The sequence below is a fragment of the Papio anubis genome, chromosome 1, assembly GCF_008728515.1.
Source record: "Papio anubis isolate 15944 chromosome 1, Panubis1.0, whole genome shotgun sequence".
In the NCBI taxonomy this organism is placed as follows: domain Eukaryota; kingdom Metazoa; phylum Chordata; class Mammalia; order Primates; family Cercopithecidae; genus Papio; species Papio anubis.
Genome location: NC_044976.1, coordinates 8,475,030 through 8,758,523, shown reverse-complemented (window position 1 = coordinate 8,758,523; position 283,494 = coordinate 8,475,030). Strand labels below are relative to the sequence as shown.

The window sequence follows — 283,494 nt, the reverse complement described above, 5'->3', positions numbered from 1 at the left end:
AGGCGTGAGCCACCGCGCCAGGCCAATTTTCGTATTATTTTTGTTTGAGACAGAGTCTTGCTCTGTCACCCAGGCTGGAGTGCAGTGGCACGATCTCAGCTTACTGCAACCTCGGCCTCCTGGGTTCCAGTGATTCTTCTGCCTCAGCCCCCTGAGTAGCTGGGACTACAGGAACGTGCCACCATGCCTGGCTAATTTTTGTATTTTTAGTAGAAACGAGGTTTTACCATTTTGACCAGGCTGGTCTCGAACTCCTGACCTTGTGATCCGCCCGCCTCGGTCTCCCAAAGTGCTGGGATTAAAGGCGTGAGCCGCCGTACCCGGCCAATTTTTGTATTTTTTAGTAGAGACTGGGTTTCACCATGTTAGTCAGGCTGGTCTTGAACTCCTGACCTTGGGATCTGCCTGCCTCTGCCTCCCAAAGTCCTGGGATTACAGGCGTGAGCCACTGTGGCCGGCCAAATTTTTATATTTTTAGTAGAGATGGGGTTTCACCATGTTGGCCAGGCTGCTCTCGAACTCCTGACCTCAGGTGATCTACCCACCTTGGCATCTCAAAGTGCTGGGATTGCAGGCATGAGCCACTGCACCCGGCTGACTTCTAGGTTTCATTTCATATTTTCTTCTCCCACTGTTTTCTTTGCCTGTGTTTTCCTCTAATACATTCACTCCATGTTTTATACATTTAAAACTTTGATCCAAATCCAAGGTATCAAAACCAGCATCACCAGAATTGGCGCAAACTGGCATTATGCACTTCTAATGGAACACTGATACATCAGCTACATAATTTCTTGTGAAAGTGTTTAAGGAACAATTGGCCAAATCCAGATTGTGGAACATCCTAAAGACAAGGGTCCTGGACTCTAAAAAATGTTAATACCCTGATAGAAAAGCTGCTAAACCATTCTAGATTAAGTAGGTTGAAGAGCATGGGAACCAAATGCAACTGAGATCCTTGATCCAGTCCTGGATTAAACACAAGTAAAGGCCAAATTGATGGGGAGGGGGAATTGGGGAAATTTGGATATGGGGTGAATATCAAAGATACTACTAGGTCAATATTAAATTCCTTGGGAAGGCTGGGCGTGGTGGCTCACACCTGTAATCCCAGCACTTTTGGAGGCAGAGGCAGGAGGATTGCTTGAGGCCAGGAGTTCAAGACCAGCCTGGGCAATGTAGCAAGACCCATCTCTTAAAAAAGAAAACAAGGCCAGGTATAGTGGCTCACGCTTGTAATCCCAGCACTTTGGGAGGCCAGGGAGGGCGGATCACGAGGTCAGGAGTTCGAGACTAGCCTGGCCAACATGGTGAAATCCTGTCTCTACTAAAAATACAAAAAATTAGCTGGGCATGCTGGCACACACCTGTAGTCCCAGCTACTCGAGAGACTGAGGCAGTGGAATTGCTTGAACCCGGGAGGTGGAGGTTGCAGTGAGCCGAGACCATGCCACTGCACTCTAGCCTGGCGACAGAGTGAGACTCCATCTCAAAAAAGAAAAAGAAAACAGAACAAAACTAGGCTGGGTGTCTCAAAAAAAAAAAAAAAAAAAAGAAAACAAAACAAAACTAGGCGGGGCGTGGTGGCTCACACCTGTAATCCCAGCACTTTAGGAGACTGAGGCAGGCACATCACCTGAGGTCAGGAGTTCAAAACCAGCCTGCCCAACATGGCAAAACCCCATCTCTACTGAAATACAAAAGTTAGCTGGGCATGGTGGTGGGTGCCTGTAATCCCATCTACTTGGGAGGCTGAGGCGGGAGAATTGCTGGAACCCAGTAGGCGGAGGTTGCAGTGAGCTGCAATTTTGCCACTACACTCCAGCCTGGGTGACAGAGGAAGACTCTGTTTCAAAAACAAAACAGACCCTGCGCTGTGGTTCATGCCTGTAATCCCAGCACTTTTGGAGGCCAAGGCGGGCGTATCACAAGGTCAGGAGATCGAGACCATCCTGGCTAACCCGATGAAACCCCGTCTCTACTGAAAATACAAAAAATTAGCCAGGCATGGTGGCGGGCGCCTATAGTCCCAGCTACTCTGGATGCTGAGGCAGGAGAATAGCATGAACCTTGGAGGCGGAGCTTGCAGTGAGCCGAGGTTGCACCACTGCACTCCAGCCTGGGGGACAGAGCGAGACTCTGTCTCAAAAAAATAAAATAAAATAGCCGGGCATGGTGGTGCACACCTATGATCCTAGCTAGTCAGGAGGCTGAGGCAGGAAAATCTCTTGAACCTGGGAGGGAGAGATTGCAGTGAGCTGAGATTGGGCCGCTGCACTCCAGCTTGGGTGACAGAGTGAGACTCTGTTTCAAACAAACAGAAAACAAAACTAGCCTGGGCAACATGGTGAAACCCCATTTCTACAAAAAGTATAAAAATTAGCTGGGCATGGTAGTGCACGCCTGTAGGCCTAGCTACTTGGGAGGCTGAGGTGGGAGGATCACTTAAGCCTGAGAGATGGAGGTTGCAGTGAGCTGAGATTGTGCCACTACACTCCAGCCTGGATGACAGGGTGAGACCCTGTCTCAAAAGAAAAGAAAAAAGAAATAGCCAGGTGTGGTTGTGTACACCTGTAATCCCAGCTACTCAGGAGGCTGAGAGGGGAGGATCACTTGAGCCCTGGATGTTGAGGCTGCAGTGAGCTGCGATCGTGCCACTGCACTCCACCCTGTGTGACAGAGCGAGACACTGTTTCAAAAAACAAAACCAAACAAACAAAAATTCCTTGGGGTGATAATGGTATTGTGGTTATGTGGGAGAATAGCCTCAGGAGATCTGTGCTGAGGCATTAGCCAGGTACCATGATCTCTGCAGTTGACTTTGAGATGGTTCAGGAAAAGCAGCAGTGTTTGTACGTTGACACATACCCACAGCACAGAGGCATAAGACATATATAGCAAAATGTGAACAGTGGGACTCCCGGGGCAAGGTACGTGGATGTTCTTGTACTATTCTTTTAGCTCTTCTGTGGCTTTGGAATTTTTCAAAAGAAAAAGGTGAGGAGGGGAAAAAAAAAAAAAAACCAACTTTGTTCCATCTGGAATTGATTTTGATTGCAGGTCCTTTGGTTGCCCTGGCCCTCCTGGGTTATTGTCCTGGATTTCTGGTTTCTTTGTCCTTTTACAGCATGTACAATAGTCAGTTTCCCTCTCTCTTAGGAAGTTTTTTTTTGGGTGAGTTATTCTTTTTTTGGATTTTGAAGTTTTTGTGATTAGTATCTTTCTGGCAGACTTCAATGACTTTTCTAGAAGCAGGTAAGACCTAGCATGCTTTGTCCTGTGCGTTGATGCCTTTTTTGGTTTTGTTTTTGTTTTTTAACATTGCATTATGTGCTTTAAGGAAATCGGCAAGGAAGTTTTGTTCTCTGGGACTTAAACAATGGCTTAATCCTCAGAAATCATCTTAATCATCAAGCTAATGTGTCATGTAATTAACCCTCTTCCAGTGACCCTTGAGATAAGCTTTTTCCTCTCAACGGAGAGTTTTTGCTGGAAGGCAGGTCCTGCTTACATTCTTTGGATATGGGCTTGTGAAGACTGCTGGGTTTCATTTTGTAAAATGTGACAGTCTTGGGTGAGTCGTTGGCCTGGAAAAACTGGAGTCTTTTTGCCAGGGGAGCTCTTAACAGACCAGTTTTGCCAGAAGCTTCTGCTTCCTTTCTGTGGTTTGGTGACTAACAGTTTCGCGGCTTTGGGAAAGGGGATGTCATTCATTACAAATGGGTGATGGTGGTTCATCTCCTGAGCTAGTTTGCCAGGGTGTGCCCAGATCTGGGTGTTCATGCCTGCACCCATTGTGACTGGGGACAGTTTCTTGGAGACTTTACACTGGCTGTCCCTATGGCCACTCTCCTGAGCTTGTCTGTGGTGGCTTTAACCTTGAACGAAACCCTCCAGGGTTTGTGGGTGGATTCCTATTGTATCAGGTGCTGTATTTTCCCCTCTCCTGGGGCAAGTGCTCTTTTCTGATCTTCCTTCCCTTCAGCTCCAGCTGCCACTGTCCTTGCCTTCAGACTGGACAAGGCCTTGTGACCCATCGGGAGTTTTTGTCCTGACACCATTTCCCCCAGTAAGTTAATGGGATAAGCACACGGGAGATTCTGAAGGGGTCTTTGTTTAAAGCATTGTTGATTTTGATTATTAGCTTGTTAAACATTTGGAGAGGAAGGAAACTGAGTCCTCAACAGCCTCTTAGGGGGAGGTTTCCTCCTTCCTTGGACTATGTTTTGTTCCGAGGTAGCTGGAGGGGGAAGGATCGGGAAGGTCACCTCCTGCTTAGTAGAGCAGAAGCAATCACCCAAACAAGCAGGCAGTGTGGCTCATGTGATGCGTGGAGCCAGGAACCATGGCCTCTGTAGCACAGATGGGTGTATTTGCGAAGTAAAGAGATACACCTATATCTTTATGCAAATTAACACATACCTTTATGCTGACAGCCTGTTGGAAAGAGGCAGTGGCCTTAAAACTTCTTTTCTTTTTTTTTTTCTTTTTGGAGACAGGGTCTTGTTCTGTTGCCAGGCGGGGGTGCAGTGGTGTGATCGTAGCTCACTGTAACCTCAGACTCCTGGGCTCATGGGATTCTCCCACCTCAGCCTCCCAGGTAACTGGGCCTACAGGTGCACACCACTGCACCCAGCTAATCTTTTTTTTTTTTGAGACGGAGTCTCACTCTGTCCCTCAGGCTGGAGTGCAGTGGCGCAATCTCAGCTCACTGCAAGCTCCGCCTCCCGGGTTCACACCATTCTCCTGCCTCAGCCTCCCAAGTGTCTGGGACCACAGGCGCCCACCACCATGCCTGGCTAATTTTTTGTATTTTTTGGTAGAGATGGTTTCACTGTGTTAGCCAGGATGGTCTGGATCTCCTGACCTCATGATCTGCCCGCCTCAGCCTCCCAAAGTGCTGGGATTACAGGTGTGAGCCACCACGCCTGGCCTGCACCCAGCTAATCTTTTAAATATTTTTTGTAGAGGACAGGCACGGTGGCTCACGTCTACAATCCCAGCACTTTAGGAGGCTGAGGCGGGCAGATCGCATGAGGTCAGCAGTTTGAGATCAGCCTGGCCAACATGGCAAAACCCTGTCTCTACTAAAAATACAAAATAAAATTAGCTGGGCATGGTGGCATGCGCCTGTAGTCCCAACTACTCGGGAGGCTGAGGCAGAAGAATCGCTTGAGCCTGGAAGGCAAAAGTTGCAGTGAGCCGAGATTGTGCCACTGCACTCCAGCCTGGGTGACAGAGGGAAAGAGCGAGACCCCATCTCCCAAAAAAAAAAAAAAAATTAAAGAGATGGGGTCTTGCTATATTGCCCAGGCTGGTTTTGAAGTCCAGGACTCAAGCAATTCTCCTACCTCAGTCTCCCAAAGTGCCGGGGTTACAGGCGTTTGCCACTGTGCCCAGCAAAACTTACTTTCCTAAGAGTTTGATTGGGAGGAGTTTCCCCCAGGAGGCTGCACCTGGGGTCTCTCAGCCAGGTCCCGAGGATGGCCATCCCCAGAGCCGGGTGATGAGGAGGGGGCTGCTTCTAGGGGCACAGTCCTACAAGCCACCCGATTGATTTAATGACCTAATCCTCACCACAGGAAGCTGGAGGGTTTCCCAGCCCTGGGATTCTGAGGGGATGCAGTGAACTCAGTTCAGGAAGCTTACTTATTTGAACCAATTATAGAGGCTTTAATGAGGGAAAGCTATGGAGGGAATGGGGTAAGGGAAGAAGAGCTGGAGAGAGAGGTGACTGTTGAGAAGGTCTGGGTGACCCTCGGGCACTGGGAGGGCCGGGCCATGCCCAGACCTGTCTCTGAGGATGAGGCTTGTCCTTGTGGGAATGGGGTGGCGTGAACATGTCAGTGTGGTTCAGAGTGAAGGGACCTTATGTACCTTGTGGTGAAAAGTGAGTGCCTGCCCCCTGCCAAAAATAGCACCGTGTCAAATGTCCCAATGTAATTAAAATTTTAAGCTGTGACCATGCAAAGAGCTGGCATAGCTTTTGCTTTTTTTTTTTTTTTTTTAGATGGAGTCTCGCTCTGTTGCCCAGGCTGGAGTGCAGTGGCACAATCTTGGCTCACTGCAAGCTCTGCCTCCTGGGTTCACGCCATTCTCCTGCCTCCGCCTCCCGAGTAGCTGGGACTACAGGCGCCTGCCAGTACACCCAGCTAATTTTTTTTTTGTATTTTTAGTAGAGACGGAGTTTCACCGTGTTAGCCAGGATGGTCTCAATCTCCTGACCTTGTGATCCGCCCGCCTTGGCCTCCCAGAGTGTTGGGATTACAGATGTGAGCCGCCGCGCCCGGCTGAGCTGGCGTAGCTTTTGACGGTGGGGTTGAGGGAGCTTCCATAGGTCGAAATTTCCAATCTGATTGTGCTCTCTGGAGGTGACCCACGCTCTCCAGAACCTCTGGGCCAGGCTCCATCCCTGGAATGACAAGGTCTGGAAGTGGTCCCTTTCCCTCTCCTCTAAGTCTCTAAGAAGACTGACAGAAATGCAAATTAATTTGCCCTTTAGGGACTTCGTCAGCTTGCTGGGGACCTCTCTGGTGTCCCAGGAGAGAAAAAGAGTTCCTCTACCTCCAGTTTACACAGAGGATCTTTTGATGCCTTTGCTCAGGAAGCTTCCTGCCGGGTGCACAGCCCTTGGGGAAGGTCAGTCAGGCCTGGGAGACCTCATACCCAGGAGTGAGGGGGCGCTTGTACCCACTCAAGAGCTAGGATTCTAGCCCTTCCATCGGCTTATAAATAGACAAAGGCTCTGGATTCTGCATTAGTAACCCCTCTGGAACCTGCCAGAGGCTGAAGGTCATGAGTCAGACTGAATTAAAGGAAGATCCGTGGCTGGATTTTGTAGGCGTGCTGGTTCCTGACTTCAGGTCTCAGGCTCTGACTTGGCCAGGTTCCAGGGCTCCAGCTGTTCTCTGGGAAGAAAAAAAGAATCTCTTTTAAAATTAAGCTGAAAGATGCCTTTCTTTCCTTCTGTCCTTGTTGCCCCACTGTGCAGAGAGAAAACCTCCACCAGCATGTCACCTTGGTTAGAACTGTAGAGCCTGAGGACATAGCCCAGGATCCTGAGTGTTCTGGGGCAGCCAAGAAAACTTCCTCAGGCTCCACTTGCCTTCCTGTTTGCATTGTTTTCAGCTGAATTACAAGAGGCTGTCAGAGCGAGCCTGCCAGGTACTCTTGCCTCTCTGTAAAAAGGTGGGTTTCACTCAGTTCAGGACTAGAGAGACAGCGAGATCTGGGCCAGAATCACAAGGATAAATGTTTTAAACCAGAAGATGTAAACAGATGCCTTATGCCAATCCAGTTATAGGAACATGCAGGTTCCTCCAACTCCTTGATGTGTTAGGATTATCTGAAGTGAGGACATTCAAAGGCTGGGGGCACTTCCTTCATGGTTCCCATTCACTTCAGCACTTGAAGAGCCCCAGTTGTGGCTAGCAGTGGTGTCTCACCTGTCCAGATTCTTCAGCACAGAGCCTTACAAGTTTTTCCAGGGTCCACAAAATATTGGCGATGTGGGAAAAAAATATATCACTCCCTCTACTCTTGTGAGTTATGTGAGGATTACATTTAATAAGAGATGTGGGTTAGTTTTAGTATTTTTCTGAGAATAAGGTTCCCTGGGGCTTATAAAGGCCTTAAAACCACCGCGGTCTTCCTCAGAGAGCTTCCAGTCTGGTGGTGAAAATGTCTCAGATATCCAGGTGCAGCGTTGGGGCGGTGATGCGGGAGGAGGAAATGCAGGTGGGTGTGCAGACACAGGCCTCGAGGCAGAGCACAGTCCGTGAGGCTTGGTCTCAGCAATCAGGGAGGGAAGGAATTCTGAGTGGAAAGCATAGCAGATGGAGAGGCCCAGAGATGTGGAGGGAACCTGGTGCAATCGGCAGCTCCGAGACGGCCGCCTAGCAGGGCTTCTTACCCTCAGCTCTCCGGACGTGGGACTGGATAATTATTGGTGGTGGGAACTGATCCTGGCCTCTACCCAGCAGGATCCTACTAGTCGTGACAATCAAAACTGTCTCCAGATATTGCCACATTTCTGCGGTGGGGCAGAATCGCCCCCATTGAGAGTCATGGCTGTAGAGGGAATATGAGGGTAAGCTTGGATCTGACCGCCTGCCTCTGTGCGTGGGAGGGACAGAAGGAGCCCTTTCTTTTTGCTTCCTGTCCAGCGTGCAGGTCCTGGGGAAGCCGTCTCCAGGCAGGTCTGTGCCTGTGCTGGAGCACTTTGGTGTGTGTGGCATGCCTGCTGGTGGTCTGCAGAGCTTACTCTGAACAGGAGCCCCTTCACAGAAAGGAGGATGCCCCAGTGCTTCCAGGTGCCTCCCTCCCAGCCTGGTTGCCGTGTCAGTACCTTTCCTGTGGTAGGTAGGAGGCTTAGCTGGATGCAGCATTGCATTCTGACCATTGCAAGGCTGTATTGTATCAGGTCAGGTGGATTTGATTTAAATGCTCCCAGAACCTTCCCAAAGGGCCTTCGTCAGAGGGCTCTGGATCTGGAACAGCATGCGTGGCACTGTGTGAAGGGGACAGTTGGGCTACTCTGAGCTTGGAGTGTGCAGAGGGGAAACTGTTGAGAATTCCAGAATCACTTCCACGGCAGCAGACCTGTAGCCAGAGAGGAAAGGGCCCTCCTGCATTTGGGCTTCATGGCTGCCCCCACTGGAGGAGGGCTGGCTGTGGCTAACATGGGGAGGTCTGGGATGTGATGCAGACGCAGGGCCTGTCCCCCTTGCCTTACATTACCATTTCTTTCTTATTTATTTATTTATTTTTTTGAGACGGAGTCTTGTTCTATCACCCAGGCTGGAGTGCAGTGGTGTGATTTTGGCTCACTGCAATCTCTGCCTCCTGGGCTCAAGTGATTCTCCTGCCTCAGCCTCACACCCAGCTAATTTTTATTTTTTTTTTAGTAGAGCCTCCCACCCAGCTAATTTTTTTGTGCTTCTAGGCTGCTGCCCTCGCCTCCCAAAGTGCTGGGATTACAGGTGTGTCACTGTGCCTGGGCTCCACTTTTTTTTTTTTTTTAATGAGATGGAGTTTCTTGTTTTGTTACCCAGGCTGAGGCAATAGGGGCTGCATCTCGGCTCACCCTAATCCTCGCCGGCCTCCAGGTTCGCTATTCTCCTGCCTCAGCCTCCCGAGTAGCTGGGATCACGCTGTGCCACCCTTCACGCCTGGCTAATTTTGTGTTTTAGGTAGAGACGGGTGTTTCCTACCCCATGTTTTGTGCCAGGGGCTGGTCTCGGAACTCCTGACCTCTAGGTGGATCTTGCCCGGCCTTTGGCCTCCCTGGGTGCTGGGATTATGGCGCGGAGCCACCGCGTCTCGGCCAGTTTTTATTTTTAAGAGACAGGGTCTGCTTACCTTTTCATTCAGGTTGGAGTACAGTGGTGATCTTGGCTCACTGCAGCCTCAACCTCCTGGGCTCAAGCACTCCCAGTAGCTGGGACTACAGACTCATCACCATGCACAACTGTTTTTGTTTTTGTTTTTAATTTTTTATAGAGATGATGTTTTACCATGCTGCCCAGGCTGGTCTGAAATCCTTCCTGCCTGTTACTTCCTACCTCAGCCCAGTTGATTACAGGCATGAGCCACTGCGCCCAGGCCATATTTCTTTCTTTTTTTTTTTTGAGATGGAGTCTTGTTAGTCGCTTCAGGCTGGAGTAAGCGTGGCCCGATCTCAGCTCACTGCAAGTTCGGCCCTGGGTTCTCGCTTATTCTCCCGCCTCTCAGCCTCCCAAGTAGCTGGGACTACAGGCTCACCACCATGCCCGCCAGCTTTTTGTATTTTAGTAGAGACGGGTTTCACCAGCATGGTGATGGTCTCGACCTCCTGACCTCGGGAGATTCACTGCCTCGCCTCCCAGTGTTGGGATTGTTAGCTGAGCCACCGCTACCGCCATATTTCTTTTAAAAATTAAGGCCGGGCTGGGTGGGTTCAAGCCTGTAATCCCAGCACTTTGGGAGGCCGGGAGGGGCGGGCGGATCACGAGGTCAGGAGATCGACCATCGCGGGCTGGCCATGGTGAAACCCCGCCTCTGCTAAAAATAAAAACTAGCCGGGCGTGGTGGCGGCCTGTAGTCTCAGCTACTTGGGAGGCTGGCATGGAGAACATGCAACCCGAGGTGAGCTTGCAGTGAGTCGAGATCACGCCACTGCACTCCAGCCTGGGAGATACAGCGCAGACCCGCCTCAAAAAAAAAAAAAAAAAAAAAAAAAAAATTAATTAGCCGGGCTGGTGGCTCACTGTAATCCCAGCACTTTGGGAGGCCGAGGCAGGTGGATCACTTGAGGTCAGGATTTCAAGACCAGCCTAGCCAACATGATGAAACCCTGTCTTTACTAAGAATATAAAAATTAGCTGGGTATGGTGGCAGGTGCCTGTAATCCCAGCTATTGGGAGGCTGAGGCAGGATAATCACTTGAACCTGGGAGTCGGAGGTTACAGTGAGCCGAGATTGCATCACTGCACTCCAACCTGGGTGACAATGTGAGACTCCGTCTCAAAAAAAATTAATTAATTAATATGTATTGGTATATAATCATTGTAAGCTTTATCTTATTTTCTAATTGATCTCTGATTGGCAGTGGGTTGGACTCTAGCTGTTTTTCTTTTTCCTGTAAGGTGGATTTTTCTTTTTCTTTTTCTTTTTTTTTTTTTTCTTGAGACAGAGTCGTGCTCTATCGCCTGGTTGGAGTGCAGTGGCGAGATCTCAGCTCACTGCAGCCTCCGCCTCCTGGGTTCAAGCAATTCTCCCGCCCAGCCTCTCGAGTAGCTGGGACTACAGGCATGCACCACCATGCCCAGATAATTTTTGTAATTTTAGTAGAGACAGGGTTTTACTGTGTTGGCGATCTCTTGACCTCCTGATATGCCCGCCTCCGCCTCCCAAAGTGCTGGGATTACAGGCGTGAGCCACCGGGCCCGGCTCGGATTTTTCTTTTAATTTCAGTTAAAATGGATAATGCGTCTGTCAACTCCTGAGCCAGAAGGGGCAGTTAGGAGAGAGGGAAAGCACGGCTTTGGATCCAGGCTTACCACTTATTACTCCATGGCCTCAGGCAGGATACTTCTCTGAGCCTCAGCTGTGTCATCCATAAAATGGGAATAATTCCTTCCTTGCAGGCTTGTGAGGGCTGACTGACTCTGCCACTCTGTGCCTGGGCTTAGAAAATGCTGTGGTGACAACAGTAATTATTGTTCTTCCGTGGTATCACCTGGCTTCAGGAAGCAGGAAGGAGCTTTGCATCAGGTTTGAATTGGGGTTGGTGACCTCAAGACACATTCCCCACCCCAGGCTTATCCCCTAAGAATGGGGCTGTGGTCTGCAAATGCCATGCCTCACTAGGAGGCCTGTTTTGCCCTAGCTTTGCTGGTGGAGTGCAGTTCGGGAATACTGAGCGTGGCTCTGGATGGAGGAGGCTGCGACGTGGAATTTATTAATTAAGGCGGTTGCTCCTGAGGCCTGAGAGTCTGGGAGGTTGTTGCAGTTTAATTACTGAGAGTGGAGCATGTGGAAATTCCCTCTGGCACTTCCTTTTTTGATGTCGCTAGAGGACCTGAGGTGCTACCGTGTGTGGGACTCTAGCAGGAGCTTCGTGGCAGATCCCTGCCTCCTGTCCCCCTCGCTGGCTCAGTGTGACTTTTTACCCATGTACTTGTATACTGGAGAGCAACAGGGCAGAGTGGTTGAGGCCTTGGACAGTCTGGGTTCCATCCTGATCCGATACGGACTAGCTGGGCGATGACAGGTGAGTGATGTCACCCCTGTGCACCGTGGCATGCTCATGTGTAAAGCCCTGTAGGGACATGTGTGGCGAAGACTGAATGAAGACAAATGAAGACAAATGGTGCAAGGCACAGAGTAAGCCAGAGTACGTGTCAGCTACTTCTTTTTTTTTTTTTTTTTTTTTTATTTTGAGACGGAGTCTCGCTCTGTCGCCCAGGCTGGAGTGCAGTGGCCGGATCTCAGCTCACTGCAAGCTCCGCCTCCCGGGTTCACGCCATTCTCCTGCCTCAGCCTCCCGAGTAGCTGGGACTACAGGCGCCCGCCACCTCGCCCGGCTAGTTTTTTGTATTTTTTAGTAGAGATGGGGTTTCACGGTGTTCGCCAGGATGGTCTCGATCTCCTGACCTCGTGATCCGCCCATCTCGGCCTCCCAAAGTGCTGGGATTACAGGCTTGAGCCACCGCGCCCGGCCAGCTACTTCTTTAAAGTAGTGCTCTCAACCTGGCGATTTTGTCCCCCATGGGACACGGCAATGTCAGAAGATATATTTGATTGTCATAACTGGAGGGGGCTGCTACTGGCATCTAGTGGGTGGAGGCCAGGAATGCCTCTCAGCTTCTACAATGTGCAGACAGCCCTCTAGCAAAAATGCACCCAGTCTGAAATGTCAGCGGCACCCTGCTGAGAAGTGTCCCCAGTGATTCGGGGCAGCCCTCGGACTGTGGAAGTAAGGTCCCCTCCTGGCTCTCCATCCCTTATCATTCCTCGGAGCCAGCTGGGGACTGACGGGCAGCTGGGAGAGAAGAGACAAGAAGCTGAGGGTATTAAAAGCCTTTGTGGCCCGGCGCGGTGACTCACGCCTGTAATCCCAGCACTTTGGGAGGTCGAGGTGGGCAGATCACGAGGTCAGGAGATGGAGACCATCCTGACTAACACTGTGAAACCCTGTCTCTACTAAAAAATACAAAAAATTAGCTGGGCGTGGTTGTGGGCACCTGTAGTCCCAGCTACTCGGGAGGCTGAGGCAGGAGAATGGCGTGAACCCGGGAGGCGGAGCTTGCAGTGAGCCGAGATTGTGCCACTGTACTCCAGCCTGGGCAACAGAGCGAGGCCGGGCGCGGTGGCTCAAGCCTGTAATCCAGCACTTTGGGGAGGCCGACGGGCGGACCACAGGTCAGAGATCGGCCCCGACCTGGCGTAACACGTGAAACCCGCCTCTACTAAAAAAAAAAAAATACAAAAACTAGCCGGGCGAGAAGGCGGGCGCCTGTAGTCCCAGCTACCGGGAGGCTGAGGCAGGAGAAGCAGGAACCCGGGAGGCGCAGTGAGCTGAGATCTGGCCACTGCACTCCAGCCCGGGTGATAGAGCCAGACCTGGCCTCAAAAAAAAAAAAAAAACCTAGGTGACAGGTTGATAGGTACCCAATTCAACCGGCCATGGCACATGTATACAATTAGGTGAACAAACCTGCACATTCTGCACAGGTATCCTGGAACTTAAAGTAAAAAATAAATAAATAAATAAATAAATATTTTAAAATGGCAAGTATGCTGCTGTTTGGTTAGCAAAAAATAAAATAAAAAATTGAATGACAAATAGAACAGCTGTCCATGAATCCTTGGACAGTCCCTGTCCTTTGACCCCTTCCCTTGAAGTCAGGAATACAACGTTCCCCTCTGCTTCTTGGAAGGGTCTGAGCCCTGTAGATAGGAGTGATAATTGGCTGTTGTGGTAGTAGAAGAAATTAAAGCCCTTCAGAAGTAGGGGAAGATTCTCTTTTCATCTCTTTTTGAAAGAATGTGGGGACTTGGGTGGAAAGTTCCCCAGGGTTCCTTGATATTTTGGTGCTTTGATATCTAGAGGAATAAAAGAGCAATTAATTGCTATAAATGGCCTGTTCCTGTAGGGTTAGTCTGATGGTGGAGGGGGTGGCAGTGGTGGGTGACAGCTCTTCTATCCCAGGGCCATTGCTGGTTAAAGGGACACAGAGAACAGAGAGTCAGAGGTTTAGAGCGATGTCTGACTTTAGGGGAGGCTTTTGAAATCCCGCTTTCTATGGAAACCACATCTTCCTTAGGTCATCGAGCAACTTTCTTTTCAGCATTCATTGAAGACAGTGGTTTCCAAGCTGTCATTGGCCCCGCACCTCTCTCAGAACCAGTTTCTCGACGTGTTCTCTGGCAACCTTTCCCCCACTACAAGGCTGACAGCTGAGAGCCCTGTGGTTGTAGAAGAGTGGTTAGTAAAAGTGGGTGTAAAAGCACCCACTTTTTAATTTTTTTGAGATGGAGTCTCACACTGTTGCCCAGGCTGGAGTGCAGTGGTGTGATGTCAGCTCACTGCAACCTCTGCCTCCCGGGTTCAACCGATTGTCCTGCCTCAGCCTCCTGAGTAGCTGGGATTACAGGCGCCCGCCACCACACCCGGCTAATTTTTTGTATTTTTAGTAGATACAGGGTTTCACTATGTTGGCCAGGCTGGTCTCGAACGCCTGACCTTGTGATCCACCTGTCTCGGCCTCCCAAAGTGCTGGGATTACAGGCGTGAGCCACCACGCCCGGCAAAAGTACCCATTTTTTACAGAACATGTGGTTGTCTACCACATTAATATATAACCACAGACCTGTGCCCTCACCATTCATTGGGATGATTGATATGTGCCTCGGAGGTGCAAGGCACTGGGTCGTGCACCCCAGCAGAGCAGGTGGCACAGCTGGAGCGGGTGGGTAAGGCTCCCATTGCCCCTCGCAGCCTCCTGCTTCTCCTGTGTCTCCGCCCCCTCAGCAGTCCATGCTCCTGCTCCATTAACCTGTGCAGGTGACCTGAACGATGAGCTCGTGTGTGGGAGGCAGAAGAAAAGAAGGCAGTGTTCTCAGATTCCTGCCAGAGGTGTACTGGGGGCATGTAGACATGCGGCTAGGCTGTAGGTCTGCAAACAAGCTGCAACTGTGCTTTTCATGTGTTTTTAGCATGTGTTTGTGTTAGTTGATGTTTATGTACACAACTGTAGGTGTTCACCAAGCACACAGACACATATATATGCACTGAGCACAGAGGCTGCGGGGTGCTGAGCTACCTGTGCCTTGCTTGTCATGTTAGATTTGGTAGGTGGGGCATTCTCTCGTGCAGGTGCGGGACTTGGGCATCAGCTGTCCTGGAGTGATGCATTCTGGTCCACAGTGTCTCTGAACACAGCGTCTCAATCAGACTTGGTGACTAAGCCAAGGGGAGCAGGGTGTGTGGTGTTGAGCGGACTGACCTGCTTCGGCCGGAAATGCCAGGCCAGCCGAGCTGCCGTCAGCACCTTATTTATCCCAGAGGCGTGGGTACGGGTTTCCTGGGCTTGCCAGACACACAGGTATTTCGGGACTGCGGCAGAGCCCGACTCCACGAGCTTCCCGCCAGCAGTTGTGCATCCTCAGCGTGGGGCGTGTGCTCCAGACCAAGCCCTGGCAGCTGCCTGGGCCCTCCTGACTCCTCCCATGACCCACGTTCTGTGTTTCCGCAGGGCGGCACCTTCCTACTTCTGCCCGGCCACAGCCCTCCCCTCACAGTTGAACACCTGTTTGCCTGAAGTCAATTTCCAGAAGCAGGTAAGGCCCCCAGGGGAAGGACTCTGTAATGTGGCCATATGGTAGTGTGGGGTGGGGGGTGAGGAGTTGTCTTGGACGCCAGGCTCCAGGGCTGATCATGAAGTTAGCTCATCTGTTACCTTTCACCATGAGCCCTAATGGTGCTCCTTTCTCCAGATGTGTTGGTTCTTCTGGAGAATGTTAGGGTGCTGCTGATTTCTTTTAGGCTAAGACATGTGCAGATTCTGGATAATATTTCATATAAGCTCTAGGAACCACCAATTCTGTGGCGTTGTGTTTTTTGCAATGTAAACATCATGAAAATGTAAATTGTATGTTTTTAAATGTATTAGACTCTATCGCAGTGTGTTTTAAAATGGACAAAACAAAAGATGAGTGCAGGGGCTGGAGGCAGCTCGTGTGTCTGAGGGAGCAGCTTTGCTGCCTGGCCTCGCCTGAGCTGACTTGACATCTTCCTAGCAGGTGCAAGACCACCCTGGGTATAAGTGGATATTCTAACATAGATAAATGTGGATGTTCAACAGCATTAGCTTCCAGTTTAAAAATAAAAAGGAGTGCAGGTGGCTGTGTTTGTATTCAGGGCCACTCGTGCCTGTCAAAGTGAGGCCAGGTTTCAAAGCTCTTTATTAGAATGAGCTGCATTTCCCAGACAGAGACCCATACAGGGAGCCACAGCCGTCCAGCCTCCAACTGCCACATGTGACTTTCAGCAGTCTTGTTCTCCAGGTTCCTCTTGTACTACGTCCTAATTCTTCTAAAGTGAGATCAACTGCTTAAAAGCTGGAGATTACATGGTGGTCGAGATTAGGTCCCTGCAAAGGCTGGGAAGGAGTGTGGTATCTGAGCGTGCCTCTTACAGATGCCCTTGGGTGTCTCCCTGAGAATGTGGTGTGGCCTGTGAAGCCAAGGCCAGTTCTCCTGTTGTGTGTACCTTTCACAGTGGTCGGGAGCCACTTCCTCACCATCCTTTCCTGACCAGCCAAGCTTCCTTCGACAGAGAGGCAGCTCCAAACCGTGTGTGTGTGTGTGTGTGTGTGTGTAGCAGGAGTGTGTCTCTATCTAAATTGAAGATATGTACCTTAATGTCTCTTCATTGTGTTTGCCCCAATCAGATGTCATTTTCTGGGATGGCACCCACTTTTTGCAGAATGTGTGGTTGTCTACTACATAATATAACCACAGACCTGTCCCCTCACCATTAATTTGGATAGTTAATACTTGCCTGTTGTTTCTTTTCTGTTTTATTGTTTTTGTTTTTGTTTTTTGAGACGGAGTCTCACTATGTTGCTCAGGCTGGAGTGCAATGGCGTGATCTTGGCTCCAGGCAACTTCCGCCTCCCAGGTTCAAGCGATTCTCCTGCCTCAGCCTCCGAGTAGCTGGGATTACAGGCGCCTGCCACCATGCCCAGCTAATTTTTTGTAGAGACTGGATTTCACCATGTTGGCCAGGCTAGTCTCAAACTCTTAACCTCAGGTGATCTGCCCGCCTCGGCCTCCCAAAGTGCTAGGATTATAGGCGTGAGCCACTGTGCCTGGCCTGTTTCTTTTCATTTTCCTTTTTTTGGCTCACCTCTGACTTGGGCAGCTAACAGAAATTTTCTTAGGATTTGGAGTGGAAGCTGCCCCATTTTAGACGCTGGAATGTTTATGGGAATAGCCAAGAAACCATAATTGAGAACCATCATTACTTTGGTTCTCACGTTCAAGGACTGGATGAATAATTAGTGTGTCTAATTTAGTTGCAGTTTTAGTTTATGTAATTTAAACATAGTCTAATGGAGACCAGTTTTTGATCCCTGCAGGGGAAAATAAGATTTCTCAAGTGAAATGAACCTGATGCTTGTCAGAATTGTGATAAAAATTTAATAGCACGTTTGCTTGTATAGGTGACAGAGACATACTTTAATATACTCATAGCATACCATGACTGAAATGTCTATATTGTTTGGGTTGATTATGATTTATTCTCTCCAATTACGAGTTTGCTCCACACTGACACCCTTACTGCAGATGAGGAGAGAATTATGTAAGCCAGTCACGGTGTTTCTGTTTGGGTTGGAATGGGAAGGTTGGGAACATGTGCTCCTGGCTGCGTTTCTGCTTCAGATCCAGCCCTGAGTGTGCCCTCTTGTTAGGCAGCAGGGCGGAATCAGCTCAAACTAGAGCTGGAAGAATTCTCCATGACCACACTTTTTAGAAAAGACAAGTCAAGGGTCTTCTCTGAAGCAAGAAGAACTGTCTCTTCCAGGGAAGTGAATTGAAGCAGGAGTAACCTGGCTCCAAAATGCAGGCACCAGTGACACCACAGGCCCATAGCTGGGCACCCCAAGCCCTAGGAATCCCAGCGTGAGGCACTGCACCAGCCGGGAAGACGGGGCGGCACCTATCAGTGCGAGCTGTTCATAGATAGCTTGTTGGAGAGGGCAACATTCTGTAAAGCTGGCCCCATGGAGGTGGTCTGTGATGGAAGCAGTCTGATACGGAACTGACGCTCCTCTGGGAAGCACCTACTGTGTACCCGGACCACTGGCTCCTGTGTGGATGCGGCAGCAAAAACCAGACACCAATCCTTACCTGGGCAGGGCTGGATCTCTGAATGAACAAATAGCTCTCTGGGACCCGGGGCTGGAGTGTGGTTTGTGATAGTAGGATTGGAATAGGGAGAGCCAGAGCAGGAGTGATCTGCTTCCCACATTGGCTAAAGACTGGTGGGCTTAAACCGCGTGGTCTGGAGCTCTGGGAGAACCTGCTGGGAGTGGGGAGGAAGCAATGCTGGTGCTTTTGTGTGTGGCGACACCTAGTGGCCAGCTCCTTGTATTTCACCCTGTCTCTCACCAGGAGAGAGCAAATGAAAACTAGCCCTTAGGCACAGGACAGAATTGGAAGGTTTTACTCCTGGAAGTCCTAACTCCCAGCTCAAAGGCTTTCTGGAGCATTTCAGATGTTCTTTGGAGAACACCATAGCCCAAGGCACTCTACTTTGGAAGTGTGAGTCCTTTGTAAAAGCTAAATTTGGTTATGGGAGACTGGGTTAGGTACTTTGGTCTGTTAACACAATGACATTTGGGCCTAGATGGGTGTGGATATTGCAGAGTGGGAGAAGCTCAGACACCACAGGCTCTCTCACTATATTCCATTTAGCTAAGCGGACAGTATTTATTAAGTGCCTGCCAAGTGCTAGGCTCCCAGAAGACCGGAGTGAGCACAGCAGAGGGGGCCCTGGCCTTGCAGTAGGCAGGGGAGAGAGACAATAAGCAAGTTCTCCAACAGGGCACTTTCAGAAAATCAGGACAGGTGGGCATGGTGGCTCATGCCTGTTAATTCCAATGTTTTCGGAGGCCGAGGCAGGAGGATTGCTTGAGGCCGGGAGTTTGAGACCAACCTGGCTGGGCAACATAGCAAGACCTCTACAAAAAAATTTAAAAGTGGCAGGGTGTTGTGGCGTGCTCCTGTGATCCCAGCTACTTAGGAGACTGAGGCAGGAGGATCACTTGAGCCTAGGAGTTCAGGGCTGCAGTGAGTTCTGATCGTACCACTGTACTCCTGGGCACCAGAGCAACTGTCAGGGAAGCTTCCCTAGGAAGGTGCCTTTACACCAAGACACAGGATGGAAAGAAACCAGTTCCTGGCTAAGGGGACACCCAGTACAAAGGCTGCCAGAGGGAAGGAGCTTCTCAGCATGTTCTAGAATGGCCGAGCGCCAGGAAGGCAGAGCAAGGGGAAGAGGAAGAAGAGGCAGGCTGGGGAGGGAGGCAGGGCTGACAGCGGAGCCCTCGCAGGGTCCTGGCAAGGACTGTGAAATGCATTCTAAGGTAGGTTTAAGTAGGAAGTGATGTCATCTGTTTTGGGGAGGATGAGGTGGGAGGATCACTTGAGCCCAGGAGTTTGAGACCAGCCTGGGCAACATAGCAAGACTTTTTCTACAGAAAAAAATTTAAAAAATGAGCCAAGCGTGGTGATGTGCACCTGTGATCCTAGCTACTCAGGAGGCTGAGTTGGGAGGATTGCTAAAGCCCAGCAGGTCGATGCTGCAGTGAGCTATGATCACGCCACTGCACTCCAGTCTGGGCGACAGAGGGAGACCCTGTGTCAAAAAAAAAAAAAAAAATCATAAGATCATTCTGGCTGTTGTGTAGAGAAAAGGACAAGAAATGAAGTGGAGGGATCATGAGGAGGTCACATAGTAACCCAGATCCACACCCAGGTTCGGGGTACAAGGTTCACCCCATGAGGCTGTGTAGAGCCCAGCTCCAGACCCGCAGTGCTCCACATCTAGTGAAGTGAAAGGAAGTGAGAATGGGTCAGTGTGAGGAGTGATGCCCCAGAACAGAGCTTCCCTGCTCAGCTGCACAGGAAGTTACGGCCTTCCCCACGCTGGGGTGCACCCTGGCCCTGGGGAGTGGCTGGGGGTCCCTCTCATCAGAGACCACTCCTGGGGCAGTTTACTCCTCTTTCCTAGCTCCCAGTTATCACGTAGGCTGTTTTCTGAGCCCAGGAGGAGGTGGAAGAGGAGCAAACATCAGAGTAAGAGAGTCTGTGCTATAGGGATTTAGCAGAAGTTGCTGGAAAGAGACCTGTGCCACATCAAGCATGCAGCTGCTATTAGCTTATTGTGTGCACTTTTAGGGCGAGGGCCCCATTAGCTTATGGGGAATGAGCAGTTGACAAGTACCTACAGGGAGGCTGCTGCCCAGGCTCTGGCACATTGCTGAGGCTGCCCTCTGCACAGAGAGCCACCCTGCCTGGGAAAGCCCGTTGGTCCAGGGCTTGCTGGTCCTGGAGGGACGGATGGTGCGAGGAGTGTTCTTGGCCCTCCAGCTTGGTTCTGTGGTTCCCCGAGCGCAGTTCCTTGGCACCAGGGCTGATAAGGCTCCACCCCAGCAGCTGCTGTGTTATTTCTGACTCATCCAGGAGTTACCAGTGTGTAACCCAAGCCCCTCCATACCCAGCTTCCTCTCCTCCAGCTCCTCCTGGAGGGAGGGGGCTCTGGACATCTCTCCTGGGGCTTTCTACAGGTTAGGTCCCTGCTGCACGTGGACACGCTGCTGGCCTTCCCAGCTGCCTGCAGGAGCTACCCTCTGACAGGTGGGGTGGGTTTGTGAGGGCTGAGGTAGCAAGCCCTACAGCCCTGGGCCACTGTCTTTCCATCGAGGGACCTCTTGGAGTCCAGCCCAGGAGCCACAACCCTGGCCTCTTAAACTTGTCAGGGGCTTTTGCCGAGGGAGCCGTCTCAGTGTTTGGGGGCTGGGCAATGATCGCACGGTTTCTTGAGCCAAAGACCCTAACCAGCTGCCTCTGATCCCATCACTTTTTTGCCCCTTGTGGAAGTTGCTTCTTCTGAAAACCTGGAACATTTGGGGCTTCATGCACCACGTGTCTTAGGGCTTATAGCAGGAGCTTTGCTCTGGGGTGACTGGCAGGCAGAAATAACCAGCAGTTCAGTCATCTCAGTTTCCCTGGACCCAGCAGCTCCATGCACAGAGGAAGCAGGCAGGCCAGCCCCTGCAGCGCGTGCTGGAGAACAGAGCTGCTCAGTCCAGCTGGCTGGGATCAGCGTGGGTGAGGGAGGAACCCTGTACCTCGCCACCTGCCCCATGCTCCCAGAAGGGAGACTGTGGGTGGAAAGGGGCTCCTGGGAGGAGTGAGGATCACTAGCAGGTGTCAGTGTCCCAGTATGTCACATCCTGATCTCTTCCCTTTTGATGCTGTTGCTTGCTCTGCAGGAGTCCCCAGAGCCGGGCAGGGGGATGAACCGCGAGGGAGCTCCCGGGAAGAGTCCGGAGGAGATGTACATTCAGCAGAAGGTCCGAGTGCTGCTCATGCTGCGGAAGATGGGATCAAACGTGAGTGCCTGCGGGATGTCAGGCAGTGGGCCCCCAGGGAGGGGCTCCCAGGGAGGGGCCCTGCTGGGCTGTTGGGGGGCGGAGCCACTGCAGCTGCCTCCTGCGGAGCCACGGGCTGAGGAGGGGCCGCTGGGCCTATGGCTTGGCTCTAGGGCTGCTTCCGGCCCCCCAGGCACAGAGCCTAGCGCTTCGAGTTCTAGGGGCACTGCTGGGCAGTCTGCCCACCCCCATGCCGGGTTGGGGCCAGACGGGTGAAAGCCTCAAGGCCCTGACCTTCTTTTTCTCCCCCTCGCAACCCCGAAAGTCTTCTCTCCCAGGGGGCAGCTCAGGGACAACTTGGCAGGACAGGAGCTGAGACGGCAGCAGGCATGCGGGTACAGGGGTATTTCTCAAAAAGAGCGGAGGGACATGAAATCGCCCCTCAGCCTTCTGGGCAGGACCTATGTCTTCCACTGACCTGTACTAGACCATACCCTAATCTCAGATTCAGTCTGAGTGGCAAGGCCTTTGGACCCCTGGACCAAGTTTAAGCAGGGTGGGAGCGGGGTGTGCTGGCCCTGAAAGCAAAGGGGTCAAATCTCAGGAATAGAGGCCCGAGAAGCAAAGGAGGACGCACCATCCAGGAACCAAGCAGGCCTGGGCGGTGCCTCTAGGGGTGCAGGTGCCTTTCAGGGAACAGGTGCATGCTGCCCCTCACCACAGCTCTCTCCTGCAGCTGACAGCCAGCGAGGAGGAGTTCCTGCGCACCTATGCAGGGGTGGTCAACAGCCAGCTCAGCCAGCTGCCTCCGCACTCCATTGACCAGGGTGAGTCGGCGGCAGAGGGGCTGGGGCAGTGGCTTCCCTTAGAAAGTGTAGCTCCAGCCCTCTTTGATAGGTGATCCATGAGACCCAGGACTGCCTAGGAGGGGCTACAGCTCCCTCCACCTACAGAGCTGAGCCAGGGAGCCTCCGGAGCCTCCCACCTGATCCCATCTCCTTCCTCAGGTGGGAGACAAAGACTCTACCAGACAAATGGCAGGAAGAGGCAGGAAATGGAGATGTCTGGGTGCCCTCATAACTGCAGAGACTGCTTATTGCATTTCCTTAACCTTTGGCCTGACCCCTACCCAGCCAGCACCCTGTCCAGGAGAGAGAAACTGCCCTTGTGTGCTAGGACAATGCTGTCACTGTTACTGTTGTCCTGAGCACATCGTAGGTGGTGTGGTGCTGGCTGTGGCCAGGAGGAATGCGCCAAAGGCCTGACGTCTCTGTGCACCCGAGGGAGTTCTATCTTTTTTGGGTGACCTCAACCAATCAGCATGGTAGCAGGCAGGGTGTGAGTTGTGTAGCAAGCACCATCGCTTCATTCTATTGTGGGTAGCTACAATTTGTATTATTAATGCTTCCACTTAACAGGCAAGGAAACTGGGATTTGGGAGCAGTAAGTCACTTGGCCATGCAGCTAGCTGGTTACTGGGAGTCCCAGGATGTGCACCTGTGCCTGAGGAGCGCTTCGCTGTCTGCCATCTTGCCCATGACCCACATGGCTACTGGACAGCTCCATGTCCCTTGGCTGCTTAGCAAGGTTCTTCTTCTCTAAAAGGCTTATCATGACATGGAGGCCCAGTATTCTGACCAGCATCTCCATAGAGTCCTTTCCTTTTATTCTCTTTATGCTTTGTTGGAATGACTGGCCATGAAATATTGCAACCTGTGGCATGTCCAGACACGAGCGGGCGCCCAGAAGCAGCGTGCTGACGGCTGCGTTTGCTGTGCTATGAAGCTGGCATGCGGGGCCTGACCTAGATCACCAGCCAACCCTTGTTCTCCTGGATATCTTAGGGCTCTGCCCTGGCACACGGGCCTGTTCCCAAGCGCCAATGCTGGGTGTGACCTGGCTTGTGCACCCAACTCAGCAGAAACTCAGCAGAAGCTCAGGGAGCTCCCTGGGACAGCAGCTCACCACGCACAGCCTGCCTGGGTGTGTCTGCCCAGGTGTGCCTCCTGGATCATGCAGCAGCCTGTTCTGTGTGGCGCTGGCTCCCACCCCATCCTGGGATCTCTTGGGTGAGGTCTCTTCTCTTCCAGGGCTAATCTGGGTTTCTAGCATGGCACCCTCTACCCTGGCTTCTGACTCATGTCAACCTGAAACCTTCAGGCTTCTGAGTCCCTGGGGACTCACCTTCCTTCCCACCTGGTCTTGGTCACTGAGTTAACCTGAATTTGAGCTGGGATGGTAAGAAAGCCTCCAGTTGAATACTCTTGGGAAAAAATCAAAATAAGAGACATCAAAATGTAGGATCATATGTCAGTATAAAAAGCAGCAATAGGCCGGGTGCCGTGGCTCATGCCTGTAATCCCAGCACTTTGGGAGGCCAAGGTGGGTGGATCATCTGAGGTCAGGAGTTCGAGACCAGCCTGGCCAGCATGGTGAAACCCCATCTATACTAAAAATACAAAATTTAGCTGGGCATAGTAGCATGCACCTGTAATTCCAGCTACTTGGGAGGCTAAGGCAGGAGAATCACTTTAACCTGGGAGGCAGGGGCTGCAGTGCGCCGAGATCTCACTACTGCATGTCCAGCCTGGGCAACAGAGCAAGACTCCATCTCAAAAAAAAAAAAAAAAAAAAGCCAGGCGTCGTGGCAGGTGCCTGTGGTCCCAGCTGCTCAGGAGGCTGAGGCAGGAGGATGGCCATGAACCCAGGAGACGGAGCTTGCAGTGAGCTGAGATCATGCCACTGCACTCCAGCCTGGACGACAGAGCAAGACTCTGTCTCAAACAACAATAAAAAATTGTTAGGGGGATAGGACTATATAAGAAACTTTAACTTTCTGAGTCACACATTTTTGTAAAACAGATATTTTAACATTGTACATTTGTTTCTTTGTCATAAGGGAAAGTTAAAATATTTTAGGAGAACTCTTTATCTTGCCTACCTGAACCAACAGTTGAGAATAAAAATGAACTCTGCCAAATTGTTGAGGAAAGTCAGTGACCCCACTTAGTTGTTGACCTTGCCCTGAAACTGCTGAGCAGTCGGAGCAAGCCGGCAGCTGTGACCAACTGTGTGGGCTGTGGAGTCTGGGCCCTTCGGGGTGGTTGGTGTCCACAGCTACTTCTTTCTCTAGAGAGAGGGCTCCTGGAGCTGAAGCTGGAGCCAGGGAGGACCCCAGGGAATTGTTGGGGAATAGGTGGTGGGAGTCATTCCCTGCTGCTGGGGCGCCCCTACCTCTGACCTGGCTGCCGGGGCCTGAGCCACACAGGAGACCTGAGTTGCAGGAGGCTCTGAGAATTCTGTGGACTGGGAGTGGAGAGGGGAGGGGTCAGCTATGCCTGGAAGCGTTTCACAAGCATAGTATTTTCTTTGCGAGCCTAACGACACCACAAACACACACAACAATAACAACAGAACTGCAGTCAACCCATTCCCATAATGAACTTACCATGTGAGGGCAGGACCCTGCATCTCTGCCTGCGCCATGTGGCCAAATGAATCTCTGTTAAAATCTCACCTGCCAACCTTCTCCATCGCAGAGCCAATCTCAGCTGATGCTGCAGGGTCCTGCTGTCAGAGGCGGAGACACTGCTTAGGTGGCAGAAGCCCTGGATTGTTGTCTCCAGGGATTGGGGCAGGATGCAGGGGCCAGAGCAGGGTGCAGGGACTGCCATGATGGACTCCAAAGGCCTGGAGCCTGCAGATAATGGCCTGCTGCGCACCTCCTGCCCACTAGGTGGCGGTGTCTCTCAGCAAATGCTCCAGGCTGCTCTAAGTGTTCCCTGAGCCAGAGGAGACTCCATGTCCCCGGGGACTCCCCTAGCAGGGGGTCTGAGGCAGACCCTCCAACAGACAGCACCCGATATTGGTCCTGAGGGTCTGGCCGCCACCTTTAGCCCTGCACATGCTTCCCCTCCAGGGCTGGAGGGGTCTGGTACTTAGGGCACTGCTCTTTTCCTTCAGGCCCAGGGAGGGGGCCATAGGCACCCCTTTACCCCCCACTCTTCGATTCTTTCCTCAGTCACATTTGTTGAGTATCTGTGGGGAGCCAGGCAGGTGCTGGAGACCCTGGGGGTGGGGGCCTACCCTTAAGGCCTCACCAGTGGTTCCAGCAGAGGCCCCAGTGGCCCGCCAGTTCCCACCCTGCCTGGCCTCTGCTGGGCTGAGACCACCAATGACAGCCTCCTTTCCCTCCCTTGTCCTTCACGTCACCCCCACCAGCTGTTTTCCACTCCCTTCCCTCAGTCACACTGGCATCCTCCAGGGTTGCCTCTTCTCTTCTCCGTGTCCCACACACACTCCTGTGACCTCAACCGACAGCATGGTCAGCTAACTGTTGGCCAGCATCACCACAACCACCCATGCCCAGCCAACATGGATTTTCCACCTGTGCTCTGCCCTGACCAATGCCCAGCAAGTATGCAGCACCTGAGGACTCAGCCTGGACTCCTCTCTTCCCCAGGAACCTGATTGATTACTGAGGTCCATCATAAGGCTCCTTGGACCTGCTTCATTCTCTCCCTCTCCTTTCGAGCCCCCTCTTGGACTGAGCCCATATTCACTCTTGTCTCACTGCTTCAGATCACTCCTATCTGGCATCTCGACTTGTCATCTTGCCCCCTCAGGTCTACCCTCTACCCCCAGACAGCTGGAGAGACTTTTGGAGGCTTAGAGTGACATTAGTGGGTCTCTACTCAACTTTTTTTTTTTTTTTTTTTTGAGAAGGCGTTTTGCTCTGTCGCCCAGGCTGGAGTGCAGTGTCGGAATCTCAGCTCACTGCACCCCCCACCTTCCCAGTTCAAGTGTTTCTCCTGCCTCAGCCTCTCGAGTAGCTGGGGTTACAGGCGCCCACCACCATACTCAGTGAATTAGAGATGGAGTTTCACCATGTTGCCCGGGCTGGTCTCAAACTCCTGACCCCCGATGATCCACACACCTTGGCCTCCCAAAGTGCTGGGATTATAGGCAGGAGCCACCATGCCTGGCCTCCACCCGATTTAAAATCATTCGGTGGCTCCCCACTGCCTTGAAGATAAAATCCAGCCCCTTTAGCTTGGCGAGCAAGACCTGACCTCACACTGTAAAGGGCCGTAGTGAATGGCCGTGTTCATGCCTTTCTGCCACTGCATTTGCCTCTTGGCCATCAGGAACCAGCCTACATCCCCACCTTGCTCCCCTGCCCCCTGTAGCCTGGGCCAGGCCCTCCTGTCACATGTGCATGCACCTCAGCTGTGCTGCACCCACACTGTCTCCTAATCCATCTATTGACCAGACTCTGAGCTCCTTGAGCTTGAAACTATGGCTTCTGTCTTATTATTTGTGGGGGTGGGACCACTAAGCCCCTAGTCAGGCTTGGACAAATAAATGAACTAGGTTCTAGTCCCCCAGGGTGTCTAAGCAGACCTGGCAACCAGGGGAACTCGGCTTTGAACCAGAAGAAGTCAGTACTTCTCAGGAAGGTTGCCCGGCTGGGAAGGGGCAGCTGCAGGAATGGGGAGGGCCAGAGCTTCCTGAAGCAGGCCCTGTGGAGTGCTGAGTCCAGGCCTCTCTCATGGCCAGTGTGGCTCCCTCTAACGGCTAATGATTCTTTTTTCCCAGTTATAGAATTGTGCATAGTCATTGTAAAAAACTGGGGAATGAGAGAAAGAGCCGAAAAGTTGGAAACATTGAATCCTACTACATAGCCATAATCTCTCTTACCCTTTGTTAAGCTTCCTGTCATCCTTTCACAAACATGCATACATCGGTAGCACAAGGCCAGGACCATAAACATTTTAATACCCTAATACCCCCCCCCTTTTTTTTTTTTTTTGAGATAGAATCTTGCTCTGTCGCCCAGGCTGGAGTGCAGTGGCGCAATCTTGGCTCACTGCAAACTCCACCTCCCGAGTTCACACCATTCTCCTGCCTCAGCCTCCCGAGTAGCTGGGACTACAGGTGCCCGCCATCATGCCTGGCTAATTTTTGGTTTTTTTTTTAGTAGAGACGGGGTTTCACCTTGTTAACCAGGATGGTCTCGATCTCCTGACCTCATGATCCACCCACCTCGACCTCCCAAAGTGCTGGGATTATAGGCGTGAGCCACTGCACCTAGCTTTAATACCCATTTTTAACATGCATTTTTTACTATATTTTGCTGTGCTCTTAAATAATTTCCAAGAAAACTTTTTTTTTTTTTTTTGAGACGGAGTCTTACTCTGTCAGCCAGGCTGGAGTGCAGTGTTGCTGTCTTGGCTCACTGCAACCTCAGCCTCACAGGTTCAAGCAATTATCTTGCCTCAGCCTCCCAAGTAACTGGGATTACAGGCGCATGCCACCATGCCCAGCTAATTTTTGTATATTTAGTAGGGATGGGGTTTCACCATGTTGGCCAGGCTGGTTTCAAACTCCTGACCTCACGTGATCTGCCCGCCTTGGCCTCCCAAGGTGCTGGGATTATAGGCATGAGATACTGCACCCAGCCCGGTCACATGCTTTTTTAAGCAGGACGGTGTTTACTTGAGGAACAGGTATGATTTGGGCGGTTAGGTATTTCAGAAAGGGGCAGAACAAACAGGGAACACCTTCTGCTGCATTTTTACCCTGGGCCCTCCACCTATGGGTGCCTTCCGATATGCTGGTTCCCTGAAAGCTCTGGGTCTGTTCTTGCCTCAGTGCTGCACTGGGGTGGTGCCCAGCAAGTACAGTTCCAGGCCTCTGATGGCTCTTTGAAAAGGCCACCCATGGCCAGTCACCTGTAGAACTGTCATCCTCCTACAGTGCCTCAGAATAGGCCCTTGTCCAGCCAGGTACGGTGGCTCATGCCTGTAATCTCAGCACTTTGGGAGGCCGAGGCGGGCAGATCACAAGGTCAGGAGATTGAGACCATCCTGGCTAACATGGCTAACATGGTGAAACTCCGTCTCTACTAAAAATACAAAAAATTAGCTGGGCGAGGTGGTGGGCGCCTGTAGTCCCAGCTACTCAGGAGACTGAGGCAGGAGAATGGTGTGAACCTGGGAGGCGGGGGATTGCAGTGAGCCAAGATTGCGCCATTGCACTCCAGCCTGGGTGACAGAGCGAGACTCCGTCTCGAAAAAAAAAAAAAAAGAATAGGCCCTGGTTGAGGTGTTGCTGAGAGGGACACTGCCTAGACTTGGCTCATTTTGTCAAGGAAGCTCCTTGTTGTTTCTCTGCCTGGGGACCTCTTGGGGCCATGCCCTGGTCTGCTGCTGCCCTTGTTGTCTCTGGGAGCTGTGTGCTGGCACGGGGGCTCCCAGGCTTGTTCTGCCTCCACCTGATCACGCTCTTTCTCCAAGAGACTTTCCAGGGAAGGTTCCCCCAGCTGCAGCCAGCCAGGCTTTCACCTTTGGAAGCTGAGGCTGCTGGTTCAGGGTCTGCTGCCAGAGAGCCTAAACTAGGTCAGTTGGCTTGAGGGTTACACTGGGAACCTTGTTAAAATATCTGTGGTCACGGGTAGATCAGCAGAAACCAGGCTGTGAGCAAACAGCTTCTCCTTTCATAGAATGGCATGAGGGAGGCAGCTCTCTGCTCCCTTGACCCCCTCAGCGGCCCTGCCCTGTTTTAGGGGTGATGGCCTGATCTCCATGTTACAGCTCAGTGTGGAAAGTTCTTCCTGGAATCCCCCTCAACAGCCTTCTAGCCTCTGTTCTTTCACTTCCTTCTAGAAGCCCTCTCTGACCCCTTCCAAGTCAGTATGTGTCCTGGAGCTCCATGCCAGTCTTACTTACGTCGGGAGCCCCTTGGGGCCAGGGTCTGGGCCGTGTTCACCATCACACACGAGTCCCCCGTCCCGCCTCTGGTGCAGTGTAGGTGTCTGCTGGATGGATGCCTGGACTGCGCCTTCCAGGGCCAGGCTGCTCGAGCAGCTCCTCCCTGGGGGCAGCCGGCTGGGCCCCTCCTTTGCACCAGCCCGGTGCTGTGCGGGTGATCTGCTGGGCTTTCTGGGTCCCCTGTCTCCCCGAGTGTGGCTTGGAGGCTTCTCCCAGGGGCTCCAGGCGGTAACAGATGCTGCACCGAAATTACAGTCAGGCCCAGGGAGAATTCTAGTCTATGGGATGGGAAGCTAATCTTTTTTAACTTTAATCAACACTTACATGAGAATTACCTGTAACCTAATAACAGAATTGAACCCAAAATCACCTATATATTGAATTGAACAGAAATCAGCCAGGAGGATTTGGTGTATAAGTTGTGTCACTGAAAAAGGGGGAAAAAGAATCCCGAGAAAAGCGAGGAATGTGCTGAAGTGCAGGGCCAGCCGCTTACTCAGCACCTGGCTGCGGCTCCAGGGAGGGTCGCTTTGACCCCATCACCCAGCGTCATGGGTTCTGTTGTTTAGAACTGAAAACAGACGCCCGAATGGCCTCAGAGAAGTCCTTGTGTGACTCTACACTTCCCCCATCGAGCCTCAGTAAGAGGCGGGCCCTGTCAGAGAGGGGCATTGAGGGCTGCTCCATCCAACGGCTGGACAGTTCCGCTCACATCAGGCCACAGTTGCTGTGTGCTAGGCACGGTGCCACCCCACAGCACTCTCTGTGACCTCCTGGACCAGCAGAGCAGATGGGCGTGTGAACTGATGCATAAAGGGCTTTGGGCTGAGGGAGGGGAGACCACCTAGGAAGCCATAGAGAAGAGGTGCTGTTTGTATGGGGCCTTGGAGAATGCATGCGGACGTGCATGTAGAGACACTGGTGGGAAGGATGCTACAGGATTCTCCTCTAGAATGCTGGGCAAGAAGGCATGACAGCTTGGGGTTGGGCGGAGGTCAGGGGACAGTCTGTAGCACTGAGTTCTCAGAGCATGGTCTACACATTTGCACACCTCAATCACTGAGGGTGCTTGTTAAAATGCAGACTCCTGGGCCCTGCCATAGCCCCAGAATGCCTGCCAGATGAGCCTGGGAATCTGCATTTTATGCAAACTCCCAAGGTGATTCAATTCTGATGCCCACTAAAATTTGAGAATATGCAAGGATGGGGCAGGCACGGTGGCACATGCCTGTAATCCCAACACTTTGGGAGGCTGAGGTAGGAGATCACTTGAGTCCAGGAGTTTGAGACCAGCCTGGGCAACATAGTGAGACCCTGTCTGTATTGAAGGTGTATATATAAAAGAAAAAGAAAAAAAGAGAGAGAGGATATGTCAGGGTTTTAGGTGAAGAACTGGTCATCTCTGTCCCTTCTTGGCAATCAAAGCTTCCTGGTCTATGAGAGCTTATATTTTGGGGAACCAAGGAATTCGAATAAAGGGAATGACCACCTTACCTGGGAAGACGTATCACAAAGGTCATGTGTGTGTCAGGCTCAGCAGGGATGGGAGGGTGGGAACACAGTGAGATGGATTTTGGGGAGCACGTCTGGGATTGGAACAGAGCAGGGATAGAGCCCCAAGAGCAACCCTGCGGGATGTCGTTTATGATGCTTTATGCTGTGGATGTTATCCTGTGGCTAGCTGGATTGCGGATAGATTGATCACGTTTTGCAGATGAGTAAACTGAGGCTAGATGTGCAGGGACTTCCCCCTGGGATACACAGTTAGTCAGAGTCAGACCCAGGCTGGGTATCAGCTCCAGGGTCTTGGTACTGGGGTACCACAAGGGATCCAAGCCTGGGAGGGCCTTTAGCTGCCTCCTGAGCTCTTGTTGGCTGTTCCACGAGGCCTGGTGTCTCTGCTGGGAGCTGGCTCAGCAGCTCAGCGACTCAGTGCACATCCACACAGCACTGGCTGCTGCAGTGCCACCGCCCAGCAGCCTCCTGTGCCCGTGATGGTTGTCAGCCTGGAGCCCAGGAGGCCCCCCTGAGCCTGGTGCTGCTTTGGCTGCTAAGGCCCTGGTGGATCAGTGACCACCGTCCCCATAGCAACCCGAGTGTTAAGCTGTCTCTGGGTAAAAGTCATCCCCTGGGGACTTGGGGGCATCAGAGCTGAGATGTATAGAACACCCAGCTCATAGCCCCAAGCTGCTGAAAACAGCACATGGCACCAGCAGGTCTTGGTTTGTCTGGGAGGAGGCCCAGTCCAGGTTGGTACCTAAGTTGTGTCCCCTTCAGAAATGCTTCCCTTTGGAGGAGCGTCTGGGTCCTGTTTTTCCAGGTAGCTTTTCCCTAGAGCTGGTGGTTTAGCCACTGCTGTTTTGGAAAGCCAGGTAGCAGATGCTAGTTGGTATTAATAGCAAGATTAATGAGCTCATGGGAGGAGGAAAAGGTACCACAACCAAAAACCATATGGTCAGAGAAGGGGATGAGACACAGAGTGGGCGTTGTCCTGGACACTTGGGAGCATGTGGTCGCATTCCCTCTCAGCCTGGTCTGCCATGTGTGTCAAGGATGGGCCCTGGGCTTGCCAGGTGGCATTCCCTGGACAGTTGTGAAGCACTTAGCCAAAGTTAGCTCCCTCTGCTGATGGTGACTCACAAAGGGAGCTCCCCGTATCAGCCCTGAGAATTTGCAGACCCTGAAGATTTCAGGTTACATTTCTGAGTTTTCACAGCCCACATTTTTACCCTCTTTAGGAAGGAGTAAGGCTCCTGAGGAGTTCAGGAGGCCTCCAAATACCTGACCCCAGAATGTCTGACACTGTCCGGGGAAGTTCTGGACAGCAAGGAAGGGGGGTGGTGAGGATTTCAGTAGTGGTCTTGCAGGATGGTGTGGCAGAAGCTCCCTGTCCCCAGGGCACATGGTTGTGGGGAGCTGGGCCTGGGAGAATCCTGATTCTTTTTTTTTTTTTTGAGAGATGAAGTCTTGCTCTGTTGCTCATGCCAGAATGCAGAATGCAGTGGCACGATCTCGGCTCACTGCAACCTCCGCCTCCCAGGTTCAAGTGACTCTCCTGCCTCAGCTTCCCAAGTAGCTGGTACTACAGGCTTATACCACCATGCCCAGCTAACTTTTGTTATTTTTTTAGTGGAGACGGGGTTTCATCATGTTGGCCAGGCTGGTCTTGAACTCCTGACCTCAGGTGATCCACCTGCCTCGGCCTCTTAAAGTGCTGGGATTACAGGCATGAGCCACCACACCCGGCCTAGAATCCTAGTTCTCAGTTGGGTGATGCAGGAATGTCCATCTGTGACTGAAGTCCCCCTTTTTCTCCAGGGACATTGTACAGGGCTGTGCCCTGCCTGATCTGTGGAGCCTGCAGGGCCTGCGGCCTTTGGGAATTTAGCCAGGCTTTTTTGTGCCCTCAATTTTGGAGGAAGGACTTGTGCTCAGGTCTGTTTTCTTTCTCCTTGGCCACCTCTGAGCACCTGTGCTGAGTTGGACTTTGCAGGATCCTGGATCTGGAGAAGTTCTGCAGGGTAGGAGGTCAGCTTGTCCCTCCCACACCTGGATGCTTTGGTGAAATGAAGGCAGGACCGAGCCCTCCTCTTGGCTGTGAAAGCAGACCCCACCATGTTGGATAGTCCAGGGAGGCACAGTGAAGGTGGAAACAGGGTCCACAGATCAGGGTCACAGGCCTTTGTCTACTACATTTCACCCATGTGGCCTGGGAATGGCTTGTTTCCAAATTTGCAAATTAGGAGCTAGTGCAGCACTAGGCTCCGCCAAGATTTCCCCAACCAGGTCTGTGAAATGCCCTTGCTCCGTGGATTGGCCTTGGGGCTTTAGCATCTCCATGTTCCTCTTTTTCATCCACTATTGCTGACCCAGCTATAATCCTGCAGGGCCAATAGGAGCCTGCCCTGGCAGTTCAGGAAATGCATCGAGCTGCCCAGTATATTCAGGAAAGGACCTTTGAAGGACTTCAGCTTAAGAGTCTCAAATAGCAAGAGTGATTCTCAGCAGACTTTGGGAGTTGTCAGAGGCCCCCAGGAGGCTTTCTCCAAAAGCCTGAGTGAGCCAGGCCAGGCCTAGGGTGAGTGTTAGCGGGAGCAGAGCTGGTTCCAGCATGCTGGTGGGAGTTCGTCCTGAGTTTCCATTGTCTCTCTCCCGCCCCCTGGTTAGGGGCCAGCTTCCCTTTTCTAAGCTCCTGCATATTTGTCATTTTTTCTCCCCAGTCAATTGACTGGGCTCCACTAAAGGGGCAAAGCTGGCATTGAGCATGGGATGGGAGGGTCTGCTGGATGCCCTGCCCTGGTTTGGAAAGCTACGCCCTTCCCAGTGTCCTGGCCCTGGTTTCCAGGGCAGGTGAGCCAGGGGACTAGTGAGGTGTCTGGCAGGGCAGTAGGCAGAGATAGGGAGCAGGGCTCCGGGAAGATAGGAAGTGGGGACCAGGTAGGGGCAGGGGGCCAGGGCCAGGGCTCTTCTTAGGTTGACACTCTGGGTTCCATGTTGAATTATCTCCAAGGTGTCCCTGGGCTGCTTTGGTGGTGTTTTTAAGCCCTGGTTCGTAGTTCCATTCTGATGGAACTAAGACGCTAGGAGGCCAGATGAGCCTTAGTGCTCTGGGTAAGTGGAGAGGTCCGTGGTTTCCTTTCTCCTTCTAGGGTGAAGTCATGGGCTTTGGATTCTGGATCTGGGTCTTCTCTCTGCCTCTGATTCACTGAGTTGCTTTGTCTCTCTGAGTTTCAGGTTCCTCATCTATAAAGATTTATCCTGTGTCCCAGGTACTTGCCCAGATACTGTAACTATGTCAGTGAACAAAACCAAGTCCCTGATCACATGAGGTGTACGTGCCAGTGGAGAAAGGAAGGTCAGCTCAATATAGAGCTCTGTGAATAGCACTGAGGGTGCCAAAGACCTCATTCACCTGAGGGATTGAGACACAAGGGTCATTTTAGAAGTTGTGTTCAGGGAGGGCCTCTATGAAGTGCAAGAACCATGAGATAAACTTGGAGAAGAGCATCAAGGCAACGAAGCGGCAGGTGCAAAGGCCCTGGGGTGCAAGGACTTGTGCTTGAAGTACAGCCAGGGGCCCATGTAGCTGGCGCAGCGAGTGGTGAGAGGTGTGTTGTAAAAGGAGGTGAAGTGGCCATCAGAGACCAGTGTGTGTGGGTCCTGCGGGCCACAGTGAGGAGATGGGCATTGGCCTTGAGTATGATGAGCAGTCTTGCAGTAGAAGCTTCTGGAGGGTTTTGAGCAAAGGCATGGTAGGAGCTGACTTAGGTTTCTAACAACTTCTTCCTGGCTGTTATGTGGAGACTGGACCATCAGGGACCAGCGAGAGGAGGTCAAGGCAAGCGGGGATTCAGGAGTCCACCCACCCCGGACCAGGGGGTGGTGGCAGAAGTGATGATGTACTCAGCATCTACCTTGTAAGTAGAGAAGTGGAGTCAATGGGATTTGCTGATGCATTGTGTGTGGAGTGTATGTGACAGAAGAATTGGGAAGACCCCAGGACTTCTGACCTGAGCAACAGGAAGGTGGAGGTGCCGTCAGCTGAGATGGGAGAGACTGTGGAGCAGGCTTGGCAGCTGCACCACCTGACACTCCCACCAGCAATGGATGAGGGTTCCAGTTGCTCCACAACCTGGCCAACACTTGTTCTCAGCTGTCTTTTTGATTCTAGTAGATGTGAAATGGTTTATCATTATGGTTTTGGGTTTTTGTTGTTGTTGTTGTTGTTGTTGTTGTTTTTTTTTTTTTTTTTTTTTTGAGACGGAGTCTTGCTCTGTCGCCCAGGCTGGAGTGCAGTGGCCGGATCTCAGCTCACTGCAAGCTCCGCCTCCCGGGTTCACGCCATTCTCCTGCCTCAGCCTCCCGAGTAGCTGGGACTACAGGCGCTGCCACCTCGCCCGGCTATTTTTTGTATTTCTTAGTAGAGACGGGGTTTCACCGTGTTAGCCAGGATGGTCTCGATCTCCTGACCTCGTGATCCGCCCATCTCGGCCTCCCAAAGTGCTGGGATTACAGGCTTGAGCCACCGCGCCCGGCCTGTTGTTGTTGTTTTTGAGACGGAATCTTGGTCTGTCACCCAGACTAGAGTGCAGTGGCGTGCTCTCAGCTCACTGCGACCTCCACCTCCCGGGTTCAAGAGATTCTCCTGCCTCATCTCCCGAGTAGCAGGGACTACAGGAGCGCACCACCATATCTGGCTAATTTTTGTATTTTTAGTAGAGACGGGGTTTCACCATGTTGGATAGGCTGGTCTCAAACTCCTGACCTCAGGTGATCTACCCGCCCTGGCCTCCCAAAGTGCAGAGATTACAGGCGTGAACCACTGTGCCTGGCTTTGTTTTTTGTTTTTTGTTTTTTGTTTTTTGTTTTTTGTTTTTTGTTTTGAGACAGAGTCTCACTCTGTCACCCAGGCTGGAGTGCAGTGGCGTAATCTTGGCTCACTGCAACCTCCACCTCTTGGGTTCAAGCAATTCTTCTGTCTCTGCCTCTCAAGTAGCTGGAATTACAGCCACATGCCACTACGCCTGGCCAATTTTTGTATTTTCAGTAGAGACGAGGTTTCATGATGTTGGCCAGGCTGGTCTCAAACTCCTGACCTCAGGTGATCCAACCGCCTTGGCCTCCCAAAGTGCTGGGATTACAGGCGTGAGCCACTGTGCCCGGCCTTGTTTTTTGTTTTGAGATGGAGACTCACTCTGTTGCCCAGGTTGGAGTGCAGTGATATAATCTTGGCTCACTGCAACCTTCACCTTCTGGGTTCAAGCAATTCTCCTGCCTCAGCCTCCCGAGTAGCTGGGATTACAGGAGCACTCCACCATGCCTAGCTAATTTTTGTATTTTTGGTAGAGATGGGGTTTCGCCATGTTGGTCAAGCTGGCCTCAAACTCCTGTCCTCAGGTGATCTGCCCATCTCAGCCTCCCAAAGTGCTGGGATTACAGGTGTGGGCCATCATGCCTGGCCTTGTTGTGGTTTTGCTTTGCATTTCCGTAATGACAGATGATGTTGAGCATCTTTTCATGTATTTATTGGCCATTTATATACCTTCTTTGGAGAAATGTCTGTTGAAGTCTTTGCCTTTTTTTTTTTTTTTTTCTTTTTTTTGAGACGGAGTCTCACTCCGTCGCCCAGGCTGGAGTGCAATGGTGCAATCTCGGCTCACTACAAGCTGTACCTCCCAGGTTCACGCCATTCTCCTGCCTCAGCCTCGCGAGTAGCTGGGACTACAGGCACCCACCACCACGCTTGGCTAATTTTTTGTATTTTTAGTAGAGATGGGGTTTCACCGTGTTAGCCAGGATGGTCTCGATATCCTGACCTCATGATCTGCCCATCTCGGGCTGGGATTACGGGCGTGAGCCACCATGCCCGGCCACCCATTTTTTAATATTGGGGTTCTTGAGAGTTTTGTTTGTTTGTTTGTTTGTTTTTTGAGATGGCGTCTCACTCTGTCGCCCAGGATGGAGTGCAGCGGCGTGATCTTGGCTCACCGCAACCTCTGCCTCCCAGGTTCAAGTGATTCTCCTGCCTCAGCCTCCTGAGTAGCTGGCACTACAGGTTTGTGCCACCACACCCTGCTAATTTTTTATTTTTAGTAGAGACAGGGTTTCACTATGTTGGCCAGGCTGGTCTCAAACTCCTGACCTCAGGTGATCCACCCACCTCAGCCTCCCAAAGTGCTGGAATTACAGTCGTGAGCCACCGAACCCGGCCTGTTATTGAGTTTTTAAGAGTTCTTTATGGACTGGGCATGGTGGCTCACGCCTATAATCCCAACACATTGGGAGGCCAAGGTGGGTGGATTGCCTGAGGTCAGGAGTTCGAGACCAGCCTGGCCAACATGGTGAAACCGCATCTCTACTAAAAATAAAAAAATTATCCAGGCATGGTGGTGGGCGCCTGTAATCCCAGGTACTCTGGAGGCTGAGGCAGGAGAATTGCTTAAACACAGGAGGCAGAGGTTGCGGTGAGCTGAGATCGCGCCACTGCCCTCCAGCCTGGGCAACAGAACAAGACTCCCTCTAAAAAAAAAAAAAAAGGCCGGGCGCGGTGGCTCAAGCCTGTAATCCCAGCACTTTGGGAGGCCGAGACGGGCGGATCACGAGGTCAGGAGATCGAGACCATCCTGGCTAACACGGTGAAACCCCGTCTCTACTAAAAATACAAGAAAATTAGCCGGGCGAGGTGGTGGGCGCCTGTAGTCCCAGCTACTTGGGAGGCTGAGGCAGGAGAATGGCGTGAACCCGGGGGGGCGGAGCTTGCAGTGAGCCGAGATCGCGCCACTGCACTCCAGCCTGGGGCACAGAGCAAGACTCCGTCTCAAAAAAAAAAAAAAAAGAGTTTTTTTAATATATTTTGGGTAACAGTCCCTTACCAGATATGTGATTTGTCAATATTTTCTTTCATTCTGTGTGTTGTCTTTTCACTTTCTCAATGATGTCTTTTGAAACAGAAAAGTTTTTAATCTTGATAAAGTTCGATTTATTTTTTTCTTCTGTTGCTTGTGCTTTAGCTATCATATCTAAGAAACCATCTCCTGCCAGGTGTGGAGGCTCATGCTTGTAATCCCAGTACTTTACATGGCAGAGGCAAGAGGATGGCTTGAGCCCGGGAGTTCAAGACCAGCCTGGGCAACACAGGAAGACACCTCATTTGTCAAAACAATTTTTTCTTTTTTCTTTTTTTTTTTTTTGAGACAGAGTCTCACTCTGTCGCCCAGACTAGAATGCAGTGGTGTGATCTCAGCTCACTGCAACCTCCAGCTCCTGGGTTCAAACAATTCTCATGCCTCAGCTTCCCAAGTAGCTGGGACTACAGGCATGCACCACCACGCCCAGCTAATTTTTTTTGTATTTTTAGTAGAGATGGGGTTTCACCATGTTGACCAGGCTGGTCTCAAACTCCTGACCTCAAGTGATCTGCCCACCTCGGCCAAAAAAAATTAATTAGCTGGGTGTAGCAGTGTGCGCTTGTGGTCCCAGCTACTCAGGAGGCTGAGGTGAGAGAATCGATTGGGTCCAGAAGGTCAAGGCTGCACAGTGAGTGCTGATTGTACCACTGCACTCTAGCCTGGGTGACAGACCAAGACCCTGTCCAAAAAAGAAAAGCATTTCCTAACCCAAGGTCGTGAAAATTTGTTTCTATATTTTCTTCCAAGATTTTTCTAACTTTATCTCTTATATATAGGTCATTTATCCATTTCAGGTTAATTTTTGTAGATGCTGCAAGGTAAGGGTCGAGTTTCATCCTGTGCATGTGAATATCCAGTTGTCCCAGCACCCATTAGTTCAGTTCTTCCCCACTGAATTGTCTTGGCACCCTTGTCAAAAATCAACTGGCCATAGTCGGAAGGTTTATTTCTGAACGCTCATTTTTGTTCCACTGATCTATGTCTGTCCTTATGCCAGTACCACCCAGTCTCATTGACGTTGCCTTTGTAGTAAGTTTTGAAATCGGGAAGTGTGAGTCAACTTGTTCTTCTTTTTCAAGGTGGTGTTGGATATTCTGGGTCCCTTGCCTTTCCATATGAATGTTAGGATCAATTTGTCAATTTCTACAAAAAAGGCAGTTTTTAAAAACTCCCCAAGAAAGGGATTTTGATAGGGATCATGTATTGAATTTTATTCAGTAATGTTATGTACTGTTCAAAGCACAAAAATTTGCACTTTGTTAAATTATTATTATTAATGCAATTATAAGTGGAATCATTTTCTTAATTTTACTTTCAGATTGTTCATTGCTAGTGTATAAAAATACAATTGATTTTTGTAGATTGACCTTGTATCCTATACCTTTAACTTGTTTATTAGTTCTAATAGTTTTTTAGTGGGCCAGGTGCAGTGGCTCAAGCCTGTAATCCCAGCACTTTGGGAGGCCAAGGTGGGTGGATCACTTGAGCTCAGGAGCTCGAGACCAACCTGGACAACATGGCAAAACCCCATCTCTACAAAAAATATAAAAATTAGCCAGATGTGGTGGCATGCGCTTATAGTCCCAGCTACTCAGGAGGTTGAAGTGGGAGGATTTCTTGAGCCTGGGAGGCGGAGATTGCAGTGAGCCAAGATTATGCCACTGTACTCTGGCCTGGGTGACAGAGTGAGACCCTGTCTCAAAAAAAATAAAATTTTTTTTAGTGGATTCCTTATGATTTTCTATATATAAGATCATGTCATCTACAAATAGAGATAGTTTTACTTTTTCCTTTCCAATCTGGATGGCTTTTATCTTTTTTTCTTAGCTTTCCTAACCTGGAATGAACCTTCAAGACAATATTGAATAAGAACAGTGAAAGCGGACATCCTTTTCTTGTTCATAATCTTGGTAGGGGAGAGCTTTCACCACAAATATGATAAGAGCTGTGGGATTTTCATAGATGACCTTTATCAGATTGAAGATATTCTCTTCTATTCTAGTTTGTTGAGTGGTTTTTTGTTTTGTTTTGTTTTGTTTTTTCATACAGAGTTTCGCTCTTGTTGCCCAGACTGGAGTACAATGGCGCGATCTCCTCTCACTGCAACCTCCACCTCCCAGGTTCAAGCAATTCTCCTGCCTCAGCCTTCCTGAGTAGCTGGGATTATAGGCATGCGCCACCATGCCTGGCTAATTTTGTATTTTTAGTAGAGATGGGGTTTCACCATGTTGGTCAGGCTGGTCTCAAACTCTTGACCTCAGGTGATCCACCCACCTCTGCCTCCCAAAGTGCTGGGATTACAGGCATGAGCCACCACACCCAGCCTTGAGTGGTTTTATTATGTTGGATTTCATCAGCTGCTTTTCCTGTATGGTTTTTGTCCTTTATTCTATTGATACAGTGTTTTACAGTCATTGATTTTCAGATGTTAAACCAACCTTGCATTCCTGGGATAAATCTCACCTGGTCAGGGTATAGAATCCTTTTTATATGTTGTTGTATTCAGTTTGCTAGCATTTTGTTGGGCATGTTTGCATCTATATTCATGTGAGATACTCATCTGTAGTTCTCTTTTCTTCTGACACTGTCATCGGGTTTTGGCTATCCTTATCTTTTAATGTGTTAGAGTGTGGAACAGGAGAGACAGATCAACCTCTCCCCTCCTACGCTCACCTGCATCTAGTGGGAAGGGACAAATAGAAGTTCTGAGCTCAAGTTCAGACAGTGTCAGCAGAGGTACCAAGAGGGAAGACAGAGCTTCATCTGTAAAACAGGATAGGAAACCCAGCTGGCAGCCTGGAGGTAGTGGGCTGGCCTGCTGCCTTCTTTGCAGTACATCTAGACAGTGAGAATACCTGAGGGAGCTGCCATATGCTGGCCTTCAAAGGAAAGACTGTAGCACTCGACCTCTGAGGTCCCTCCTGGCTCTAAAACTCCAGCTCTGAGGGATGGAGTCATGATCGTAATGTAACAGCTCACCCTCCCTATTCGCTTACTGGCCCAAATTTCATAGAGAAGAGGAAAGGGGGACCAGTGTCCTCAGCTAGAAGCCTGTCAGGTTCATGGCCAGACCTTATTGAATGACAAATACCTGGCCGACCAGTGACAAGGATAGGTCAGAGAATGCTCTGGAAGAACTGAGAGCCTGCCTTCTTTTTGGTCCCAAAGGAAAGCAGATCCTTGTGGTAGAGCCTGGAAAACATCCTTAAGGAACAGAAGAGAGCACAGACAGGCCGCAGCTCTGCAGGCCTTTTCCTCTCTGCAGGGCTCCAGCAGCACAGTGGGAGGCTCTATAAATGCCGCCAGGGAAGAGGGTGGCAGCTGGCAGTGTGGGAAGGGTAGGACTCTTGCAAATCCTTTACTTCAATTGTCTTGTTAAATAGCCATCAGAGTCCCTGTGTGACCTGGAGAAGATTACTTCCTTCGCACCCTCAGAGCACAGGACAGGCACACACACTGGGAAGGCTGTGGAGTCAGGAGTCCTGGTCCCTAGGTCTGGGCTCCTCCGAGGAGCTAATGGCCCATTCCCTCTATAGACGCACCATTCCCTCCTGGGGCATCCCGTGCTACTTTTGCACCTGCAGCTCACTAAGAGGCCCAAGGTCCCTGAGCGAAAGCCCACGAGGCAGGCAGGGAGAGGAGCGAGCGGGCTGCCACCATCACTGCCACTAAGGCATCTTCTGCTGACAACTCCCCTTTCACAGACTTCTGCCAGCCCCCTTCTGATTAGCAAGCTGGGCAAGCAGCACTCAGGAAAAGTCGGCATCTGTTAGGTAACCAACTCAGCTGCCATGCAGGGGATGATGTAATCTTGGATTCTGTGGTTGCTAGGAAAATTCTGCCTGCAGTGATATTGCGTGGTCCTAGGGCTCAGGCGAAAACAGAATGTTCCCGAGAAGACAGGGGAAGGATTCACAGGGCTTCCCAAATGAGGGAGCCCCATCCCAGGAAGCCAGACGACTCGTGCCCTCTTCTAGATGCTGATTTCCCTTCTGAGCAATGGAGGTTGTGCTGGTAAAGCCAGAACCCCATGAAGGCAGGCTGGCGGTGGGAGGTGACAAGGCTTATTCCCTTAGCAGCACCTTGGTGCTCTAGTGCCAGGTAGAAGGTGTGTCTTGTCATTGATCTTTGTATTTGGGCCCTCCGTCTCTGGCCTCCCGATGACTGGGTGCGTCCTCCCTCTCTTGGTAGAGCAGTTGGAAGGAGGTCATCACATGCTGGCTGTGGGGGAGACCTGGCTCACTGAGTGGGGGCCAGCTCACTCTGCCACTCCATTTCACACGCCAGGAGCCTCACTTCACACCCCCCACACTGGCCCACCCTCGGGTGGCCTTTCCTGTCTCTCCTGTTCCGATCCACCCCCTCCCAGCGAGAATGCCTGCAGTAGTACAGACAAGATGTCAGAAAGACAACGGGCAGCCAGACTGGTACTTTTTGGGGCAAAGTGAAGATCTGCCCTTTTACAAAGGGGGCGAGAGTAGCAGGACCAGATCAGGGAGTCAGGGTGGGACCCTGCAGATCACCTTCTGGCCCACAGCCCCTCCCCAGCCATATCAGCCCCTTCCTCCCCAGGCAGTTGTGGGTGTCGGCAGCGGGTCAGCATTTCGAGCTTTGCCCTCCTGCCACTGCCTATTCTGGCCGCTCATCAGAACCTGTCCTCTGGAAAACAAAACAAAAGAAGTGATTTTACAAGTGCCTGGGCCAGAATCTCAAATTCAGGATTAAGAAAAAGAAAGATGGCCGGGCGTGGTGGCTCACGCCTGTAATCCCTGCACTTTGGGAGGCCGAGGTGGGTGGATCATAGGTCAGGAGTTTTGAGAACAGCCTGACCAACATGGTGAAACCCTGTCTCTACTAAAAATACAAAAAAATTAGCCAGGTGTGGTGGCCCGTGCCTGTAATCCCAGCTGCTCAGGAGGCTGAGGCAGGAGAATCGCTTGAACCCGGGAGGCAGAGGTTGCAGTGAGCCGAGATTACGCCACTGTACTCCAGCCTGGGCGACAGAGCGAGACTCCATTTCAAAAAAAAAAAAAAAGAAAAAGAAGGATTGTGGGCATATCTGTCTCAGTCAGAGCCAGGTGGACAGGAGGCTGGACATGGGCCCGACCATGCTCCCTGGAAGAAGTGTTGGGTTTGGGTGAAGGCGAAGCTGCTGCAAAGAGGAATGGCTATTTAAAACTACAGTGAGCCAGACCCTCTGAAGGCATCAAGACGTGAGTCTTGAGAAGAAAGAGGGAGGTTCCCAGGGGCCACCCCGCCTCCAGCTTTGGTAACTCAGGAGCAAGGGCTGTGAGCAGAGCTGAGCCCTGCTCCAGGTCACCTGGGGCCTCATCATGGCTCACCTGTCAGCTGTGTAGCCTTGAGCAAGCCTCTGAGTCTCACCCTGGCAGCCCTGCCTTGTAGCCCTACAGCAGGGTTGCAGGCCTTGTCCCCAGCCAGGCTTCAGGGAAGCCCAGAGGGGAGGAAGACTTCCTCGGACGCACTTTGTCCTCGGAAAGTGCCGCGATCCTGGTGGACGGGAGCTCCAGCTTGGCCACAGCCTCCTTGCTTGTCCTGCTCATAAGCCAATGCTGGAAGCCCCATCAGCGATCCTTGTCCCCTTATCTGCAGGTGCAGAGGACGTGGTGATGGCGTTTTCCAGGTCGGAGACAGAAGACCGAAGGCAGTAGCTGCAAAGCCCTTGGAACACCCTGGATGCTGTTGAGGGCCAAGAGATCTGTGTGGCTCCTGGGCCGGCTGAGTGGCAGCAGACCCCCTTGCCCCACCTCCCACTTCCCCTACCCAACCCTGCCCTGCCCCATCCCACCTCACAGCTACTCAGTGGGGCTGGCATCAAGGGAGACACCAGTGGTGCGTTTATGATTGGCTTAAAGGGATGGACTTGTGATTGGCTGCAGGAAGAAACTTTTTTATTTTTTAAATCTTGACCAACAGAAACCTTTTATTTTTATTTCTGACTCTTATTTTTTAAAAAATTTGCGCCTCGGTATCTGGCTTCCCTGGAAGCTCTCCGAGCTCTGGTGCTTTAGTTAGGTTATTTTTTAGAAATGTGAAGAGGTCTGATTGGCTGCTTAAACTGGAAAGGGACTGTGATTGGCTGGTTAATGGGAAACGGTTTTTTCTTTGATTGGCTGCAGGTGTTCTGCTGATATCAACGGCTTCCCTATTTTGAATGCAGAAAACAGGGTCTGGGACATTAGTCGTTATATTTGACTTGAAAAGAAACCAAGTGCGCTTTGCAATATTTATTACACAAAGAACTTGCTGCTGCCTTCACATTTGGGGTTTGTGTTTGATTGGCTTTCGGTGCGTGTGTTTGGTTTCCCATTGGTTCACCCGTGACTCCTGTTGCCATGGATTCACCCCCCTCTGCTGCCGGCTCTGGGCCTGAGGGTCCACCTGGAGAGTACATTTGCTTTAATGAGTGCACCTGCCTCCACCAGCAAGGTGATCCCAAGGACCCTGAGCAGCTGGAAAGTTGGGCCCCCGAGGAGCTTTGTGTCGTCTTGAACCCAACAGCCCAGAGCCTAGAGGTAACCGTTAGTCGGGGTTTACGTGCATTGCCTGCATGAGCTGGCAACCAGCCAGCGTCCCTTGGTGAGAAAGGGATTGCCGAGCACCGTCCAGGCCCCGCCAGCCGGTCTGGGCCCAGCAGAGGCGCACTACCCAGCTCTGCCCTCTTGGCCATCCCTCTGTGTACCACTTCCTGAGGCCTCATTCTGGGGGTTCTGTTGGAAAGGGGAGGAGCTTCTCCCAGTGTGAGACCCCAAAAGGCTCTGGAGGTCATCTAGCAGAGGTCTCTGCTTGGGAGCCCAGAACCCATGTAAAAGCCCCAGCTTGGCTCACAAGGCCCAGGAGATCTCCAGCTCTAAACACCAACCCCTGACCTACCCCAGCCAGGCTCCCACCTGTCTGCTGCCAGCGCAATACGTCCTGGCCAGCACTGGAGTTCTCTCATTGGAGGCCCGTGCCCTCCACTCCACTGCCTTTGGAAGGGTCTCTCTCCACGTCAGCCTGGAAGGGACAGTGTCATTTGTTTATGAAGTGCCACTGGGACATCTGGCTGGGCCTTCACCAAGCAAGTCCCTTCGACCGACCCTTAAGCCAAACTCAGGCCCAGAATTGGCAAACTCAGTTCAGAATGGCAGTCCTGGAGGTGGGGGGTGAGGGGCAGGTCTAGTGTTCCTGCAGGAACCCTAAGTCCTCCCACCTGCCACCGCCTTCCCTGGGAGGGGGGTGGTCCTCCTAGCTCCCTGGATCACTGGCAGGTGTGGGATCTGGGGAGAGGGGATGGAGAAAGATGCAGTCCTCAGGAAGGGGGCCGCCACCCTCCCCTACGCTGGTAGATGCTGAGGCCCCTAGGTGCCCAGAGCCAGGGGCACCGTCTCAGAACCAAATCTTTCCCCTTTCTTGGGGCTTGGGGCTCGGGCCATAGGGGCTCCTGAGTGTCATGAAGTGCACAGGAACCAAATGACTGAGCCCTGGAGAGCCCCATAGTCAGTGGGTGGTTCACGCTGTGCTCTGGCACCATCAGCCTGTCCCAGATCGAGCTTCAGGCTAAGACCCTGTGTCCTCCACCATGCACTCACCCCTAGCCCTGGCTAGCTGACAGTCAGCTGTGGGGAACACAGCTACAACCCTACCCTGGCAGGGACCTGAGAGCATCTTCTCAGGAGGGGCAGCGCATGTGTGCATGTGCTGTGTGAGTGAGCACACCCGTGTTCTCACTCAGATATACACGTGCACACACACGCACTCTCCCAGCTCAGTGGCCTGGAGGTCTGACTGAGGCCCTGGGGAAAGGTGAGTTCTTTCATCTCCCTCCTCCAGGTCGTCGTGCCTGGAGTCAGGTGTCAAGGCCACACTGCTGGCTGCCCCCTTTTTGTACCTGTAGCTCCTATAAAGGGCCCACACCTGGTGGATACCTGGTTGAGTGTGTGGTCTCTGCCCCAGCCTGTCCTTGTCACGATCACAGGCCTTGCCTTTGTAACAACGACGACCCCGGCCTGTCTCATCTTCTGAAGAGGAAAAGTCAAAGTGTTGCTGTGGCTTCATATTTCAACTAAAAATATATCTGTTGGAGAAAGAAATTAACAATAAAGAATTTTCATAGGTTGGTGTGTGAGCTGAGCTGGTTTCTCCCTCGGAATCAGGCGCTCTGACTGATTTCCCTACATCACGTGGGCTCTGCTGCTGCGGGGCCCCTCCTTCCCAGGGAGGCACAGCCAGGAAGGACAACACCAAGTTTGAGAAGTGTCTGTGACCTGAGTTGAGCTCAGGGTTTGGAAGAATTTCTAGATGTACCCAGCCCAGCTCGAGGGTCCTTAGGAAGGTTGAACCTCCTTTTTGACCTGGAGATTTTAAACATCATTCCAGATTCAACTGAGACCAGTAAACTTCAGAGGCAGCCTCATCCTTCCACACCTGTGAAAAGACACGAAGCACTCCGTCAGGGTGTGGGGATCCCACCATCCTAGGCACCGCAACATCCTGATGTGATGGCACCGGTCTTAGAATGCTTGTTACAGACACCCAGACAGAGTATCTGTCCCTTCCACCGTCCCAGAAGTGGAAGATGTATTGGTTTTCAGCTGGATGTACAAGTTTGGAAGCTGAAATCATTTCTGCTTCAAGAATTTTTGCTTCGGAAGCATTTTCTAGAAATTTTCATTTCCACCCTTCATAAACTCATTTTTGGGTCTTTTTTTTTTTTTTTCCTCTTTACATGGTCTCACTGCTTCTATTTCCTTTTCAAAGAATTTCACTGGGTCCTAGAGGCTATGAAGTTTACAGAATATGAGTACAATGGCACAACCAACATCATTAAATCTTTGTGTTTGGGGAGATATTGGGTCTTTTAGCCGCCCATGCAGTAGCCAGATGCGCAAGCCCCTCTGAAACATTTCCAAAAATACCTTGTCCAGGCTTTGCTTGAATACTGTCTAGAGTTGGGGAGCTCACTACCTCACAAGTTAGTCCAGAGCATAACCTATAAGCATAATCATGTAACCTATGCTTATCCTTATGTTGAGTTGATCTATCTTTTTCTGTAACTTCTTGTCCAGAAAGGAGTTTGTAGTCATTGAGAGAAAGACAAATAAAGATCGCTGTGTTAACCAGAAGTTACGTAGAGACACACATCCAAGGGCTCATGCAGAATCCATCCCCTGCCCAGCACTCCGAGTGGCACCGTCAGCCTTGTAGTTAATCAGCTCTTCTAAGCTGAGCCACTGAGTAGATCAAGGGACTGACCGGCTGGCCGTGGTCCCACCTGCCCAGCCCCCAGCAGAGAGCTTGGAAACCGGAGCCAAGCGGGATCGTCCTCCCGGTGCTGTGTAACCTGTCTAAGCTGCCTAAACTGTCATGGGAAGTAGGCCACATAAATGAGTCAGGGACACTGCAACAGGCAAAGGAAAAACACTGGGGACAGCCTTGGGTCTTTCAGGCTCCCTCAGCCCACAAAGCAGGCAACCTCCTGGGTCACCTTCCCAGGTACAGGATGGGGTAACGACCCCAACAGGCAGTGTTGGGACTGCTGTGGCAAGAGACAGCAGGGGGCCAGGCTGAGCCTGGGGGGAAGGAGGCAGAGCTGCCAGAGACAGCAGAGGGCCAGGCTGAGCCTGGTGTGGGGGAGGCAGAGTGACCAGAGACAGCAGGGGGCCAGGGTGAGCTTGGGGTGGGGGAGGCAGAGTGACCAGAGACAGCAGGGGGCCAGGGTGAGCCTGGGGTGGGGGAGGCAGAGTGGCCAGAGACAGCAGGGGGCCAGGCTGAGCCTGGGGTGGGGAGGCTGAGGACTGTGCCTCTTGGTGTTTCCCAGGCCTAGGGGGCAGGCTGTTGAGAAAGAATGAAGCGCTGCTTCTCTCTGTCCCTGCAGGTGAATACCAGCACTGAGAATCCAGGCTGGCCCCAGCCTTTAAAGAGGGTCTTTTGTAGTAGGGAATTTGATACCCTCCATTGGTGGTAGGGGGAGCTCTGGTCCCAGGGGACCCCGACACCACTCACGTGCTGCTTTTGCTTGGGCAGGGCAGGTTCGTTTCTCTCTCTCCCACCCTCCCTCCCTCTTCTGGGTTGCCCTTGACCACCCAACCCTTTCCATTTCCCAGAGGATAAAATGCACCCAGACTAACCGACTCACCTGAGGCTGTGTTGAGAAAGCGTTCCCCCGCTCTGCAGTGTCCACTGAAAGAACTTGATCTTCTGGGAAATAACTGATGTTTGAGAGATTTGGGGGAACTTGCAGGGCAAGTTAGGGGTGAGTTCTAATTTGAAGAAAGTCCTTTTAAGGGGACAAGGGCAGTGAAATGCCTTTTGAATATCAACTAGTATCTTGCTTTCACTTTTCTCCTTGACATTGGAACTTTCCCCATCACAGATGGTTCCCAGAGGGGCCTTCCAGTCCTGCCAGCATAGAAGTCATGAGCGCTCTTGACACAGGGACGAGCCACGCCCTACCAACCCTGCCCCATCTGCTCCTCTTCTAGAGCCCCTAGGTTAGGCATGTGTGCAACAGGTGGCCGTCCCTGTTTGCACACCTGTGGGAGCCCCACCCCACCCTGCACGACCCCAGAGGAGGTGACTTCAGACCCAGAGCCTCTGAGAGTTTCCACTGCCTGATGCTCGGTCTTGACCATGCCACTTCCGGTGGAAGGAGGTGGATCTTCACAAACATCTTTGTCTTGGTTTTTTTTTTTTTTTTTTTTTTTTTTTGAGACAGAGTCTCACTCTGTCACCCAGGCTGTAGTGTAGTGGCGCGATCTTGGCTCACTGCAGCCTCCGCCTCCTGGGTGCAAGCAGTTCTCCTGCCTCAGCCTCCCGAGTAGCTGGGATTACAGGCACCCACCACCACACCCAGCTAATTTTTGTATTTTTAGTAGAGACGGGATTTCACCATGTTGGCCAGGCATGAGCCACCGGGCCCAGCCATGTGTCCCAGTGTTTTTTTGTTTGTTTGTTTTTTGTTTTTTTGAGATGAGTCTTGCTCTGTCGCCCAGCCTGGAGTGCGGTGGCACAATCTCGGCTCACTGCAAGCTCCACCTCCCAGGTTCAAGCCATTCTCCTGCCTCAGCCTCCTGAGTAGCTGGGACTACAGGCGCCCGCCAACACGCTTTGCTAATTTTTTTGTATTTTTAGTAGAGACGGGGTTTCACCGTGTTAGCCAGGATGGTCTCGATCTCCTGACTTCGTGATCCACCCGCCTTGGCCTCCCAAAGTGGTAGGATTATAGAGGCGTGAGGCACCACGCCCGGCCGTGTCCCAGTCTTCATAACACAGCTAATGTTGACTGGATGGTACCTGTGTGAAGGTGCATGCTCAATCACGTGCGAGTTATGTTCCTAGGCTGTCCCGAAGCTCCCTGGGCCTCTCTGAAGCCTCCCATGCGGACCTAGCACTTCACCTCCAAGCTAAGCTGGTTTTGCCAGAAGTTCCTCTTCCACTTTAAATCTTCGAGGTTTAGACTGTTTGCCCCCACAGCATAAATCTTTATATCCACATAGCTGGGGGCTGGGGAGACATCATGGTTTAGAGTGGGAACTGTGGAGGCCGACTGGAGGCAGGACTCAATCTGTCACTTGGCAACTGTGTGACTTGGCGTGAATGATGAACCTTATTGAAAAAAAATGGAAAACATAAGAGCATCAGGGCCATAGGCTGTTGGTGACAACTAAGGAGATAATGCATATGACACGCTTAGCAAAGTGACCTGCGACCAGTGGGGGGTCAGGACATAGGGTTATTGTTAAGTCACCATAGCGGGTGTCCCTCCACCCCATCCTCTCAACTCAAAAGTCACACAGAGCGAGGACTTGTCTGCAGCCTTTGGCGTGGGGAGGAGCACAGCTCCAGGTCCCTCGGGGCGCTTAGGAAACGCTTCTTTGATGAGAATGAAGGAGCCCAGATGATCCCTTTGTAGAAGCCAAGGCCAGAGCTGCCTCCAGCTCCACAGCCCCTGCCCTGAGCCTCTCCCTCTGCTGAGCTGCTTTGCCTAGGGGCCGGGTGCTCACTGGAGCACAGCCCCTCCGCCTTCCCCAAAACCTGCCAGCTGAGGAGGGTGCCCCCTCAGGGTGGACTCTGTCACGGCTGAACAGGCAGGGAGGGACCTCAGCAGAGCCTGGGGGTTGGGGGGTGGAAGTCTTGTTTTCCAGGGACCCTCCTGCTTGCCTCGTGCTTAAACTCCAAATAGAATCACAGCCAGTCAGGAAAGGGGATAAAATTAAATCCTCGATCATGATCAAGTGGTTAAAAAAAAAACCATCACAGCCAGCGGCTTCTTCTCACTGCAGCCAGCTCTGCCTCAGAGCAAATAGGAGGAGGAGAAGGAAGAGGAGGAGGAAGACAGAGCCATCTTGGGCCCCAGCACCCCTCCCTCCCGGCCAGCCCCTCTTCTTGCCTTCCCAGACCCCCAGGGCCCCGAGACTCTGCACCCCTCACCCCAAAGATGGGGAGGCTGGGAGGGTGGCTGCTGTTGGGGGAGGCCCATATCCTGCCCAAGGAGGCAGGGCCTGGACTCCAGTCTCCGGAACTGCAGACCTGGGATCAAATCCAGACTCTGCCAATTACTGTGTGTCGTGGGCAAGTCACTCGACGTTTCCGAGCCTGTTTCCTAATCTGGAACGTGGGAACAATCATGGCAACTGCCTCATTGGTGGTTGTCTGAATTCAGTGGGTGGGCACCACCAATGGTGTGCCAAGGGTAGAGGGGCACGGACAAAGAAGCAGCCTGCCTGGGGTTCAGGCAATAAGGGGGTGTATTGTCTGGAGAGAATTTCAAAACACTAAAACTGACGGTCTGATCTGCTTGCTTGCTTTTGCCTCCACGCCCAGGGGCACTACTACTCTAGCCCTGGGGCACAGCACGGCCACCCCCAACACTTGACCTTCTCTTTGGGCAAGAGGCCAGGCTGCTGGCTCAGGGCATAGGTCTAGGTGGGCCCGGCTGAGATGCCCCCGTACCAATGGGTGATGCCCCAGTGACTCCTCAGTGCCCCTTCCCAGCCTCAGGCCTCCATCTGCAGAACAGGAAGACGCCGCAGCTCCTTGCCTTGGGCCCTGGCTGCACCCTGGGTCCTGGCCTCCTCTGCGCAGCCCCTGAGGGATGGTAGGGGCCGAGCTGCCAGCACCTGGCAGGGCGGAGCCTGCAGAGCTGGAGATCTGCAGTATGCCCAGAGGGAGGACTGAGGTGTACCTTGGCTGGGGAGTTAGGAAGCTGCCAGAGGAAACAATGAGGCTATAAAAATAGCCCTTTGTTTACTGTAGGTGCACATCCTTGTGTGTCCTTGTGTGAAAGAGGGGCCAGCTTGGTGGAGGGGCTGAGCTTCCAGTGGGGAAGGGACCTGGTAGAGTCAGTGGCAGGGCAGAGTCGGTTGGGGGGAGCTTCAACCCCCCTGCAGTACCAACATAGCCTCCCCAGGTAACATCTGATGGCCTCACTGGCCTGAGGTGGCCCCTCCAGCCAGGCCTATGGTGTGGTTGTACCTATGTTCCCTCAGCAAGGCTCAGCCTCAGCCCCCAGCCCAGAGGCTTGTGGCACTCCTGCCCACCCTCCCAGGCCCAGCTTGGACTGCCTCTGCCAGCTTGTCCCTTGGGAGTGAGTCTAGGGCTGGTCCTGCATCCCAGGGTAGAATCCTGCCACACGGTCTGTAGACTTCTCTGACCGATTCAGCCCTCTACCCCATCAGAAGGGCTGAGACTGTAGAGAGGCCATACCCTGGGAGGCACAGCCCAGACTCTGCCCCTCAGGGTTCTCTCTGGAACCTTCCTTCCTAGCTCTCGCAGCTCCTCCCAGCGCCTCTGGCTGGCTTTGGAGGTGAGCCCTGAGCTGTCTGGCTGCCTCCCAGGACTCTCCCAGGCACTGTGAGAGTTAACTAGCCTAGCCCGAGCCAGCTGGGCCCCTGCGGAGCATTGAGCCCATCCGGAAATGCTGGCTGAGGACCTACTGGGTACTGGGCTGGGAAGTGAGATGCGGGACTGAGGCTACTGGACGGGACTGATGTGCAAATAGGCAGCAACGGGGCAGGGCCCTGCGGGAAGGGAACAGCCATGCCAGGGAGCTGGAGCTGGTGGTCCCAGGCTCACCTGTAGGGGGCTGAGGCGGTTGGGAGGGTCCCTCAGAGCTCCTGCACTGCCCAGGGTGGTGAGGGGCATACTTCTCCTTGGCTTGTGATGTGGCTCATGGGACGGTCAGGGCAGGGTGGCCACAGAGGCCTCTGGGTTTACTGGGGACCATTGGTCCCTGACTCTTCTCTGGCAGCTGGACTCAGAGAGGGCGGAGGCTTGCTCATTTCTGTCTTGGGCTTGCTTGTTTCTGCAGCAGAGCCCGCCTCTCTTGACCACTCAGGTTGTACCGGTGATCTCTGGAGCCTCTGAGGTCACATGGTGCCAGCTCCTGCTGTTCTGTTCCCAGTCTAAGGGTTCCCCAAAAAGGTCGTGTCTGAGAGCCACTTGCTTTTTCTGGCACATTCCCAGGGAGGTCCCCTGGGAAGCAGCTTCAGAAGCAGAACATGTTAGGAGGGCATTTTGTCAGGACAAGCCTGGGAGGTTAGGCTCAAACCTGGCAGCTGCCCAGGCCCTGATGGGGTTCCTGCTTAAGCTGCTGATGCAGCTGCCAGGGCTGGGCGGGGCTTGCTCTTCCCACCCCCTCCCCAGGCTGTGTGGTCTATTCGAGGCCCAGACATTGGTCCTAAGGGAGAAGAAGGGCAAGAAGGGGTGTCCTAGTTCCCTGGGTGGTAACCAGAGATTCACCCCATCCCTCCTCTGAGATGCTGGGAGGATGAGCAGATGCTGGTGCGCAGAAGGGGCCGAGAGGCTTAGGAGATTAAGCTATTAGTGGTCATTAGGCAGTGGAGGAGGCTGGGCAGCGTGGGGAGGGGAGGGTGGCATGGCAGAGAGTGCTTGTCCAGGAGCCCAGGTGGGTCTATAGCCCACTCTGCCACTCACCCTGGGTAACTCCATCCTGTGTGTCTGAGCCTCCAGGGGCTGTGAGAGTCATTAATGTTGTTCCCCAGAAATTCCCAGCTCTCTGCCTTCCAGGCCCTTAATGGGCTTGTATTTCCCCACCCACTTTAGTTTGAGTGTGGCCCTAACTTGTTTGTCCAATGAAATGTGGGCAGAAGTGAGAGTCATTTTGTAATGTTCCAGAAGTGGCTGCCCCATCAGCCTGAGTCCTGGCCACGAGCAAAAGAGGAAGTGTGTTGTTTCATGCCCTGGGCATCTTGGGCTTGCTTGTTTCTGCAGCAGAACCCACCTCTCCTGACCACTCAGGTTGCACCGGTGATCTCTGGAGCCCTTGAGGTCACGTGGTGCCGGCTCTTGCTGTTCTGTTCCCAGTCCAAGGGTTTCCCCAAAAGGTCATGACTGAGAGTCACTTGCTTTTTCTGGCATCTTTGGCATCACAAGTAAGGCTGTCCTGGTCCCCATCCTGGACCCTGCCAGGCAGCCCTGCCTTTTACTCTTAGGACTCAATCTGCCCTTCTCAGCATGCGCAGCCCAAGGCCATGGTGATAGGGCTCCTGTTAATCCAACCTCATCTCCTGTCATCCCCCTGTTCTTCCCACTCCAGCCGCCAGCCTCCTTTTGTTCCTCAGATGCTGAGCGTCTCCCACCTTGGGGCTTTTGTGCCTGCTGTTCCTTTGCCTGGAATGTTCTTCCTCCATGGCTGAATCCTTCTCCATGTTCAGATGTCAGCTCCAATGTCACCCCCTCAGAGTGTCCACACTGACCACCCTATTTTGCTTTCCACTCTTTTTTTTTGTCTGTCATCCAGGCTGGAGTGCAGTGGCACAATCTCGGCTCACTGCAACCCCCACCTTCTGGGTTCAAGTGATTCTCCCGCCTCAGCCTCCCGAGTAACTGAGACTACAGGCATGTGCCACTGTACCCGGCTAATTTTTGTATTTTTAGTAGAGATGGGGTTTCCCCATGTTGGCCAGGCTGGTCTTGAACTCCTGACCTCCAGTGATCCATCTGCCTCGGACTCCTAAAGTGCTGGGATTACAGGCGTGAGCCACCGCGCCCGGCCTTGCTTTCCACTGTGTAACACACTCCTGTTTCCCTGTTTTATTTTTTTATTTGTGAATTTCTTTGTTTACTTGTTTATGTTTCGCTCCTCCCGCCAGAAGCCAAGCTGCATGGTTGGATCTTGTCTGGCTTCTTCACTGCCATGTCCTCGGCACCTGCTATTTAGTGGGCTTTTCACAAGGGCTCGGTAAATGACTGAATAATCATGACCTTTGAGTGACTTCTCTGTTGAACCCTCTGTGGCCCACAGGTAGCCTGATCCTATTTCCGGAACCAAAGTGGTGCTGCCAACAAGGAAATCTGGGATCTGGAGAGGAGCGCATCCTCTTGGCTTCACAAGCTCATGTCCCTTAGGGGATGTTTCAGTGGGGCTGGGCCCTGGCACCGTGTGGCACCCCTGTGAGCCTGTCTTGGCTGATAAATCAATTCTGGGCTGCTGAAGGGGCTTGAGGACTTGTCTGGGCAGACTTTTTGGTTTGACTAGGATTATAGACAACAGAAACCCAACTCCAGCTGGCTCCCATTGCTGGAAGGCTCTCAAGGTAGCTCATAGGATTAAGGCAATTGTGCAGGGACCAGGGCCTCAGGGACTGCTTCCCAAATACCCTTTCCCTTTAGGAGCATTTATTCTGTTTCTGCTTGATTTTGCCTGTTGGCCTCATTATCTCCTATGACAGACTGGCATCTCCTCTATGGGGAGACATGACCCGGCAACTTCAGTAGAAAGGAGGCTGTTCTCCCAGCACACAAAACAATCCCAGGGTGATCTCTGATTGACTCCTGACTGCAGGTGATCCGCCCACCTTGGCCTCCCAAAGTGCTGGGATTACAGGCGTGAGCCACCCCGCCCAGCTGACAGAGTCCTTTTTAAATATTTGGTGGAATGCCTCGTGAGAACTGCTGGTGTGAAGAAAGAAAACCAAATGTAAAATCAGAGGTCCTGGTTCAAGTCCGAGCTCTGCTGCTTATGGGTATGTGACTTCTCTGAGCCTCAGTTTCCTCATCTATAAAATGGGTGTTAATACCAACTTCTGGCCAGGTGCGGTGGCTCGTGCCTGTAATCCCAACACTTTGGGAGGCCGAGGTGGGTGGAGTGCTTGAGCCAAGGAGTTCAAGACCAGCCTGGGCAACAGGGCGAGACCTTGTCTCTACAAAAAAATACACAAATTAGCTGGGCGTGGTAGCACACGCCTGTAGTCCTAGCTACTCTGGAGGCTGAGGTGGGAAGATTGCTTGAGCCCGGAAGTTCAAGGCTGCAGTGAGGCGGCAATCATGCCATAACGCTCCAGCCTAAGTGACAGAGTAAGATCCTGTCTCAAGAAAAGAAAAGTCAACTTCCATAAGTTGTTATAAGTATGGAATGAGAAGAGATCTTTTATTTTTATTAATTAATTTATTTTTTGAGACGGAGTCTCACTCTGTCACCCAGGCTGTAGTACAGTGGTACGATCTCAGCTCACTGCAAGCTCCGCCTTCCAGGTTCACGCCATTCTCCTGCCTCAGCCTCCCGAGTAGCTGGGACTGCAGGCGCCCGCTACCACGTCCAGCTAATTTTTTGTATTTTTAGTAGAGGTGGGGTTTCACCGTGTTAGCCAGGATGGTCTCAATCTCCTGACCTCGTGATCCGCCCACCTTGGCCTCCCAAAGTGCTGGGATTACCCAGCGCCAACCGAGAAGAGATCTTTGATAGGAATGCTATCGGTTGTAAAGCACTGCACAGATACCTATTATAATTAGTTTAACTTGGAAAATAGCATATACTCTGTTTACAGGACAGGTAACCCTCTGCCTTCAGGATTAGGAGACAAAGGGGAAAGGAAGTGATGAATCTGGGATTGGCAGGGCCAGGTGACTACTTAGCGAAGGGTGCAGAGGGGAGAAGGGACTCCAGCAGCCATGCCCTGGAGAAAAAAGACGTAGGGACCAGGAGAACAGAGGTGACATTGATGGGCAAACCCTGGGGAGATGCCAAAGAGCAGTTACTACAGCAGCTGGTCTCTCCTCGCGACTTCTAGACAGACAGCAACTCGGGGCCCCACACCTGCTTCCATGTCCCACCTGGCAGACACTGCCTGGGACAGAGGTGGGTCTACTAGTTGGCCAGGGCTGTTGTAACAAAGTACCACACTGGGTGGCTTACACAACAGAAACTCATCTTCTAACAATTCTAGAGACTGGAGGCCTGAAATTAAAATGTCAGCACGGACCGGGCATGGTGGCTCATACCTGCAGTCCTAACATTTTGGGAGGCCAAGGCGGGTAGATTGCTTGAGCCCAGGAGTGCAAGACCCTATCTCTACAAAACATTAAAAACTTAGCCGGGTATGGTGGTGTGCACCTGTAGTCCCAGCTATTTGGGAGGCTGAGGTACAGTACCCCTGTACTCCAGGGTGACAGAGCGAGACCCTGTCTCAAAACAAAAACGAAAAGAAAAGGTCAACATGGTTTGTTATTTCTTTTTATTTTTTATTATTTATTTATTTATTTATTTTGAGATGGAGTCTCGCTTTGTCGCCCAGGCTGGAGTGCAGTGGCGCCATCTCAGCTCACTGCAATCTCTGCCCCCCGGGTTCACACCATTCTCCTGCCTCAGCCTCCCAAGTAGCTGGGACTACAGGCGCCTACCACCACGCCCGACTAATTTTTTTTGTATTTTTAGTAGAGATAGGGTTTCACCATGTTAGCCAGGATGGTCTCAATCTCCTGACCTTGTGATCTGCCGTTCCTCGGCCTCCCAAAGTGCTGGGATTACAGGCGTGAGCCATCGCGCCCGGCCCGTTCTTTCTTTTTAAAATTTATTTATTTGTTTATTTTTTGGAGACAGGATCTCATTCTGTCACCCATGCTGGAGTGCAGTGGTATGATATCGGCTCACTGCAACCTCCGCCTCCCGGGTTCAAGCAATTCTCCTGCCTCAGCCTCTCGAGTAGCCGGGACTATGGGCGCCCCCGCCACTGTGCCCAGCTCATTTTTGTATTTTTAGTAGAGATGAGGTTTCCTCATCTTGCTCAGGCTGGTCTCAAACTCCTGGGCTCAAACAATCAGCCGGCCTCAGGCTCCCAAAGTGCTGGGATTACAGGCATGAGCCACTGCGCCCAGCCTTAAAATTTTCTTTTCTTTCTTCCTTCCTTCCTTCCTTCCTTCCTTCCCTCCCTCCTTCCCTCCCTCCTTCCTTCCTTCCTTCCTCTCTCTCCCTCTTTTCTTTTCTTCTTTCCTTTCTTTCTCTTTTTTTCTCTTTCTTCTCTCCTTCCTTTCTTTATCTCTCTCTCTCTATTTTTTTTCTCTCTCTTTCTTTCATTCTACATTCAGACGCCCAAGCAGTAATTGGCTCCTTCGGAGGGCTGTGGGGAAGGTGTCCCGGGCCTCTCTCCTTGGCTTGCGTGCAGATGGCCGTCTTCCTCGTATGTCTCTTCATGTCGTCTTCCCTCTGTGAGTGTGTCCTAACCTCCTAACCTCCTCTTTTTTTTTTTTTCCTCCTTCTTTTTTTGAGACGGAGTCTTGCTCTGTCACCCAGGCTGGAGTGCAGCGGTGCAATCTCGGCTCACTGCAAGCTCCGCCTCCGGGTTCACGCCATTCTCCTGCCTCAGCCTCCCGAGTAGCTGGGACTACAGGCGCCCGTCACCATGCCTGGCTAATTTTTTGTATTTTTAGTAGAGATGGGGTTTCACCGTGTTAGCCAGGATGGTCTCAATAACCTGACCTCATGATCCGCCTGCCTTGGCCTCCCAAAGTGCTGGGATTACAGGCATGAGCCACCGCACCCAGCCCTAACCTCCTCTTTTTATAAGGACACCAGTCTTATTAGATTAGGGATCACCCTAATGACTGAATTTTAACTTGATAACCTCTGTAAAGACCCTGTCTCGAAATAAGGTCACATTCTGTGGTAGTGGGGGTTAGGACTTCAACATCTAAATTTTGGGGGGAGGGGACATAATTGAACCCATGTAACAGTGGACATTCTCCCCGGGGGTATCCCCCTCGTCACCGGTTCGAACTCCCTGGCCGAAAGCATGTAGCTTACAACCTGCCGGAAGAGAAAAGGACCCCATAATTGTGTTAATTGCCACAATACCAGATCTGCAATTAATATGCCACAGAACAAAGAAGAAATCCACTAATCGCACAGAATTGGACCTAAACCACACCCCCTGCAGAGCCGGAGCTCCCCTTCATCCTGCTCAGGGCAAATCTCTGGGGGAAGCCCAGAGGTGGGGACGGACAGGACAGTGGGGCACCCTGGTTGGATCCTGTCTGGAGCCAGGCACCAAAACCTGGCCTTTGTGGCTAGAGGTAAGATAAAGGTGTCCAAGGGCCTCTTAGCTTCAGGCTGCAGACTCGACACTGTGGCAGCCTGACTGGGGCCTTAGCAGACACCTTGGCAGACACCTGGCTCAGGGAGGAAGTGACTCAGGTGCTTCGGGGGTTGTTCTCTGCAGCATGGTGTGACTCACATACAGGTGAGGACTATTTGGGGCCCTGGGGCAGGTCTGGGTTGACTTTGGAGACATAACGCTCAGGGCTGCCATTGCTCCTCATCCCTAGAGTGACAGACAGGTCCAGGGGCAGATGTGCGAGTGCTGCAGCACGATGCTCGTGTCCCTTCTTCCTGGTGCCCATCTCAGCAGCAGGCCTGAGTGCTCTGTGTCTCTGTGGCTCCAGAGACAGGCTACTGGAGACTGTCCTGCCCGTGCTTGCCTCCTGCAGCTGGAAGGTGTCCTGCTCAGGCCTGGAAGTTGGCACTAGCTGTGGTCTTAACATGCAGCACCTCCTGCCCAGCGCTGGCGCCAGGCAGAGCCTCCCCCGACCTCCACCATGTGTGGGGGCTCCTTGCCCTCGGCCTACCCATCTGCCTCCTCCTTCAGCTCCCTGGCTTGGCTGCAGCAGACCAGGGACAGAATGAGGCTTCAGCCCGCAGCTCAGGTGGTCTTTCTTCACCCACTCGGCACAGCTCCAAGCTGGGCCTGTGCTGCCAAGGATCGGAGAGGAAGGGGATTCACAGACTCCTCAGCACCACCCCTCTCCGGGCCACTAGGTCATCCCTACTTCCCATGGTCCGGGCAGAGGGCGAGGAGCCCATGTTGCTCCAGCGCACTTGCCGTTTGCCTCCCTGCCTTTCCCAGGCTGCTCTGGGCTGCCTCCCTGGCTCCTGCTAAGCCAGCTGCAGGGAGGCTCATTGAGAATTCTTGGAGCCCCATCCACTGGCTGTCAGGGGAGAAGCCTGTCTTCCTCAGACCAGCGGTCTCATTTGCATCCCCTAAATCAATGCCCTCTGATGATCAAAGTCCCAGCGCCGCAACTTCAATGAGGCCGGCTGAGCGAGAAGGGAGAGGAGGCAGGAATTGCCCTCCCTTCCTGCTGCCTCTTCAAGCCCAAGGAGAACTGGAAAGCAGAGGCCCTGGGGGATCCCTGGCAGCAAGGCGCACACAGGAGTAGAAGCAGAGACGTCCCTCCCCAGGTAAGCATTCCCTTCCCGGCTTTTCCCACAGGCTGGACAGGGAATAGGGCAGTGGCAGGCTCCTGTCCACAAGGCTTGCTGGGACGTTCTGGACCCCCAGATCAGGCATCTGGAGATCCCTGGGGGTGTGGGTCAGCTCCACAGGGAGGGTAGGCTCTGGGAGGAAGGCACCTAGCTGGGTCTCCCTCATCAGAGACCCAGGGACTTAGTCCTCAGCAACTCAAAAAACTAGAAGGATTTGGCCAGGTAGAGGGAGGAGGAGAGGAGGAGGGTCAGCCACGCCTACCCTGTCCATGCCCTGGGGATTGCGGGATGCCCAGTAATGGTCCTAGCTAGAATGAGAGCCACCATTCACTGAGCACTCACAGTGGGCCAGACACCTCAGACACCTGCATTTCATGTGTTATGTTGGTGCTGTTTTTTATACATGTGTGTTTTTTTTTTTTTGAAATGGAGTCTCACTCCATTGTCCAGGTTGGAGTGCAGTGGTACGATCTCAGCTCGCTGCACCTCCACCTGCTGGGGTCAAGCAATTCTCCTGCCTCAGCCTCCCAAGTAGCTGAGATTACAGGTGCACACCACTACACCTGGCCGATTTTTGTATTTTTAGTAGAGACGGGGTTTCACCATGTTAGCCAGGCTCAAACTCCTGACATCAAGCGATCCGCCCACCTCAGCCTCCCAAAGTGCTGGGGTTACAGGCATGAGCCACTGTGCCCAGCCCATGCTTTATCATGTTTAATCTACACAACATCCCTATGAGGCCCGTGTCATTACTGTCCCTGTTTTGTAGATGAGAAAATAGACAGGAGAAGCCACAGAACTAGGAAGTTGCAGAGCCAGGGTTAAATGGTTAAATGAGAGAAGGTTCGAGAAGCGTGTGGACACCTGAAAGGGCTGCTTGCAAGTGAGGAGGCATGTCTGCACGAGTGTGAGTGCGTGCTCTGGCTTGAGATGATCAAGACAGGTTTGTCCTTACATTGAGAGGACTTCCTGGCAGCCTATGGTCCGAGGTCCCCCTCCCGCCACTGCTCCATCCCCGTGTCTTGGCTCAACTCTGACACCCACCATATAATGAGTTCTCAGAGCTGGAGGGGGCTATCAAGCAGGATGGACACCAGCAGCCAAGCAGTTCTTCCACCTTGGTGCCCCTCTGTCTTCTCATGGCCTTGCAGAAACGTTCACCATCAAAGCAGTAATGTGGAGAAGAGCGTCGGCTTTAGGGCTACGGATCTAGGTTTGAATCCTGGCTTTACCACTTTGCTGTGTGATTTTGGGCAAATTGCATAACCTCTCGGAGCCCCAGTGTCCTCTTCTGTAAAATAAGGATACTAATTGTATTCATAAGACCGGGCGCAGTGGCTCACACCTGTAATCCCAGCACTTTGGGAGGCAGAGGCTGGTGGATCACTTGAGGCCAGGAGTTCAAGACCAGCTTGGCCAACATGGTGAAACCCCATCTCTACTAAAAAGACAAAAATTAGCTGAGTGCAGTGGCGGGTGCCTGTAATCCCAGCTACTAGGGAGGCTGAAGCAGGAGAATCACTTGAGCCTGGGAGGCAGAGGTTGCAGTGAGCCAAAATTATGCCACTGCACTCCAGCCTGGATGACAGAGCGAGACTCCATCTCAAAAATAATTAATAATAATAATAATTGTATTGATTGCATGGGATTGCCACCAGCATGAAATCAGAAAATGAATGTAGATTGTTTCCTGGAGGGTTAGCCCACAGAACAATGTGTGGGCTGTATTTGTATTTCTAGATCTCTGGGGGTGGGATGGGTGTTAATCCGTTACCCAGAAGAGGAAGGAGGAAAAAGAGCTGTGTCCGCAAACAACTACATGAGCGGGAGGCTGGAGAGGACTAGATGTCCTGAAGTCTGACTCTGATTTTCACTGAAGTTTTCTGGCCTAGGGAGTTTCAAGGTCAAGGAAAAAGCACCAAAAAGCCAGAAAAGCCTCATCTGAGGCCTGGCTCTGGTACTTCTAAGCTGGAAGGTCTTTTTTCAGACACAGGGTCTTGCTTTGTCACCTAGGCTGGAGTGCAGTGGTGCCATCACAGCTCACTGCAGCCTCGAACTCCTGGGCTCAAGTGATCCTCCTGCCTCAGCCTCCTGAGCAGCTGGGACTCAGGCACCCGCTACCACGCCCAACTAACTTTTTTGTTTGTTTGTTTGTTGGTACAAATGAGGTTTCACTATATTGCCCAGGCTGGTCTCAAACTTCTGGCCTCAAGCTATCCTCCCGTCTCAGCCTCATCAAAGAGTTGAGATTACTGGTATGAGCCACTGTGCCTGGTCAGTTGAATGGTCTTGACAAGCCACTCAACCCCTCTAAACTCCTGCTTCCCACCAGTTAAAGGGGAATGATAAGAACCTCTATCCAGGAGATTCCTATTAGACCCAAATGCATATAGATGCTCTTTGAAAAAGGGAGTATACTTAAAAATGCAAATGCTGACATCCTACATGAAAGTAGTTATGATAGCGTCATCATCTCCTTAGACTTTCCTTCCTTTCCTTTCCTTTCCTTCCTTCCTCCCTCCCTCCCTCTCTCCCTCCCTTCCTTCCTTCCTTTCTTTTGTCTGAGACGGAGTCTCCCACTGTCACCCAGGCTGGAGTGCAGTGGCGTGATCTCAGCTCACTGCAACCTCTGCCTCCCAGGTTCAAGCCATTCTCCTCCTTCAGCCTCCCAAGTAGCTGGGATTACAGGTGCCTGCCACTGCTCCGGCTAATTTTTGTATTTTTAGTAGAGATAGGGTTTCACCATATTGTCCATGGTTCGCCAGGCTGCTCTCAAACTCCTGACCTCAGGTGATCCACCTGCCTCAGCCTCCCAAAGTGCTGGGATTACAGGCGTGGCCACCGTGCCCAGCTCCTCCTTAGACTTCTTTTTTTCCCCCCGGAGATGGAGTCTTGCTCTGTTGCCCAGGCTGGAGTGTAGTGGCGTGATCTTGGCTCACTGCAACCTCCACCTCCCGGATTCAAGCGATTCTCCTGCCTCAGCCTCCCGAGTAGCTGGGATTACAGGCGTGTGTCACCACGCCAAGCTAATTTTTGTATTTTTAGTAGAGGTGGGATTTCTCCATGTTGTTCAGGCTGGTCTCGATCTCCCGACATCAGGTGATCTGTCCACCTTGGCCTCCCAAAGTGCTGGGATTATAGGCGTAAGCCACCGCACCCAGCCTAGACTTTTCTTTCTTTTTTTTTTTTTCTTTCTTTACTTATTTATTTTTTTGAGATGGAGTCTCACTCTGTCACCCAGGCTGGAGTACAGTGGCATGATCTTGGCTCACTGCAACCTCCACCTCCCGGGTTCACGCCATTCTCCTGCCTCAGCCTGAGTAGCTGGGACTACAGGAGCCTGCCACCATGCCTGGCTATTTTTTGTTTGTTTGTTTGTTTTAGTAGAGACGGGGTTTCACTGTGTTAGTCAGGATGGTCTCGATCTCCTGACCTTGTGATCTGCCCGCCTCGGCCTCCCAAAGTGCTAGGATTACAGGTGTGAGCCACTGCACCCGGCCTTTTTTTTTTTTAAACCACCATACCCAACAGCCTCCTCCAGTTCCAACATATATGACAGAGCTATGGATAGAACCCAGGTCTCCTGACTGTAAGCTTGGTGCTGTTTCCTCTGTGCCGTTTCCTCTGCAATGTAGGGGAAGCCATGACCCTTCTGCCCCCGTTTCCCTCCTCTCTTGCTCCTTCCTGCAAACCCAGCCCAGTCCCTTGGCACTGGGGTACTATGTGTGGACAGGCACGTCGTGTTTGGCTTGTGTATTCCCAGAGGGTAGGGATCACGTTTGCCTACATGTTGTGTGTGCTGCATAGTGCGTTGGGGTGTATAATTCGTGCTGCAGAATAAAATAGCCGCCGCCTCCCCACCACCACACACACACACAAGGGACCTCCCCCGGCTGCCCATCCACAGAGGGAAGGGGAACATGCTGTGTGTTGCCTTTGGTTTTGCAGTGGGAGGGAGCATGAGCACAAAACCCCAATCCTCGTCCCACCTTTGGGGGTGCAGACATGAGCTGCCTGGCCTCTGGGGAAGGTGAGGTTTTCTTTCTCTGGAAATTCACCAGCCAGAAATAGCTGATGCTTCATGCTTGGGAATGCTCTTAGTTCTTCCTTTGCAAATGAGGAGCCATAGAGAGCGTTAGAAAGAGTCTGAAATAGGCTTGGTGTGGTGGCTCATACCTGTAATCCCAGAACTCTGGGAGGCCAAGGTGGGCAGATCACCTGAGGTTGGGAGTTCGAGACCAGCATGACCAACATGGAGAAACCCCAACTCTACTAAAAATACAAAAATTAGCTGGGCGTGATGGTGCATGCCTGTAATCCCAGCTACTCGGGAGGCTGAGGCAGGAGAATCACTTGAGCCCAGGAGGTGGAGGTTGCAGTTAGCCAAGATCACACCACTGCACTCCAGCCTGGGCAAAACTCCGTCTTAAAAAAAAAAAAAAAAGTATATCCTGACTTCCCGGAGACCACAGAAGTGCCTCCTCTTCCTCCTCCTCCTCCCCCCTCCTCCTCCTCCTCCTCCTCTTCTTCTTCTTCTTTTGACAGAGTCTTGCTCTGTCACCAGGCTGGAGTGCAGTGGTGCAGTCTTAGCGCACTGCAACCTCCATCTCCCTGGTTCGAGCGATTCTCCTGCCTCAGCCTCCTGAGTAGCTGGGATTACAGGCGTGCGCCACCACGCCCAGCTAATTTTTGTATTTTTAGTAGAGAGACGGGGTTTCACCATGTTGGCCAGGAAGGTCTCGATCTCCTGACCTCATGATCTACCCGCCTTGGCCTCCCAAAGTGCTGGGATTACAGGCATGAGCCACCTCGCCCGGCCTGAAGTGCCCCTTCTTAAGTTAGGGTTGCTGCCACTGCCAGAGTAGCTTAAGGCTCCTAGCCATGAACAATAATGGGTACTGGTAATAGCAGATGGTGGTTAACACCTGCTTCTAGGAATCGGCCCTGTGCTCTGCTTTGTGCACATCACCTCATCTCTTCCTCGCAACCACCCAGTAGGGAGGGCTCATCTCTGTTTTACAGATGGAGATGCTGAGATTGCAGAGGTGAAGGGCCTTGCCCAAGGTCACACAGGCAGAAAGAGGCACAGATGGCAAAAGGTACAAAAAGGCTTCACTGCAGCATTCTGTAAAAACAAAAGATTGGAAACGACCCATCAACAGGGGAAAAATATTCCTCAATAAGGGGGACTGATTAAATAACTGGTAAATCCACGTGGGACAGCACTACGAAGCTAGGAAAACAAATGCTGAGCCGGGTGTGGGGGTTGCACACCTGAAGTCCCAGTGAGTTGGGAGGCTGAGGTAGGAGGATTGCTTGAACCCAGGAGTTCGAGGCTGCAGTGAGCTATGATCAATGATCACCATTGTACTCTAGCCTGGGTGATGGAACAAGGCCCTATTTCTAAAAAAAAAAAAAAAAAAAAAAAAAGGGCTGGGCGCAGTGGCTCAGGCCTGTAATCCCAGCACTTTGGGAGGCCGGGACAGCTGGATCACGAGGTCATGAGGATCGGTGACTACTCCTGGCTAACACGGGTGAAACCGCTCTACTAAAAAATACAAAAAAATTCAGCCAGGCGGGTGGCGGGTGCCTGCAGTCCCAGCTACTCGGGAGGCTGAGGCAGGAGAACATGGAACTCCAGGAGGCGGAGCTTGCAGTGAGCCGAGATTGCTCCACCGCACCCAGAATGGCACAGACGGAGACCCGCCTCAAAAATAACAAATAAATAAAAAGGTTAAAAGCGGGTAGCTCACTTTCGTAATCCAGCACTTTGGGAGGCTGGAGATGGGCAGATCGCGAGGCTGATATTGAGACCATCCTGGCTAACACAGTGAAACCCCATCTCTATCAAAAATACAAAAAAAAAAATTAGCCGGGCGTGGTGGCTGATGCCTATAAACCCCAGCCATTCGAGAGGCTGAGGCAGGATAATGGCACGAACCCAGGAGGCAGAGCTTGCAGTGAGCCGAGATTTCAGCCACTGCACTCCAGCCTGGGTGACAGGTGAGCAAGACTCCATCCCCAAAAAACAAACAAAAAGAAGACTGTATGTACTGGGCGTGATTTAATGGAGCGATTCCAGGGCGCTTTATGAAGCAAAAAAGTAAGATATGAGAAGGGTATGATTTGCTGCCTTGTAGCTAAGAAAAGGGAAAGACATATATACAACTATTTGCTTATTCTAAAGAAAAAAAAAACACAATGGAAAAAGATAAACTAAAAATAGAAGAAATGGTAACCTATAAAAGAAGGAGGAGATAGGGAGGAGGAAACAGGAATAGATCTAGGCTTCTCTGAACACCCTGCTTTCTAGATATGACTTTGGAGCCATGGAAATTTTTTTTTTTTTTTTAGACAGAGTCTCACTCTGTCACCCAGGCTGGAGTGTAGTTGGCTCACTGCAGCCTCTGGGTTCCAGCGATTCTCCTGCCTTAGTCTCCCTAGTAGCTGGGATTACAGGCACCGCCACACTTTTTGACAGAGTCTCGCTGTGTCGCCCAGGATGGAACGCAGTGGTGAGATCTCAGCTCACTGCAACCTCTGCCTCCCAGGGTTCAAGTGATTCTCCTGCCTCAGCATCCCGAGTAGTAGTTGGGACTACAGGTACACGCCACCATGCCCGGCTAATTTTTGTATTTTTAGTAGAGACTAAACTTAGGGTTTTGCCAAGTTGGCTATGCTGGTCTCAAACTCCTGACCTCAAGTGATCTGCCAGCTTCAGCCTTTTTTTTGTTTTTTTTGTATTTTTAGTAGAAACCAGGTTTTGCAATGTTGGCCAGGCTGGTCTCAAACTCCAGACCTCAAATGATCTGCCTGCCTTGGCCCCCCAAAGTGCTGGGATTACAGGTGTGAGCCACAGCGCCCAGCCCAATATTTAATATACTACAAAGCAAAATCACATTGAAATTTTACCAAAAGGAAGGAAGTGGACAGAAATGGGTTTGTACCATTCTGTCCAACCAGAGTCTTTGCTCCTAAGCACAGCATCATTTTCCTTCTCGTTAATTATCCCTTTTAACAGCAACGAAATGACCTGGCCAGGACACGAGAACACAGAGATGGGGCCACACCTTGTACTTTCTGGGGTTCTGGGTGGACCCTGGTGGTGATTCTGGGTGCTGTGATTCTTTCAGTAAAGAACTTTCAGGAGTTGGCCGGGAGCAGTGGCTCACGCCTGTAATCCCAGCACTTCGGGAGGCCGAGGCGGCCGGATCACGGGGTCAGGATATTAAGACCATCCTGGATAACACGGTGAAACCCCGTCTCTAGTAAAAAATACAAAAATTAGCCGGGCGTGGTGGCAGGCGCCTGTAGTCCCAGCTACTCGGGAGGCTGAGGCAGGAGAATGGTGTGAACCCAGGAGGCGGAACTTGCAGTGAGTGGAGATCACGCCACTGCACTCCAGCCTGGGCGACAGAGCAAGACTCCGTCTCAAAAAAAAAAAGAACTTCCAGGAGTTTCTACTCAGTTGCTTTCATCAAGATTCTCATAACCTTCTCCTGCTGCTGCCTTCAGTGGGTTTGTTCCCGAGCACATTATTAGGAAAGCAGCCATAGTAACTGCTTATCTGCCTCCGGCTCCGCTCCACAAACACCCGCCAAGCCCACACTGGGCAAAACAGTAATAACACGCCCGCCTGAGAATGACTCCGCGGCTCCGCATGGCCACATTGCTGGCTACGAGATTTCCCGCATGCGATCTCATTTCATCCTCACTGCAACTCCGGGCCTGGGAACTCATGTCCTCCGTGAGGAACTTCAGGCTTGAGATCGGCCTCAACAGTTGGAGGTGGCAAAGCCAGGGCTTGCTTGAAGCCCCACCTTCTCACTGTTGGGGAGCAGGCTGGCTCCAAGCTGTGGGATCCTGTGCAGGGGTTATTTTGGTATCTGTGGGGGTAATTTCCCACTGAGGCTAAGGCTCCGTTTTGGGTTCAGATGGACATGAAATTGAATCTCGGGGGTCCAACTTTCTAGCAATGTACTCTTGAGCAAATTTGATATTTTCCTCATCTGTAAAATAGGAACAATAAAAGTATCTTTTTTTGTTTTTTGAGTTGGAGTCTTGCTCTGTCACCCAGGCTTCAGTGCAGTGGCACCATCTTGGCTCACTGCAACTTCTGCCTCCCAGGTTCAAGTGATTCTCCTGCCTCAGCCTCCCAAGTAGCTGGGATTACAGGTGCCCGCCACCACGCCTGGCTGATTTTTGTATTTTTAGTAGAGACAGAGTTTTGCCATGTTGTCGAGGCTGGTCCCAAACTCCTGGCCTCAAATGGTCTGCCCACCTCAGCCTCCCAAAGTGCTGGGATTATAGGCATGAGCCACTGTGCCTGGCCAAAAGTACCTCTGTAAAGGATTGCTGGAAGCACAGATGATATGTTATTATCGTGATATGGTATCAGCAACAGTCATCTCAGAAGGTGCAGCATCTTGGAAAATTTTCTTGTGTTCGCTTCATCTACTGTCTCAGATAGATTCACTATCCATTCAAAAGTACAGATCTTCCTCCACCAGCTAACAAAGCCATCTCCTTATCCTCAAGTCTATGTTCCCAGCTCAGGACCGGCCTGGGTGATGCCTCATTCCCCATGGCTCCAGGGACCCTGATGCTGCTGCTTTGTCAGTGGCTGGCTCAGCTCAGGCAAGGCCCCTCTCCCAGCTAACCACAGCATAAGCCTGAATCGATCCCCATCTCAGGGCCATTTGGAGGATTAACTAATCCATCATGGGGGAAACCTTTGAAATGTGCCAATGTGGCTGAGGCTATTGTCAGGCAGAGCAGAAACCGAGTTTACTGGTTCCCCCATTTCCGAGACTTTCAAGCTGAGCCTTGTGGCCGGACTCACTCTCATGTGGGCGAAATCCCAGCAGGTGCAGGTTGCACTGAGCTCACCAAGCCGTCTGTCTGCCCCATCTGACGCTGGATCTTTTTGATCTATCTCTTTGTTTCTTTAAGGGACAGTAACGGTGAGAAGATAAAGGGATCAGGATTCCAGACACTGAAGAGCTTTTGTTTGTGTTTTTAATAGAACTGAACACATTAAATTTCCCCTCTTGGCATCATCAGCCTATGGACTGCAAACATAGTGCTGAGATTAAACCTTTCCAATTTTATGTTTTGCAAATCTCAAAGGTCCCTGGAAATCTACAGGGTACATTTTTTTTTCACCCTCTGAAATGTGATCTCCATAATAATAAAACCTAACTTAGCAATTCATTGAGTTCATCACTATTTATTGAGTACCTACTGTGTTCGCTGGTATACTAGAAGCACAGAAGTCTTCTTCTTGAGGGAAAAAGAAACTCCTATATCTAGAAATACCAGGCTCTATGTGGCACTTTCATTTATTTGCCACATAGAGCCTGGTATTTCTAGATCTATGTGGCATAATTTCATTTAATTCTCACAACTCTAAGAAGTAGAGATTGTTCCATTTCACAGGTGAGGAAAGAGATTCTGAAAGTTCCATAACCTGTCCAAGGTCGTTTGCAGTCGCAGAGGCCAGCACCGAAGTCCAGTCCTGTCTGACTAGACCATCTGGGTCCTTCCCACTAGAATACAGTGGGGAGGAGAAAAGGACACTGATGGATTAGTCAGTCGACAGCACAGGCAGCAGATTATAAAGCTGAACTGTTTGGTTAGAGCAGCTGGGGGCTGGGGAGAGAGGGCTGGCAGGAGGACTTCCTGAAGGAGACAGCCCAGAAGCTCCTTGTAAGGACCTAAGGCTCGGGGTATGGGTGGAGGAGGAAGTGTGATGCTGACCCTGGGAGGGGAGTGAATAAGAGGAGACAGTGGCAGACAGCATGCCCTGAGGTCAGCTGGGTGGAGGATGGGAAGCCCGGCAGAGATGTCTGGACCTGATGAGGTGGCAGCAGGGAGGCACTCACTGAGTTTATAACTCCAGGAGGGGCAGAAGCAATGGCAACATCCGTCACCAGGGGAGAGGATGACTCAAAGCCTTGGCTGGAAGGAGTGGTGGGTGTGGCTTGGAGCCTGCCGGGCCAGGCAGGTGCTTTGGGAAGGGTCCAACCAAGGGGAGTCTGGTCTTCCTCAACCTAGGGGAGGGGGAGCAAGGGAAGGAAGGAGAGACATTAGCAAGATGGAATCTTTAGGCTTTGGTGCAGGACGCTTACAGGGAACAAGGTGCAGGGAGCTGGATTCTAGATTGCTTTTGAAGCCTTCCCCAGGTCACATCACACCGCTGTTCCCAGCCGTTCCAGGTCTTCCTGTTGACTGTAGGATCAAGTCCATTCCCCCAATCTGGCCTCAATCTATGTTTTTGGGCTCTTTGCCCACTACTCTCCTAAATAAGTCCTCTGCGCCCCACAAACCAGTCTCCACCCAACCTCCAGTGCTGCCCAGCCTCCTCCACCCCCACCTGGAGCAATGACATTCATGGATAGCTCTTCTAGCAGTCTCGAAAAATGAACATTTTAGTGTTCAACTTTTTGCTGTTGGTGTCCCTCTAATGCAAACATCCTGTCCTTGAGGGCTGATTCTTTTTACAATAGTTGTCCCAACGGGGGAAGTCATTTCACCTTTCTGACTTAGTTTCCTTATCTGCAAAATGGAGCCAATAGTGTCTCATAGGGTACGGTGCCTGCACACACGCCCATCCACAGCTGTTCCAGGCCTTTCCTCCACTGTGGGGGGTGCCAGGGGTCCAGAGGAGAGGAGGAAGGGGCCGCAGGACGCTGGGAAAATGGGAGGACCCCAAGATCCCTGTAGGGATCCACGGTAGAGGGGGAGGACTCCTCTGTCCTCTCTATCCATTCGGACCTCCGCTTTTCTAAGAACCAGCATCGCACTGTGTCACTGAGAAAGAGCGCGCACACCAGCCGCCTTTAGAAAGTCTCAAATAGATTCCTTCAGTCAATTCAGGACAGACTCCCTGGGGGCAAGTCCCGGGGCGGGAGCCGGTGCGGGTAGTGCTGTGCGGCCCTTGACTGTTTACCAGGCGCGTTTCGCTGACCTAGTCTCCTGGACCCCCTTTCATGACTCCTCTCATCACCTCCACCGGGGAGACGAGGACCCCGAGGTTCTGGGAGGCGACGCGACCTGCCCTAAGTGTCAAGGGTCCTGGGCCGCACTCCCCCGCCGGGGTCTGCGCTCCTCGGCGGAGCGGGTGGGAAGGATGATTCCTCGGGGTGGAGAAGGAGGCGCGGGTCCCCGGGTACCGCTCGCCCGGCCTTAGGAGTCCGGGAGCGCGCGTGGGGACGCGGAGTTGAGGCTCTCCAGCTGCGGCCGCGGAAAGGGGTACAGTCCCCCGGGCCCCTCCCGGCCGCTTGGAACCCACCCCAGGCGCGTCCCCGCGGGCGCGCGCTCCAGGCGGGGCCGACGGGCTCGGAGGCGCGCCCTCTCCCGGGTCCGCCGCGCGCGCTCCCTCACCTCCCCGCCCCTTCCCTCCCGGGCCCGCGCGCTCCCCGGGTCCGCCGCGCGCGCGCCTCGCGTCGCTCCCCATCCCCGCCCCTCCCGCCGCCACCCCGCCCCCGGCCGGGTACCCTCGCCGGACCCGAGAGAGAGCGTCGCCGCCATCTTAGTTGCTGCCGCTGCCTCCAGCAAGGCGCTGCTCCGAGGCGGGGAGGGCGCCGCGTCCCGAGCGCGCGGCCCAGCGTCACGGCGGCGGCGGCGGCGGCTCCTCCTTGGATCCCCGGAGCTCGCCGCGCCGCGGAGCAGCCGGCCCCGGGCCCTAGAGCCCCGAGAGCTCCGAGAGCTCCGCTCGGCGTCCCGCGCGCCTCCCTGCCGCTCCCGCCCCGGGCTGGCGATGCTGCGCTGCCCCGCGCCCGCGCTGGCCCCGGCCGCCCGGCTGTTGCTGGCCGGGCTGCTGTGCGGCGGCGGGGTCTGGGCCGCGCGAGGTAAGCCCCAGGGCCGGGCCGGGCCGCTGGGTTGGTGCGGGATTCGGGTCCCGCTGCGGGGATTAGGGTCCCGGTGCGGGAGTAGGGCCGGATGCCGGGATTCGAGCCGGGATGCGGGGAGTCGGGTCCGAGCGCAGGGAGCCGGGTCGGGGCGTGGGGTTCGGCTTGGGGGTCGGGCTCGCGGAGCCGGGGCCGGGGCGCAGGAGACTGCGGGCGCGCGCTGCGGGCGTCCCGGGGAAGCCAGGCTCGGTCCCGGGCGGGGCACCTGGGCCTGGGCCGCCCCCACTGCAGCCCGGGGTGGTGGCTGCGCTGATTTGGGGGGACGTGCAGACGGGCCGAAGGAAGGGTCAGTCCGCCCTGCTCAGCGGCGCACGCAGGCTGGGACTGCACCCCTGGGTGAGATGCTGTGTGTACGTGTGCTCAGAGGTGCATCAGGCGGGGGGTGCACGCACAGTTTTGGTGTGTGCTTACATAAGAGCCCACTCCTCCGCATCCCGTTTCCAAGATCCCGATTCTCTGTTGCTGCACCGCGGACACCACGACTTCGCCCCTTTCCGCCTCCTCCCAGGGTCCTTCAGACGTTGTCTGTTTCCAGTGGAGCCGAGGCTGAAACTTCGTACTTCCCTCCCACCTTTTCACCCAAAGGTGAAATCGCGATGAGATTTGCGACCGCGGGCTCACCCAGTGTTAGAAATCTCCGTCTCTGCTACCCCTGGTGCCTTGGTGCAGTTTTTCTGACGGTCCTTTAGACCGTGGAGGCTTAGATACCCTCTACAAAAACGAGAAATCCCTCTGATTCTTTAGGATTGTAGGACCGAAATTATTTTATGGCTTGGTGGGAAGTAATATTTCTTGGCTAATTTATTATTAGCTTTTAACCTTCATCCACTTAACCTTTTAAACCTTGCGTGTTCTCTGATATTGACTGGTCTTGCCAACGAAAAGCTTACGCATTGCAGATACAGTATTTGCTTCTGAGTGGATCTTGAAATCGTAAACATTTTCCTTGGCCTTAGAGCAAAGTAATCTAGGTGTAGTCTGTAGAATCTACTGTAGGCTTAAATCTGTTGTTCTAATTTTTTTGTTTTTAATCAAAAGACATTTTGGGGAGGAGGATTGATAGAAATCCAGATGAAATGGTCATATTTGAATTTAGCCAGCTTTAAAAAAATTCTTATTTTCCCTTCCCTGGCGTGACATAAGGAGAGAAGTATGGTGTTCACAAAATTAAAGGGCAGAGGCGGCAAATGCATCTTTTGTTCCATGTTCCTTTCTAAACATCGAGGATGATAAACTTTGAATACTTCTTTTATTTCATTTCTGACATTCTGTTGACTCTGTCAAATTCAGATCTTAGTCACTAAGTATCTCATTGCTGGCCATTTGATTTTTAAAAGTAACATCAAACTAAGTTTGAAATGTTCTTTCCAGATGTAGGTCTGAAACTCTAATATATCCAAGAGAAATGTCAAAGTTTTGCTTCTCTTGGGGAAAACCCACACATTTTAAAAATATGTGCTTGGATTGGGTATTTTGGGAACAGTTTAAGTATATTTAGTTTAGTCAGTGATACCATTTCTTGTTAAAATTGGTGCTTTCTTAAATAGCACCTACATTTGTTAGTCATTATTTAATTGCCTTGGTTACTTAAACAGCATACATTTCAACTTTGAATATCTTCATTACCCGAGACCTACAGAAATGTGGTGTGAAAGATGTGTTGACTAGTTGAGTCATTTGTGATTTGCTTTCTCTAAAGTTTTCTTGGTGCCGTTAGACAGTAGTTCAAGATTCTTAGTCTTCAGAATAAAGACATTTTACACATCAGTTATTTGGTCGCATTGTTTTTTTTTTCAGGTTGCGAGTTAGAAAATGTCTTGGAATTATTACACAAAATGCTAATAACAATTTCATTTTGAAATATTACAAGTGAATTTCATATGTAAATTTACAGTTTGGAGACACTCTGTGGGCTGATTTTAAGAGATCATTTCAACTCCTATGTGAAGTTTTTACTGCCGTAAGGCAGTACGACATGAACTCCTGTTCATGCTGTAGCTACCTTTAGTAATCGTTAATGTTAGATTACGTAGAGACTGCTGGAGAAAATGATAAATTTTCTAATATAAATTGCATCTTGAACTATTAGTTTTGTAGAGACCCTCAAATTTTATTTTAATTATAGCTGTAGTTCTCAAGAAATGTTGAGTAGAGCTGGGCGCAGTGGCTCGCGCCTGTAATCCCAGCACTTTGGGAGGCTGAGGCTGGCAGATCACCTGAGGTCTGGAGTTCGAGACCAGCCTGGTCAACATGGTGACACCCTGTCTCTACTAAAAATATAAAAATTAACTGGGTGTGCTGGTGGGTGCCTGTAATCCCAGCTACTTGGGAGGCTGAGGCAGGAGAATTGCTTGAACCCAGGAGGCGGAGGTTGCAGTGAGCCGAGATTGCGCCACTGCACTCCAGCCTGGGTGACAAAGCAAGACTCCAGTCTTAAAAACAAAGTAAGTAAGCCAAAATATTAGAAGAAATATCTTTGGCGTGCCCTGGACGGTCATGTCCGTCGGCTACCTGCCTTCTTCATGGAGATCAGGAAATAGAACAGTGAAGCAGAGAAAATAGAAAGCTTATATGAATATTTAAAAAACGCAACCGTGTAATGCATTTCGAAGCCACATAATAAATAAAAATCACGGTTATTTTTCCATTTGCACACAGACTTAGTGAGGCCTCTTCTCACCATCCTATTTGAAATCATTTCTCCTCCTGAACCCCTAAATCCTGTTTCCCTGCAATACTTTTTCTTTTTTCCATAGCACTTAGCCCATTCTAACATGCCTTGTTGCTTACTTATTGAGTTGTTTACCGTCTGTTTCCCCTCTGTAGAACATATGCCCCAAGATGGAAGGGTGTCTGCTTTGCATATGTTTCCCGTCACCAGCACACCGGAGGCATGCCAGTATTGTGTGATTGAATGAATGAATGGGTAGATGGATAACAGCATTTCAGTTTAGACAGCGTAGTAGCTTTGCATCCTAATTTCCACTTCACAGATAAATGCTACATAGTGAAAAAAATTACATAGTGTAAAGTAAACTTAAATTCTTTTTTTTTTTTTTTTGAGACAGAGTCTCATTCTGTCACCCAGGCTGGAGTGCAGTGGGGAGATCTTGGCTCACTGCAACCTCTGCCTCCCGGGTTCAAGAGATTCTCCTGCCTCAGCCTCCCCAGGAGCTGGGACTACAGGCATATGCCATCTCACTGGGCTCATTTTTGTATTTTTAGTAGAGACAGGGTTTCACCATGTTGGCCACGCTGGTCTGAACTCCTGACCTGAAGTGAGCCACCTGCCTGTGCCTCCCACAGTGCTGAGATTACAGTTGTGAGCCACTGCACCTGGCCCAAACTTAATTTCTGCAGTGTGGATGTGGGAATTCATTAGTGGGTAAATTTTCAAGGATCATGGCGCCAGCCTCAGTGGCTCATACCTGTAATTCCAGCACTTTGGGAGGACTAGGCAGGCAGATTACTTGAGTGCAGGAGTTTGAGACTAGCCTGGGCAACATGGTGAAACCTTGTCACTACAAAAATACCAAAAAAAAAAAAAAAAGTTCAAGGATCCATTCTGTTGGTTGCAGTATTGGGGATATTAGATCATGACACTCTGTCTTGGCCTTCGAAGGCTGTAGCTCTGTGGCTACACCTGTCAGTCCCTTTAAAAAAATACTGTAATTTTCAGCTTTTTTGGGAAGATGGTTTCTTAATTTGTTACCTCGTTTTTCATAAGTAATGATGTGGAAAAAAGTCATTCGAATATAGACCTCAGTATTACCCATAGTCTAACATTGTTAATACTGAATGAAAGTAAATAACATTTATTTCTCAAAGGAGACCTATAACTGCTGAAGAAATAATAAAATATGAACAATTTTGAATATATTCCAATTTTAGAACATTAACTCGGTTAACTGGAACCTTCAGTTAGCTGGAATTCATCCTTTGGCTGGATATTTCTTTTGGGAGAAAAAGCATAAAACCAAGCAGTTTTATAGGAATTATTTTTCTTTTTCTTTTTTTTTTTTTTTTTGAGACGGAGTCTCGCCTGTCGCCTAGGTTATGTGCAGTGGCTGACCTCGCTCACTGCAAGCTCCACCTCCCTGGTTCACGCCATTCTCCCGCCAGCCTCCAAGTAGCTGGGGACTACAGGCCTCGCCATCACGCCCAAGTTTTTGTATTTTGTGAGACGGGTTTCACCCATGTTAGGCCAGGGGATGGTCTCATCTCCCACCTCTTGATCCACTCCGCCGCCTCCCAAAGTGCTGGGATTACAGGCTTGAGCCACGCTACTCGCCTCTTTTTTTTTTTTTTTTTTTTTGAGAGGGGAGTCTCGCTTCTGTCGCCCCAGGCTGGAGTGCAGGCGCTGATCTCGCCTCACAAAGCCCATCTTCCGGATTCACGCCATTCCTCCTGACTCCAGCCTCCTGAGTAGCTGGGACTACAGGCGCCACCATCAAGGCCTGCTAATTTTTTTTTGTATTTTAGTAGAGACGGGTTTCACTCTGTGCTCCCCGATCTCCTTGACCTTGTGATCTCACTACCGCCTCCCAGAGTGCTGGGATTACATATGGAGCCACCACGCCCGGCCGGAATTATTTTTTTGAGACGGAGTCTTGCTCTGTCACCCAGGCTGGAGTGCAGGTGGCCGATCTCAGCTCACTGGGGTGCTTCCTTTCCTCCTCGGGTTCACGACTCTCTGCCTCAGCCTCCCGAGTAGCTGGGACTACAGGCACCACCACTTCTCGCCTGCTAGTTTTTTTGTATTTTTAGTAGAGACGGGTTTCACCAGATAGCCAGGATGGTCTCATCTCCTGACCTCATGATCTTCACTGGCCTCTCGCCTCCCCAAAGTGCTGGGATTACAGGCTTGAGCCACCGCGCCCGGCCTCGGAATTATTTTTCAAAAGGAAGGTTTAGGAGGTGATACCATACATTATATGTGCCAGTATTTGATATTTAAGCCAAAAACAGCAACTAATATTTCAGTTTTAGTTATGAAGAATATGACCAATAAATGAAATTTTTGTGGGATATAAAATATAATTATTACACTGAAACTAGAAAATGCTATAATTTCATAGAACTAGCTGCAAGACTTAGTGAAGCTTATTAAACCAAGTCTAAGTGTAAAACGAGGAAGCTGAGATACGTTAAAATTTTAGAACAAAGGAAAAAAGTGCTGAGTTATTTTTATTATTGCTTTGAGACAGGAAAATATGTTTTCTAATATTTTTTTGGATAGAGTTTTCATTTATAAGAGTTGAAACAAAATAGAGATCTGATTATCCTAAAAAACCACCTAGAGTCTATTTCTTATGTATTCTGGTTGAGGGCTTAGATCATTAAAACTTGTGTTTTCAGTGGGTCTTAATTTAGTATGAAGAGTTGCTTGAAGGGGCTGGGCGCGGTGGCTCATGCCTGGAATCCCAGCACTTTGGGAGGCCGAGGTGGGTGGATCACGAGGTCAGGAGATGCAGACCATCCTGACTAACACGGTGAAGCCCCATCTCTACTAAAAAAAATACAAGGCCGGGCGCGGTGGCTCAAGCCTGTAATCCCAGCACTTTGGGAGGCCGAGGCGGGTGGATCACGAGGTCAGGAGATCGAGACTATCCTGGCTAACATGGTGAAACCCCGTCTCTACTAAAAATACAAAAAAAAAACTAGCCGGGCGTGGTGGCGGACGCCTGTAGTCTCAGCTACTTGGGAGGCTGAGGCGGGAGAATGGCGTGAACCCGGGAGGCGGAGCTTGCAGTGAGCCGAGATCACGCCACTGCACTCCAGCCTGGGAGACACAGCGAGACTCCGTCTCCAAAAAAAAAAAAAAAAACAAAAGATTAGCCGGGCTTGATGGCGGGGCGGCTACTCCGGAGGCTGAGGCAGGAGAATGGTGTGAACCTGGTAGGCGGAGCTTGCAGTGAGCCTGGGTGACAGAGTGAGACTCTGTAGCAAGAAAAAAAAAAAAGAGTTGCTTGAAGAAATGTGTCTTTGTAAGTGAAATTTACAATGTTGATTTGCAACAAAATACGGATTTTAGTAGTGTTTCAGGACTACAGATTCAAGATTGGTGGAAATGATTTACACAATGTTATGATTTTGCATTAAGAAACAACCAAGGCCTGGCACAGTGGCTCACGCCTGTAATCCCAGCACTTTGGGAGGCCAAGGCGGGTGGATCATGAGGTCAAGAGATGGAGACCATCCTGGCCAACATGATTAAACCCTGTCTCTACTAAAAATACAAAAATTAGCCGGGCGTGGTGGCGTGCACCTGTAGTCCCAGCTACTCGGGAGGCTGAAGCAAGAGAATCGCTTCAACTTGGGAGGCGGAGGTTGCAGAGAGCCGAGATTGCACCACTGCACTCCTGCCTGGTGACAGAGTGAGACTCAGTCTCAAAAAACAAACAAACGGGGGAGGGGGGAGGGATTGCATTGGGAGTTATACCTGATGTAAATGACGAGTTGATGGGTGCTGACGAGTTGATGGGTGCAGGACGCCAACATGGCACAGGTATACATATGTAACAAACCTGTACGTTATCCACATGTACCCTAGAACTTAAAGTATAATAATAATAAAAAAAAGAAAACAAACAAACTAAAAACAACCAACCAAATGGCCAGGCATGGTAGCTCACACCTGTAATCCCAGTGCTTTGGGAGGCCAAGATGGGTGGATTGCTTGAGTCCAGGAGTTCAAGACCAGCCTGTGCAACATGGTGAAACCCCATCTCTACTAAAAATACAAAAAAAATTAGCTGGGCATGGTGGCATATGCCTGTAGTCCCAGCTACTCAGGAGTCTGAGGCTGGAGAACTGATTGAACCTGGCAGGTTGAGGCTGCAGTGAGCCAAGGTCACACCACTTGCATTCCAGCCTGGGCGACAGAGCAAGACTCTGTCTCTAAAAAAAAAAAAAAAAAAAAAAAAAAAGCCAAACTAACAAGCCCTCAAAAGTGATGTTTTGAGGCTATGCAAAGGCCATATATAGGAACCCTCAAATGGTGACAGCCTCCCCACTGTGTCAGCCTGACATACAATACCCATCTTTTCCCTAAGAGCTGCCACCGCCTGGGAACTAGAATGCTGATTGTCTGATTTGATAGGTTCTTTCTCTCCTATGTTTTAGGTGTATTTTTGCTTATTTTTTGATTTAGTTTTAGGATATTATTAGATTAAAAATTTTCACGAGCCGGGCGCGGTGGCTCAAGCCTGTAATCCCAGCACTTTGGGAGGCCGAGGCGGGTGGATCACAAGGTCAGGAGATCGAGACTATCCTGGCTAACATGGTGAAACCCCGTCTCTACTAAAATAGCTGGAATCTGAAGCCGGGCGCTGTAGCGGCGCTTGCAGTCCCAGCTGGGAGCTGAGGCGGAGAATGGCGGAACCCGGGGCGGAGCTTTGCAGTGAGCCCAGATGGCCACCGCACTCCAGCCTGGGAGACACAGCATCTCGGCCTCAAAAAAAAAAAAAAAAAAAAAAAAAAAAAAATTTTTCACTTAGATTTGTTTCACAAAGTTTTTATTTTTAAAGGTTCTGGTCGGGCGCTGTGGCTCAAGCCTGTAATCCCAGCACTTTGGGAGGCCGAAGGGCGGATCACGAGGTCAGGAGATCGAGACCATCCTGGTTAATACGGTGAAACCCCGCCTCTCTACTAAAATACAAAAACTAGCCGGCGCGGGTGGCGGCTACCAGGTCCCAGCCAGCTACTCGGGAGGCTGAGGCAGGAGAATGGCCTGAACCTGGGAGGCGGATTGCAGTGAGCCGAGATCGGCCCACTGCACTCCAGCCTGGGTGACACAGCGAGACCCGCCCCCAAAAAAAAAAAAAAAAAAAGGTTCTTGGCAGAGATTCACGTGATTTCCAAAGTAACAGAGTTTAAAGCAGCTTAAATACCTTTAAAACATCTGAAAGTTGGCTAGGTGCGGTGGCTCACATCTGTAATCCCAGCACTTTGGGAGGCCAAGGCGGGCGGATCACCTTAGGTCGGGAGTTAGGGACCAGCCTGACCAACATGGAGAAACCCCATCTCTACTAAAAAATATAAAATTAGCCAGGTGTGGTGGTGCGTGCCTGTAATCCCAGCTACTCGGGAGGCTAAGGCAGGAGAATCGCTTGAACCCGGGAGGTGGAGGTTGTGGTGAGCCGAGATCACGCCATTGCACTCCAGCCTGGGCAACAAGAGCAAAACTCCATCTCAGAAAAAAAAAAAAAAAAATCTGAAAGTTAACTTCCTTCCCATTCCGGAACCCCAGTAAGAAGTATGTGGTAGCATATCAGAAGAAGAGTCATGTTTTTGCTTTTTTACTTTTTTGGTCAGACATGAATAATCATCTTAAAAAGAATTAATAGAAATGGTGTCTCACTGTGTTGCTCAGGCTGGTCTCGAACTCCTGGGCTCTAACAGTCCTCCCACCTCATCCTCCCAAAGAGCTGAGATTATAGGCGTGAGCTACCGCACCCGGCCGAAGAATCGTCTTTCAGCTGTCTGTTTTCGTTCTGTCTGATTCTCCCCTGACAAGAACTTCTGTTGAGTCTGCCACTTTTCAAGCCTACCTTGATCTGTACTTTCTCCGAGTCATTGTGTAGGACAAAGGAGGACCACCGGCTGGGTGTGGTGGCTCACGCCTGTAATCCCAGCACTTTGGGAAGCTGAGGTGGGCGGATCACCTGAAGTCGGGAGTTCGACACCAGCCTGACTAACATGGAGAAACCGCATCTCTACTAAAAATACACAATTAGCTGGACATGGTGGCACATGCCTGTAATTCCAGCTACTCGGGAGACTGAGGCAGGAGAATTGCTTGAACCCAGGAGGCAGAGGTTGCAGTGAACCGAGATTGCACCATTGCACTCCAGCCTGGGCAACAAGAGCAAAACTCCATCTCAAAATAAAAGGAAGACCACCTTTATGATGCCACTGCACTCTAGCCTGGGTGACAGAGCCAGACTTTGTCTCAAAACAAAACAAAACAAAACAAACAAAACCACCTTTTTCTGCATCCACTCCTTTTTTTTTTTAAAGCAGCTTTATTGAGATATAATTCGCATACCATAAAATTCAACATTTTAAGGCATACAATTCAGTGATTTTAGCATATTCACAAAGTTGTGCAGCCATCACCACTATCTAATTTCAGAACACTTTCATCACCCCCAAAAGAAACCCCATATCTGTTAGCGCTCATTCTCCATATCCCTCCTCCTCCATCCCTTGGCAACCCCGAGTCTACTTTCTGTCTATGGATTTGCTTATTTTGGACATTTCATATCAAGGGAATCATAATATGTGGCCTTTTGTGACTAGCTTCTTTTGCTTAGTATGATGTCTTCAAGGTTCATCCATGTTGTAGCATGTATCAGGACTTCGTTTCTTTTCACAGGTAAATGATATATCCTTGTAGGGATATAACACATTCTGTTTATCCGTTTACTCATTGATGGACATTTGGGTTATTTCCACTTTGTATTTGGAAAATACTACTATGTACATTTTTGTACAGGAATTTGTGTGGACGTATGTTTTCATTTCTCTTGGATATATACCCAAGTGGAATTGTTGGGTCTTAGGGTAAGTCTTAGATTTAACTTTTTAAATTAAAAAAAGTTTTTTTTTTTTGAGATGGAGTCTCATTCTGTTGCCCAGGCTGGAGTGCAGTGATGTGATCTTTGCTCACTGCAGCCTCCGTCTCCCGGGTTCAAGAAATTCTCCTGCCTCAGCCTCCCGAGTAGCTGGGATTACAGGCATGTGCCACCATGTCCGGCTAATTGTGTATTTTTAGTAGAGACGGGGTTTCTCCATGTTGGTCAGGCTGGTCTCCAACTCCTGACCTCAAATGATCCACCTGCCTCGGCCTCCCAAAGTGCTGGGATTACAGGCGTGAGCACTATGCCCGGCCTGTGTTTAACATTTTGAGGAACTACCGGCTGGTTGTACAAAGTGGCTGCACCATCCTGTATCCACTTGACCTCCGTCATCACTCACAGGAGCATTTTCCTAATCAAATACACATTTCACAGTCTTCTAGTTTGTTAGAATTTTAAGTTGAATTTTTTCCTAGTCTAGGTGCAAACTGGCATTTCATCTAACCAATTCCTTCCTTTGCCATTGTCTCTCATATAATTTTTATCCCGGATTTTAGACTTTGAGTTGAAAGGAACTTTGAAAGTTCTTTCCTCTATACTTTAAATAGCCTTCCCTGTAAAACAGACGTTTCCTCATATGTCCCTGTGTGTTGATCATTCAGCCTCTGTTTGAACTCTACTGCTACGGGGCTCTTGCTAGCTCACAGAGCAACCCTTTTCTTAAAAACATTGAGCCTTTGGTTAGGTTTCCTTAGGACTGAATTTTATCACGCCTTCGTATTTTTGCAGGCATCCAGGCCTACAGTTCATTGTTTTTACCACCTCACACATTAAGAGAGGCCAAGAGCATTGAGGCCTGGGCCTTGATTTCTGTGGATTTCTCAGGAATGAGCCTAGCACAGGGCTGCACGTGCAGTGTTTGGGGGACACCCACCCAGTCACACACACAGTCAGTATCCCGCTTCCAGGAGCAGGGCTTCACTTAATGAAAGGGACTGGAAAAAACATGACAATTCTCAAACTGCAGCTACTTTAGAAAGTGACATTTCTTTTCTTTTTCTTTTTCTTTTATTTTATTTTCTTTCCTTTTTTTCTTTTTTCTTTTTTAATTAATTTATTTTTTTTGAGATGGTGTCTCGCTTTGTCACCCAGGCTGGAGTGCTGGCACGATCTCGGCTCACTGCAAGCTCTGCCTCTCGAGTTTACGCCATTCTCCTGCCTCAGCCTCCCCAGTAGCTGGGACCACAGGGTGCACACCACCACACCTGGCTAATTTTAAAATTTTTTAGAGACAGGGTCTTACCATGTTGCCCAGGCTGGTCTCGAACTCTTGGGCTCAAGCAATCTGCCCTATTTGGCCCTTCAAAGTGTTGGGATTACAGGCGTGAGCCCCCATGTCCAGCTGACATTTCATTCATTCATTACATTTTTGTTATGCTAGTTGGCTAAAAATGTGCTTTGTTTAAAAGTAAATTATTTTTTCTAGTCCTTTGATTTTATTTAATTAACTATTCCTCGTTTACCCAATCTTCAAACATAGAAAACACTTAGAAATATGTCTTTATATTCAAAGGGAATTTTAAAACTCAGTAAAAATGGATATCATCTTTGTTTACATACTTGAAGTATAGCAAAGACATTTTTATTCAGGCTGGAGTTCTGTGGCACGATCTCGGCTCACTGCAACCTCCGCCCTCCCAGGTTCAAGCAGTCTTCCCACTTCAGCCCCCTGAGTAGCTGGAACTACAGGCACACTCTACCATGCTTGACTAATTTATTTATTTATTTATTATTATTATTATTATTATTATTTTGTAGAGATGAGGTTTTACCATATTGCCCAGATTGGTCTCAAACTCCTGGACTCAAGCAATCTGCCTGCCTCAGTCTCCCAGAGTGCTAGGATTGTAGGCATGAGCCACCCTGCTCAGCCTAAAATTTTTCTTATATAGTACTTTTGAGGACCACTTCAAAACAGTTGAATGTTATAAATTTAAACTGAAGAAATGTAAAACTTTAGAATGATTTGTATAAGGTTGTCTATTAAGTGGCTTTTAAAGAATATAATTAATTCCATCTGAAATGCAGAATCTAGTCACACTGATTTTTTTTTTGCATATTTCAGATGTAGTTAATGATGAAGATTGATAGAACTAGCTACATAATCCAAGGGGCCAATGCAAAATAAAGTGTGGGGCCCCTTGTTCAAAAATTACTAAAACTTTTTCTTTTTTTTTGAGACAGAGTCTCGCTGTGTTGCCCAGGCTGGAGTGCAGTGGTGCGATCTTAGCTCACTATAACCTCGTCCTCCTGGGTTTAAGCAATTCTGGTGCCTCAGACTCCCGAGTAGCTGAGATTATAGACATGCACCAGCAAGCCGGGCTAATTTTTTGTACTTTTAGTAGAGACAGGGTTTCACCATGTTGCCCAAGACGGTCTCGAACTGTTGAGCTCAGGCACTCCACCTGCCTCAGCTTCCCAAAGTGTTAGGATTACAGGCGTGAGCCACTGCATCTGGCCCAAAAATTATAAAAAATGTCAAGATGGCAACAGGTTTTTCTTTTGTTTTTTTAGACAGAGTCTCACCCTGTCACCCAGGCTGGAGTGCAGTGGTGCATTCTTGGCTTACTGCAACCTCCACCTCCTGGGTTCAAGCAATTCTCATGCCTCAGCCTCCTGAGTAACTGGGATTACTAGGCATCCGCTACCATGCCCGGCTAATTTTTGTATTTTTAGTAGAGAGGGGGTTTCACCATGTTGGCTAGGCTGGTCCTGAACTCCTGACCTCAAGTGATCCTCCCGCCTCAGCCTCCCAGAGTACTGGGATTACAGGCTGAGCTACCTCACCTGGTTGACAATAGATTTTTTTTTTTTTTTTTTTTTTGAGGTGGAGTTTCACTCTTGTTGCCTAGGCTACAATGCAATGGCATGATCTTGGTTCACCGCAACCTCTAGCTCCCAGGTTCAAGTGATTCTCCTGCCTCAGCCTCCCAAGTAGCTGGAATTACAGGCATGCATCACCACTGGTCTGGCTAATTTAGTATTTTTAGTAGAGAGGGAGTTTCTCCATGTTTGTCAGGCTGGTCTTGACTCCCGACCTCAGGTGATCCGCTAGCCTCGGCCTCCTAAAGTGATGGGATTACAGGCATGAGCCCACTGCGCCCGGTTGGCAGTAGGTTTTTAAACCAACCTAGGGGCCCTTCTATGCCTGGCTCCTGGCACATGGAGGGAACTGGTCCTGAGTATTGATAAACTTAGATGACAGAGTATTAATAGTCGAATTGTGGGCCCAGGGCCTGAGATTTTCACCAGAGCTGCTTGTCCTCCATGTCCCTGCTCAGCTGCACCTCTGGTTGATGCTCCTCCCTCCCCTTGGGAGAAGACGCCTGCCTTTCTTTCTCCGTGGCCTCAGGGTGCAGGCTTCCCCGTCATCTTTCCGTCCCCAGCACCCAGCAAAGGACGGGCTCTACTCCTTTCTCAGTAGACAGTGAGAACCAATGGTAGCCAGAGGCTCATGGAAAACTAGGGTCGCTTTTGATTTGTGGGATTAAAGCCCTTGTGTTAAGTAGATTATGTTTACTTTTTTTTTTTTCTTTTTTTTAAGACTGAGTCTCGCTCTGTCGCCCAGCCTGGAGTGCAATGGTGGGATCTCGGCTTACTGCAACCTCCGCCTCCCGGTTCAAGCGATTCACCTGCTTCAGCCTCCCGAGTAGCTGGGATTACATGCACGCACCACCACGCCCAGCTAATTTTTTGTATTTTTAGTAGAGATGGGGTTTAACCATGTTAGCCAGGATGATCTCGATCTCCTGACCTCGTGACCCATCCACCTTGGCCTCCCAAAGTGCTGGGATTACAGGCATGAGCTACCGCTCTGGCTTATGTTTACTTTTATTTTTAATTTATTTGTTTATTTATTTTGAGACAGAGTCTCGCTCTGTCACACAGGCTGTAGTACAGTGGCCGGATCTCAGCTCACTGCAAGCTCCGTCTCCCGGGTTCACACCATTCTCCTGCCTCAGCCTCCTGAGTAGCTGGGACTGCAGGCGCCCACCACCATGCCCGGCTAATTTTTTGTGTTTTTAGTAGAGACGGGGTTTCACCATGTTAGCCAGGATGGTCTCCTGACCTCGTGATCCGCCTGTCTTGGCCTCCCAAAGTGCTGGGATTGCAGGTGTGAGCCACCGCACCTGGCCCTATGTTTACTTTTAAAATGCTTTAACTAACTCATGCTAGTTTCTTATTACCTATAGAATTAGTAACAAGGATAACAAATAATTAAAATTCTTGGATAATCCCTAATCTTTTTTTTTTTTTTTTTCTTGCCATGCATTTCAAGCATTTATCAGACTAGTAAGTAAATAGTAAAATGAACTGACTTGAATTTCATTTTCTCCTTAGGCTCCCTCACTCTGGGCTAAAATTATTAAAGGAACAGTGGGGGTGGGGAGTAACAGGTGGGGTACAGTCGTTTTGAGTTTTCGAGCCCCTCAGTTACTAGTGCCTTGTGACTAGTCGGTAGGGGACCTTGATAATCCTGACTGATTATAAAGCCCTAAGTTGGCAAGGTCAGAGCTTGCTTCTGAGCTGTCTGTAAATATCGATTGATATCAGCTCATGATTCCTGTAGAAAACGTTTTCTTTTTTTTTTTTTTTTGAGACGGAGTCTTGCTCTGTCGCCCAGGCTGGAGTGCAGTGGCCGGATCTCAGCTCACTGCAAGCTCCGCCTCCTGGGTTCACGCCATTCTCCTGCCTCAGCCTCCCGAGTAGCTGGGATTACAGGCGCCCGCCACCTCGCCCGGCTAGTTTTTTGTAGTTTTTAGTAGAGACGGGGTTTCACCGTGTTAGCCAGGATGGTCTCGATCCTGTGACCTCGTGATCCGCCCGTCTCGGCCTCCCAAAGTGCTGGGATTACAGGCTTGAGCCACCGCGCCCGGCAGAAAACGTTTTCATTTGGCAAGGGTTTAAAAAGTCCATGCCCAAGTGTATGAGAGCCGCCTCTTGTTCAGCTAGGAAGCAGCGAATACGTGTCTTCTAAACATTCAGAGCCTTGAATAGAGAATAAATACTGGCTTAAATGCTTTTTTATATGAAATCTGACATGTTAAAGCCTCTTCTAAATTGGAGCACGTACCACTGGGATAGTTTCATAACACAGCCTTTTCCCTCCCTTCTGGTGACTTTAATAACAACTGTGACGTTAATGTCTGTTTGGATGAACTAATGTTTTATTTATTTATTTTTTTTTTAAATTTTTTTTTTTTTTTGAGACGGAGTCTTGCTCTGTCGCCCAGGCTGGAGTGCAGTGGCCGGATCTCAGCTCACTGCAAGCTCTGCCTCCCGGGTTTACGCCATTCTCCTGCCTCAGCCTCCCGAGTAGCTGGGACTACAGGCGCCGCCACCTCGCCCGGCTAGTTTTTTGTATTTTTTAGTAGAGACGGGGTTTCACCGTGTTAGCCAGGATGGTCTCGATCTCCTGACCTCGTGATCCGACCGTCTCGGCCTCCCAAAGTGCTGGGATTACAGGCTTGAGCCACCGCGCCCGGCCATGTTTTAGAGAGGTCATTAATGCCACTGGTTAATACATATTTGCAGATTCAATTGGTAAAGTTTGTTAACCTTGTCTTTTTCTAGACTTTCTCTGAGTGTTCTTAGAAGGTTTGGGCTTTTTACCGCTACTTAAGGCAATGCATATGGCAGTGGCTCTGAGCAGATTGTGTTGACTGAATTTTTCTTGTTGCATGTAAAGTATGTCATACATTGTTGTGAGGGTCCCAAGAGCAAGAGAATTGATCAGAGAACAGAGAGGAAAGAGGATCCAGAGGTATGTGGAATGAGGCATTCTAGATAGATGTGGTCAAAACAATTTAGGTTTTATTTTTATTTATTTATTTATGTTTAATTAAATTAATTAATTAATTAATTTTGAGATGGGGTCTCACTCTGTCGCCCAGGCTGGAGTGCAGTGGCGCAATCTCGGCTCACTGCAATCTCCGCCTCCCAGGTTCAAGAGATTCTCCTGCTTCAGCCTCCTGAGTAGCTGGGATTACAGGCGTACACCGCCACACCTGGCTGATTTTTGTATTTTTAGTAGAGTTGGGGTTTCACCATGTTGCCCAGCCTAGTCTCGAACTCCTGACTTCAGGTGATCTATCTGCCTTGGCCTCCCTAAGTGCTGGGATTATAGGCGTGAGCCACTGTGCCCAGCCTTTACTTATTTACTTATTTATTTTTGAGACAGAGTATCATTCTGTTGCTCAGCCTGGAGTGCAGTGGCGCGATCTTGGCTCACTGCAACTTCCGCCTCCCGAGTTCAAGCAATTCTCCTGCCTCAGCCTCCCGAGTAGCTGGAATTATAGGCATACACTCCCACACCTGACTAATTTTTGTATTTTTAGTAGAGATGGGGTTTCACCATGTTGGCCAGCCTGGTCTCGAACTCCTGACCTTAGATGATCCACCTGCCTCAGCCTCCCAAAGTGCTGGGATTACAGGCATGAGCCACTGTACCCAGCCTGCCCACCTTCCCTCCCTCCCTCCTTCTTTCCTTCCTTCCTTCCTCACTCAGTCTCACTCTGTTGGCCAGGCTGGAATGCAATGGCGTGATCTCGGCTCACTGCAGCCTCTGCCTCCCAGGTTCAAGCTATTCTCCTGCCTCAGCCTCCCGAGTAGCTGGGATCACAGGCACGCACCATCATGCCTGGCTAATTTTTGTATTTTTGTAGTTTTTTTGAGATAGAGTTTTGTTCTTTCTCTCAGGCTGACGTGCAGTGGTGTGATCTCAGTTCACTGCAACCTCCGTCCCCTAGGTTCCAACAGTTCTCCTGTCTCACCCTCCTGAGTAGCTGGGATTATAGGCGCCCGCCACCATGCCCGGCTGATTTTTGTATTTTTAGTAGAGACGGGGTTTTGCCATGTTGGCCAGGTTGGTCTCGAACTCCTGACCTCATAATCCATCTGCCTAGACCTCCGAAAATGCTAGGATTACAAGCGTGAGCCACTGCTTGTATTTTTAGTAGTGATGGGGTTTTACCGTGTTGACCAGGCTAGTCTTAAACTCCTGACCTCAAGTGATCCAGCCTCCTTGACCTCCCAAAGCGCTGGAATTACAGGCATGAGCCACCCTGCCCGACCCAGTTTAGATGTTAGAGAAGTGAATGCAAGCATGAGAACCGAGGAGAGGCAGGTGGGTTGGTGATTAAGAGGCCGTTCATGTTATCTTCAGGAATGCGTGGTGCAGAGTGGTTTGCACAGGAGCCTGACTGCAGAGATCGAAGGACTGAATTATTCAGGGCTGGGTGCTGACCCAGGAAGGGGACAGACCATCAGGCGAGTAAGGAAGATCTGGGTCTGCGTGGGCGCTTCAGAGTGGCTCCTGGAGGCTGGGCGGTGTGTGTCTGATGGGCTGTCACTCACATCCTGTGTCTTCTCAGGGAGGACTCTCTGGGAGGCGTCTGGGGCCAGCGGACAGTGACAGCATAAGGCCGGAGGTCTAAGTCTTGGCAGATAATCAGGGCAGAGCCTGGAGGGCCGTTGTTTCCCCTCAGTTTGGGCTGTGGGTGTTTTCTGGGTGTGAGGTTTTCACTGTGGTGGACAGAGTGAAGCCAGGGGCAAAGGGAGAACAAACATAGGCCCCTCGGCCGGATCTGGTTGTTGCTTAGGCCTGAGGGAGAAGGGAAAAGGGTTTCCTGAAGTTTCTGTTATATCTGGAAACTCAGCCCAGTGGCGCAGGAGACCAGATGAGGATTTGGGACAGCAGCCTTGGCTCAGGGTAGAGCAGTCCTGCCTGTACTGTCTTATCGTTTGGAAACCCAAGTACAGACAGGTAAGCTGGGGCAAGCGGGTGCAGAGAGCAGTGATGGAACCCTGGCATCTGAGCCCCACAGCAGTGGCCAACCAGTGTGAGTCCATGCCTCGTTCTGGTCAGATTGAGGTCTTTTTCCTGAGAGCTCGGCACATGTTACTCCTCCACTCAGTCTATCCCCAGGCCTGGGTAAACTGAACTCGCCCCTTGCTGACATTCCTGACCACCTCCACTCATGGGATCTTTTAGCAATCACTGGCAAACTGCCTCAACCTAGCTTTGTCTTGATACATTGTTTCCTGGTACCTAAGCCTTTTGAAAAGGTAACTCATATTGGTCTGTTTGGAGTTCAAGTTGGAACCCAAATTGTATCTTCCCCATGGAAACTTGTTATAAATAGTGCTTATAAAGCTCCCAAAAGTGACTGTCAGAAACATACTTAACCCATAACAAGTGGAAATTGGGCAAATTGGCAGTAAAAATCCAGCGCATGCATGCACGTGCGTACACGCTCACCCACTGTCACGGTACAGTGCAGCTGAGCTTTGAACCACTGGGCTTTGAACTGCAGGGGTCCACTTGTAAGTGGATTTTTTTTAACCAAACGTGAATGGAAAATACAGTATTTGCGGGCTGTGAAACCTGCATATGGGAAGCGCTGGCTCTTTGAATACTTGGGTTCTGCAGGACCAACAACTTCAGTATATGTGGGTTCGGGTATAGACTGGGGTCCTGGTGGATTCAGGTATAGACTGGGGTCCTGGTGGACTCGGGTATAGACTGGGGTCCTGGTGGATTCGGGTATAGACTCTGGGGTTCTGGTGGGTTCGGGTATAGACTGGGGTCCTGGTGGGTTCGGGTATAGACTCTGGGGTCCTGGTGGGTTCGGGTATAGACTCTGGGGTCCTGGTGGGTTCGGGTATAGACTGGGGTCCTGGTGGATTCAGGTATAGACTCTGGGGTCCTGGTGGATTCGGGTATAGACTCTGGGGTCCTGGTGGATTCGGGTATAGACTGGGGTCCTGGAACCACTACCCTGGCGGGTACAGAGAAGCCACTGTCATTCTGTAAACCAGCAGTGAGGCGCTGGTTCAGATGGAGTGATGGGAGGCACAGGAGTGGCAGCGCCACAGGATTCTGTGGGGGCGGCAGCCACAATCAGTGGCCCCGTGACTCCCACCTTGGATGAAGGGGCTAGGGGACTGAGGTACCAGAGCAGGGTTGTGAAGGAGGCAGAAGCCTTGTTCCTGGAGTCCTAGGTGACTGAGCCAGTGAGAAGAAAAGGAGCGAGAAAGTAGCCTGCCACTGGGATCTGCAGAAGGACGTCAGGAAGCCCAGGGAGGAGGGGCCCCCATGCCCAGGGGGAGGCGCCGCCTCTAAGGGCAGGAAGGTGTTGAGGTGGAGGAGAGGCACGAGAGCTACAAGCGCAAGCGGGGGCAGTGGGCCCTCTGCAAAGCAGCCGCCTCTGCAGGCACTGCCTCCGCACGGTGGCCACGCCTTTCAGGGGATGCTCACTGCTGTACGCTGTGTAGAGGAATGACTTAGGGCCAGACACACTTAGTGTTTTTCTTCAAAGAATTTAACTGAAGTGTTGCTATTTAAAATCGTTACTTGAATTTACCAAGTTCCTAAATATATATGAAGTAAATTTACTCCTTTGTATAGAGACATTTTACTAAAGTCAGTGTAAAAATGTATTTGATATAACTCCCAGATATTCCAGTGGGGTGTATCATGTATCATTTAATATTATCTCTGCCAGAAGTTGTCCTTTGTAAATAATGGTGACATAGTCCACGTAGTGACTTCTAATGTAAGAATGCAGTGATCAATTGCAGGCTTCCCCTTGAAACTCATCTAGGATGAGAGATGGGTCTCCCTAGGTGTGTGACGTGGACAGGTGTGGTTAGGTCAGTGGGGTCTTGGTCATGTAAGCTTGGGAGGCGCTGTTAAACAGGTTTCGTTACTGCAGGGCTTCTCACAGTCTTGAGTGTACTTGGAGGAATTGCTGAGCCGGGGGTAAAACCAACTACTTGATCTGGGACTCTTTCTGTGACACCTGTGGCACCAGTGTCCCGGGGAACACACTTTAGGCAGTGCTGCTCCAGGCCCGCCCCCCGCCCTTACTGTAGAACGAGAAAACACAGTCCAAAACAGAATGAAAGTAAGGTAAAATGACTTAAAATACTGCCTCTCTATCATTAGCATCAACATTTTGTGTCTAATTTAGTATTATGGCGTGAACCCGGGAGACGGAGTCTTGCTCTGTAGCCCAGGCTGGAGTACAGTGGCCAGATCTCAGCTCACTGCAAGCTCCGCCTCCCGGGTTCACGCCATTCTCCTGCCTCAGCCTCCCGAGTAGCTGGGACTACAGGCGCCTACCACCTACGCCCTGCTTAGATTTTGTATTTTACCCAGTAGAGGCAGGGTTTCACCGTGAGTATTGTAGGATAGTCTCGATCTCCTGATGACCTTAGCCGATCCGCCCATCGGCCTCTCCCAAAATTAAACACACAAGGTGGAAGCGGTACGCGCGCCAACCTTAATATCTATTACCTCGTTCACTTTCTTTATAAAATTTATCTACATAAAGAGATTTAAACAAATGCAATCATATTCTAGGAGTACTAGCGTTCTCTTAGATCATTCATTCAGCAGACATTGCACCAGGTATGGTGTGTAGTAGAATTGAACCCAACCTAACCCTTTTTTTTTTTTTTTTTTTGGGGGCCGAGTCTGGCTCATCTTGGGCTGGAGTGCAGTGGCGGGATCTCAGCTCACTGCAAGCTCCGCCTCCCGGGTCTGCCATTCTCCTGCCTCCAGCCTCCCGGTGGCTGGGGCTGCAGGCGCCCGCCACATAAGCCCGGCTAAGTTTTGTATTTTTAGTAGGGCCGGGGTTTCACGTGTGTTAGCCAGGATGGTCTCGATCTCCTGACCCTCGTGATCAAGCGTCTGGGGCCTCCCAAAGTGCTGGGATTACAGGCTTGAGCCACCGCGCCCGGCCCCAACCTAACCCTTTAGGGTTCCCAGATTGTTTGGTCTCAGGACCCCTGGGCTCAGAAATTACCGTGGACTTTGAAGAGCTTGTGTTTTTGTTTGTTTTTTCGAGAGGGAGTTTTGCTCTTATCAGGCTGGAGTGAAGTGGCGTGATCTCGGCTCACTGCAACATGCACTCCCCGCACTGCCTCCCTGCTGGGTTCAAGCAATTCTCCTGCCTCAGCCTCTGGAGTAGCTGGGATTATAGGCACCCGCCTCCATGCCCAGCTAATTTTTGTATTTTTAGTAGAGACAGGATTTCGCCATGTTGGCCAGGCTGGTCTCGAACTCCTGACCTCAGGTGATCCACCTGCCTTGGCCTCCCAAAGTGTTAAGATTACAGGCTTGAGCCACCGCGCCCAGCCATATGTGGGTTTTATCTATGGATGTTTATTAGAAATGAAAAGTGAGAACCTATTAATGTAATTATTAAATTATTTAAAATAGCAATGATAAGCCCATTGCATGGTGACTTAAATAACTTTTTTTTTTTTTTGAGACAGAGTCTTGCTCTGTAACCCAGGCTGGAGTGCAGTGGCACAATCTTGGCTCACTGCAACCTCCGCCTCCTGGATTCAAGCAATTCTCCTGTCTCAGCCTCCTGAGTAGCTGGGACTACAGGCACGCGCCACCACACCTGCTTAATTTTTATGTTTTTAGTAGAGACGGGGTTTCACCGTGTTGGCCAGGCCGATCTTGAACTCCTGACCTCAGGTGATCCACTTGCCTCGGCCTCCCAAAGTGCTGGGATTGCAGGTGTGAGCCATTGTGCCCAACCTAAATAACATATTTTTAGTGAAAATTAACTGTTTTCCAAAAACCAGAAACAACTTAGTAAGAAGACTGGCATTTTAAGTTTTTGCTGATCTCATTAATGTCCTACTTAAGAGAAAACAGCTAGATTCTGCATTGTCTTATCTGTTTGAAGCAGATGAAGAAAACTCGGCTTCACACAGATAATAGTTGGGAAATGGAGAGCTTTGGGGGCCCCCTCTCAGGAGTCCTTAGATCATGCTCTGGTAACTGCTGCTCTAGGGCAGTCGTTGATGTCAAAATACAACGAGGGGACATGTCACCAGTAATTTTGCTTCTAAATAATAGTTGAAGTAACAAAGCAAAGCTTACTAGTGATTTACTTAGAAAGGAAATGAGAGTTAATTCAGCTTTTTCCTAGAATTGTGTCTCTTCATAGTTTACATTGCCCCTTGCTTGCTTGCTTTTCTTTCTTTTCTTTTCTTTTTTTTTTTTTTTTTTGAGATGGAGTCTTACTCTGTCGCCTAGGCTGGAGTACAGTGGCACGGTCTCGGCTCACTGCAACCTCCGCCTCCCGGGTTCAAGTGATTCTCCTGCCTCAGCCTCCCGAGTGGCTGGGATTACAGGTGCGCACTACCATGCCCACCCAGCTAAGTTTTGTAGTTTTAGTAGAGACGGGGTTTCACTATGTTAGCTAGGCTGGTCTGGAACTCCTGACCTCGTGATCCCCTGCCTCGGCCTCCCAAAGTACTGAAATTACAGGCGTGAGCCACTGCACCTGACCTTTCTTTTTTAAAGACAGAGTTTCACTCCATCGCCCAGGCTGTAATGCAGTGGCATAAACTCGACTCACTGCAGCCTTGACTTACCGAAATCAGGTAATCCTTTCACTTCAGCCTCCTGAATAGCTGGGGCTACATGCCTGCCTGATTTTTTTTGTATTTTTTGTAGAGATGGGGTTTCACTATGGTGCCCAGGCTGGTCTCAAAATCCTGGGCTCGAGTGATCCTCCCGCCTTGGCCTCCCAAAGTGCTGGGATTATTGGCGTGAGCCATGGTGCCCGGCCACTCCTTGCTTTCTTGAGTGGAGAAGCTGGGTGGAGTTCTGGCTCCAGGCCTGGAATTGCCCATAACATAGAGCACCTGCTGCTACTCCCAGGGAGGCCCTCACAGGTGGACAGGTGGTGCCCGTTCCCATGTGCAGTCAGGATCTGTGTGCTTGTGGATTATTACCCTCGCCACCTTTTTAATTTTATTATAGGATACAATTTTTTAATAAGGGAAAGGCAAGAATAGGTACAAAAATATAAGTAAACATTAAAATCAGGTTTATTTGGGCTTATTCTTTGGTAATGTATCCTTTCACCATATTAATATTTTCATGAGGTCTACAAAAAGGTCAAGGCTTGAGCAAAAAAGTTCAATAGTTGAAAAAGATTAGAACTTTTGTTTTTTCTCATGAGATGGCCTTTGTAAGATCTTTAAATGGCTGATGTCATTGTAAAACACTTTGTAAAAAAAAATTAATTTTTTTTAAGATGGAGTCTTGCTCTGTCACCCAGGCTGGAGTGCAGTGGCGTGATCTTTCTCACTGCAGCCTCCATCTCCTGGGTTCAAGCAATTCTTGTGCCTCGGCCTCCCGAGTAGCTGGGATTACAGGCACATGCCACCACGCCCAGCTAATTTTTGTATTTTTAGTAGAGACGGGATTTCACCATGTTGGCCAGGCTCGTCTTGAACTCCTGACTTCAAGTGATCCACGCACATTGGCCTCCCAAAGTGCTGGGATTGCAGGCGTGAGCCACCGCGCCCAGCCGTGAAACACTTTTTATAACTACTACGATAGAAGACCTTTGTGTTACTGTTTGCTTTGTTTTTATGAAAAATCTTTTCGGCTTTTCTCAGAATCTGGTTTTACGCATGGAATAGCTGTGCATGGGCCTGTACCCGGGCTGCTGGCCTTGGTGGGAGAGGTTGAGAGCTGCTATTCTGGGCGCTTTGTTGGTTTATTTTGGTGTTGTCCTTGATTACCAATGATTTGGCTTTTGCCTAGACTATATCCCATAAATCCAGTTTCCCCTTGAGAGGTTATCTAATCCCTTCCACCCTTTTATGATAGAATCCTTTGCTTTTAAAATCTGGCAGCGTGCCTTCCCACTTAAATAAGCTCTGTTTGCTCGTATATTATTTTTGCATTAGAATGTTAAGTACTTTTAGCTGGGCGTGGTGGCACATGCCTGTAATCCCAGCACTTTGGGAGGCTGAGGCAGGAGGATCGCTTGAGCTCAGGAGTTTGAGACCAGCCTGGACAACATAGCGAGACCTTGTCTCTACAAAAATTAAAAAATTAGCTAGGCATGGTGGTGGGTGCCTGTGGCCCCAGTTACTTGAGATGCTGAGGTGGGAGGATCATTTGAGCCCTAGAGCTTGAGGCTGCAGTGAGCCCTTATCGTGCCACTGCACTCCAGCCTGGGCGACAAAGTGAGACTCTGTCCAAAAAAAAAAAAAAAAAAATCAACTCCTGAATTATATGACTAGAATTCTAGAAATGGAAGGGGCTTGAGAAATCATTTAGCCCAGTCAGCCCATTTTAGCAAAGAGGAAACAGGTGAAGTTGTTACTGTCGTCAGTGTGGTACTTTGGTAGTTCAGAGTAGGGCAGGGAGGAATGAACAGAGGAATCTGGTCTGGGGTGTCTTTAACCCTGTTTCCCTATAATAGAGAACATTCAGAAGGCATACATTCGGGTGAGTCTGTGCCTCTTTCATGTACAGTTGAGTCAGGAAAGTAGATTATAAAATTGGAGTGGAGTTTAAAAAGTCTGGATGGATAGTGCATCCTATTAACAAAGTCCCATTATTTGAAAATTTGTAGCACTTTTTAATGTGAACATTTCAGAAATTTGCACACTCTGTGGAACTCACAGTTGCAGAGTTGACAAGAGCTTTAGAAATGGTCTGGCTGGGGCAGCTTTTGATGTAGGATCCTCTTCATAACGCAGCCTGACATCAGTTAGCCAGGCCCTGCTGGAATTCTTCTAATCAGAGAACGTCTTTCTATTTTGGAGGGAAGCATTCCTTGTCAGAAAGTCCAGGGTCTCAGTTCTGCCTAAATGTTGGCACTACAAGAGCGTAGTGGACCAGTTATGAGCATGAACTCTGAACCAAACTGTTGAGGTTCAGACCGCAGGTCTGCGGCTCGTTAGCTGTGTGATCTTGGACATCTTGCTTAATCTCTGTGTGCCTCAGTTTCTTCATCTGTAAAATGGGGATGAAAATAATAATACCCCCTCACAGAGTGGGTGGGAGGATTGAACCAACTTTGTAAAGGACTTAGAATACTATAGTAAACGTGTGTTTGCGGTTTTTTTGTTTGCTTTGTTGAGGGTTTTTGCATCTGTGTTTGTGAGAGATACTGGTATGTGGTTTTCTTGTAACATCTTTGTCTGGTTTTGATAGAATAATGGTGGCCGAGGCCGGATGTGGTGTCTCACGCCTGTAATCCCAGCACTGTGGGAGGCCAAGGTGGGCGGATCACCTGAGGTCAGAAGTTCGAGATCAGCCTGACCAACATGGAGAAACCCTGTCTCTAATAAAAGTAGAAAAAATTCGCCAGGTGTGGTGGCACATGCCTATAATCCCAGCTACTTGGGAGGCTAAGGCAGGAGAATCACTTGAACCCGGGAGGCGGAGGTTGCAGTGAGCCGAGATCGTGCCATTGCACTCCAGCCTGGGCGACAAGAGCGAAACTCTGTCTCAAAAACAAAAAAACAAACAAACAAAAAATAATGGTGGCCTCATAGAATGAGTGAGGAAGTATTCCCTTTGCTTCTGTTTTCCGGAAGAGATGTAGAGGATTGGTGGAATTTCTTCCTTAAATGTTTGGTACAGTTCACCAGTGAACCCATCTGGGTCTGGTACTTTTCATTTTGGAAGGTTATTAATTGTTTATTTAGTTTCTCTAAGAGATACAGGTCTATATAGATTGTCTGGTTTTTCTTGGGTGAGTTTTGGCAGATTGTATCTTCCAAGGAATTGATAAATTTCATATAGGTTATCAAATTTTTAGGCATAGAGTTGTTCATAGTATTTCTTATTTATTTATTTATTTATTTATTTATTTTGAGATTATAGTAGAGATGGGGTTTCTCCATGTTGGTCAGGATGGTCTCGAACTCCTGATCTCAGGTGATCCCCCTGCCTCAGCCTCCCAAAGTGCTGGGATTACAAGTGTGAGCCACCACACCCAGCCTCTTATTTATCTATTTTTTTTGAGACTGAGTCTCACTCTGTTGCCCAGGCTGGAGTGCAATGGTGTGATCTTGGCTCACTGCAGCCTCTGCCTCCCAGGTTCTAGCTATTCTCCTGCCTCAGCCTCCTGAATAGCTGCAATTACAGGTGCATGCTACCACACTCCTGGCTAATTTTTTTGTATTTTTTTCTTATTTATTTATTTATTTATTTTATTTTATTTTATTTTTTTCTTGAGATGGAGTCTTGCTCTGTTGCCCAGGCTGGAGTGCAGTGACACGATCACGGCTCACTGCAAGCTCTGCTTCCTGGGTTCACGCCATTGTCCTGCCTCAACCTCCGAAGTAGCTGGGACTACAGGCGCCCGCCACCACGCCCAGCTAATTTTTTTGTTTTTGTTTTTGTTTTTTTTTTTTTTTAGTATAGACGGAGTTTCACCATGTTAGCCAGGATGGTCTCGATCTCCTGACCTCGTGATCCGCCCGTCTCGGCCTCCCAAAGTGCTGGGATTACAGGCTTGAACCACCGCGCCCGGCCCCTTTATTTATCTTTTTAATGTCCGTGGAGTCTATAGTGGTGTTCCCTCTTTCATTTCTGATATTAGGAATTTGTGTCTTCTCTCTTTTTTTCATAGTTAGCCTGGCTAGAGGCTTATCAGTTTTATTGATTTTTTTTTTCAGAAAACCAGCTTTTGGTTTTGTTGCTTTTCTCGATTGAGTTCCTTTTTCAGTTTTATTGATTTTTGTTTCAGTTTTTATTTCATTTTCTTCTGTTCTCTTTGTATTTAATCTGCTGCTCTTTATCTAGTTTCTGAAGGTTGAAGCTTATATAATTGATTTTAGTTCTTCTTTTCGAATATATGTATTAAATGCTTAAATTTTCCACTAAGCACTGTTTTCACTACATCGCACACATTTTGATAAATTATATTTTCTTTTTAATTTAGTTCAAAACATTTTAAAATTTCTCGAGATTTTTTTGATCCATGTGTTATTTATAATTTTTTTTTTTTTTTTTGAGACAGAGTCTTGCTCTGTCACCCAGACTGGAGTGCAGTGGCATGATCTTGGCTCACTGCAACCTCCGCCTCCCAGGTTCAAGTGATTCTTCTGTGTCAGCCTCCCAGGCAGCTGGGACTACAGGCACCTGCCACCACGCCCAGCTAATTTTTGTATTTTTAGTAGAGATGGGGTTTCACCGTGTTGGCTAGGCTGGTCTGGATCTCTTGACCTCATGATCCACCTGCCTCGGCCTCTCAAAATGATGGGATTATAGGCGTGAGTCTCCGGCCTGGCCTTTTTTTTTTTTTTTTTTTTTTTTGAGAGATGGAGTCTTGCTCTGTTGCCCAGGCTGGAGTGCAGTGGTGCAATCTCAGCTCACTGCAACCTCCGCCTCCTGGATTCAAGTGATTCTCCTGCCTCAGCCTCTTGAGTAGCTGGGACTACAGCCGCACGTCACCATGCCCGGCTAATTGTTTGTATTTTAGTAGAGACAGAGTTTCACCGTGTTCCACAGGCTCGTCTCGAACTCCTGAGCTCAGGCAATCTGCCCGCCTGGGTCTCTCAAAGTGCTGGGATTACAGGTGTGACCTACCGTGCCCAACCTACAAATATGTTGTTTAATATCAAAGTATTTTGGGATTTTCCAGCTATCTTTCTGTTGTTGATTTTTAGTTTAATTCCATTGTGGTGTAAGAGCTGCAGACATTGCATAATTTCTATTCTTCTAAATGTTTAAGGTGTTAAGAAGAACAGAAGGCTCTGGCATATTTCCAAATGGTTATTTTTCCCTCCACCCTGCTAGAAGTATGAGATGATTTTCTTTGATATTTATTATGAGAACCTGGTAGAGCTCCTGGAGGTTAAACTCAGAAAAGCACAGGAGGGACAGTGACTGGGTTTCCCTGGAATTTTTTTTTTTTTTTTTTTTGAGATGGAGTCTCGCTCTGTTGCCCAGGCTGGAGTGCAGTGGCAGGATCTCGGCTCACTGCAAACTCCGCCTCCTGGGTTCACGCCATTCTCCTACCTCAGGCTCTCGAGTAGCTGGGACTACAGGCGTGTGCCACCAAGCCCGGCTAATTTTTTGTATTTTTAGTAGAGACAGGGTTTCACTGTGTTAGCCAGGATGGTCTCGATCTCCTGACCTCATGATCCACCCGCCTCGGCCTCCCAAAGTGCTGGGATTACAGGCATGAGCCACCGCGCCCGGCTCCCTGGAATTTTTAACTCTCAGAGTTCTGCACGTTGAGCTCCAGCAGTTTGTCAATTACAGCTTAGGTTTTCCTGCCCTGGCACCGGTTTCCATGGAGGTTTCTGCTCTGTAAATTGTGATTCCTTGTGTATTTGCCTGTGTCTCCAATTTTTAAAATTTATTTATTTTTTTCTTTTTTGAGACAGGGTCTTGCTCTGTCACCCAGGCTGGAGTGCAGTGGCATGATCAAGGCTCACTGGATCCTCAACCTCCTGGGCTCAGATGGTCCTCCCATCTCTGCCTCCTGAGTAGCTGGGACCATGGGTGCGTGCCACTATGCCTGGCTAATTTATTTTGATTTAGTAGAGATGAGGTCTCACTTTGTTGCCAGGCTGGTCTCAAACTCCTGGGCTCAAGCGATCCTCCTGCCCTGCCCTCCCAAAGTATGCTGGGATTACAGGTGCGAGCCACCACACCCAGCCTGTGTCTCCAGTTTTGGGGGCAGCAATTGCTTTGTGATCTCACTTTTCTTAGGGATCTAAGAATAGTTCTTGATTTTTCAGTTTGTTTGGCTTTTTTACTTGTTATTAGGACAGAGTAGCAACTTCTAATCTCGTAACATGCTGGACTGGAAACTGGAAGCCCCAGCATCACATTTATTTATTATTTATTTATTTATTTATTTATTTTTGAGACTGAGTCTGGCTCTGTGGCCCAGGCTGGAGTGCAGTGGCCAGATCTCAGCTCACTGCAAGCTCCGCCTCCCGGGTTTACGCCATTCTCCTGCCTCAGCCTCCGGAGTAGCTGGGACTACAGGCGCCCGCCACCTCGCCCGGCTAGTTTTTTGTATTTTTTAGTAGAGACGGGGTTTCACCGTGTTAGCCAGGATGGTCTCGATCTCCTGACCTTGTGATCTGCCCGTCTCAGCCTCCCAAAGTGCTGGGATTACAGGCTTGAGCCACCGCGCCCGGCTCAGCATCACATTTTAAAATGTACAATCCAGTGGCATTTAGTACATTCAGCATTGTGCAACTACCACCTCTATCTAGTTCCAAAATGTTTTCGTCATCCCAAAAGAAAACCTCATACCCATTAAACAGGCATTCGCTACTCCCTTCTGCCCCCAGCACTTGGCAACCACTAATCGGCTTTCTGTCTCTATGGATTTACTTATTTTGGATATTTCATATAAATGGGGGAATCATATGATACATGACCTTTTATGTCTGGCTTCTTTCACTTAGCTGAATGTTTCTGAGTTTCATCATGTTTTTGAGGCTCACACATTTTGTAGTTTATCAGTACTTCATTCCTTTTATGGTTCCTTGTTTGGATGGACTGCATTTTGTTTGTCCATTCATTTGTTGATGCAGGTTTTAGGATGGTTTTGCCTGTTGGCTGTTGTGAATAGTGCTGCTGTGATGATTCATTCATAAGTATTTGAGTACCTGTTTTCTTCTGGATGTATACCTAGGAGTGGAATATCTGGGTCATACAGTTTTTCTTTTCTTTCTTTTTCCCTCCCCCTCCCCTCCCCCTCCCCTCCCCCTCCCTTCCCCCTCCCTTCCCCCTCCCCTCCCCCCTCCCCCTTCCCCTCCCCCTCCCTTTTCCCTCTCCCTCCCCCTCCCCTCCCTTTCCCCTCTCCCTCCCCCTTCCCTTCCCCTCCCCCTTCCCCTCCCCCGCCACCTTTCCCTTCCCCCGTCTTTCTTTCTTGACGGAGTCTCTCTCTGTTGCCCAAGCTGGAATGCAGTGGCATCATCTCAGCTCACTGCAAACTCCACCTCCTGGGTTCAAGCACTTCTCCTGCCTTAGCCTCCTGAGTAGCTGGGATTATAGGCATGTACCCCCACACCTGGCTAATTTTTGTATTTTTAGTAAAGATGAGGTTTCACCATGTTGGCCAGGCGGGTCTCGAACTCCTGGTCATAAGTGATCTGCCTGCCTCATACAGTATTCTATTTTTAATTGATTAAGGAACGGCCAATCAGTAGCTGAAATATTTTAACATTCCTGCCAGGAAAGGGAATTTACCTTGTCTTCCCCTCTCTCTCTCTATACCAGCTTCTTTCATTTCCTAGCCAAGCCTCCTCTGTTCCTTCAGCTGTTTTTTGTGTCACTTTGTTTCCAAAATCTCCACCAGCCAGCCTTGCCTTGTCTTGCCTTCTCTTCCCTTTCCTTCCCTTCCCTTCCCTTTTTTTGGGGGGACACGGTCTTGCTTTGTCACCCAGGCAGGGGTATAGTAGCATAATCATAGCTCACTGCAACCTCCAGCTCCTGGGCTCACATGATCCTCCTGCCTGAGCCTCCCAAGTAGGTGGGACTACAGACATGCACCACCATGCCAGGCTAATTTAAAAAAATATATATTTTTTAGAGATTGGGGTCTCGTTAATGTTGACCAGGTTGGTCTTGAACTACTGGCTTAAGTGATCATCCCCACCTTGGCCTCTAAAGGGATAGAATTACAGGCATGAGCCACCATGGCCAGCCTGATTGATTTTCTTTCTCTCCTCTCCCTCTCCCTCCCTCCTCTTCCTCTCTCCCCATTTTCTTTCTTTTTGACAGGGTCTCACTATATTGCCCAGTCAGGACTCAGACTCCTGGATGGGTTCAAGGGTCCTCCTGCCTGAGCCTCCTGAGTCCAGCTTGATTTCTTTCTCTTTGGATGCCTTTCAGATGGGGCCAACGTTTTAACAGAATTCCTGACTCAAGGGCAGCCTTGGAGTAGCGTGGGGCTAGTGTTCCCTTGTCTAAGTGTCTCAGCAGCCTTGTCACACGGAATTTTATTTAACTCCAACCCGGAGTCCCCCTACCACGTGCCAGTGTTTAACCGTGCTTCTCATCTTCAAGCTTGATGTTTTGTTCTAGTGAGTCTGCGTTTATCTCTGCCGCATTCCGTCTTGCTGTATTTGACTCTCGACTCTGCTCCGTCAAGCAGTTTTGAATCCTGACTCCACATTCCATCTGTTCATTCTGGCTTCGTGTTATTTTCAAATTCGATGTAATGGTTGAAGAGAGCCAACCAAGTATGACGCCTTTGAAAGGTTACCAGAGGTCGTTGCAGGTTTCCGTGCGTTTCTTATTCAGTGACCTTTTGGGTGGCCATTAAACCTGTTGTAAATTCACCCATCTTTATTTTCATCCAGTTTTCATTTCACCATCTTGTCCTCAGTCACAAGGAAATTAGAAGATGCCTGGTCAAATGCCTTTTTTTTTTTTTTTTTTTTGAGACAGTCTTGCCCTGTCGCCCAGGCCGGAGGGCAGTGGCATGATCTCGACTCGCTGCAACCTCTGCCTCCCAGGTTCAAGCAGTTCTCCTGCTTCAGCCCCACAAGTAGCTGGTATTACAGGCGCCTGCCACCACACCCAGCTAATTTTTGTGTGTTTAGTAGAGACGGGGTTTCACCATGTTGGCCAGGCTGGTCTCAAACTCCTGACCTCAAGTGATCCGGCTGCTTTGGCCTCCCAAAGTACTGGGATTACAGGCATCAGCCACCACACCTGGCCTAAGATTTTTTTGGGGGGCGGGGCAGGGTGGGACAGGGTCTTGTTCTGTTGCCCAGGCTGGAGTTCAGTAGTGCCATCATTGCTTGCTGCAGCCTCGATCTCCTGGGCTCAAGCAGTTCTCCTGCCTCAGCCTCCCAAGTAGCCAGGACTATAGGCATGCACCACCATGCTTGGCTAATTTTAAATTTTTCTGTAGAGACAGGGTCTCACCATGTTGCCCAGGCTGGTCTCTAACTCCTGGCCTCAAGTGATCCTCCTGCGTTGGCCTCCCCAAAGTGCTGGGATTTCAGGCGTGAGCCACTGTGCCCAGTGACCCCCCCACACCCAGTGAACCATCACGCCCAGTGAACTCCTGCGCCCAGCGAGCCCCGCAGGCAGTGAGCCCCGTACCCAGTGAGCCCCCGCACCCAGTGAGCACCCGCAGGCGGTGAGCCCCGCACCCAGTGAGCCCCCGCAGGCAGTGAGCCCCGCACCCAGTGAGTCCCCGCGCCCAGTGAGCCCGCGCGCCCAGCCAGTGTCCTTTATTTCCATAAAATAAGGAAAGTACATTTTTTTCTTTTTCCTTCATGTCTTCCCCAATCTTGGACTGTAGTTCTCTTATCCTTCTATTGGTTCTGCCGTTTTTAATAAAAATAAACATGCTTCTTGAGTGACTCAGTGGCAGAATAAGGTTGAGCGGTTTTGTTTTGTGTTGCTCTAAAAATGTTAATATTTGGCTGGGCGCGGTGGCTCACGCCTGTAATCCCAGCACTTTGGGAGGCCGAGGTGGGCGGATCACCTGAGCTCAGGAGTTTGAGACCAGCCTGACCAACATGGAGAAACCCCATCTCTACTAAAAACACAAAAATTAGCCGGGTGTGGTGTCGCATACCTGTAATCCCAGCTACTCAGGAGGCTGAGTCTGGATAATCTATTGAACCCAGGAGGCGGAGTTTGCTGTGAGCCAAGGTCGGGCCACTGCACTCCAGCCTGGGCAACAAGAACAAAACTCTACCTCAAAAAAAAAAAAAAAAGTTAATATTTGTTTTGTTTTATAAATGATGTAGGAATTCTATGTAAAAGCATTACTGTTCCTATTGTTAGTAATTTAGGAATGTAAATAGTAAAAGAGCAAAAAAAAAAAAAAAAAGGGGGAGCAAAGACAGAAATCTTATTTTTTTTTTTTTTTTTTTTCTGATTAGCCTTCATGGATTTATTAGGCAATCCTAGTCAGTTGGTGACAGAATTTTGGGTAATAGCTGTTAAGAACTCGGCATTGATAATGAATGCCATCAGGCCTTGAATACTGTGTGGACTGTTTTGAACTATATCTGATAAAGTTTTCCGTTGTATGTGAAGGTCAGGAGACAAAAAACGTATACAGAACTTGGAAATTACCCTTGTCTGTTATGTTTTGATTCAGGACAGTGCCCTGTCCTATTTTAATTCAAGACAAATGTGATCATGATAAAGACGAAAGAAAAGGCCAGACCTAGCTTGTATTTTCTGATAATGTTGCAAAGTGGGAAATTGAAGGAAATCATGGCATGTCCCTTGTTGTGTAGCTAGATTCCTGCCTGGCTTGGATTGTTAAGAGTTAATTGAAGGCCAGATGTGGTGGCTCACGCCTGTAATCCCAGCACTTTGGGAGGCTGAAGCAGGTAGATCACTTGAGGCCAGGAGTTCGAGACCAGCCTGGCCAACATGGGGAAACCCTGTCTCTACTAAAAATACAAAAACTAGCCGGGCGTGGTGATGCATGCCTGTGATCTCAGCTACTTGGCAGTCTGAGGCATGAGAATCACTTGAGCCTGGGAGGAGGAGGTTGCAGTGAGCTGAGATTGCATCTCTGCATTCCAGCCTGGGCGACAGAGGGAGACTCAATCTCAAAAAAAAAAAAACAACAGTTAATTGGTAAGTGAAAGTACCAGCATGTGGAAATGTTCTGATAGTGATTTGGCAGTGGATTTGTTCCCCTGGTGCTGTGTATTTAATTCTGTGGAAAACTGCGTCAGAGTGTAGATACTCTAGACAGTTTGCCCGGCTGGCTTATTGATGAAGGTGACTGGACAAAGTATGAACTGAGGAAAGCTCAGGGCTCTGTTCGGAAAACATGTTCCTCCACCAGCCTGCAAAGTGCCTGCATTACTTACCCTGTTTTTATGTTAAATCGCTGAGGTTCTTTACAAAGTGTGAGTGCCTTAAGTCATTACCGATCATTAGCACCCACCTCCAAGTAGTTTCTTGGACTAAGTGGCCAGTGTTAGTGGGGCTGTGAAGAAACGGAAAGTTGGAGCAGGAGGGTTCTGACCCGATGCGAATGAAGTGAGTACTGATGGGGGAAAGTTATCTGTTGGAAACCCTGACCCACCAGGGGAAGCTCTAGGAAGCTGGTAGCAGCATGGACAGAAAGGCAGTGGGTACCACTGAAGATGATATTCCCAACTTTGCATTGTTTTGCCTGTGGGAAATTCCGTACATTACATTTCAGAGGTTTTGAGACAATTTTGCTTCAGGGAGGCTGGTGCTAAAACACAAGCTAGCAATAGTGGCTGTAACTGGTGCCGCTTGCAAGTAAATCTCTTAGAAGAGCAAAGCTGAAGACCCCACCTGAGGCGGGACGTACAGAGGGCAAAAAGCGTCTCAGAGTCAAAGTGGAAATTGCCCAGGAAGGCTGATAGCCTCCCTGCTTTGCTTACAAGAAAGCTTTCGAATGGGCTCCATTCATGAACCTTCTATGAGGCCGTTGTTGTCTGCTGGGGAGTGCATCAAAGTGTTCGACAGCAAACCTGTCAGCCCCAGGTCAGACTGATTGTCTCAGATTCGAAGCGGGGGCCCAGCGGGTGCAGCTTAATGGGGTTGTCTAGAAGATCCTGCCTGGCGCCCCATTACGGCCCATGGCTGCGGTGGATGGTTGGGGGCGTGCTGTTTACTATCTGAGGTTTGATCTCCCCTCGTCTGTTAGGATCCTCGTTTTAGGCTGGGCGCAGTGGCTCGCGCCTGTAATCCCAGCACTTTAGGAGGCTGAGACGGGTGGATCACCTTACGTCAGGAGTTTGAGACCAGCCTGGCCAACATGATGAAACCCTGTCTCTACTAAAAATACAAAAATTAGCTGGGTATGGTGGCACGTGGCTATAGTCCCAGCTACTAGGGAGACTGAGGTAGGAGAATCGCTTGAACCTGGGAGGTGGAGGTTGCCGTTAGCCGAGATCACATCACTGCACTCCAGCCTGGGCGGACAGAGCAAGACTCCGTCTCAAAAGAAAAAAAAAAAAGGGGGATCAGCGTTTTAATCGAGATTTCTCCAGTTTCCCACCTTTGCTTACTCTAGAGAGAAATGTTGGAATGAGAGAGAGGCTGTCCACCTCTGTCTCTTCCTCTGCCCCCTTCTCACTCCGTTTCACAGAACTTAGCTCTGGAATAGTACTCAACATTCACATGTGGACAGCTGCTTCTGAGGTTACGGAGCTTGAGAAAACCAGCAGAACCCTGGACCCCACCCCTGCGCCCAGCCACCGTGGTCCAAGACCCCGAAGCTCCCTGGGGATTTTTACCTGCAAACCTGCTCTTGTTTCAGGGACCCATCTTCATGCATCCTCTCTGGGGTATTCTGGGATTCAGGCCAAGTGCATGCTTTGTTTCCAGGGATACGGTAGCGAAGGGCATGGTTCCCAACACCGTGGCTGGAGTCTGTGTACCTGGTGATTAATACCCTACAGCCCTCCTGTAGGGTGGAATCCCGTGACCCCAGGAGCACTTCCGCCCGGACTCTCCCAAGGTTACAGCCCAATCATGAGGGACACCCCTTATTTCCTAAATGTGAAAGAGTGGCCCTTCCTGTGCATCTCGCCTGCAGCTTTGGAACTTCTGGAAGGATTGTGCTGAAACCTTACTGCTGGAAATCTCACTGCTGTAGGTGGACACGAGGCTGTCTGCTGGAGAGGCTGCCACGTCACACCTGTGACATTCAAGAGAGACTGCCAGCCATGGCATGTGAGAGTCGTTTAGGAAGCTCAGGATGGAAGTCAGTGTGGAATGCCGGCATTGCTCTTACACTTGCTGCTTATTTTTTGCGTTTGTGCCTGGCCTTCTTCTTTTTTTTTTTTCCCCTGAAATGGAGTCTCACTCTGTCACCTAGGCTGGAGTGCAGTGGTGCTATGTTAGCTCACTGCAACCTCCACCTCCCAGGTTCAAATGATTCTCCTGCCCCAGCCTCCTGAGTAGCTGGGATTACAGGCGCCCACCACCATGCCAAGCTAATTTTTGTATTTTTAGTAGAGACATGATTTCTCCATGTTGGCCAGGCTGGTCTGGAACTCCTGACCTCAGGTGATCACCCCGCCTCGGCCTCCCAAAGTGTTGGGATTACAGGCATGAGCCACTGGGCCTGGCCAGAAATCTTAACATTAAACTAAAAAGGATTTGGGGCCGGGCATGGTAGCTCACACCTGTAATCCCAGCACTTTGGGAGGCCAAGGCAGGCAGATCACTTAAGGTCAGGAGTTCAAGACCAGCTTGGCCAACATGCTGAATAGTGGGCTTGGTGGCAGGCACCTGTAATCCCAACTATTCAGGAAGCTGAGGCAGAAGAATTGCTTGAACCCAGGAGGCGGAGGTTGCAGTGAGCTGAGATTGTGCCACTGCACTCTAGCCTGGGTGACAGAGCGAGACTCCATCTCAAAAAAAAAAAAAAAAAAAAAAAAAAAGAAAATAGAAGGATTTGGGCCGGGCATGGTGGCTCCTGTAATCCCAGGTCTTTGGGAGGCCAAGGCAGGGGGATTGCTTGAGCCCAGGAGTTCAAGAGCAGCCTGGGCAACACAGTGAGACCCCCTTCTCTACAAAAAAATTTAAAAACTAGCTGGACGTGGTGGCTGTCCAGCTACTCAGGAGGCTGAGGCAGAAGGATTTCTGGAGTCCAGGAGTTGGAGGCTGCCGCGTGGGCAACAGAGCAAAAAGCCTGTGATCTGAAGAAGTTGTGAATTTTGCTTTAGGAAGTCCTGCCACTGTAACTACAAACCTTCAATTCTTTTGTCTTTCAGCTTTGGGGATGCTATATTTAAGCCAGGTTTAACAGCAGAAACATTAATTTCATCTTTTTTTTTTAATCCTAATTTTTAAAAGCACATTTGTGATCATCACACCCTGATCCTTCAAAAATAGCCTTGTGACTGTTGCTGCCTCTTGCCTTTCATGTAGCTGAATCCGCTGGAAGATCAGCCCCGGTGGTCAGCAAAAGGGATCCCACAATGCCTGACCTGTGCTCTGAAATATGCGTAATATTCGATGCTGAGTATACAAAGCTGGATATATTCATGCCAGTAGAATTTTCAGAATGTTCAAAAGAAAAGTGAATTGAAATATATTGACGAAAGATTTTAATGGCGATCTCAATAAAACGTTTAAAAAGTCCTCAACAAAATAAAATCAAGGCAAACAATGTATAAAAAGAATTATACACCATGACCATATAGGATCTAGTCCACATACATAAGGCTGTTTCAACATTAGACAGTCAATAATTCACCAATCAACACGCTAAAAAAGTCACATCATACCAATTAATGCCGAAATAGCATTTCAGAAGATGCTATTCATTCATTCATGATTAAAACTCTCAAAGTTAGGAATAGAGGGGATCTCTCTCAATTTGATAAATAACATCTGCGAAAATCTACTTAATAAACATACTTAAAGGTAAAAAAAAGAATTGGCAACATTGTGGAAACCCCTCAGCATTACTGTTCAAGGTTGTCAGTGCTTTCATTTTTCTTTCGTAGTGGAATTCAGAGTGAATCAACACAAACTTACCCTACAGAGAGAGAAATGTGTCTTGAGTGAAATTATTTGATACACCAAACAAGCAGATAAATAGGAACCCTGATTAGGTATTTGATGATATTAAGTAATTGTGAATTTTTAGGTAGCATTGCCATTATGGTTAGTTTTATTTATTTTGCTTTATTTTTTTAGATAGGGTCTTGCTGTGTTGCCCAGGCCGGAGTGCAGTGGTGCAGTTATGACTCAATGCAGCCTCTACCAGCCAGGCTCAAGTGATTCTCCCACCTCAGCCTCCCAAGTAGCTGGGACTACAGGCATGCATCACCACGCCTGGCTAATTTTTGTATTTTTTACTAGAGATGGATTTCCCCATGTTGCCTTAGCTGGTTTTAAACTCTTGGGCTCAATCAATCCACCTTCCTTAGCCTCCCAAAGTGCTGGGATTACAGGTGTGAGCCACCTCTCCCAGCTTATTTTACTTTTTACCTTTAAGCTCTATTGGACTTGTTATGATTAGTTTTAAAAAGAGTTATCTTTTAGAGATGTATGATGCGGTGTTGAGAGGGGAAGTTATATGATGTCTGACGTTTGCTTCAAAATAAATGAAATCGGTGTTGGGAGTGGGAGTGAAATCAAACAAGATTTGCTCTACATGGATCTTTTTTTATTTATTTTATTGAGACGGAGTCTCGCTGTGTCGCCCAGGCTGGAGTGCAGTGGCGCCATCTTGGCTCTCCGCAAACTCCATCTCCTAGGTTCACATCATTCTCCTGCCTCAGCCTCCCGAGTAGCTGAGACTACAGGTGCCCGCCACCACGCCTGGCTAATTTTTTTTTTTTTTTGTATTTTTAGTAAACACGGGGTTGCACCGTGTAAGCCAGGAGGGTCTCGATCTCCTGACCTCGTGAGGAGATCTCCTGATCTGCCTGCCTCGGCCTCCCAAAGTGCTGGGATTACAGGCGTGAGCCACCGCGCCTAACCTAGAATGGTCATATTCTTTATTTTTATTTTTTTGAGACAGGATCTCACTCTGTCATGCAGACTGGAGTGCAGTAGCACCATTTTGGCGTTATGCAGCCTCGACCTCCCAGGCTCAGGTCATCCTCCCACCTCAGCCACCCAAGTGGGACTACAGGTGTGGCACCACCATGCCTGGCTAATTTTCCTATTTTTTGTAGAGACGGGGTCTCACCATGTTGGCCAGGCTGATCTTGAACTCCTGAGCTCAAGCGATCCACCTGCCTCAGCCTCCTAAAGTGCTGGGATTATAGGTTTGAGCCACCACGCCGGACCCTTAGTCAAATAGTCGAATTCATAATGACAGAAAATAGAATTTAATGGGTGCAAGATGAAAGAAGTTCTAGAGACCGATAGTGGTGGTGATGGTTGGACAACAGTGTGAATGTACTTAATGCTGTTGGCCTGTACACTTAAAAATGATTAAGATGGTAAATTTTTGTACTGTGTATTTCCCACCTTAGAAAAACTTGTTTGGAATTTGGAGGAAAAATTAGAAGGCCCACTTTAAGCTTTCAAAAGTTGGAATTATAGGAAGTGTGAATTACTTTGCAGGTTCTGTTTCAAATTAATATTTTAATTTACCATGATACAAGCTCTGAGAGGGCAGGGGCTGTCTTACTCACCATTATTTTCTTGGTACCTAGAAGACTACCTGGGCCTCAAGAAAGACGGATAGATGGATGGAAGAAGGGGGAAACAGAATCCCCTTCCCCTGGGTTCTCCTGTCCTGTCATTCCTCCTTAGCTCTCAGTTCTAGCTGGGGACAGCCCTATCTCCGTGTGCGGGAGATACCTAGACTCTAAACTGCAGTCTCAGCCCAGCCCCTTCCCCTTCTAATCTCACCCCTGCAGCCACCTCTTCACCCCCTGACTTGGTTCTCAGGGCTCTCCTGGCATCACACCCTGAGGCTTATGTGCAGGGGTCTGGTCCCCTTGCTTCCTTTTTAGCGTTCAGGGTGGGATGTGCACCACGGAGAAGGACATGGGGGTTCCTCCTCGATCTGCTCCTGCTCATTCCCTGGTCTTGTCTCATGACACCCCCATGCATGCCTTGCGCTCCCCAACACAAGGAGCTCCGTGTAGCTCTCAGGCCCTGTGAGCTGGGTAGTGGTGAGCCCATGCCCAGCCATAGACCCCCTGGTGGCGGACAGGCAGGTGTCCCAGCCTGTGAGCAAGAGAGTGGATCCAGATGTGCAGAGCTTGCAAACTGCTCTCACCTTTTTTTTTCCTTTCTTTTTTTTTTGAGACAGAGTCTGGATGGATTGATTCCACTCCCAGCTGGAGTGGAGTGCAGTGGTGCAATCTCGGCTCACTGCAACCTCCGCCTCCCGGGTTCAAGCAATTCTCCTGCCTCAGCCCCCCGAGTAGCTGGGATTATAGGCATGCGTCACCACACCTGGCTAATTTTTAGTATTTTCAGTAGAAATGGGGTTTCGCCATGTTGGCCAGGCTGGTCTTGAACTCTTGACTTCAGGTGATCCACCTGCCTCGGCCTCCCAAAGTGCTGGAATTACAGTCGTGAGCCACCATGCCTGGCCTCACCTTTCATAGGATAACTGCATTGCATGTAACAGTATGTGGTGGTATGATGCTTGTGAAAAGTGAATAAATGCGGGGAAAGTTTCACTGTACTATTAAAAAGATAATTATTCTGTTAGCTTAAGAATTTATTTGACACTTAATGTGTGTGTTTTTTGTTTGTTTGTTTTGAGGCAGGGTCTCGTTCTGTCACCCAGTCTGGAGTGCAGTGGTGTGATCTCAGCTCACTGCAGCCTCCACCTCCCAGGCTCAAGTGATTCTCATGCCTCAGCCTCCCAAGTAGCTGGGAGGTCCCAAGTAGCTCCCAAGTGCACCACCATGCCCGACTAATTTTTTTCCTATTTTTCGTAGAGACAGGGTTTTATCATTTTGCCCAGGCTGGTCTCGAACTCCTGAACTCAAGCGATCCACCCACCTCAGCCTCCCAAATTGCTGGGATGACAGGCATGACCTACCGTGCCTAGCTTTAATGTGTTTTTTTTTTTTTTTTTTTTTTTGAGACGGAGTCTCACTGTGTCTCCCAGGCTGGAGTGCAGTGGCGTGATCTCGGCTCACTGCAAGCTCCGCCTCCCGGGTTCACGCCATTCTCCCGCCTCAGCCTCCCAAGTAGCTGGGACTACAGGCGCCCGCCACCGTGCCCGGCTAATTTTTTGTATTTTTAGTAGAGACGGGGTTTCACCATGTTAGCCAGGATAGTCTCGATCTCCTGACCTCGTGATCCGCCCGCCTCGGCCTCCCAAAGTGCTGGGATTACAGGCTTGAGCCACCGCGCCCGGCCTTAATGTGTTTTTATTTTAAAAATTAACTTCAAGCTGGGTGGGATGTCCCATGCCTATAAGACAGAGTGAGACCCTGACTTGGAAAAAAAAAAAAAAATTAACATCAGTGTGATGCACAGTTTATTAAAGTGGCTCTTTTTAAAGTGCACAAGTGATGTTCATGTGGACGTTGTCGGTTTTCCTTAACAAGGTGGATATGAGTCAGTGGTTCTCAAGGGAGGAGGAAGGAGGATTGCCCCCAGGGGATCTTGGGGAATGTCTGGAGACACTTCTGGTTGGCACATCTTTGCGGGGAGGCTGCGGGCATCCAGTGGTTTTGAGGCCGGGCTGCTGCTGAACATCCCACAATGCACGGGACAGCCCCACAGCTAAACATCGTCTGGCCCACAAGGTCTGTCGTGCTGTTGAGAAACCCTGATCTAAATAATGTCTAAGCTATGCATTTGGTATTTCAATCAACACTTTAAGATTTAGTTTATTTGGGATTCTGATGAAGAAACCCTTAAACCTGTGCATACAGAATCTGTCTAGAGATTCTTTGGAAGTGTTCAGTCTTTGGGAAAAAAAATAAGAGTAATTAAGAAATCTGTTTTACAGCTGGGTGCAGTGGGTCACGCCTGTAATCCCAGCACTTTGGGAGATTGTGCGGATCACGTGAGGCCAGGAGTCTGAGACCAGCCTGGCCAATATGGTGAAACCCTGTCTCCACTAAAAATACAAAATTTAGCCAGGCGTGATGGATCACCTGAGGTCAGGAGTTCAAGACCAGCCTGGCCAACATGGTGGAAACCCCTCTCCACTAAAAATTACAAAAATTAGCCAGGAGTGGTGGCACACACTGTGGTTTTATTGCACTTCAGCCTGGGTGACAGAGCAAGACCCTCAAAAAAAAAAAAAAAAAAGGAATTTATGACTAGGGACTGTACTTAGAGATCCAGAGAGAATGCCTTTCTATATTTTTATTTTAAAATGGTGAATATTTTACCTGTTTCAAATGCTTTTTTTGAGGAAAAAAAGAATCAGCTGGAGATTTTAAACATAGAGTTTAAGACACTTTTCTAGGCAGGTCATCTTTGACAGGGGTCTACTAGTTCGCCTTTGGAATAGCAGGATTTTAAAATCAAAGCCTGAGAACTTGGAGCGTCCAAGGGCACCTGTCGCCACCTGCTGGCAGTGTTCCTTAATTGCAGGTTCTTATGATAGACCAAGGTTTAAAAGTTGAATCTGCAAATAAAACATGTAATATCATCTGGGATTTATAGGTGAGATACCAACAGTCTCTTGAAATATTTAACTGTTGTTATTTAAGGGCAGATGTGATCAACCTACGTGTCATGAAAAGAGGCACACATCACACTCTTGTTTGAAACAGTTGATTTCTTTTTTCCTTAGAGATAGTCTTGCTCTCCCTGGGGCTGGACTGCAGTGGTGAGATCACTGGTTAGAGTGAGATCACAGCAGCCTCTAACTCCTGGGCTGAAACATTCCTCCTGTCTCAGCCTCCTGAGTAGCTGGGACTACAGGCATGTGCCACCATGCCAGCTAATTTTTTTTTTTTTTCCAAGATGGAGTCTTGCTTTGTCACCCAGGCTGGAGTGCAGTGACGCAATCTCTGCTCACTGCAAGCTTCGCCCCCCAGGTTCAAGAGATTCCCCTGCCTCAACCTTCCGAGTAGCTGGGGTTACAGGCACATGCCACCACGCCGGTTAATTTTTTTTTTTTTTTTTGAGGTGGAGTTTTGCTCCTGTCGCCCAGGCTGGAGTGCAATGGTGCAATATTGGCTCACTGTAACCTCCGCCTCCCTAGTTCAAGCAATTCTTCTGCCTCAGCCTCCCGAGTATCTGGTATTACAGGCACCTGCCACCATGCTCAGCTAATTTTTGTTTTCGTTTTTTGTTTTTTTTTTGAGATGGAGTTTCACTTTTGTTGCCCAGGCTGGAGTGCAATAGCGTGGTCTCGGCTCACTACAACCTCTGCCTCCCGGGTTCAAGCAATTCCCCAGTCTCAGCCTCCCAAGTAGCTGGGATTATAGGCACCCACCACCACGCCTGGCTAATTTTTGTGTTTTTAGTAGAGACAGGGATTTTTTTTTTTTTTTTTGAGACGGAGTCTCGCTCTGTCACCCAGGCTGGAGTGCAGTGGCCGGATCTCAGCTCACTGCAAGCTCCGCCTCCCGGGTTTACGCCATTCTCCTGCCTCAGCCTCCCGAGTAGCTGGGACTACAGGCACCTGCCACCTCGCCCAGCTAAGTTTTTGTATTTTTAGTAGAGACGGGGTTTCACTGTGTTAGCCAGGATGGTCTTGATCTCCTGACCTCGTGATCCGCCCGTCTCGGCCTCCCAAAGTGCTGGGATTACAGGCGTGAGCCACCGCGCCCGGCCGAGACAGGGTTTTACCACGTTTGCCAGGCTGGTCTTGAACTCCTGACCTCAGGCCATCTACCCACCTCGGCCTCCCAAAGTGCTGGTATTACAGGCAGGAGACACCGCGTGGCCAATTTTTATATTTTTTTAGTGGAGACGGGGTTTCACCATGACTGGTCTCGAACTCCTGACCTCAGGTGATCCGCCCGCCTCAGCCTCCCAAAGTGCGGGATTACAGGTGCGAGACACTGTGCCCGGCCTAATTTTTTGTATTTTTAGTAGAAACAGAGTTTCACCACATTGGTCAGGCTGGTCTCGAACTCCTGATCTCAGGTGATCCCCCCACCTCGGACTCCCAAAGTGTTGGGATTACAGGCGTGAGCCACTGCACTCAGCCTAATTTTTTAAAACATTTTTTTCTAGAGACGGGATCACACCTTGTCATCCAGGCTGCTCTCAAACCTCTAGACTCAAGCAGTCCTCCTACCTGGGCCTCCCAGTGTGTTGGGATTATGGGTGTGAGCCATTGCGCCTGACCGGAAACCGTGGATTTCTAGTTACAAAGGCTACTTTACTTACAATCAGGTTATGTTCTGATAAACCCATTGTAAAGTCTAAAAATCCTAAGTTGAACCACTGTAAGCGAAGAACCATCCACATAAGTGAATAAACTGGAAAGGAACCGTTCGTGTACTGGGTTGATTGATATCAGGGCCACCCTGGGACCTGTGGTTGGCGCGTGGGCTCTGCAGCCAACCTGCTGGAATCCCTGTTACTTGTGAGACTTAGGCATGGGTCCAGCCTCTCTCTCTTTTTTTTTTTTTGAGATGGAGTCTCGCTCTGTCACCCAGGCTAGAGTGCAATGGCGTAATCTCGACTCACTGCAGCCTCTGCCTCCCGGGTTCCAGCGATTTTTCTGCGTCAGTGTCCTGGGTAGCTGGGATTATAGGCATGTGCCACCATGCCTGGCTAATTTTTGTATTTTCAATAGAGGTGGGATTTCACCATGTTGGCCAGGTTGGTCTTGAACTCCTGACCTCAGGTGATCTACTCGCCTTGGCCTCCCAAAGTGCTAGGATTACAGGTGTGAGCCACCGCGCCCGGCCCGGGCCCAGCCTCTCTTTAGCCCACAGAGTTGAGATGTGCTGGGGCAGCATAGCTTATATTCATGTTAATCCTAAAGTTGATTATTATATTTTTTTCATCTTGACTTAAAAATGGAATAATTTTGGCCGGGCGCGGTGGCTCAAGCCTGTAATCTCAGCACTTTGGGAGGCCGAGACGGGCGAATCACGAGGTCAGGAGATTGAGACCATCCTGGCTAACACGGTGAAACCCCGTCTCTACTAAAAAATACAAAAAACTGGCAGTGGTGGGGCCATGGTGCTTCGGGGAGGGCTGAGGCAGAATGGGGCGTAAACCGGGGCCGGGCTTGCAGTGAGCTGAGATCTGGCCACTGCACTTCCCAGCCTGGGCGACAGAATCCAGACTGTCTCAAAAAAAAAAAAAAAAAAATTGAATAATTTCTAATGACTAAACTCTGCCGTAACCCTAAAAAACGAGTCATATCCTAAAATGATAGGTGTGTGCCCAGCTACAACCTGCACTTACAGAAGGTTTGATTGCCAGCTTTGCCTTTGCATTATTTTAAATTAATACTATGCCATTGAAAGTTTAGTTTTTCTTTTGAAACACATCACCTATCTAATAATTTATTAAATAACCATTCAAGATTTATTAGGCAAGCACTCAAATTACCTTTTTTTTTTTGAGGCGGGTCTCATCTGTACCCGGCTGCAGTGCAGTGGAGTGATCTTGGCTCACCGCAACCTTCTCATCCCAGGTTCAAGCAATTCTCTGGTCTCTGCCTTCTGAGTAGCTGAGATTACACAGTAGCCCGCCACTATTCACCTTAATTTTTGTATTTTTAGTAAGAGGCAGGGTTTCACCACCATGTTGTCCGAGGCTGAAGTTATGGGCTCCACAGGCCTTGTGATTAGCCTGCCTCAGCCTTCCAAAGTGCTGGGATTACGAAGTGAGCCACCAGCACCAACTTCAAATTACTTTTTTTTTTTTTGAGGCCAGGTCTCGGCTCATCACCAGGCTGGAGTGCGTGGCGGATCTCGCTCACTGCAAGCTCCCGCCTCCCGGGTTCCGCGCCATTCTCCTGCCTCAGCCTCCCGGTGGCTGGGACTGGTAGCCACTGCCACTCGCTCCAGCTAAAGTTTTTTGTATTTTTTTTTGGCCAGATCTCGCTCTGTGAATCCCAGGCTGGAGTGCAGTGGCGTCTGGCTCACTGCAGCTCGCCTCCCGGGTTTCACGCCATTCTCCTGCCTCAGCCTCCCGAGTAGCTGGGACTACAAGCGCCCGCCCTCATGTTTAATTTTTAATTAGAGACAGGGTTTTACTGTGCCAACCAGGATGGTGCCAGATCTCCTGACCTCGTGATCCGCCGATCTCGACCCTCTAGTCACTGGGATTAAAACTGAGCCACAGCACTCCAGCCATCCTTTAAGTAATAAAAGTAAACAGGAATTTGGCATGTTTGCTATGTTTCATTTTATACATTTTTTAGGCCACCATTTATAGGAAAACATTCTCATTAGACATATATGATTTGAATTACAAATAATACTAACCTAAGCATTGTCATTACTTTTAAAATCTAAGTTTCTAGAAGTTTAATTTTTTACTCAATACAAAAATGACCCTGGTTCACACTATTAACTGCCCAACAAATTGTTTAAAAACTAAATGTTCTTTGTTAAAGATCAGATTACAAGAAATGTTTTCCATGCTTGTATTTTAAAAAACAAGATTCGGGCGGTGTTGGCAGTGGCTCAAGCCTGTAATCCCAGCACTTTGGGAGGCCGGCCAGGTGGATCACAGGTGGAGATGAGACTATCCCTGGCTAACATGGTGAAACCCGTCTCTACTAAAAATAAAAACTAGCGAGGCAGTGTGGCGCCTGTAATCCCAGCTACTTGGGAGGCTGAAGGCGGAGTGAATGGCTGGCGTGAACCAGGCTGAGCTTGCAGTGAGCGAGATCGCCACTGCACTCCAGCCTATGGGAGACACAGTGAGACTCCGTCTCAAAAAAAACAAGATTCCGACGCCCCTTAATGAATCTAAATCTAAATTCACAAATAGTGACTGAAATTCTGTCAGCTTTCAGCCCGATACAATATAAATCCATGGTTTTAATGCATAAACAATTCAAAATTAAAAGTTTATAGTGGAAATGTCAACAAGTCATAACTACTATCAACAAGTCATAACTACTACACGTCACTACTGATGGGTTCCACTATACTTCAGGCACAGCAGATGTGCGCATCTGATAGAGAGCTTAGAAAATTAAAGCTATCAGAGCCATCAATAAGGAATACATAAATATGAGCATGGTAATGTCAAAGCATTAGAGCCGTTAAAAAAAGTGAATAAGCCGGGCGCAGTGACTCACACCTGTAATCCCAGCACTTTGAGAGGCTGAGGTGGGAGGATCGGCTGAGGTTGGGAGTTCAAGACCAGCCTGACCAACATGGAGAAACCTCATCTCTACTAAAAATACAAAATTATCCGGGCGTGGTGGCGCACACTTGTAATCCCAGCTACCTGGGAGACTGAGGCAGGAGACTCGCTTGAACCTGGGAGGCGGAGATTGCTGTGAGCCGAGATCAAGCCACTGCACTCCAGCCTGGGCAACAGGAGCGAAACTCCGTCTCAAAAAAAAAGAGAAAAAAAATTAAGATGTGATGTAAACACATCTGATAGTTCTTTCTGTAAGCCACTTTCCACTGATTTATAACACTATGGTTTTATAGTTCTTTTTTTTTTTTTGAGACGGAGTCTCGCTCTGTCATCCAGGCTGGAGTGCAGTGGCCGGATTTCAGCTCACTGCAAGCTCCGCCTCCCGGGTTTTCGCCATTCTCCTGCCTCAGCCTCCCGAGTAGCTGGGACTACAGGTGCCCGCCACGTCGCCCGGCTAGTTTTTTGTATTTTTTTTTTTTTAGTAGAGATGGGGTTTCACCATGTTAGCCAGGATGGTCTTGATCTCCTGACCTTGTGATCCGCCCGTCTCGGCCTCCCAAAGTGCTGGGATTACAGGCTTGAGCCACCGTGCCCAGCCGGTTTTATAGTTCTTTTAAAAAGGAAAATTTTTCTACACTGCTGCTTTCAGTATCATTGTACATTCTCGACTACAGTGCAGTCTTTAAATCATCTTGCAGAGCTGGACATATCTTGTCAGAATTTCCCCAGAAAGTCAGCTTGTCATATTTTCAGCAGCCTTTAGTGCTTCAGTAGCCTTGCGAAGCTCCTTAATAACCGATGATAAAGCTTCTGGGTTAATTTCTTGTTCATAAAGCCGTACACAAATAGGAGTTTCCATATCTAAGCCAGCATTCTAAATTCTTGAAATCTCAAGCAGAACGTGTGATTAGTACACGTTGAACACTCCTAATCCCCAAATCTGAAATGTGAAATGCTCCAAAATCCGAAGCTTTTTAAGCACTGACATGACACCACAGTGGAAAATTCCACACCTCCTGTGATGGATCAAAGTCAAAATGCAGGTGCACAACACACAGTTTATTCAGCATCCGGTCCATGGTCTCCCGCACTGCATTCAGATTCGCTGCCGCGGCTACTCACCATGGCTGAGGCCGAGGGAGGTGGGAGAAGCAGTTTAGTTTGTTGTTTAAAACCTCCTAGAATGTGATGAAATGAATCAGGTATAGACTTTTCGACATAGGTAATGTTCCTAGGCTTGCGGCCAGTAGTCTCTTGTCTTTGCCATTTTTTTGTGATGATGACAGAAACATCGGTCACTTGTTTCTATAGATGTTTTATAATGCAAATTGAATGTGATGAAATATTAAAAATATCACTCATTAAATATTTAAAAGTTCAGTCTTTGGAACTGGCCAGATCTCATTCTACTGCCAGCTTAAGAGCAATTTAGAAAATTTGAATTATAAAACTGGAATACTGGGAACATAGTGACACAGTTATTTTTCCACTGAACCCTTAGCCGTTTCAGCTGCAGGCCTTTCCATTCAGGCAGCAGAAACACATTTTACGTTACTACTCATCATGGGTTTTCTGTAATGTGCTCTGCCTGGTATTTTTACATCCCCGTTGGGTTAAATAAAGACATAAATTCATTTAGTTTAAGTCGCAAGAGTTTTATGGACTCTAATATTAGAATAATCTTTAGTATTTATAGTGCTTGTAATTTTATTAATAAAACCTTAAAGTATGAAGCCAAATTGGAATCAAATATTGTTATTAATGGCAAATTGAACTTGCAATTTTTGCTTTAAAATGGAAGATTGGAGGCCGGGTGCTGTGGCTCATGCCTGTAATCCCAGCACTTTGGGAGGCCAAGGCAGGCAGATTACCTGAGGTCGGGAGTTCAAGATCAGCCTGGCCAACATGGTGAAACCCTGTCTCTACTTTTTTTTTTTTTTTTTTGAGACGGAGTCTCACTCTGTCGCCCAGGCTGGAGTGCAGTGGCCAGATCTCAGCTCACTGCAAGCTCCGCCTCCCGGGCTCACGCCATTCTCCTGCCTCAGCCTCCCGAGCAGCTGGGACTACAGGCGCCCGCTGCCTCGCCCGGCTAGTTTTTTGTATTTTTTAGTAGAGACGGGGTTTCACCGGGTTAGCCAGGATGGTCTCGATCTCCTGAACTCGTGATCCGCCCGTCTCGGCCTCCCAAAGTGCTGGGATTACAGGCTTGAGCCACCGCACCCGGCCACCCTGTCTCTACTTAAAACACAAAAAAATTAGCCAAGCGTGGTGATGCACATCTGTAATTCCAGCTACTCAGGAGGCTGAGGCAGGAGAATCTCTTGAACCTGGGAGGCAGAGGTTGCAGTGAGCCAAGATTGCACCATTCATTGCACTTCAGCCTGGACAACACAGTGAGACTCCATCTCAAAAAAATAAATAAATAAAATAAAATAAAATAAAATGAAAGATTGGTAACAAACAGTGGAGGATTTTTTTGGAGTCCTTTCTTTAAATGGCCTGTCTTACATCTGTAACTCCAAGCTTCTTCCAGCCTACATTGTAACGTGGTTTGTTTTAAGATACCTGAACTGGGTGTTGTGGCTCACACCTGTAATCCCAGCACTTTGGGAGGCCATGGTGGAAGAATTGCTTGAGCTCAGGAGTTTGACACCAGCCTGGGCAACACAGCGAGACTTCATCTCAACTAAAAAAAAAAATTTGTTTTTTGAGACGGAGTTTTGCTCTTGTCGCCCAGACTGGAGTGCAGTGGCGTGATCTTGGCTCACTGCAACCTCCAGCTCCCGGGTTCAAGCGATTCTCCTGCCTCAGCCTCCCGAGTAGCTGGGATTACAGGTACCCGCCACCACGCCTGGCTAACTTTTGTATTTTTTTAGGAGAGACGGGGTTTCACCATGTTGGCCAGGCTGGTCTCAAACTCCTGACCTCAGGTGATCCACCCACCTTGGCCTCCCAGAGTGCTGGGATTACAGACGTGAGCCACCTGCACCTGGCCCCTTATTCTCTTCTTAGCCAATCTCTTGTCTCAGAGCAGCCTATGAATTGGGGGGAAAAGACGGATATCAAAGACAATTTTATTTTTGGTCTTTATGGTCTGGGTTTGATTTCATGTTAAGTCCCCCTGTAATCTAACCTTCCGTAGCTTAACCTTTTTCAGACTGATGTCTTTGACCTGTTGGTTTCACGCGTTGCCTCTAGATTTCTAGCTCTCTTGCTCAGAACATCCACCTGGGGAAACAAACAAAAATTAAGAAACACCTTTGCAGTATCTTTTGAATTCCCAGCTCCAAAGCTATCTTCTCCATGATGGAATTCATAAATCAGGGCAACTGATCTGATTTGTACATTCAAGGTTTCTTATATATTCACTCATTTCCCAAACAGGTCCTGCGTGTGCTTTGAGCATAGTTCCAGGTATTGGGAATTAGCAGAGAATGAAAAGGCCACTTCCTTATTTGTGTGTGTGTGTGTGTGTGTGTGTGTGTGTGTGTGTGTGTGTGCGCGCGCGCGTTGGGGAGGAGAAATAACACCACCACCTTTTGATACTTGGTGGGTGCCAGACACTCTTCTGAGCATTTTACCTGTGATTGCATGTTTAGTCACACAATGACCTATGCGATGGGGACTGTTATTGTCCTCGTTTTATAGATGAGGAAGCGAAGGCCCTGAGGTCGCAGGCCCTTGGGAGCCCAGGCGGGGCCCACCCAGGCCGTTGGGCCCCGGGCTCCAGTGCCCTCCCCTGCCGTCTTCTCCCCGGGTGTTGGAACAGAGGGACAGAGTGAGAGTGGTGAGAGCAGCAGGAAGGACCTTTTGAACAGAGAGCCCGAGTGAGATAATGAGTCCCTGAAACCCTGGCAGGACGCGAAAGGGCAGAACTGTAACAATATTAAGACGTTATTTGCCATTTTTCTCACCCTCTTAGGCTGCACTGTGGCATTTTCTAGAGACTGTATGCAGGGGAGCAGGGCAGCATGCTGAGTGCAGGGGGAGCGGGGCAGCATGCTGAGTGCAGGGGGAGCGGGGGTAGAGACGAGAACCCAGGTGTCTTCTGTGAAAGCAGACAACAAAGATTTGCGGAAACGGAAAACTGTTGCCGCTCCTCTTAGTAAGCTTTGTTTTCAGAAAGTTATTTTCATAAAAATATTATTTATGTGAATGTATTAGATAATGTGTTTGGTTTTTAAATGAGTTAATAAGTGTTAAAATTGTCTTTTGTTGTTGTTGTTGTTTGAGACATAGTCCCGCTCTGTTGCCCAGGCTGGAGTGCAGTGGTGAGATCTCAGCTCACTGCAGCCTTCTCCTCCCGGGTTCAAGTGATTCTCCTGCCTCAGCCTCCTGAGTAGCTGGGACTACAGGCATGTGCCACCACGCCCAGCTAATTTTTGTATTTTTAGTAAAGACAGGAGGGTTTCACCATATTGGTCAGGCTGGCCTTGAACTCCTGACTTCAAGTGATCCGCCTGCCTCGGCCTCCCAGAGTGCTAGGATTACAGGCGTGAGCCACCGCGCCCAGGCTTTTCTTTGTTTCTTTCTTTTTTTTTTTTTTTGTGAGACAGAGTCTCGCTCTGTCATCCAGGCTGGAGTGCAGTGGTGCGATCTTGGCTCACTGCAACCTCCACCTGCTGTGTTCAAGCAATTCTCCTGCCTCAGCCTCCTGAGTAGCAGGGTCTACAGGTGCATGTCACCACACCCGGCTGATTTTTGTATTTTTAGTAAAGACAGGAGGGTTTCACCATGTTGGCCAGGCTGGTCTCAAACTCATGACCTCAAGTGATCTGACCCACCTCCCAATGCACTGGGAATTACAGGCATGAGACACTACCCCCGGGCTGGTTTGAATTTTCAGTGTAGTAAATGCTGATGAATGGATGGATGGATGGATGGATGGATGGATGGATGGATGGATAATCAACTTGACTGACCAATCCATTTAAACAAAAGCTGTTTGGTGCCCTCAGAAACTTTTTGGTGTACAGGGATCTGAGACCCCAAAGTTGAAGACCCATTGTTGTAGAAGCTTCACTCTGGTTGCCGAGTAAGAACCGGGATAAGGACAGGGAGGCTGGTTACTTGGCTTTTGTGATCTTTCAGGTGAGCAGGAAGGAGGATAAGAAGTGGCTGTGTCTGCGTGTATTCGTATGTGTGTGGATTTTTTTTTTTTAATGTAAACTACAGCAAACTTTTCCCGTCTCTACCATTTTGAAGCGTGCAGTTCAGTGGTGTCAAGCACATTCCCATCATTGTGCAGCCAGTCTCCAAACTCCTTTCATCTCACAAAACCGAAAGTTTATACCCATTAAACAACGACTCCCCAGGGTCTGAATTTATTTAGAAAGTGAAGCCAGAAGGATTTGCTCTTGGCTTGGATGTGGTGTGTACAAATGTCTGGTAAATGTTTCATTAATTAGAGAGGAGGCAGTGGCTTGGCGCGGTGGCTCACGCCTGAAATCCCAGCACTTTGGGAGGCCGAGGCGGGCGGATCATGAGGTCAGGAGTTGGTAGACCAGCCTGGCCAACATGGTGAAACCCCGTCTCTACTAAAAATACAAAAATTGAGCGTGGTGGTGCGCTCCTGTAATCCCAGCTACTCGGGAGGCTGAGGCAGGAGAATGGCGGGAACCCAGGAGGTGGAGCTTTCAGTGAGCCGAGATCGCGCCATTGCATTCCAGCCTGGGTGACAGAGCAAGGCTCCATCTCAAAAAAAAAAAAAAAAAAAAAAAAAAAGAGAGGAGGCAGCTTTGTTCTGGTCTGTCTTCCTTCCAGATGCAAGCCTTCACACGCCTACTCTGAGTCTTACACGTAAGCATGAACCCCTCCCCGTGTGCCACTCTGGGGAAGGTGCAGGTACAGCAGAGGTAGCATCACATCCTGAAATATTGCACAAAGATCCTTCTGAATTGGCTCACACTTACAGAACCTGAGTGGTTCAATAAGTAGGCCCCGTCTACTTGGAAACAAAGTTTTCAAACCATTTCTTTCCATGTTTTCAGATCAGCTTAATCGAGGAGTCCCCTGGTTCATTCATACTCTGAGGTTATAATGGAAGCTGTTAACCCTTTTTTTTTTGAGATGGAGTCTCGCTCTATTGCCCAGGCTGGAGTGCAGTGGCGCCATCTTGGCTCGCTGCAAGCTCCGCCTCCCGGGTTCATGCCATTCTCCTGCCTCAGCCTCCCGAGTTGCTGAGACTACAGGCGCCCGCCACCACGCCCAGCTAAATTTTTGTATTTTTAGTAGAGACAGGGTTTCAACATGTTAGCCAGGATGGTCTCCATCTCCTGACCTTGTGATCCACCCGCCTCGGCCTCCCAAAGTGCTGGGATTACAGGCGTGAGCCACCGCGCCCGGCCGGAAGCTGTTAACCCTCTTAAGGTGAACAAGGAAAATGGAAAGATTTGAGGTGTGGGACAGCGCCCTCAGTGTGCGTGTGGTGGTACTGCGGGCTCAGGGAGGGATTCATGGCCACCAGGAGGATGTCTGACATTGACTCCCAGGAGCCAAGCCCCAGGCTAGGCAAAGTGGACTGGGGCTAAAATCTTCTCAGGGGAGTGAGGTCTGCAGCGGCCAAAAAAGCAAAAGTAGCAGTTCTGGTAGAGTATCAGTCAAGAAGGAACAAGATAGCACTTCTCCAGTGATCTGGGCCATCACCGTGAGGAGGGTGGGGGTGTGTTAAGAGATCAGTTTGTCAGAGGCATTTGAACCAGGGTGACTCCATCTTGGATAGGCGCTGGATGAAATAAGACTGAGATCTATTGGGCTGCATTCCTAGGAGGTTAAGGCATTCTAAGTCACAGGATGATATAGGAGGTCAGCACAAGACACAGGTCACAAAGACCTTGCTTATAAAACAGGTTGCCATAAAGAAGCTGGCCGAAACCCACCAAAACCAAGATAGGGACGAAAGTGACTTCTGGTCGTCCTCACTGCTCATTATATGCTAATTATAATACATTAGCATGCTAAGAGACCCACCAGCACCATGACGGTTTACAAATGCCATGGCAACGTCAGGAAGTTACTCTGTGTGGTCTAAAAGGGGGAGGAGCCCTCAGTTTTGGGAATTTCCCACATCTTTCCAGGAAAACTCATGAATAATCCACCCTTTGTTTAGCATATAATCAAGAAATAACCATAAAAATAGCCGACCAGCAGCCCTCAGGGCTGCTCTGCCTGTGGAGTGGCCATTCTTTCTTCCTTTACTTTCTTAATACAGTTGCCTTCACTTTATGGACTTGCCCCGAATTCTTACTGTGTGAAGTCCAGTAACACCATCTTGGGGGCTGGATTGGGACACTTTTCCAGTAATAAGTTAATGTGCTTAAGGTCACGCAGCTCTTAATAGAGGGAGACTGGAATTGGACCCCAAGCCTAACTCTAAAGTGGATTATTCTTTTTTTTTGAGGCAGAGTCTCGCTCTGTCGCCCAGTCTGGAGTGCAGTGGCGCTATCTTGGCTCACTTGCAACCTCCACCTCAGGGTCAGGCGATTTTGCCTCAGCCTCCCAAGTAGCTGGGATTACAACTGTGCGCCACCACGCCTGGCTAATTTTTGTATTTTTAGTAAAGACAGGGTTTCAACATGTTGGCCAGGCTGGTCACGAACTCCTGACCTCAGGTGATCCACCCTGGGTGGGTGCTGGGATTATAGGCGTGAGCCACCATGCCCAGATGGATTATTCTTTTATTTTTATTTATTTTTATTTCTTTTGAGACACAGTCTCGCTCTGTCACCCAGGCTAGAGTGCTGTGGCCGGATCTCAGCTCACTGCAAGCTCCGCCTCCCGGGTTCCCGCCATTCTCCTGTCTCAGTCTCCCGAGTAGCCGGGACTACAGGCGCCTGCCACCTCGCCCGGCTAGTTTTTTTTTTTTGTGGGGCGGGGACACCCGTGGCTGTGGGATGGTCTCGATCCTCTGACCTGCGTGATCGCCCGATCTCGGCCTCCCAGTGCAGGATTACAGGCTTGGGCCACTTCAGGTTATTCTTTTTTTTTTTTTTTTTTTTGAGGCGGGTCACAAAGCTGTTGCCCAAGGCTGGAGTGCAGTGAGGTCTCGGCTCACTACCAAGCTCCGCCTCGGGTTCACGCCATTCTCCTGCCTCAGCCTCCCGAGTAGCTGGGACTACAGGCGCCACCACGGCGCCGAGCTAATTTTGTATTTTGAGTAGAGGCGGGGGTTCACTGTGGTCTCGATCTCCTGACCTTGTGATCCGCCCGCCTCGGCCTCCCAAAGTGCTGGGATTACAGGCGTGAGCCACCGCGCCCGGCCGCGGATTATTCTTAAATACTCTTGTTTTCAGTCAAGTGGTGGTTTTTTCTGAAATTCTGCATTTAGTTTTATTTTAATACTTTATTGCATTTTGCATCTTTGCTTTACATTATTGTTAGTAATACGAATTTAAAATTAATATTGGGCAGCTGGGCGCAGTGGCTTAATGAGCGAGTGAGCTGAGATCGTACCACTATGTTCCAGCCTGGGCAACAGAGAAAAAAGAAAAAAATAGGCTGGGCGCGGTGGCTCAAGCCTGTAATCCCAGCACTTTGGGAGGCCGAGACGGGCGGATCATGAGGTCAAGAGATCGACACCCTCCTGGCTAACACGGTGAAACCCCGTCTCTACTAAAAAAATACAAAAAACTACCCGGGCGAGGTTGCGGGGGTCTGTAGTCCCAGCCACTCGGGAGGCTGAGGCAGGAGAATGGTGAAAACCCGGGAGGCGGAGCTTGCAGTGAGCTGAGATCCGGCCACTGAGCTCCAGCCTGGGCGACAGAGCGAGACTCCGTCTCAAAAAAAAAAAAAAAAGAAAAAAATAATAATACTGGGGCCAGGTGCCATGGCTCATGCCTGTAATCCCAACACTTTGGGAGGCCAAGGCAGGCAGATCACTTGAGCCCAGGAGTTTAAGACCAGCCTGGGCAACATGGTGAAACCCCGTCTCTACTAAAAAAATACAAAAAACTACCCGGGCGAGGTTGCGGGGGTCTGTAGTCCCAGCCACTCGGGAGGCTGAGGCAGGAGAATGGTGAAAACCCGGGAGGCGGAGCTTGCAGTGAGCTGAGATCCGGCCACTGAGCTCCAGCCTGGGCGACAGAGCGAGACTCCGTCTCAAAAAAAAAAAAAAAAGAAAAAAATAATAATACTGGGGCCAGGTGCCATGGCTCATGCCTGTAATCCCAACACTTTGGGAGGCCAAGGCAGGCAGATCACTTGAGCCCAGGAGTTTAAGACCAGCCTGGGCAACATGGTGAAACCCTGTCTGTACAAAGAGTTTTAAAAAAAAAGTAGCCAAGTGTGGTGGTGCACACATAGTCCCAGCTACCTGGGAGGCTGAAGGGGAAGGATCACCTGAGCCTGGGAGGTTGAGGCTGCAGTGAGCCATGATTACACCACTGTGCTGCAGCCTGGGTGACAGAGCAAGACTCTGTCTCAAAAAATCATAAAGAAATGAAAATACCATTCTCTGTAACTTTTCAGTGATAGACTGAAAACAGAGATAGTCTTTCTGTAGCCATCAGTCTTTTTTTTCTTGATTTCTAGAGCAATTTATTTCTTATTTCTAGTTGCTTCATGGATTCAGATAATTTCTACATTACTTATTCTGGAATTTAGAATTTCATCTCATTTGGGTCTTGATACCAAATTTTGCGACGGAACTGTGAGCACTGCCTTCAAGCCTAATGAGAGTTTTATTATTTTATAGCAAGTGTATGTCTTCAGAAGTAGTGGAGTTGAAAATACTATTTCTCACCTCGTCTATTTTCTTCTTTTGTTTTAAACGCAGTTAACAAGCACAAGCCCTGGCTGGAGCCCACCTACCATGGCATAGTCACAGAGAACGACAACGCGGTGCTCCTCGACCCCCCACTGATCGCGCTGGACAAAGATGCGCCTCTGCGGTTTGCAGGTGGGAACGGGGTTTTCACTGACTCTTGAGGAATCTGGCCTGGTCAGGAAGCGTTCCGCACATCCCATTTGGATAGTGCTCAGCGTTTCTGAAAATGTCTCCATAGCTGAGGGTTATTTGTAGCTCCTTTGTACCATGTTTTTTTTTTTTTTCCCTTTTAATAGTTGGGGTAGCTGACAAAAAGACCTGTTCTGATAGTTGAAAAGCAAACTGTTTAATTTCATTACATCATTTTTTTCTTTGTCTTAATGTAGCCAGATAATACCTAGACCGGTGCATCCCTGGCTCTAGTTTGCACACGGAGTACCTGAGGAATGTAGAGACAGCGGGTCTGGGAGGACCTGAGATTCTGCCTTTCTTACCTGCTCGTAGGTGCTGCTGGTGCTGCTGGTCCTTGAGTGGTGTGGAGCCAGAGAATCACAGCGCCAGGGGTTCCTTGCATTACCTAGATTTCCATGACCTGAGAAGACTTATTTGAAGAAGTTGAGCAGTCTTTATAGAGGAATGCTTTTGGCATAGATTTTACCTTCAGTGAATTTTTAACTTGAATTACTTCATAAGATTGTAGCCTCCGTCTTTATAGAGACAAACCTGTAGCATTGCTTTGGAGATTTTCATACTGTAATAACATTTAATAGCGTTTTCCAAGTCAGAGCTGTTCTGGCTTCACATTGGGTCCTTAACTGATAAGAGAATGGACTGTGTCACCTTTTTTCTGCCTCAGAGTTGGAATTGATGTTGTAAAGTTAATGTTTAAGAGTTGTTTTCAGCCGGGCGCGGTGGCTCAAGCCTGTAATCCCAGCACTTTGGGAGGCCGAGACGGGCGGATCACGAGGTCAGGAGATCGAGACCATCCTGGCTAACCTGGTGAAACCTCATCTCTACTAAAAATACAAAAAACTGGTTGGGCGAGGTGGTGGGCGCCTGTAGTCCCAGCTACTCGGGAGGCTGAGGCAGGAGAATGGCGGGAACCCGGGAGGCAGAGCTTGCAGTGAGCTGAGATCGCGCCACTGCACTCCAGCCTGGGCGACAGAGTGAGACTCCGTCTCAAAAAAAAAAAAAAAAGAGTTGTTTTCGCATATTTTTCCAGATCAAATCTTCTCCTGCATGGCTGGGCACAGTGACTCACGCCCGTAATCTCAGCACTGTGGGAGGCTGAGGCAGGAGGATTGCTTGAGTCTAGCAGGTGGAGGCTGCAGTGAGCTGTGATTGTGCCACTGCACTCCAGCCTGGGCAACAGAGCAAGACCCCATCTCAGAAAACAAAACAAACAAAAACTTCTCATATTAAAGAGTGTTCTGGCCGGGCACAGTGGCTTACACCTGTAATCCCAGCACTCTGGGAGGCCGAGGTGGGCGGATCACCAGGTCAGGAGATTGAGACCATCCTGGCTAACACAGTGAAAACCTGTCTCTACTAAAAATATATATATAAAAATATTAGCCAGGTATGGTGGTGGGTGCCTGTAGTCCCAGCTACTCAGGAGGCTGAGGCAGGAGAATGGCGTGAACCTGGGAGGTGGAGGTTGCAGTGAGCCGAGATTGTGCCACTGTACTCCAGCCTGGGCGACAGAGCAAGACTCTGTTTCAAAAAAAAAAAAAAGACTATTCTGTTTGCCTAGGGACAAATAAGAAAAATTGGATGAATTTGTATGAAATGTATGTTAATTTTACTGTAGTAAGTTGAGGGAAATAAATATGAGTTTGTTTCTGAAAAGCTGGTTGAAAAATAAATTTGTACTTCATTCTGTTTAAGAGCCGCATCACATTTTCAGCACCCTCACCTGTGAACCAGCTTGTTCTGTAGAGATACAGCCTCCCAAGTTGTTTTGTGTGTTTATGGATTTTCAGAGAGAAATCTGATGAAAAGGACAGTAGAGGCAGTACCCCATGCTGCGAATACACACACAGCATTTGTCCAGTTGCCGGGGTGATTATTTTTGTTTTTTTCCCCAGATTTTTTTTTTTCTTCTTCTGAAACAGAGTCTTGCTCTATTGCCCAGGCTGGAGTGCAGTGGCGCCATCTTGGCTCACTGCACCCTCCGCCTCCCGGGTTCAAGCAATTCTCCTGCCTCAGCCTCCTGAGTAGCTGGGATTACAGGTGCCCGCCACCGTGCCCAGCTAATTTTTGTATTTTTAGTAGAGACAGTGTTTCACCATGTTTGCCAGGCTGGTCTCGAACTCCTGACCTTGTGATCCGCCTGCATCAGCCTCCCAAAGTGCCAGGATTACAGGCGTGAGCTACCATGCCCATCCTAATTTTTGAATTTTTAGTAGAGACGAGGTTTCAACATGTTGTTCAGGCTGGTGTCGAACTCCTGGCCTCAGGTGATCCACCTGCCTTGGCCTTGAAAAGTGCTGGTGGATAGATCATTTTAACAGAATTACTTAGCTTATGTTTTTGAGCAGTTTTATATACATTTCTGACGTTTTATGCATTTCAAGAAGTGACTGCAGTTCAGGCTTCAGTATTTGCCCCCTCAGGTCCTCCTTTGCCTTGTGAAGTATCAGCGGTCCTGTTGTTCCTGCAGCGTGATCCTACTATGTTGTTAATAATTGATACACTATTTTATTTTATTTTATATTTTATTTTATTTATTTTATTTTTGAGATGGCGTCTTGCTTTGTCGCCTAGGCTGTAGTGCAATGGTGCAATCTCGGCTCACTGCAACCTCCGCCTCCTAGATTCAAGCAATTCTCCTGCCTCAGCCTCCCATTAGCTGGGATTACAGGTGCCCGCCACCATGCCCAGCTAATTTTTGTATTTTTAGTAGAGACAGGGTTTCACCATGTTGGCCAGGCTGGTCTCGAACTCCTGACCTCAGGTGATCCACCCACCTTGGCCTCCCAAAGTGCTGGGATTACAGGTGTGAGCCACCATGCCCAGCCAATAATGCATGCACTTATAAAGCATGCATAGCAATATCCCAGGCACTACTCTATGTACTGTACAAATATGAATTTGTATTTAATCCCCAATAACCATAAGATAATAAATACACTTTTCTGCATTAAAGGCAGGAACCGGAGGCACAGAATAGTTAAGCTGTTGCTCTGGGCGTGTAGCTGGTCGGTGGTGCAGAGGCAGGGCTCCAGCCCAGGCAGGAAGGCTGTCTGCTATGATGAGGTAGCTACATATGTAACTGCACGAAGTTCACAAGGAAATAGGAAATGAAACATACATGGAGTGTTAACTTTGAAGGAAAAAGTCGTATCAATGAAATACTTTTTCTTATTGTATTTTTGTATTTAATTTTATTGTGTGTGTATATATATATATATATATTTTTTGAGACGGAGTCTTGCTCTGTCGCCCTGGCTAGAGTGCAGTGGCGCGATCTCAGCTCACTGCAAGCTCCACCTCCCGGGTTCATGCCATTCTCCTGCCTCAGCCTCCTGAGTAGCTGGAACTACAGACACCTGCCACTGCGCCCGGCTAATTTTTTGTATTTTTAGTAGAGACGGGGTTTCACTGTGGTCTCGATCTCCTGACCTTGTGATCCGCCCGCCTCGGCCTCCCAAAGTGCTGGGATTAAGATATTCTAGATGAAATAACACTTATACAGGTTTATTTTTTAGAGATTCTCAGGTTTTTTGCTGATGTACAAAAATTGTATGTTGTGATATGTATATATTTTAACTATATAGAAAAGCAATTTAAATCCAAGCTATAGTGGTAACTTGGTTGTATTTGCTATAGCGGATAGATAAGTCAGTATTTTCCTTTTGGATATTTTCATGGGGGAAGCACAGTTACTCTTATATAATATTTTTTCTTTCTTTTTTCTTTTTTGGAGATAATTCATATGCCACAAAAATCACCCTTTTAAAGTGTACAGCTCATTGAGTTTTAGAATGTTGGCCAAAAACCATGCACCTGCCAACCACTGTCTAACTCCAGAACATTTTCGTCACCCCAAAAAGGAACCCTTGCACCAAGTAGCAGTCACCCCTCAGTCTCCTCCACTCCCCAGCCCTGGCAGCCACTACAGATTTCTCTATTCTGGATAATCATGTAAATGTACTGTGGCTTTTTGTGACGGGCGTCTCACTTCCAGCATGATGATTTCACAGTTTACCTGTGTTAGGTGCCTAGCAGCCTCTCGTTACTTTTTTATTGCTGGATATTATTCCATTCTATGAATAGACTACATTTTGTTTCTCTGTTCATCTACTGATGGACATTTGGTTTGCTTCTACTTTTTGGCTATTATGGGTCATGCTGCTGTGAACATTCCTGTACAGGTCTTTGTGTGGACATAGGTTTTCGGTCCTTTAGTATACACACAGGAGTGCAGCTGATCCCTTTGACTGAAGTGTGGGGTGCTGTCCCTCTGCTGGAGGAGTGGGCAGCTGCATGGAGGGAAGGGAGCACCTGACCTGCTGCCTTATTCCTCCTTCCCTCCTTCCCTTCCTCCTTCCCTCCTTCCCTCCTTCCCTTCCTCCTTCCCTCCCTCCCTCCTTCCCTTCCTCCTTCCCTCCTTCCCTCCGTCTGTCCTTTCCTTCCTCTCTCTTTCCTTCCCTCCTTCCCTCCCTCCCTCCCTCCATCCGTCCTTTCCTTCCTCTCTCTCTCCTTCCCTCCTTCCCTCCCTCCTTCCCTCTGTCCTTTCCTTCCTCTCTCTCTCCTTCCCTCCTTCCCTCCCTCCCTCCCTCCATCTGTCCTTTCCTTCCTCTCTCCCTGCCTCTCCCCCTCCCTTTTTCCCACCCTCCCTCTTTCCGTCCTTTCCTTCCTCTCTTCCTCCTTCCCTCCTTCCTTCCCTTCATCCCTCTCTCCTTCTGTTCCCCCTTCACTCCCTTCTTCCCTCCTTCCCCCTTTTCCTCCCTCCCTCCCTCCCTGCCTGTCTTCCTCCTTCCCTCCCTCCCTCTTTCCCTCCCTCCTTTACTTTCTCCCTTTGTTTCTTCCTCCCTCCCTCCCTCCCTCTTCTGTTGCTTTGGTGCCACCCAACACAGAATCCTGCCCCCATGGTGCCACCCAGCACAGAACAGGATGCTATGAGACTGAGCAGGGAGGTCAGGAGCAGAGACCCTAGAACTGACCGACCAGTGAGTGAATCGTAGCTCTTCTACTTCTTGGCTGTGTGGCCTTAGGCAAATTACTTACCCTTTCTTTGCCTGTGTTTCATCATTTCTAAAAGGATACAGTGTCACAGACTTCATTACGTCACAGACCTCATTGGTTGGGGGAATGTTAGCTTCTTTATTCATACATGTGAAGAGCTTTAAACCGTGCCTGGTACAGTAATTACTACCTACAGTGTTTGCTGCTGCTGTTATTACTAATAATAGAATCTTTTAAAAATATTTTTTCGGCCGGGCGCGGTGGCTCAAGCCTGTAATCCCAGCACTTTGGGAGGCCGAGACGGGTGGATCACGAGGTCAGGAGATCGAGACCATCCTGGCTAACACGGTGAAACCCCGTCTCTACTAAGAAATACAAAAAACTAGCCGGGCGAGGTGGCGGGCGCCTGTAGCCCCAGCTACTCGGGAGGCTGAGGCCGGAGAATGGCGTGAACCCGGGAGGCGGAGCTTGCAGTGAGCTGAGATCCGGCCACTGCACTCTAGCCTGGGCTACAGAGCGAGACTCCGTCTCAAAAAAAAAAAAAAAAAAAAATATTTTTTCACTTAACATTTTGTGAGAAATATTTTCTCATCTTTCTACAAAAATCATTATAGTGTTGCATTTTCTTACAGAGTTTCTTTTTTTTTTTTTTTTGAGAGGGAGTCTCGCTCTGTCGCCCAGGCTGGAGTGCAGTGGCCGGATCTCAGCTCACTGCAAGCTCCGCCTCCCGGGTTCACGCCATTCTCCTGCCTCAGCCTCCCGAGTAGCTGGGACTACAGGCGCCCGCCACCTCGCCCGGCTAGTTTTTTTTGTAGTTTTTAGTAGAGACGGGGTTTCACCGTGTTAGCCAGGATGGTCTCGATCTCCTGACCTCGTGATCCGCCCGTCTCGGCCTCCCAAAGTGCTGGGATTACAGGCTTGAGCCACCGCGCCCGGCCCAGAGTTTCTTAAGTATTTTTTGGATAAGAGAGAGGCTAGACCTGGAGCCTTATTTTCATCTTAGATTGATTTGGGTGATGACGTAGAGTTTAATTTTGCACCATGTTGAGGAGGAGGGTGGTGGTGGTGGTGGCGGCATCTAATGTTTGCTGAGTGCCTGCAGGGTGGCAGAGGTTGCTCTGAGGGCCCGGTGTGGGTTACTTTCTTGGATTCTTTTCAGCAGTTTGTTTTTGAGACGGAGTCTTGCTCTGTTGCCCAGGCTGGAGTGCAGTGGCGCGATCTCGGCTCACTGCAACCTCTGCCTCCTGGGTTCAAGAAATTCTCCTGCCTCAGCCTCCGGAGTAACTGGGACTACAAGTGCACGCCACCATGCCTGGCTAACTTTTTGTATTTTTTAGTAGAGACAGGGTTTCACCATGCTCCCCAGGCTGGTCGCGAACTCCTGAGCTCAAGCAATCCGCCCGCCTCGGCTTCCCAAAGTGCTGGGATTACAGGCATGAGCCACTGTGCCCGGCCTCTTCCCCAGTCTTATGCAGTAGACATGCCCACTGCCCCTGTCCTCCAGGTGAGGAACCAGGCTCAGCGTGTCTGCCAGCTGCGTGACAGCAGGAGAAGCTACTTTGTTCCCCACTTTATCCCCAAAACCTCCGTCAGTGCCTGGGGCACAGTCACTCCATAGATATTTGTAGAGGGAGGAGATGAGTCTGCCCAGGATCACACAGCTCGTAAATGACAGAGCCACCTCGGGGCCCAGCTCACTGTGTGAACATTCCGGTTCATCGTGTGATCCCACTACAAGGCGTGTGTGTGTGTGTGGGTAGCCATAGGAGTTCACTTGTCAGAGCTCTGAAATGAATGCATGTGCAATGCTGGGAGCTTAGTCGCTGAAACTCCTTGTAAGTCATCACTAATCAGACATTCACAATGAAGATCCAGTCTCGCCTGGATTGTTTCCTTGGGGTGAAATTCAGGTACGGAGTCTTGGTATTTGTCAAGTGTTTTAGGAAATTTAAATGATTCGGTTTCTAGTTCTCCTCCTTCTCCTTAATCTGCTGAAAGCCTGAGTAGTCACAGGTCAGAAAACAGTTTTTGCATTTTATTATTTATTTATTTATTTGGAGATAGGGTCTGGCTCTGTCGCCCAGGCTGGAGTGCAGTGGCATGATCTTGGCTCACTGCAACCTCTGCCTTCCAGGTTCAAGCAATTCTCATTCCTCAGCCTCCCGAGTAGCTGGGATTACAGGCGTGCACCACCACAGGCCAGCTAATTTTTTGTATTTTTAGTAGAGACGGGGTTTCACCATGTTGGCCAGGCTGGTCTCGAACTCCAGGCCTCAAGTGATCCTCCACCTTGGCCTCCCTAAAGTGCTGGGATTACAGGTGTGAGCCACTGTGCCCGGCCTTTTTTTTAAAATTTTATATATTTCATGGAGAGTTACAAGCTTGAGCCTCGTGTGTGGGCCATAGGGTCGGGGCCTTGAAGATGATGTGTTCTGTTCTTGTCAGAAGCCGTGCCTCCTCTCCCTGCTTCCTCTTCAGAGCTCCTCCTTCTAGGAGGTGGTGGTGTTCTAGCAATCTCTTCCCTGCCTTCCCAGATTAAGTATGGATGTTTTACAAGATTGGTTGAACCATAATGATACAAATAGAATCCTAAAGAAGTTTCAGGGCAAGAATGGGAACTTTGTTTTCATTGATAGTCAGAGCCCACCCAGGACTCCTGTGAAACTCTTGTCTGTATTCTTCGTTATGAATGTGATTCACGTGCCCTGAGCGTGGCCAGTGGGGTTCACTGCTGCGTTTCACTGCCCAGTTTTGCTTTTTTAGCACGTGTAACTGAGCTGACCTTGTGTTTGCAGCAGTGAGTTGTTTGACCTGCATGAAATTGCCTTTTTTTTGTTTTGTTTTGTTTTGAGACAGTCGCACTCTGTCACCCAGGCTAGAGTGCAGTGGTGCGATCTCGGCTCACTGCAACCTCCGCCTCCCAGGTTCAAGTGATTCTCCTGCCTCAACCTCCCAAGTAGCTGGGAGCTGGGATTACAGGCGCCCGCCACCATGCCCGGCTAATTATTGTATTTTTAGTAGAGAAAGGGTTTCGCCATGTTGGCCAGGCTGGTCGTAAACAACTGACCTCAGGTGATCCACCTGCCTCATTCTCCCAGAGTGCTGGGAATATAGGTGGAGCAACAGCACGCGGCCTCCTTTTTTTTTTTCTTTTTTTGAGATGGAGTCCCCGCCTCCCGGGTTCAAGCGATTTCAGCTAATTTTTGTATTTTTAGTAGAGACAGGGTTTTACCATGTTGGCCAGGCTGGTCTCAAACTCTTGACCTCAAGATCCCCCTGCCTCGGCCTCCTGAAGTGCTAGGATTACAGGCTTGAGCCACCACACCAGGCCAATTTTTTTTTTGTTGTTTTTGAGACAGTGTCTTGCTCTGTCACCCAGGCTGGAGTGCAGTGGCACAATCTCGGCTCTCTGCAAGCTCCGCCTCCCGGGTTCATGCCATTCTCCTGCCTCAGCCTCCCAAGTAGCTGGCACCACAGTCGCCCGCCACCATGCCCAGCTAATTTTTGTATTTTTAGTAGAGATGGGGTTTCACCATGTTAGCCAGGAAGGTCTTGATCTCCTGACCTCGTGGGATCCGCCCGCCTCGGCCTCCCAAAGTGCTGAGATTACAGGTGTGAGCCACCGCACCTGGCCTTTTTTTTTTTTTTTTTTTAAAAGATGGAACTTCACTTCATCACCTAGGCTGGAGTGCAGCGGTGGGATCTCAGCTCACTGCAACCTCTGCCTCAGAAAATCAAGCGATTCTCCCACCTCAGCCTTCCGAGTAGCTGGGATTACAGGCCTGCACTAGCACACCTGGCTAATTTTTGTATTTTTAGTAGAGGCAGGGTTTCAGCATGTTACCTAGGCTGGCCTTGAACCCCTGACCTCAAGTGATCCACCTGCCTCGGCCTCCCAAAGTGTTGGGATTACAGGCGTGAGCCATGGTGCCCCTACTTGAAACTTTATCCCAGTGTTAGAGATGGGCCTCATGGGAGGTGTTGGGGTCACAGCGGGTGAATCCTTCATGAATAGATTAATGGTGTCCCTGGCTATGGGGTGAGGTGTTGGAGTGGGGGACAGTGGGTGAATTCTCATTCTTTTAGTTCCCGCAAGAGCTGGTTGCTAAAAAGAGCCTGTGGTTGCTCCTCCTCCTCCTCCCCCATCCCTCTCTCTCTCTCTTTCTCTCTTTCTCCCTCACTGTGTGATTTCTGCACAGCCTTCCGCTGTGAGTAGAAGTAGCCTGAGGTCCTCGCCAGATGCAGATGTCCAACCTTGAATTCCCAGCCATCAGAAGTATGAGCCAAAGAAACCTTTCTTCTTTATAACTTACCCAGCCTCAAGTCTTCCTTTGCAGCAACACTGAATGGACTGAGACAGCCCAGAAGTGGTTCGTTAGGCAGGGCTCGAGCCCTGTAAAGGGTGGGTGGAGTTTGCACAGGCAGTGAAGGGAGGGGAAAGGTGGGAGCAGAGGTGGGAACTGGAGAGGCCTCCCAGGGTAGGTTACCAGGTCAGCTTGTGTGGCGTGGGGTGTGGAGGAGCGCAGTATTGGAAGTCAACTTGAGTCCACATGATTTCCATTGCTAGGCTGAATGGATGCATCGGGTTTTCCAGTGCTATGCCCGGATCACCTGGGGCCCTGGTGTAGAGGGCAGGTTCCTGAGCTCCATGCTCGGTCGCCTAGTCTGTACCTCCAGGAGTGGCGCCTGAGAAATCCATACCAGCCAGCTAGGTTTGCAAACCCCCGATGGGCCACCTTCTCAAGTCTATAGACTGTCTGCGTTGGAGTCATCTGGCAGTGCTTGCTCAAAATACAGATCACTGGGCTCTGTCCCTAGAACCACCAAGTCAGAATTTCTATGGATGGAGCTTGGAAACCATATTTTTAACAAGCTTCCCAGACCATTTTTGACACACTTGAATTTGAGAGCCACTATGGTAGTCCGTGAGGAACTTGTGAGAGCATAACTCTTGGAGTCTGTGTGTGGTTATTGTTATGTGTATTTAAGGTACCCTAGGCTGGGCGCAGTGGTTCGCACCTGTATTCCCAGCACTTTGGGAGGCCAGGGCGAGGGGATCACTTGAGGTCAGGAGTTTGAGACCAGCCTGGCCAACATGGCAAAACCCTGTCTCTACTAAAAATACAAAAATTAGCCTGGCATAGTGGTACACGCCTGTAGTCCCAGCTACTTGGAAGGCTGAGGCACAAGAATCACTTGAATGCAGGAGGTGGAGGTTGCAGTGAGCCAAGGTTGTGCCACTGCACTGCAGCCTAGGTGACACAGTGAGACTGTGTCTCAGGAAAAAAAAAAGGGTACCCTGAAAAACTCTACTGATTAGAGACACGTATGAGCTTGTTCCAGAAATTAGCCTGGACTGGTAAGCAAGGAAGCCAGAGGTCACCAAACATCAGGGACAGGCCGGACACCCAGCCATTGAATGTGGGCACCAAGGTCAAGTGGAGCAGAGAGAAGTGGATAGTTGCTACTCAGCAAGTGTCCATTTTCTTTTTCTTTTTTTTTTTGAGATGAAATCTCACTGTCGCCCAGGTTGGAGTACAGTGGCATGATTTCGGCTCACTGCAACCTGTGCCTCCCAGGTTCAAGCGATTCTCGTGCCTCAGCCTCCTGAGTAGCTGGAATTACAGGCGCCTGCCACCATGTCCAGCTAATTTTTGTATTTTTAGTAGGGACGGGGTCTTACCATATTGGCCAGGCTGGTCTCGAACTCCTGACCTCAGATGATCCACCCACCTCAGCCTCCCAAAGTGCTGGAATTACAGGTGTGGGCCACCACGCCCAGCCCATTTTCTCTTCTTTACAGCCCCCTGATCCCTTTCCCATTGGGCACAGATCAGTGGGTCCACAACCTGTTACCCCACCTCCCCCAGCCAAGTATGTGGACAGTGTGAACTAGGCTGAACAGATGCCCCTCTCCGAAGTTTGAATGGTGAGTGGAGCGCCAGTGATGCTAAGAATAGTTACGGTTCGGGTCTGTCTGTCCAGGTTGTTTTGCAGTGGGACTGTTGTGGTTCCTATTTCCTGGTCTCCAGCCGCGTTGGCTTCCACCGTTTCCAAGTCCCTTTCTCTGGCCTACAGTCAGTTCCATGAGTTCCCGATAGTTTTCCAATCAGTTTCCTTTTGCTAAGTTACCTAGAAAGGATTTCTGTTGCTTACAATCAGAGAACCTTAGCTGTTATACGTAAGGAGTGAAGGAAACACTTGCAATATAAGGGCAGGGTCCCCTGAGAGCTGGGAGACGTGTAGGAGAGGCCATCCTCAGGTTAGGAAGAAGACTTTGAAAGAACAGCAAGGCCAGCCTGAAGCTGGGGTTTCTCAAAGGCACAGATGAGGAACGTAAGGGCAAAGTGCTGTCAGCTGAGAACCCCGCACGTGACTTTGGATATCCAGAAGTCAAATCTAGACTTTGTTGTGTTCATGCATTTTTCATATTTTTATGTTTCGCTTTAAAATCCCTTTAAAACAATTTAAAAAAAATTTTTTTTATTTTTAGACATGGTCTCGCTCTGTTCCCCAGAGTACAAAGGCTGGAGTGCAGTGGCATGATCATGGCTCACTACAGCCTTAACATCCCAGGCCCAGGTGATTGTCCCACCTTAGGCTCCCAGGTAGGCGGGACCACAGGCACATGCCACCACGCCCAGCTAATTTTTGTATTTTTGGTAGAGACAGGATTTCACCTTGTTGGTCAGGCTGGTCTCGAACTCCTGACCTCAGGTGATCCACCGCCTTAGCCTCCCAAAGTGCTGGGATTACAAGTGTAAGTTACCAGGCCTGCCTCTCAAATTTCTTTTTTTTTTTTTTTTTTTTTGAGACGAAGTCTTGCTCAGTTGCCCAGGCTGGAGTGCAGGGATGTGATCTTGGCTCACTGCAAGCTCCGCCTCCCGGGTTCACGCCATTCTCCTGCCTCAGCTTCCCGAGTAGCTGGGACTACAGGAGCTCACCACCACGCCCAGCTAATCTTTTTTTTTTTTTTTTTTTTTTTTTTTTAGTAGAGATGGGGTTTCACATTAGCCAGGATGGTCTTGATCACCTGACCTTGTGATCCGCCTGCCTCGGCCTCCCAAAGTGTTGGGATTACAGGCGTGAGCCACCGTGCCCAGCCTCAATCTTAAGTTCCTTTTGACCATTTTAGATGATCTCAGGGGGATGAAGGTTTGGGGAAAGAGCCTGGGAAGGATTTGGCCCATTCCTAGGCGATCCTAGCTAGAGAGGTTGTCTGGGAAACCTGGTTGGGTGTTTTCAGCTTGGTAAAAGCAGGGTTTTAGGTAGATTTGCCCAGCAGAGCCAGCTGAATTGAGTGGGAGGGAGCAGGGCAGGAAGGAACTGGGATGTGAGAGGCGATTCTGAGAGGTCCTTCCCTGCAACGGATGAGGTTGTTTGAGGTTGAGAGAGGCTGAGTGTAGGATAGCGAGGGGTGGAGCTACACCTTCATATGTGATGATGCCGTAGCATGCATTTAACTACTGTGAACTGGGACGGGCGTGGTGGCTTATGCCTGTAATCCCAGCACTGAGGGAGGCTGAGGCAGGTGGATTGCTTGAGCTCAGGAGTTCAAGACCAGCCTGGGCAACATGGTAAAACCCCGCCTCTACCAAAAAAAAAAAAATAATAATAATAATAAAAATAAAGCTGGGAATGGGTGGCATGCACTGGTGGTCCCAGCTGCTCGGGAGGCTGAGGTGGGAGAATCGCTTGAATTCAGGAGGTGGAGGTCCTATCTATTCCCCTAAAAATCCCTTAAATGTCTCCTTGGGACAGCGCCTAGTTCTGCCGTCATTGTATCTCATCAGAGGTACTCTGGTAGCTGTAACTTGTTCAGTCGCCCCTGCCTTGCTCCAGTCCGATCCGTCTTCCTTATTAAAAGTAGAGTTTTAGGTTGAATGCACAGATGGCCACTTAAGGTGGGCGTAGGGCTGACTCTGAAGATGGCTCAGCAGGCCCTGCAGTGATGGGCTCGGTTGCAAGGCTGGTGCAGAAGACCCAGGTCTGAGGCCGGGCGCGGTGGCTCAAGCCTGTAATCCCAGCACTTTGGGAGGCCGAGACGGGCGGATCACGAGGTCAGGAGATCGAGACCATCCTGGCTAACACAGTGAAACCCCGTCTCTACTAAAAATACAAAAAATTAGCCAGGCGTGGTGGCGGCGCCTGTAGTCCCAGCTACTCGGGAGGCTGAGGCAGGAGAATGGCGTAAACCCGGGAGGCGGAGCTTGCAGTGAGCCGAGATCGCGCCACTGCACTCCAGCCTGGGCGACAGAGCGAGACTCCGCCTCAAAAAAAAAAAAAAAGAAGACCCAGGTCTGCCTGAGTTTTGCAAAGCCCACACTGCACCTGCCGCCTCGAACTACCAACCTGGTAAGTTGTTTTCTTAAGTCCTTGTAGTTAAAGGACCCAGCCTGACTAGCAATTTAATAAGTACTGGTGAATTTGAGGCACCATATCCCTTTGGTGGAACTCATTAAAGTAGCTAATGTTAATACTCAGAATATTGGGTATTCTGAGGGCTAGGTTTGTACCATTGCATTCCAGCCTGGGCAACAGAGGGAAACCCTGTCTCTAAAACAACCAACAAGGAGGAAATCTGCACTTACCTATGGAGAGACCTGTGTCAGGAAAGCACACCACAATCACCGTCATTAATGTCAATTCAGATGATGTGGAACTGCCTCACCATTTTCTCTGCAGAACAGTCAACTCCAAGTCAGAAACTGAAGTTTTATCTGAATTAAAGCTGGGCAACCTAAATTACTTTAAAATGTATTATGCAATGTTAATATGCATCAAAACATGTAATATTGTGAATTAGCACATCCTGGAAAACATTTGGACACGTCTGGTACCGGGCAGGTTACTCATGGGTGTCTCTGTAGAGCAGAGATGAGCAAATCTTTTCTGTGAAGAACTAGATAGGACTATTTTAAGCTTTGGGGCCCCTCGGATCTCTTTCGCAATGATGTCACTCTGCAACAACCTCTGCCCTTGCAGTGTGAAAGCAGAGAGCATACATTAAACAAATGAGCATGTCTGTGTTCCAGTAAAATATATTTATAGAAACTGTATTTGAGGCTGGGCTGGTGGCTCACGCCTGTAATCTCAGCACTTTGGGAGGCAGAGGTGGGTGGATCACAAGGTCAGGAGATCAAGACCATCCTGGCTAACATGGTGAAACCCTGTCTCTACTGAAAATACAAAAACAAAAAAATTAGCCAGGCATGGTGGCGGGCACCTGTAATCCCAGCTACTCGGGAGGCTGAGGTGAGAGAATGGCATGAACACGGGAGGTGGAGCTTGCAGTGAGCTGAGATCGTGCCACTGCACTCCAGCCTGGGCAACAGAGCAAGACTCCATCTCAAAAAAAAAAAAAAAGAAAAGAAAAACTGTATTTGAAATTCATGTAATTTTCTCATGTTATGAAGTTCTGTGTTAAAAGGTAAAAATTGTTTTTAGCGTGTGAGCTGTTCAAAATCAGGAACAGGTTGGACTTTTTGGAAATGACAGTTTACAGACCCCTAATTAAAAACAGCTCTGTCCAGCGGACCTGCTGTGCCAAGGGGAGTGCTCTGCGTCCACTGTCTCCTTGCAGCAGCCACCAGCCACATGTGGCTACTGGACCCTTGAGAACCAGCCAGTGTAACTGAGGAACTGGATTCTTCACATCGTTTGATGTGAAGCACAGGCGTACAGAGGCTCTTCTACACGTGGGGCAGCAAGCAGGGACAGAAATAATCATGACACCATTGTTTTTAAACAGCAAAAGCAACTGATGGCATTTTCACACAATGGAAAATGATGGTAATAATAGCAAACATTTGTTAAGTGCTCTCTTTCCGCCACGCAATGTTTTAAGCACGTTACATGTTTTGACACGTGGATTCTCACTGTTATGTAGTAGTGAAAATGAATAAACTATATAGCTACCTATACCAGCAGGGATGAATGAATCTTAGATACACTAAGTTGCATGAAAAAGCAAGTCGCAGCCAGGCGTGGTGGCTCACGCCTATAATCCTAGCACTTTGGGAGGCCAAGGCGGGTGGATCATGTGAGATCAGGAGTTCAAGACCAGCCTGGCCAGTATGGTGAAATCCCATCTCTACTAAAAATACAAAAATTAGCTGGGCTTGGTGGCAGGCGCCTGTAATCCCAGCTGCTTGGGAGGCTGAGACATGAGAATCACTTGAACCCGGGGATCTGAGGTTGCAGTGAGCTGAGATGCCACCACTGTACTGCAGCCTGGGCAACAGAGTGAGACTCTCTCAAAAAAAAGAAAAGAAAAGAAAAGCGAGTCAGAAAAACTACATGCCACGTGATACCATTTTTAAAACCTTAAAACCAAGCAAAATGAAACAACACTGCGGGGGAAATAAATGGTAGAATTATTACCAAAGCAAGGGAATTCAGGCCATGTTACCTTTGGGGGAGAGAAGGTGCCACCTGTGAGGGCCCACTGTGTTGAGGGGCAGCAGAATTCCTGACCTGTTCACATTTCCACTCCTCCATAGTAAAGGGTTTATAAGCAGCATGTATATTGACTTAGTAGAACAGAGCTTTCATGTAATAAAAGCAATGACCATTGTAGCATCTCTACCGTTCGTTTCGAATCTGGTTTCCATTCACATTTAAGCAGATGTTCCATTAGCAGAGGGGTTTATATTTGTTGCCTTGGTTGGGTACTTTGGATTAGAAAAACATTGTTATTTTTTTCAGTTCAAGAACAAAGGGTTAAAACCTTTTGCTCCGGCCGGGCGCGGTGGCTCACGCCTGTAATCCCAGCACTTTGTGAGGCTGAGGCGGGTGGATCACGAGGTCAGGAGATCGAGACCATCCTGGCTAACACGGTGAAACCCCGTCTCTACTAAAAATACAAAAAAAATTTAGCTGGGCGTGGTGGCAGTCGCCTGTAGTCCCAGCTACTCAGGAGGCTGAGGCAGGAGAATGGTGTGAACCCAGGAGGCGGAGCTTGCAGTGATCCGAGATTGTGCCACTGCACTCCAGCCTGGGTGACTGAGCAAGACTCCATCTCAAAAAAAAACAAAAAACAAAAACAAAACGTTTTGCTCAAATTTTTGTTTCATTAAATCTACTGGTGAGTTGAATGTTACCGAATCTAGCTGAGAGAATTTAGGTTGGAAATGAACATCTGAAAACTGTAAAATAGCAAATAGATGTACTTATTCATGGTTTGTCACTAGAGTGTTCATTAAAAGAAAAATCCTAATGACACCTAGGGTGTTAGGACACTTCATTTAGGAGTATTTCATCCCTAAATTAATAACTTCAGAATTATGCAGTAGTTCATGGTAAGTTGGATTCAAAGTGACATTTTGTTCCTGAAGATTAGGTTTCGCTGTAGCAGTCCTAGAAGCCAGTCAGTGAGCTTATTGTTGAATAATGTGTCAAGCTTTTCTGTGTAATTTGTGCACCTTTGACTTTTTTCCTTATTATTCCGTCTTCATTCTTTCCTGTATTACTGACATGGGTTTATCTTTTCTCCCTTTAGAGAGTTTTGAGGTGACAGTCACCAAAGAAGGTGATAAAGGGTTCTTTCTTCCCCTCTTATGAATATTAACCCACTAACTTTGTTTATAAAATTGGGAATCAGCCCTTAAACAGAAGAAACTGTCATGCTCTTTTATCCTTATTTATTCTCCTACTTTGTTTCTATTTTAAAGTATATTGATGGAAATTGTATGTAACCAGACCCTTGGTTAGAAATATCTGGAAATCAGACATCCATTTGAACTGTATGGATAATACTGTACATTTTTGTTTAATCGAACTTCAGAGATTTGCTTCGTAACAATTTTCTATTAGTTGGAATTGTGGAAGGAGTGCAGTCTTATTTTCATGTGAAATACGTTTTGTGGAGTTTTACATAGACATCAAAACATTTATACTGTTCTCCCATGGACAAGAATGGAAACATAGCTTTTTAACTCCTAATTAAGCTTGTGAGCCAATTTAGATGTAGAGAAGTTCCCAGGCTGGTGTCTTTTTCAGGTTTGATAGGATAAAGTCCGAAACAAAGGCAAGTCTAGCCAGTCCCTCCCATAATAGAAACTGTGTCTGAATCGTGGATGATAAAATAGCTGTTGAAATGGATGCCTGACGAGTTGGTATTTCTACCTTTCTCATTCAGTAGTTTGTTTTGATTCCCTAATTTTAGCCAGGCTCATTGCACAGGAAGACTTGTTTCCTTTGATTTTTTTTTTTTTGACAGAATTTCTGTAATTATGGTGCTGATCCTATATCTCACGCTTCCTCCTCTCTCAACACATAACTGCGTTTTAGCTTCTCTCTGGTCCAAATCAAACCGGCTGCCAGCCCTCCCAGGAGCTGGGGCAGCGCTGGTGTTCTCAGGCCTGGCTGTGTGCTAATGAGACTCCTTTTACCCTCGAGCTATCTAAGTGCTCCTGTGGAATGCCTGTCTATATTTTCTTCTCTCTCTCTTTTGTATTCCTGCATGAATGGATGCAAAGTAAACAAGTTGCTTGGAAAGCCAGAATCTGCTTCATCTTACTAAAGCCCCAGAACTTCCCATGTTTAAAGCACAGTGCCCCTGCTTTGTCCACGGACCCTCCAAACCCCTGGCTGCCGAATTGTTGTCATTTATTTTCTTTGGGGGTGGAGAGTGGGGGGAGGAGGGCAAGGTGTAGAGGATCTACGTGGTAGGAATTCTAACCTGTTCTGCTTTGACTCCCTAGGTGAGATTTGTGGATTTAAAATTCACGGGCAGAATGTCCCCTTTGATGCAGTGGTAGTGGATAAATCCACTGGGGAGGGAGTCATTCGCTCCAAAGAGAAACTGGACTGTGAGCTACAGAAAGACTACTCATTCACCATCCAGGCCTATGATTGTGGAAAGGGACCTGATGGCACCAACGTGAAGAAGTCTCATAAGTAAGCAAGCTGGACAAAGGGTGAAAGTAACCCACTGAGTAGAAGTGTGTGTGCAGAACGAAAATAGTAGTGACTACTTGCCCGCTCCCCAAGACTGTGTTTTTGAAGTAGGCAGAAGATAGTTCTCAAGTATCCACAATTAGATTGTAAACTCTTGGAGGGCAGGAACCATGTCTGTCTACCCTTGTATACAGCTTCTAGCAAGAGCCTCGCTCACATTAGGCATATTAGGTTTTGGGGGGTTTTTTTGTTTGTTTGTTTTTTGAGATGGAGTTTCGCTCCTGTTGCCTAGGCTGGAGTGCAATGGCATGATCTTGGCTCGCCGCAACCTCCACCTCCCAGGTTCAAGCGATTCTCCTGCCTCAGCCTCCTGCATAGCTGGGATTACAGGCATATGCCACCACACCCAGCTAATTTTGTATTTTTAGGAGAGATGGGGTTTCTCCATGTTGGTCAGGCTTTGAACTCCTGACCTCAGGTGATCCGCCCTCCTGGGCCTCCTAAAGTGCTGGAATTATAGATGTGAGCCGTGCCTGGCCTTTTATTTTTCGTTTTTCAGATGGAGTTTCGCCATTTCACCCAGCTGGAGTTTAGTGGCAAGATCTCATCTCATTGCAACCTCCGCCTTCTGGTTTCAAGCGATTTTCCTGCCTCAGTCTGGGATTACAGGTGCCTGCTACCACGCCTGGCTAATTTTTGTATTTTTAGTAGAGAAGGGTTTCACCATGTTGACCAGGCTGGTCTCAAACTCCTGACCTCATCATCTGCCTGCCTCGGCCTCCCAAAGTGCTGGGATTACAGGCATGAGCCACCGCACCTGTCCTAGGTTTTTAATGAATGAGTAAATAATTTTATCACACCAAATACTCTTATTAAAGAAATAAAGGCGCTACGTTAAAAATTCAGAAAATCTGCGTCTCCCTCAGGAAGTTTATTTTGTTGTCATATTTACCTTTTGCTGTAATTCCTAAGGGCGTAAACTTAATCATTGTTGGCCAGGCGCAGTGGCTCACACCCATAATCCCAGCACTTTGGGAGGCTGAGGTGGGAGGATCACTTGAGACCAGGAGTTTGAGACCAGCCTGGACAATGTAGAGGATGCCGTCTCTACAAAACATAAGCAGTTAGCCAGGTATGGTGTCGCATGCCTGTGGTCTCAGCTACTTGGGAGGCTAAGGCAGGAGGATTGCTTGAGCCCAGGAGGTTGAGGATGCAGTGAGCCATGATTGTGCCACTGCACTCCAGCCTGAGTGTCAGAGTGAGACCCTGTCCCTAAAAAACAACAACAAAAAAAATTGGCCAGGCGCGGTGGCTCATGCCTGTAATCCCAGCACTTTGGGAGGCCGAGGCAGGCAGATCACCTGAGGTGATTTTCACCTGAGGTCAGGAGTTCATGGCCAGCCTGGCCAACATGGAGAAACCCTGTCTCTACTAAAAATACAAAGTTAACTGGGCGTGGTGGCACGTGACTGTAGTCCATGCTTCTCTGGAGACTGAGGCAGGAGAATCACTTGAACCTGGGAGGTGGAGGTTGCCGTGAGCTGAGATCACACCATTGCACTCCAGCCTGGGCAAAAAGAGTGAAACTCCATCTCAAAAAAAAAAAAAAAAATTAGTCACTGCTGGTGGAAGTAGGCTGACTTGCTGCCACAGTCCTGAGTGTGTTGCTCCACCTCCTGCCCATTAGGAACTGCAGGTGTAACAGGGCCTTGGACAAGACAACATAGAACAGAGGTCGCCATACCCCCGGACGTGGGCCAGTACTGGTCCGTGGCTGGTTAGGAACTGGCCCACACAGCAGGAGGTCAGCAGCATGTGAGCGAGTGAGCACTACTGCCCGAGCTCCACCTCCCGTCAGATCAGCAGCGGCATCAGGTTCTCATAGGAGTGCGAACCCGATTGTGAACTGTGCATGTGAGGGATCTAGGTTGCATGCTTCTTACAAGAATCGACTGCCTGATGATCTGAGGTGGGGCAGTTTCATCTCCAAACCATCCTCCCACCCCGATCTGTGGAGAAATTGCCTTCCATGAAACTAATCCTTGGTGCCAAAAAGGTTGGAGACCACTGGTGTTCTCAAGTCAAGCGTCTACAATTAGATTGTAAGCTCTAGTCTTTTCTCCACCACTTGCTAGCCCTTTGGCATTGTGCAAATTTAATTTTGTTGAGTCTGTTTCTTTTGTTTTCTTTACTTTTTTTTTTTTTTTTTTTTTGAGGCAGAGTCTTGCTCTGTCACCCAGGCCGGAGTGCAGTGGCACAATCTCACTCAGGTCACTGCAACCTCCACCTCCAGGGTTCAAGCGATTTTCGTGCCTCAGCCTCCCAAGTAGCTGGGATTACAGGCACATGCCACCACACCCGGCTAAATTTTGTATCTTTGGTAGAGACGGGGTTTCACCATGGTGGCCAGGCTGGTCTTGAACTCTGACCTCTGGTGACCCTCCCGCCTCGGCCTCCCAAAGTGCTGGGATAGGTGTGAGCCACCATGCCTGACCTTGAGTCTCAGTGTCTCCTTAGCACATCTACTAAAGAAGGGTATGTGGGTGAGATGGGTCACATAACCCATTGTGAGGGTCAGACCGCCGGCATTGGGATGAGGAGGCTCGTGGTGAGCAGAGGGCACAGCACCCCAGTGAGTTACTCCTCTTTCCACAGCGTAATGTTATTGTTTCCCTTGCAAAGGTCATATTTTGACCAAAGTCCTTGTCTGATTCAGAAGCATGCCCTGACCATTAGCCCTTGAAACCTACAGTTTTCTTTATTTGTAGCCAGGTCTGACGGCACCCTAATTTTCTTGGTAACTGAGCTGGGGTATTGGCAGGTGGCAAGGGCCTGCCCCTCCTGAGCTCTTCCATTTGTTGAATCAGGACCAGGTGATGCCATGGTCTGTAGCCTATTCCCTAGAAGTAGGACAGAATTCGTTTGAACTCTCAGAATCAGACCATTTTATGCTTTCTCTGTTTCATACCCCTTCTTCCCTTGGCTCTATTTTTTTCTGGATTTTGCGACAAAATATGTTTCAACTTTAAAATTGGAGAACAAACAGACGTCTGGTATTGTTTATCTCCCTTCTGTCTGTCCTGTCCCATGTTGTCAAAAAAAACACCCAAGACACTTTTATTTTAGATGATTGCTTTTTTGCTTTATTCTTAGGATATGGAAGAACCAACCCAAATCCCTCTTTTAACTTTCTGTTATCTCCACACTGAATGAAAAGCAGTGAATAGCTTGGTTTAATTTTTGACTTCATCATATGAAATTCATGAAACAAGGTATCAGAAACAGGAAATTTTAAAGTAAGGCAGAATTGGTATCTTTTGGGTAAACACACACACACTGACACCGAAAACAAGCAAAACAACCATATTTTTCTCCCTCCCTCCATCCAGAGCAACTGTCCACATTCAGGTGAACGACGTGAATGAGTACGCGCCCGTGTTCAAGGAGAAGTCCTACAAAGCCACGGTCGTTGAGGGGAAGCAGTACGACAGCATTTTGAGGGTGGAGGCCATGGATGCCGACTGCTCCCCTCAGTTCAGCCAGATTTGCAGCTACGAAATCATCACTCCAGACGTGCCCTTTACTGTCGACAAAGATGGTAAGAACGGAGGAGTGCGCTTTCCTTAGCTGGGTAGACAGTCCCTGCCAACCCCACTGACTTTACACCCCAGCTTCTGTGCTTTGTCAGAACTCCACGAAACTCACAAACGGGAGACCTAACCTGGAGTGCTTTCGCTTTTAATTGTAAAAACATTTAAGTTCCTACTTTGTCCCCTGACAGCTTCTTCTCTGGAACCTGAAAGTCCTGTGTTCTCCTGTTTTTTCGCTTTCCCACCAAAATCAAATAAAAATCCTCCCACCTGACATGGCTTTATTTTATTTATTTATTTTTTTTTTGAGACGGAGTCTCGCTCTGTAGCCCAGGCTGGAGTGCAGTGGCCGGATCTCAGCTCACTGCAAGCTCCGCCTCCCGGGTTCACGCCATTCTCCGGCCTCAGCCTCCCGAGTAGCTGGGACTACAGGCGCCTGCCACCTCGCCCGGCTAGTTTTTTGTATTTCTTAGTAGAGACGGGGTTTCACCGTGTTAGCCAGGATGGTCTCGATCTCCTGACCTCGTGATCCGCCCGTCTCGGCCTCCCAAAGTGCTGGGATTACAGGCTTGAGCCACCGCGCCCGGCCGGCTTTATTTTTTTAATCTTCTTAACTTTCAATCCACATGCATCGGTATGAGACTGACCTTTACATTTAGTTTCTCATTTTCTGTTCTTCATTAAGTGTTTTGTTTTTGTTTTTGTGGTTTTTTTTGAGACATAGTCTCACTGCGTTCCCCAGGCTAGAGTGCAGTGGCACAATCTCAGCTCACTACAACCTCTGCCTCCTGGGTTCAAGTGATTCTCCTGCCTCAGCCTCTCGAGTAGCTGGGATTACAGGTGCCCGCCACCACACCCAGCTAACTTTTTTTTTTTTTTTTTTTTGTATTTTTAGTAGAGACGGGGTTTCACCATATTGGCCAGGCTGGTCTTGAAGTCCTGACCTCAGGTGATCTGCCCACCTTGGCCTTCCAAAGTGCTGGGATTACATGCGTGAGCCACCATGCCTGGCCATGTTCTCCATTAAGTTAGAATGTCCTGCCATATCTTTTTTCTTTTTTTTTTTGAAAGAAGGTCTTGCTCTGTCACCCAGGCTGGAATGTAGTGGTGCAATCATTGCTCACTGTAACCTTGACCTTCTGGGCTCAAGGGATCCTCCTGCCACAGCCTCACTAGTAGCTGGGACTGCAGGCACACACCTGTAGTCCCAGCTACTTGGGAGGCTGAGGTGGAAGAATCACTTGAACCTGGGAGGCAGAGGTTGCAGTGAGCCGAGACTGGGCCACTGCACTCCAGCCTGGGCAACAGAGTGAGACCCTGCTCCAAAAATAAAAAATAATATGACATTTGCATTGTTAATTAATGCACAGTCCAGAATCTTTGATGGAATTATGGACATTGCAAACACTTTCCAGAGATCTGTACTCACATTCAAAAAGCAGGCTTCTGTTCTAAGCGGGTGGGGGTAGGAAATCTCTTTCTTTTAATAAAGTAAATGTTTGATCAGTGATCTTGTATTTAATACTTGAGGTACTTGAATTATTTTGTCTTTTTAATTCTCTTAATGTATGGAGACAGTTAAATCTTAATGGAAAGCCCAACATAACACTGGGAGAGTAAGTGGAGACCGAGTTGTGTGGCTCCGTCTCTTCTGTTGAAACTCTTCAGGGTGGATTTCGTGTGTGTTCGGGCTCAGGGAGGACAGGTTGCGGGTTAAGCATCACAAGCATATGTTTATTTTTGGCTGAGTACTTACAGGGCTTAAAGTGTATGCATTTTATCTTTCCGCGTAGGACAACAAAAGTAAAACCAGCGTGGGTTTTGCTTCTCACTGTTGTTTTTGCCCCCTGTAAGGTTATATAAAAAACACAGAAAAGTTAAACTACGGGAAAGAACATCAGTATAAGCTGACCGTCACTGCCTATGACTGTGGGAAGAAAAGAGCCACAGAAGATGTTTTGGTGAAGATTAGCGTTAAGCCCACCTGTGCCCCTGGGTGGCAAGGTGAGTCTCATTCTCTCCCCTGCGCTCACATCTGTTCCTTTTTTTTTTTTTTTGAGATGGAGTCTTGCTCTGTCACCAGGCTGGAGTGCAGTGGCGCGATCTCGGCTCACTGAAAGCTCCACCTCCTGGGTTCCCGCCATTCTCCTGCCTCAGCCTCCCGAGTAGCTGGGACTACAGGTGCCCGCCACCACGCCCGGCTAATTTTTTGTATTTTTAGTAGAGACAGGATTTCACCGTGTTAGCCAGGATGGTCTCGATCTCCTGACCTTGTGATCCGCCCCCCCTTGGCCTCCCAAAGTGCTGGGATTACAGGCGTGAGCCGCCACGCCCGGCCACATCTGTTCATAAAACTGATACGCTGCAGCAACCTAAAGTGTGTGTTTTCCTTCTCTCCTCCCCTGCTGATCTGTGGACCAATGCAGGATGGAACAATAGGATTGAGTATGAGCCGGGCACAGGCGCGTTGGCCGTCTTTCCAAATATCCACCTGGAGACATGTGATGAGCCAGTTGCCTCAGTACAGGCCACAGTGGAGCTAGAAACCAGCCACATAGGGAAAGGCTGCGACCGAGACACCTACTCGGAGAAGTCCCTCCACCGGCTCTGTGGTAAGGAGACCAGGCGTTCCTGCATCCGGCTGGCTTCGGTGAGGTGGGAGGGACCTTTACAACTGGAAATACTTGTGTGTGTTGTGTTCCTAATTATAAACTGTGATAGAGGATCTACATTTCTGAAATGAACTTTGCTGCCTTGCTGGCTAGTTTTAATACTGGATGGGCTTTGAATATGTTCAAACATCTATTGAATATGTTGTGTATATGTGCATTTTAAGAACCACTGGTGATGCCGGGCGCGGAGGCTCACGCCTGTAATCCCAGCACTTTGGGAGGCCAGGCGGCGGAGGATCACAAGGTCAGGGAGATCGACCACGGTGAAACCCGGGCCTCTACTAAAAATACAAAAATGTAGCCTGGGCGCCAGGTTGTGGGTTTCTGTAGTCCCAGCTACTCGGGAGGCTGAGGCAGGAGAATGGCGTGGAACCTCGTGGCGCGAGCTTGGCAGTGAGCCGAGATCGCCACGCATCAAGGCCTCCTCCAGCCTGGGCTGGCGAGTTTTATGGACTCCATCCTCAAAAAAAAAAAAAAAAAAAAAAAAAAAAAAAAAGAACCACTGGTGGCCAGGTATGGTGGCTTATGCCTGTAATTCCAGCACTTTAGGAGGCCGAGGTGGGAAGGTCACTTGAGCCCAGGAGTTTGAGACCAGCCTGGGCAATACAGCGAGACCCCATCTCTACAAAAAAATTGAAAAATTAACTGGGGATGTTGGCATGCACCTGCAGTTCCAGCTACTTGGCAGGCTGAGGTGGGAGGATCACCTGAATCCGGGAGGTTGAGGCTGCAGTGAGCCGTGATGGCACCATTGCACTCCAACCTGGGCAATAGAGCGAGACCCTGTTTTAAAAAAAGAACCACTGATTTGAAGGAAGTATTTCTCCAACATACATTGAGAATCATCCAAAAAGGGCTTCTATAGGAATACATGGAGTGAGTTTTACATGGAATGAGATGTTTACTTACACACTGAAGAAAAAGGCCAGGGTGCGGGGGCTCATGCCTGTAATCTTAGCACTTCGGGAGGCTGAGGCGGATAGACTGCTTGAGCTCAGGAGTTCGAGACCAGCCTGGGCAATATGGCGAAACCCTGTCTCTGCAAAAAAATACAAAAACTAGCCAGGCGTGGTGGTGCACGCCTGTAGTCCCAACTACTTGGGAGGCTGAGGGAGAAGGATCACTTGAGCCCAGGAGGTGGACGTTGCAGTGAGCCAAGATCACACCACCGCATTCCAGCCTGGATGACAGAGTGAGAACCTGTCTCAAAAAGAACGGAAGGAAACATATAAGTAATATGATAGCTTTTGACAAACATGAACTAGAAAATCAAAACTAAAGATAGCCACATCTAACTTAGAATCTTCATAGACTTTCTATATTACAATATTGTGTGGAGAAATTGAGAGACAGAATTACTGGGAGACCCACCAGAAGGCTAGGTCTCTCTCTTTACTGTCGGCTATGGATATTTTTCTGGCTTATGGCTTATCTAAATGAAGAAGAAGTGAGGTATGGATGGCTGTCATGGAAGATGCTGAGGGAAGAGCATGTAGTTGGCTGGTGATAAATCCCACTAAATGAAGCACCGTTTTCATAAACTGGAAGTATATGAGTATACTGGGGTGTGGCAACTCCGAATCCAACTATTCGTAATTGTCACCTCAATATATATAAGTCAGGAGGTCTGGCACATTTTCTGTTTTAAACCATGCATGTAATTATAGTGTATGAAATTTATTCTGTTTCTCATTTCATGGTATTAAGCGAATTTTTTTTCAGCAGAATAAAGTTAGGAAGAATAGAAAGAATTTGAATGCTTACTATATACCAGGCACTTTTTTTTTTCTTCTTTTTTTCTTTTTTCTTTGAGACAGAGTCTCCCTCTGTCGCCCAGGCTGGAGTGCAATAGTGCAATCTTGGCTCACTGCAACCTCTGCCTCCCGGGTTCAAGTGATTCTCCCGCGTCAGCCTCCCAAGTAGCTGGGATTACAGGCAACCACCATCATGCCCGGCTACTTTTTGCATTTTTAGTAGAGATGGGGTTTTACCATGTTGGCCAGGCTGGTCTCCAACTCCTGACCTCAAGTGATCCACCCACCTCGGCCTCCCAAAGTGCTGGGATTACAAGCATGAGCCACCATGCCTGGCCTTACGCCAGGTACTTCTATGTGTGTTTTAGCGTAGTCTTTCCAGCAAGCCTACAGAGTAGGTGGGTATTGACCTTGTTATAGAGGAATTAAACAATTGAGACTAAAGCAGGTTAAGTAGCTTGCTCAAGGCCACATATTCAGGAGCTGAGGTTTTAGTGTGTGTGTGTGTGGTTTCTTTTTTTTTTTAGACAGAGTCTCGCTGTCGCCCAGGCTGGAATGCAATGGTGCTATCTTGGCTCACTGCAACCTCCACTTCCCGTGTTAAAGTGATTCTCCCACCTCAGCCTCCCAAGTAGCTGGAATTACAGGCATCTGCCATCATGCCTGGCTAATTTTTGTAGTTTTGTAGAGACAGAGTTTCCCCATGATGGCCAGGCTGGTCTTGAACTCTTGACCTCAGTCGATCTGCCCTTCTCAGCCTCCCAAAGTTCTGGGATTACAGGCGCAAGCCACCACGCCTAGCCTCAGGAGCTAAGATTTGGACCAAGGTCTTCTGTTACTCTCTAAAAGACCAGGCTGGTCCAGCCAAGGCCTGCTGCTCCGAGTAATAGCTTAGTCAAGAAGGAGCTTGCAAAATCTTTTCCTGTGGACAAAAAAAATTTTTTTTTTATTTGAATGTGGCAATACATAAGAACAGTTGGAAAACATTTTTTGTGTTCTTTGACTTAGTAATTTCATTTCTAGGAATTTATTTTAAGGGAATAATCATGGAGACACACAAAGCTGTGCATGCAGGTGAGGTTTAATAGGAAAAGGTTAGGGACAGCCTCAATGCCCAGCTGGGAGGCCGGTCAGTAAGTGATGCTGTATCTGTACAATGAAATGCTATTCAGGCCAGGCGTGGTGGCTCACACCTATAATCCCAGCACTTCGGGAGTCTGAGGCGGGTGGATTGCTTGACCCCAGTAGTTGGAGACTAGCCTGGGCAACATGGCGAAACCCCATCTCTACAAAAAACACAAAAATTAGCTGGGCGTGGTGGCATGCGCCTGTGGTCCCAGCTACTTTGGAGGCTAAGGTGGGAGGATTGCTTGAGCTTGGGAGGTCGAGGCTGCATTTAAACCAACACTGCACCACTGCACTGCAGCCTGAGCGACAGAGGAGACCCTGTCTCAAAAAAAAAAAAAAAAAAAAGAAAGAAATGCTATTCAGATATTTTAAATTACATGATAGAAGAATATTACTAGGAATATACACATATTATGCACATACATAGCAGGACTCCACTTTTATTTTATTTGTTTATGTATATTTTGAGACAGGGTCGCACTCGCCCAGGCTGGAGTGTGGTGGCACAATCACAGTTCACTGCAGCCTCAACCTCCTGGGCTCAAGTGATCCTCCCACCTCAGCCTCCCGAATAGCTGAGACTACAAGGATACACCACCACACTTGGCTAATTTTTGTGTTTTTTGTGTTGGTTTTTTTTGTGTGGGGTTTCGCCATGTTGTCCAGGCTGATCTCCAACTCCTGGGCTCAAGCAATCTGTGTGCCTTGGCCTCCCAAAGTGCTGGGGTTACAGGTGTGAGCCACCATACCTGGCCAGGACTCCCATTTTTCTAAGAAAACACATCATTTTTGGGTATATTTATCAAAGGAGGACTGGGTGTTTATACTAAAATGGTATAATTTGGATCAGATTACCAGAAATGCTTCCTTTCCTTTCCTGTTTTTTTTTTTTTTTTGAGGTGGATTCTTACTCTGTTGCCCAGGCTGGAGTGCAGGGGCAGGATCTCGGCTCACTGCAAGCTCCACCTCCCAGGTTCACGCCATTCTCCTGCCTCAGCCTCCCGAGTAAGTGGGACTACAGGCACCCGCCACCACACCCAGCTGATTTTTTGTATTTTTAGTAGAGACGGTGTTTCACCATGTTAGCCAGGATGGTCTTGATCTCCTGACCTTGTGATCTGCCTGCCTTGGCCTCCCAAAGTGCTGGGATTACAGGCGTGAGCTACCATGCCTGGCCCTTTCCCTTCCTTATACAAATCCATGGTTGTTACTTTTATTTTTGTAATTTAAAACCCTGATTTTTGAAGAGAAGTAAACTGAAAGGGCCAAGTGTGGTGGCTCATGCCTGTAATCCCAGCACTTCGGGAGGCCGAGGTGGGCGGATCACGGGGTCAGGAGTTCAAGACCAGCCTGGTCAACATGGTGAAACTCCGGCTCTACTGAAAATGCAAAAATTAGCCAGGCGTAGTGGTGCGTGCCTGTAATCCCAGCTACTTGGGAGGCTGAGGCAGGAGAATCGCTTGAACCCTGGAGGTGGAGGATGCAGTGAACCAAGATTGCGCCACTGTACTCCAGCCTGGGTGACGGAGCAAGACTCTGTCTCGAAAGAAAAAAAAAAGAAAGTAAACTCGAACCAGCAGGTTGCCTAAGTGTAAGACAAGCATGTGCCTGGGGGCTTGAGGTGCACGGGACCTCTGGCTCCTCACGTGAGTTTCACTGAGCACTGTGGCTTCAGGTGCAGCCGCGGGCACTGCCGAGCTGCTGCCATCTCCAAGTGGCTCCCTGAACTGGACTGTGGGCCTCCCCACCGACAATGGCCACGACAGCGACCAGGTGTTTGAGTTCAATGGCACCCAGGCAGTGAGGATCCCGGATGGCATCGTGTCGGTCAACCCCAAAGAGCCATTCACCATCTCTGTGTGGATGAGACACGGGCCTTTTGGCAGGAAGAAGGAGACGATTCTTTGCAGTTCTGATAAAACAGGTAGGGTAATAGCTCTGCAAGCGATGCCGGGCCCCAGTGTCCAGTGGGGTGGATGCCGGCAGTGGACTCCCTCTCCTTTCCCAGGGCCCGATGCCAGGCCTGGTGCTCGTAGGCCATGTGCTGTGCTGTGTGCCTGGGGCACGTCCCCGAGGGCCGCGGCCTGGGCGTTTGGATATTTGCTGTTGTTGCTCAGTGGGGTCCATGGTGATCACAGGCTCCGCTTCTCAGGAAAGCCCGGGTGTATTTGTTTCTAAGCTCCGTCTTGGCTCAGCTGAAGAGTTCATTTATGCAGATGAAATTGTGTCTTCAAAATCCATTCAAGAAACAGCTTTTATTTCTCCTTTGGGTCTTTAGTTGGCAATTTACCCGTAGAAACTGCCTTTGCAGATATGAATCGGCACCACTACTCGCTCTACGTCCATGGGTGCCGGCTGATCTTCCTCCTCCGTCAGGATCCTTCTGAGGAGAAGAAATACAGACCTGCAGAATTCCACTGGAAGTTGAATCAGGTGAGTGAATTGAAAATGCACTATTAGGGTTGGGCAGGCTGCTCACGTCTATAATCCCAGCGCTTTGGGAGGCTGAGGCATGAGGATTGCTTGAGCCCAGGGGTTCGAGACCAGCCTGGGCAACATACTGAGATCCTGTCTCTACAGAAAAAACAACAACAAAAAAACCATGAAAATTAGCTGGGCATGGTGGCACACGCCTGTAGTCCCGGCTACTTGGGGAGCTGAGGTGGGAGGATTGATGGAGCCCAGGAGATCAAGGCTGTAATGAGCTGCGATTGTGCCACTGCACTCCAGCCTGGATGACAGAGTGAGACTCCGTCTCAAAAGAAAAGGAAAAACACTAATTATGATCTTCTAAGAGAGAGTAAGCAGGTATTGCAACCTTGCACATGACTGGCTGTGTATAGTCAGTGTATATTTATAATTTTATGATTTCTGTGTCTGTGGGTAATAGGGTAGCAAATTAAATCTGACAACTTTCCACTAAAAGCCTACATTTTTCCCATATATTTTATATATACAGTATTGCTATAAAAATTGTGTATTTTAATATTTGAAATACTGTTATTGAAATAAGCAGTGTTTGTTTAAAATTGGGATTGAAGCTGGGCATGGTGGCTCACGCCTGTAATCCCAGCACTTTGGGAGGCTGAGGCAAGTGGATCACCTGAGGGTCAGGAGTTCGAAACCAGCCTGACCAATATGGTGAAACCCTGTCTCTACTAAAAATACAAAAATTAGCTGGGCGTGGTGGCGTGTGCCTGTAATCCCAGCTACTTGGGAGGCTGAGACAGAATTGCTTGAACCTGGGAGGTGAAGGTTGCAGTGAGCCAAGATCGTGCCATTGTATTCCAGCCTGGGTGACAGAGCAAGACTCTATCTTAAAAAAATAAAAATAAAATAAATAAATACAATTGGGATTGAGATTCTTGTGTTTATTTATGCATCATTTAAAGCCTTGGCTCCTAAACTGTGCCAGGGAGCCCCAGGTGAATCAGCAGTTCTCGGCATCACAGGATATCTTAAATTTTCAAGGAACCAGCAATCTTGGCACCTTTCAGGTGCCACACAAACTGCTTCTTGAACTAGTTGACAGTTTTGACCTTAGGTAAAGTTACATTCCTTTTGATGATGTCATGCCTTTGCAAAGCTAATTTTCCTTTTTGGTGGTGGTGGTGGTGGGGTTTTTTTTTTTTGTTTTTTTTTGTTTGTTTGTTTGTTTTGTTGTGTTTTGTCTTTTTTGAGACGGAGTCTCGCTCTGTCGCCCAGGCTGGAGTGCAGCGGCCGGATCTCACCTCACTGCAAGCTCCGCCTCCCGGGTTCACGTCATTCTCCTGCCTCAGCCTCCCGAGTAGCTGGGACTACAGACGCCCGCCACCATGCCCGGCTACTTTTTTGTATTTTTTTAGTAGAGACGAGGTTTCACCTTGTTAGCCAGGATGGTCTCGATCTCCTGCCCTCGTGATCCGCCCGTCTCGGCCTCCCAAAGTGCTGGGATTACAGGCTTGAGCCACCGCGCCTGGCCTGTTTTTTTCTTTTTTTTAAGACAGAGTCTCACTCTGTCGAGTGCAGTGGGACGATCTTGGCTCACTGCAACCTTTGCTTCCTGGGTTCAAGCAGTTCTCCTGCCCAGCCTCCTGAGTAGCTGGGACTACAGGCACGTACCACCATGCCCTGCTAATTTTTGTATTTTTAGTAGAGACGAGGTTTCACCATATTGGCCAGGCTAGTCTTGAACTCCTGACCTCAAGTGATGCACCCACTTTAGCCTCCCAAAGTGCTGGGCATGAGCCACTGTGCCCAGCCGCAAAGCTAATTTTCTAGCAGTTGCTGTGATAAAAAGCAAATATCCTGTGAAAAACCCCACATGTTACAGGAAACGAGAGAGCACTGCAAAATGAGAAACCTCATTAAAATCAGAATAGATCATTTCTTCTTTTGAGGTAGAGTTGGGATGAGAAGGAAACCTTTGGCCTTATCATCATTTATTTGTCTTGTGGAGTTAGTGGGCAAAAGCTGACATATGTTATATGTGCCTGCTTATATGTTATGTGTTATGTGCCTGCTTATGTGTTATATGTTACTAAAATATAATATTGTCTAAAATAATCATAGGATAGATCAAAGTAAAAGAGAATACATGAGAAAGGAAAAAGTATATGATAGTGGAAAGATGAAGTGGGTGTCCAGTTGGTAGCATTCATCTCTTTTTTTTTTTTGAGACGGAGTTTCGCTGTTGTCGCCCAGGCTGGAGTGCATTGGCGCCATCTCAGCTCACTGCAAGCCTGCAAGCTCCGCCTCCTGGATTCAAGCGATTCTCCTGCCTCAGCCTCCTGAGTAGCTGGGATTACAGGCATGCGCCACCATACCCTGCTAATTTTTGTATTTTTAGTGGAGATGGGGTTTCTCCGTGTTGGTCAGGCTGGGTAGCATTCATCTCTTATTGGTGTATTTTTTTATTTATGTGAGTGATTATTTCTCAGAAACTATTATGATAATTATTTTCAAGAAACTAAAGAGGCCAGGCACAGTGGCTCAAGCCTGGAATCACAGCACTTTGAGAGGCTGAGACAGATGGATCACGAGGTCAGGAGATGGTGACCATTCTGGCTAACATGGTGAAACCCATCTTTACTAAAAATACAAAAAATTAGCCAGGCATGATGGCGGGTGCCTGTAGTCCCAGCTACTCGCGAGGCTGAGGCAGGAGAATGGTGTAAACCCGGGAGGTGGAGCTTGCAGTGAGCCAAGATCGTGCCACTGCACTCCAGCCTGGGCAAAAGAGTGAGACTCCATCTCAAAAAAAAAAGAGAAGAAACTAAAGAAAGGCTTTGTCCTGGAAAAATATTTTTCAACATAGGTAGACATTTTAGATACAGTTCTGTTATGGTAGCCATATTCTGTATGTATATATTTAGTATCTTCTAAGTATATACTGTTTAAAAACTGTATTATGGAAAATTTCAGACTTATATAAAAGCAGACAGATTAGTGTAAAGAATAGCCCTGTTTGCCCTTATACCTTCAACAACTGCCAACTCTTGGTCAATCTTCTTTCATTGTTACCCCTATTCGCTGCTGAAAATTTTTATTATGCCCTCAAATATTACTTAATAATTTTCAAGAAATCCCAAATAGAGCATTTCATTCTTGTAGATGCCTGTATGTCATTATGTATCTCTGATAGACTAGCAAAATCACAGCACTCTTTCACATTAAAAAAAAAAACAGTTGGCCGGGCGCGGTGGCTCAAGCCTGTAATCCCAGCACTTTGGGAGGCCGAGACGGGTGGATCACGAGGTCAGGAGATCGAGACCATCCTGGCTAACACGGTGAAACCCCGTCTCTACTAAGAAATACAAAAAAACTAGCCGGGCGAGGTGGCGGGCGCCTGTAGCCCCAGCTACTCGGGAGGCTGAGGCCGGAGAATGGCGTGAACCCGGGAGGCGGAGCTTGCAGTGAGCTGAGATCCGGCCACGGCACTCTAGCCTGGGCTACAGAGCCAGACTCCGTCTCAAAAAAAAAAAAAAAAAAAAAGTAAAATTGCTAATATGATCAAATAGTCAATGTTCAAATTTCAAGTAGCCTTATAAATGTTTTTGTTTTTACAATTTGTTTGAGTTACGACCCAGATAAGGGGCCCGCCACTGCAGCTGGCTGATGCGGTTTCACACGCTCATTCATCACGGGATGGGAACACAGTTTGATTTGGGGTGCCCTTGGAGCTGATGTTCATATTTATTGAGATCATCAACTTTGAGTTGGAAAATAAAATACATGTACTGTGGTATGCCTTATTCTGAGATTAAAGGCACTTTTTTTTTTTAGGGGGGAGATAGAGTCTTGCTCTGTCACCAGGCTGGATTGCAGTGGCGCAATCTCAGCTCACTGTAACCTTTGTCTCCCAGGTTCAAGCAATTCTTGTGCCTCAGCCTCCTGAGTAGCTGGGTCTACAGGCGTGCACCACCACACCTGGCTAATTTTTGTAATTTCGGTAGAGACGGGTTTTCGCTGTTGGCCAGGCTGGTCTCAAACTCCTGACCTCAAGTGATCTTGCCTTGGCTTCCCAAAGTGCTGGGATTACAGGCGTGAACCACTGCGCCTGGCCTAAAAGCACTTTTTATTTTTATTCAGAAAAGGAATGGCCAGTGGCAAACTAACTCAACCCTTTAAAGGGTGGGTATCCAGCTTGCCCATACAGGAACTTCCTGGTGCTATGCTATTGGCAGAGCAGAACTGGGCAGCTCCCCGCTTGGGCTGTGTCCTGTGGTTGTGAGCAATGCATGCCACGTAGTTTAGAGATGGCCTAGAGAGGCTGGACTTCTTTTGGTGAGATGTATTTGCAGGTATTTTGTGGTTAGATTTTCTTCATCCTTTTCCTTCTAGGAAGACCCTTGTTTTGGGTGACTTGGTTTCCATGGGCATTGTTGAGAAGGAAAGTGGACATCTCACCACCCCCGCTTCCCTTTGTCTCTGTAGGTCTGTGATGAGGAATGGCACCACTACGTCCTCAATGTGGAATTCCCCAGCGTGACTCTCTATGTGGATGGCACGTCCCACGAGCCCTTCTCTGTGACTGAGGATTACCCGCTCCATCCATCCAAGATAGAAACTCAGCTCGTGGTGGGGGCTTGCTGGCAAGGTAACTGTCATTACCCCCAGCCCTCGACTCGAGAATTAAGTTGTACCTCTTTACTAGGTTGGTGGCAGCAGGCTGTGGTCAGCGTCTTACAGCCTTACCTTCGTGTCCTGGATCTCTTCCTTCCATTTCCTGTGTACATCCTATTTGGGGACATTGCCGATGCCCCACTCTAGCTAGTGTAGCTCCATCTGTGGGTGCTCCATAAAGGTGATAGGACTGACCACACCGTCACCTTTCCCGGAAACCCAGGAGGGAGCGTTGCACAGAGGGAGAGTGTAGTCGGGGGAACTGTTTTATAAATTAATCCGTCTGTTGAAAGGCTCACAAGGACAAAGAGGCAACAGCAAGAGTCAGGCAGAGAAATAAAGGACACAGAAGTAGAAGCATGCCTTGGACCTGGAGGACTCTTCCAGAGTGTTTATCACTTGGTGACCTGGTAGGAGGGCTGCGAGGGCTCTGTTCACCCTCAGCAAGGGCCAATGGGGGAGGGTTCCATCGAAGTCTGCTGAGAGGGGACACGATAACCACCAGAGCACCAGTGCTTGTTACTTGTACTTACCAAGTGGCAGGCTGTGTGCCAACTCCTTTATACACGTCATCTCACCTAAACCTTAAAATCCCTTTTTTAGAGCTGAAGAAACTCAGGCCTAGAGACGCAACAAGCCAAGCGTCACCCAGCTGGTTAATCAGGAGCTAGGGTTTTGAATTTTTTTACTTTGAAAAGCCTGTGGGTCAGGCGTGGTGTCTCACGCCTATAATGCCAGCACTTTGGGAGACCGAGGCGGGCTGATCCCTTGAGGTCAGAAGTTCGAGACCGGCCTGGCCAACATGGTGAAACCCTGTCTCTACTAAATATACAAAAGTTAGCCAGGCATGGTGGCGTGTGCCTGTGATCCCAGCTACTCAGGAGGCTCAGGCAGGAGAATCAGTTGAACCGGGAGGCAGAGGCTGCATGAGCCAAGAATGCCCCATTACACTCCAGCCTGAGCAACAGAGTGAGACCCTATCTCAAAAGAAAAAGAAAAACCTCTGTATTCCGGTCCCACGCTCAGACCCACCAGATCAGTGTTTTTATTATTGTTGTTATTTTTAATTTTTTATAAACATGGGGTCTCACTGTGTTGCCCAGGCTGATCTCAAACTCCTAGGCTCAAGAGATCTTCCCACCTCAGACTCCTAAAGTACTGGGGTTACAGGTGTGAGCCACCGTGCCCGTCTCAGACCTGGGGTTTTAAGCCGTTTTTTGTGCCATGGAGCCCTTGGGTGGTCTGGCAAGGCGGATAGATCCCTTCTTACTAATCTACAAAATAAATGTCTAGGATTTCAGGGCAATCAGTTCAACTGAAACATCGTTATTAACATCCTGAAATACCACATTTGTGAAACAGTAACACCGGTGGGACTTTATGTTAACAAATGAAGAACCAGCTTTAGCAGCACGTCCAACAGTGGTGTAAGTTCCAAGTTGTGAGGGCTGTGTGAGGATCCCGGTGGCAGCTGCAACAGCTGTGGCCTGATACGCAAATATCAGTGCCTTCTGTTGGTGACAAAGTTGCAGTCATTGCTAACACTGCTGTGATGTATAGCCTACATTTATAACCAAAGGAAATGCTGAATTTCAGAAGTTAGTGGAAATAAGCATGTAGTTTTTCCTATCCAAGTTCATGGAACCCACCCCAGAGGTTCGTGATTGCCACTTTGACCCTTGCACTGGACTCTGTGCTGTGTCATTTCAAGATGTCATCATCATCAATTACTTTTTGATTTTTTTTTTTCTCCCTGTGGAAATATTGTACCTCGAGTAAGGTTAGAAATTTATGGAAGATAGCTGGGCGCAGTGGCTCACACCTGTAATCCCAGCACTTTGGGAGACAGAGGCAGGCGGATCATTCGAGATCAGGAGTTCGAGACCAGCCTGGCCAACACGGCAAAACCCTGTCCTTAGTAAAAATACAAAAATTAGCCAGGCGTGGTGGCGTGCGCCTGTAATCCCAGTTACTTGGGAGACAGGAGAATCACTTGAACCTGGGAGGCGGAGGTTTCTGTGAGCCAAGATCATACCACTGCACTCCAGCCTGGGCAACAGAGTGAGACTCTGTCTCAAAACAAACAAACAAAAGCCCCACAGATTCTTTAAAACTCAGTTAACAGGAGAGAGGATCTCCTTTTCTTTTTTTTCGGTGGATTCTGCCACTTTTGCTACACCTTTGCCGTGGAGAGCTTGGGCTGTGGGCAGCAGCTTCATTCCCTTCTACCAGCGTGTTGTAGGGGAATCTTGGTGTGTGTGGAGGTTGCACAGTCCTATGACTCACATGGGCTTCACCTGGATACAACTCTAGCCTTGCCCCTCGACGCGTCCCCACACAGCCGCAGCCCAAAAGGGGCCCCAGCACACCATAGAGGGGAGGGCTACAGGGCTGCAGGGCTTGAGGAGCAGCCTTTCTCCTACAACATGACCTGGAGAGTGCTGGTTCTGTGCTCAGCCGCCACATGTGGGCCTTTCTGGTAGGTCGTTATAGTCAGGACACTGGATCCAGGAGCTGGAGGAGCTGAAGGTGGTTAGGGTCCCCAGGTCCACAGTAGGCTATGCTTCCCAAGGTGGGTTCCTTAGCCTCTGCATCTCCCTCTCATTCAGAAAAAGTGATTGAAAATGTCGTCTTTCCTCTATCACCCAAAGGTTAACCGCTAGACAGCTGTACACTTGTTTGGAGCTTCCAAAATATACGGACTTCCGCATGTTTACTTTGTACCAGGCTTTGGACACGTGTGTGCTATGCCGTTTTGCCTGCACAGTGTCTTCCCTATTAGGAAAAGAGGTGCTGTGGATCCGGAACTTGGTGTTATTTATATCGGGAACAGCGCTGCAGCCCAGGCTCACCCTCTGTGGAGTGTCCTACTTCATAGCGCGGATTGGGGAGGGGAACGAATTCTGTGTGTGTACTTTCATTCATCTTATTTTGAATCTAACGTATGTTTTGGCAAGGAGGATGTGGGAAGGTGGAATAAAAGAAGAAAACAAAAGAAGCCTGGGGTTGGGGGTGGTAAATGTCACGTCTGGGAAAAGGTGATCCAGTACAAGCTTGCATCCAGATGGGTACATCCCAGAGCGGGATCACAGAGGAATTTTCTCTTCTTGGTTTGTACTTGGTTGCCTCAAACCTGGTTTTCAAGGTCTGGTTTGAAGACCCTAACCTCTTGGTCCTTTTCTATTGTCTTTGTCTTGCTTTTCCACAGAGTTTTCAGGAGTTGAAAATGACAATGAAACTGAGCCTGTGACTGTGGCCTCTGCAGGTTGCTGGATTTTTTCCTTACATTCACTATTGTGTTTCATTTAAAGATGAGATACTGATTCATTCCACGTGTAGCATGAAATGCCCCAGTTGCATTTTGGTCCCGGACACCATCTGAGCCGCTTCCCTGCATTGCGCTTCCCCATTGCTTCTTGGAGTTCCCTTTTCTGCCCATTCTGACCCCAGCTGGAGTGAGGACAAATGACATCTCAGGCAGTGCACGCATGGGACTTTTCCCCCCATCCAGTTTGACCCTGACCCCACTGCATGAGGCTCCCTGCTTTTTCAGTCTCACAGGCAGGGTTTGGGAGGCCGCCTCGTGACTGTCATGCGGCTGAACCACGAGACAGGAAAAGACTTGTTTGTAGATATTCTGTCCTGGTTGGCAGTAAATTTTAAATTGACTTTTTGTTTGTTTGTTTGTTTGTTTTTGAGACGGAGTCTTGCTCTGTTGTCCAGGGTGTAGTGGCGCGATCTTGGCTCACTGCAACCTCTGCCTCCTGGGTGCAAGCAATTCTCCTGTCTCAGCCTCCCGAGTAGCTGGGACTACAGGCGTGCACCACCATGCCTAGCTAATTTTTGTATTTTTAGTAGAGATGAGGTTTCGCCAGGCTGGTCTCGAACTCCTGACCTCAGGTGATCCACCCACCTCAGCCTCCCAAAGTGCTGGGATTACAGGCATGGGCGTTTCTTAGAAGCCTCAATTCCTAGTGATGATTTACAGTGCCTGATTTCCTTACCAGAATGAGACACATTGCTGAAAATGTGTCCCTTTTCCTTCTTCAGTTTAAGAACAAGGTTTAGTGTAACCTGTTTTTGGCTCTTTGTTGTCATCTATCAAGGGCCATTTTCTGGGTTTTGGTTTTCCTTGTAACATCTGCACTTCTCAGCAGTCCTCAGGAGGAGGCAGGAAGGATGGGACTCAATACCATAGCATCCTTGAAATAGGCCGTTCTGTACAGGGAGTATTTTAAGCCTCCCTGTTATCCTCCCTGCCTCGCTTGTGTGGGTTCATTCCCCAGGGCGTGCCAGGTAGAGAAAACAGCCACGTGGAACCCAGCCACCTGAGAAGGCAGTGGCTGGAGAGGCTGGCGGCGTAGGAAGTGTCACCACACACCCTGGTGATGAGAACAGGGTAGGCCACCTTACTGGGGAGTGGCCAGAGGTGTGGGGACCCTCAGGGAACCTCTTGGCTTCAGGTGAGGCGCCCCCAACTCTCCCTTTCTCCAGGCCATGTGCATGATCATAAACGGTTTAATTTCTTCATTGCGCTTCCATGTAGATTGCAAGGCTAACAGGACTTGGTATGAACTAACCCGCATGTCCATCCACCGAGCTGCCAGCACCGGTAACACCATCTTGAGTGAGAAGTGAGTTGGGTGATGCCGAGCTGCATGCCTGACTCTTCCGCCTTTTCTCCCGACCCGAAGGTGGTGACCTGCACATGACCCAGTATTTCCGAGGCAATCTGGCTGGCTTAACTCTCCGTTCCGGGAAACTCGCAGATAAGAAGGTGATCGATTGTCTGTATACCTGCAAGGAGGGGCTGGACCTGCAGGTCCCGGAAGACAGTGGCAGAGGCGTGCAGGTAACATGGAGTGCTCCACTGCACAGCACCCATGGGCCCCGGAGGCTGCAGCCCCAGAGGCTGGTGGGATGAGGGAGTCATCTGTGATTGATCCGTTTACTGTTGGGTTAAAGAGTTGTGTTTGCTGGACTTAAACGAGCTTTTCTTTTTCAAGTCAGCAATTGCAATCGACCCCAGGCCAGTCCCCTTCGTAGAGGCATCCGTGGTTTCAGCTCCTGCAGTTACCGCCTTATTCCCCTTCTCTGTGTGTCTGATGTGATTTCAGATCCAAGCACACCCCAGTCAGTTGGTATTGACCTTGGAGGGAGAAGACATCGGGGAATTGGATAAGGCCATGCAGCACATCTCATACCTGAACTCCCGGCAGTTCCCCACGCCCGGAATTCGCAGACTGAAAATCACCAGCACAATCAAGTACGTCCTGATTTTCAACAGTAGGCCTGTTTCGCCCAATAACACTTGTATATTTAGGTTTTTAAGACAGCCTAACCCCTTCTGTAGGGAAAGGTGAGCCGTTGTGTGTTACCAGAAAGTGCGGGGGAGAGATCTGAGTGACATTTATGCATCATGTTTGCAAGTGTGTTCCTGGAGTGGCCCCAGCAGGTGTTAGTAGGGGCCTGTGTATCCCACCTCCATGTGCCTTTGCACAGGTGGGCTCCAAGATCGGCTCCCAAAGCCCTGACCCTTTCCCATTTCTTGCTGGCAGGTGTTTTAACGAGGCCACCTGCATTTCGGTCCCCCCGGTAGATGGCTACGTGATGGTTTTACAGCCCGAGGAGCCCAAGATCAGCCTGAGCGGCGTCCACCATTTTGCCCGAGCAGCTTCTGAATTTGAAAGCTCAGAGGGGGTGTTCCTTTTTCCCGAGCTTCGCATCATCAGCACCATCACGAGAGAAGTGGAGCCTGAAGGGGACGGGGCTGAGGACCCCACAGGTAACGTGCTCTGTGGGGCGCGGCCTGCCTTGCCTCGGCCGGAAGCCCTGCTGTGGCGGTGTATTTGCAGGGCTCTTTGTCTTTGTGGGATCTGGGGAGGTTTTAATGTTTTGTTGGTGTTCTCTCGGGTTGCTTCTGGAATCTGACCCGTGAGCTAGAGCTCAGGGTGATCTCTGGAATCCCATCTGGAGGAGTCTTGCATCTTTTCCTGGTCGCTCTCAGGCTTTGAGATGTGGCTTGAGGTTGAGGGGGTTGAGGGCACTTGCGGGAGACCCTGCTTGTGCCTGCCAAGCTGGTCAGCCCATGGGGGCACAATGTCCCCACAATTTTTACTCGGGACACATGAAACTCCCCCATTTCTTTTTCTTTCTTTTTTTTTTTCTTTTCTTTTTTTGAGTTGGAGGCTCGCTCTGTCACCTGGGCTGGAGTGCAGTGATGCGATCTTGGCTCACTGCAACCTCCACCTCCTGGGTTCAAGTGATTCTCCTGCCTCAGCCTCCCAAGTAGCTGGGATTACAGGGACCCACCAAGACGCCCGGTTAATTTTTGTATTTTTAGTAGAGACGGGGTTTCACCCTGTTGGCCATGCTGGTCTCAAACTCCTAACCTCAGGTGATCCACCCGCCTCGGCCTCCCAAAGTGCTGGGATTACACGTCTGGCCATTTCTTGAAAGCAACTCACGCTTCTGTCATGTAGGTTTGGGGTGAGCCGGCAGGGCATCGAGTGTGCCCCACCACGCTGGGCCCCACTGCCCCTGCTATATTTCTGGTTGGGCCTCTTTTGCAGTTCAAGAATCACTGGTGTCTGAGGAGATCGTGCACGACCTGGATACGTGTGAGGTCACAGTGGAGGGAGAGGAGCTGAACCACGAGCAGGAGAGCCTAGAAGTGGACATGGCCCGCCTGCAGCAGAAGGGCATCGAAGTGAGCAGCTCTGAGCTGGGCATGACCTTCACAGGTAAGGGGAGCGTCGCAGCCATGCTGGTGAGCCAGGCCGCAACAGGGGACCTTGAGAGCTCTTGGCTGGCTGCCGCCTGCCATCTGAGAATGTTGAGTTATCTTAGAGGGAGATGGGGAAGGAGCACGGTCACTGGGATCATTGTTGGCTGCATGCACACTCCTGTCTCCTGGACAGGAATCGGATGGGTAGCCACTACTCTCTAAAGGGGGAGGGTTGAGGCGTGGGATGGCACGTCCCCCGCAGAGGGAAGAATGCCCCTGTGCACACTGCATTTATTCCCATGGCTGGAAGGCCAACTTGTGTGACCCCTTGGCCTAGCTAACCCGGTGTCTGATTGAGCCTGCCTGTGCTGACGGCTGCAGCCCTGCCCATGCTCCTGCCCGAAGCCACCCAGCAATCTTCCCCCTTTCCACCCCCGCAGGTGTGGACACCATGGCCAGCTACGAGGAGGTTTTGCACCTCCTGCGCTATCGGAACTGGCACGCCAGGTCCTTGCTTGACCGGAAGTTTAAGCTCATCTGCTCGGAGCTGAATGGCCGCTACATCAGCAACGAATTTAAGGTGGAGGTGAGTACGGGGCTCCCACAGAGCAGGGCCAATAGCAGCAGTGAGTGAGTGCTCTGATTCGCAGCCCTGATGTTCACAACTGCCAGCCCTTAGAGCATTCACGGTGGCAGCTGTACAGGCTCATTCTAAGGGGTTGCCTTTCCAGCCTGGGGCCTGCTGCAGGTTACACCTGGGCTTGTTGGAGTGACAGGTTATGTTTGGGGTGGGGGGTGCTCCCCTTTCCCCTGCTGCCTCAGCCTGAATTGTAGCCAAAGGAACCTTGGAGGGAGGTGACAAAGAGCAAGTGGCAGTTAATGCCTCTGGGGCTTCTTGAGATTTCCCATGAGAGAAACAGGAGGATGCTGTTTGATTGATTGATTGATTGATTGATTGATTGATTGATTGAGACGAGTTCTCACTATGTTGCCCAGGCTGGTCTTGTCCTCACTGGGCTCAAGCAATCCACCTGCCTTGGCCTCCCAAAGTGCTAGGATTACAGGCATGAGCCACTGTGGCCAGCCAAGGACGCTGTTTTAGAAAGAGCAGCTCCTAGGGAACCAAAAGTTCTTTGCATCTGTGCCAGGTGACTGGCCCTTCTGTGAATGAAGTTGAGTCTTCGGCCCAGGTTGAGAGGGGCTCATGCAGGGACCCGCACGGGCAGGACCAGTACTGCTGAGGCTGGTGATGGTGACTCACAGGCCACACTGAGTAGAGGGCAGCTCATCCTGCTCTGAGGTCATCTACAGACCTATCCAGCAGCTGCTTCATTGCTCAGGCCCTCTGTGGCCTGGAGAAAATTGACCCAAAGTTACTCTTAGCAATGGAACATCTCACCACGAACTCAAGAGCAGAATGCTAAATTCGGTGCTGCAGAACCGACGCCTGTTTTGTTTGAGCCAAAGGGGAACAGATTTGAAAGGAAATCAGTGGTAGTGATTGGCGCTGTCTGTCACACGACTGTGGTTTGAGGAAGAAAGGTCTGCGCCAGTGTTTCCCAAACGACCCAGGGGGAGGGCCGTCGGCTTGTTTTTCTGCTCTTGTTTTGAGCATAATCTTTTATAAAATGCAAGAAAAATGGATTGCGGCCAGGTGCGTGGGCTTGTCTGTAGTCCCAGCTACCTGAGAGGCTGAAGAGGGGGGATTACTTGAGCACAGAAGTTCCAGGCTGCAGTGAGTCGTGATCATGTCTGTGAACAGCTCCTGTGCTCCAGCCTGGGCAGCACAGCAAGACCCAGTCTCAACAAATAATAATAATAATTAGAAAAGTGATACATTTCTGGAACGTCTGACAATACTAGATTGTTACAGCAGTTTCTAAGTGCTTAGTACTCTCTTTTGTTTGGTTGGTTTTTATTTTTCTGTTTCTGTTTTTTAAGTGCTTACTCTTGATTTTTTTTTTTTTGGTCTGTCTTTTTCCCGTAGCTCCATTTGCCCCCAGCTGCAGTCCTGGAGTGGCACTGGTCATGCCAGCTGCGTGACTCCACTGTCACCTCTTGGACAGGCTCAGGATGTCTCCAGCGTTCCTTTCTCTTTCTCTGCTGTAGGTGAATGTAATCCACACGGCCAACCCCGTGGAACACGCCAACCACATGGCTGCCCAGCCACAGTTCGTGCACCCGGAACACCGCTCCTTTGTTGACCTGTCAGGCCACAACCTGGCCAACCCCCACCCATTTGCAGGTAGGACAAGGGGAGGGAGACCAAGCGGAGATGCTCCATGCCGTCCGCCCTGCCCCCACCCCACCGTGGGCACAGCCTCCTGCTCAGCATGACTGCCGGTCAGTCCCTGTCCCAGTTATTCCCCGTCACACACAAGAAAACGAAAGCCCTCAGAGGGCAGATGATGTCACCCGCAGCCATAGAGCAGGATGTGGCCGAGCCAGATTCGAGGCCCATGCTGAGCTTTTCGTGGTATTTCCTCCTGGCCTCTGGGTTCAGATGAAGCATGCCGTCCAGACCGTTTTGACCGGGCACAGCCGAGGTGGTCAAGGGCACGGTGGCCCTCTGGGCTGAGTGACCTCACTCACGCCTCGCCCCCTCATTCTCCCACAGTCGTCCCCAGCACTGCGACCGTTGTGATTGTGGTGTGCGTCAGCTTCCTGGTGTTCATGATCATCCTGGGGGTGTTTCGGATCCGTGCCGCACATCAGCGGACCATGCGGGATCAGGACACCGGGAAGGAGAACGAGATGGACTGGGACGACTCCGCCTTGACCATCACTGTCAACCCCATGGAGGTAGGAGTGGGCAGGCGACCTCCAAGACTGAGAGGCAATGCGGGCCAGGGCCTCCGAGAAGCCAGTATGGCGCGGCTCCTTCGGGTTCACACGCTTTCCATCGCATCATCTGTTCAGCAAGCCTGGGGCTTAGGTGTCTTCATGGGTAAACCGAGGCTCAGAGAGGCCTTATTCAAGGCTGTGCTGCCTACTAAGTGTGGAGATGAGCCGTGCCAGGGCTGGGCGCTCTTGGCCATGGGACTCCTGAGAGAATTCTCTGGTGGGGTAGCCGAGGTGCTGTCCCCAGCTGCTTTGTATGTGGGTGACTCCATGGGTACTGACTGGAGCTTTGTTTTCCCTTCACTTCTTTTTTGTTGTTGTTGCTGAGATGGAGTCTCGCTGTGTCGCCCAGGCTGGAGTGCAGTGGCGCCATCTCTGCTCACTGCAAGCTCTGCCTCCCAGGTTCACACCATTCTCCGGCCTCAGCCTTCCAAGTAGCTGGGACTACAGGCGCCCGCCACCATGCCTGGCTAATTTTTTGTATTTTTAGTAGAGATGGGGTTTCACCGTGTTAGTCAGGATGGTCTCGATCTCCTGACCTCGTGATCCGCCCACCTCAGCCTCCCAAAGTGTGGAGTTACAGGCGTGAGCCACCGCGCCTGGCCTTCCCTTCACTTCTGGCTACTCTCGCTGGGGAGGGAGACGCTGGGGCAAGTTCTCCTTCCTCTGTGGCTGTGGAGAGGAGAATGCCGGGTGACAGGGCTGTGGGCAGGGCCGGACTCACGTGGCCGTCACTTCTCCTTGCCAGACCTACGAGGACCAGCATAGCAGTGAGGAGGAGGAGGAGGAGGAGGAAGAGGAGAGCGAGGACGGCGAGGAAGAAGATGACATCACCAGCGCAGAGTCGGAGAGCAGCGAGGAGGAGGAGGGGGAGCAGGGTGACCCCCAGAACGCGACCCGGCAGCAGCAGCTGGAGTGGGATGACTCCACCCTCAGCTACTGACCCGCGCCCCCGGCCATCTTGGTTTCTGCTTCCAAAGACTCTGCTGCCATCTGTTCTCCCAGTCCCAAGGGTCCACGATGTACAAAGTCATTTCAGCCAGTAGGTGTGCAGACCCCTCCCCGCCACGATCGTCGCCGTGCTTGGTGTGTAGGACCCTAGGCTCCCGCCTGCCCTCTGCCTGGTCGCTCTCTTCAGTCCCACGAGGAGCCGACACGTCCTCTCTGGCCGCCATCCGGCTCGCACAGGGGCCTCGCAGCGCCTCAGGCCCTGCATTTGTGTCTGGAGTCTCCCCCGCCCCGGGGAGAGGACGCTGGCCCCTCGCACTCCAGAAAAGCCATGCCAGCTGGACTCGTTGACAAAGGGTAAAACATGCTCACTCCCACCCGGTAATCATTTTTTTCTTTTTTAAAAAAAGTTTTTATTTTTTCCAAACTAGTGCATGTATAAATAATGGCAGGATGGGGGGGTACTGTGTAGATGATTAACTGACTTTTTAATATTTTGTAAATAAATCGGATTCCTTGTGTCCTTTGTGCTAGTGTAACCCGGGACTGGAATGTAAAGTGAAGTTCAGAGCTCTGAGCACGGGCTCTTCCCACCGGGCCCTCCCTCCCTCGACGCCGAAGGGAGAGGCCCAGCCCCGTCCCAGCCCCGTCCCAGCCCCTGCTCAGGTCTGAGTGTGGCCGGGAGTCAGGGTCACAGGCCTTTAGCTGTGCTGCTCAAGAGACCGGACCAGGGCCGCCCTTCGGCAGCTACAAGTAGCCGGGCCTCACCTTTGGGATTTGACCTAATTTGGCGTGGGGTGCAGGGGTGCGGGGTCACTGGCCCCTTTTCCACACTCCGACAGCAGCTCCCTGTGCAGTGGCCTGGTCTCACCGTGTGCAGCCTTGTGGTTTATGCTTAGATGTGCATTTCCCTGCTGGTAAAAGGAGAAACTGACAGGTGTCCTGCAGACCGGCTGACCACTCCCTTCGGAGAAGGCAGGAGGCCTGAGTGATCTGTACTCAGAACGTCCAGCAGAGACCCATGGCCTGAAGGCAAAGTGCTGGAATTTTCCACAACAGCCTGTTCTCTCCTCTCCTCCTCCCCAGAGCCCCCGCCCCCGTGGGATGCCTCCTGCCATCAGGGGGGTTGAAATCCCTCTCCCCCCAGGAGCCCTGCTGCTGTGTTCAGTGGTAGGGCAAAAGGAGAGAAAACAGTCATGGTCTAAAAACCCACATAGCACTTTGCTCTTAGTTACATGTAAACTTTTAGATTTCTAAAACGGGTGGGCAATCATTCTGAATACTGTTCTGTGACCCTGACTGCTGGTTCTGAGGACACTGGTGGCTGTGCTGTGTGTGGCCATCCTCCATGTCCTGTCCCTGTAGCTGCTCCGTTTAGACAGCGGACAGACGCTCACGCCCAGGGGATGTCCTCATGCTGTCACTGCGCGGTTTCCCTTCGCAGATGTGTATATTGATGATTGACAGGTCAGAAAGTGTATCTGCTACAATAAAGTTCTGGTTCTAACTCCAGCCGGAGCAGGGTTTGTCTTCTCTCCTGTTTTGGTTTTAAACCTGCACTCCCTTGTTTCTTTTTGAGCCGAGAACATAAGAACATAAAAAGACTTGTTCTTTCTTTTCATCTGCCTTTACTTCTCATTTCAAGGTTTCACAGAGTGCTGGTCTCAACCCACATCAGTGATACTGAACTTGCCTTCCCCAGACAGAAACATGAAATGACTTAAAAAAATAGAAAATATTCTTCTCGCCAGGCACACAAGACTGTACACCCAAACCAGAAACGCTGTGGCTGTGCAAAGTGTGCTCCCACGCCCGCGCACACAGGCGCACTTAAATAAATAACACGCGCACGCACGGCTTTCCCCATTTCAAAAAGGCAGATGGTCTGGTGAGTTTCAGCACTTGCTAGGAACAGGCGTGTGGCCAGGAAGGTGCCCCGCGGGTAGCACTGGCTGCTGATGGACCCCTGGTGGATCAGAACAGAGCTGGCACCTGAGCCGCTGAGCAGGCGGCTACTTCTGGCTCTGTTGAGTTTTGGAAGACCTTTGAGAGATCAACAGTATCACCGGGTAGGTCCTGAGTCCACGGCTGATACGTTAGGGTCACCTGGGGGCTGCTAAAAGCCCATAGTCCTAGCCCCATCTGCAGAGTTGGCTTCTGAAGGCTGGGAGAAGCCCTGGAACCTGCATTTCTTTTTTTTTTTTTTTTTTTTTTTTGAGACGGAGTCTCGCTCTGTCACCCAGGCTGGAGTACAGTGGCCGGATCTCAGCTCACTGCAAGCTCCACCTCCCGGGTTCACGCCATTCTCCTGTCTCAGCCTCCCGAGTAGCTGGGACTACAGGCGCCTGCCACCTCGCCCGGCTAAGTTTTTGTATTTTTAGTAGAGACGGGGTTTCACTGTGTTAGCCAGGATGGTCTCGATCTCCTGACCTCGTGATCCGCCCGTCTCGGCCTCCCAAAGTGCTGGGATTACAGGCTTGAGCCACCGCGCCCGGCCTTGGAACCTGCATTTCTAAAGCTGTTCAAATCCAGGTCTTTGGAGGCTTAAGACTAAGCCTGCACCATTTCAAACTAAGTACAGTCAAAGAGAAAGATCCCAGCATGCGTCCTCGCTCTCACACTTCTGCTACCTGAGCACTCTCACAGCAGGTTCCCAAAAGAGATCTGGCCTCATCCTTTTGTTAAAACCTGCTTTGAGAGGTGGCTTAGATAATGGCAGAGTGGGCTGGGCACGGCGTCATGCCTGTAATGCCAGCACTTTGGGAGGCTGAGGTGGGTGGATCACCTGGAGGTCAGGAGTTCGAGACCAGCCTGGCCAACATGGTGAAACCCTGTCTCTACTAAAAATACAAAAATTAGCTGGCTATGGTGGTGGACGCCTGTAACCCCAGCTACTCAGGAGGCTGAGTACCCGGGAGGCTCAGAACCCGGGAGGTGGAGGTTACAGTGAGCCACGATTGCACCACTGTGCTCCAGCCTGGGCAACTGAGACCTCATCTCAAAAAAAAAAAAAAAAAAAAAAATTGAGATAACGGCGGAGTATTCGCCTCTGACCCACCTTCGCCTTCGTGTGTGACCAGGGTGAGCTACACGAGGCCCAGATCTCTTTAACACGCCCTGAGGACCAGCGCAGATTCTCCTTTATGGGGCTGGGCCTGATCTCCCCAGTCGTAGAGGTGTGGTGAGTCATCTATTGTTTTCTTACCTGCAAACAAAATCACTTTACAGCAGAGAGAGGTGAGGGAATTCTCGTACCCAAGACCCACTTGAAAAGTGGAGAGCAAACATCCCTGAATCTAGAGGGTACCCCAGGCACCTTGGGGAGCTGCCAGAACTCAGTCTAGGGAGGACACACAGGGCGGGTTGCACAAGGATCAGGGCGTCCTGTCGGACAGTAGGCACCAGGTGACCGCCAGGCGCCAGGACCCAGGCAGTCTGGCGGGAGGCCTGGGAAGGTGGTGACCCCAGGAGGAGAAGAGTCTTCGCTGGGCCCAGATCCACCAGCTGGAAGACTTGGGGTGACAGTCCTCAGCCGAGAGCCAGGTGCAGCCTCGAGGGGCCCAGCACCGCTGCTGCACAAAGGAGGCATTTCCGTTTATGGCTGTTTAGCTCCTTAGACATTTCAAGTCATAAATAAATAACCAGTGTAAACAAAAGGCAGCTGTGTAAGTTCTTTTTGCAGTTCAGGCTCTTCAGCCCCTTTAGGACAACCAACGTGCCTGGTCCCCACGGCCCGTGGCTGCCTCCTCTCGGGCCCAGGGCTGGGAGATGCCGCTACTGCCTGTTGTCCTTGGACACGTTGTGGGCCAGCCAGTTCACTTTGGTTTTCCAGCTCTCACGGAGGGCTTCATTAAACTTCACTCGGAAGTGCTTCAGCGCCTCCTCCTCTGTTTTCCCCAGTGCCAGGGAGTCCTGCGAACAAATCACAGCGGTGTCCGCGTTAAGGGGACCCGGACCTTGCTCTGGGATGCGGCCCTCTCTGGGGACTTCAGAGTCACTGCATGAAGGGGTTAGCAGAGAGCCCCCGGCATCCCAGGAAAAGCTCTCTATTCCGATCCCGCCCTCAAATGAAGGTACCAAAGACGTCTTGGCCCCAGAGCCCCTAGTTCCCAGGTTGACACCGTGCCCAGCCCACTCTGCCATTATCTAAGCCACCTCTGAAAGCAGGTTTTTATATATATATATATATATATATATATATATATAGTTTTTTTTTTTGGAGACAGTCTTACTCTGTCGCCCAGGCTGGAGTGCAGTGGCATGATCTCGGCTCACTGCAACTTCTGCCTCCCAGGTTCAAGTGATTCTTCTGCCTCAGCCTCCTGAGTAGCTGGGATTAGAGGTGCCTGCTACCACACCTGGCTAACTTTTCTATTTTTAGTAGAGACAGGGTTTCACCATGTTGGTCAGGCTGATATCGAACTCCTGACCTCATGATCCACCTGCCTTGGCCTCCCAAAGTGCTGGGGTTACAGGTGTGCACCACCATGCCCGGCTAATTTTGTATTTTTAGTAGAGACGGGGTTTCTCCATATTGGTCAGGCTGGTCTCGAACTCCCGACCTCAGGTGATCCACCCACCTTGGCCTCCCAAAGTGCTGGGATTACAGGCGTGAGCCACTGCGCCCGGCCGAAAAATATCTTTTAGAAGGCAGAGGGGCCGGGCGCGGTGGCTCAAGCCTGTAATCCCAGCACTTTGGGAGGCCGAGACGGGCGGATCACGAGGTCAGGAGATCGAGACCATCCTGGCTAACACGGTGAAACCCCGTCTCTACTAAAAATACAAGAAAATTAGCCGGGCGAGGTGGTGGGCGCCTGTAGTCCCAGCTACTTGGGAGGCTGAGGCAGGAGAATGGCGTGAACCCGGGGGGGCGGAGCTTGCAGTGAGCCAAGATCGCGCCACTGCACTCCAGCCTGGGGCACAGAGCAAGACTCCGTCTCAAAAAAAAAAAAAAAAAAAAAGAAGGCAGAGGGAGCCAGATCTCACGTGGCCCAGTGGATACCTGAAAGCCCCACAGCCCCTGAGCACAGTGGCCCAACCCGGAGAGGTCACTACACATCTGCCACTAGGTGGAACCATGCCCAGGTGGCTCAACTCTGCTCCAGCCACTTTCCCCTCCACCGCCCACCAACCCTACTGCTGGGTCCTGGGACGGCATAAGGCACACAGAGCTCAGTGCCCTTTGGGGCCTACTGCACTCAGGGCCCTCCTAGGTCGAATTGCTCGGGGGCAGGCCTTGGAAGGCCATTGGCGACAGAAGACTCCTGCCTGCCACATACCTTGAGGTACTGGATGTCTTTGGAGCAGCTGAGCTCAGGCAGGCCTGCCGCCCGCATCAGGGCAAAGAGGTGGAGGAAGAGAAGCCCGTGGCGCCGCAGGATGGTGTAGGCCCTTTCACAGTAGCCCCGGAACCTGCAGGTGGGGGGCACAGGAGGTGAGGCTCTGGGTCCTCCCAGCCACAGGCCAGAGGGCCGCTCTGCATTCAACCAGCCCCTTCCCTGAAGGCACCTGCCCTTGCCCTGGAAATGGGTGGACACAAGGCCCCCAGTTCTTCTAACTGACCCCCGTGCCCCAGCCAGCCTCCTGCTATACGACCCACAAACCTGCCCACATTGCCCAAAAGGGGCACTGCAGGGCAGAGCAGGGGCATGTTTCAAACCCATCACCAGCTGGGGTGAGGGGCCAAGTTTGGGGCTGAGAGCTGAGCCCCATCCTGCACCCTGCCTGGGAACCTCTGCCCTGTTCCCTGGGGCCCCACACTGAGGGGCATCTGGTGGGGCTCAGGCACTCTTACCTTTCAAATTTCTCACTGTTATTAGTCTTCCCCTGCTGAATCACATGGACAAAGTCATAGGTGAGGATGAATGGGACACGCTCACGGTTGATTCCAAACTTGGTCTTGAAATTCCCCAGAAAGTGGCCAAAATCAATGTGGAACAGCTGAGGGGAGAGGAGAGGAGGGGGAGGATTGAGAAGGTGTCAGAGTGGAGAGAATCCAGGGGAGACAGGAAGCCAGCAGGGCTGGGGGACCCCTGCCACAGAGCTGTGTGCCGGGCAGAAGGGCCAGCAGGCTGGGGCCAGAAGCCAGGTCCCTGCAGCAGCTGCCAGCACCACCCCCTGTACCTGCCCACTCTCTCGGATCATGATGTTGTCGCTGTGCCGATCGCCGATGCCCAGCACGTATGTGGCCACACAGTAGCCAGCACAGGAGAGGGTGAACTCCTCAATGGCTCGATCCAGGGCCTCCCTGGGTGGGGAAGATTGAAAACCATGGCCACACCATTTTGCAGCTCCTCCTACCAAGAGGTGGGTTATTACTCCCTCTCCCCTTGAATCTGGCCCTGTGACTTGCTTTGACCAACAGAACATGGAGGACACAACGCCGGACGTCGCTTGCAGACGCTACTCCAGAGCCAAGGCCTGAAGACACCTGCAGATCTTGAACCCCACACCCTCAATACAGAGCCATGGAGGGAAGGTGAGGCTGCTAAATGAGGACACCACATGCAGAGAGGCATCACAGACAGCTGGCGCCAAGGCCCCAGGAATGAGACGCGTTATCTCAGACCCTGCTGGCCCAGTTAAGGCGCCAGATGAGAACAGCTGCAGAGTGATTATGCAGAACCAGCAGAAGGGCCGCCCAGCTGAGCCCAGCCCTAGACTGCAAATTTGTGAGCCAATCTTAAATGGCTGTTTTTTAAGGCCCTGCACTTTGGATGGTGTTGCATAGCAAGAGACACTGATACTTGGGGAACAGAGACCCGCCTCACCCCAACCCAGACACAGGCTGGTCCTCAACTGAGCCAAATAGCCACAGAGATGGTCTGAGGCCCCTCCCCGCTCCTTTGCTCTGACAGGCTAGGCCTCCCACTCCACACCTCTTGGAAAGAAGGTGTGGAGTCTCCTCCCTGGGCCTGAAACCCACCCTGGGTTCTTGGACTTCAGCCAGTTGAGCAGGGCATCCTTGTTGAAGGCGGCTGTGGCTGCCATGTTGCTCTTGTTGAGTTGGATGTTGGCAATGGTGTCCGAGCGGAGTACCACCTCAATGAGGCCTGTGCGGTCCCCGGTGGGGAGGCAGCCATAGGGGGTCATCCTAGGCAAGTGGGAAGAGGGGCAAATGGCATGGTCAAGGGCTGACCCTGAGGCCACTTGAGCCCCAGAAACTCATGGTGCCCCCAAAAGCCACAGAAGATGCTGTTGCCCACATTGCTAAAAAGCAGGGGAGCGATGCTGGCTCCTTGGAGACACCAGCACCAGCACCTCAGGTGCAGAAAGCACCATGGCTGAGCTCACGTTTGCTTGGAACAGAACCAGCCAGGGGCCTTGGGAGAAGATGCCACTGTTTCCCAAGATGGGCTGAGGGAGCCAGGGGCACCCGGGCAACTAAAGCAACAGAGCAGGGTACACACTAAGCCCCAGGAGTGGCCTTCATGCATACTGCTGCCCACCGCCTCCTGGCCTAGAGTTAAACTGCTCCCAGCTCTTCCTAGGACAGCCCTTTCCCCAGCTAAGATGGTCATGCCACCTTCGACAAGGACCCTTCCAGAGGCACAGACTCCCAGGCTAGGCACAGACACCGAGGGACGACCGCGGGTGGGGGCCCTCACCTCAGGTCCAGCCCCTCCTGCTTCCACAGGACGTCCATGAGCTGGATCATCTGCAGGGTCAGCATGTCCTGCCGGAGGTCTGCGCCGCCGGCCAGTGGGAGGAGAAGTATGAGCTTCTGGTAGGTTCTCTGCTTCCAGCCACACCCAAGCTCCTAAGTCCCAGGATTCTGTCTTCTCCACCCCGACTCTAGGAGCACCCCAGGACCCCCCAGGGCAGCACAGGCGGGGTGTGGGGAGGCCAGGCCCTCACCATCCCCGTTCTTAAAGATGATGCCCACGCTGCCGCTGCTGCCTGCCTCCTCGTTGCTGTACATGATCCACAGGGGCTTCATCTTGGAGTCCATGAAGGTGCACTGCTCCACGCTGCCGGGACAGAGAGCGGGCAGTCAGAGGGGGCTCCTCCGCCGGCCTCCCAGGGGTGGGAGGAGCCCTCATTAGTGGGGCTTGGGCTCACCAGACTTCAGCCAGCAGGGTGCTGGGGTCGAGTGGGGACTGCAGGTGGGAGAGGGCCTCTAGGTAGGCCTCCTGCCGCATGCACAAGTGCATCAGCTCCTTCGTCTGGGGCTTGGGGGTCTTCTGAGAGCTCAGCTTGACGAAGTCATTCAGCGCCTTCAGTTTGCTCAGTGCTTCCCCCTGGTGGGCAGATGGGAGAGTGGCAGTGGGCAGGTCCCAGCCTCCGCCCGGCCCTGGGGATTCTCAGAGGCTCAGGGCCGCCCCCTGCCCACCCCCAGGGCCCTGAGCCTCACCTGCTTCATCAGCACCTTCATGTGGTGGGTGCTGCCCCTGCAGTAGGCCTCCAAGATGAGGCCGAAGCGCAGGGCCACCGACGGCACATGCATCTCGGAGCTGGAAGGGGAAGGGAGGGCTGAGCCTCGCCAGGCAGGACCACGCAGCCCCTCCCGCCCAGCAGGACCTAGTGAGGCCAGGACACCCAGGCCTGCTGGAAACATCCCCCATGGCCTTCCGGGGAGACTCAGGGGCTGGGATTCCCACAGAACGGCTGGGGCGAGTCCCGCTACCGGAGGTGCCAGAAAAGGAAGTGGCCGATCTTGCGGTTGGCCAGGGCCCGGTCCAGCAGGAATTTGGTCAGCTCGCAGTCCAGGTAGGACTCGTACTTTAGCACCTGCACCAGCTGCAGCAAGTACTGGAACAGCTCATCGTCCCTGCAGGGAAGGAAGGCGCTGGGGCCTGGAGCTCCCTGACTCAGGACAGGAGGGAGCTCCCTCGGCAGCCAGAGGGAGGCCAGGCAGGAGGGAGCAAGCCCACGGGAAGGTTCAGGCCCCATCCAGAGCCCACGTCCTGGCAGCCAGGACACAGCTGCCCTCTGGAGAAGTGGGGAGTGCCCAGCTGGGACTCACGTCAGTTTCCGCAGCGACTTGATGGCAAAGGGAGCCTACGTGGCAATCAGGGAAGCTGAAGTCCAGCAGCTCCAGGGCGCTCAGGACAGGCAGCTCCGGCCAGGAGCACAGCAGGTAGAGCATCTGGGGGGAGCAGAGGCTGAGGTCAGGCTTCGGGGTGGCCGGGGTCAGGGTGGAGGTGGTTGGGGTCAGGATGATGGCCGGTCAGGGTCAGGGTGAGGGTTGGCGGGGTGCTGGGGTGAGGGGTTGGCGGGGAGTCAGGGTGAGGTTGGCTGGGGTCAGGTGAGGGTTAGCTGGGGTCAGGATGATGGCCCGGCCAGGGTCAGGAGTGAGGTTGGCCAGGAGTCAGGGTGAGGGTTGGCGGGGGTCAGGGTGGTTGGCGGGAGTTAGGATGATGGCCGGCCGGGGTCAGGGTGAGGGTTGGCGGGGTCAGGATGATGGCCGGCCGGGGTCAGGGTGAGGGTTGGCCAGGGTCAGGGTGGTGGGTAGCCAGATGCTGTGGTCTGCCCCCAGCTTCACCCTCAGGTGCCCCTCCCCACCCACCTGGGCCACATCCTCGTGCTTGTTCCACTTGGTGACCAGCAGCAGCCGGGCTAGCGCCTCCGGGAAGTGCTCCTGGACTTCGTGCCGCAGCTTCCACACCAGGTCCTTCTCATGCTCATACAGCTCCCCAGACCCCCGCCGCTCGAGGATTTCCCGCAGCTGCAGCTGCTGAGGGGTATAGGCAGGGGTGAGGGCTCTGGCTCCATGCCGGCTCCGTGCCCCCACCCCACACCCCCACCTCACTCACCTCCTCCTCGGTGACATGTACACACTCACTGTGCCGCCCCAGTTCCAAGATCTGCAACAAACAGCTGCACTCAGCGTCCCCCAGGGCCTGGACCAGCCCAGGCAGGACCCCCAGGCAGGGGGTCGCCACCCCCATCATCCTTGAGGGGGCGCTGTCCTGTGCATGGAGGCATATCCACGGCAGCTCTGGCCTCCACCCACGAGATGCCAAGAGCGTCCCTCCCAGCAGCTGTGACAACCAAAAATGTCATCAGACTGCGCAGCGTCCCTGCAGGCAAAATGGCCCCTGGGAAGACCCCAGATATGCCTGGTAGCCCAGCCCCAACGTGGCCAGGGAGCACTCTCTGAAGAGCTCCAGGAGCAGGGCCAGGAGAGCTCCCCGTCAGCCCCTCAGCCTCACGTGGTGGGGCCCCCACTGACCTTCTCCAGGGCGGGATAGTACACGGGGTGCGGGGCCACCTCAGGCAGGCAGATGAGCAGGGCGGCGGCGCTATCCGTGTTGGGGTTACTACGCACAGTGCCTGTGGGGTTCAGCAGCTCGCCCTTCTCATCTGAACACAGGGGCAGAGGAAGTTGTAGAGGGGAGACCAGCATTTCTGGGACCCTCACATTCCCAATGCCTCTCCCTCCCGGGCCTGGGCCGACCTGGGACGGAGGGCCACATGTAGAGACAGCGTTCCCCAGTCTTAAGCTGGTCCTTGTAGTCAAACAGCATGAGGTTGGCCCAGGCAATGGGGCAGTCCTGCAGGAGGACAGGGCAGGTGAGGACAGCCACTCAGGGGCCTCTAGACCCAACTTCGCTGCCCTCCCCTGGCACCCCACCCGAGAAGACCCAGAGCCCAGCTAAGGTCTCCCCACCAGACCCCTGGGAGACCCTGCTTGGGGAAGGAGAGGAGCCGCTTTTTCCTCTTTCCTCTGAGGGCTCCAGAGGTGAAGCCAGCCGACATCTGCTGCCCCCTCCTGTTCCCACCCTCACCCCTACTCAGGTGTTTTTTTTTTTTTTTTGAGATGGAGTCTTGCTCTGTCACCCAGGCTGGAGTGTAGTGGCCGGATCTCAGCTCACTGCAACCTCCGCCTCCTGGGTTCAAGCAATTCTCATGCCTCAGCCTCCCAAGTAGGCATGCACCACCACGCCTGGCTAATTTTTTTGTATATTTAGTAGAGACGGGTTTCATCATATTGGCCAGGCTGGTCTCAAACTCCTGACCTTGTGAGCCACCCGCCTTGGCCTCCCAGAGTGCTGGGATTACAGGTATGAGCCACCACGCCCAGCCCTCCTGGCTTCTTGAGAAATCCCCAAACAGACGGCACAGCCCGGAGGCCAGCCCAACCCAGCTCAGCTCGGAGTGAATCAGCCCCAAGGGGAGCCACATCCTGGGACCATGACTCAGCACCCAGCCACTGTGCCTCCAGGCCAGCCACTGAGTCAGGCTTTTCTGCTCCAGGGATGACACTGTGCTTGTCCTTCCATGCCAGGGCACTACCTGCAGGTTCCTGCAGGACCACAGCCCAGGCCAGATATTCTGAGGCAGCATGCATAGGAGCCCAGGAGCCCAGAGTGTCCCTCGAGCAGGGCTGGTGGCCAGACTGGGGTGGACGAGGAGGCTGGGGTCCCCAAGCAATCCCAGGACTCCCATCCCCAGGCTGTGTGCTTGCCGGGAGGAGAGTGGTGAGTGGCCCAGCAAGGGGCTGCGCTGGCTCCCCGGGGCCTGCACCCCTCCCCGCCGGCCCCGGGACCCACCGCCTTCTTGGACTTCTTCTTGGTGGAGCGGGCCTTCTTGGCTTTCTCGATCACGGCGTACAGCGCAAAGCAGAGACGGGCCATGCGGGGCAGGTCGCAGATGTTGATGTCGAACTCCAGCCGCTGCTTCCACACAGGTTCCGAGCACACGCTCACCTCTGAGCTGGACACCGTCTTACACAGCATCTCGTTGCCGTGGAAAAGCCCTGCCTGCACCACCAGCTGTAGAAGGTGCCAGGATGAGGGATGAGGGATGAGGGATGAGGGGTGAGGGGTGAGGAGGCCCAGCCCCTCTCCCCTCCCCTTAAGGAGGTGTCAATCTCCCCGTTGCATGTCCTCAGGTGGGTCTGAACTCTACTTCCCATGCAAAGGAAGGTGGTGCAGCACAGGGAAGGCCTGAGGGGCACGCGTGGCCCTGGGGTGAGGGAGGATACCATGGGCTAGGCACGGGTGCCCTTGGCTCAGCTCCCCCAACTCTGGGGACCTCGGGGCATGTCCATTCCCCACTCCAGGCTTCAGTTTCCCCATCAGGGATCCGCAACTCCAGGGACCCTTGCTCTAACATCCTAGGGCTCCCCGGACTTCTCAGATTCCTAGGAGCCCATGTGGGTGGGGAAGGACTTTTCTTGCCACCTGATGTCTGGCCCCCTCCAATTCCATCTGACACCACCACCCTGGAAGTCCCTCTGATCCCATCCCCCTCGATTCCTGCCAGAGGAACCCAGACCTGCCCTGCTTATACAGTTTCCCCAGTGAAACACGCTCCAGGCAGGAGAGCCAACCTGAGGACTCAGGTATCGTGTCCTGCAAATAGGACAATAAAACCCATGCCTGCAGGCTGTTGTGATGGAGTGTGTGAAAGTGTGAAGACAACAGGGAGGTGGGCTCGGCCCCCGGGGTTGAGGCAGGTGCAGCCCTCACAGGCTGCAGGCACCGTCCTGGTGTCTCCAGGGAGCGCCACAGCCCCCAGCCCAGCTGGACCCAGCCCCTCTTCCATGCCTGGCCCCTCCCCCAGCTCTGCAGTCCCAGATCCCTGGGCTGAACCTGGCCCCACAACCTCCACCAAAGCCAAATACCCAGAACCCTGCTTGGCCCACGTTTCTACGAATCGGCCTCCAGGGCCAGCTGGCCCGCCCCCCTTCCCACTTCCTGTTTTCAAGCCGCTCACAGCGCCCCAGGCAGGGATGCTGGGTAATGTGGTCAGGTGGCTTTCATGTGATCCCCCTCCTTCCTCTGCTGCCCCTCCGGGATACAGCCACTTTGTTGGTGCAAAAAAACAGTGTCTCCCCCACCTATCCCAGGAGCCCCACCTTCATCCGCTCGTCGGCATTCACTTTGCTGCCCTGGATGAGCTCGATGCAGAACGGCTGCTCCAGGGACCACAGGGACACAGAGGAGGGCTGGGGGTCGGGGAGGCAGGGCTGTTAACACGGCTCAAAGAACAGCTTGTCTCCCTGGTCGATGGTGAGGCCCGTGACCACTCGGGGGCAGATGAGAGGGTCACAGGTTTGCGGCCAGGCTTGGGCCTGTCCACAATGCTATCCTTTACCAGAAAGCCATGCGGGCTTCCCAGGGGGGCCCAACACCCCTGAGCTCTGCAGAGAAGGGCAGCCGGTGAGCCAGGCATGGGGCTGCCCCCCACCCACAGCGGTCCCACAGGCTCCCGGCCCAGGACGCTGGTCAGCTGTGTTGGCTTCCCCAGCTCAAAGCCCCAGCCCTCCAGACCAAGGGCCCCTGGACCCATGGCCAGTAGCACCTGGACTTGAACGCCAGGCGGGAAGAAGGGGTGGCTCGGAGGGGAGGCGGAAGGCACCATCTCACCTTCTTTGCAGGAATGGGAGGCGGCTTGGCACGTGGTTTCTGGACCTGGGGGGCAGGGTTGCTCTGCTCATCCCGCATGGCGAGGATGGAGGAGGAATGGACCATGGTCAGGTGAGGGGTCAGCCCACTGTGCAGGCAGCTGCAGATGTACTGAGACGGGGCGCAGGGTGAGCGGCCGGTGGGGCGGCCCCAACCACTCCCTGGACACCAGGATTCCCAGGACCCCCCAAGCTGCCCACTGCCTGTCCCAGGCCTTGGGGGAGGGGAGGACTTCCTGCTGGTCTTTCCTGCCCCACCTCCACCTCCCGAAGACGGAGCCCCTCCTTGTGCTCTCAGAGAGGGCCAGCCCTACCAGGGGATGCTCTGGTGGTGACCCAAAGGCCTGGCTCAGCAGGCTCAAGATGCGCCCAAATGTCAGCTCCCCAACTCCCACCCAGGACCCGTCCAGGGCGGCGGGAGCCCAGAGTGCAGCGGGCCTCAGCGGCCTCACCTGGAACTGGCAGAGCGGGTAGCTGCCGTACAGGTACTCATGCCTGCCGTTCACCTGCAGCGTGTAGTCTTCCGGCTGCTCCACCAGCGGCTGCCGGAACACCGTGGCCTTCTTCCGCAGGGCACAGGCCATCAGCGCCAGCGGCACGTCCTTGGTGGACACCTGGAAGGTGAAGCTCTCCTGTGGGGAGGAGGGAGGTGAGTCCGCTGCCCTCGAGGCCCCCGGGGTTCTGGGGCACAGGGCAGGGTTGCCTATTTGCCCCCAAGGACAGGGTCTGGGGAGTTCACGGACGACACTGGGAAATATTTGTTCAAAGAATGAACTGATGCCCAAAGCCCCGCACCACTGGGTCATCCTGCCACGTCGAGCTTGCCTGGGGGGACGTTCAGCTGAGCCCCACACATGCACAGACACCTGGCAAACACCATCTGATGCCACTGGGGGAGGGGGGCCTGCGGATGACTGAGGAGTTTCATGGAGGAAGTGCTCCCCATGGACAGAGCAGCCTGGATGCCGCAGGCTACGAACGGGCTCACCTCGCTGCCCTCAAACTTGACGTTGACCAGGAGGGCCCGGTTTGGGAGCCGCAGGGTGCCAGGCCCCCAGGTTCGAGCCGAGGGCTCCAGCTGCAGGGGAAAGCTGTACTGCAACCAGGCCTCCCAGCCCAGCTGCTGCCGGCGGGCGGCCGCCTCCTCGCAGAACTGGCACATCTTGGCACGAAAGTCGTTCACTTCTGGGTCGCACAAGGAGTCAAACTCATGGAGGCCTGTGGGGCGGGGAGGGCTGGGTCAGCGGGCAGGGCAGGCAGGGCCAGCCCGGCCACACGGCCCACCCGGCAGGGCTACCTTTGCCGATGAGGAGGCTGATCTGCGAGTTGATGAGCTTCTTCACGCGGTCGCCCTCGCGGGCCACCAGGCGCAGGACGGGCAGGAAGGGCTGCACGTCGCACAGACGCCGTTGCTCATCCTCCAGCTCCTGCTGCTCCGCCGTCTGGTTGATGCAGGTGAACACATAGGCCTCGGGGCCACTGAGCATGTGGAAGAGTGGCTCATACTGGGCGCGGTGCCACAGCAGCTGGGGGGACAGTCACTGGTAAGCCCCTCCACCCAAGGCAGCCACTGGGAGGTGGGAGGCTGAGGGTGGATGGAGAGCTGGCCTCCAGCCTGGGGGGTCCAAACCTCCCAGAGGGCAGAGGCAACCCCAAGATCTGTGCTCTCTGCAGCCCCCCGGGTGCTGATCATGGGTGGACAGGCTTCTCCACTGCTGCCCTTCTGTGGGGGCAGCTGGGAGGTGCTGAGATCTGGGGCTGGCACCACGTCCCACAGGCTTCCCTCCCAGAGCGCAGGACTACCCTAGGTCACTCCAGAGATGGGTGCCATGACCTTCACGCAGCCCAGCTAACTATCCTGGGGTTCTTCACCTATTTATTTTATTTTTGAGATGGAGTCCCACTCTGTCGCCCAGGCTGGAGTGCAGTGGCACAATCTTGGCTCACTGCAACCTCTGCTTCCCAGGTTCAAGTGATTCTCTTGCCTCAGCCTCCCGAATAGCTGGGATTATAGGCAGGCACCACCATGCCTGGCTAAATTTTTTGTATTTCTTTTTAGTAGAGATGGGGTTTCACTGTGTTGGCCAGGCTGGTCTCAAACTCCTGACGTCAGGTGATCCACCCGCCTCGGCCTCCCAAAGTGCTGGGATTACGGCTATGAGCCACCGCGCCTGACAACCCTGATTTTTAAATGTTGGTAACGAACTCAAAAATATTTAACACAGCAAGGGGGCCCAAAGAGAATTCTCCATGGAGTGTGTGCCCTGGGGTGACGGGCCTCCAGCTCTCCCAAGCAACAAGCAGTTGAAAGGTGTTCACTGAGTCACAAAGATGAGAAAGGAGGGAAGTTCCCAGTGTTCCTACCAAGGGCAACGGCTAACTATGGTCTGTCAAGCAGTGGGATGGTGCCAAGCTGTGACAGTCTAGGGACCGTCTAGCAGCTCTATGTGCTGGCCTAGAGGGGTCCAAGGTGTGTCATTAAGTGAGGGGAAAACCCCAAGATCTAGAGCAGCAGGTGTGAGTCAAGCCCATTTCCATTAAAACACAAAACAGGCCGGGCGCGGTGGCTCACACCTGTAATCCCAGCACTTTGGGAGGCCGAGACGGGCGGATCACAAAGTCAGGAGATCGAGACCATCCTGGCTAACATGGTGAAACCCCGTCTCTACTAAAAAATACAAAAAAACTAGCTGGGCGAGGTGGCAGGTGCCTGTAGTCCCAGCTACTCAGGGGGCTGAGGCAGGAGAATGACGTAAACCTGGGAGGCGGAGCTTGTAGTGAGCCAGTGAGCTGAGATCCAGCCACTGCACTCTAGCCTGGGCGACAGAGCAAGACTCCGTCTCAAAAAAAAAAAGAAAAACCAAAAAACACACAAAAACCCTAATAAACATACTGATTAACATAGGCCAGGGGTTAGCAAACCACCCTTTTCCTGGTCAAATCCACCTGCTACCTGGTTAACCCCACAAAGCCACGCCCCTTCATTTACATATCACCCAGGGCTGCTCCTGTCCTGTGGTGGCAGGACTGAATCATCACAACAGATAACAGAGCCAGCCAGCTAAAATATTTACTATCTGGCCCCTGGGGATAAATACAAATATGAAGAATCGGGACCAAATCGAGATGTATATGCTATGCCTCTGCACTGTTTGCATTTTAATAACCCACAGGCACAGCTCTGTAAGTGGAAAAATAAGACTAATTTAAAATGACCTCTAGGTCAGGTGCGGTGGCTCACTCCTGTAATCCCAGCACTTTGGGAGGCTGAGATGGGAGGATCACTTGAGCACAGGAGATCACGGCCAGCCTGGGCAACATAATAAGACTCCATCTCTACAAAAAATAAAAAAATTAGCTGGTTATGGTGGCATGCACCTGTAGTCCCAGCTACTCAGGAGGCTGAGGTGGGGGAATCATTTGAGCCCAGGAGGTTGAGGCTGCCGTGAGCTGTGATCACGCCACTGCACTACAGCCCGGATGACAGAGCAAGACCCTGTCTCAAAAAAAAAAAAAAAAAAAGTATAAAAATAAAAAACTAAAATGATACCTGTAGCTTGGGCAACATGGCAAGTCCTACTGCTACAAAAATAAATAAATAAATAAAATTAGCCAGGCGTGGTGGTGTATGCCTGTAGTCCCAGCTACTCAGCAGGCTAAGATGGGAAGATCGCTTGAGCCCAGGAGGTCGAGGCTGCAGAGGAGCTAGGATTACACCACTGCATTCCAGCCTGGGTAACAAAGTGAGATCCTTCTCAAGCAAAATAAAATACAATGGTATCTATATAAAGTTAATAACGTGAATAAGATGTTATATCGTTAACTCAGAAAAAAAAAGATATGAAAGGTCATAATCAGAATTATCACAAAAAACACTGTACATAGAGAAGAAAACAGGCAATAGCCAAAGTATTCACTGTGGTTGTCTCATATGGCTGGATCAGAGGTAATTTTTTTCTTTTTTCCACTTTTTCTTCTTTTCCTACATTTTATTTTTTATTTGTGTTCGTTTTTGTTTATTTATTTATGTATTTTACAGACGGGGTTTCACTCTGTCACTCAGGCTGGAGTGCAGTGGCGGATCATGGCTCACTGCAGCCTCAAACTCCCAGGCTCAAGTGATCCTCCTGCCTCAGCCTCCTGAGTAGCTAGGATTACAGGCACACGCCACCACACAGGCTAATTTTTTTTTTTTTTTTTTTTTTGAGATATTGTTTTGCTCTTGTTGCCCAGGCTGGAATGCAATGGCCTGATCTCGGTTCACTGCAACCTCCACCTCCCAGGTTCAAGTAATTCTCCTGCCTCAGCCTCCTGAGTAGCTGGGATTACAGGCATCCACCACCATGCCTGGCTAATTTTTTGTATTTTTAGTAGAGATGGGGATTCACCATGTTGGCCAGGATGGTCTCAAACTCCTGACCTCAGGTGACCTACCCGCCTCCACCTCCCAAAGTGCTGATAAGAGACGTGAGCCACCATGCTTGGCCCTGGCTAATTTTTTTATTTTTTATTTTCTGTAGAGGCAGGGTTTTGCCATGTTGCCCAGGCTGGTCTTGAACTCCTGGGCTCAAGCAATTCTCCTGCCTTAGCCTCCAAAAGTTCTGGGATTACAGGCATGAGCCACTATGCCCAGCCTTTTCCGAAATTGTAATGTGTCCATATTATTCTTCCAATGGAAGGAAAAAGACACTTAATTTTTAAAGACATCTCCCAGGAAGAGAAGAAGAAAAAACTCTCAAAGATGATCCATTACTTCTTTCATTTGTTTTCCCTGCTCCCAATTATAGCTTTTAAAATTCTGGGATAAGGGCCAGGTGCAATGGCTCACGGCTGTAATCCCAGCACTTTGGGAGGCCGAGGCGGGCAGATCACTTGACGTCAGGAGTTTGAGACCAGCCTGGCCATCATAGTGAAATCCCGTTTCTACTAAAAATACAAAAATCAGCTGGGCGTGGTGGCACGTGCCTGTAGTCCCAGCTACTTGGGAGGCTGAAGCAGGAAAATCGCTTGAACCCGGGAGGCAGAGGTTGGTTGCAGTGAGCCGAGATTGCACCACCGCACTCCATCCTGGGCAACAGAGTGAAACCCTGTCTCAAAAAATAAAAATAAAATAAAATTCTGGGATAAGGTCCTGCCCTCCCACAGCCTAATGCATGATCCCTCAAGTCCCATGCTCAGTAAGGGGCACAAGCCCTTTTGGTCACAAGACAATATTCACCAAATATCGTCCACATATTTTATCCTTTGACTCAGTAGTCCATCCTGAAGAGTATTCAACAAACCAAAATCTGTTTCCAAAGATGTTGTTTACAATTAGCCTATACTCCCAGCTACTCGGGAGGCTGAGGCAGGAGAATGGCGTGAACCCAGGAGGCGGAGCTTGCAGTGAGCCGAGATCGCACCACTGCACTCCAGCCTGGGCAACAGAGCAAGACTCCATCTTAAAAAAAAAAAAAAGATGTTGTTTACTATGGCACCAGCTTTAAAGACAAAAGACCTGTAAACCACTTAGGCAGCCTTAGGATGGAGTGTGGTTTCAAATATGATGGCACATTCTAGCCTGGGCAACATGGTGAAACCCCATCTCTATAAAAAATACAAAAAAATAAATAAATTAGCTGGGTGTGATGGCACGTGCCTGTAGTCCCAGCTACTCAGGAGGCTGAGGCACGAGAATTGCTTGAGCCTGGGAGGCGGAGGTTGCAGTCAGCTGAGATCATGCCACTGCACTCCAGCCTGGGTGATAGAGTGAGACCATCTCAAAAACAAAAACAAAAACAAAAAACACCATTATTGGCTGGGCGCGGTGGCTCACGCCTGTAATCTCAGCACTTTGGGAGGCCCAGGCGGGAGGATCACCTGCGGTCGGGAGTTTGAGGCCAGCCTGACCAACATGGAGAAACCCCGTTTCTACTAAAAATACAAAATTAGCCGGGCATGATGGCGCATGCCTGTAATCCCAGCTACTCAGGAGGCTGAGGTGGAAGAATCGCTTGAACCCAGGAATTGGAGGTTGCGGTGAGCCGAGATTGCGCCATTGCACACCAGCTTGGGCAATAAGAGCGAAACTCCGTCTCAAAAAACACACACACACACAAAAACCCCATTTATCTTTTAAAATTCTCATCTGAGGATCCCAAGTCTGAAAAGCAATGCATCTGTCCGTCTGTCTGTCCGTCTGTCTGTCTCTCTCTCTCTCTGAGCACCAAGGTCTGAGGACCAGATGGAGGCTGTACCTGCTTGATGGTGCTGAGGTTGGCATTGCGGGACACAGGGAAGTTCAGGTAGACCCCTGTGGGCAGCAGGAAGTCAACCACGACGCTCTGATTCTCCTCCTTGGTCCAGAATTCCATGGGGCAGTCCACCCCAGGGGGCATCCTGCGTTGTTACTTTCCAGATGCCAGTGGTCCTAAAAATGAAGAAATGGCAAAATGAGCTACCTCAGCTGGGCTGGGTGAGGCCTTTGGAAGGGACTCTCTGGAAAACAGTGGGGTCCCCGGATGGCAGGAAGCTCAGCAGTGAGTTCCCGACCTGCGGGCACAAAAAGCTCGCCTCTCTCAGGGCCTCGTCCTGCCCAGGGTGGCTTGTGGCTCCTACCACTCCGGGCCATGGCCCCAGCTGCCTCTTCTCCCAGGCAGACACTGCATGTCCTCCCCACAGCAGCACTCGCAGCAAACCATCTTTCCTCAGGAACATACACATCCACGAAACCCAGTCATGGCTACCAGCTGGCACAGAAGGGAGACGGCAGGACAGCTGGTCAGGGACCCTGAGACCTGAGAGGCTGAAGGCTGCAGTTCTTAGAAATACATTTTTATTGACTGATTGATTGATTGATTGATTGAGCCGGAGTCTTGCTCTGTCACCCAGGCTGTAGTGCAGTGGCACTACCTGGGCTCACTGCAATCTCTGCCTCCTGGTTCCAGAGATTCTCCTGCCTCAGCCTCCCAAGTAGCTGGAATTACAGGCATATGTTACCACATCTGGGTAATTTTTATACTTTTGTAGAGACAAGGTTTCACCATGTCGGCCAGACTGGTCTTGAACTCCTGACTTCAAGTGATCCGCCTACCTCAGCCGCCCAAAGTTCTGGGATCACAGGCGTGAGCCACCATACCCAGCTGTGAAATAGTTTTTTTTTTGAAACAGGATCTCAATTTGTTGTGCCAACTGGAGTACAGTGGTGCCATCATAGCTCACTGTAACAGAAATTCCTAGGTTCAAGCGATGTTCCCATCTCACCCTCCCAAGTAGCTGGGCCTACGGGTGCGCACCACTAAACCTGGCTAATTTTTAAATGTTTTGTAGAGACAGTCTCACTATATTGCCCAGGCTGGTCTTGAACTCCTGGGTTCAAGGGATCTTCTCACTCTGACCTTCCAAAGTACTGGGATTACAGGCATAAGCCACCACACCCAGCCTCTTTGAAACTTTCTGACCAGAAACCAAAAGGCTTAAAAATGGCTTTGGTCATCTAATAATTGGTTAAAATATTCCAATCAGGCCGGGCGCAGTGGCTCATGCCTGTAATCCCAGCACTTTGGGAGGCCCAGGCAGGCAGATCACCTAAGGTCATGAGTTCAAGACCAGCCTGACCAATATGATGAAACCCTGTCTCTACTAAAAATATAAAAATTAGCCGGGCATGGTGGTGCGTGCCTGTAATCCTAGCTACCCAGGAGGCTGACACAGGAGAATCGCTTCAACCCAGGAGTCAGAGGTTGCAGTGAGCCGAGATCATACCACTGCACTCCAGCCTAGGCAACAAGAGTGAAACTCCGTCTCAAAAAAAATATATATTTCATACCAAACCCTCCAGTCATACCCACCCCCAGTAACAAAATGTTACAAACACAAAGGACCTGGTGAACCCCCTCTTCCAGGTCCCCTTCTCCCTTCCCCACCTCTAGCCTACTCCACTGCAGGTTAGCAGTACCTGGAGTCTGATTATCATTTCCATACATCTTTTTCATTTTGTTTTGTTGAAACAGAGTCTTGCTCTGTAGCCCAGACTGGAGTGCAGTGGCACAATCTCAGCTCTTGGGCTCAAGTGATTCTCCTGCCTCAGCCTCCCAAGTAGCTAGGATTACAGGCACCTGCCACCACGTCCAACTAATTTTTTTTTTTTTTTTTTTGAGACAGAGTCTCGCTCTGTTGCCCAGGCTGGAGTGCAGTGGCGCGATCTCAGCTCACTGCAAGCTCCGCCTCCCAGGTTCACACCATTCTCCTGCCTCAGCCTCCGAGTAGCTGGGACTACAGGCGCCCACCACCACGCCTGGCTAATGTTTTGTATTTTTAGTAGAGACAGGGTTTCACCATGTTGGCCAGGATGGTCTCAAACTCCTGACCTCAAGTGATCCACCTGCCTTGGGCTCCCAAAGTGCTGGGATGACAGGCATGAGCTATTGGGCCCGGCCTCCATGCATGTTTTTATATTTTTATTATACCAACATGTATCCACATCCAATTCCCGGTACTACTGTGTGCTTTAACTCTGCATACGGTCAGGCATGGTGGCTTACACCTGCAGTTCCAGCACTTTGGGAGGCTGACACAGGCAGATGACTTGAGGCCAGGAGTTTGAGACCAGCCTGGCCAACATGGCAAAATCCTGTCTCTACTAAAAATACAAAAATTAGCTGGGTGCGGTGGTCCATGCCTGTAATCCCAGCTACTCGGGAGGCTGAGGCATGAGAATCGCTTGAACCCATCCAGGAGGCAGAGGTTGCAGTGAGCAGAGATTGTGCCACTGCACTCCAGCCTGGATGACGGAGTAAGACTCTGTCTCAAACAAACAAACAAACAAAAAGTCTGCATGTACACACAGTGTCTTCTGCGACCTGCTTTGGTCACTAACTGTGCTTTTTTTTTTTTTTTTTGAGATGGAGTCTCGCTCTGTTGCCCAGGCTGGAGTGCAGTGGAGGGATCTTGGCTCACTGCAAGCTCTGCCTCCCAGGTTCACACCATTCTCCTGCCTCAGCCTCCCGAGTAGCTGGGACTACAGGTGCCCGCCACCACACCAGCTAATTTTTGTATTTTTTAGTAGAGACAGGGGTTGCACGGTGTTAGCCAGGATGGTCTTAATATCCTGACCTCGTGATCCGCCTGCCTCGGCCTCCCAAAGTGCTGGGATTACAGGCGTGAGCCACCACACCCGGCCCTTTTTTTTTTTTTTGAGATGGAGTCTCGCTCTGTCACCCAGGCTGGAGTGCAGTGGCACGGTCTCAGCTCACTGCAAGCTCTGCCTCCCGGGTTCACACCATTCTCCTGCCTCAGTCTCTCGAGTAGCTGGGACTACAGGCACCTGCCACCACACCGGCTAATTTTTTGATATTTTTAGTAGAGATGGGGTTTCACTGTGTTAGCCAGGATGGTCTCGATCTCCTGACCTCATGATCTGCCTGCTTTGACCTCCCAAAGTTCTGGGATTACAGGTGTGAGCCACCACACCCGACCCTCACTGTGCTGTTCTTTAGATTTACCCAGGGAGACACACGTGGCTTTAGTTCATTTGTTTTATCTCTTGCACAATATTTCATTGTGTAAAGAAGCCACAATTAGAAGAGATCATGTCCTTTGCAAGAACATGGATGGAGCTGGAGGCCATTATCCTCAGCCAACTAATGTAGTAACAGAAAACCAAACACCATATGTTCTCACCTATAAGTGGGAGCTAAATGATGAGAACACATAGACACACAGAGGGGAACAGCACACACTGGGGCCTGAGGGTGGAGGGTGGGAGTCGGGAGAGGATCAGAAAGAATAACTCACAGGTACTAGGCTTAATACCTGGGTGATGACATAATCTGTATGACAAATCCGCATGCCACAAATTTACCTATATAACAAACCTGCAAGGTACCCCTGAACTTAAAAGTTACATGAAAAAAAAGGAAAAATGTAACACTCAAGAAAAAAAAAAAAAAAGAAAAGAAACCACAATTTATTTACCCTCTCTCTTGTTGATGAAGATGAAGGCTGGTTTCTACTTCTCTTGGTTACTTTTTTTTTGAGACGGAGTCTCGCTCTGTCGCCCAGGCTGGAGTGCAGTGGCCGGATCTCAGCTCACTGCAAGCTCCGCCTCCTGGGTTCACGCCGTTCTCCTGCCTCAGCCTCCCGAGTAGCTGGGACTACAGGCAGCCGCCACCTTCCCCGGCTAGTTTTTTGTGTTTTTTTTTTAGTAGAGACGGGGTTTCACCGTGTTAGCCAGGATGGTCTCGATCTCCTGACCTCGTGATCCGCCCGCCTCGGCCTCCCAAAGTGCTGGGATTACAGGCTTGAGCCACCGCGCCCGGCCGACTCTTGGTTACTTTTAACGATGCTACCATGTATGTTCTTGAATACATCGCCCTGTGTTCATCTGAGAGTGCTGAGTGTTGCCCAAGAAAAAGACAACGGGAACCACATATGTAATGTCCAGCTTACCAGAAGCCATTTTAAAAAGAGTGAAAAGGCTGGGCTCAAGGTGGCTCATGCCTGTCATCCCAGTGCTTTGGGAGGCCAAGGTAGGAGGATCACTTAAGGCCAGGAGTTAGAGACTAGCCTGGGCAACATAGTGAGAGTCCATCTCTACAAAAAAAAAAAATTAAAAATTAGCCAAGCATGGTGGAGCGTGCCTGTAGCCCCAGCTACTCGGAAGCTGAGGTGGAAGGCTCACTTGAGCCTGGGAGTTTGAGATGCCATGATGGCTCACTGCACACCAGCTTGGCAACACAGCAAGATCATGTCTCAAAAAAAGAAAAAAAAAAAAAAGGAAAAAGAAAAAGAAATTTAAAAAAAAAAGAGTGAAAAGGCACAGATAAAATGAAGCTTCATTATGTATTTTATTTAACCCAATATATCCAAAAGATAGTCATTTTAACACATAATCAATAGAGAAAATTACTAACGAGATATTTTGACATTTATTTTGGTATCGAGTCTTTGAAATCTGGTGTGCGTTTTAAATTTGGAGTGTAGTGCAATTTCATTTCTAGATTATCTATCATCAGAAATACTTGATCTGAGTGTAGATTTTATACAATCTACAGGTTCACAGACCCGGGTTGTTTTCTTTTTTTTTTTTCTTTTCTGTTGAGACAGGGTCTCACTCTGTTGCCCAGGCTGGAGTACAGTGGCCCAATCGTAGCTCACTGAACACTCCAACTCCTGGGCTCAAGCGATCCTCCAGCCTCAGCCTCCTGAGTAGGTGGGACTACAAGCTTGCGCCACCATGCCCTGCTAAATTTTTTTTTTTTGATACAGGGTCTTGCTATGTTGCCCAGGTTGGTCTCAAACTCCTGGGCTCAAGTGATCCTCCCACCTCGGCCTCTCTTAAGTGCTGGCATTACAGGTGTGAGCTCCTAGCCAGATCCAGTTTGTTCTAAACACACTTAAGGCTGGGCGCAGTGGTTCATGCCTGTAATCCCAGCACTTTGGGAGGCCAAAGCAGGTGGATTGCTTGAGTTTGAGACCAGCCTGAGCAACATGGCAAAACTGTCTCTACCAAAAATAGAAAAAAAAAAAAATCTAATAAACGAACCATACAGCAATTTTAAATTAAATTAAATGTTTTAAAATTCCATTCCTCACACTACCCACATTTCAAGTCTCAAGAGTCACATGTGGCATCACCTATGATAGGTATAACCACATCATTAACTTTACTAAATATCACCGCATTGTCCCTGAGATGGTGGTGCCTGTCAGCAATCCCAGAACCGTGGTAGGGTGATCAATCTCTAGATCTTCGTCAATACTTGGTATTGTCAAATTTACTCCTTTTTGCCAATCTGATGCGAATGAAATTATCTCTTGTTTTAATTTGCATTTCCCTGATTTTCCATAAAACCTTTATTTTCTGCAAATAGCCTACTTACTATAACCTTGGCCCATTTTCCTGCGGGGTTACTTATTTTTTTTAATGGTTTATAGGATTTCTTTATATATTCTAGATTCCATTCCTTTGTTGACTGAATGAGTGGGAAATATTTTCTAATGAGTCACTTTTTTGCTTTGCTTATGGTGTGTTTTTGGTGATTAGAAGGTTTTTTGTTGTTGCTGTTTTGTTTTGTTTTGTTTTGTTTTAGGAGACAGAGTCTCACTCTGTCATCCAGGCTGGAGTGCAGTGGCACAATCACAGCTCACTGCAGCCTCAACCTCCTGGGCTCAGGTGGTCCTCCCAACCTCAGGCTCCCAAGTAGCTGGGACTACAGGCATGTGCCACTACACCCCATTTTTTTTTTTTTTTTTTGTATTTTTAACAGAGACTTTTTAAAAATATATGTTTTTAGTAGGGACTAGTCCCAAACTCAAGTCATCCACTGGCCTCAGTCTCCCAACGTGCTGGCATTACAAGCATGAGCCATCACGCCCAGCCTGGTGAGTATAAGTTTTTATTGTTGATGCAGTCAAATTATCAATCTTTGTCTTTATGATTTATGATTTTTATTCTCTAAGAAAAGACTTCTCTACTTAAAGATCACATTCTCTTGGATTTAAAAGACTTGTAAAAATAGTTGAAAAGAAATATTTGGTTTAAGGCAGGTGTTCTTTGGGTGGCAGCACTGGCTGGGCCCAGGCCTCACCATCAGCTGGACCCCAGCTGCCCTGAGGAGCGAGAGCTGCACATCTCTAGGCGCTGCCACTGCTGATCACCACTTCCTCTGATTGCAAAACCACATCCTACTTTGGGTTCCTCTTGCTGAGAATGGCCAGACCAAAGTCTTCCTTTGTTTCAAAACTTGGGGGATCGGCTGGGCGTGGTGGCTCACGCCTGTAATCCCAGCACTTTGGGAGGCTGAGGCAGGTGGATCACTTTCAGCTCAGGCGTTGGTGACCAGCCTGCGAAACATGGCAAAACCCTGTCTCTACACAAAATATAAAAATTAGCCGGGCATGGTGGCTCACGCCTGTAGTCCCAGCTACTAGGGAGGCTGAGGCTGGAGGATTGCTTGAGCCAGGGAAGTGGAGGTTGCAGTTAGCTGAGATCGTGCCACTGCACTCCAGCCTGGGCAACAGAGTGAACCCCTGTCTCAAAAACAAAACGAAACAAAAAAACGACTTGGGAGAGAGTCAGGAATCCTGGAGAATCCACTTAGGATATGAAATGGGCTTTGACCATGCTTGGAAAGTCAGGGGCAGCTTTGGCCACTCAGTCTGGTGAGGCCCAAGATGAACACATGAGGCATGAGCTCCCAGGGACTCCAACCCACAGCCTGGGTTCCAGGAAAATACACCCCTCACTCTCCTGCCTCTTAGCACTCTGGAAATGAAGTCTTCAACTACATCTTACCTAAATGGGATATAGGGAAATACTTTCACAGAAAACCTCATTCCTAATAGAGAAAGTCTTAGACTGGTCTGCACAGGACATCAAATGCCAGGTCCTGTCACCACTGAGACAGGACAGGAGAAAGTGGAAGTGCCTTCCCTCTCTCTGGGCCAAGAACCTCTCTCTAGCACAGTGGCCAACCAGCCCTGACTCTTCCCTGAATGAAGCCCAGAACCATAGCTCTCCAGTATATATGGGACAGAGATGCCAGTGAGTACAGGGACTTCGGAAATGTCCCAAGAATGCAAACCAGAACAACCACTTTGGAAAACCGTTTGGCAGTATCTACTAAAGTTGAACATGCCTATGCCCTAGGACCCAGCAATTCCACTCCTAAGTATACACTCCAGAGAAATGCAAATACATGTATATTTATCAAAAGGCACAGGCAAGAGTGTCTATGGCATCACTATTCATGATGGCTCCGAAGTGGAAACTTCCCAAATGCACATCAACAGAATGGGGAATGGCAAAATAATGTGTGGCACTCTTTCTGAGCAGAATGTTATATAGCAATGAGAATGAACAGTCTACAAGTCCACACAACAGTATCAATGACTCTTACACACATAAAGCTGGGCAAAAGAAGCTGCCCACAAAAAAAAATATGTGCTCATGATTCCAGCTGTACAAAGAAACAAACAGAGGCAGAATTAATAAATCTATGGTGGCAAAAGAAGAAATAGGGGTTACCCCAGGTTTGGGGGAGAGTGACTAGAAGGGCGCATGGGAGGCTCCTGGGTGCTGGTAACTTTATGTTTTTTTTTTTTTTTTTTTTTTTAATCTGGGAGCTGGGGACTTTTCAAAAACTCAACACACTCAGTCCCAGTGGTTCTGATAAGCTGACTTCACTCCTAGCTACCTGGATAGCCTGAGACTCAGACACAGCCAATCAGGGGCCTGAGTTTGCCCGGGCCATGGGGATTGGCTTGGAGGTGGGAATGAGACTTAGGCCCAGCCAATCACTGCATGTTATCTCCCTGACTATAGGGTTCCATATGACTATTAAGTCAGTCCAATGGGTTTTGACATCTAGGCTTCTCTGGGACTTCTTCTTGGGGTAGCAGAAATGACGGACTGTCTACCTAGAGCTGCTAGCAACTGTTTGCTGTCTTTAGGGGCAGAACCTGAGAAGAGACCAACACAGAGGAAAGGGGGGCTAAAGCAGACAGTACAAGCCTGGGTCCTGAGGACGAACTTTGATTCCCTGGATCCAGCCATGCCTGAAGCTAGAGTCTATCCCTGGACTCTTCAGTCTCATCAGCCAATAAACCCCCTCTGCCTTTTTTCTTTTTTAACTTACAGCAGTTTGAGCTGAGTTTTCGGCCGCTTACAGCTAAAAACATCTATTTTCATTACTGCAGCTGCACTTCCATTTTTAGAAACTTCTAGTGTTCAAAAAGTTCTTTCCCTGACCGGGCACGGTGGCTCATGCCTGTAATCCCAGCACTTTGAGAGGCCGAGGCAGGTGGATCACTTGAAGTCAGGAGTTCGAGACCAGCCTGATCAACATGGTGAAATCCTGTCTGTACCAAAAATATAAAAATTAGCCGGGTGTGGTGGCATATGCCTGTAATCCCAGCTACTCGGGAGGCTGAGGCAGGAAAATCGCTTGAACCTGGGAGGCAGAGTTTTTGCAGTGGGACGAGATGGCACCACTGCACTCCAGCCTGGACAGCAAGAGCGAAACTCTGTCTCCAAAAAAAAAAAAAAAAAAAAAAAAAAGAAGGAAAGAAAAGTTCTTTCCTTGGAAGTGGACCTGCCTCTAAGAGTCAAACTCGGATCGATCTCTGTGCTGCCATCTAGAGGCACACAGAGGAGTCACAGGACCACTGGATGGCGGCCCCATCAGGCCCTAAGGCGTCTCTTCAGCCCAGGCATTCCCCAAACCACTCACTGTTCTCCCTATGATACAGTTTTTAGACCCTTTTGCCACAGTGTGATACTCCAAGCTAACAAGATATTCCAGGGCAGCGCTTTGGGAGGCCAAGGTGGGTAGATCACCTGAGGTCAGGAGTTCGAGTCCAGCCTGGCCAACATGGTGAAACCCCATCTCTACTAAAAATACAAAAATTAGCCAGGCGTGGTGGCGGGCGCCTGTAATCCCAGCTACTTGGGAGGCTGAGGCAGGAGAATCACTTGAACCCAGGAGGCAGAAGTCGCAGTGAGCTAAGATCACACCACTGCACTTCAGCCTGGGCAAAAAGAGTGATACTCCATCTCCAAAAAAAAAAAAACCCAAAAAACAAAAACAAGATGCTACAGACAGGGCCTGGCAGGTCGAGCTGCAGAAGAATGTTCTGGGCACCGAGCTCCTATTTGCTTAGCCTGAAAGTATTTCATGCTCCCCCACTCTCACCCCAAGGCAGATTTTTGGTGACCACATCACTGAACTCATTGGCTGCCAGCCCCACAGGGATTTTTCACAGTAAGCCAGGTTCTCCCTGCCTGTACAGGAACATGAATTTCCTGATCTAAATGAAGGAATTCACAATTATCCTTGGTAATTTCATCTTGTGAACATAATTGGCTCTCATATCTTATTGGATTTTTTTTTTTTTTTTTTAAAGACAGAGTCTTGCTCTGTCGCCCAGGCTGGAGTGCAGGGGCGCGATCTCTGCTGGCTGCAACCCCCACTTCCCAGGTTCAAGCGATTCTCCTGCCTCAGCCTCCTGAGTAGCTGGGATTACAGGGGCCTGCCTGGCTAAGTTTTTGTATTTTTAGTAGAGACAGTGTTTTGCCACATTAGCCAGGCTGGTCCTGAACCCTCGACCTCAGGTGATCTGCCCGCCTTGACCTCCCAAAGTGCCAGGAATACAGGCGTGAGCTTTCTTGTTAGCTTTGATTTGATGTTTTGTCTCTGTCACTCAGTCTGAGGTAGATTCATTTATCCCACCAGTATCTATAGAGCCTGATTAAAGTGCCAGAAATTACACGAGGTGCTGGGGATCTCATGGGAAAGGGACTCAAGTCTTCCAGAACTGGCCACTACAGCTGGAGCAGGGGGTGGTGGGCGTGGAGGGGAGGGTGTGGCACGAGCAAGTCGAAGAGTTCAACTGGGCTGGGTTTTGCAGAGCCTTCAGAACAAGGACTGGCACCTACGGCAGCCCGGGAGGATTTTAGGTGAGGGAGTGTGGGATGTGATTTTCATCCACAACTATGCTGCTGGCTGCGGTGTGGAAGGACTGCGGAGAAGCAGGGACGAAGAGGAGTGGGGGGCAGGGGAAGAGACCGGTGCCACCAATGACAGTGGCTTGACCCAGAAGGAGACGGCACTGGAGAGCAACAGAATCCAGACATACTTAGATCAGAGGGACCCCTGGGGGACGGTGCAGGAGGAAGTGAGGATGACAGCCAGGTTTGGGCTTGGGAGATGGGAGTGGTGGTGGGAATTTACTGAGACGTGGAAGGAAGAGATTTCTGGTGGGATAAGAAAGCCGGAGCCGCATTTTAGACCAGATGAATCTCAGCTGCTTAATGAACATCCACATAAAGACTGCCAGGGGCAAACTCCCCAGTCGGAGGGCTGGGGAGAGATCTGTGGAGTCAGCAGGCTACAGTCAGATGTGGAGCCGGGGGGCAGGTGAGATGGCCTAGACACAGAGAAGGAAGCTGGGGTAGCATCATGGAATGAGGGACTGTGACCAATCCCTCCTGACTCATCCAGAATCCTGAGGCATGACTTCCGTGTCCACATCTAAGTCATTCATCAAATATCCAAGGAAACAGGATAAGAACACAATTCCTTCCACCTTCCCACCTCCTGGCCAGCATGATCCACAGAAACAGCTGCGCAAAGCGGAGCCCTCCTGCACGCGGGGTTCTCTCCAAGACACCACGCCACCCTGACAATCTGTCCTGAAATGTTCCCCTTGGTCCTCTTTCTGGAGCCCAAGGTTGAAGAACGGCGTCCCAGCTGTGAACATCTGAGGGATCTGACCTCAGCTACTTGGGAGGCTGAGCCACGAGAATCACCTGAACTGGGGAGGGGGAGGTTGCAATGAGCCAAAATCACGCCACTGCACTCCAGCCTGGGCAACAGAGTGAGACTCTGTCTCAAAAATAAATAAATAAATATTTTAAAATTAAATAAGTTAAAAAGAAAACAAATAGATAAACAAGATGTTTCAGGTAGTAAAAGCACTGGAATATAATAAAAAGTGGCTTGCAGGGAGCGTTTCCTTTGGATGTCGGGTCAGGGAAGGGTCCTCGGGTGAGATCGTTCTGAAGTTGCGTCTCAAGTGAGAGAAGGATCCAGCAAAGAGCCACGAAATAGGGTTCCGGACAGTGGGGACAGAAAGTCCAAAGGCCTGAGCTGGGTGTGGTGGCTCACGCCTATAATCCCAGCACTTTGGGAGGCTGAGGCAGGCAAATCCCTTGAGGCCAGGAGTTCAAGACCAGCCTGGCCCATAAGGTGAAACCCTGTCTCTATTAAAAAACACAAAAAAGTAGCCAGGCATGGTAGCACACACCTGTAATCCCAGCTACTTGGGAGGCTGAGGCAGGAGAATCCTTGAGCCTCAGAGGCAGAGGTTGCAGTGACCCAAGATTGCACCATTGCACTCCAGCCTGGGCAACAAGAGTGAGACTCCGTCTCAAAAAAAAAAAGTACAACAAAGGCCCTGAGGCAGGAGGCAGGTGCCTGAAGTGGGGTGACTGGGAGAGACAATGAGTCTGACCCTGCAGGGCCCTGTAGCCATGGTGAGGAGTCCAGGTTTGGTTATCACTGCAAGGAGAAATCATTGCAGGGTTTTAAGCAGAGGACTGAGGCGGCCTGATTTTATGCTTTACAAAGATGGCTTTGGCTGCTGTGGGAAAATGGAAGGGAGCGAGGCCAGAATGGAAGCAGGAAAGCAATGAGGAGACGTGTGCAGGACCCAGGCAAGAGCTGGCAGGGCTGGGTTGATGAGGGGACGTGCTGGGCTCACATGCCCCAAAATGCCCAAACTCATCCCAGCAGCCTACTCTTTTTTTGGCATGGGACACAGAGAGGGTCTCGTTCTATCGCCCTGGCTGGAGTACAGTGTTACCATCATAGCTCACTGTAGCCTTGACCTCCCCCAAGCTCAAGAGATCCTCCCGCCTCAGCCTCCCAAGTAGCTGGGAATACAGACACAAATCACTGCGCAGAGCTTTATTTATTTATTTATTTTGTAGGGGCAGGGCCTCCCTATGTTGCTCAGGCTGGTCTCAAATTCCTGGGCTTTAGTGATCCTCCTGCGTCGGCCTCTGAAAGTGTTAGGATCACGAGCATGAGCCTGGCCTCCAAAACAAATATTTCTGACCTCTACTGCTGCCATCAGAAAAAAATAAGCCAACTACCCTGAAAAAAAAATGTTATTCCCACCATCTCATCATCATCCTAGTTCACGGCCCACCAGGGAAGCCACAGGCCTGCACCCAGGTGGAGGCCTCAGATACTACACATCAAAATCAAGAGAAAGAAACAGCCACGGTCTCAGACCTGGTAACTTTGGGAATTCGGGGATTATCCTAAAGAAGCAATTCAAAAGGCAAAAAAGCTCTATACACAAAGATATTCATTGTGGTATTATTTGTGAAAGGGATAAGGAAATGTCTAAATAAATGAATTAACTCAATGAAACTGAACGCGGTCTTCAAAATGACACCTGGGCAGACTACACAACACTGCAAATACTCCACACATTGAGTGCACAGACATTTATCATTGTGACATATGCTTGTTGATAAAGCATTTTAGAAAGCATAGAAAGGCCGGCCATGGTGGCTCACACCTGTAATCCCAGCACTTTGGGAGGCCGAGGCAGGTGGATCACCTGAGGTTGGGAGTTCGAGACCAGCCTGACCAACATAACAAAACCCTGTCTCTACTAAAAACACAAAATTAGTCGGGCGTGGTGGCGCATGCCTGTAATCCCAGCTACTTGGGAGGGTGAGGCAGGAGAATCGCTTGAACCTGGGAGGCGGAGGTTACAGTGAGCTGAGATCGTGCCATTGCACACCAGCCTGGGCTATAACAGCGAAACTCCGTCTCAAAAAAAAAAAAAAAAAAAAAAGGCAGCATAGAAAAAATGAAATGTTATGAATGAATATGGATATCATAATAATTTTATTATTTTAATTTTATAGGAAGGTTATGCAAATACATGGTTTTATTTCTTTTTTCTTCTTCTTATTTGAGACAAGGTCTGGCTCTGTTTCCCAGACTGGAGTGCAGTGGTGCAATCTCGGCTCACTCTGCCTTCCAGGCTCAAGCCATCCTCTCATCACAGCTCCCCAAATAGCTGTGACTACAGGTGCATGCCACTACACCCAGCTATTCCTTTGCATTTTTTGTAGAGACAGAGTTTCGCCATGTTGCTCAGGCTGATCTCGAACTCCTGACCTCAAGTGCTCCACCCGCCTCAGTCTCCCAAAGTGCTAGGATTACAGGCGTGAGCCACCATGCTCAGCACTTTTTTTTGTTTTAGAGACAGGGCCTCACTTTGTTGTCTATGCTACAGTACAGTGGTGTGATCATGGCTCACTGCAGCCTTCAACTCCTGAGCTCAAGTGATCCTCTCAGCTCAGCCTCCCCAGTAGCTGGGACTACAGGTGCATACCACCATGCCCAGCTAATTTAAATTTTTTTGTTGTTAAAAAAATAATAATAAAATACACTTTTTGTTGTCTTGAGATGGGTTCTCACTATGTTGCCCAGGCTATTCTCAAACTCCTGGGCTCAAGCAATCTTCCCACGCTGGCCTCCCAAAATCCTGGGATTACAGGCGTGAGCCACCGTGCCTGGCCACAGTACATGATTTTTAAAATTAATTAAAACTAAAACTCTTACAGTAAAAAGTAGCAGTCCTCTGACCTCCATTTCCACATATATACCACACCCAATACATTTCAGTTGCTTCTTTAAGTATTTATCTCTATATTTCCATTTTTTATTTAAAATTTTTGTTTTTATACCTCAGGCAAAATTTAAAAAAAAAATTCACGAAAATAGAGACAAGGTCTTGCTATGTTGCCCTGTCTGGTCTTGAACTCCTGGGCTCAAGTGATCTTCCTGCCTTGGGTTCCAAAGTGTTGGGATTACAGGCGTGAGCCACCCCACCGTCAAATTTTGACTTCTTACCTTAGAAAATTAGTTTGTGCGGCCGGGCGCAGTGGCTCACGCCTGTAATCCCAGCACTTTGGGAGGCCGAGGCGGGTGGATCACCTGAGGTCGGCAGTTCAAGACCAGCCTGACCAACATGGAGAAACCCCGTGTCTACTAAAAACACAAAATTAGCCAGGCATGGTGGCACATGCCTGTAATCCCAGCTACTCGGGAGGCTGAGGCACGAGAATCGCTTGAACCCGGGAGGCTGGAGGTTGCGGTGAGCTGAGATCGCAGCTCACTGCAACCTCCAGCCTGGGCAAAAAAGAGCGAAACTCTGTCTCAAAAAAAAAAAAAGAAAATGAGTTTGTGGGCCAGGCGCTGTGGCTCACGCCTGTAATCCCAGCATTTTGGGAGGCCACAGTGGGTGGATCTCTTGAGCCCAGATATTTGAGACCAGTCTGGGCAACATGGCAAAACCCTATCTCTACAAAAAAGATAAAAAATTAGCTGGGCATGGTGGCATACACACGTAGTCCCAGCTACTCAGGGGCTGAGGCAGGAGGATTGCTTGAGCCTAGGAGGTTGAGGCTGCAGTGAGTCGTGATCGCACCGCTGCACTCCAGTCTGGGTAACAAAGAAAGACCTTATCTCAAAAAAAGAAGTCTTTAATGTACTTTTCATTTGAATGACAATTTCCCTCAGAATTAATTAATTCTCAGAAATTTAAAAGCATTGACCCATTTTCTTGTAGTTTCTTTCTTTCTTTTTTTTTTTTTTTGAGACTGAGTCTCGCTCTGTCACCCGAGCTGGAGAGTGCAGTGGCACACTCTTGGCTCACTGCAGCCTCCACCTCCTGGGTTCAAGTGATTCTACTGCCTCAGCCTCCCAAGTAGCTGGGATTACAGGCACATGCCACCACGCCCAGCTAATTTTTGCATTTTAAGTAGGGACGGGGTTTCACCATGTTGGCCAGGCTGGTCTCCAACTCCTGACCTAGGGGTCCACCCACCTCAGCCTCCCAAAGTGCTGGGATTACAAGCGTGAGCCACCGCACCCAGCCTGTCTTATAGTTTCTACTGCTGCTTTTGAGAAGTCCAAAGCTGGGTGGGGCGCGGAGGCTCACGCCTGTAATCCCAGCACTTTGGGCGGCTGATGTGGGCGGATCACAAGGTCAGAAGATCGAGACCATCCTGGCTAACATGGTGAAACCCCCGTCTCTACTAAAAATACAAAAAATTAGCCGGGCGAGGTGGCGGGCGCCTGTAGTCGCAGCTACTCGGGAGGCTGAGGCAGGAGAATGGCGGGAACCCGGGAGGCGGAGCTTGCAGTGAGCCGAGATGGCGCCACTGCACTCCAGCCTGTGTGACAGAGCGAGACTCCGTCTCAAAAAAAAAAAAAAATAAAGTTGAGTCATCTTGTTCTCTGATCTGTATGTGGCCTTTTTTTGTCTGATGACATTTAGTAACTTCTCTCTTATCTCTGGAGTTTTGAAAGTTCGTGATGATGTCCCATAGTGTGGGCCTTTTATTATTCACGGTATTGGGTACTACTTCCAGACTGTTTAAAAGCAGAAATGCCGGCCGGGCGCGGTGGCTCACGCCTGTAATCCCAGCACTTTGGGAGGCCGAGACGGGCGGATCACGAGGTCAGGAGATCGAGACCATCCTGGCTAACACGGTGAAACCCCGTCTCTACTAAAAAATACAAAAAACTCGCCGATCGAGGTGGCGGGCGCCTGTAGTCCCAGGTACTCAGGAGGCTGAGGCAGGAGAATGGCGTAAACCCGGGAGGCGGAGCTTGCAGTGAGCTGAGATTCGGCCACTGTACTCCAGCCTGGGCGACAGAGCGAGACTCCATCTCAATAAAAAATAAAAATAAAAAAAAGTAGAAATGCCTTCAGTTCTAGAATGGTTTCCTATATACTTTTCCTTCCTCCGTTTCTCTTGCCTTTTTTTCTTGAGTTCCTATGTGGTGCATGTTGGGTCTCCTGGACCGAAGTCAATTTTTTCTATATTTTCTTTCCTATTTTCCATCTCTTAAGTCTTTGTGTTCTACTTTCTGGAAATTGGTTTTTCACTCTTCCAACTCTTCTGTTGAAATTCTCACTTCTGCTATTTTTACTTCTGCTATCTTAATACCTAAGAGCTTATTATTTTATGAATGTGCCTTTTTTTCCCAAACCATGTTTGTGACTTCTCAAATTTTTTTTTTTTTTTCTGTTTGTTTGGGTCTCTGTCTTTCACACTAGAAGCCTCTCTCTGTCTCTCTCTCTCTTTTTTATTTTTTGAGACAGGGTCTCACTCTGTCACCCAGGTTGGAGTGCAGTGATATGATCACGGCTCACTGCAGCCTCAACCTCTCAGGCTCAAGCAATCCTCCCACCTCAGCCTCCCAAGTAGCTGAGACCACAAGCATGTGTCACCATGCCTGGCTAGTTTATTTTATGTAGAGAGAGGATTTCTCTACGTTGCCCAGGATGGTCTCAAACTTCTGGGCTTAAGCAAACCTCCTGCCTCAGCCTCCCGAAGTGCTGGGATTACAGGCATGAGCTACCACGTCTAGCCTGTAAATCTCATTCTATGTGGGATGGCCCTTGGCTGCCCATTCAAATCTAAGGGAAAGGCACTAACCCTGCTTGTACACAGGTAGGGCTAGTTGCTCAGTAGGCTTCAGTGTGAAGTGACAAAGCAGTAAGCTGGCTTTTCTTTATTTTTTGAGACGGAGTCTCACTCTGTCGCCCACGCTGGAGTGCAGTGGCGTGATCTTGGCTCACTGCAACCTCCGCCTCCCAGGTTCAAGCTATTCTCCTGCCTCAGCCTCCTAAGTAGCTGGGATTACAGGCGTGCACCACCACGCCCAGGTAATTTTTGTATTTTTAGTAGAGATGGGGTTTCGCCATGTTGGCCAGGCTGGTCTCAAACTCCGGCCTCAAGTGATCCTCCCCACTCGGCCTCCCAAAGCACTGGGATTACAGGTGTGAGCCACCATGCCTAGCAACAAGCTGGCTTTTCAACAAGGTCCCCCTCAATGTCAATATGTGACAGTTATTTTTTTTGTGAGATCAGTTTGCTCAGACAGAAGTTCTCCAAGGGCCTGCCCAGAGGCTGTATGGAAGCTGTGGTATTCGGGGAGCCACCCAGGAGATGGTCTCCCTGCTCGACACAAACTCCTCTCCTGTCCTCGGCTGGGCTGACCTCTCTGAAACACTGCCTGCCGGAAACCTGCCACCTGCTGGGGTGGGGAAGGGAACCATCTGGCTATGTGGCCTGGGTGGGTGGTCTGTCACCCTACCATGCTCTATCAAGTAATCTTCCTGCTTCCAACCACCTTTTGAAGCACTCCATCCCCAAAGCCCCCATTCCTTTGCCTTTTCCACCTGCTTCCCCCATAGCCCAAGACGTTCGACATTCTCCACTCAGTTTCCCACTCGCCTATCGGTTTCTTGTCCTGCAAAGGTTTTGTTCATATTTGTTCATACCACCCTCCTCAACCATTTACTTTTCTGTTTTTTTTTTTTTTTAATTTACATTTTTTTGGCCGGGTGCGGTGGCTCACACCTGTAATCCCAGCACGTTGGGAGGCCAAGGCGGGCGGATCACGAGGTCAGGCGATCAAGACCATCCTGGCTAACACAGTGAAACCCCGTCTCTACTAAAAATGCAAAAAATTAGCCGGGCGTGGTGGCAGGCGCCTGTAGTCCCAGCTACTCGGGAGGCTGAGGCAGGAGAATGGTGTAAACCCGGGAGGCGGAGCTTGCAGTGAGCCGAGATCACGCCACTGCACTCCAGCCTGGGCGACACAGCGAGACTCCGTCTCAAAAAAAAAAAAAAAAAAAAATTTACATTTTTTCTTATTCCTTTACTTTCATTTTAGTGGGATTTTGAAACAGAGCAGAGAGATAAATATACATTCAATTGTTACGTTTATGTCAAAGTCTATAATAATACTTACTAATAAATAAAAATCAAGTTTTAAAAGGTGCAGACACAGGTTGGGGCACAGTGGCTGACGCCTGTAATCCCAGCGCTTTGGGAGGCTGAGGCAGGTGGATCCCTTGAGGTCAGGAGTTCGAGACGAGCCTGGCCAACATGGTAAAACCATGTCTCTACTAAAAAAAAAAAAAAATTAGCTGGGCATGGTGGCGCACACCTGTAGTCCCAGCTACTTGGGAGGCTGAGGCAGAAGAATTGCTTGAACCCGGGAGGCGCAGGTGGCAGTGAGCCGAAATTGCATCATTGCACTCCAGCCTGGGTGACAGAGCAAGACTCCATCTCACAAAAATGAAATAAAATAATAATAATAAATTAAAGATACAGATAGAATTCTCTCTGAGGGGTTTGGGGGAGGATACTCCAACAAGGAAACAGTGGTTTTCTCTGGTGCAGGGTGGGGTGGCGGTAAGATTATAGACAAGTATGCTTGTATTTTTTGGTATTTTCCAAACTTGACATTAATTTCATATTTTTATAAATAAAAAAGCATGAAGATTAAAAATATTATTAAAAGACATTTTCTGAGACAAAGATCAAGTCAGTATAAATAGATGTATGGAAGAAATTCTAATCCTCCAACAGGGGTCTACATGATCTATGGCTTCTGCTTATGTGCAGAGGAGCGCTGGGGTTCCAAAGAAGCACCGCAGGCCTTCAGAGGTAGGTGGGAGCGGGACAGGATGCTGAGCAGAGGAGTTCTGGGCTAGTTTCTCTTATAGTGGCTCTCTGTTTTGATCTGGTTTATAGGTTAAAATTCTGCTTTACATTTTTATTTTATTTTATTTTATTTTTTTTGAGATGGAGTCTCACTCTATCGCCCGGGCTGGAGTGCAGTGGTGCAGTCTCGGCTCACTGCAACCTCCGCCTCCTGGGTACAAGTGATTCTCCTGCCTCAGCATCCCGAGTAGCTGGGATTACAGGCGCCCAACACTACACCTAGCTAATTTTTTGTATTTTTAGTAGAAACGGGGTTTCACCATGTTGGCCAGGCTGGTCTCGAACTCCTGACCTCGTGATTCGCCCATCTTGGCCTCCCAAAGTGCTGGGATTACAGGTGTGAACCACCGCACCCGGCCTATGTTGTGATTTTTAAAAAGAGATCCACAATCATCAAACAAGTTTGGAAAGTACCAACGAAGATCTAGAGAAAATGAGGCTGAGGTTCAGGAAAAAGCCTTTAAGGACGACACCACACTCTAACCCCTGCCCCTTTCCATCCTGAAATGACAGTATTGGCTCCAGTGGAATTCTGGGTACACACAGAATACATTATGCACCGAAAGAGCTTGCAAGGGGACCGGCAGGTCTCGCAGTCATGGAGCTCACAAGCCAGACCCAGCTATCCCAGGCTCCTAGATGGGTGTATGTACCCAACGTCCGGCCAGTGTCAGTCTCTGGCCTCAGTGTCCCCATTTGCACCATGAAAGGACTGCATTCATCTTCTAAGCTAATGTCCCAGAAACTCCAGAGCATCGTCTTACTGAGACAGTGACTGCCAGCTCTCTGGAGACACAGAATAGTCCCACCTAGGGACTCCTTGAGAAGCAATACAGAATTATAAAACTCCAATCCACTTCCTCCAGAAAACTTTTAGTATTTCTCTCCCCAGTCTGGCCAGCCCAACGTTACCATGGCCAGAGTGAGTCAAATACCAAATGCTGCAGCTTAATAACGGGCTCCAGGACTCCTCAAAGCAAAGCCATTCCTTCTTTTCCCAGGCAGCAGTATCTCTCTCCTGGCACTGGCTGAGGTCTAGTTCACTTCCCCGTTCATTCGCTCCTAGCACCAATCTGGGTCACTCCCTTCCTTTGGGCATGCTAGTCCTATGGAGAAGTCTTCCTTCGGCTGGAGAGTCGGGGAGGATGGGTTTTGTTCACATTCTTAACCTATCTACAAAATAACATCTCCTTTCCCTTCCCCCACGCACTTGGCCCATTCCCCCAACCTACCTCTCTGGAATAGTCCAAGAAAGACCAACAAAGCCCCCTCCGCCTGGCAGATTAAAGATGCTTTAGAATCAATGAGTGTCATCCCGCCCTGGCCCGACTCCTCATCTGTTGGGAAAAAAAGAAAAGAAAGAAAGAAAACTATTTTAACAAGAGAGAATTTCAGAAACCTGTGCATTCTCTTATAGGACGTTAGCTCAAAATCAACTGCCTCATCTCCGTCTCTCCTTTTTGCAAACCAATCACATTCCACTTGATCGGCCTTTCTTGCCATCTGCGTCAATGCCACCCCCAGCTCCCTTTGGTGGTACTGAAACCAACCACAGGAGCATTTCCAGTGCCTGGAGCAGGAATGTGCACTCAGATGACTCAGATCGTTTTTAGAGCTGTTTGTTGGTTTTGTTTGGTTTTTGAAAGCAAAGTAATTGATCTGAGCCAAGCCTGGGTTCGAGTTCCATTCGATGGGTGCAAAAAGCAGGTTGGTGAACTTGAAATCTTTATTCCCCATGTGGATCTGTTTTCAAGGCCCAGGTCTAAAGGAAAATCCATCCCCTATTGGGCTGGAGATAAAAAGGAAGAGTGTGAGGGGAGAGGCCGCCCACTCCTTGCATCTGTGGTGCTTCTTCCCCCACCTCAGCCGCTCCGGGAAATAATAGAACCCCAAAGAGGGAAAAAAAGACACTAGAGCACCAGCCCAGTCTAAAGACCCAACCTCTTCTCCCAACCCCAGGCCCTGGGCATAGCTACCTCCACAGCTGGGAGACTTCAGCCCAGAGCCCACTAGGTGGGCTTAGGTTTAGCACAAAACCAAAACCACCGGCTTCTCCAAGAGTCAAACAGCAGAGCCCTAGGAACCCGCTGGAAAAGGCAGTTGCAGGAACACATTTCCCAAGGATCAAGCTGGAGTCCTCCCTGCGGCCTCCATCCCTGTAAAAATACTCCAGGGACCCTGCTGCGGGAGCCCAGGCATGTGGGCTCGGATGCTACCTTCCCTCAACATCCAGGAGAGAGTGGCAAGCACTTCGCAAGGCACTGCCACCAAACAGGAGGTCAGCACCAAAGGCTAAGGAAGAAATCCCTTCCATTGCTGACCAATTAAGAGACTGGCTAATACCCATTACCACGACAAATTATAGCAGCTCTGGCACAGGGTAATGAGACATGATCATAAGGAAAGCCCTTTCAAAACAGGAAAAGACAAAGCAGAGGGAGCCGAGAAGGAAGAGAAGGAGAGAATTCGTCCTCAGGAATTCGGGTCAGGAAATAAGGAGCCAGGACAAAATCCACAAGAGGGCGGCCAGGGAGAAAGCGCTCCCCTGGGGAGGAAGCCGCAGGACCTCAGGATCCGGGTCTGCCACCCTCTAGCCACCCCCGCCCCGGGTTCAAGGGCACAGCTCAGGAGGGACAGAGCGCAGGAGGCTTGGTCCCGAATCGGGGGCAGGGGGAGGGGAGGACGCGCACAGCCACTGCTGGGTCCCCGACAAGTAAACAGCCTGCCCCGAACAGGCGCGTCCTCGTGCGAAGCCCGCTGGAGGCCCCACGGATCCCATCAAGGGCAGCAGCCGAGAAACCTGGGATTCCCGACCCCCGGGGGGCACAAAAGGAAGCAACCAGATTAGGAGAGGAGAGCGTCGCGCGGCCCACAGCTGAGAATCCCACCGTGAGCGCAACCCCCTGCCTCGGCCCCCCAGCCCCCACGGCCCCGGACCCCTGATCGCCTCCACCGACCCTGCCCACCCCGCCCCAGGCGGACAAAGCCCGGGGCTGGGCGGGGTGGGACGCCCGGCGTGGCTGGGGGCGGGGCACGGGGACCCCGCAGACGCCCGCACAGGTGGGCTCCGTACCGGGTGTCGGTGCCGGGGGCGGGGCCCGATCTCCCTGGAGACAGTTGCCCAGGGGACACAGCGGGCGGGTCCCGGAGTGACGGGAGGACGCCAGCCTCCGGGCAGCGGCGCAGGGCCGGCGGGGGCCGGAGGGCAGGCCCGCCGCGCGAGGTGCAGGCGAGTGGGGCTCGGCGGAGGGGCGCGGCCCGGGGCGGGGCCGGGACTACGGGCAGGCGGGGCGGGACGCCGGCTGGGGGCGGGGCATCCCCGGGGCTGGGGCGGGGCCGGGGCCGGCCGCGGCGCGGGCACCGTCGGCAAATTCTCACACCCCCAGCCGGGAGAAGCGCCGGAGCGCACACGGGAGGCGGAGAGCGGAGTGGACGCTGCAAATCCTCCCCGAACCCCGCTGTTCTAGCCCGGAGGCCCACGACGCTGCCAGGCGGGGCCCTTGGGGTTCGCGCCCTGATCCCCAGAGCAGCCGCGGGACCCCGACGGCGCGCGCACGCTGGCTCTGGCCTAGGTCTCGCCTTACAACCAATAAATAGAAAGCGCCACCTGCAAAGCAAGGGAGGGCTGGTCGTCCACCAAACTGCTTTCCGCTCCCCGCTTTGCAAGGCATCCGCAGAAAGGGCGGGGTACTGGACCCAGGTCACAGAACCGGAGCCAGGCTCACCCGAGTAATTGGCCAGCCCGGGCTCTGGGCTCAAATCCAGCCTGATGGCTGTTCCCCAGCTGATGGGCCTTTCCATCGGGCGTTCCCTTATATATGAGATTTAGAAAATAAATGAGTGTACCCAGGACTTTCACTAATGCATCTACCCATTACAACAGGCGGTGTGCGTGCAGTAGCAACGCCGAGACAACCCTTGCCCCGCACTTAAAAAAAACCTCTGGGCGCTCCAGTGTTTTTGTTTTTGAGACAGGGTCTTGCTCTGTTGCCCTGGCTGTGGTGCAGTGGTGCGATCATAGCTCACTACAGTCTCTACCTCTCTGGCTCAATCGATCCTCCCATCCCAGCCTCCCGTGTAGCTGGGGCCACAAGTGCGCACCACCTCACCTAGCTAATTTTAAAAATTTTTTTGTATAGGTGGGGGTCTAACCATGTTGCCTACGCTGGTCTCAAACTCCTGGGCTCAAGCTATCCTACCGTGTCAGCCTCCCAAAGTGCTCGACCTGGCGCTCCAGTTTTTATCCAGGCATCTACACTGTAAGGTAGATGTTGTTCTCCCTTGGTTGTGAGTGGGGAAGCCGAAGCTCAGCGCGCAGGGACTCTTACCCTCATGCACTCACACAGACACAGTCTGCACAGCCTCTTGGGCCGAGCTAGCCCTGGCACCAGTTTGGTTTGGTGCTGAACCTATACCCTTCTTGCTCTGCAAGGGCCCATCTCCCCTTAGAATATTCTTTTGGGTCCACAGCCCAAGACTTAAACCTTTGCCATGGGGAACGCAGAGGAGGAAGCGGAGTGCGAGCACCAGAATCTACCCTGGCATGTCCTGCGGAGTGGGAGAAAGTGGTCTGAAGAACACTCCTCGGTGGTCCTAATTGCTGCACGTGAGGTCAAGGCAGGGCCCGCCCATCCCAGGCAGATGAGCCCCAGGAGTCTTCCTCGTGCCTGCGAAGACGGCAAGGAGAAAACACGGCCGGCCGGAAGCCCCCCGAGAATCTCGAAGAAGCCCGGAATGAAAGGACCAGGCGGCTGGGACCCGGAACTCCCCAGTCAGGGCGCGCGCAGCCCAGGCCTGACGCTTCCCTCCGCCCTCGGCGGCCTCTACGTCCTCCCAGCACCCGGCAGCCCTGCCAGGGGTCCCGGATGCCCAGAGCACCCCAAGGAGGAGAGAGAAGAGGGGGGGCCAGGGTGGGAGGGGACACCCCTCTTCCCTGGCCGTCCCTAGAAGTCACACACAGACATTCACTCAAAAAGACAAGCTTGCATGCAGATGCTCACACACAGACACAGGCGCAATCATGTAAACGGACACACAGAGACCACTGACGCTCGTGCTCATACACACGCTCTCGCTCTTCACACCCTGCACCAGGCGGGCACTCACCTGCCTCGCACTCCCCTGCTGGCGCCGCAGATCCTGGGACAGGACGGAGCCCGGGCCGGGGGGGGGGGGGCTTGGAGACCGCCCCCGGCCCCGCCCCCCACGCTCTCCCACCTCTCCCTCCCTCCTCCAGTCCTCCGCCTGCGGGAGGGGAGCGGTGCAGCAGACATCCGAGGGCAGCTGAGAACCCCTGACCCAACTGGCGGGTGAGTCAGGCCCCCTGCAGGCCACCCCGGACCCCCCAGGCCGGGGGATTTCCCCAAGATGAGCCATCAGCCACCGGAAGTCACGCCGGACCTTGGACGGGCAGACAGAGGCTGGGAGGAGTTCTGGGTGCAGAGCCCCAAACCTGGTAAGTACAATGATCCCGGGGCTAGGACGCCAAAGAGATTTTCCAAAGGGCAAATGCGCTTCAGAGGTTCCTCCACCCCTATTCGCCACGTGTGGGAGCCCTCCTCCCCAGCGGCCCCATCCTGCAATCGTCCTCTGGCGTGAAAACTTCCCTTTATCTTCACCATGGGTGGAGTGAAAGTCAAGCTCAAACACAAGGTCCCCATCAGCAATGGAACCCAATGATTCGCTGGGGGTTCAAATTGGGAATGTCAGGCACGGGTGTCTCTGAAGCCCAGAGAAAAATCCAAGAGTCTTTGAAATGGCAAAAGCCCCCAAAAGTCACTTTCCTGTATTGCCATGATGAACTGGAACTGCCCTGACAAATTCCAAAAAGATAGAGACCATAATAAATTGTTTGGAGAAGAATTAAAAGAGTGAATACAGATGCATGGAAAATCTCTAGAACAGTGCCTGGCGCTCATATTAAGTATTGGCTGTCACACATGGATAACAGACACAAGGAGACCAAGTGACTTGCCCCAGGTTGCACAACTAGTTAGTGGCAGAGATGGAGGAAAAACCAGTCTCTGATTCTTTGTTCACAGCTCAGGTACCTTAAATCCTTTCTGAAATTGAGAGTATAAATAATTTAGTGGATAAATAAATGAATTTGACCACTGTTAAATATTAGAGTAGACCTGGAACAGTGGCTTACGCCTGTAGTCCCAGCACTTTGGGAGACCAGGGCAGGAGGATCACTTGAGCCCAGGAGTTCAACACCAGCCTGGGCCACATAGTGAGACCCCGTCTCTATTTTAAAAAGAAAAGAAAAATCAGAGTAAATTAAGGTGGGCATGGTGGCTCACTCCTGTAATCTCAGCACTTTGGGAGGCCGAGGTGGGAGGATCATTTCAGGCCAGGAGTTTAAGAACAACCTGGGTAAAACAGCGAGACCTCGTCTCTACTGGAAAAAAAAAAAAAAATTAGCCTGCAATGGTGGCATTTGCCTGTAGTCCTAGCTAGTTAGGAGGCTGAGGGAGAAGGATTGCTTGGCCCAGGAGTCTGCAGTGAGCTATGATGGAGCCACTGCACTCCAGCCTAGGTGACAGAGCAAGACCTTGTCTTAAAAAAAAAAAAAAAACCTGTAGTCCCAGCTACTTGGGAGGCTGAGGCAGGAGAATGGCGGGAACCCGGGAGGCGGAGCTTGCAGTGAGCCGAGATCGCGCCACTGCACTCCAGCCTGGGGGACAGAGCCAGACTCCTCCTCAAAAAAAAAAAATTACAAAAAAAAAAAAAAATCAGAATAGAGAAATTAGATTCCTGCCCTTCTACTTGCTACTAAAAGGGCCAATCCTCTTGTTAAATCCCCAAACAGAAGGCAGGAAACCAAATGAGCCTCTGCTCCCACTCACTGGAGCCCTTGTTCCCTTCAAGGAGCCCTAGAAGACCTGACACTTTGTGATGTGTGATTTCATCACTTTTGCTGTGATGAAATCTCAACTTCTCCCAAACGCTCACCAATATCCCAGCCTCCAACCTTGCTGGAATTCTGCTATTCTTTTTTTTTTTTTTTTTTTTTTGAGACAGAGTCTTGCTCTGTTGCCCAGGCTGGAGTGCAATGGCGCTATCTTTGCTCACTGCAAGCTCCGCCTCCCAGGTTCATGCCATTCTCCTGCCTCAGCCTTCCAAGTAGCTGGGACTACAGGCACCCGCCAGCACGCCCAGCTAATTTTGTTTTTGTATTTTTAGTAGAGATGGAGTTTCACCGTGTTAGCCAGGATGGTCTCGATCTCCTGACCTCGTGATCCACCTGCCTCGGCCTCCCAAAGTGCTGGGATTACAGGCATGAGCCACCGCGCCCAGCCTCCGCTATTCTCTTTCTAACTCAAATTGGCATTCAGCATTTCTAGGTGTGGTCAGATAAGACACCACTGCTGAATGGGGACAAGACCAGGAAAGCTAAAGTCAGAAAAAAGTAAGATGCAAAGCCAGGCACCACTGACGGCACATGTAGCTACAGCTACTCACAGGCTGAGGCAGGAGGATTGCTTGAGTCTGAGGCTGCAGCGCGCTATTGATAGCACCTGTGAATAGTCACTGCACTCTAGCCTGGACAACATAGTGAGATACTCATCTCTTTAAAAAAATTTTAAGTATAACCGCTGGGTGCAGTGGCTCACACCTGTAATCCCGGCAGTTTGGGAGGCTGAGGAGGGTGGATCACCTGAAGTCAGGAGTTCGAGACTGGCCTGGCCAACATGGTGAAACCACATCTCTACTAAAAATACAAGAATTAGCCAGGTGTGGTGGTGCATGCCTGTGATCCCAGCTACTCAGAAGGCTGAGGCACGAGAATCGCTTGAACCTGGGAGGCGGAGGTTTCAGTGAGCCCAGATCAAGCCACTGCACTCCAGCCTGGGCAACTGAGAGAGACTCCATCTCAGAAAAACAAAAAAAAATTAAGTATAAATTTTTTAGTAAAAACAACTAAAGACAACACCAAAAAAAAAAAAAAAAAAAAAAACAGTTACATGTTTGTTTTTCATTCAATTAGAATAAACAGGAGGGCTCCAAAAAACAATCCTCAAAGGAGAGTTTCCATATTTACTCACATATTCCACCCTTGATATTTTTATTCTCAAAGCACAAGAATGAGGGACCTAATTACAAGAGGCCCCTGCTCTCCTGCCATCCTTACATATTTTCATTTATCTTTGAGATTCTCACCCCCGGGTAACTCAAAAAGTAGCTCATCTGTACTTAAAAAGCAAAGTTAATTAGCATCTGGCACTTCCTTCTTTCCTTCCTCAATTCTCCAACCTTAGACTAAAAGTCTGTCTTAATTGAGGCTTCCTGAGTTTGTGACCTGGGGCAGGAGTTGAGGGGTTGAGGATATAAGCAGAGAGGGAAAAAAAAAAAAAAGCTTAGGTTTGCAGGTTTGCATTGCTCATTCTTTTTTCTTTTCCCTTTTTCTTTTTCTTTTTTTTTTTTTTTTTTTTTTTTTGAGACGTGAGTCTGCTCTGTCACTTCCAGGCTGGAATGCAGGGCCGGATCTCAGTTTCACTGCAGGCCTCGGCCCTGGTTCACGCCATTCTCCTGCCTCTAGTCTCCCGAGTTGGGATCTCAGGCTCACCACCTCAGCCCGCTAGTTTTCTGTATTTTTAGTAGAGACGGGTTTCACCGTGTCGGCCAGGGATGGTCTGGACCTCCTGACCCTCGTGATCCCAGCCTGTCTCGCCTCCCAAAGTGTTGGGATTACAGGCTTGAGCCACCAAGGCCAAGCTTTTTTTTTTTTTTTTTTTTTGAGACAGCGTCTCACACTGTGGCCTAGGCTGGAGTGCAGAGACGCAATCACAGGTACTCAACCCCAGGGACTTGGGTGGTCCTCCCACCTCAGCCTCCCAAGTAGCTGAGTGTGTGCCACCATGCCCAACTAATTTTTAATTTTTGTAGTGATGAGGTCTTGCTGTGTTGTCCAGGCTGGTCTCAAACTCCTAGGCTCAAGGGATCTGCCTGCCTCGGCCTCACAAAGTGTTGGGATTACAGATGTGGGCCATCGCACCTGGCTGCATTGCTCTTTATTTATTTATTTATTTTTTTGAGACGGAGTCTCTGTCGCCCAGGCTGGAGTGCAGTGGCACCATCTCAGCTCACTGCAACCTCAGCCTCTTGGTTTCAAGCGATTCTCCTCTCTCAGCCTGCCAAGTAGCTGGGATTACAGGGGCCCGCCACCATGCCTGGCTAATTTTTGTATTTTCAGTACAGACTGGGTTTCATCATGTTGGCCAGGCTGGTCTCGAACTTCTGACCCCAAGTGATCCACCCTCCTTGGCCTCCCAAAGTGCTGGAATTACAGGCGTGAGCCACTGCGCCCGGCCCGCATTGCTCATTCTTTCAAGTGTCAGCCAAAAAGCATGTGTGGCTCGTGGTTGCGGGGAATCCTCCCATTGAGAGATGGCCTCTGTGTCCCCTCTTCTTAAATCTGAGTGGGCTTGTCGCTGCCAAGAGAGTATGGCAGCAGAGATGCTAAGTGACTTGAGAGGTGGGGCCATAAGAAGCCATGCGGCTTCCTCCTTGGTGTAGAATGCTGGCTCTTGGAATTCTGAGCATTAAGTTAGAAGTCTGACTACCAGCCGGGCGCGGTGGCTCAAGCCTGTAATCCCAGCACTTTGGGAGGCCGAGACGGGCGGATCACGAGGTCAGGAGATCGAGACCATCCTGGCTAACACGGTGAAACCCCGTCTCTACTAAACAATACGAAAACTTAGCCGGGCGAGGTGGCGGGCGCCTGTAGTCCCAGCTACTCAGGAGGCTGAGGCCGGAGAATGGCGTAAACCCGGGAGGCGGAGCTTGCAGTGAGCTGAGATCCGGCCACTGCACTCCAGCCTGGGCGACAGAGCCAGACTCCGTCTCAAAAAAAAAAAGTCTGACTACCCTGGCGCTGCCACGCAGTGACACAGCCCAGGCAAGCCAGAAAGAGAAACCACGTGGAGGCACTCAAGTTGACGGTCCCACCTGAGCCCAACCTTCGAGTCATCCCACCCAGGTACCAGACATGAGTGAAGAAACTTCCAGATGATGCCAGACCCCACCTGTTCAAGTTGTTACCAACCCCTTGAGAGTCTTCCCAGCTGACTCCAGATATCATGGAGCAGTCAGGCCATCCTGCTGAGCTCTGTCTGAATTCCCGGTCCCTGGGACCGTGAGCATCACAGTGTTGCTTTACACCGCTGAGCTTGGAGTAGGTTGTTTTGCAGCAAGAGATCCCTAGAACTCTGAAGATCTCCTAAAATCCTCAAAACAACCCCACTAAATAGTTACGATAGTCATCTTCATGAGGGAACTGAGGCCGAAGCCATGCACTGGGTGCCACTGCACTCCAGCCTGGGTGACAGAGCGAGACTCCATCTGGAAAAAATAAAAAAGTTTCCCCTGACCACCTGGAAAGAAGATTCACACCCAGTTCTCGCAGGCTTGCTTTCCCACATGCCTAAGCCACGGCCCTTTCCACAAAAGGGGCCTTACACATGCCTCAAAGGATGGTCCTCTTCCGGAAATGAGCAGATGCTACAGTGAGAGTCACCCAGTGACACAGGAAAGTCGATCCTTGCTGAAAGCTCCAAAAGAGGCAGTAAATTTAGGACAAAGGATTTAAATGGCAGGGGCAAACTTGTACAATATCTTCTTTAAGAGGTGGTCAAGACAGAAAATAGAAACAGGTTCAAGACAGACTTTGAATCGGTTGCGGGGCAAGTGTCTCTTACAGAGGTGTCACGGGGTCAGAATGATTTGCCCCTTTGAGGTTGGTTTCAGAGTCAGAATCTCATATGACAGAGAAGCTAGAGGTTGGACCTAAACAGTCCTTCCCCGCACACCAGCAGAGTCTGTGGATGAAAGAGCCTTTTTCTGGAGACAGTCCATGCTTTTCTGCAGGTTTTCAAAGGGATTTAAAATCTGAAACAGGTTAGGAACCACTGAGTGATGTGGCTCTAGGGTAGGTAGAAGATGGAGTTTTTTTCTTTCTTTCTTTTTTGGAGACAGGGTCTGGCTCTGTCACCCAAACTGGAGTCCAATGCCATCATAGGCGCACTGCAGCCTCAGCCTCTTAGACTCAAGCGATCCTCCCGCCTCAGCCTCTCGAGCAGCTGGGACTAGAGGCGTGTGCAACTATGCCTGGGTAGTTTTTGTGTTGTTTTTTTGTAGACACAGGGTTTCCCTATATTGCCCAGGTTGGTCTCAAGTGATCCTCTTGCCTTGGCCTCCCAAAGTACTAGGATTACAGGCAACAGCCACAGTGCCCGGCCGGATTTTTGTTTTTTTGTTTTTTGTTTTTTTTTTCAAGATTAAGTTTTGCTCTTGTTGCACAGGCTAGACTACAATGGCACGATCTCGGCTCACTGCAACCTCTGCCTCCCAGGCACAAGTGATTCTCCTGCCTTGGCCTCCCAAGCCCCCTGAGATTACACCACACCCAGCTAATTTCATATTTTTAGTACAGACGGGGTTTCACCATGTGGGGTGGGCTGGTCTTGAACTCCTGACCTCAGGTGATCTGCCCGCCTTGGATCTCTCAAAGTGCTGGGATTACAGGCATGAGTCACCATGCCCGGCCCAAATTCTTCTTTTTTTTTTTTTTACTTTGGCAAATCTATATTTTACAAACTTTGAATAACTAACTTGTATTGATTCCATATGATTAAAAACATACAGTATGCATGAATAAACACATAAAATGTACGGCATATATATTTAAAACATCCACATGCATAATCTGGAAGATCATGGCCTATAATTCCCAGATGTAGGCTCTGCTGTAATTTTTGTTGGTTTAGACAGGGTCTCACTTTGTCACTCAGGCTGGAATGCAGTGGCACGAAGCAATCCTCCTGCCTCATCCCCTCAAGTAGCTGGGGCTACAGACACACGCCACCACACCCGGCTAATTTTTGTATTTTAGTAGAGACAGGGTTTCACCATGTTGACCAGGCAGGTCTTGAACTCCGGACCTCAAGTGATCCACCCGCCTCAGCCTCCCAAAGTGCTGGGATTACAGGCATGAGCCACCACGCCTGGCCAGCTGCTGCAATCTTAAGATGGCCACATAATATCTCTTAAAACTACAAATTCCACTTCCCTTCTTCTGTCCTGACCTCAACTTAATCACAAACAAACACCCCGCCTCCCAAAACACACACACACTCATGACAGTCCCCCTGTCAAGTGTCAGCTATGTGGCAGTTCGCCCCATTCTCCTGGGGTCAGATCTGCAGCTGGCTACCTGCCCAGGCACTCAGCACTCAGGCCCTCCTTCCCCACCCGGCTGTCGGCTTAGGGGTCCTTCTCCACCTATCCTCATGCTATCTGCAGACAACCCTATAAGCTCTGAGCCAAAGAGGAAGAAATCCTGGGGATGATATAGAGGGCTCTGGACACCTCATCCCACCAGTCATTGTCCTGGTCACACTCTCTCCTTGGCAGGGGGCCTGTGACAGTGCTTCTATTCTCAGAGCAGGTCTCTGGGCCACTCCTGCCCCTGGGAGCCTCTGGGATCGGTTCAGACTCTGTCCCATAGCACAGCCTCTTCATCTTTCATCAGGCTCATCTTCAGGGCTACAGCGGCCAGCCCCCATGACTAGGCACCTGATGTCCATTTTCTCATTAAACATCATGACAAGCCCTGAAGGCAGGCATTCAGATTTATGAATGAGGAAAGCGGAACTGAAGGAGGTGACGGGGAAGGAAGTGGGGTTGGGTTTATTCTGGAGCCTGCTCTTAACCAGCGTACCACACCGTCTCTCCCAGGCCAGTGCACTGGAGCCAGATGGTGTCAACTGCCAGCTCAAGGACACCTAGGTCAACTTCCCAAAAGAGGCCCCGGGGTTGGGCAAGGAGGCCATGGAGACTGCAGAGGCCAGGCCTTGCTTGCCCCTGGCACTGGGGAGAAGGGGCACCACCCTAGCCAACTGGGGAAGGGCCAGGCACTAGAAGCTGCTTCCCTCTGCCCACTCTCACTGTAGAGGATCAGAGTCCAAGACACCAACTCCATCAGACACAAGGACCTTCAAGAGCAAGGAACTAGGCTGGGCACGGCGGCTTATGCACTTTTAGGGGCTGAGGCGGGAGGATCACTTGAACCCACGAGTTTGAGACCAGCCTGGGCAACATAGCAAGACCCCATATCTACAAAAATATCAAAAATTAGCTTGGTGTGGCCGGGCGCGGTGGCTCACGCCTATAATCCCAGCACTTTGGAAGGCCGAGGTGGGCGGATCATGAGGTCAGGAGTTCGGGACCAGCCTGGCCAACGTGGTGAAACCCCGTGTATACTAAAAATACAAAAATTAGCCGGGCATGGTGGCAGGCCCCTGTAATCCCAGCTACTCGGGAGGCTGAGGCAGGAGAATCACTTGAACCCGGGAGGCAGAGGTTGCAGTGAGCCCAGATCGTGCCCCTGCACTCTAGCCTGGGGGACATGAGCGAGACTTCGTCTCAAAAAAAAAAAATTAGATTGGTGTGGTGGTGCACATGGTAGTCCTAGTCCTAACTGCTCAGGAGGCCGAGGCAGGAGGATCGCTTGAGCCCAGGAGGTCGAGGTTGCCATAAACTATGATCTCACCACTGCACTCTAGCCTGGGTGACAGAGCGAGACCCTATCTCTAAGAAAAGGAAGAAACAAAACAAAAACAAACAAGGAACTCTGCCTGGGAGTCCAAATAAGTCCTGGGAAGGTGGTGACGGGGGTGGGGGTAGGGGGACAAGTGAAAAAGAGCCAGGAAGCCCCTCTCACATGGCCGCCTGACTCCCAGAGGCTTTCTGAGTCCTCCTCCCTGGGATCCGGACTCCCCTCCCCCAACTAAGCACTTCTTCCTGGGAAAAAGCCCATATTTGGAGGCAGCATGGTGCAGGGTTAGGAGCAGCCGCTGCCACTTTCTGGCTGGGTAAGACTTAGGTAAGTTACTTCCCCTTTCTGTGCCTCAGTTTCCCCATTTGTAAAGTGGGAATCACAGAAGTACTTACCAAACAGGGTTGTCATAAGACTAATTAGCTTCGTATTTCTTTCTTTCTTTCTTTTTTTTTTTTTTTTACATCGTCCAGGCGGGAGTGCAGTGGTGCAATCCCGGCTCACTGCAACCTCTGCCTCCCAGGCTCAAGCGATCCTCCACCTCAGTCTCTGGAGTAGCTGGGACTACAGATGCGCATCATCATGCCTGGCTAAATTTTTTATTTTTTTATAGAGAGGGGTTTTGCCATGTTGCCCAGGCTAGTCTCAAACTCCTGAGTTCAAGTGATCTGGGATTACAGGCATGAACCACAGTGTCCGGCTAGCTTAGTATTTTCTTTTCTTTTTTGAGATGGAGCCTTGCTCTGTCGCCCAGACTGGAGTGCAGTGGCATGATCTTAGCTCACTGCAGTCTCCGCCTCTCCGGTTCAAGCAATTCTCCTGTCTCAGCCTCCTGAGTAGCTGGGATTACAGGCACCCACCACCACACCCGGCTAATTTTTGTATTTTTAGTAGAGACAGGGTTTCACCATATTGGTCAGACTGGTCTTGAACTCCTGACCTCAGGTGATCTACCCACCTCGGCCACCCAAGGTGCTGGGATTACAGGCATGAGCCACCGTGCCCGGCCCAAGCTTCGTATTTTCAAAGTGCCCAGGACACTGCCTGGCACAGGGTATGTACCACAAAACTGTTTATTGTTATTGTTATTAGATACAGAAACGGGAAGCTAGGTTAATGAAAATGGCAACTTTCAGCTGGCAAACGGCAAATCTCCTAAGTACAGATGCCACTGACAGGACCCACAGGAAAAGAAATTTTCCACAATGCCTCCCTTCTAGAGCATGTGCCCATTCTCAGAGCGAGGGGTTCCCCTAGTCTAGGAGAGATTTCTAGGTTGAACCTGCCTCCGGCCCAGGCTCTGTGATCCCTACATCTTACCCTGACTCCTACCTAGCAGAATCAGGGCTGAATAGCGCTCTCCATCCCCTCACCAAACACCCTGGCCAGTGGTCTCTACATGCTGACCACTCCCAGGATGCCATGGAGTCGGGCCCTCCTTCCTGTCTCTGCATGCCCACAGAGGTCACCACACCTGCTCCAATCGGATGGCAGTTGTTTACCTGTGTAATCACATAATGTAATTATTACATAAGAGGGTGCACCCTCGGTGTGAAAAGAGCTGATACCATGAAGAAAACAAAGCTGAGTGCTTCAGAAACCTAGTAAAAGACAAGTCACCCAATAAAACAAACTTCCTGTAGAATTATGGAATTAGACCAGGCGAGACAACTGTAAAAACTCAGCAGGAATTATTAAAATGTAGAAGGAAGGCCGGGCGCTGTGGCTCACATCTGTAATTCCGGCACTTTGGGAGGCTGAGGTGGGAGGAATGCTTGAACCCAGGAGTTCAAGACCAGCCTAGGCAACATAGTCAGACTTCGTCTCTACTAAAAATCAAAAAAACTAGCCGAGGCCAGGCATGGTGGCTCACGCCTGTAATCCCAGTACTTTAGGAGGCCGAGATGGGTGGATCACTTGAAGTGAGGAGTTCGAGATCAGCCTGAACAACATAGTGAAACCCTGTCTCTGCTAAAACACAAAAATTGGCTAGATGTGATGTTGTGCATGCCTGTAATCCTAGCTACTCAGGAGGCTGAGGCAAGAGGTTTGCTTGAACTGGAGGCAGAGGTTGCAGTGAGCTGAGATCGCACCATTGCACTCCAGCTTGGGTGACAGAGTGAGGCTCTGTTTCAAAAAATTTAAAAAAAACCAGGGCCGGGCGCGGTGGCTCAAGCCTGTAATCCCAGCACTTTGGGAGGCCGAGACGGGCGGATCACGAGGTCAGGAGATCGAGACCATCCTGGCTAACACGGTGAAACCCCGTCTCTACTAAGAAATACAAAAAATAGCCGGGCGAGGTGGCGGGCGCCTGTAGTCCCAGCTACTCGGGAGGCTGAGGCCGGAGAATGGCGTGAACCCGGGAGGCGGAGCTTGCAGTGAGCTGAGATCCGGCCACTGCACTCCAGCCTGGGCTACAGAGCGAGACTCCGTCTCAAAAAATAAAAATAAAAATAAAAAATAAATAAAAAATAAAAAAAACCAAAAAACTAACCAGGTGTGTGTGATCCCTGCTACTTAGGGGGCTGAGGCAGGAAGATGGGTTAAGGCCAGGTCAAGGTCAAGGCTGCAGAAAACCGTGATCAAACCACTGCCCTCCAGCCTAGGTGACAGAGCGAGACCCTGTCACCCCCCAAAAAAAGTAGGATAAAAAAAGTGGATTATACATTGCATGTACGCCTTATACAGAAAGATGAACCAATGGCCTACGCAAACATAAGCCCTTGGCCATCTAAGAGCAGATCAGGGAACCAATGTACACTGACATGTTTTAAGTGAAGATGAAATATTTATTGGGAAGGGAGAAAAAACAGTAGCTGGCATCCATAGCAGCTTCTCCAGGTGAGCGGTGCTGGAGAGGTATATAGGACTCTGTGTGGCCCGTCACAGAAAAAAATAAAAGAAAATGTTTACATTTGAGGTAATGCATTTTAATAATTCTCTACCTAAACCAAAGTCAGTTACTCAACCAACAAATCACACTGGATAAAAGGGCTATTAAACTATTTGTTTCTCCACCAGGCACAGCGGCTCACACCTATAATCTCAACACTTTGGGAGGCCTAAGTGGGAAGATTTCTTGAGCCCAGGAGTTGGAGACCAGCCTGGGCAACACAGCAAGACCCTTGTCTACAGAAAATGAAAAAACTAGCTGGGCATGGCGGTGTGCACTTGGGAGCTACTCAGGAGGCTGAGGCAGGAGGATCACTTGAGCTCAGGAGTTCAAGGCTGCATTGAGCTATGATGGCACCACTGCAGTCTAGCCCAGGAGACAGAGTGAGACCCTGTGTCTAAAACTAAATAAATAAATAATCTCGGCATTTCTCATCCTAATTGCATCTAATGGTTCATCATCCTCTTTGGCCCTAATCCACATTTTTAAAACTCTGGTTGGAGTCGCTGTGCTGGGAGTAGCGGAAGCCATAGAAAAAACATAAACTTCCCAGAGCACCCATTTGACTCTCAAGTTAGGGGAAAATATGCTTTATAGTAAAATAAACATGGATATATCATGGAATTGAATGTAAAATTAACATTAGCATTAAAAATAGAAGTTGAAGCTTCAAAGCGAGGTCGCAGTTGGGGTGGGCAGCTGCAGGCTAGAGCTGGACATCCCATCTCTTCAGGCTGGAGAGATGGTGGGAAAGTTGGAGAAACATGGCCCATCAGGGTCCAGGTTACTGCCAGCTGCCCAGCCATCTCCTACCCACTCCCCCTGGGAACCCGCAGCACAAGGGCTCCTGGGGTGCTGCCTTGTGAGCCTCACAGGTGACACCAGAATCCACTGCTGTGGCCAAGGTCACCGGAGGGCAGACCTCACTGGGAGATGCCACACCTTCCAGTCCAGGCCCCTTGAGCGGGGCCAGGGGTGGCTCTTGCCACCATCCTGGGAGAGGAAGAAAATGACCTGCTCTAGATCTCACTTCCAGCAGTATTTGCCTCAGATACCCAAGCTCCTCCCTACCTTGAAAGGCTAGAAAACACTGACAAGGCCAGATGTAGTGGCTCATGTCTGTAATTCCAGCACTTTGGAGGGGGGCCGAGGCAGGAGGATCTCTTGAGCCTAGGAATTCAAGAGCAGCCTGGGCAACATAGCAAAATGGGATATTTATTGACACATGCTCTGTGCATTCCATCTGAGTCATTCATGGGAAGATCAAATAAGGTAATGGATGAATAAAGCTTACTACACAAGAACTCATGACAAGAACACCTGTCATTAAAATCCACTCTGAGCCAGGCTGAGCAGGGCTCACCCATAGTCCCAGCAACATGAGAGGCTGAGGTGGGAGGATCAGTTGTGCCCAGGAGTTCAAGACCAGGCCTGGTGGCTCACACCTATAATCCCAGCACTTTGGAAGGCCAAGGTGGGTGGATCTCTTGGGCCCAGGAGTTGGAGACCAGTCTGGGCAACATGGTGAAACCCTGTCTTCCACTGAAATACAAAATTAGTGGGGTGTGGTGGCATGAACTCGTACTGCTGGCTACTTGGGAGGCTGCAGTGGGAGGATTGCTTGACTCCACGAGATCAAGGATGTAGTGAGACATGATTGCACCACTGCACTCCAACCTGAGCATCAGAGTGAGATCTTATCTCAAAAAAAGACCAGTCTGGACAGTAGAGTGAGACCCCAGTTTCTAAATAAATAAATTTTTAGGCCAGACACGGTGGCTCATGCTTGTAATCCCAGAACTTTGAGAGGCTAAGATGGGCAGATCACTTGAGGTGAGAACTTCGAGACCAGCCTGGCCGACATGGTGAAACCCCATCTCTACCAAAAATACAAAAATTAGCAGGGTGTGGTGGTGGGTACCTGTGGTCCCAGCTACTCGGGAGGCTGAGGCATGAGAATAGCTTGAACCAGGGAGGCAGAGGCTTCAGTGAGCCAAGATCGCACCACTGCACTCCAGCCTCGGTGACAGAGCAAGACTCCGTCTCAAAAATAAACAAATGGTTTTTTAAAATCCATTCCCTACTACAGTGTGGGCCTCAAAGATTCATTCATCCAATAGGTAAAAACTGCAACTTTTTGGGTACCCATAACCTGGCCCAGGTGTTTCATTGTTTCCAACCTTTACGACATCTTTACGACAATCCAGTCAAAGAGGTACTGTCATCCTAATTCTCAGATGAGAACCCAGAAACTTAAATAACTTGTCAAGATCCCCTACATGTTAAGTGTCAAAGCCAAGATAGGAAGCCTCTCATTCTAAAGCTCTTGCTTTTGATGCTAATCTGAAGCTAACTTTTTATCCATTCTCAAAACGCGGTCCTGCTGGAGAAACGGAGCCATTCACATCTTGGGAAACTATCACATATTAGATGTGCTGCACTCAATTTAAAAATAGACCACACATCATCACCGATTTCCAAATGGCAGCAGACGGGCTGTCTTATTAAAATACTCACCACACCACACAATAGGGAAAAAAAGATTCATGACCTGGTCATGGCTCCTGGATGTCTGAAACCATCAGAAACAGAAGTTGTGGTCTGGGAGAGTACATCCTTTCCTTGGCTCTCAATATGAGGAACTGTTTTTTTTTTTTTTTTGAGATGGAATTTCGCTCTTGTCACCCAGGCTGGAGTGCAACCTCCGCCGCCTGGGTTCAAGTGATTCTCCTGTCTCAGCCTCCCAAGTAGCTGGGATTACAGGCACCCACCACCACACCCGGCTAATTTTTGTATTTTTAGTAGAGACAGGGTTTCACCATGTTGGCCAGGCTGGTCTCAAACTCCTGACCTCAGGTGATCCACCTGCTTTGGCCTCCCAAGTGTTGGGATTATAGGCGTGAGCCACCGCGCCTGGTGAAAAACATTTTCTTTTTTTTTTGAGACGGAGTCTGGCTCTGTTTCCCAGGCTGGAGTGCAGTGGCCGGATCTCAGCTCACTGCAAGCCCCGCCTCCCGGGTTCACGCCATTCTCCTGCCTCAGCCTCCCGAGTAGCTGGGAGTACAGGCGCCCGCCACCTCGCCCGGCTAATTTTTTTTGTATTTTAGTAGAGACGGGGTTTCACCGTGTTAGCCAGGATGGTCTCGATCTCCTGAACTCGTGATCCGCCCGTCTCGGCCTCCCAAAGTGCTGGGATTATAGGCTTGAGCCACCGCGCCCGGCCGAAAAACATTTTCAATGGAATTTTTTAGAAGGATATGTAAGGAGAAAGTTGGGGTTTTTGTTTTTCCTCCTAGAAGAAAATTCTCATGAAGTAGTTCATTTGAGACCAAGATCCTGGTGTTACTAACTTCCTCCTCAGCAGCAGGTCAGCAGTAAAGAGGAAAATGCAAGCATCAAGCAAACCCTGTTTGCGTGACTTTCCTCTCCTCCCTTAAGGCTCCCTGAGGACCACTCAAAACGAAAGCCAAGGCCACTCTAAAGGGTTTAAGAGGCCTGGCGCAGGCTCATGCCCGTAATCCCAGTACTTTGGGAGGCCGAGGAAGGAGGATCGCTTGAGCCCAGGAGTTCGAGACCTGAACCAATGTATACTTTTCATGTACTAATTTATGATTTTACCTACGATTCCTGTCTTCCCAAAAAGCATAAAACCAAACTGTAACCTGACCATCTTGGGCACACTTTCTCAGGACCTCCTGAGGCTGTTTCTTGGGCCATGGTCACTCATGTTGACTCAAAATAAGCCTGGGCAACAAAAGACCTCCATCTCTACAAAAAGCTACACAAATTACCCAGGTGTGGTGGCATGTGCCGATTGTCCCAACTACTAGGTGTGTGGATCACTTGAACCCAGGAGGTTGAGGCTGCAACGAGCTATGATCGCTCTACTGCATTGCAGCCTGGGTGACAGAGCAAGACCCTGTCTCCAAAAACAATTAATTAGAAATACAAATAATTAAAAGGTTTCAAGAGCAGGCATTATGGGCAGCAACCCAGGCTGGAGTCAAAGCCCCAGATTCTGTCTCCTGAAATATCTAAGGAATCCACCCAGCTGCCTCCGTTTCCCAAAAAGCATATAGGGTCATCTGAATGTGAGCAGCAGAACAGTCACCAAGACAAATTTTGGACTTGAACAAAACCATTAGGGAGTCCTTAGCCCCATTTCCATGCTACAGAGGCTGCAGGACCACAGCAGACTCAGGGTCCTGGAGACACAGCTCCTTCAGCCCCTACTCATCTGCTCAGGGAGCTAAGACCACCTGGGATAGGTTTACCGGCTCGCCCAGGGAGGCTCACACCCAGATCCAGTCAGCCAGCCAAGGACACAGACTATTTGGAGAGAAAGAGGTTGTCAGCTCCCCTTCTGGGACCATCTACCTCCAGGGCAGAAAAATCAATCTGCTATAGATTAAAACAAAATGAATCTTGAGGGAGAATAGAGACTTGTTAATTTACATTAATATATAATAAGAATAAGGGGGAAGGATGGGAGAGGGGTAAGGGATAAAACACTACACACTGGGTACAGTGTACACTGCTTGGGTGACAGGTGCACCAAAATCTCAGAAATCACCACTAAAGAACTTACTCGTATAACTAAAAACCACCCATACCCCAAAAACTACTGAAATAAAAATAAAGTATTTGCCAAAAAAAAAAAAAAAAAAAGAACAGCTAATATTGACAGAGTATGACTATGTGGCAGGTGATGTTCATTATCTAATTTACCTTATTTAATCCTTCAGACAAACCCAGGAATAGGTCCCTTTAAGGTTCATTTTACAGACAGGGAAATAGAGGATCAGAGAGGTTAAGTAGTCTCCTCAAAGTCACACAGCTGGGAAGTGGAAGAGCTATGGTTTGAATCTGAATTCATCCAATACTAGAGTTCATGGGTTTAACTACTGCATTACTGAATTTAAAGATGAATCCAGCTCCCAGGGAGCTGGTTCACTGGACGACTAAGGAAGTGCAACCCTCATGCTATACATCCAGCAGTAAAGAGAAAGAAAGCTATTTAAACTCATTGGCAATAAAATAACTAGGTTTTACACCAGGCGTGGTGGCTCTCTCCTGTAATTCTAGCACTTTTCGGGGCCAAGGCGGTAAGATCACTTGAGCCCAGGAGTTCCAGACCATCCTGGGCAACATAGTGAAACCCTGTCTTTACAAAAAAAAAAAAAAAAAAAAACATTAGCCAGGCATGGTGGTGGCACCTGTAGTCCCAGCTACTTGGGAGGCTAAGGTGGGAGGATCACTTGAGCCCAGGAGGTCGCGCTGCAATAAGCTGTGATTGCACCAGGGCACTCCAGTGTGGGGGACAGAGTGAGACCCTATCTCAAAATAAATAAATAAATAAAAGAAAAAGAAAAGGAAGATACATTTTAAATAATTACCTTCTGAGCCTATTAGCAAAATAGTCTTTCGGCCAGGCGTGGTGGCTCACGCCTGTAATCCTAGCACTTTTGGAGGCTGAGGTGGGCAGATCACAAGGTCAGGAGATCAAGACCATCCTGGCTAACACAGTGAAACCCCGTCTCTACTAAAAATACAAAAAATTAGCTGGGTGTGATGGCGGGCGCCTGTAATCCCAGCTACTTGGGAGGCTGAGGCAGGAGAATGGCGTGAACCTGGGAGGCAGAGCTTGCAGTGAGCCGAGATCGCGCCACTGCACTCCAGCCTGGGCGAAAGAGCAAGACTGTCTCAAAAACCAAACAAAACAAAACACACAAAAAATTCTTTCAATGTTATTCAATGCTGGCAAGGATGTTATGAAACTATTATATGTCACTGGGATCAACTGGTCACCAAGGCTAGAGTTCGGTGGTGTGATAATCACCCCTGGCAACTTGAATTCCTGGGCTCAAGCGATCCTCTCGCCTCAGCCTCCCAAGGAGCTGGGATTACAGGTGCATGCCACTGTGCCCAGCTAATTTTTAAAAACAAGTTTTGGCTGGGCGCAGTGGCTCATGCCTGTAATCCTAGCACTTTGGGAGGCAGAGGCAGGCAGATTGCCTGAGCTCAGGAGTTCGAGACCAGCTTGGTAAACATGGTGAAACTCCCTCTCTACTAAATATAAAAAATTAGGCCAGGTGCAGTGGCTCACACCTATAATCCTAGCACTTTGGGAGGCTGAGGCAGGCAGACTGCCTGAGCTCAGGAGTTCGAGACCAGCCCAGGCAACATGGTGAAACCCCGTCTCTACTAAAATACAAAAAATTAGCCAGGCATGACGGCATGCGCCTGTAGTCCCAGCTACGGGAGGTTGAGGCAGGAGAATCACTTGAACCCGGGAGGCAGAGGTTGCAGTGAGCCAAGATCACACCACAGTACTCCAGCCTGGGTGACAGACGGAGACTCTGCCTCAAAAAAAAAAAAAAAAAAAAGACCGGCTGCAGTGGCTCATGCCTGTAATCCTAGCACTTTGGGAGACTGAGGCAGATGGATCACCTAAGGTCAGGAGTTTGAGACCAGCCTGGCCAACATGGTGAAACGCTGTCTCTACCAAAAATACAAAAAGTTAGCTGGGCGTGATGGCAGGCACCTGTAATCCCAGCTACTCTGGAGGCTGAGGCAGGAGAATCACTTGAAGTCAGGAGGAAGTTGCAGTGAGCCGAGATTGTGCCACTGCACTCCAGACTGGGCGACAGATCAAAACTCTTGTCTCAAAAAAAAGACAAAAATTAGCTGGGCATGGTGGCGGGCAGCTGTAGTCCAAGCTACTTGGAAGGCTGAGGCAGAAGAATAGCTTGAACCCAGGAGGCGGAGGTTGCACCACCGTACTCCAGCCTGGGTGACAGAGCAAGACTCCGTCTTGAGGGAAAAAAAAAAGAATGAAAGGGCTGATAGGATGATGAAAGCTGAAATGTTTAAACAGAAAGAAGTTGTATCTCCTTTACCTAAATATTTTATGAGAATGGATATTGTATCTGACTGGGGAATATTTCCCCTGCCTACTATTGGAAAACAGAAAGCACGTAAATCCCCTCCTCAAGCAGTATTAATTGGACACGTCAATGTCCAAACTGAGCCCACACAGCGTAGAATAGAAGCTGCAGTGCTCGCGTGTGCTGGCATGAGTGAATTCTGTTCGACAGCCCTGTGCGGAATGTAAACCGGAGCTATGGCAAGAGCTTGCGAGCGCCTCCCAGAGATGAGGTGACTACTGGGACTTTGGACAAGTGCGTTTCCACTTGAGGGGCATTTACTACCTTGCCATGGGGTATTAACCAAAGCTACCCCTATGACTGATATGACTGAAGAACAGGAAATTATTTTTTTCAGGCTTTTTTTGTTTTGTTTTTTTGTTTTGACAGGCTCTCACTCTGTTATCCAGGCTGAAATGCAGTAGCGCAATCACGGCTCACTGAAGCCTTGACCTCCAGGGCTCAGGCAACCCTCCTGCCTCAGCCTCCCAAGTAGCTGGGATCACAGGCACACACCACCACACCCAGCTAATTGCTTTTATTTTTTGTAGGACAGGGTCTCCCTTATGTTGCCAAGGCTGGTCTCGAACTCCTGGGCTCTAGCGATCTTCCCATCTTGGCCTCCCAATGTGCTAGGATTACAGGTGTGAGCCACCACACCCAGCTAGAAGGACAGAAAATAATCTTGAAGACTGAAATACCCAGGACATCTTGGGTGATGTCAAGGAAACACTAACAGGGATGACAGTGTCCACAAGAGTTCCCTAATATGACAGAAATCGTTTATACAGGATGGCATTACCTGGGAAGGCAAGGAGGGGGTACTCACATGAGCAGGGAGCCTCTTTTCCCCTAGGACTGACTCTGGAACTCTGATGAGCAGCCAGATTCTGTAGCACCCAACAAACAGCTCTCGCCTGACCAAACAGGAGCTGCTGGGTTGGTGGCTAGAGTTCCAAGGTGAACGATGCCTCGTTTGGAAAGATGCCAATCTGATCAAAGATGGTAAAAACAAATCAGCTCTAAGGGCCGAAATGCATGTTGTTTTCCCAGCAGTGATGGCAGAACTGAACAGTGTAAAACCCCCTGTATCTGTGCAGGGCTTTGGGTGCCAGTTCACCCTCCCCTTATGGGCGGTGGTCAACAGCCTGGCCATACATTTAGACAGGAGGGCAATGGAAACCTGACCTATTAAACAGACATTTCTTTGGGACACAGCCCTATAGAAAATGAGGGGTAGGCTGGGTGCAGTGGTTCATGCCTGTAATCCCAGTACTTTGGGAGGCCAAGGCAGATGGATCACCTGAGATTAGGAGTTCGAGACCAGTCTGGGCAACATGGTGAAACCCTGTCTCTACTAAAAGTACAAAAATTAGCCAAGCATGGTGATGCCTGCCTGTAGTCCCAGCTACTTGGAAGGCTGAGGCAGGAGAATTGCTTGGACCTGGGAGGTGGAGGTTGCAGTGAGCTGAGATCACACCACTGCACTCCAGGCTGGGCGACAGAGTGAGACTCCGTCTCAAAAAAAAAAAAGAAAAAAGAAAAAAAGAAAACGAGGGGTGCATTAAAGTCGGACCTGTTAATGCCCATCAGAAGAGCCTTCCAGGTTTGGAAGGTGACAGGAATCAACAGGCAGATATCAACAGGTAAATATCCCACATGCTCCCTTGAGGTGGCCACCTGGGTCCGTGAATTGAGGGGATACGGGCCCTGCAGCGGCGCAGAGATGGGCTGGATCTAGCATGCTCCTCCGCACCCTCTCGGGTGCATAATGCCAGGAAGAACTGTTCCGTGTGCCAGTGAGAGAGACAGACACTGCATAGGGCTGTGGGGTAGATTCCCTGGTAGGAGGCCCTGAGCATAGCTGGCAAGTGAGACTGAGGCTGGTAGCCCTGGGGGCTACAACTGGGTCTTGAATAGACGCTGACTTGGAGTGGGCTTTGCTTCCCCAGTGGAAAGTGCAAATGCTCAGGGTGCCAGAGCCAAACCAGAACAGAAAACACCGCGTGCGTTTGGATGGCTGTCATTTCTTCAGACCACAGAACATGCTGTACAGCTCATAACGTCCAGCTACGGGCTGGACAGAGAGACAGCCTCCGCAGAGCAATAGTTTGATAAAGAAACGAAACCACGGCCGGGTGCGGCGGCTCACGCCTGCAATCCCAGCACTTTGGGAGGCCGAGGAGGGTGGATCACCTGAGGTCAGGAGTTCGAGATCAGCCTGGCCAACATGGCGAAACCCCGTCTCTACTAAAAACACAAAACTTAGCCAGGCGTGGTGGTGGGCACCTGTAATCCCAGCTACTTGGGAGGCTGAGACAGGAGAATTGCTAGAACCCGGGAGGTGAAGGTTGCAGTGAGCCGAGATCTTGCCACTTCACTTCACTTTTCAGCCTGGGAAAAAGAGCAAGACCCTGTCTCAAAAAAAAAAAAAAAAGAAAAAAGAAATGGAACCGCTCTCCCGTTTTGTGGCCATCACCCAAGGTGGAGTGGCCCAAATTAAGTTCAATACTTTTGTGACTTAGGACCACAGCAAGAACCACAAAAGGCATTTTTATGCATCTTCCCATATTTGCAGAAAGAGAGATTATGTCTTCCCCTCTTACCAAAGAGCTGAGGCAAAAGCCTAAGTTCAGGTTGTGTGAGGACACTATAAAGGCCAGCAGATCGGCAAAGTGGTCCAGGTTTAAAGGAAGAAATATGTCATCTACACTGAACACGTGCAGGGGAAAAGTCTAATGGCACAACTGTCCACGCCAGCGTTCATCCCAGCCAGGCTGTTACCATTAGGCTAACACTGGACAATGACCACAAAGAGATCCTTGAATGGGCCAGGTGTGGTAGCACACGCCTGTAATCCCAGCACTTTGGAAGGCCAAGACAAAAGGATCTCTTGAGCTAAGGAGTTCAAGACCAGCCTGGGCAACACAGCAAGACCTTGTCTCTCCTAAAAAAAAAAAAAAAATTTTTTTTTTGAGATTGAGTCTCACTCTGTCGCCCAGGCTGGAGTGCAGTGGCACAATCTCAGGCTCACTGCAAGCTCCGCCTCCCGGGTTCACATCATTCTCCTGCCTCAGCCTCCCAAGTAGCTGGGACCACAGGCACCAGCCACCCACGCCCAGCTAACTTTTTGTATTTTTACTAGACATGGAGTTTCACCGTGTTAGCCAGGATGGTCTCGATCTCTTAACCTCGTGATCTGCCCGCCTCAGCCTCCCAAAGTGCTGGGATTACAGGTGTGAGCCACCGCGCCTGGCCCATTTTTGTATTTTTTTTGTAGAGATAGGGTTTCACCGTGTTGGCCATGCTGGTTTCAAACTCCTGATCTTAAGTAATCCATCTGCTTTGGCCTCAAAAAGTGCTGGGATTACAGGTGTGAGCCACCACACTCGGCCTCTACTAAAAAAAAAAAAAATTTAATTAGCTGGGCGTAGTGGCATGCACCTACAGTCCCAGCTACTCCAGAGGCTGAGGCAGAAGAATCGCTTGAACCCAGGTAGTCGAGGCTGCAGTGAGCTATGACTGCACCACTGCACTCTATCCTGGGCAACAGAATGAGACCCTATCTCAAAAGAAAAAAAGAAAAGAAAAGACAAATCCTTGGCTGGGTATGATGGCTCATGCTTGTAATCCCAGCACTTTGGGAGGCCAAGGCGGGTGGATCACCTGAGGTCAGGAATATGAGACCAGTCTGGCCAACATGATGAAACCCCATCTCTACTAAAAATACAAAAATTAGCTGGGCGTGGCCAGGCACAGTGGCTCAAGGCCTGTAATGCCAGCACTTTAGGAGACCAAGGCGGGTGGATCACTTGAGGTCAGGAGTTCGAGACCAGCCTGTCCAACATGATGAAACCCCATCTCTACTAAAAACATACAAATTAGCTGGGCGTGGTAGCGCATGCCTGTAATCCCAGCTACTCGGGAGGTTGAGGAGATCCAGGAGAATCACTGGAACCCGGGAGGTGGAGGTTGCAGTGAGCCAAATCATGCAATTGCACTCCAACCTGGGCAACAGAGCAAGACTCTGTCTCAAAAAAAAAAAAAAAAAAAAAAGAAAGAAAAAAAAAATCCTTGAATGGAAAGCCAAATCTCACCATGTAGGAAATGAAAGAGGCAAATACAAGAAAGAAATAATTAACAGATGCAAGAATAAAGTAATCTTATATACAAACTTTCCTTATATCTGCTAAAATGGAAAAAAGAAAAAAGTAGAACTGGCAGCTGAAAGGCTGGCTGTCTGAAGTGGAGAGACGAAGGCAGGAAGGGGTGGCTCACCTGCCTCCCCCAGTATGTGCCCACACTCAACCTGGGAGGCACTAAGGAGTGTCCCCATGTGCTAGTCCTGTTTTCCTGGTGGATCTGGGGAAGGAGGGTGGGGACGATGATGGTATGACTATAATTCTTGCTGAGGGATGAGTACACTGGTATAATGACTGTGATTTTTTCTTTCTTCCCAATAGCAGCTCAATGGCACTTACACTGCCACTAAAAAGGATGTGTAGGTTATGAAGCAACGTGGAAAACTGCTAATGAGCCAATGTTAAGTGGAAAAAAACCAATTCCAAAAGCACATGCCTAGCTGCTCAAAAAAATTAAAAATTGAATTACCATATGATCCAGCAATTTGGGTATATACCTGAGAGAACTGAAAGCAGGGATTTCAACAGATATCTGTCCACCCATGTTCACAGCGCAGCATTATTCACAAGAGTCATAAAGTGGGAGCAACACAAGTGTCCATCAGGTGAATGAACAAAAGAACGTGATCCTGGCCAGGCGCAGTGGCTCATGCCTGTAATCCCAGCACTTTGGGAAGCTGAGGCGAGCAGATCGTTTGAGGTCAGGAGTTTGAGACCAGCCTGACCAACATGGAGAAACCCCGTCTCTGCTAAAAATACAGAACTAGCTGGGTGTGGTGGCACATGCCTGTAATCCCAGCTACTCGAGAGGCTGAGGCAGGAGAATCACTTAAACCTGAGAGGCGGAGGCTGCGGTGAGCCAAGATCGCACCATTGCACTCCAGCCTGGGTGACAAGAGTGAAAATCTGTCTCAAAAAAAATACAGGCTGGGCGCGGTGGCTCAAGCCTGTAATCCCAGCACTTTGGGAGGCCGAGGCGGGCGGATCACGAGGTCAGTAGATCGAGACCATCCTGGCTAACACGGTGAAACCCCATCTCTACTAAAAAATACAAAAAAACTAGCCGGCGAGGTGGCAGGCACCTGTAGTCCCAGCTACTCAGGAGGCTGAGGCAGGAGAATGGCGTAAACCCAGGAGGTGGAGCTTGCAGTGAGCCAAGATCCGGCCACCGCCCTCCAGCCTGGGCGACAGAGTGAGACTCCGTCTCAAAAACAAAACAAAACAAAACAAAAATTAGCCAGGTGTGGTGGTGCATACCTGTAATTCCAGCTACTCAGGAGGCTGAGGCCGGAGAATTGCTTGAATCAGGGAGGCGGAGGTTGCAATGAGGCTGAGATCACGTCACTGCACTCCAGCCTGGGTGACAGAGCAAGACACTGTCTCAAAAAAGAATGTAGTATCTACACACAGTGGAATGTCCAGCCTTAAAAATGAAAGAAATTCTGAAACTTGCCCCCACAGGGATTAAGCGTCAAGAACGCATATGCTAAATTAATGAAGCCAGCCTTAAAAAGACAGATACTGTAGGATTCCACTCCTGTGCAGTACCTAGAGTTGTCAAAAGCACAGACAGCAGAATGGCTGCCAGGGCTGGGAGGAGAGGGGAGTTAGTGTTTAAGGGGAAAAGAATTTCAATTTTGCAACATGAAAAAAATGTCTGGGGGTGGGTGGTGGTGACGGTTGCACAATAGTGTGAATGTACTAAATCCCACAGAACTGCACTCTTAAAAATGCTTAAAATGGTAAATTTTATGTTATGTATATTTTAAAATTAAAACATGAAAATTAAGATAAAATCATATGCCTACTAATTACAACTAAATTATTTATTATTTATTATTTATTTATTTATTGAGATGGAACCTTGCTCTGTTGCCCAGGCTGGAGTGCAGTGGCGCTATCTCAGCTCACTGCAAGCTCTGCCTCCTGGGTTCACGCCATTCTCCTGCCTCAGCCTCCTGAGTAGCTGGGACCACAGGTGCCGGCCACCACGCCCAGCTAATTTTTCTGTATTTTTTTAGTAGACACAGGGTTTAACCGTGTTAGCCAGGATGGTCTCGATCTCCTGACCTCGTGATCCGCCCGCCTCAGCCTCCCAAAGTGCTGGGATTACAGGCGTGAGCCACTGCGCCCGGCCTATTTTTTATCTTAAGTTCTGGGATACATGTGCAGGACATGCAGGTTTGCTCCATAGGTAAACGTGTGCCATGGTGATTTGCTGCACCTATCAACCCATCACCTGCGTATTAAGCCCTGCATGCATTAGCTATTTATCCTGATCTCTCCCACCCCCCACCCCTCACCAACAAGCCCCAGTGTGTGTTGTTCCCCTCCCTGTGTCCATGTATTCTCGTAATTACAACTAAGTTAAAATGCATGTCCAAGAGAAGTTAATGGAAAGGACACCCAAATGGGCAACCGCTGTGTTGGGCAAGAGGGATGATAATAAATGGCTTCTGTTTCTAATCCACTCCACACCAGCTCCTTTGCAGATACCGCATGGATTGCTATGTGCCTGGCACTTTACACAGGATAATATACAAAATCCTCAAGACTAACAGGTAGGTATTGCTATCTCAGTGTTACAACTGGACTCTGAGGTTCTGATGGGTTAAGAGACTTGCCCAAGGTCACCCAGCAGATAAAAAGTGGCTGGGTGGCCAGGCCCAGCGCTTTGGGAGGCCAAGGCGGGTGGATCACCTGAGGTCAGGAGTTTGAGACCAGTCTGGCCAACATGGCAAAACCCCGTCTCTACTAAAAATACAAAAATTAGCCAGGTAGAGTGGCACGTGCCTGTAATTTCAGCTACTCAGGAGGCTGAGGCAGGAGAATCGCTTGAACCTGGGAGGTGGAGGTTGCAGTGAGCCAAGATCCCACCACTGCACTCCAGCCTGGGCAACAGAGTGAGACTCTGTCTCAAAAAAAAAAAAAAAAAAAAGGTGGCTGGGAAAAAACCCAGTTCAGCTGACTCCAAAGACGGTACATTCTCTTCCATGTGGCAATCCCCCTCAAACCACCACCTCACCCAGCCCCACCCTCACCTGGACATAAATGACTATCTTTTTTTTTTTTTTTTTTCTGAGACAAGGTCTCGCTCTGTCACCCAGGCTGGAGTGCAGTGTTGCAACCATAGCTCACTGCAGCCTTAAATTCCTGGGCTCACGTAATCCTCCCACCTTAGTCTCCCACGTAGCTGGGGCTACAGGCGTGCATCACAATGCCCAGCTAATTTGTTTTTATTTTTTGCAGAGATGGGGGTCTCACTGTATTGCCCAGGCTGGTCTCAAACTCCTAGGCTCAAATGATCCTCCTTCCCTAGCCTCCCAAAGTGTTAGGAATACAGGCATGAACCACCATGCCTAGCCATAAATGGTTTTCCGAAGTTTCAAAAACAAGGCCGATTAGCTTCCCTATTGATAAGAAAGCATTTCTTCCAGATTTCATGACCAACATAGACAAGAGCAATGCCCCCACTGGGGCTGACGCAAGAGGGGGGCCCAGCCCTTCCAGAGAGCCCCGGAGCACCTCACCCAGTCATTCTCCCATGTCCTCATCCACCCCTCCTACAAACTTCAATGACGAACGGGGCTCCCCAAACCCCTCCCAGTGCCACCAGCCCCATACCATGTCCTGGGGTAAGAGGTGGGAAGATAGCAGCATCTGTGTCCCCACCTGAGCCCTCCCCCGACCTCTGCCAGTGGCTGCCCAACAGACAAAAGTTCAAAATGTGAGGCGCTGTGTGATCTCAGAGAGAGAGAGAGCAGTCCTGGGCTGGGAACGGGCTGCGGAGGGCAGGGATTGTTGTTGAAGATAAAGAGGGAGGAGTTTGTTGGAGAGGGAAAGTAAGAGCATTTCTCCTCCTGAGCTCCAGAAGTTAGCCCAGGAGGTTAGGGGTGGGATGCGGTGGGCTGCCAGTTCATACAAGTTGGGGAATGGCAAGCAGGAAGGAGGCTGGGGTCAATGGTCCAGCAGAGATCACCACGGACTCTGACATCTTTGCCTAAAGTCACCCAAGTGGCAGAACAGGGCAGCTTCCTTGCAAAGATGACAGCACTCCCCACCGTCCCCAGAAAACACAGAAAGACATTTCTGTTTATCTGCAGTGGGCTGAATGGTAGCCCCCACAAAGCCAGGTCTTAACCCCCAGGACCTGGACATTATCTGGAAAAAGAATAATGTGGAAAATGGGTCTTTGCTGATGTAAGTAAGTTAAGGATCCTGAAATGATTTCTACCTGAATTATCCAAGGGAGCCCTAAATCCGAAGACAAGTGTCCTTATAAGAGATAGACAGAGACCCAGACACACGGAGGGGACACCCTTGTGAAGACGGAGGCAGAGACTGGAGTGATGCAGCCACAGGCCAAGATACGCTGTAGCCTCCAGAAGGAAAAGCAAAGAAGGATTGTCCCCCTACAGCCCCCAGAGGGAGTGAGGCCTTGCTGACGCCTTAATTTTTAACTTCTGGCCTCCAGAACTGTGAGAGAATACATTTTTTTTTTTTTTTTTTTTTTTTTGAGATGGAGTTTCGCTCTGTCACCCAGGCTAGAGTGCAGTGGCGCAGTCTAGCTCACTGCAACCTCTGCCTCCTGGGTTCAAGAGATTCTCCTGTCTCAGCCTCCCAAATAGCTGGGACTACAGGCACATGCCACCACGCCTGGCTAATTTTTGTATTTTTAGTAGAGACGGGGCTTCACCATTTTGGCCAGGTTGGTCTCGAACTCCTGACCTCAAGTGATCTGCCCACCTCAGCCTCCCGAAGTGCTGGGATTACAGGCGTGAGCCACCACACCCGGCCCATTTCTGTTATTTTCTTTTAGCAACAGATCTCGCAATGTTGCCCAGGTTGTAGTGCCATGGCTACTCACAGGCTCCATCATGGCTCACTGCAGCCTCAAACTCCTGGGCACAAATGATCCTCCCACCTCAGCCTCCCAAGCAGCTGAAACTATAAGCATGCACATTTCTGTTGTTTTAAGCCACAAAGTTTGAGGTCATTTGTTACAGCAACCACAGGAGGTTAACAATAGTTGAGCATCCCAAATCTGAAATCTAAAACGTTCCAAAATCTGAAATTTTTGAGTGCCATCATGATCGAATACAAAGCTCTTTGGAGCATTTTATTTTATTTTATTTTATTTATTTATTTTTTTGGGATGGAGTCTTTCTCTGTCATCCAGGCTGGAGCACAGTGGAGCCATCTCGGCTCACTGCAAGCTCCTCCTCCCGAGTTCATGCCATTCTCCTGCCTCAGCCTCCAGAGTAGCTGAGACTACAGGCGCCCACTGCCACTCTCAGCTAATTTTTTGTATTTTCAGTAGAGACGGGATTTCACCATGTTAGCCAGGATGGTCTCGATCTCCTGACCTGGTGATCCGCCCACCTCAGCCTCCTAAAGTGCTGGGATTACAGGCGTGAGCCGCCACACCCGGCCGCTCTTTGGAGCATTTTAGATGTCAGACATTTGGATTTGGAATGCCCAGTTGGTAAGCATATAATGCAAATATCCCAAAATCCAAAATCCAACCCATTTCTAGTCCCAAGCATTTTGGATAAGGGATATTTAACCTGTACAGCATCCCTCCAGGATGAAAAATCCCAAAAAGGTCCATCCCTTTCTGCATCTCCTCCTCCCCCACCCTACTCCTGGCACCTCCCACTCTTCCGGCATTTTGTCTAAGTGGAAGCAATTTCCCCCAATATGAGTGAAACAGAAGCCAACCGAAATACCACTTTAGAAATGCCGCACCCTTCGCTCTGATCACTCCCCCTGTGCTCAGAATGTAATAGGAAGGCTGGGCACGGTGGCTCACGCCTTTAAACGTAGCACTTTGGGAGGCCAAGGTGGACGGATCACCTGAGGTCAGGAGTTTGAGACCAGCCTGGCCAACATGGCAAAACACCGTCTCTGCTAAAAATACTAAAAATAGCTGGCCATAGTGGCGCATGTCTGTAATCCTAGCTACTCGGGAGGTTGAGGTGGGAGAATCGCTTGAACCTGGGAGGCAGAGGTTGCAGTGAGCCGAGATCACACCGCTGCACTCCAGCCTGGGCAACAAAGTGAGACTCCATCTCAAAAAAAAAAAAAAAAAAGAAGCAAAAAGAAAGTAATAGGAAAAGGGACCCATTTCCAGGAGTCCTGACCCTTATCCGAGGTGGTGCGGTTGTCACTTCTGGGGAGGGAGGGGAGTTTCATGCATATCCAGCCAGTGCAGCTGGAAGGGGAACATTCACAGGCCCCAGGGACTGTGCTGGCCCTCAGGGAGGCGAGGGTGGCCCATTATTTTGGTAGGACCCACAGCAAGCCACAGTGTTTAGCTGCAATAAAAAAAAGGGTGGCGAGGGGTTCCTGGGTTTTTTATTGTTTCCATCTTGAAACTGGCAGCATTTCTGATATGATTGCCGGGGATTTCCACCAACCAAATTAAACACAATTCAGTCTTAGCGTTAACTGTAGGGAGAGAAAGGTGGCGTTTTGCAACCTTCGCTAATTATGAAACACTGTCACCAGTACCAAGATGACAATATTTTCCTCCCTCTCAAGCCAGGCTCTGCCATCCTCCCGTGGACAGGGCCCTTCCTTGTCTCATCCATCCTGGGGCACTGCTTCTAGACCATCTTCTCTAACAGCTTTGCTGGGAAACACGCTTGTCCCCTGGGGAATAGCTGAAGCCACCCTCCTGGCTGAAAGAGCTTTTTTTCTTTTTTTTCTTTTTGAGATGGAGTCTCACTCTGTTGCCCAGGCTGGAGTGCAGTAGCACAATCAGCTCACTGCAACCTCCACCTCCTGGGTTGAAGCGATTCTCCTGCCTCCGCCTCCCGAGTAGCTGGGATTACAGGTGCTCATCACCATACCCAGATAATTTTTTTTGGATTTTTTTGTAGAGATAGGGATTCACCATGTTGGCCAAGATGGTTTTGAACTCCTGACCTCAAGTGATCCGCCCACCTCGGCTTCCCAAAGTGCTGGGATTACAGGCGTGAGCCACCTCGCCTGGCCTGAAAGAACTTTCTGAAGGCCCCACATTAAGGAAACATTTGCTGGGGCCCCAAACCCCACCATCAGGCCCACACCAGCAGCTGGCCTCAGGGAGGGAGGGAACTGCTCTCTACACAAAAATGGTTTTGAAAATAACCCAGCCAAAGGGGAATTGCTTCATCCGTTGCACATTCACTTCTCCCTTTCACTGTGCAATTGAAGAAAAACAAGGTGAAGCAGGAACCGACTCTCACCATCACCACTCCCACCCCCATGAATTCCATCGGACACTCTTGTGCGACAGCGGACTGGCTCTGGGTGCTGGCCTCCAACCATTGGTGGACTGTCCGTCCTGTGAGCCCCCCAGGGGCCGATGCCCTCCCACTCTGCCTGCTCTGTTCTTAGCACAGCCCCTGAGCCCCCATGGGATCTCAGGAAATACTTGCTAAACATAGTAGCGGAGGAGAAACGGAGCCCACAGCTCAGTGCAAAGACCCGGCGGCGTGGACTGAGGCTGCAGAAACGCAGAAACGCGCTTTTCCTGCTAGAAGGGGACATCCGCGTGGTCGGGAGTACCTCTGGGGCACGTGCCCTAATTCCAGAAACATCTAAGTGAGCAGTGTGGCCAATGTAGTCTGTTTCTGAACATGGGCTGAGGGGTGTGGGAAGTGGGGCTCAGAAGGAGGCTAGCTTAGGTGTCTCTCGAGCAGGCAACTGGGTTGTTGTGTTATATTTTTCAGAGATGGGCTCTTGCTCTGTCACCCAGGCAGGTGCGCAGTGGCACTGTAATAGCTTACTGCAACCTTGAACTCCTGGCTTCAAGTGATCTTCCCGTCTGGGCCTCCCAAAGCTCTGGGATGACAGGTATGAGCTACCGCTATCAGCCACAACCGGGTTTTAAGAGCACTCCTCCAGCCCACTCCAGTGTCTTCCATCATTCTGTGCAAGTACCAAAAGAGGACCAAGCCCAGGAAGCCGCCAGCAGGCCTCTCACCAGCCAAGATGGCTGGAATCCTAATATCAAGAAATGAAACTCCAGCAGGCCATGGAAATGCTAAAGGGTTGGCATTTCTGCTCTAGAGAGAGCCAAAGAGAAAGCTCTATTTATATCTCCTTGCGTTTGGTCGCAGCCTCATCAACCAAAAGAACCTTCCGCCCCACTCAACACATCAATCAAATTGGGGAGGGGTGTGAATGGCAGCAGCGGGTGTTACAGAGGAGTCTCAAGGGTATCTTAGAGGATGCCTCTGAAAAGTCGTCCCCTCCAAATTCCCCCAAGATAATTACTAGGATATTCTCCTTACCCCGCCAGCAACGGCACCCCCAGATGATTAAACGCGCTGGCGTCGGAAAGAGCTGGGATTCGGGAGGAGCTACTTGTAAACTGTGTGGGTTGGTGAGTTATTTAACTTTTCTGAGCCTTCATTGCCTTAACTGTAAAATGAAGACAACACCACTCAGTTCCTACGGTTGTCCAACTGAAATCACCTAGGTAAGAACGACCAGTTCTTTGGGAAGTAATGTCCGTATGGTACCGTTCAATTGACAAGAACACCAAGGCACCGTCAGGCACTCCTGGAAGAAAGCAGGGGGTTAGCCCTTGGTCTTAAAGTCCCCAGGGAGCGGTAAACCTTCCCCTCCGAGAGCCCTGAGTGAGGAAAAATAGCCCCCTCCCACTCCAACCCGCGGCACACCCGCCCCACATCCACGCGCAGCTGTGCCCAGCATTTCAGAGGTGGGACTTATCAGGAGGCGGAGGGAAGGCCCCCTTAATGGAGTCTGGTGGGGTTCAAGATCCGCAGTCCCTTCTTCCAGGGAACACCTACACCAAGTGAGAGCTGGCCCATCAGCTCCGCGCTCCATCCGCAAACTGGGCAGATCCCAGGGGGGCCACGCGAGGAACCTGCATCTTGGCCGCTCCAGGGCGCCCCCCACCCGCGACCCCGGAAATCTCGCCCCTACCTGCTTCACCCTCGCCCCACCCAGAGCGCACTTTCGGGACCTCCCAGCGGCCCTTCCCCGGTTCTCTGGACCCCCGTCTTCCTGCCCCGCAACGCCCCCATCCTGGTGCCCACGAAAGGTCGTGCCAGTTCCCCTCTTCTCTATCTCAGAGGAAGAGGTGCAGATGAGGAAGCCTAAATAAAAACAGGAAACTCGATTTTTTTATAAAAAAGCCTCATTCAGGCTGAATTACGGGTAAGAGTATTTTATAAAAAAGTCCGGAAATGCAAAGCTGGGGGCGGTTTTGCCGGCGTAACCCCGGCTCGGCCGCAGATCCGGAGCTGATCTTGCCTGCGCCGCTGCAGCAAACGCGGCGAACAGCGCGGGCGGCCCGGGACGGGGAGGCGGGGCGCTGGTCCACAAGTCGGGAGGAAGCCCCGGAAACTTCCACCCTGGTCCCTCTGCAGCTCCGCTCCCCACTTGCCCGGGCTGGGAAGGGCGCACAGGACCCGGGCGCCGGCGAACTGTGCGCAGCCCTCTCTCCGCGCCAGGGCACTCGGGCGACACCGCCAGCGCGCCCTCTGTGGACCCAGCCGCCGTACAGAGGAGGTCCCTGGTCCTCTCGCCAGCGCTCGGAGCGAGCGCACGCGCTGAGCGCTTCCAGTTTCCTCTTGCCTCGGCAGGCGCACGGGAGGCCGCACCTCCGCTGGGAGCTCAGCCGAAACCCAGCTGCCGGGCCAGGCGGGCAAGGCGCGCAGTGCAGGCGCCGGAGAGCTGCACGCGCCCCTCTCGGCGGGCCCACGGGGGACGTCCCCGGGCCTCTAGGGCAGCCCCCGCTCAGGTCCCAGCAGCCCGGCCCCCGGGGCTCCCAGGGCCCGGCTCGCTAGACGCGGGGAGGTGCCCAGGGCCAGGGCGCATGGGCTGAGTGTGCCGCAGAGACGCCCGCCAGCCAGCCCCGCGGCCCCGAGCGCAGCCGCGGCTCCCAAAGCCCCTGGCCGCGGTCCTCTTCCCACCTCCCGTGATGCAGCCAGCGGCGATCGCTTACCTTCCTGGCGCAGCTGGCAGGGCTGGGCGGCTCGGCTCGCTCGGCTCGGCTCGGAGCGACGGCGCTGGGCGCGAGTGAGCCTCGAGGGAGGGAGGCGGGGCGCGGCGGGGCGCCCCGCCTGCTGCCAGCCCGCACACTCCACTTCCCACTTTGTTTCCTTTTCACTTACAACAGGAAAAACAACAGGTCCCCCAGGGCCTCGCCTTCCCCCGCCGCCCACACCCCCAAGCTCGCCTACTGCTAGAAGGGCATCATCCCAGGTGCCTCTGGAAGCTGCACCTTGCCCTTCTACGAAACAAGTTTTCTTTTTATGCGAAGGAAAACGACCATATAAAGGTCCTAAGCGCCCCACCTTCACGCAGGAAAGAATTTCAACAGCAGCGGCAGAAAGGCTGAGAGCGGGAGAGAGAGAAGGGGTAACCTGCAGCTCTAGGCACCCAGGGACCCCAAGCACCACTGCGAGGTGACCAGTGTTGGGGCTCAGGACACACGCCCAAAATATGACTGTGGGAGACCAGCATGTGCCACCCCAAAATATACTTCTTCAGCATATTTTGAAGGGATTATTCTTAGAAACTGAAGGCATAGGAGTAGCTCTGAAAAGCTGTCCTTTTGTAAAATGATTTATATATATAAAGAAAATCTCCAGGCTTGGCACTGTGGCTCACTCCTGCAATCCCAGCAGTTTGGGAGGCCGAGGTGGCAGGATCGCTTGAGCCCAGGAATTCGGGCCAGCCTGGGCAACATAGGGAAACCCCTGTCTCTACAAAAAATTTAAAAATTAGCCAGTCGTGGTGGTGCACACATTGTAGTCCCAGCTACTCGGGAGGCTGAGGTGGGAGGATGGCTTGAGCCAGGGAGATGGAGGCTACAGTGATCCATGATTGCACCACTGCACTCCAGCCTGGGAAGCAAAGTGAGACCCTGTGTCAAAAACAGAAAAGGAAAATCTCCATTGGTAAAGTATTAGTATCAAGCAGAGGGCTGCTCAGAGCTAACTTTTCTTACCTGAAAAATTTTATCTGCATAGGAAGACAAGCTTCATTCACCGTACCCTCTTCTCCCCTCACTCTCGCTTAACTTGTGTACCACGTCCCCAGGATCCCAAGCCTCTATTTTTGTTTTTTTTTTGAGACAGAGTCTTGCTCTGTTGTCCAGGCTGGAATGCAGTGGTGCCATCTCAGCTCACTGCAACCTCTGTGTCCTAGGTTCAAGCAATTCTCCTGCCTCGGCCTCCCAAGTAGCTGGGATTACAGGCACACGCCACCAGACCCAGCTGATTTTTGTGGGGTTTTTATGTTTTTTGTTTTGTTTTGTTTTGTTTTGAGAAGGAGTCTTGTTCTGTTGTCCAGGCTGGAGTGCAGTGGCGCCATATTGGCTCACCACATCCTCCGCCTCCTGGGTTCAAGCGATTCTCCTGCGTCAGCCTCCCAATTAGCTGGGACTACAGGCACACACCACCATACCTGGCTAATTTTTGTCATTTTCAGTAGAGGCAGGGGTTTTGCCATGTTTGCCAGACTGGTCTCAAACTCCTGACCTCGTGATCCGCCCACCTCAGCCTCCCAATGTGCTGGAATTGCAGGCGTGAACCACCACACCTGACCCGAGCCCCTATTCCTTTCTGAAGGAATGTTTCCTGTCCCTTGTAGGATGTTATATGAGCTTTACTCATCTGATCCTTTGTCCAGTCTCATATTTTGTGGGATTCCCATGCATAGGTCGTAGTTACACATGCTTTTTCTCTTGTTAATCTCTCTTATGTAAATTTAATGTGTAGCCCAGCCAAGGAATTTAGAGGGCAGAAGGAGGCCACTCCCTCCTCCCCTACAGCAGGCATGAGTGAGAGGCTGGGGGAGACAGCCCAGGGCCTAAGTCCCTCCTTGCTCAGCCCTGGGTTGACAGCAGCGACCTCCCAGCTTTGGTGGACCAAGAGCATGGGGGTGGTGGGTGAGCCCATCCCTGAGATTACAACAGTGGCTTCATATCCTTCTAGGATAGGGTGAAGGGTGAGCCAGTCAATTACTTAGTGAAACAACGGCTTAAAGCACCCTCTTCAATCCAGCCTAGGAGGTAAAGGAGCTGTTATTGGTCCCTTGGATGGATGAGGGATTTGAGGCTTAGATAAGGACTTTTTCTTTTCTTTTCTTTTTTCTTTTGAGATGGAGTCTCGCTCTGTCGCCCAGGCTGGAGTGCAGTGGTGCGATCTCAGCTCATTGCAACCTCTGCCTCCCGGGTTCACGCCATTCTCCTGCCTCAGCCTCCCAAGTAGCTGGGACTACAGGCGCCCCCCCACCACGCCCAGTTAATTTTTTGTATTTTTAGTAGAGACGGGGTGTCACTGTGTTAGTCAGGATGGTCTGGATCTCCTGACCTCGTGATCTGCCCGCTTCGGCCTCCCAAAGTGCTGGGATTACAGGCGTGAGCCACCACACCCGGCAAGAAGGACTTTTTCTACCCAAGAGATGCCTGGGCCTCTCAGGACCACCTTGGGCCCTGTGCCTGCTGGCTCCAGAGGCTGCAACAAGCAGAGGCCCAGGTCAGGCATGATGGCTCGTGCCTGTAGTCCCAGTACTTTGGGAGGACGAGGCTGGAGGATCACTTGAGGCCAGGAGTTTGAGACCAGCCTGGGTAACATGGCAAAACCCAGTCTCTACAAAAAAAAAAAAAAAAAAAAATAGAAAAAATTAGCCAGTGTAGTGGTGTGCACCTGTATTCCAGCTTCTCGGGAGGCTGAGGTGGAAGGATCACCTGAGCCCTGGAGGTCGAGGCTGCAGTGAGCCATAACTGTTCCACTGCACTCCAGCCTGGGTGACAGAGTGAGATTCTGCCTTGAAAAAAAGAAAAAGAGAGACAGAGAGAGGCCCAGAGACCATTATTCCAGCCAAGAAAGGGGAGAGGGCTTGGGTAAGATGGAGTGGCTTTCTAAATTGTCCCGGGTTTTTGGTTTTTGTTTTTTGTTTTTTTGTTTTTTAGGACAGGGTCTTGCTCTGTCACCCAGGCTGGAGTGCAGTGGCATGATCTCGGCTCACTGCAACCTTGCCTCCTGGGTTCAAGCGATTCTCATATCTCAGCCTCCCAAGTAGCTGGGACTGCAGGTGTGTGCCACCATGGCTGGTTAATTTTTGTATTTTTTAGTAGAGACAGGGTTTCACCATGTTGGCCAGGCTGGTCTGAAATTCAGACCTCAGGTGATCTGCCAGCCTCAGCCTCCAAAAGTGCTGGGATTACAGGTATAAGCCACTGTGCCTGGCCTGGTCCAGGTTTTGTAAGATGCAGGCTACAGGTTCTGTATTCTCCAGTGGACACTTGCAGAGGAGCCAGAAAGGACCACGGGTGCCTTTTGGAAGGAACGTTGGACCTGTCCCCAGGAATGCACACTAACATCCTTCCTGGGGTAGGCTCACAGCCTCATGCCTACCCCAGGCTCCGATCACTGGGCCTTAGCAGTAGTCTCTAGCCTGCTTCAAGGATGCCAAGAGCCAGAAGAGAAATGGACATTTCAGAAGGAACTCTAACGACCAAGCGAGCAGCCTGTCCTGAGGCTTCCTAACACCTGGCCCTAACCATGCTTTTGCTAGGCTGCACTTTCAGTGCTGCTCTCTGGTCTTCAGAGTTTGTTGCAAGAAAGAGCCAAATGAGGAATGGTTTTGCATCTTCCAAAGGAATTCTTCATTGAATATGTATTTGCTGACAGCAATTCAAATCGTGCTTTTTACTATGCAAGACGCTGCCAGGAGAATGAGGCATGCCAAGTCGCCAAGCACTAAGATGTGCCTTACATATTGTTCTCTTTGATCCCCGTGAAGGAAACCAGAATATGTCCCCCCAAAATATACCTCTTTGACATAAATATTTTTGAGCTGAAGGCAATTAAGAAGCAGCAAGCAGATGAAGAGATCTTTCTATCCTCTCCCCTTTCTGCCTGTTAAATAAAATTTGCAGGAAGCCATTGATTGGGACAAGACCCCTGTACCGGGTCCAGCAGACCAAATCAATATGGAGTCACTCATGCTAAATGAAACTAATTAACTTAAGAGTATATACATGTAGCAAATAGCTGAGTTTTTGTCAGTTACAACAGCTGAGCTTTAGTAGATCTTAGGTGGCCAACTGATTCAAACAAAGCAAACACTGTAACCAATTAAGCTCTATAGCTTACTTCTGTTTTCCATCCACAAACACTCTATGTTGCTGACTGAAGCCCCTTGAACCTGTCCTGGTTCTGTGGGACTCCCAATTTTAGACTCATGAATGGGCCAGGGTGACTCATGCCTGAAATTCCAACATTTTGGGAGGCTGAGGCTAGAGGATCAAGACCAGCCTGAGCAACACAGTGAGACCTCATCTTTACAAAAAATAAAACATTAGCCAGGCATGGTGGCATGTGCCTGTAGTTTTAGCTACTTGGGAGGCTGAGGTAGGAGGATCACTTGAGCCCAGAAATTCAAGGTTGCAGTGAGCTGTGATCTCACCTCTGCAATCCAACCTGGGTGACAAAGTGAGACCATGTCTCTAAAAATAAGAATAATAATAAGAAAGAATCATGAATAAAAGCTAAGATCTGTAAACTAAATTTGTGTAATCTTGACTTTTAAAAGATGATTATTGTTTTACTATTATTTTGAGACAGGGTCTCACTCTGTCACCCAGGCTGGAGTGCGGTAGTACAGTCTCAGCTCATTGCAACCTCTGTCTCCTAGGCCCAAGTGACCCTCCCATCTCAGCCTCCCAAGTAGCTGGGAGTACAGGCATGGGCTACATTTTGTAGAGACAGGGTTTTGTCATGTCGCCCAGGCTGCTCTCAAACTCCTGGACTCAAGCAATCTGCCCGCCTCAGCCTCCCAAAGTGTTGGGATTACAGCTGTGAACCATCATGCCCTGCCAGTCTTGACTTTTTTTTTTTTTTTTCCAGACGGAATCTCGCTTTTGTAACCAAGATTGGAGTGCAATGACACGATCTCGGCTCACTGCAACCTTCACCTCCCATGTTCAAGAAATTCTCCTACCTCAGCCTCCCGAGTACCTGGGACTACAGGCGCCCGCCACCACGCCCAGCTAATTTTTTTTTTTTTTTTTTTTTGAGATGGAGTCTCATTCTGTCACCCAGGCTGGAGTGCAGTGGCACGCTCTTGGCTCACTGCAACCTCCGCCTCCCGAGTTCAAGCGATTCTCCTGCCTCAGCCTTCTGAGTAGCTGGGACTACAGGCGCCCGCCACCATGCCTGGCTAATTTTTTGTATTTTTAGTAGAGACAGCGTTTCACTATGTTAGCCAAGCTGGTCTCAAACTCCTGACCTCATGATCCACTCACCTCAGTCTCCCAAAGTGCTGGTATTATAGGCGTGAGCCACCAAGCCCGGCCCTAATTTTTGTATTTTTAGTAGAGACAGGGTTTCAGCATGTTGGCCAGGCTGGTCTCCAACTCCTGACCTCAGGTGATCTGCCCACCTCAGCCTCCCAAAGTTCTGGAACCACAGGCGTGAGCCACCACACCTGGCTCAGTCTTGACTTTTTACATGCCTAAATACAGGACATAAATTCTACTTTACTGGAGACAATGATTAGCAGCTCGGAGGCACCAGAAGAGTCTACAAACAAACCTTCCTCCATTCATTTTCTCCCATATATTTACCTTCTTGCGGTTTCCCACCACTGGAAGCCGAAAGCTGCTTTCCCTTGTCTTGTCACTTCTTGAAAATTCATTCTTCTTTGTCAAAGATTCTGGATAAGCCGGAGTTCTGAGCCACTGCTTCGGGTCACCTTTCATTGCAGTTTCTGCCTCGTGATGTGCACTGCATGTGTTAATCAACTTGCTTGGTTTTCGTGTGAATCTGTCTTTTGTTACAGTGGGCTGACCCAACCACGAACTTACGGGGACTGAGGAGAAGTTATATTTTCTCCCTGATACCCACAATTGCCCAGCAAGGTAAATCTTATCCCCAATTTACGGATGAGAAAACTGAGGCTCAGGAAAGTTGAGTCCTTTTTCAGGGCCACACAGTCTATAAATACCTATTATGACAACTTCTTCCAGATCCTTGCTACTTTCACCAGGCCGTGGGTCTCGTTAGGCCTCCATCCTAAGAAGTTTCACTTTCAGCTGGGTGCGTTGGCTCCCGCCTATAATCCCAGCACTTTGGGAGGCTGAGGTGGGCGGATCACCTGAGGCCAGGAGTTCACGACCAGCCTGGCCAACAGGTGAAACCCCATCTCTACTAAAAATACAAAAAATTAGCCGGGCGTGGTGGCAGGCACCTGTAATCTCAGCTACTCAGGAGGCTGAGGCAGGAGAATTGCTTAAACCTGGGAAGTAGAGGTGCAGTGAGCCAAGATCATGCCATTGCACTCCAGCCTGGGCAACAAGAGCGAAACTCTGTCTCAAAAAAAAAAAAGAAAAAAAAAAAGCCATTCCTGGTGGCAGACACTTGTAATCCCAGCTACTTGGGAGGCTGAGGCAGGAGAATTGCCTCAGTGAGCTGAGATCATGCCATTGCCCTCCAACCTGGGCAACAAGAGCGAAGCTTCATCTAAAAAAAAAAAAAATAGAAGTTTCACTTTCCTGAAAACCTGATACACTTCCTTTTTGAAACCATGACCCTAGGGACTTATCATGACCCTCTCTTTCGCTTGGGGCACCAGGAAGCTTAAGCTAAATTTAACATTCAAGCTGGGCAAGTGGTGGCTCACGCCTGTAATCCCAGCACTTTGGCAGGTGGATCACCTGAGGTCAGGAGTTCACGACTAGACTGGCCAACATGGAGAAACCCCGTCTCTACTAAAAATACAAAAATTAGCCGGGCATGGTGATGGGTGTCTGTAATCCCAACTACTCAGGAGGCTGAAGCAGGAGAATCACTTGAACCCAGGAGGCAGAGGTGGCAGTGAGCCAAGGTTGCACCACTGCACTCCAGCTTGGGTGACAGAACAAGACTCCGTCTCAAAAAAAAAAAAAAAAAAAGAGAAACGAAAAGAAAAAGAAAAATAGGGCTGGAGGTCTGGGTAAGCTCTGCGGAAGGGCCTGCAGTGTGCTTCTGCCCGTCCAAGCCTGTTCTCCACTGACCAGCCCCACCCTTTAATGACTAACACCTCTTTTCTCTTCCATCAAATGTGTCCCAAGTATTTCCCAATCAGTATTAATTTCCTGAGAAAGGAGCGGAGGGCCACAGAGCTGATATAAGCAATGCATGTTGGTTGACTTTCCTGCAGCTAAGGGGCCATTTTTCTTCTAGGATTGCTGTCCATTCTCCACTGCAACTAGTTCATTTTTTTGACAGTTCAAAGGGAACTTGAGGTAGCTTCCTCCAAGACACACATGACAATAGTTAAAAATAAAGCGAGAGAGCTCAGAAACTGCATGCAGGAAGGCAGCGAGCGATTCTGTCAGGAACTTGAGGAACGATGATGGCTGTTCTTGAAGGTTAACTTTATTTATTTATTTGTTTATTTATTTATTTGAGATGGAGTCTTCCTCATCACCCAGGCTGGAATGCAGTGGTGAGATCTCGGCTTACTGCAACCTCCGCTTCCTGGGTTCAAGCGATTCTCCTGCCTCAGCCTCCCAAGTAGCTGTAACTACCTACAGGCGCCCGCCACCACACCCAGCTAAGTTTGTATTTTTAGCAGAGACAGGGTTTCACCATGTTGGCCAGGCTGGTCTCAAACTCCTGACCTCAGGTGATCCTCCTGAGTGAGCCTCCCAAAATGCTGGGATTCCAGGCGTGAGCCACCACTCCAGCCCAGGCTTTCTTCTTTCCCGTAACCCTGTCCTGCAGAACTTCCCCTCCCAAAGCCAAGCAACTCACAGCTTCTTCTCACAAACACTGCAAACATTTTTGCTCTGCTCAACCCGGAGTGGCTTCACCACCACCACCACCCACGCATGCCCACAAGAAGGGTTATTGCAGGGCAGCCATTCTGAGCACCCATGTAGTGGGGGCTGCAAGTTTGAGAAGCCCACTTCAGCCCCTGCACGAGGGACTCCAGACACCTGCCTCCATGCCCCATCCTGGCAGGAAGCCCACTTTGCTGGGTGTGGGTCTTTTCCTTCCAGGCGAGGCAGAAACTACCCAGCTCGAGTCTTTACCCTTTTGCTTTGGCCAGGAAAAGTGTGGTGAAGCTTGGGGGTTAAGAGCACCTTCTTTGGAACCAGACTGCCTGGCCCTGCCACTGTGGAGCTGTGTGACCTTAGGTGACTTAACCTCCCTGCGCGTCTGCTTCCTCATCTGTAGCCTGGGGACACTAATAATGGTGCTCAACTTTCAGAACTGTTGTTGGGATTAAATGAATTAATATATGTAAAACGCTTATAACTGTGCCTGACACAGAGGGCACCCTCAGAAAATGTGAGTTTTTGAGCTATCCTAGTTATATTCTACAACGACATCTTTGGGCTTTGCAGGATTGGATGTTTCTGCTCTAGAAGAGTTTTCCTTTCCTTCCCCTTCCTCCCTCCCTCCCTCCCTCCCTCCCTCCCTCCCTTCCTTCCTTCCTTCCTTCCTTCCTTCCCCTCTCTCTCTCACTTTCTTTCTGTCTTTCTTTCTTCAGATGGAGTCTCGCTCTGTCACCCAGGCTGGAGAGCAGTTGTGTGATCTCAGCTCACTGCAACCTCCACCTCCCGGGTTCAAGCAATTCTCCCGCCTCAGCCTCCTGCGTAGCTGGGTGTGGTGCCACGCATCTGTAATCCCAGCTAATTTTTTGTGTATTTAATAGAGACGGGGTTTCACCATGTTAGCCAGGATGGTCTCCATCTCCTGACCTCTGGTGATCTGCCCGCCTTGGCCTCCTAAAGTGCTGGGATTACAGGCATGAGCCACCATGCCCGGCCTTTCCTTCTTTCTCTTTCTTTTCTTCCTTTCTCTTCTTTTCTTTTCTTTGAGACAGGATTTTGTTCCTCAGGCTGGAGTGCAGTGGTATGATCATGGCTCACCTCAGCCTCGACCTATTGGCTCCAGCAATCCTCCTCCCACCAGAGCCTCCCAAGTAGCTGGGACCACAGGCGTGTGCCACCACACCAGGCTAATTTTTTTAATCTTTGGAGATGAGGTCTTGCTATGTTGCCCAGGCTGGTCTTGAACTCCTGGGCTCAAGTGATCCACCTTCCTTGGCCTCCCAATGCGCTGGGATGACAGGCATAAGCCACCATGCCTGGCCAAGAGCATTTTTCAATAGCAGCAACAGCAGGTTGTGACATGCTAGTGTGCTGGAGAACTATTCAGTGAGTCAAGATTTTTTTTTTTTTTTTTTTTTTGAAACAGAGACTCGCTTTGTCACCCAGGCTGGAATGCAGTGGCGCCATCTCGGCTCACTGCAAGCTCCGCCTCCCAGGTTCACTCCATTCTCCTACCTCAGCCTCCCAAGTAGCTGGGACTATAGATGCCCGCCACCGCACCTGGCTAATTTTTTGTATTTTTAGTAGAGATGGGTTTTCACCGTGTTAGCCAGGATGGTCTCAATCTCCCGACCTCATGATCCACCTGCCTCGGCCTCCCAAAGTGCTGGGATTACAGGCGTGAGCCACTGCACCCGGCCAAGTTAAAAAAAAAAATAGAACGGGGCTGGGCGCGGTGGCTCACACCTGCAATCCCAGCACTTTGGGAGGCCGAGGCAGTGGATCATGAGGTCAGGAGATCGAGACCATCCTGGCTGACATGGTGAAACCCTGTCTCTACTAAAAATATGAAAAATTAGCCAGGCATGGTGGCGGGCACCTGTAGTCCCAGCTACTTGGGAGGCTGAGGCAGGAGAATGGTGTGAATCTGGGAGGCGGAGCTTGCAGTGAGCGGAGATTGCACCACTGCACTCCAGCCTGGGCGACAGAGTGAGACTCCATCTCAAAAAAAAAAAAAAATAGAACAGAGGCTGGGCATGGTGGCTCACGCCTATAATCCCAGCACTTTGGGAGGCCGAGGCAAGGGGATCACCTGAAGTCAGGAGTTCGAGACCAGCCTGGGCAACATGGTGAAATCCTGTCTCCACTAAAAATACAAAAATTATCTGGGCATGGTGGTGCACGCCTGTAATCCCAGCTACTCAGGAGGCTGAGGCAGGAGAATTGCTTGAATCCGGGATGTGGAGGTTGCAGTGAGCCAAGATCGCACCATTGCACTCCAGCCTGGGCAACAGAGTGAGACTCTGGTTCAAAATAAATACATTAATTAAATTAAATTTTAAAATAGAACAGAAAGACGGTGTCAGGCTGCACTCCCTGTAGTAAGGGCGGGTGTTCCTCCCCCAGGCTTTGGTTCCATTCCTAGGTGTGAGTGTGTGTGAAGTCAAGATGTCAGATGCATTTCTTACTGTAGGTTCCAGTCAATACAACGAGAAAGCTGCTGCCCTGGATCACATGAGGGTGATGGCAAAGAAAAGGTGGAGCAGATGGTTAGAGAAGAAGGCCAAGGTCAGGTTCCACTCCTAGAAAGTCTGACTTGCAAGAACTCGGGCTCTAAGGAGTGCTGAGAGGTGGCCAGGCAGGAATACCTGGGGAAAAGGAGCTGGGAGTCTCTGGCCTTGCACCCTCCATCGCTAGGTTGTGACTGGTGGGCTGCAGAATGACTTAGAGGGTCAGGGGTTGTGGGGTTTGCAGGTGGAGGGGATGGTACTTGATTCTGGGCCAGAGCAGACAGCGCAGAGGTGGCCCAGTGCTCCAGGACTCCAGCGCAGGAATGAGCTGGTGAAGATTGTGTTTCTAGGTCCAGCTGGATGGGGGCTCCACAGAAATTCTTTCTGTAAAACACACATACTCAAAACCCAGGCTACCTAGGGTTCACATCCCTGCCCCACCATCTGTCGGCTGTGTGACCTCAAAGGAGTCACTTCTGCCTCAGTTTCCCCATCTGGCACAAGGGAACAATAATGCACCTTCTGACCCAGGGCTGGGGGAGGGTTCCATGAGTCCGTAGTCCCGCTTCTGATACAAAGTTCAAGAGGGGGTTGAGGAAGTGGGGGAGCAGCAGAGTTTGGGGTCAGGCACCTGGATTCAACCTCATGCCCTCCATACACCGGAGGTGACCTGGGCTTTGCAACACTGATTCACTCAGCAAGTGTGTATCTTGCAGCAAGCTGTGCCTGTGTGTCGGGCTCTGGAGACGCAGCACTGGACAAGCCCCAGGCCTGCCGCCCCCACAACCCCTGGAGTTTATACTCAGTAAGGAAGAGAAACTAAGAAGAATAAAAATAAGATACAGTGTTGTGCTGCAAAGAAATGTAAGATAGGAGGAAAGAGACAGGGGAAGGGGGACTACAGAGCCAGGAAGGCCTCCCTGAGGTCAGGACACCGGAGCTGAGCACGGATCTGGATGAGCTGACGGAGGAGAAGCCGCGTGGGTCTCGAAGGCCAGAGCATCACAGGCTTTGGCAAGAAATGGTGCAAAGGCCCTGGGCAATGGTGGCATGCTGGAGGCAGGGAGGCCCAGGTTGGGTGCAGATAGCAAGGAGGATCAGGGAGGGGACAGCTGAGGATTTGGGGTTTGACCGAAAGAGTACTGAGAAGCAGAGGGAAGGTTCCAGGCTGAGCCAGGGAGTGGCGGGACTGTGATTCACATGTGAAAAAGCCTGTAACACACACACACACATTTCCTTGCTCAAATGGAAAGAGCTAGAAGCAACAACACCCCAGGAGCAAGGAGGATGCACCAGCACGCCAGCATCTTGATTTTCATTTCTTTTTTTTTCTTTTTTTTGAGACAGAGTTTTGCTCTTGTTGCACAGGCTGGAGTGCAATGGCACAGTCTCGGCTCACTGCAACCTCTGCCTCCCAGGTTCAAGTGATTCTCCTGCCTCGGCCTCCCAAGTAGCTGGGATTACAGGTGCCTGCCACCATGCCCGGCTAATTTTTGTACTTTTAGTAGAGATGGGGTTTTACCATGTTGGTCAGGCTGGTCTTGAACTCCTGACCTCAGGTGATCCAACTGCCTTGGCCTCCCAAAGTGCTGGGATTGCAGGTGTGAGCCACTGCGCCTGGCCTGGATCTTGGTTTCTGATACCATTTTCCTCCACAAAAGGAAACAGGGCTTCCTGGGGAAATTGGCAATTCTAGGATGAGGGCAAGAAAAGGACAGATGAAACCGGAACATCTTAAAGTTCCAGAAAGAAAAGAAGTGCTTCCAAACAAAACACCACAATGATGGGTGCATATCTGGGAGGTCACAGCGATGAACTGAAAAAGCTTCCAGTGGCCAAAGCTAGAACAACTTGAGCAACAAAAGAAAGAAAGGAGGTCAGGCACGGTGGCTCCCATCTGTAATCCTAGCACTTTGGGAGGGTGAGGCAAGAGGACTATCTAAACTGAGGAGTTCAAGACTGGCCTAGGCAACATAGCAAGCCCTCGTCTCTACTAAAAATAAAAACAAATTCAAAAAAAATTAGCCAGGCATAGTGGTGGCATGCGCCTGTAATCCCAGCTACTCGGGAGGCTGAGGCTCAAGAATCACTTGAACCCGGGAGGCAGAGGTTGCAGTGAGCCGAGATTGTGCCACTGCACTCCAGCCTGGGCGACAGAGCGAGACTCCATCTCAAATAAATAAATAAATAAACAAATAAATGCATGAATGAATGAATGAAGTAACCTTGGATTATAACCCATGGTATAAAATTGCTATCCATGCATCTACACTGATACAGCTAAATGGCTGAATACATAAATATATGGGAGAGAATAGTCAAGTCTCCTGTGCAGAATTCCAAAGAATTTATGTCACCCTCAAGGAGGTGGAGTCCAGTTCTCCATCCCACACCTGCGGGCTGCACCTGGTGACTTCCTTCCAAGAAGTAAAGTATGGAAGGGGGAAGGGGGACAAAGAGTAACTTCACCTAAGTGGAGATTCTCAGCAAACGTGACCTCAGCCAGGTGACCGAGGCCAATGTTGGCAGCGCTAAGTCATGCTGAAAGCATGTCCCACTGATATGATGACATGATAATGGTACTTTCCCTCTGTGCTTTTCCTCCCAAGAACCTATAACCCCAGTGTAATCACAAAAGAAGCCCAAATTGAGGGACCTTCTCTAAAATGCCTGACCAGTATGCCTCAAAACTGTCAAGATGAAAAAACCAGGGAAGTCTGAGAAACTCACAGTCAGGAGGAGCTGAGACAACTAAGTGTTATGTGGGGGTCTTGGATGGGATTGTGGGACACAAAAAGGTCAGGTAAAAACTAAGGTAATCTGGGCCAGGCATGGTGGTTTATGTCTGTAATCCCAGCACTGTGGGAGGCCGAGGCAGGCAGATTGCTTGAGCCCAGGAGTTCAAGACCAGCCTGCGCAACATCGTGAGACCTTGTCTCTACAAAAAAATTAAAAATTATGGCCGGGCACCGTGGCTCACGCCTGTAATCCCAGCACTTTGGGAGGCTGAGGCAGGCGGATCATGAGGTCAGGAGTTTGAGACCAGCCTGGCCAACATGGTGAAACCCCAACTCTACTAAAAATACAAAAACTAGCCAGGAGTGATGGCAGGCGCCTGTAATCCCAGCTACTTGGAAGGCTGAGGCAGGAGAATCACTTGAACCCGGGAGGCAGAGGTTGCAGTGAGCCGAGATCGTGCCACTGCACTCCAGTCTGGGTGACAGAGCTAGACTCCATCTTGGGGGAAAAAAAAATTAGCTGGGCGTGGTGGCACACTCCTGTACTCCCAGCTACTCAGGAAGTCAAGGTGGGAGGATTGCTTGAGCCCAGGAGGTCAAGATGGCACTGAGATATGATCGAGCCACTACACTTGAGCCTGGGTGACAGAGCAGAGACCTTGGCTCAAAACAAACAAACAAAAAAACTAAAGTAGGCCAGGCACGATGACTCATGCCTATAATCCCAACACTTTGGGAGGCCGAGGCGGGCGGATCTCTTGAGGCTAGGAGTTCAAGACCAGCCTGGCCAACATGGTGAAACCCTATCTCTACTAAAAATACAAAAATTAGCCAGACATGGTGGCACCTGCCTGTAATCCCAGCTACTCGGGAGGCTGAGGTAGGAGAATCACTTGAGCCCAGGAGGCAGAGGTTGCAGGGAGCTGAGATTATGCCATTGCACTCCAGCCTGGCCAACAGCGGGAGACTGTGTCTCAAAAAAAAAACCAAAAAACAAACAAACAAAAAACCCTGAAGACAACGGTTGAGACTGAGGGGCAGGCAGAGGCAGAGCCCCAGAAGAGGGAGGCAGAAAACTCCGAAAGTGAGGCCTTGTTCTCCCAGCCCTGCCCTGGAGAGTCTGTCCTTAGGGGTGGAGGGGCCTCAGCCTCCCCTTCTGGGGGCCCTGAAATGCAGCCCTGCCCCCAACCCTTCAGTCTGTTTCTTCTGTAAAAATGAGGTTTGTTACTCCAACTTCAGAGAAGTTGTGAGGCTAAAAATAGAGGTTTTAGCGAAAGTGGTTTAGAGACAAGTAAAAGCTTTGCAAATAGGTTACCCTCTTGGGGGTGCTCAGCAGGATGGAGCTGGGCCCTGCCCCATCCGCCACTATGCAGGGTGCTCCTGCTCCAAAAGCCTCTATTTCTCTAGATAAATACCCACTCTCGGTAGTTAGCCCTCTATCTTGAAAAGCACCTAGTGTGTGAAGCAACCCCAGGTGAAACCCCAAAATCCTCTATGAGAAGGAATAGAAATGGTTACTTTTTCCCAGGACAGAAAGACAGGATGAAAAAGTGTACATCCAGGAGAGGGAAAAGGTTTAGGATTAGAAGAAACCATTTTCCACATGTAAGGAGTTGAATGGTGGCCTCCAAAAAGATATGTCCGGATCCTAATCCCAGGCCGGAGGTGATGGCTCACTCTTGTAATCCCAACACTTTGGCAGGACAAGGTGGGCAGATGGCTTGAGCCCAGGAGTTTGAGACCGGCCTGGGCAACATGGCAAAATCTCATCTCCACAAAAGCTAGCAGGTCATGGTGGCGGGCACCTGTAGTCCCAGTTCCTCCTGAGGCTGAGGCGGGAGGATCACTTGAGCCCAGAAAGCAGAGGCTGCAGTGGGCCGAGATCACACCACTGCACTCCAGCCTGGGTGACAGAGCAAGACGCTGTCTCAAAAAAAAAAAAAAAATTACAAAAGGGTCAGATGATTTAAGTTTTTACAACATCGGAAGCAGGGTTTGGAGGTTCTGCAGGGAGGGGTGACAAGCTATGGGGAGGTGAGGGAGGCGTGAGTGCACAGTGAGTGAAAACGTGCAGATAATGGCTCTCAGGTAGCTTTGGAACCGCCCTCAGCAGAACAGGTGATGGATGGTCTGTAGCAATCTATCTGGGCGGTTGCCTGTAAGTCTCTTTTCCTCTGATAGGCTCTTTCCTAGACCCGTCTTTAGGCTGATAAGGAGCCTCAAAGTAAGCCTCTGCTTGTATTCCGTACTTACTCACGTAGAGCTCCTTTATTTTTTCATTTATTTATTTATTTATTTTGAGACAGAGTCTTGCTCTGTTGACCAGGCTGGAGTACAATGGCAAGATCTCAACTCACTGCAACCTCTGCCTCCTGGGTTCAAGCAATTCTTCTGCCTCAGCCTCCCGAGTAGCTGGGAATACAGGTGCCTGCCACCATGCCTCGCTAATTATTTTTGTATTTTTAGTAGAGATGGGATTTCACCATGTTGGCCAGGCTGGTCTCAAAGTCCTGACCTCAAGTGATCCGCCTGCCTTGGCCTCCCAAACTGCTAGGATTACAGGCGTGAGCCATGGCACCCGGCCTAGAACTCCTTGACAGGTGTATGGTTTTTACAAAAGAACAACTTTTCAGAGGTATTCCTGTGTCTGCAGTTTATCTAAAGAGCCATCTGAAAATACGCAAATAAATATATTTGGGGTGGCAGATTTTAGTCTGCCACAGAGCGATGTGGCCACAAGCCAAGGAGTGCCAGGAGCTGCCAGAAGCTGGAAGAGGCTAGTAAGGATCCTCCTGTACCGCCTCCAGAGAGAGCATGGCCCTGCTTCCACTGTGACTTCGGACTTCTGACTACCTGAACTGGAAGAGAATAAACTGGCTGTTTACTTACTTATTTATTAAGATAAGTTCTTGCTCTGTCACCCAGGCTGGAGGCAGTGGTGTGATCATGGCTCAGTGCAGCCTCGCTCTCCTGGGCTTAAGTGATCCTGTGGCGTAGCTGGGACTGTAGGCACACACCACCATGCCTAGCTAATTTTTGTAATTTTGTAGAGATGGAGTTTCACTATGTTTCCTGGGCTGGTCTCAAACTCCTGGTTCAAGCAATCCTACCACCTCGGCCTCCCATAGTACTGGGATCATAGGTGTGAACCACCATGCCTGGCCTCTTCTATGGATTATTATGCAGCCAATAAAATGAGAAGTATAAAGATGTGGCCTCAGGCTGGGCACAGTGGCTCACATCTGTAATCCTAGCACTTTGGGAGGCCAAGGCAGGCAGATCACGAGGTCAGGAGTTTGAGATCAGCCTGGCCAACATGGTGAAACCCCGTCTCTACTAAAAATACAAAAATTAGCCGGGTGTGGTGGCAGGCGCCTGTAATCCCAGCTACTCAGGAGGCCGAGGCAGGAGAATTGCTTGAACCCAGAAGGCAGAGGTTGCAGTGAGCTGAGATCATGCCACTGCACTCTAGCCCGGGCAACAGAGTGAGACTCTATCTCAAAATAATAAAAAAATAAAAAAAGATGTGGCCTCGTGGAAAGGGTTTGGGCCTCACAATCAAATGAGAAAAGGCAGATACACTGCTGGGCAATCAGCCGTGGCCTTTCATGCATCATCCTGCTTCGTTCTCTAGTAACGCCCTGTGATCGCTGCTGTTATGGTCTCCATTTTACTAGTTAAGAAACCGAGGCAGTGCCATAGCTGGGCGTGGTGGCTGACTCTTGTAATCCCAGCACTTTGGGAGGCCAAGGCAGGTGGATCACTTGAGACCAGGAGCTCGAGACCAGCCTGGCCAACATGGAGAAACTTTGTCTCTACTAAAAACACAAAAATTAGCCAGACATGGTGGCAGGCACCTGTAATCCCTCAGTGGGTGAGGCTGAGGCACAAGAATCACCTGAACCTGGGAGGCAGAGTTTGCAGTGAGCTGAGATTGTGTCACTGCACTCCAGCCTGGGTAACAGAGCAAGACTGTCTCAAAAAAAAAAGAAAAAAGAAAGAAAAGAAAAGAAAGAAACCATGCCATAGGTAACTTGCCAAGGTCACCAACTTGATAGGTGGAGGTTTATGAACTCTATCCACCTAAGCCCTGAGCTGTGAGCTTCGCCGTCCCTGGTGGTCTTTCTATAACCCTGAAGCCAGGTAGAAGGAGGGGCATAGGGCTTATTGGACAAGAGATAACATTAAGTTGGCCCATGAACCAAAAATGGGAGGAAGAAAATGTGTCACATCACCACCCAGAGGGCCAGCCTCTGCCTTCTCCCTATGGCTGGAACCGTCCAGAGAAAGGTGTGGCACATCCACTCAAAAGAAGAGTAAGCAGCCACTGAAAATGACAATTCTGAAGACCCACAGCATCATGGGAAATGATGGTGTCTTCTGGTGGAAAAACTCAATGCAAAGCCCAGTGAGGTGGCTCATGCCTGTAATCCCAGCACTTTGGGAGACCCAGGTAGGAGGATCATTTGAGGCCAGGAGTTCAAGACCAGACAGGCCAACATGGTGAAACCCTGTCTCTACTAAAAATACAAAAATTAGCCAGGTAAGGTAGCGGGCACCTGTAATCCCAGCTACTGGGGAGGCTGAAGCATGAGAATTGCTTAAACCCAGGAGGTGGAGGCTGAAGTGAGCCAAGATTGCACCACTGCATACCAACCTGAGCCACAGAGCGAGACCCTGCCCCCTACCCCCAAAAAATGCAGAATTGTTTGTACCTGGGTCACAACTGTGTGTGACATACACACATGGGCACAGTGGGAGGGGACTTAGAACAGTGGAAGCTGGGAGAGAGGTGGGGTTTCAAATGTTTTCTTTCCATTTTTGTCTGTCTGCTCACATTTTGCTAACGGTGTAATAAAAATACATACATGTAAGACAAAAAACTGGACATTTATTTATTTACTTCCTTTCCCAAGTCAGAGCGAACCCCTCTTGCTGCTCATATCAGGATTTTGGATGGGCAAGTGTTTCATCTGTCTGGGCTCCAGGCCCTATCTGTTGCAGCCAGATGCTCACATGTCTGCCTGCACCATCAGTAACAGGGGCAGCCCCGTATCGGGATGGGAACCCACCAGAAGGACTCCTTTGGGAATGCACTTGGCATGGGAGAAGTCTGTCAGTGGACAGCAGAGCCTCAACCAATGGGAGCTGTAATCCAGGCAATTGCAAGAACACAGTGCTAGGGCAATGGATGCCCAGCTCCGGCTCTAGGAGATCCCTCACGCATCCACGTGGCTACACCAGCAGTCTCCAGTCAGGTGTGACTGCCCAGCATGCCATTGACCCTATCCAAGTTGATTAGACCAGGGGTGGTCACCTGACCCAAGGCGAGCCAGTTAGCGATTTCCCTGGGAATACGGAATTGGAATCAAGGGAATAGAGTTAGTGTTCTTTAGACACCTGGAGCGTGGGTGGTCTAACATGGAAGCCAGGGAGCTGCAGGGCCTCTTACGCCCTCAAAAGGACTAAAGAAATCAGAGGAGCGGATATGCAGAGGAAGAGAGATTGGGGGAGAATCATGTAGCAGATGCATAGAGAGGAAGAGAGAGACACAGATGAGAAACAAAATTCTCATCTTTCCAGCTCCTGGTTCCTGTAGCTTATTTTTTCAAGACAGAGTCTTGCTCTGTCACCCAGGCTGGAGTACGTGGTGCAATCTTGACTCACTGCAACCTCCACCTCCCAGGTTCAAGCGATTCTCCTGCCTCGGCCTCCTGAGTAACTGGGATTACAGGAGTGCACCACCACGTTTGGCTAAGAGAGGGGGGTTTCACTATGCTGGCCAGGCTGGTCTCGAACTCCTGACGTCAGGTGACCCACCCGTCTCCGCCTCCCAAAGTGCTGGGATTACAGGCGTGAGCCACTGCGCCTGGTGTAAATTTCCCTCTTTCTACAAGGACACCCAAGTTCAATGTAACCTCATCTCAACTAATTACATCTGCAAAGACCTTATTTCCAATTAAGATCACATTCTGAGGTTCTGGGTAAGCACACATTTTGGGAAGACAATAGTCAGTATAAAATCTCTTGAGTTGGATATTATTATCCAAAACAAAACAAAACAAAATCCCAAATAATACAGATATTGGTGTCAGAAGTGGGCTGTCAAGAAACAATTTTTCAAAGAAAGTATGAAACTAGCTGACTCCAGGCAGAGTGAGGAGCAATGAGGTTTTCCTATTTTTGGATGGGACACTGGCAGTTCTTGTTTTGTGTTAATAGATCAGTTAAACTATTTTCAGTGACCTCATAGGAGTCAAAGGCTGAAGCTTTAAGAAACTTGGAGGCTGGACGCAGTGGCTCACGCCTGTTATCCCGGTGATTTGGGAGGCCAGGCAGGGCAGATAACTTGAACTCAGGAGTCTGAGACCAGCCTGGGCAACATGGTGAGGCCGCATCTCTACAAAAAATACAAAAATTAGGGCCGGGCGTGGTAGCTCACGCCTGTAATCCCAGCACTTTGGGAGGGTGAGGCTGGTGGATCACATGAGGTAAGGAGTTCGAGACCAGCCTGGCCAACATGGTGAAACCCTGTCTTTACTAAAAATGCAAAAATTAGGCCGGGCACGGTGGCTCAAGCCTATAATCTCAGCACTTTGGGAGGCCGAGACGGGCGGATCACGAGGTCAGGAGATCAAGACGATCCTGGCTAACACAGTGAAACCCCGTCTCTACTAAAAAATACAAAAAACTAGCCGGGCGACGTGGCGGGCGCCTGTAGTCCCAGCTACTCAGGAGGCTGAGGCAGGAGAATGGCTTAAACCCAGGAGGCAGAGCTTGCAGTGAGCTGAGATCGGGCCACTGTACTCCAGCCTAGGCGGCAGAGCGAGACTCCATCTCAAAAAAAAAAAAAAAAAAAGCAAAAATTAGCCAGGCCTGGTGATGCATGCCTGTAATCCCAGCTACTCAGGAGGCTGAGGCAGGAGAATCGCTTGAACCTGGAAGGCAGAGGCTATAGTGAGCTGAGATCATGTCACTGCCCTCCAGCCTAAGTGACAGAGTGAGACTGCGTCTCAAAAAAATAAATAAATAAAAAATAAAGCAAAAATTAACCAGGTGTGGTGGCACACACTTGCAGTCCCAGCTACTCAGGAGGCTGAGAAGGGAGGATCACCTGAGCCCCAGAGTAGAAGTTGCAGTGAGCCGAGATCACACCACTGCACTCTAGCCTGGGCAACAGAGTAAGACCCGGTCTAAAAAAAAGAAAAAAAAGAATGTGAGCCTAGCAACTGGAATGAGAATATCTGGAAAGAGCCACAGGAGCACACAACCCTTAACCTCTGGTCTCTGGTTCCTCTTAAGTACTTCCTCTTCCCAGACAAACATGATGGTATCTCCTATTGTCCAGTGGTAGAAGGGCAGGCAGGGGTAGCATTCCAAGAGAAATTAGAGAAAAAAAATCTTTCTATCCCAAGCCAGATGATTATTTCCTCTTTTCACTCTTATGCTGAAAGAAGAAATTAGCCCTCGTATTTGCTGCTAAGAAACCCGAAACTTGGCCGGGCGCGGTGGCTCAAGCCTGTAATCCCAGCACTTTGGGAGGCCGAGACGGGCGGATCACAAGGTCAGGAGATCGAGACCATCCTGGCTAACACAGTGAAACCCCGTCTCTACTAAAAAATACAAAAAACTAGCTGGGCGAGGTGGCGGACGCCTGTAGTCCCAGGTACTCGGGAGGCTGAGGCAGGAGAATGGCGTGAACCCAGGAGGCAGAGCTTGCAGTGAGCTGAGATCCAGCCACTGCACTCTAGCCTAGGCAAGAGAGCCAGACTCCGCCTCAAAAAAAAAAAAAAAAAAAAAAGAAACCTGAACCTTGGGGACATGACCTAGTCAAAGGCTGAATGTTCAACTGCATAAGATGTCACGACATTATGTGGGCGTGATGGCTCACACCTGTAATCCCAGCACTTTGGGAGGCTGAGGCAGGAGGATCACCTGAGGTCAGGAGTTCAAGACCAGCCTGGCCAAAATAGTGAAACCCCGTTTCTACTAAAAATACAAAAAATTAGCTGGGCTTGGTGGCAAGCGCCTGTAGTCCTAGCTACTAGGCAGGCTGAGGCAGGAGAATCGCTTGAACCCGGGAAGCGGAGGTTGCAGTGAGCCAAGATCACGCCATTGCACTTCAGCCTGGGCAACAAGAGTGACATTGATTATTGGTAAATGGCATGATCCCAAGTAAAAATCACAGGCAACCAACTAGCGTTTTATGAGAGTTGAAAATCAGGAAACCAAGCCAGACAAATTGGGGTTTGTGATATCTCATCCACCTGGAGAATTCCTAAGCCAAAGTACCAGCACCAACAAGAATCAGGTTGCTAAGATGATTGTATCACCTCCTAGAAGCTGCCTTCCCAAGAAACTCTCAAGGGTAGGTCTGAGAGACTCTAGACTAGAAGGGATCTAGAGATTCCTTCTCCATGGGCAGAACTTGGGGTAGTCACACCTGTCAACAAAGGGGCCAAGGAAGGTAGCCACAGAGCAAATCCCTTGTGATACCTTGTTCCTAATGTTCAATTTACCCGACCCATCTGGAATGCTGTGGCATGTGCTTTGTATCTATCCACATTTTTGCTCTATAGATCAAGTATGGTAGCAGAGGTTAAATTGATCTGTTCCTCTGTTGAGAGCATCCTGGAGAGCAACCAGAGAGGAGACTCAGCAGAAACAGAGGGCAGCTGGGCATAACGGCACATGGCTGCAGTCCCAGTTACTTGGGAGGCTGAGGCGGGAGGATTGCTTGAGCCCAGGAGTCTGAGGCTGTAGTGTACTATCCTTGCACCTGTGGATAGCCACTGCACTCCAACCTGGCAACACAGCTGAGACCCTGTCTCTTTACAAAAAAGGAAGAAGCTGGGTGCAGTGGCTGACGCCTGTAATCACAGCACTTTGGGAAGCAGAGGCAGGTAGATCACCTGAGGTTGGGAGTTCGAGACCAGCCTGACCAACATGGAGAAACCCCATCTCTACTAAAAAGACAAAATTAGCTGGGCATAGTGGCGCATGCCTGTAAGCCCAGCTACTCGGGAGGCTGAGGCAGGAGAATTGCTTGAACCTGGGAGGCAGAGGTTGTGGAGAGCTGAGATTGCACTCCAGCCTGGGCAACAAGAGCAAAACTCCGTCTCAAAAAAACAAATAAATAAAAATTAAAAAAAGAAAGAAAAAGGAAGGAAGGAAGGAAGGAAGGAGGGTGGGAGGGAAGAAAGGAAGGAAGGAAGGAAGGAAGGAAGGAAGGAAGGAAGGAAGGAAGGAAGGAAGGAAGGAAGGGAGGGAGGGAGGATATCAGATGAAGATGGCAGCTCTGCGAATAGAGCCCTGAATGCAACAGTTTGACATGGTGACATGGCTTGGATCACCTCATTTGACAGGGGAGAGGTATTTGAGGTTGACTTTGAGGTGTGGCAGGACCAGGTAAAGCAAAGAAAACTGGAATGGGGATATCCGGGAAAAGTCAAAGGAGCTGGGCAAGGGCCTGTGTGCTGGGCAGGACCAGAATGGAATGAACTAGAATGGACACCACTGGCCTTTAGACTATTAGGCCAACTTGCCCCCATCCCTTTCTTTTTTTCTGAGTTGCAGTCTTGCTCTGTCACCCACACTGTCACCCAGGCTGGAGTGCCGTGGCGCGATCTCAGCTCACTGCAACCACCACCTCCAGGGTTCAAGCAATTCTCCTGCCTCAGCCTACTGAGCAGCTGGGATTACAGGCATCTGCCACCATGCCCAGCTAATTTTTTGCATTTTTAGTAGAGATGGGGTTTCACCATTTGTCCAGGCTAGTCTTGAACTCCTGGCCTCAAGTGATCTGCCTGTCTTGGCCTCCCGAAGTGCTGGGATTATAGGCATGAGCCACTGTGCCCAGCCGGTCTGACCCCCTTTTGGTAACCCTTTGTCATGTACCCATGAGGACAGATGCTTAGTGTTCACACTTGACCACCAGCTAGCTGAACGGACTGGAAGGGAGGCCTGGATCCAACACAGGCTGATCAAGTCCTTTCCAGGGAGGTGGGCTTGAGACCACACATAGTTCTCTTTGGGTGAAGGGGTCCAGGATGTAGCAGCTTGGCAGGTGTGATGCAGATGGGTAGATGGGGGCAGACAGGTGAGTGGTGCTGAGAAGTGTCCCCGGGCTGTCTGCAGCTCTGGGTCTGATAAGAGCACCCTGCATCTCTGCTGTAAAGTTAGTCTCCTTTCCTGCTTGAGCAAAAGGGAGCTGGTTTCTGAGCCTAGGCTGGGGCATGAACTCTGTCCCGGGGTACAGGGTGAGGCTATAGCTTTCGAACAATTGGGTGACCAATCATCTGAATGGAGCCAACCCAGCCAGCCTCCCAGGGTCACCTCTCATCACTTCCCCTCTCTGCCCTCCCTGCTGGGCCAAGAACCGGGACTTGTAGCTTCAGAACATCCCAGGCTTGCTGTCTGACTCTGGGCCTTTGCACATGCTGTTCCCTTTACCTGGAGTGCCCTTCCCCACACTTCCTTCTGCCCTGTCCTGCGCGCGCGCACACACACACGTACACACACACACACACACACGCACGCACTTTCTCTGCTAACTACTCAGTAGAATTCGGGCCCTGCACAGATGTTACCTGCCTTGGCCCCCTTGCCTCGAGGAACCCTTCCTCATACTCCAGGCTGTATCATCCCCCTCCCAGCACTCCGCCTACTCAACCGTGATTGCCTATTCACTCAGCTGCTCCTGGGAGCAGGCACGCTGCGTGGATCTGGACTGGCTCCTGGGCTGCCTCCCTGTGTTTGGCACCCAGAGGGTGTCGCCAGTCATGAAGGAATACAAGAGTGATGTGGTCATGAAGGCGCAAGGTGATGCTTTGCCCAGGGGCCAGGGGGCTGTAGCCGAGGAAGAGAAAGGACAAGTGTCCACATCCCAGCCAGTGCAGGAACAGCCCCTTCACACCCTTCAAGGAGAGGCCTGACGCCGAGAGACCCTGCAGTCCATGTTCCAAGGCCTGACGGCCTCCGGGGAGTAGGGAGGCTGGACTCACCTGTCAGAGTGGTCCCTCTGCCCCTGGTATCACCGGACAGATGTGGGTCCAGCCTGGATCAGTCCATCCCTGGAGTCATTCTCAAGCCTAGGGAAAAGTGCTGTTTCCAGAGTGAGGACCGCACTGAGGACTCCTCTGTTCCCCCCGTGGGCCAGCCCCCAGCCTCCTTAGCATCCTCAGCTACTCTGAGCTGGAGCCTGCAGAGTGCTCACAACCTCGTGGCGTCCGGGGCGCCTCCGACCCCAGGGCTTCCTTCCCAGGCAGGCCTCCGCCTCCGCCCCCACTCGCCCCTCACCCCATGAAAGAGTAATGGCGCAAAATCCGTTGGGGAGAAAAACAGGAAGTGGAGAGCAAGACTGCAGAAGCGCTCCCCAGACAAGTGTGGCAGCCCGTCCACCGCAGCCTTACGGGAAAGTGGTCAGGGGCAGTCCCGGTCTGACTGCGGGGGCGGGGGAGCCCAGGGCAAGCGGGGAGTCCGGCGAGGACCCTGCTGCGAGGGGCTTTGTTTTTAGACTGAACTTCACACCTGCACCCGGCCTCTGACATCTTAGCTCACCTTCTCCCAGCAGCGCTCCAAGGTTGAGACCATTACCCCATTTTACAGACAGGCAGGTGCACTCAGAGAAGTGAAGTGACTTGGCCAAGGTCACACAGCCTTTCCCACGGCGGGGTCACGGCTCCTCGATTCTTTCTCAGGCTTTGATTTCTATTTGTGGGATGTTTTTGTTCTAGGCCTCTGAGCGCGGTGGGTGGGGATGGGGGGCAGGGACTGCTGTTTCTGGCTTCTCAGCACATCCTCATTCTCGGCTGGTGGTAAGAAAGGGGAGAGGGTCAGCTGCTGAGGACCGTCCTCCCCTGGGGGTTCGTGGAATGTGTGAGCTGGGAGGACAGGTGCCCCGGCCTCTTTCTTGGAGAAGAGGAGAAGGAGCCTGGGGAGAAGGCACCCTGCTGACAACCGCAGAGGGAGGGCACCAACCCCCAGCACAAACTCAGGTAGGTGTGGCCCTGAAGCCCCTGGACTCAGAACTTCAAGTGAGTTCAGACTCACCCTTTCCTCCCGGGGCCAAAACTCACAGCAGCCCCAGGCCTTAGAGGCGCCAGTGGCCCAAGACCCCCCAGGGAAGAGGTGACCTCAGGTGGCCTCACTGGGGTGATAGTGGGGAGAGAACCCGCTGAAAATACTCCCCACCCAGGCCCACCCCTCACTTGGGTCATGAAGCCCCCTCGCCCTGCCTGCCCCACCCCAGGACAGACCACAGACGGTAAACAGGGGCTTCTGGGGACCCTCCCATGGAGTTCCCACCGCCCAACCTTTTGCTTCCGATGGCCCTGGGGGATCTGAGTCCTCGCGATCACCCTTACTGCCCAGTGTCACCCTGGTCTTGACCGCAGCTCATCTCTCCTTCACCACCCACTCGTCCACCCTGGCCACCACCTCTTCCCCTCCAGCTGCCTCTGGAAATCCCCCCAACATTCCACGGAGCCCTCAAACTCAACACACCTCCAACCAATCTCACCGGGGCCACCAACTCTGGGCCACCTCCGTGTGAGGAAGGCAAGGAAGGCACTCTGCCTGGTCACTGAGGCTGAAACCTCAGAGCTGAGCTGTGGCCTCCACTCACCCGCCACACACCCATCCTCCATCCACGGCAGGGGTGCCTTTCCCAGAAGGCTCTGGGGCTGCTTAGACCACAGCAGAGGCCAGTGCTCAACTTTTAGAATTGTTGGAAATAAATAATTCATATATGTAAAACTGCTTATAACTGAGCCTGACACAGTGAACCCCAGAAAATGTGAGTGTTTGAGCTATCCTTCTAGTATATTTTAGAACGGCATCTTTGGGCTTTGTGAGACTGGATGTTTCTGCTCTAAAAGAAGAATATTTCTCTTTCTTTCTTTTTGAGACGGAGTCTTACTCTGTCACCCAGGCTGGAGCGCAGGGGCGTGATCTTGGCTCACTGCAACCTCCACCTCCCGGGTTCAAGCGATTCTCCTGCCTCAGCCTCCCCAGTAGCTGGAGTTACAGGAATGCGCCACCACACGCGGCTAATTTTTGTATTTTTTCGTAGAGACAGGGTTTCACCATGTTGGCCAGGCTGATCTCAAACTCGTGACCTCAGGTGATCCACTGGCCTCAGCCTCCCAAAGTGCTGGGATTACAGGCGTCTCTCTCTGTTGCCCAGGCTGGATTGCAGTGGCACGATCTCAGCTCACTGCAGCCCCAGCCCCCTGGCTCCTGCGGGAGGTGCTGTCTGCCTCCGTGGTTCCTCCACTGTTCTCAGATCAACAGTGGGGCTCTGCCACCCGCAGCCTCTGCTCCCTGTCACCGTAGGCTGACAAGAAACAAGAGGCCCTCTGGCCTTCAGCATCGAAGGCCCCTCCTCTCTCTACTGCCTTTGGGCAGCAGTCATCCCTCAGCACCAACAGCACCCAGGGCCAGCGGGGAAGGTGGCCACGATAAGAGAGGCCTGGCCGCCCTTCCCTTTGTGCAGGAGACTCAGCCCCTGCTCCTCAGCCATCCCAGCATCACAGGGAACTAGAATCATGAGTTAATATCTGTGAAGTGCCCTGAACCTCGCCAGACCTGGACCAGAACTCTGTACACATGTTATCATCATCATCACCACTACTGTCACCTAATTTAATCCTTACAGCCGCCCTGTGAGATCAGTGTCATGCTCCCACTGCACAGGCTCGAAGTCTGAGGTGGAGAGAGGCGAGGCCGCGCGCCTTCGTGCAGGCAGCTGCCCAGGGATTCAAACCCTAGCCTGTTGGATGCTCCTGCTCGCAGCCTCGTGCACGGCTTTCAGTCTCCGCGGGTGTGGGGCCGGCTGTGGAGGTGCACACCTCTGTGCTGCCGCCACCCCTGCAGGAGGCAAGGAGGCCGCGACGGAGCTCGGCTGCCGGGAGCCTTAGGCCGCCCAGCCGCGCTTCTCCCCGGGGCATCCACTCCCCGACCTCGCGGCCTCCGGGTTGGGCGCACGGAAAGCGCGCGGCGCCACCTGGTGGCGATGCCTGGCCAAGGCCACGGCCGCCTGCAACCCTCAGCCCCTGGCTCAGCGGCTCCCCCTGCTGCCCGCTCGGCGGCGCCGCGTGGTTTCCGCCGCATTCTCGGGACTGGGAACGCGGAATTCACTTTCTCTCCTGCCCGCTTCCTCCAGGGATGGGGAAATGAGCGTAAACCCTGGCAGGTACTGAGTCAGCAAAGCTCATTTTGTTGAAACTGTGTTTTGTGTCCCTCCAAACCTCCCATTCCTTTTTTTGGTTTTGTTTTGTTTTTGAGACGGAGTCTTGCTCTGCAGCCCAAGCTGGAGTGCAATGGTGCGATCTCGGCTCACTGCAACCTCCACCTCCTGGGTTCAAGCGATCCTCAGCCTCCCGAGTAGCTGGGATTACAGGCGTGCATCACCACACCTAGCTAAATGTATTTTTAGTAGAGATGGGGTTTCACCATGTTGGCCAGGCTGGTCTTGAACTTCTGACCCCAGGTGATCCGCCCCCGCCTTGGCCTACCAAAGTGCTGAGATTACAGCTATGCGCCACCGCGCCCGGCCTCCTTTCTTAATTCCTGCATTGCAAGTGGCAGATTGTTCTAGAGCCGCCTGCCGCAGCCTTGGTACTGGCAGCTCAGCCTGGTGCTGACCTTCCCCTCCTCCCTGCCCAGCTCTGCGGCCCTGTGCCCCAGACCCTCTCTCCAGCAGCCTAGGGGGCGTCCCCACCAGGCATTTGCAGGTCCCCGCAAATGGAATCTGCCCCAACCCGACTCCCCACCCACCCCTGGCTCACTCTTCCTTTCTGCTTCAGTGAAAGCTGTCCCCCTCTCTCCTCTGTGGTCAAAGCAGAAACCCCCAACAGGGTTCACTTCTCTCTCTTGCCGCCGCCTCATGCAGGTGTTGCCAAGTCTCGCTGTCTGAGATGGTCAAGGGACGGGGCTACAGGTTACACCCATTCATTCTGCACTTTACCAAATGCCGCCAGTATCCCTGAGAATACAGCAGTGACCAAGTCCCTGCCCTGGAGGATCTTCTAGTGGGTGGATGGGCGGGGCTGATGATACATAAACAGACAAGTACATTCTTAACACCTTGCGCGGTGTAAGCGCCATGGAGAAGAGTAAAGTGGGGTAGGGCACTTGGTCACCAGTGCCAGGTCCCAGGTGCCCCCTCACCCCACTTGGGCTCCCACACCCCACAAATTGCCTTTCTCACTCCACCCTGACTCACTGACAGGACTCCCTCCTTTCCACCCCTGCCAGGCTCTGTTACCTCCCAGCAGGTCGTCCTCCCCGGTGACTTCCACCCTCACCTGGCTAGGGGTCTGATGGCCATACCTGGCCACCCAGGGGGGCCGCTGCATGGCTTGCCGCTCCCCCAGTGCCTTCTGGACTGAATTTCTAAGGAAGTGAAGGAAAGAAATGAAAGGCAAAGAGGGAGAGCTGTCCCTCAACTTGATATTATATTTTGAAAAATCTGCCTGGTGTGGTGGCTCATGCCTGTAATCCCAGCACCTTAGGAGGCCAAGGTGGGCAGATTGCCCGAGATCAGGAGTTTGAGACCATCCTGGCCAACATGGTGAAACCCTGTCTCCACTAAAAATGCAAAAATTAGTCAGGTGTGGGGGCACATGCCTGTAATCCCAGCTTCTTGGGAGGCTGAGGCAGGAGAATAGCTTGAACCCAGGAGGCGGAGGTGGCAGTGAGCCAAAATCATGCCACTCTACTCTAGCCTGGGTGACAGAGCGAGACTCCATCTCAAAAAAAAAAAAAGAAAAGAAAAATTACAGCCCAGCCTGGCCGCGGTGTCATCACCTGTAATCCTGCACCCTTTGGGAGGCTTGGCCCTGGGAGATGGCAGGGCCAGGGACAGACCCCAGTCTAGGCAACACTTGGCAAGACCCTGTCTCTACAAAATGGCCCCCAACAAAAAACTAGGTGGTGGTCTGTAACCTGTAGTCCTATGCTACTTAGGAGGAGGCTGGTAGGAGGATTTGGCAAGGCTAGGAGTTTGAGGCAGTGAGCTGATTATGCCATTGTACTTCAGCCTGGGCAAAGAGTAAGACCCTGTCTCTAAAATAAATAGAAAGAGAAAAATCTCAAAATTAAAAAAAAAAAACCCCAACAAACAAACAAAATGTTCAATGAAGACATATATCCTAAAGAAAGTTATCTCCAGATGGGAGGAAAAATGGCCACCTGTTTGCGAGCTGATGGTGGGAATAATCTAGGAAAAAGAAAACCGGTGAGGAGGAAGAAGAGGGAGAGGAGGGAGTGGGGCGGCTGCTGGATCTGGGTCCTTGAGCAGACTGGGATCAGGTGTGGTGGGTGGGGGGTGGGGGTGTGGGCTGAGATGGGAGCATGGACAGTTCGGCTACTGTGATAGGTGGGAAGGCAGAGGACAGGGAACCTGGGTCCACAGCCTTGTAGAGTCAGTTTCTCCTACCTTGTCACCTCAAACAATTCAACTGAACCTTCTAACTCCAGACTGACCCTTGCTTGCTTGCTTGCTTCCTTCCCTCCCTCCCTCCCTTCTTTCCTTCCTCTCTTTCTCTTTCTTTCCTTCCTTCCTTTCTTTTTCTTTCTCTTTTTCTTTCTTTCCTTTTCTTTCTCTTTCTTTTTTTCATTTGTTCTTTTTTCTTTCATTTCTTTCCCTCTTTCTTTCTTTCTTTCTTTCTTTCTTTCTTTCTTTTTTTCTTTCTTTCTTTTTCTTTCTTTCTTTCTTCTCTTTTCTTTCTTACAGAGTCTTGCTCTGTCTTTCAAGCTGGAATGCAGTGGGGTGATCTAGGCTCACTGCAACCTCCACCTCCTGGGTTCAAGTGATTCTCATGCCTCAGCCTCCCTAGCAGCTGGTATTACAGGCATGTGCCACCACGCCCGGCTAACTTTTGTAATTTTAGTAGAGACAGGGTTTCAGCATGTTGGCCAGGCTGGTCTTGAACTCCTGACCTCAAGTAATCCACCCATCTTGACCTCCCAAAGTGCTGGGATTACAGGCGTGAGCCACCTCGCCCAGCTATTATGTGTGTTTTCTAAAAAGTTTGGGCTGGGCATGGTGGCTCACGCCTGTAATCCCAGCACTTTGAGAGGCCAAGGCAGGAGGATTGCTTGAGCCCAGAAGTTCAAGATCAGCCTGGGCAACATAGTGAGACCCCCCATTTCTAAAAAAAATTTAAAAGTCGAGGGTGGTGGGATGGCCCTGTACTCCCAGCTACACAGGAGGCTGAGGTAGGAGGATCGCCTGAGCCCAGCAGTTCAAGGCTGCAGTGAGCTGTGATTGTGCCACTGCACTCCATCCCGGGAGACAGAGGGAGACGCCGTCTCAAAAAAAAAAAAAAAAAAAAGTTTCAGCCACCCATAAATTCAAATAGGCAATTGTTTGGAACGAGAGAGGTCTAAAATATTTTTCAAATATAGAAGTCTTTCTAATTTAAAATATCCATTTTTAGCCACGGATAATTAAAATTTCAATGATATATTTATTCTAATAGTGACTCAGTCCAATCCACCTCTTCATGGAAAGCCCAGGACGTAATTTTCCAGGTTAACAATAAGTTTTTTTTTTTGAGATGGAATTTTGCTTTTGTTGCCCAGGCTGGAGTGCAATGGCGCGATCTCAGCTCGGTGCAACCTCTGCCTCCCGGGTTCAAGCGACTCTCCTGCTTCAGCCTCCCGAGTAGCTGGGATTACAAGCATGCGCCACCACGCCCAGCTAATTTTGTGTTTTTAGTAGAGACGGGGTTTCTCCACGTTGGTCAGGCTGGTCGTGAACTCCTGACCTCAAGTGATCTGTCTGCCTCAGCCTCCCAAAGTGCTGGGATTAGTAAGTTTTTATCATAGAATCAAGGGGTGTTTTCTGGAATGGGCATAGAAGAGGCAGTCTCAGTGATCACTCCCAGGAATAGGCTCAGATGGCAAAAGACTATTTTTTTTTTTTTTTTTTTTTTTTGAGATGCATTTTCGCTCTGTCACCCAGGCTAAAGTGTAATGGCATGATCTTGGCTCACTGCAACCTCCACCTCCTGGGTTCAAGTGATCCTCCTGCCTCAGCCTCCCGAGTAGCTGGGATTACAGGTGTGCACCACCACGCCCGGCTAATTTTTTTGTAGTTTTAGTAGAGACGGGGTTTCACCATGTCAGTCAGGCTGGTCTTGAACTCCTGACCTCACGTGATCTACCTGCCTTGGACTCCCAAAGTGCTGAGATTACAGGTGTGAGCCACTGTGCCTGGGTGGCAAAAGACTCGTTGCCACAGCCAGTTAAGGATGGTGTTTGTGTATAAGGTACTTCTATACACATGTTGGGGTGCTGCCAGTCACAGGCGCATTAATCTGTGATACTGGGTAGGTCCTCTTGGGGTTGGATTTTCCTGGGACTAACCAAGCAGCATGCGTTGAGATGATAAAGTCCGCTTAGATGGGACTTCCTCAAACTCCCCTGAGAGCTTGGCAGATTCAGAACAGAGAGTATCCTGCCTAAAATTTCGTGTGTCTTGGGGGTCCCAATCTTTTCAGATTGGACACTGGATGTCACCCCAAAATCATGCCCCCCGGATGATGAAGACTAAGAGAGAGTGCTCCCCCTTGTCACAAGTCAAGCTCTCGAGGACATACAACAAGACAAGAGGGAACCTGATATAGTTTGGCTATTTGTCCCCCCAAGTCTCCTGCTGGATTGTAATTGCCAATGCTGGAGGTGGCGCCTGATGGGAGGTGATTGGATCATGGAGTGGTTTTCTCATAAATGGTTTAGCGTCATCTCCTTGGTGCTGTCCTTGTGATAGTGAGTGATATCTCACGAGATCTGGTTGTTTGAAAGGGTGTGGCACCTTCTCCCACCCGTGTCTGCTCTTGTCATGTGCTGTGCCTGCTCCCACCTTGCCTTCTACATGAGTAAAGGCTCTCTGAGGCTTCCCAGAAGCCAGGTGGATGTCAGCACCATGTTTCCTGTATAGCCTGCAGAACTGTGAGCCAATTAATCCTCTTTTCTTTATAAATTACCCAGTCTCAGGTATTTCTTTATAGTAATGCAAGAACTGTGCGGGCCAGGCGCGGTGGCTCATGCCTCTAATCCCAGCACTTTGGGAAGCTGAGGTGGGTGGATTACCTGAGGTCAGGAGTTCTAGACCAGCCTGGCCAACATGGTGAAACCCAGTCTCTACTAAAAATACAAAAATTAGCTGGGCGTGCTGGCACGCGCCTGTAATCCCAGCTGCTCGGGAGGCTGAGGCAGGAGAATTGCTTGGAACCAGAAGGCAAAGGTTGCAGTGAGCCGAGATTGCACTACTGCTCTCCAGCCTGGGCGACAAGAGCAAAACTCCGTCTCAAAAATAAATAAATAAATAAATAAATAAATAAATAAATAAATAAGTAAAGGACTGCCTAACACAACCTTATCCGGTTTTTATTTTGGGGACCCCGAGCAAGATTTTTCTAAATAGAAGCTGACCTGGTCAGAACAGTGAAACTGACCAGTATGCAGGGCCAGCTCGAACAATGGACTTCTAGGAGTTTTAGGTCTGTGTTCCACCCTATGGTGCCCTTGTCTATGACAGAACAAGACAGAAAGACAAAGACCGAGGAAAATACTATTTCTGGGGGGAAAAGGATCAGACAATATGAATATTCATACCAAAAAGCACACCAAGCCAGGCGTGGTGGCTCATGCCTGTAATCCCAGCACTTTGGGAGGCCGAGGTGGATCACCTGAGGTCAGGAGTTCTAGACCAGCCTGGCCAACATGGCGAAACCTGTCTTTACTAAAAATACAAAAATTAGCCAAGCTTGGCGGCGGGTGCCCATAATCCCAGCTATTCAGGAGGCTGAGGCAGGGGAATTGCTTATACCTGGGAGGTGGAGGTTGCAGTGATCCAAGATCGCACCATTGCACTCCAGCCTGGGTGACAGAGCGAGACTCCGTTTAAAAGAAAAAAAAAAAGTACACCAGAGTTGCTATACCCAAGACTAAATCATACAAATCTTTTTCTCTCATTAATCAAGATTTTGGAGAGGAAAAAGAGATAAACAGTAATTTTTACCATCTGCTCAACCACACTCTACAGAGAGAGAGGCCAGTAGCCTGGCTGGGAAGAATTTCTCACCCTTCTGCTGGCGTCTCGGGCCCTGGGTTCCCTTGACTACAGCTTCGAGAAGAGCAGAGTGGCTTTGGAATCCTGCTTACTGTGCCAAAACTATAGGGGCCCAGGGCAAACTTCTCCTTCCATCTCTGAAGGTTTGATGAAAATCAAGTGACAAAAAGCAGATTAAGAGGAGAAAAGGGGCCGGGCGCGGTGGCTCACGCCTGTAATCCCAGCACTTTGGGAGGCCGAGATGGGCGGATCACGAGGTCAGGAGATCGAGACCATCCTGACTAACACGGTGAAACCCCGTCTCTACTAAAAATACAAAAATTAGCCGGGCGTGGTGGCGGCGCCTGTAGTCCCAGCCACACGGGAGGCTGAGGCAGGAGAATGGCATGAACCCGGGAGGCGGAGCTTGCAGTGAGTGGAGATCGCGCCACCGCACTCCAGCCTGGGAGACAGAGCCAGACTCCGTCTCAAAAAAAAAAAAAAAAAAAAAGAGGAGAAAAGGGCTACTTGGTAGGACGAGGCAGCAGGGTCACCTGAGCCCGGGAGTTTAAGGCTGTAGTGTGCTGTGGTCATGCCTGTGAAAAACCACTGCACTCTAGCGTGGGCAACATAAGTGAGACCCTGTATCAAAAAAAAAAAAAAAGGAAAAAAGGCATACAAATTTATTAACCATGGTATTGCAGCAAAGAAAGAGTTTAGGACCGGGCGCTGTGGCTCATGCCTGTAATCTCAGCACTTTGGGAGACGGAGGCGGGCAGATTACCTGAGGTCAGGAGTTCAAGATCAGCCTGGCTAGTGTGGTGAAAGCCCGTCTCTACTAAATATACAAAATTAGCCGGGCGTGGTGGCGGGTGCCTGTAGTCCTAGCTACTCCAGAGGCTGAGGCAGGAGAATCGCTTGAACCCGGGAGGCAGAGCCTGCAGTGAGCCGGGATCGTGCCACTGCACTCCAACCTGGGCAATAGTGAGACTCCGTCTCAAAAAAAAAAAAAAAAAGAGTTTAATTATTAATAATTCGAGGCCAGCTACATGGAAGATGGAGTTACTATTGAAATCAGTCTCCCCAAAGCTCCGAGGTTAGGGGGGTTTTCAAGGACAGTTTGGTGGGCAGGGGCTCGGGGATGGATGCTGCTGATTGGTTCGGGATAAAACCACAGGGTGTAGAAAATGGCCATCTATCTCTGGCTGGGGTTACAGGACTGGTTGAGTCATTAGTCATGAGTCTGGAGGGGATCAGTCTGAAAAACATCTCGAAAGACCAATCCTAGGTTCTACAATAGTGATGTTATCTATAGGAGCAACTGGGGAAGCCACAGATCTTGTGACCTCTGGCCATATGACTCCTGAGCAGTAAGGAATTACAGAAACCATGCCTCCATTTTGGAGACGGAGTCTCACTCTGTTGTCCAGGCTGGAGTGCAGTGGCATGATCTCGGCTCACTGCAACCTCCGCCTCCCGGGTTCAAGCGATTCTCCTGCCTCAGCCTCCCGAGTAGCTGGGATTACAGGTGCCTGCCACCACACCTGGCTAATTTTTTGTATTTTCAGTAGGAACAGGGTTTCACGATGTTGGTCAGGCTGGTCGAACTCTGGTCAGGCTGGTCAAACTCCTGACCTTGTGATCTGCTCACGTCGGCCTCCCAAAGTGCTGGAATTACAGGTGTGAGCCACTGCGCCCAGCATGAATTTTTGTTCACTGAAATTTTTTTTAGAGACAGTCTTGCTCTGTTGCCCAGAGCTGGAGTGCAGTGACGCGATCTCGGCTCACTGCAACCTCTGCCTCTCAGGTTCAAGCAATTCTCCTGCCTCAGTCTCCCAAGTAGCTGAGATTACAGGTGCCTGCCACCATGCCCGACTAATTTTTTTTTTTTGTATTTTTTTCTTTTTCTTTTTTTTTTTTTTGAGATGAGTCTCGCTCTGTCGCCCCGGCTGGAGTGCAGTGGCCGGATCTCAGCTCACTGCAAGCTCTGCCTCCCAGGTTTACGCCATTCTCCTGCCTCAGCCTCCTGAGTACCTGGGACTACAGGTGCCCGCCACCTCGCCCGGCTAGTTTTCTGTATTTTTCAGTAGAGACAGGGTTTCACTGGGTTAGCCAGGATGGTCTTGATCTCCTGACCTCGTGATCTGCCCGCCTCGGCCTCCCAAAGTGCTGAGATTACAGGCATGAGCCACCACGCCCGGTCTTTTTTTTTGTATTTTTAGTACAGACGGGGTTTCATGGTGTTGGCCAGGCTGGTCTTGAACTCCTGACCTCGTGATCCGCCTGCATCCGCCTCCCAAAGTGCTGGGATTACAGGAGTGAGCCACTGCGCCCGGCCTACACCGGGCTAATTTTTTTTTTTTTTTTTTTTTAAGTAGAGACAGGGTTTCACCATGTTGGCCAGGCTGGTCTTGAACTCCTGACCTCATGATCCACCTGCCTTGGCCTCCCAAAGTGCTGAGATTATAGGCGTGAGCCACTGCGCCCAGCCAACTATGCCTACATTTTAACAAAATTCAGGCTTCTCCTGTAATCTTAATCTTGTGACCTTTCATTAGTCTTACAAAGGCGGTTTCAGCCCCAAAACAAGGACGGCTCAGTTGTAGGGAGGGACTATTATCATCCTTGCTTCAAAGTTAAACTATAAACTGAATTCCTCCCAAGGCTAGCTTGGCCCACGCCCAGGACTGAGTGAGGACAGCCAGCCTGGGAAGCTAGAAGCAAGATGGAGTCAGCCATGATAGATTCCTCTCACGGTCGTAATCTCTGCAAAGGCAGTTTTGATCTGAAGTGTAGAAATTCGGGATTGTTTACAAAGATAAAGTTTAGGGCCACTTAACAGAATTTCAACATATTTCTCTATAAGGCTTAATGCAATCCGATTAGTTGAGGTGGTCTTTTTCTTTCAGGAAAGGTATATTTTAACCTTAGGTATATTTTAACCTTAACACTGAAGATGT

At 50.3% G+C, this 283,494-nt stretch overlaps 5 protein-coding genes across 11 annotated transcripts in view; 4 read left to right on the top strand and 1 right to left on the bottom strand.

Annotated features, from left to right (window-relative positions):
* CTNNBIP1 (catenin beta interacting protein 1) overlaps window positions 1-45,442 on the top strand; it is a 57,403-nt gene extending 11,961 nt beyond the window's left edge. The window contains exons 2-6 of one of the 2 annotated variants that reach the window (XM_021935805.2): window positions 15,240-15,324; window positions 21,048-21,167; window positions 21,883-21,973; window positions 34,222-34,335; window positions 42,937-45,442. In XM_021935805.2, coding sequence (XP_021791497.1) covers window positions 21,072-21,167; window positions 21,883-21,973; window positions 34,222-34,313 — 279 coding nt within the window. In that variant the 5' untranslated portion in view covers window positions 15,240-15,324; window positions 21,048-21,071 and the 3' untranslated portion in view covers window positions 34,314-34,335; window positions 42,937-45,442. The remainder of the gene's footprint in view (window positions 1-15,239; window positions 15,325-21,047; window positions 21,168-21,882; window positions 21,974-34,221; window positions 34,336-42,936) is intronic. The other variant, XM_017957032.2, reaches the window with a different exon arrangement.
* A 24,357-nt stretch (window positions 45,443-69,799) lies between these two features.
* Window positions 69,800-172,973, top strand: CLSTN1 (calsyntenin 1). 6 transcript variants are annotated; one of them, XM_017957006.2, is made up of 19 exons: window positions 69,800-70,674; window positions 126,617-126,739; window positions 143,298-143,327; window positions 144,502-144,697; window positions 148,087-148,295; window positions 150,142-150,291; window positions 150,714-150,899; window positions 155,517-155,765; window positions 156,153-156,274; window positions 160,757-160,919; window positions 164,154-164,210; window positions 165,640-165,797; window positions 166,063-166,211; window positions 166,504-166,730; window positions 167,518-167,688; window positions 168,113-168,258; window positions 169,782-169,917; window positions 170,290-170,474; window positions 171,262-172,973. In XM_017957006.2, the coding sequence occupies exons 1-19, from the start codon at window positions 70,584-70,586 to the stop codon at window positions 171,454-171,456; spliced, it is 2,943 nt and encodes a 980-aa protein (XP_017812495.2). In that variant the 5' UTR covers window positions 69,800-70,583; the 3' UTR covers window positions 171,457-172,973. The 6 variants fall into 6 exon arrangements, with proteins under 6 accessions (XP_017812495.2, XP_017812496.2, XP_017812501.2 ...); XM_031664258.1 differs by lacking the exon at window positions 69,800-70,674 and adding an exon at window positions 70,682-71,319; XM_017957007.2 differs by lacking the exon at window positions 143,298-143,327.
* LOC116274145 (protein GVQW1-like) lies at window positions 128,736-130,040 on the top strand (the record flags this gene model as incomplete). The annotated part of the gene is made up of 2 exons (XM_031664287.1): window positions 128,736-128,877; window positions 129,510-130,040. Coding segments are annotated over 2 exons (291 nt in total), but the record flags the coding sequence as incomplete, so codon positions are not given.
* Window positions 172,974-174,484: 1,511 nt separating the features above from the next.
* PIK3CD (phosphatidylinositol-4,5-bisphosphate 3-kinase catalytic subunit delta) lies at window positions 174,485-234,586 on the bottom strand. Its single transcript, XM_031664256.1, is given in 25 exon segments — window positions 174,485-175,373; window positions 176,741-176,873; window positions 177,256-177,401; window positions 177,585-177,708; window positions 178,387-178,554; window positions 179,069-179,147; window positions 179,319-179,431; window positions 179,523-179,701; window positions 179,815-179,914; window positions 180,088-180,231; window positions 180,427-180,455; window positions 180,457-180,549; window positions 180,970-181,137; window positions 181,217-181,267; window positions 181,636-181,766; window positions 181,861-181,957; window positions 182,957-183,178; window positions 184,267-184,356; window positions 184,778-184,927; window positions 185,268-185,447; window positions 185,804-186,033; window positions 186,113-186,341; window positions 191,052-191,224; window positions 211,144-211,248; window positions 234,118-234,586. Coding segments are annotated over 23 exon segments (3,135 nt in total). The 5' UTR covers window positions 191,193-191,224; window positions 211,144-211,248; window positions 234,118-234,586; the 3' UTR covers window positions 174,485-175,235.
* A 9,726-nt stretch (window positions 234,587-244,312) lies between these two features.
* LOC101001108 (putative uncharacterized protein PIK3CD-AS1) lies at window positions 244,313-245,563 on the top strand. The gene is made up of 2 exons (XM_003891078.4): window positions 244,313-245,020; window positions 245,175-245,563. Exons 1-2 carry the CDS (start codon window positions 244,782-244,784, stop codon window positions 245,437-245,439), a joined length of 504 nt encoding a protein of 167 aa, XP_003891127.1. The 5' UTR covers window positions 244,313-244,781; the 3' UTR covers window positions 245,440-245,563.
* The last annotated feature ends 37,931 nt before the right edge of the window (window positions 245,564-283,494 follow it).

What these genes read in the sequence shown, in the direction of transcription:
- CLSTN1 (XM_031664258.1), top strand. Translation starts at nt 71,076, where the DNA reads ATGCTGTGTGTACGTGTGCTCAGAGGTGCATCAGGCGGGGGGTGCACG. An exon ending in TTGCAGTTCTGATAAAACAG is followed by an intron (nt 155,766 to 156,152) that starts GTAGGGTAATAG and finishes CTGCCTTTGCAG; the next exon opens with ATATGAATCGGCACCACTAC. An exon ending in ACAGTGGCAGAGGCGTGCAG is followed by an intron (nt 165,798 to 166,062) that starts GTAACATGGAGT and finishes ATGTGATTTCAG; the next exon opens with ATCCAAGCACACCCCAGTCA.
- LOC101001108 (XM_003891078.4), top strand. Translation starts at nt 244,782, where the DNA reads ATGCCCTCCCACTCTGCCTGCTCTGTTCTTAGCACAGCCCCTGAGCCC. An exon ending in CTAATTCCAGAAACATCTAA is followed by an intron (nt 245,021 to 245,174) that starts GTGAGCAGTGTG and finishes TCTGTCACCCAG; the next exon opens with GCAGGTGCGCAGTGGCACTG.